The 221,628-nt window shown below is 36.9% G+C and overlaps 2 protein-coding genes across 4 annotated transcripts; one reads left to right on the forward strand and one right to left on the reverse strand.

Moving 5' to 3' along the window:
- Positions 1–9,639: 9,639 nt before the first annotated feature.
- Positions 9,640–206,442, reverse strand: armh3 (armadillo like helical domain containing 3). 3 transcript variants are annotated; one of them, XM_039775147.1, is made up of 28 exons: positions 205,454–206,442; positions 205,217–205,363; positions 201,730–201,801; positions 178,558–178,668; positions 163,272–163,328; positions 162,136–162,282; positions 156,596–156,703; positions 156,241–156,333; positions 152,197–152,271; positions 151,780–151,866; positions 148,559–148,615; positions 147,709–147,752; positions 146,069–146,129; positions 145,129–145,175; positions 143,045–143,120; positions 142,838–142,916; positions 132,238–132,339; positions 130,429–130,487; positions 127,819–127,884; positions 126,336–126,405; positions 125,471–125,531; positions 124,538–124,626; positions 119,306–119,388; positions 115,996–116,122; positions 102,502–102,577; positions 84,827–84,905; positions 16,180–16,296; positions 9,640–10,643 (listed from the first exon to the last, which is right to left on the reverse strand). In XM_039775147.1, exons 4-28 carry the CDS (start codon positions 178,657–178,659, stop codon positions 10,551–10,553), a joined length of 2,055 nt encoding a protein of 684 aa, XP_039631081.1. In that variant the 5' UTR covers positions 178,660–178,668; positions 201,730–201,801; positions 205,217–205,363; positions 205,454–206,442; the 3' UTR covers positions 9,640–10,550. The 3 variants fall into 3 exon arrangements, with proteins under 3 accessions (XP_039631081.1, XP_039631065.1, XP_039631074.1); XM_039775131.1 differs by having other exon boundaries at positions 205,217–206,442; XM_039775140.1 differs by lacking the exons at positions 201,730–201,801; positions 205,217–205,363; positions 205,454–206,442 and adding an exon at positions 190,583–190,775.
- A 2,247-nt stretch (positions 206,443–208,689) lies between these two features.
- Positions 208,690–212,228, forward strand: LOC120542596 (Hermansky-Pudlak syndrome 6 protein homolog). Its single transcript, XM_039775169.1, has one exon. The coding sequence runs from the start codon at positions 208,893–208,895 to the stop codon at positions 211,347–211,349; it is 2,457 nt and encodes an 818-aa protein (XP_039631103.1). The 5' UTR covers positions 208,690–208,892; the 3' UTR covers positions 211,350–212,228.
- Positions 212,229–221,628: the final 9,400 nt, after the last annotated feature.

Raw genomic sequence — 221,628 nt, forward strand, 5'->3', positions numbered from 1 at the left:
AAACCTGGATGGGCTACCACTTCATCACAGGACACAACCACTGCCACTCACACAGAGCAAAATTAAAGTTATTAACTCACCTACCACACGTTTTTGGGATGTGGGAGTGAAAAGCTTGTTAGCCAAGGAGAACATTACAATGGCCCCTTCTGCCAGTTGGAGTTGCAGGGGACTGTAAAGGAGAGACTTGAACAAAAAGCGCACATTCACTGAAACTGCTGGGTTCAAAATCAGCTCCTTATTAACACAAATGTAAAATCCTGTTTCCTTGTCATAATTTCAACTTATATATACTTTATATATATATATAGAGTTACAATTACACAAATATAAACAAAAAAATAACTGTAATAATATTTTAACAGTTTTAAGGATTATTTAAGTTAAATAATCTCGCTAGATGGTCTAATATTCAGTTGTCATTAGTTAGGATAATACAATCTTTTTTCTTTTTGGTAATCGATTTTTATTGATGTTAAACAAATAAGGCGAAGACATTTTCATATTCAAATTTTGAAGAAAAAAACCCTCCACCAGCACCTACCCAAAACCCACACCACCCCAGAGCTACTTAAGAAAGTGGATAATAAATTCAGACTGATGGTACACGCGGTCACTGACAGGGCCCAGAGGCCCACACATCCGGCTGAGGAAAGAAATCTAATAGAAAAGTGTCTGATTGAAAACAAGGGTTGCAGTCAGCCATGACTTGATCAGGGAGATCGTATTTTCCCATTTACTAATAGAATGCGCAGGTACCCCATTAATCCACACGGGGTGACAGTTATAATGATGCCAAGTTGTAAAAAGAGGACTTCTAGACCGAGAAAGTGACAGACACAGGATGCTTCCACTGGGAGACTATTAGAACTTTGGCTAATATTGTGGCCAATGAAACAATGCACTGCTTGTGAAGGGAAAGAGAGAGAGTAGAGAAATCTAACAGAAGTAGACAGCAAGGAAGAGAGATACTGTAGATAAGACAGAGGAGGGGGCCTTAGCAATTGAAGCCTAAATAACAACAACAGTGGGACAATCCCAGAACATGTACAGAAAGGTGCCCACCCTGTGCATTATGGGCACACTGATGACAGAGTGAATCAAGGGATTGGTCCATCAGGAAATGCTTCCTAGGGTAACATTAAAGTCTATGGACAATATTATATAGGATGTATTGGTGGTTAGAGTTTCTAGAAGAATTTTTAATTCACTAGAATGTATTTATTTTTTTAACCAATTCATTACGTTTGTGGTCAATATCACATAGCACAGCCCTTATATTCCTTAGTTCATTGGCAACATCACTTACAACATCCACTATTGTATTTTGTAACTCCAGAACCGCGTCCGTCAGCACACCACCAGATGGTTGCCCTGCAGTTTCTGAGGCAGAGGTGTGTGTACAGCCAGCGCCTGAAGATGTGCTGGGCACAGCAGCACCATCACCACCTAGATTTGTGTCCTCGTTACAGGGGTCAGCTTTTGTAATAATCTCTGAAACAGAATAAACAGACGATGGGCTGCAACTCGCCTTTTCACAGAGACTTTGATATCTGCCCACTTTTTTTATTTGGGGCCCTGTTCAACTTTCTGAACTTGAACTTTCAAGTGTCTCCTCCATGCTGTATCACTCCATTAACTTCCTTTTGTTTTTTTATACCACTGCTTCCTTGTCTCCACTTTGCATTCGTTCAAGTTCTTCTTTTATCCAAAATGCAAAATTATGGGAGGAGCCAGGGTGGCGCTGTAGGCACGTACACATTGCATTAAATTTCATTTTCATTGGGATTTATAAAGGGGAAGTGCATGGAACTTGACGTGTGTACAGTTTTATGCATCTGGATTTTTGTATGCATACACACATTTCCAGTTTTGTCCGTACACCGTGTTTTAGTGTGAATTCTACACACAGCCTTATACATGAAGCCCTTGGAGCTTTGTTCTTTGTAAAAGCATTTAAAGCTTTTTTGATTTCTTCTATTGAGACCATGACTGCCAAACGGGCCAGGACAGTTTGTTTGAGTTTTGGCAGATCAATAGATTTGAAAAAACACATCCATCGAATGAAAAGTTCAGAATAAAAGTTAAAGAAAGTCTTACTAATTTCTGAGGGTTGGTTAGTGATATCATCAGATCTCTAATTAATTTGGGTCATAGAGGCTAATGAGTCCCAAGTGCGTAATCTAAGTGCTAACAACCAGAGAGAGAGTAACAGGTGTGAGTGCAATGAATTTCAAATTCTGCGAGTCTCATAAGGATGTCATTTAACTCAGCTCTGGTTTATGTAATTTTTAGCTCATGTGCTGGATCAGAGATACGCGGGCGTGCATTTTACAGAGTATTCAGACAATTCTCCAAATTGTTAATATTCCTGCATGCCGTATGGGCTATACTGGATGGAAAATCAACAGTCAGGCCAGTGTCGTTGTTCAACACTATAAAGTCCTCAAGTTTAGAGGAGGTTTGATCAATAAAATTGGCATTTTGAAGTAGAGAAGAATTAAATCGCCAGCAGGGTGGCTTGGAGGACAGATGGGGGAGATAAAACTGTAAATGTACACATGGGTGGTCGGACAAAGAAGATGAGATGCATTCATTGGGTGAGGAGCAAGAGATTTTGAAATTAAGATATAATCTATTCTGGAGAAAGACTTGAAACGAGGGGAAAAGAAAGAGAATTCTTTAGTTGATGAATTTAATAACCTAAAGGAGTCTGCAAGGTTTAGATCTGAAATAAGTTTAGCAGCATGCATGAAAATGGGGGAACGCACTGTGTAATCAGAACAGGTAATTTATCAAGTAGGGGGTCAATCCATACTAATGATAAGTTGGTATACAGAAAAGGAAAGGATGCATTTAGTAATATCAGTTGGGACATATACTGAAATACAGTCAATCTTCACCTCCAGAACCAAGAAACTTTGGCTGCAAAGCTTGGCAAACCAAAACTCCTTATTTTTTTCTTTGTAGTGGTGGAGGTTGTAGCCACACACTAACGTTTGTAGGCTGCCCCATTAATGTCTTTGGCCACAAGATGGGACTGTTGCAAACGGGCTATATCCACCTCATTGCGAAATAACAAGTCAGCCACATTTGAACATTTGCAAGCAGAAGAGAAAGACCTCACATTCCAGGAAAAGACAGTTATATTAGCCTTTAGGAAATAGAGAAAGGGAACAGTTAAGGCAACATATTAATGAGAACTTGGGTGTTTGACCCATGGGCCTGCCAGCAACTGCATATAATATATAGAATAGCTCTGGAATCTCACTCCCACACCCCCATAGCTCCAGAATCCCACTCCCAGACGCCCTGGAATAAATCTAACAAAAACTATGTCTATAACTAAACTTCAACAACCCTACCCTATCCCCATCCTCCACAGCACAATTGCCGAAATGGCGAAAATTCCAAATACATATCTGAAAACAGAACTACAAGTAACACATAAAAAGGTATTAAACAATAGTGGGACTGACAGAAGCACCCAGCTCGTGGCACTCTGTTGCCGGAGCATAGCAGGTTTACGTCCCGGTCCCACCCATCCCAAATCAGTTTGAACTCCCATTGAACCTAAGGAAATATACATCAGAATACATATAAACTTCAATATTTACATAGTTACATACCTACATAAATACAAAAAAAAACTTAGAAACGTGTTCGGAAGAACAGCTAAAAGTATATTCACGAAAAGAAAAATATACAAAATAAAATAGTCAATGCAAACAGCCAACATGAATCAATGTTTCAAAGAAAGGAATTAAACTGGACAGAAATAGCTGAGATGAAACAGTCAAAGTGGCCAAGTACCAGTCAACTGGATTAAGTCCAGGGCATTAAGCGCTTGTTGAGCGTCAGTGAATAGCTGTTGTGCTCCCGAAAAGGAAATCCTAAGCTTTGTTGGATAAATCAGACACATGTGGATACCAAGTTGTCAAGCCTTTCTGATCTCTGGAGTCATGGCCTTGCATACTTGTGTGGTGTGGGTCGAGTAGTTGACTAAAAAGTGAATCTTCCGTCCTTCATAAGTGGCATAATTTTTTTCAGGATGGTTTCTCTGTCAGAATAACAGAGCAGCTTGATTATAATAGGACACGGACGTGTGCTGTCACGGTCCTTCATATGTATTCTATGTGCCTGAATAACCTCTGGTCCCAATCAAGGGTAGAAGGAAACCACACAGGCCACTGTTTTTCCAGAAAGCTGCGCATATTTCCAACCTTCAGCATTCTCTGGGATTCCAATAACACTTACAGTATCCCTTCTTGCTCTGTCCTCTTGTTCATAAGGTCTTTCACAGAAAGATTTGGTTGTGGCACGCAAAGAGAATATCTTTGCTTCGTGCTGATCCACTTGAAGGCAGAACTGCATAAAAATAGATGAAAGTTTCTGCTGTTCATTTCTAACTTCTACGATGTCGGTAGGAAGGTTGGAAAATTGACTCTGGATTGTCCTGTTTAGCGTTGCACATTCTGCTCAGAGACAAAGGCTTGGCTTTCAGTTGGTCAACAATCAATTCACTTTGAACGGCATCTGCAGCCATGGCAGCTTGCACTGAAGTTCTCTGGGCTTCCTTCACTGGGCTTGAACTTCGGATGATTCTGTTGACCTGAACGAGCCATAAAGAAATCACCAACTATTCAGAAAGGTATGTCGAGGCTTTGATGAGAGATTTAGGTGGGGTCAGGTTACGGAGCACCTGTAGAACACAGCCATACTCCACCGAGCATCACATGGTCCCCTGGGGAATACAATCATAATTAAAATTCGACTTCTACTACTCAATATCTTAAAGTGATTTCCTATTTACATAAATAAATTCAGAAAGCTAAATGTATTTACAACAATGCTTATTTGAAAATAATCACATATAAAAAAATGCTGCTTCAAAGGCCCAAGGCTACAGACACTGCAGTGCAAACCATCAGTACTGATAAAGACATTATGCCTCTTACTAGATAAGTGCTTCCACAACAACACATCTTTAGATAATCCTAAACAGCATAGAAAATGGGACCTTATAATTAAGATCTCTAAAAAATAAAAGTAGACAAAGCATAACAGAACACAATATTCTTCAGTCTCCAGCAGACATGGGCTAATCCAGTTCAAAGCTGCACAGGGACAGAGCCTTCCTGTGACAGATATCTTCAAGTATTTGCTTCTCTTGTCCACTGGTTCTGGCTGTGTCTTCAGCATACACTCTACGAAATTTCACCATCTCAATCAATATAACATTAATTGCAGAGGCTTTTATCTGCTAAGAGATTTTGCCTGAGTTTCCCTTGTGGCTATTTACAATTCGTCACTGATTATCACAGGCTCCAATGTGTAACAAGTGGCTATCTTGGATGCTTAATAATTATACAATCATCCCTTGGCCAGTTGGATCATAATATTATATTCATTGTTGTCAAAGAAACATCCAAAACACTTAATACTATAAGGTAATTGAAAAAAAAAATGTAAGCAAATGTCTTGACACCTTGGATTAGAACATTTTTAAAGATGCCTGCTGCAACCTTAACATATCTGGCATGTGTTGGACTTGTGGTACTTGGAGCACATGAAACTCAACAGCAACTATTATGAGGTCTGAGTCCCAGGGCACCGGACCTTAGACCTGCCTATCAAATAATCTGACTACTTGTCCGTGTTATTTCTTACTGAGCCATCTCCAGAGAATGGAGTTTATTTAGGCTCAACATCAGTTACTGCTGCTCTCTAGGGAGCACTTTACTTAAACTACTCTGGACATCATGTTTGGTAAGTCACAAATGACAGCACTACATTTTCAGGTTCTAAGATGTCCAGTCATTTTACAGCAGGATTAGTGCCGATCTCTAACACATTAACCTGTAGAGACTTATTGTAAAAACGGTATTTTCTATGTTACTTTTCTACATTATTAATGTGACCCCAAACCCATGTATGCACCTTTCCCACAAACATAAACCAACTGTGAGATAAGCAGTTTTTTCATTGTTGGCAGAAACAACAAATCTCTATACACTGCAGGACATACAACACTTAAATAATGCCTCATAAGGCATGGAAAAAAAAAATTGGAGCCGACTATGCTCTAATTGGCATAGTACAAAATTGGCTTTTATTTTGGATGCTCTTTAGTTTTAAACATAATGAATTCTAAACCTTATTTTTTCTTAACTGTACACTAAATTACAACACAAGACTTACGCATATTATGTTTGAATGATGAAACCAAAGGCATAACCTACATCTTCAGGCCTGCTTAAATCTGTTCATGGTTGGAGGAAGCTTGTGTCTATCCTGTCTATGGTTAGCATAAGGCAAAAACCAACCTGCTGGCTGTGCCCAGTGCATCTCTCTCTCTCTCTCTCTCACACACACACACACAGAAAAGGTGATTCACGTAACATACATCTTTTGAAAAAAATCCAAGATGCCAGTTCTTGCAAATTCCACACAGAAGACAATGGGACATGCAAGTCAAACCTGTAAAAATGTCAACTATTCTCTATTCTGTCTGCCTAAGGTAAAGTCATCTCTGATGGAAGATAGCAGGAATCATCGAGTAGAGGGGTCCTTTCATCGGATTGGCTAACTGTGGAATGGCCAATAGGGGGAGGCAGCTTGATGGCCAAGGTCTCCAGGACTCTGAACAAACCCATATTGTATTATGTAAGATAATCTACTGTTGAATTCTGCTCTGTACTTGTAATATATCTATTGCACTATTGCAATGCATTATATTGCATTGAGGATTACTTCTGCTCTGTGTATTGTATTTACCCCTTTTTTGACACCCACTGCAAGCCCAACCTACCTGGAAAGAGGTCTCTTTTTGAACTGCTTTTCCCAAGGTTTCTTCCATGTTTTTTCCCTACAAGATTTTTTTTTGGGGGGGAGTTTTTCCTTGTCTTCTTAGAGTCAAGGCTGGGGGTTTGTCAAAGCCCTCTACGGCACATCCTAATGTGATTTTGGGCTATACAAAAATAAATTGTATTCTTTTTTCTGTTCTTGGTATCCTACTGTGATACGTGGTGTCATTGCTTTTTGAACAAGCTGTTTCCTTTCCAAAGCTGGGAATTAAAACTGAGAAAGTGGGAGCATTAAAAATCATCAAATGGAAAGATTCTGCCGATGACCCAGCACATATTACTGTAAAATGCCCAAGAGGATGTAGGCTGCCAGCGGTCTCCAGGACTGCTATTGTATCTGACTTTGTCGGTTATAACTGACATGGACCCCCATAGGTTTCTACAGGGTAGTTGCTGATAGGAATTACGTCCCCACCTTTCAGGGCTGCTTGCAGCTGTCTAGTTGAGAAAGTAAAAAGTATGTATTGTACAGTAACATTAATGCATTCATGTAAGAAATGTATTGACAAAACTGGGAAAACAAGCTGTAGAACCTTTACTCACAGCAGACAGATTAATTGCCCACTCTTTTCCTTCCGTTACTATGTGTGTAAGTATATATTATATACAGTGGAGATAGAAAAGAATCACCACCTTCAAAATATTCCCATTTTTTTTGCTTTACAGCCTTAAATGAAAACACACAAAAATATTTCTTCCCAGCTGTACTTACTCAATGCAACCTATAATGTCCAAGTGAAAGATATCACAGTTACAGTTCAGAAACATTATAAAAAATTAAAAACAAGACATACTGAGATTAACAAAGGATCGCACCCCAATGTCAATATTTTGTTAGACCACCTTTTGCTTTAATGACAGCCTTGAGTCTTTTGGGAAACTTCTCTATCAGCTTTGCACATCTAGATTGAGCAATATTTGCCGACTCTTCTTTACAGGACTGTTCAAGTTTGGTCAAATTGGATGGTGAGTGCTGGTGGACTGCTACCTTCAAATCTTTCCACAGATTTTCAACGGAATTTAGGTCTGGGATCTGACTGGGCCACATGAGGACATTCACTTTTTTCTCCTTCAGCCACTGTGTGGTCAATTTTGTTGTGTGCTTTGGGTCATTGTCGTGTTGAAAGGTGAACATTCTGCCCATCTTCAACTTTCTGGCAGTATTCTGGCTTTCCTCAAGAATTTGCCAGTATTTTGCCCCATCCATTTTTCCTTCTACCCTAATGACAGCCCCAGACCCTACGGCAGAGAAACACCCCCACAAATGAATGCTGCCACCTCCATGCTTTACTGTAGATATGGTGTGTTGTGGATGTTGAGCTGCATTGGATTTCTGCCAGGTGTACCGTTTGGTATTGAGGCCAAATAGTTCGATTTTGGTCTCATCTGACCATAAGACCTTTTTCCACTTGGCATCAGAATCTTCAAGGTGCATTCTGGCAAAGCTCAAACGAGCCTTAATGTGGCCTTTCTTGAGAAGTGGCTTTTTCCTTGCAACCCTCCAGAACAAGCCACAATTGTGAAGCGGTTGTGAAATTGTTGTCACATGCACACAATGACCACTCTTTGCATAAAATCCTGTAACTCCTTCAAAGTGGCCATTGGCCTCTTGGTACCCTCTCTTACCAGTTTCCTTCTTGCTCTTCCATCCAGTTTGGAGGGACGGCCAGGTCCAGGGAGGGTCCTAGTAGTACCAAACACTTGCCACTTCTTTATTATGGACTTTACTGTGCTCCTTGGGATTGATAAAGCTTTGAGATTTTTTTGTATCCACCTCCTGCCTTATGTCTGTCCACAACTCTATCCCTGAGATCTTTTGAAAGTGGCTTGCCAGCCATAGTCAGTTGTTTGCTGTCAGTTGCACTACCAAGCAAGGGAATGCTCCAGGAAACAGCTGTTTTTATGCTTCACTAATCACACTGATTACAATTGATCATAGGTGGAAGAAAGCCAGTAGCCATGGTCTGCAATGGAAATGGTGCTTATTTACACCTGATTTGAGTTTACAAATATTGTTTAGGAGGGGGGTGATCCTTTATTAATCTCAGCATTTCTTGTTTTTTATTTTTAAAAATTCTTCTGAACTGCAGCTGTGCATCTTTCACTTGGATGTTATAGATTGCATTGTATAGCTGGAAAAATATTGGTATATGTGTTTTCAAAGGGCTTTAAAGCAACAAAAATGGGACTATTTTCCATTCCCACTGTGTGTGTGTATATATATATATATATATATATATATATATATATATATATAATATATACACACACACATTTATTTTAAGACCATCTGCTGCATAATGCAAAATCCGACAATCCTCTCCCAGACGTCTACTGTTAATATTCTAAGGAGACTAAAATGGTAGAACAACAAATTGTATTTTTTTCTTTTTTAAAAGCTATTATATTTTTCTTTGGTGGCAAGTGAGCTTATTCTAGAAGGAAAATCTTTAATTTATGCAGAGTATTGTGTTTCCAAGCAACAATAATGGCATTATTCTGTATTGGTGTGCTTTTTTCAGTAAGACAGTTTTAGGTGCAGTGAAGAAAAATTCTAATTCAATTTAATTTTATAGTTCACTGAGTCTGAAAAGCAAATTAGTGAAGTAACAGCCCTAAACCAAACTCCTTAGCTGATGTTCATGTGTATCATTGGCACAGCTGGGTTTCAAAGCAAAAACTCCTACAGGCTAGAGTCAGGTAACCTCAAGGAAAATAACATCCCACACATAAAACAATGCAAAATAAAAAATAAGATTTTTTAACACTTGGAATTGTTAAAAAATGTCTATTTGAAGGAACAGTACATATAAATAACACTGAATACTTTTTGTCCATAACAGGTAATACAGCAAGATTTAAAACAGGTGGTACGTACGATTTCATCAGAATGGTCAATTATTTTAAACAATCTATCTGAGTATATCAATGACACATGACAAGGCATTCCCATCTCCATTTACACACATCTTCTCTCCTACCATCCTGAAACAAAGTGTATTACTCTCAGGAATCAGTGAGAAACCTGTAGACTAGCCTTATAAAGCATAATCTTTATTAGGATGTATTTTATCTCGCTAACTATTGGACTGCCACATGCAAGAGAGAGCGCACTGCAGCACTGAACACCCCCTTTTAACAACATTGATTTCTTCATTGTTACCTGGGAAACCAAAAGAAAAGTTCTTGATGCTGCACTCTAGCAAATTTTCAGATCACACAACTCAATTTAACTAAGCCCTCAGTGCTTTTCACTTCCAGTTTATTGATTTGCAGATTCACTATATTCAGTTTACCTGATTTAGCTGACTGCTCTTCGGATCCCTTACTAGACTGAAATAACAGTAAAAATTTCCATAAAACAACAATGTATTTTTGACACAACAGAATAAGAGAGATTTGTTTTAATTCAATCAGCCTTAATGAACACTGTTCATTTCAGTGTTGCAGAAGGCAGGATGGATACCCCCAATAGTCCCCCTACCCCAAACAGATGTAGAGTTACAGAGTCTGAACAACAATTACAAAGCCTGGTTATTTCACAGCTGAAAATATTCAATTCTTTTGGGCAGCACAGTCAGTGTGAGAGATGTCTGCATCGATCACAGTGTAAGTAAAGTGTCTACAGGGCACTCTGGGAGCACATTATGAGAATGACAGTTCAATTGAGACGAAGACAAAGTCTCAGGATATGGAAGAGAATTCTTTCAGTAGGAAGTCTTGGCTCAGAGTGTTGAGGGACACATTCTTCCGCACATTCAAGCTGATTGAGCGTACCTATAAAATAAACAAGAAGCAAATAGGATCATTATGTAACCAGTACTTATTTTATTAAAACTTTCAATGCTGGTCTACCAGTGCAAATAGATTACATACATTTAGAATAATTAGTTGTATGCTACACCACCACTGGGCCTCAGCAATGATGAGATGGGACCTTAATCAACATTATCTTACTTGCTTCAAATGAAAAGATAGCCAGACTGACAGACAATCAAGATAGACAGACAGGGGAGGTATAATATTTCTACCTCCCACACATTACCAGCAATCACATACACACAAAAACTACAGTAAAACAAATAAATACATACACAGATAAGAAGTAAGTAAAATATGTCCATAATTTGTTTGAAATTATCAAAACTTACAACTAGAATCAACCCTCATCAGAGCACACCCTTAAACTCTCACCCACACTGGTCTAATTTGGAGTTGCCACTTAACAGAACATACATGATTCTATACTTAATAAATGGAACAGAAAATAGATGTAGTTCATGGGTATTAAAATTGAACAAAATTTTTCTCTTACCACATGGGATAGTTGGTAAAGCCTCATTATATAGCTGGCAAAAAATGAGTTCTTGAAGCAGCACATTATAATCAGCCATGCACAAAACATGCCCCATTGGTTGACCACAGTCTTCATGCAGAAGGCACTTCCGCGTGTTCCATAAAAACACACTGATAATTTCCAGATCTAGATCGGAACACTTTATGTAGGTACTAGCAATTAAAAGCCAGCTTTTAATTATGGCTGATCTGGATGCAGAAAACTAGTGCAGTTATTTGTCATTTTTTTGGTTTTCAGCTGAAAAGTTTAACACTAGAATTACCAGAGCCTACGAAAAAACTCGTAGATCCAGCCCACCTTAAATCCGTGAGCACCTCTCCGTCAGTGTCTTTTGTCCTGTAAATGTGGTGATAAAGACAAGCAGACTGCTATTCCATCCCCCCACTGCCGCAGAAAGTGCACAATGTTCTCCCAGCTCATACCTTGATTGATTGTCTGGGAGTGAAGTACTGGAGTTTTAGAGTGGAAATAATAGATCATTATTTTGAACATATGCAATTCATGTGTGTTCCGTTTCTACAATAATCTGTGTAAACAAATTGTTAAAACAGAAACTTTTTCATATTTTAGTAGTAAATGACAAAAGTTGGCATAATGTGTGAAGCCTGAAGTCCAAAGATCAAATAAACACTTTCACAAAAGGTTCAAGGATGATAGAACAGCTACCGTGGCGTAGTGGTAAGATTTGCGGACTTGTAATCAAGAGTCCCTGGTTCTATCCTGACTGCCTCCTAAATTTGCAATTTTTTTTCAGTAGTGAGCTGCTCTTATTGCTAATATTATACAGTACACAAATACATTTGGTTTGTATCTGTAATAGACAGTGTACATTTATAGGACTTGAAAAAGTTACCATTTTCTTTCCACTTTTATTCTCTCAGTAACAATCACTATACATAGATGCGAGTGGTGTTCTGAGGCAATGGAACTGGACATTCTCTGATCTGGAGGGATAAAAGCTGACACACAAACACTGGTGAATCTGCCTTCTTCGTATCTCACCGTCACTTTATTTATTTTTTTTAATTCAGTTTTATTGAGTGTTCCTGCTGATGCTGAATTAGTATGCACCTTATGTTATGGTCTATGATGTCAAAAAAAAAAAAACCAAAAAAAAACCAGAGACATAGGTATATATGATATTTGGAATTATTATTTTATGACCTTTATAGTACATTTCAGAAAACATTGTGGCACAGGTGCAACATTATTCATATTCATTCTCATAACATCTTGCGGTTGTAATTGGTGAACGTATGTTTTTTGTTTTTTCTGATCTTGCCAGTCCCCACATGATGTTGTATGGGGTTGTTTCTTTTATACTCCCTAACATACAGAGGAAAGAATAGTACAGAGAGGACAGCTCAGCGCTATATGCAATCATCAAATTCAAATGTTAACAGTTCACACACACGCAAGGACTGTCCTTCCTACATTTACGACATGTGTACCTGTTGCAATGTGCACACTTCTCTCTATGCTGTGGTTCCTATTACATTGAAAGGGCATCTGACACTGACTCTGAGTTTACTTTCCTGGGGAAAGTGGCTGTCTTGGAACAGAAGCTTGGCAATGTTGCATCCTTCTTTTCTTTTTCCATCGCCTTTTCTAGTAAGATGCAGCGACGATGTTCCTCTGCAAGGTGAGCCATGAACGCTCTTCTTTTTTCAGTGGCCCCAGTGCATGCCTTGCAAAGTACATGTGCGTTGATCGCCGCCAGGTCAAGCTTAATATAGCACACGGCAACTTGCCACCTGCGTGTTCCTGCTCGCACTGAATAAGCTCACGCTCTCTGGTGAACAATGTCAACGCAGCACCAGGCAAAAAAAGAAAGAGACAAATGTATGGGACATTGGGTATAAATGTATTGTACTTGTAAAAGTTAGCTTTTTTCAGTTTTATTCTCTCAATCACAATCATGCTCTAACCCCTCGCCTCTCCTGATCTGACTGTAACTAACAGCGGAAGTATAAATTAACACCCAATCTGACGCTGCTTGTTTTCAAATAATACTGTATTCGTGCGATGATGTTTCTGATTGGTACTATTCAGGTCATAAAATGAACAATTCCAAATATCATATATATCTATGTCTCTGGTTTTTTTTTTTTGACATCATAGACCATACTAATTCAGCATGAGAAGGAACACTCAATAAAACTGAATACAAAAAATCAAGTGACAGTAAGATACAAAGAAGGCAGATTCACCAGCGTTTGTGTGTCAGGTTTTATCCCTCTGGATCAGAGAATGTCTAGTTCCATTGCTTCAAAACACCACTCACATCTACAGTTACTCCCAGTTTCAAATAAAAACTAACAGCGTCAGATCCCTAGGGCAGTAGTATGTATCGTGACCGTTACTGAGAGAATAAAGGTGGAAAAAAAAAAGGGTAACCTTTACAAGTCCTATAAATGTACACCGTCTGTTACAGACGCAAACCAAATATGTGTGTACTGTATAATATTGACAATAAGAACAGCTAACTACTGAAAATGGCAAATATAGGAGTGAGTCGGGATCGAACCAGGGACTCTTGATTACAAGTCAGCAAATCTTACCGCTATGCCACGGAAGCTGCTGTATCGTCCTTGAACCTTTTGTGAAAGTGTTTATTTGATCTTTGGACTTCAGGCTTCACATAGTATATAGTTTATGCCAACATTTTGTCATTTACTACTAAAATAAGAAACATGTTTCTGTTTTAACAATGTGTTTACCCAGATTATTGTAAAAACGGAACACACATGAAATGCATGTGTTCCTAATAACGATCTATTATTTCCACTTTAAAACTCCAGTACTTCATTCCCGGATAATCAATCAAGGCATGAGCTGGCAGAACATTGTGCACTTTCTGCGGCGGTGGGGGGATGGGATACCAGGCTGCGAACAGATTTAAGGTGGGCTAGATCTACGAGTTTTTTTCTCCCCCTTTGTTGTGGGGTTCAATGTGGTAGTCGTGGCACTTTGTAGGCCAGTGGAAGAAGCTGTTTGCAAGATATTATTAAGAGAAGACAAAAGATGCAGAGGATGAACAATACTATAATTCTACAGTTGAGACAGCTCTATTCAAAGCCATCTGGATACGTGAACAAAATCAAGACTAGTGAGATAAACTCCTGCTTAGAATGCTAAAGAACCCCTACTGCTGTACAGTCTCCTAAATTGTTCTATATTTTCTAAAGTTCAAAAGACTGCAACCTCATAGGCTGCTAAGAAGATATGTGATTTTAAAATATATATATGTGTCAAAAAATAGTCAGCATCATGGCATATTGCCACTACCACTAACTATAACACCAATTTTTTTGGAATAGATAAGCCACCAGTGTTGTGTTCTCTGATCACCTCTATACCAGGATCCCACAAGGGAAGAAGAAGTGTGGTGGTGCAATCGATGTATCCCCAAGACAAGACAATGATGGGTTTACTTGAAGCTTCACAGTTGTATAACATATGAATCAAAATGAGCACCAGAAACAAACCGAGGGACAAAATTTCTCTAGCTTAAATTATTTTAAACATGTTACTCTAATTAACGTATAAATGGGGACTATACACTGGTACAATTTTGTCACTGTCATGCTGTGATCAAATGACATAGGTTGGCTGATACTCACACCACAATGGTCAGAGTTTCCAATGTGTGGTGTAGTCAGCAATTCAAAGACACCATCTGGCAGATCACAAAATCACTGACTGTTTAATTTCATGGATAAGAGACAAATGATTGCCACGCTGCTGAGCTCAGATGCAATGGCAAACCCAAGCACACCTCGACTAGCTGCTTATCAGTGGTGGAATCGCCTAACTCTTTGTGGAAAAAAATAGAATTTGCCACATATGATGTGTACATTTGTTAAAAAACACATTGCACAACCGTGTGGTGGCTCAAGCTCCAAGAAGACAAATAAATTACTGTTCGGCACAGGCACTGATAGGCACTGCCAGAGAAGACGTGAACCTGGTGTTTGATAATAAGTTGCAGCAACGACAGTACATAGTCGGTTGTGCAGAGGTCATGGCGATGCATAACACCACAACTACCATAAACGTAAACTACCAGCCAGCCTCCATGGAAGCCCCAGCCACACTGGAACAGGTTGAAGCCAGAAATCTAGACGTCTAAAACAGGAACTTCAGCACTCAGGAAGATCTCCCTGAAGCTTTCATATTTATAAAACACACTGTGCAGCGCCTTAAAGTTCAGTCGGAGGTTACACAGCAGGCAGAGAGAATAACAACAGGTGTCAGTGAAACCCATCAAGCAAATGTATGATAGATACAAGTAGCAGTTCTGCTATACTCAACCCACATTGTGTGCGCATAGTACTGCTTACTATAACCAAATACTGTGTATTTTATGCTTTGCTAATGTTTAGAGTATTCTGTTACTTAGCTGTTGCATATATATATATATATATATATATATATATATATATATATATATATATATATATATATTCCTACTGTTTTTTCAAACAAGTGATTCAGCTTCTTTATTTGTTCTTTGAATAGCTCCTATTGGCTGATCAGCTTGTCTGTAAAGATTTACTGTTTATGGGATTACTCTTCCCAATAGGATCAGTAGAACTAATAGGAAGATGGCTATAAAAAGCCAACAACCCTTATTACAATCAATATCACTGCAAGACAGAAAAAGCAAGCTAATGAAAACATGGAAAGTTAGACAACTCACTTTAAAACTACAAAATAGTCACAGCACATATACTATAACCCTGCTCACAGAATACCAGGATGATTAGGTAATTGCAATTTCTGCCAAGTCATTTTAGAAATGAATAATGAAGAAGCTGTTAAAGACACAACCAGAAAGTTTGGTTCCCGAGTTGGAGTTACACCACATTAAGCTTAAGTACTACTTCAGAGAATTCTTGTGTATGTATCTTTTTGAATGGTTATGTAAACAGCACATCTTATATTATTACTTACCAGCTCTTTAAAGAAGGCAGCCTCTTTGGGCTGCTCAGAGTACCTCTCATACTGATCCAAGCCATCTTGCAGCTTTAATGTCAAAGTGTCATAATTTGAGCGCACCACTTCTAGAACCTACAAAGGCAACATACAGAGTGAAAATTTGAATAAAATGCTCTATTATTGTCTTTTGACAATATGTAGCATTTAACATAAAATTTCACACCTAATGAGTCCTGTTTAAATCAAACTTTCCAGAGAAGAAAATAATAAAACCGGGTAATCATGTAAAGCAGTCTTGAACCAAAATCAAACAACATATTAAGAATGTCTACACAAAAATAAAGTTCATGAACCACCTCCTTTATTACCCAGACAATATTTAGAAAAGCTACCTCTTTCAAATAGAGTAGCTCATAAATTAATTGAATTTTCCTGCTTACCTTTTGAAATAAACACCAATTAAAAATAAAGAGGTAGCTATCAAAGCTGATGCCTAACTCATGTCTTGCACTGTGCCATCTAATTTCTTGTTGGCATTTGCAGAATTACTGAACTGTGACAAATTGGTGAACTAGCTGGGGGGGGCCTTGGGGCATTATCCATACTAACTGCTGCTTGACCCAGACATTATGTTTGCTGCTAAGTTAAAAGCTCATTTTCCTTTCTCAAACAGATAATATTGTAGGTTGTATATCTGTAGCTTCTTAGTCTAGGAAGAAAGGGGAAAAATGATTGTTACTGAAAAATGTGCGTAAAGCCTGCCATGCAGTTATTTGTTCAAGTACGAACATCTTAAACTAATATAAATAAAAAGACAAATTTGCACATCTGTGTAAAGTTGTTTTATACACTATATTACACATGATGTACCACTTGAAAAGATTTTAACCCAAAGAACAGACTACTGCATGCTGTCTAATGGATGGATGCAATGTCTGCTTTTAGCAGGATAAAAATTAAGAAGGGGTTTTTGCACAAATCAATGTAAAGTTCATTGTATTACTATGCAAAACTATTCTGTTTTCTAGCAAAAATGAAACTGAGGTTAAACTTGAAATGTCTCTAAAGAGCTGTTGATCTGCAAGCTTCTAGCTTGTTTCTGCTAAAGGCATGACATGCTGATGCTTAGCCTGCCACTGGCTCTCATGAAGGTGGATAAGGTCTTGGTGCCACTGATGTTGTGACTTTCAGTCATTTTTTTGTCTTTTGTGATCTAGTGGTATTTTTTGCCCAGGGTATATTCCTAACTTACACCCATTCTAACTGGAAAGGCTTCGCCTTTGGAGCCCTTAAGAGGATTTAGCAGGGTCAATAATCAATTTATGAATAGATACAACTATCTGTTAAATAATCTATAATATTTTACAGGCTAGCAGCCATTTTTGCGTATCCAGTATATGATAAGGCTACTCTGCTTTCATGGTCTGATATTAATAAAGTGTTATGATAACGAACAGAATATATTTATTCAGCAAAGCATGTAAATAGAAGTTACATCGAACTTCACCAATACCAAGTGCCAATGTTGTACTTTATGTTGCACTTTAGACCTTCTTCCACATCTGTGACTATACTAACGAACACTCTATTGGCTTTAAAAACTAAATGCATGCAACACAGACAGTGCCTTAAATCTGTTAGGGGATTACATTAGCACCCCACCAACTTAATGTGTCTGTCATTCTGCACAGATGTCAATACATTGGACACAGTATTAAATGATTATAAAATGAGCCATATTGATGTCTGCTCAGTGTGGGAGTTTTAAAACATTTATTACACATTATATTTTTGAAAGAATAACACATACAAAACAGCTCATTTTATTACCTTTGTAGCCTAGCCAGAGATATAGAAATAGTTTGTTTGAAACCTGTCTTGAGTTCTTCTTGTCATAACAATAACTGGTGCTGCACATGTGAAGTTTCTATATTTGTTCTGTACCAGTGTGGGAGTTGCACCAGGTAATATTAAATAGCAACACTAAACTGGTCCAATACAAGTGACTATGGGTGTATGTGACATTGACGTGCAATGAATTGATGTACCATTCCAGCCTTGCGATCAGTTATGCAGGGATAGAAACTGATTCCTTGTAACTCTGAACTGAATGAAAAACTGTAGCAAAGACCAATAAGAAAATGTGAACAATCTATATTCTTATTGGCTCTATGTATGGTGTTTTAATTGGCGAGCAATCCATTCTGCTATTATTTTTTAATCAATGTGGCTTCATCAGGTACTGTATGCTAATTTTTGGACGCTACAAGGTAAAACCTGGAATCTAACAGCTGACTGGCCATACAATTGTGCTCTGAAAGCATGGGCTAATTATGTAGTTTTATTTCTGAACACATCTTGTAAAAAGAAAAAAAAAACTGAAATAATGATTGGTTTTTATTTTGAAGTGCTGAGGGTTTCCTAGGTTTATTAAGCTAAACCACGTGAGAATTACATATAAAATATATCATTTGTGCAATCACACACTGAAATTCAAGATATTTAACTGCTCCATGAGCTATGCGAAGTCTATCCAAATCTGTGATAAACATCAAGAAAATATACTGCAATGCCAATGTTCTAGAAAGGATGGAGGGAATAAATGAGATGCATCAAAATATTAATCTCAAGAGTTTGTATGGTCCATTGGATTCTCTGCTTTTTTAAAATTATCTACATATTTGAATTAGACTATTGTTCGAATTGCATTAGTTTTGTTTAATATTGAAACAAGGCATCAGTAATATAAGGGTAATAAATTTACATAAAAATTGTTTCAAAATCTTTCACCTTTAACTTTTGAATCCTCTGGGCTTAATCAAATAAATGAACTAAGAAATGCATTTTGTTTTCAAGTAATCCAGATGCCAAAGAGGACTTTAGGTAAATATCATTGCCTATCCCCAGAACTGACCTACTGCAGTTAATTAATCAAATGCATGATTTTACCTGAAAACTCAGCAAAAGCTGAGAAAAAGTCTTTTACTAAGATTTCACTCCATAAAAAATGTGTATGAGAGAGAACTGAATTAACTATTGCTTGGAGCATTACTGACAATAATAATATACCAACAGTTTCAATATGTGTAAAGTAGTGTTGGCTGCAGGTTTTTGCTCCAACCAGTTTGCTTTTAATTGGACTCTTGGACTAATTAGGTGAACTGTTATTTTCCAGATTCTGTGTTTTGGGAACAATATAGAAATTATAAAACTAAGTTTAGCAAAAAAAATATATTAAAATGTACTAAGCAGTTATATGGGAATAATGTATTTTTTGTTCTTTTTAACAATATTTTCATCTTGATTTCCATTCTGCTTTTCCAGGTGTTCTAATTGTTTAATTAATCCATTATTTACTAATTACTGGGTCTGATGCTAAAGTAGTTGCAGCCTTTGATGATTCAGTGGTTTGCCAGGGTGTCTGCTCTGCTCATTTTTAAGTGTCATTAATAAGATACAACGAGGGGGAAAACTGCACAGAGAAAGGGAAAAATATAATGAAATCAACAAAAGAGTTAAGCATTTAAATCTATAGCAAAAGAAGAAATATTTCTATATGTCAAAATCATGCCGCTATGCTTTTCTGAGTATACAATAAGAGAACAAAAATACCAGCTAATTAAATGAGATCAGTGCTATCAGGTGTTCTCACTGATTAGGAAGCTGGTTGGAACAAAAACCTGCAGCCACAGGGAGTCCCCAGGAACGAGTTTGGGAAGCAATGGCGTAGGGTATTCATACATGCTCGCATTATGGGGTGAAACTTGGACTTTGAAACTTTCCTTTGTATGCAATTATGTATTTATGGATGTATATGGTATTATACTATACTAGAAATCCCTTAAAGGGATGCTCACGTATATGCCTAAAAAAAGGTTAACCATTATTATATTGCAAAAATCTACTATGCAGTTCATTGCTTCAGACTAAAAGTGACTGAGAAATACTGGCTCCTAAACCAAAAAACACTTTTAAATCTTATGTTTTGTGTGCATTTACATTCTGCCACTCCTGGGGAAATGTAACAAAGTAACACAAGGACCTAGTGGATAACAAAGCAAAAAAAATGAAGCCAAATATAGTTGATGTGTGCTAACTCAAAACAAGTTTTAGGATCTCACATTTTCAACAAGAATGTCATTTAATGCAAAAGCATTTTATTGGTATTGGACATAACTAAAAACATTTTTTTTTCTCACTAATAATGTAAGTTTATATAAATGTGTTTTCCAGTAACACAAAGCAATTCCACCTATAACAGCTGTCTCTATAGTTGTTTATTTTCTAAATAGCAAGGAAGAGAAATCAGGTCAGGTCAGGTTGGAGAGCAGGTACAGGCACAGTGTGCTGCCGCACCTACCACATGACGAAAGAGCTTAGGATCCTGGTTGGCAACCCCCCAGGCAGACATGCAGTCCTGTCTCATCCACCCAGAAACGATCATCTTTCTGTCGCAGCCAGGTGTTACGTGGACATCCCCTTGGCCTGGTCCAGCCTCTGTGGTCCCTAACAATTAAGATCCTGTGAACTGAATCATCCTTGGGGAATCGTGCCACATTGCCGTAGTGCTGTAACTAACGCTCACTCGCAATGCAGGTAATGTGCCTCATTTGGGACTTTGTGAGAAATTGCTCGTAAGAAACAAAGTCAAACCAGCAGTATCCAAGGATTCTCTGAAGAGACACAGTACCGAAGGAGTCCAGTCTTCATCTCAGGTCACTCACAACCATACAGCAAAACAGGAAGAACCAAGACTCTGAAGACTTGGACCTTTGTCCTTTTGCAAAGATATCAGTGTCACCACAAGCTCTATTACAGCAACCTCACGACCCCCCCATGCTCTCCCAATCCATCTACTGACTTCATAGGAAGAGTCAGCAGACACATGAATGTCGCTGCCAAGTTAAGTAAATCTCTCAACAAGGTCAACATTCTCTCCATAGACAAACACACCACTAAAGGCTGTGCTCCAGAGGTCATTAAGGCCTGGACCTTGATTTTTATCCAGGACACTGGCAAGCCCAGACACTCAGACTCCTTGCTCAGTCTCTCAAGAGCCCCAATGATAGCCTCCACTGACTCAGCAAAGATCACAGCATTGTCGGCAAAGACAAATCTTTCTTCACTGACAGATGCTCCACAGCCACTGGACCCCATAACCTTGTCCAGTACCAGTCCATGCAAGCACTGAACAGAGTGGGAGCAAGAACACACAGCTTGATGTCTAGCACCTAGCCAGAGAATCAAGCTTTAAACAGCTGCTCAAAGTAGCCAGCCCAGCAGGTCATGGGCTGGCTGACTACTTGGAAGTACAATGCAATCCTTAATATCAATTAAAGTACCATCAAAAAACTTAATGAATGTCTCTTTTGAATGAAGCACAGCAAACTTAACAAGGAAAGAAGACTGCAATAAACACTGGGCCATCATACTGACCTTCATTGCTTTTTTCCATACCATCGAAGAATACAAACTAAAAACTCAAACATTTCTTTACATATTTTAACTAGTAAGCTAACATTTATAATCTGACTAATTAGCATTCAAAATTCTAAGCTGTTTAAACTTTTTCAAATTCTGTGCTTTTAGAGTGGCACTACAGATGTCACAAGCAATGAAGGACCAGGCCCTACGGAGGTAGAAAATAACATTTACTGGCTCATTACTCATACAGTAGCTTCAAATAGCATCCAGGTGTAGTACAAATTTGTAGTCCCATATATGCAATTCTGTCAGACTCTTTTGTTTTGTGGCTGCATGCCTGCTTCAAATGTAGAAAGACAGAAACAATCACATCCCTTGCCAACAATCCAAAACCAACAAACAATTGCAATTATGAGATTAAGAAAATCCATCTACAGCAGCCACATATTTATTTTACAATTCATTTCAGTAAGACACCACTTCACTTGTACATTCACATGCAGCTGGCTGTTCATCAGGCATCACAGATATGCACTTTAGTTGCCCATCTCACATCTCTGGTACTTGTCAGGTGTTTGTAATAATACATTATACACTCAATGACTATTTTACTTAGTCCACCTGCTCATTAATGCAAATAGTCTGATCCTCCAAACAGCCAATAATGTGGCTACAATTCATGTATAGAGCACAAAGACAATTAAGAGGGTTTGTTGTTGCTCAAACATTAAAATAGGTACAATATGTGATCTAAGGGAGTCTGACCCCATATGGTATTATTGTTGGTGCCAAACATGATTCCAGAACCTCAGGAAACACACTGAGATTTTAACGCATTGCAGAGTTTACAGAGGATGGTGGTATACACAAATAACAACCAGTAGGGAGCAGTTTTGTGAGTGAAAATACCATTCCAAGGACAGAAATTGTTTTATGGTGTTATCTAGTCAGCATGAATCAAAATTATAAAGGACAGTTTTCAGAACTTAGCTGAATCCATGCTAAGTATAAGCTGTTGCTCTGGTATTATGGAATATAAAATAAATTAGCTATGGTGAACACTTGAACGCAATTATTTAAGCCTAGCTGAAGTACCGTTGTTGCCTTGATATCAATAAACAGGGAAAAACTATTTTGGAGATTCAATATTGATAAACATAACCCACGATGAGACAAAAAAAGACATACTCTTAAGTCAAAAGGTGTATTCCAGTGAGACAATGACATTGCTATCCAAATTAGTTGAGAAGAAAACGTTGTACCTCTGATCTTAAATTAGATCCTGCTTTGGTTGGTAGAAATGTTTGTGGACACTGATGACAATATCCTTCCATCAGCACCTGCGCACTTCTGCTGCCTGATGGGAATTGTAGTCCCTGCTAGATTTTGGGTTGCAACCCCAACTCTAGTATGCCATGTAGTCTATATGTGAAGTTGGAGCAACAATATAACCAAAATGTTGGAAAATCACTTCAGTGGGTTTGAGTGACAAGCAAATAAACAGACAGGCAAACAGCTTACAATTGTATTTATATTTTATAAACAGACAAGTCACATCATACATGGATCCACAATCTGTAAACAAAAACCATGCCACATATTTCTGACCAGCATCATAGAGAAAAGCCAGTTTGCATGAGCCGTAGACACTTACATGCTGCATGTGCAGCACTAAAATATCTATTTCATTATCTGGAGATTCATGCTGTGAACAAACTGGTTGAGCATCATCTTACCAGAAAACACCAATGAAGCTCTATTTACTTAAGAGAACGAAAGGCAGAAGCTGACCATTCCAAAGGTAAAGACAGGATAAAATAAAAGGAAATACCCTAACAATTAGTTTTTGATGAATTTGTATTTAAGCATGATGTAGGTAGTACCAAGATGGAAAGACAGAAGATGCTCATTGAACAATTTATTCCAATAAAAAGATTGTTTATTGAGCAATAATAAACCGCAATACCGCACTCTTAAAAACTTAACAAGTCTGATTACTTCACTTTCCTGTTGTTATGGGACACAGGAAATGTCTCCAAAACAACAAATGCAAACTAGGAACAAGATGTGGCAAAGTCTTGTGCTTTTCGGCTGAAATGTAAACATGGTTGTTTATCATGGTATCAGTAACCACCATCATGCTCTTTAGCATCGCTCAGACCAAGGCAAGCACTAATACCTGCAAAGGGCTAGTTGTTCCTTTTCTTTGGAAGCCTGCCATCTTTTATGAATCTTCCTGAGGCTTATTAAAGCATGCTCTTCCCTTCCCTGTTGAATGTTGACACTCATCTAGCGCCACCCACAGAAAATTGCCACCTACCTTGCCTGTGAAGAGTTGTATGCTATAATCTTTTTTTCCAAACTCAGCAATAAGCACTGAGTGCTATAGAACACCCTGCCACAAGTGAAACGACACTGAACCAGATACTGGCTCACTGCAGAGCGAGTGCATCTGTTGATACATAGCCAATTTCAAGACATCAATCAACTGTAAGGATACATCTTCAGGCCAGTAATCAACTCAGTGATACACTAAGAACAAAATGAAAAATATCACAGATGTTTGAATTTGTGACCCACTTGGTTTCAGTCTGCAGCCCTGTAAGGGTAATACAGAGTTTTATAAAGCAACATAACATTAATATAATTCCAAAACCGGCTTAATACAATTCAGAATAGAAGAGGCACCAAAGCAATCCTGAATGTTGTACAAGTTTCCTGTGTGTCACACATAAAATTCGCCTAATGACTTTAAATGAAAGCCTCCTAAGTTCATAGTGAAAAACAAATGCAGAAACTGACAAGAGCCTACAAAATTCACAAAAACAGTAAGTGCCTTGTCTGCCTTAATGTACTTTAACCCCATGTAGGTGTTAATAGCCCTGCCATAAACTAGCAAAAAAAAAATAAAAAACTATAATAACCTGACTACAGCTTCAATACCCTAAGGTGTTTCCATACTTCCAGTCAGTGGTGTGTCAAAAATGGTAACAAAGCTTTCATATTTAGTGGATTCCCATTAATCTTCTACCTGTCAAACTTCAGGCATTTTTGCTTGGCATGTGAGGTCCAATGAGCCCACATTCAAAGGAACAGAATTACTTCAAATGAGAAAAAATGCCTAACATAATGCATTTTGTGGCGGCAGCAGCAGCAACACCCTGGGGCACAGATAGGATACTGTCCAAACTGCTCCCAATAAGTATTTGCTGGTAAAAATGTTTCTAATTTGGTATCTGCAACAGGGTCCAATTAAACACAAGCAGTTTCATTCAAAAGTCTGGACACACCAAGCAATATTCATGTCTTTAATAGAAACTGAAACCTTTTTTTAATCAAAATACCACCAAACTGCTTTAAAAATGTAGCCAATATATTACTGGTGTTTCTAAAGCATATTATAGCTTGTAATGACTAATTTTTTATTTATTATTTACATTTGACTACAAAGTCCCATTTTTATCAGCCACTCCTTCAGTGTGCTAATGGTCAACTCCATTTGCTTACCCTTAATTTGTTATTATAAATACTAACTGGTTATTAGAAAAACCTTTGTTATTGCTTTAGAGCCACTGAAACATGTTATTCTGTTCAATTCGGTTGCAGAGTACTGGCATTCCTAAAGTTTAGTTTAGCTTTTTTGCAGGGAAAAACTTGGGTTGGTGGCAGAATTGGCACTTCAGCCACCATAAAAAAATCTCACACTGTTCCACTCCATCTGAACTAATGTGGTGCTGAGGTATCACCCATTGCACTTGGGTCCTAATCTGGATCCTGAGTTGGCTGGGTGCAGCAATGCACTGTATCAGTGTGTGCTCCTAACCTCTCTCTCTCTCTTTTTTTTGTAGAATAAAGGTCATTCCATTTTGACAGAATGCCAAGAAAGATTTCACATAAAGCCACACTAGTAAAGTCTTGGCTGCATTTTGAAATCAATTTAATTAATTTTTGATAAAAAAAATTGTATCAATTTCTATCAAAATCATGAAAATTCCTGGGTGTGTACAGATACTTGGATGGTATTGTATGCTGTGTACAACTGTACAGTGGATATAAAAGGTCTACACACCCATGCCAAAAACACAGATTTTGTGTAATAAAAAATGAAACCAAGATAAATCCTGTCAGAACCTATTCCAACTTTATTGTAAAATTGCAGTCTATACAAAGAATGTGAATACAAGTTAGAAACTGTTTAGTGAAAAAAGGAAAAAATAAAATAAAATCTCAAAAACCTGGTTGCATGAGTGTGTACACCCTTTAATAATCAAGGACGTGGCAGCATTCACAGTCAAGCAATCATAATACTTCTCATCTCAAATATGCAGATAACCAGATTGGGTTTTAAGATTTTATATGGTAAATTTGATTTTGAATTGTATTTTCAATTTTTTCCCTGACACCGTTCACCACCTTCTTTTTTTCAAATTTTGTAGAGCTTGTGGTTCCATGTTTTGTTAGTAGCCAGAACTGTAGGAATACCAACACTGCTGAATAACTATATTGGCCACTCACTGATTATCAAGAAAAGAAGAAAAAGAAATATTCATGTTATAGCTTTCATGATCATCTCACTGTTACATATACATTCACCTGTCAATACAGGGACACATACTTTTTGTTTATAACTACGCTAACCAGTATTTCTGCAGGTTACCATCTGACGGTGGTTGCAAGTGTGCTGTATAATGCAGGGTAAGGATCAGACAGTGGCATGAGAGCAGAGGATGCCAACAGACTGGATGACATCAGTAAGATCAGCTCTGTTCTGGACACTAGTCTAATGGAGGTTGCAGCAGAGAGGATTTTGGATATTTTGTTGGCTGTTATTAATAATATCACACACCTTCTGCTTGAGACCCTAAAGAACTTGCACAGAATCTTCAACAAAAAGCCGATTCTACAATGGTACTCCAGGAAATACTGTACTACCAAAGGTCTTTTTTACCACATGCCATCAGACTTTACAAAATGTCTTCTTACTAAACTATGTTTTCATCTTATTTTTATATGCTAATTAAAATATGGTCATATTAAATATTTCAGTTTACCTTTACCACTTTAGACCTGTGTGTATTCAGTGTAGTTTGTGTATATGCTGGATATCTGTTGATATACTGTATATGTGTACTTTGCTGTAATACTGCAAGTTCCACTAGGGATCAATAAAATGTGTACTAGATGTATGTATCTTTATACTGTGCCTTCCTAAATAATTTTAACAATTTCTTTTCAATCTGTTTGTAACAGTATGTCCCAAGGTGGACTGGAAGTCCAATAGGGATGGCTCCTGTCTTATACCTGATGCTACTGAGTTAGGCTAGAACTTCCTATGAACCTGAAACGGAAAAGTGGATTTCCAAATAAATGAAAGGTTGAACAAAGTTTTCGCAAAAAATAATGTCCAGTTAGAAGTCACACATTATATGATGCTCTAATGGCCTTGTGTGTGTCTTCTATTACAGACACACAGAAAGCATATGAATATTTTTTAGTAATTTTCTTTAGCTAAACAAGAATTAATGAAACACTATAAATGTAGTGGCATGAACTGAGAAATTCATTTTAGGAAAATAGTTTTGAAAATTGCAATTTCTAATGAAGACAGGTCTTTTCTTAATGTTTTATTTTGTATTGTATGATTACAATATCATATGGTTATCAACATCCAAGGATTTTTATTTGGTGGCACGTGGGTAAGCCAAGCAACCAGGCAGAGGGCACATAAAATCTGTATTAGCCTTGCTGCAGGAGGCAGCTAGTTTCACTGTTCCTGCTCTATTCTGACACACCTAGTGCTCCAGTTGGATAAAAGGACTGTTGGCTCACACTGAGAAAAATCATCAACTGAAATGACCACTGTTGCCAGACAAATCTTCCAGGATTAGGCTAATAGTCTTGCTAAGTAAGACTTCTCTAAAAAGACGTTGCATTGTATTCTTTAACTACTGGTTCAAAGCTGAAAATGGAGGTCATATTTTGCGATGTCAAGGTGAGACGTAGCATAGGAGGACTAATGAGAAAAGATAGGCCCAACAGGATTTGACCTTGAAAAGAAGAAGCTGATAACTCCTTCTAGGCCAAATGTGGGTAAAACGTAACTGGAATGTTATGCCCCACTTGATAAACAGCAACCACTCTCAAAATGGTTGAAAAACATATTGGGTGGCTGTAAGAATTTTTTCATTAAAAGATGCTTATCATCTTTTTTGTTAGAAAATACTCATCAGATACATACATTCATAAGAGGCTTTCAGTATCATCCCATACATTTTCTGAAGCTGCGTTTTTTGGTCCAAGGTTATGGAATTTAAAAACATAAAAAGCATGAACCACACCCAAAAGAGACAACAGTCATACCCAGGGCCAACACAATCAAGACATACTAGTCACATCTGGGTTGCCAGTCAAATTAATCACGTTTATGAATGTGGGGGGGTAGTATACTTCTCAGATTAACATGAGAATGTGCAGATTTCAAAAAGTAGGTATCTTAGTGGCGAAGGAAGTAAGGTTACACTCTTTGCCACATTCAAAAACAAAGAAATTTATATTTAAAATATAAATGTAAGGTAAATTTATATTTATTTGTTTAGCAGAAGCTTTTATTTAAAGTGACACACAAAAGACATCAAAATAATCAAGTAAACATCAGTCTAGGGGACTTTTTGGGATCAAAGGTTAAATGTCAAGGTTACAGATTTGATCACTACATGTGAAAAGATCAGAACAAAATATGAGCTAGTTACAATTCCTAGGTTAAGATAGTAATTCACCCAGCAAATCAGTCTTCAAACTATTCTTAAAGACATTGAAGGAGTCAGAAATTTAAATGGAAGGGGGAAGCTCATTCCATCAGCTAGGAGTTACACAAGAAAAGATCTAGACTGGATTTGATGCCACACAGAAGTGACATCACTAGACACCTTTTATCAGCAGACCTTAGTGGTCGAGAAAGAGCATAGGAGGTTCTAGAAGATACCATGAGGTCCTCTGTAGGGAATGATAAGTGTGTCATTGGCATAGCACTGATAAGAAAACCATATGATATGAAGATAGGGCCTAGTGAGGAGGTGGTATAGGAAGAAGAGGAGAGGGCCCAGAACCAACCCCTGGTGCACCCCTGACATTCCTTCTCTCCAGGACAAATGGGAGAATCTGCCCAAGAGGTAGGACACAAAGTACCAGAGGGCAGACACAGTGATTCCAAGGTCAGAGAGGGTGGCAAGGTGGATCTGGTGTTATTAAGGAAAAGTATTCATATAGAATAGTGTAAGACAAAATTTATAGCCTTTGAATGACAGAATCTCAGATAATTAGGTAATTAGTTCTTTAAGTCCCATATGATAAAGTTATTTTAAATATTATAACAACCTATAACCCACTTATGCTGTGGGCTGGCGCCCTGCCAGGGGTTTGTTTCCTGCCTTGAGCCCTGTGTTGGCTAGGATTGGCTCCAACAGACCCCTGTGACCGTGTAGTTAGGATATAGCGGGTTGGATAATGGATGGATGGATAACCCACTTAATATAATTCAGGGCTGTAGGATATGCAGTTCCTGGCAGCATATGATACAAGGCAAATTACAAATCCTGGACAAGGTGCAAGTGAGTGTAGATGCTCTAGCAGTGCACATTGTAGTAATATTTTAAAAACTGTTTATCATACTTTTGCTGAACTGCACCAATTCATTGCAGCATTTACCTAGATTGTTCAAATTTTGAAGATCAAACTAAACGAAAATGTGAGAGAGTGGGCCGAGAGAACAGCAGAGTCAGCAGGTTCCCACTTTAATGTGTGATTCTTTTGTTGGTGGGACCTAAGCTGGTATTTTTGCCCAGCAGAAGCAACTGCACTGAAGATTGTTTTAAGATTGCCATCTCTAATTAAGGCTGATTGCTACTTAACTTAACTCCCTACACTTAATAACAAGATTTTAAATACTGTGTATTTTTAACAAAGAATATCCTTTCCAAGCACAGATCAAACTATATGCGACAGAAAAGCAAGTGTAGATACAGAGTACATGTACATTTAGAGTTTGGGAGACTGCAAATATTTGCATGAAACTGCCCTGTCATATTCTGAAATTTTGTCCACAGCAGCTTCCTAGCAATAAGCACCAGCTGAAGGAATAAGCTCTATCTCCCATTGACACTCTAGATTCAGAAAATGAATGGAAGGTGGAGGTGGAAGTTGAAAGGTCTCCATAAATTATACAAAAACATGGAGTGGCCTGCCAGAAATAATCATTCCTGGATGCCTGGGACATGCACTCCATTGGTCTGGGTGACAAAATGCATTTCCTTCAATACTGCACCTTTATTGAGAGACACAAATTCTTTATCTTTTATTTGCAAAATTACCATGGTTTCTGGAGTGGTTCTTTGATTTAAACCTTTCAGATGAGTAGCATGTAGACATTCTAAATTGTTTCATCGTTACAAATAATAGTTGCAATTTGAATATAACTGATATAAAGAAGCCACCGTCATCTAAATGCCAAATAAGAACTCAAATAAAATGAAAATGACAGACTTGTACCACATTCACTCTAAGCTGCATTCTAGAGCATTTGTTTGTACACAACAGTGAAAAGTGCACATCACCTTTGCAGTTCCAATACTGTCATTAAAACTGAGTCCAAACTAAAGTAAAATGGGTTTGATAATAGACAAATGGAGTCGAAAGTTGAAATATCACTGATAGACTACAAGCAATTGTTGAAATGTGATTAAACTTCAAGTTGTTCAAAGACCTGGATATACATGAATACACAGACATAAACAAATAACTTGGAATGTCAAATCATCTTAAATTAATTGTCTCCTGACCCATGAAAAAGAGCCCCAAAGTAAGATGAAAATTTAAATTTCACATAAAGCACCTGAGTGCCATAACTGAACAATACATCTCCTGTTTTATTATTCAGCCCATGTCTATGCAAATTTAAAAGTGTGTGCTGATAATTTTATTTTATGCTACTCAAGCCAGAGCTAGTGTAAGATTTTACAGTAGTAGCAAAATGTATTAAAGTGAATATTCTATCCTGTTAATTAAGTTGGCATAGTGTGTCCTCTGCCAGCTGTGAGTTTACACACCAATGGAGGCATATGCAGAAAACACAAAGTGACTTATTTTAAAAATATATTAAAAAAAGAAAAAAATCATTATGAATGCCTTTCCACAAAAAGCACCACCACCAGTAATTTCAACTTCATCTTTCAAATATAATCTGAGAGTAAGTCAAACAGCAAAACAGTAGGTCAATATGGTGTTATGTTTAATATAAAATAAATCAAAAATATGTGATCTAGTATGAATAAAACTATTAAGAAACTACAAACCAATTAATTGTCACCATGTAAGCTTTTCAAATAAATCAATGTAAATGTATTTAATGTAATGTCTCAAACCAGCTTCATCCAATTCACAGTGCAACAGAACCCACATGGGATGGGGTGCTGGTCCATCACAAGGTCCACTCAGGCACACACTCATACTGGGCTAATTAAGAATCACCAAAATCACCAATTAATCTAACATGTATTGTAATATGCATCTTTGAGAATGTGGGAGGGAAAACCCATACAAACATTAAAAGGCCATTCAGACACAACAAAGACAATGACCAGACAAAATGAACCCAAATTCCTTGACCTCTGAGGAAGCAGCACTAACCACTTTATTTCCAACCTCTTAAATATGTAATAAGGAAGTCTATCATTCAATTTAGGAAGCATTTTAAGAGACATTCATAAAAAGTGAAAGGACATGTTAATACATTTGACAAATATCAAAGATGTAACCATATAATCTACTTATGTTTTCAAAGGTTCACAAAAAATGATAAGAGTTTCTTATGTGTGCCCTCGGGAACTACATTTCTCACTACTTTATAAGACATGGATGTATATCTACTGCTTATACATGTTACATAAGGGTATGTGATGCTGACTTGCCTATTCTTCTGCTTGACATTGACTGTGGTCATGACTCAATTTGAGTTCAGAACTCTTTTATTATGCCTTGGCATTTAAGTGGCACCATTATTTCCATGCTCAATTGTTAATTCTTTGTGTAGACCCTCACTTGCTAACATGTTCTGGAAGATGAACAGGATGTACCAAGGAGCAAATGTTGCAGTAAGAGGGTGAGCAGCCACCCAAGAGCCTCCACACTACAATCTGTGATCTCCCTTCACACACTTATAATAAAAAGAATTCAAAAATTTTAATAAAGGTACACACAAAACTCATACAGTATATTCATATTTTTACTCTCTAAAATCCACTCCCATAAGCAAACCTTCTCTCACTGGGACACACTTGTCTCAGTCAAGGGCTCTGCTCATCACCTGAGTGGCTGTGCTTCAGGATACATAATTCACATACAGAGGTTGTTACTAATCTTTCTACACAATATGTGTGCAAAACACGATTCAAAAACAACAAAACTGAATATTAGTCAAATCCTGAAATTTATTTCCTAATTAATTAATTTTCTTTTTTTTTGTTGTTTGACAGCAAAATCTTTTCACAAAGGTCATTTTTTTATTTAAGTGAAAGACTGGATGCTTTGTTGTGTGCACTGCCATCTTTAATAGGGCTATCATAATGCACCAATAATATGTGCATCATGTTACTCAGCAACATTGCCTCAATAGCCACAAAAAGTGATGTGTTGATGAGAAGAGTGCCAACATTTAAGAGATGTGTTGTGTACATCAAATTTTACTTGGTGGCTTGGTAGCTGATTTAAAATAAGGAAATTAACATAAATATAATATTCATCTAGAAAGCAGCAATAAATGGGAAAAGCCACTGGGCTGTGTCAAATGCCTTGATTTATTCTTCATTTTTACATTTTGACAAGGACAACTGGTTATCCTTCATCAAACAATACATCGCTACACGAGTGGAATACTGAGAGTATTTTCAATAACTTAAAATTGGCAACATAAAAATATGCTCCTAATATTATACTATATGAATATTAAACAAGCTGTTTAATTATTAGCAATTTTTCTACACTTCATATCATCAATTCACATAAAATACAGATTTTTAACAATGGAATGGAAGCAGGTAGAATGTGTGTTACTCAGTTTTTCTGACCATTACCTTTTCATCTTATTTTTAATTGAAATTAACACATGGAAAGAAAATAAATGATTCACCTGACAGCTTTGCTGTATTAATCGTACACTGAAAAACCATACTCTTGAACATTTTAAAGATTGTTTTAGTGCTACAGCACACAGTGCAGGAGGGGCAATAAAAATTTCAAATTAATAAAGAATTTATAAATACAATATATTCAATATACTGTATATTAATACTAGGGGGCTCTGCCCCTGCTCGCTTTGCTCGCCAACCCCTGGGCTTGGTTATCTGGATAATGTAGATTCCGGAATATAAGCCGAAAATTTCATCCTTTTGGCTTGGAGTTTGGGGGTCGGCTAATACAACTAGTATCGTTTCAGTTTCAAGATTTCCAGCGCAATGCCGGTTTTGCTGATGAATATGGAAGTAATTAATGATGAAACCACAGCACCTTCTTTCAGATGAAGAAGTAACTTTGCATGCCGGTACTTTAAATTAAATAAAGAATTTATTCAAAAAACTGTTTTAGTTGTTGATTTTATTAATAAAATTTATAATAAATTATCGGGAAGTTTAAAATAAAAATTTTTGTTTTGATTTACGACCAACATCTTGCGTTACGACCCGAATGCGGTCACGTGTATCCGCTTGCGCGATTGTAAACAAACAACCGAGAGCGTTAGTAAGCGTCAGTTGGAGCCCAGATACATGTGTTTGTGGATGTAACTTTGGTCATTGCAGTGATTTACCTATATATATAATTCACTAAGACCATGCAAGCAAGACACATAATTGCTAAGGAAGGAAGAGAAGGTAACGAAGGTAAAAGCGATCACAATCAAAACGAAGATGGAAATTGTGTGGAAATATGAGAGTGCTGTTCGTGTGACCGATCTCGCTAAATATGTACAGCATGTCAAAATCCACCATCTCGACAATTTTACAAAGAAAAGATTTGCATAAGGAGACTCCTTCTAAACAATAATCACCTTCCGTTTCATTTTCCTCCTCCTCCCTTCCTGCAGCCCAAAGATGTCAAATTAAATGGTGAATACAGTATGAAATTGTTGTTTCTAGAATAGAATAGAATGCCTTTTATTGTCACTATACACATGTACAATGAGATTAAAAGCAGTTCCTTCAGTGCAGACATATGTGTAGAAAACAAGAAGTAAATAAACAAATAAACAAATGGTGCCAAAAGATGCAAAGAAGTTGCAAAAAAAAAGTTCTGTATAGGGCTTGCATGGTTGTTTCTTTAGCCTTAGCATAACGGCGGATCTGCGGCCCCGCTTCTGCTTCCTTTCTCTCCTCCGTCTGCGTCGTCTCCTAGACCCGCTATGTTGTCTGGGATGTTGTGCGCGTGATGAAAAACACTCGAAACAGAGGTCTGGCTCTGGACACCGATGTCTATGAGGTTCTGACGGGTGTAGCGGATGTTCGCCGAACCAATCATGCACAAACAAGCAAATAAAAAAAGTACAAAAACAACAAAAAAGTGGACTGAAAAGGAGAGCCCTGAACCGCTGCGACCATGCGCGCCGCCATGCGCCTAGCTTAATCTAGCCTACTTCTGGGAGGCTAGGCACTTTTTATAACTTTTTGGTTAGTACATTAGAAAAATTATAGGTTTTTTGGTAAATTATGCATATTATACAACCCTTTTTTATTATGAAAAGGTTAAGTAAGTGTTGCAGTGGGAGGTTCAGAACGCATTATGGGTATTTCCATTATTTCTTATGGGAAAAATAGTCTTGACTTACAACCAACTTGAGTTACAACCAGCCCTCGTGAACGAATTAAGTTCGTAAGTCAAGGGTCCACTGTATTGCGTATTTAAGTTAATCAAATTTATAACGAGTCTCCGGAAATCCACACGCCGATGTACCGTATTACACAAAGGTTTCATTTTACCAAACTTCTCTGCAATTACTTCCTGGTTTCCATCAAAAATGCCGGCAGTCTCAAATTCTCGACGTTAAACATGATAAATATACCTGAAGAGACACTTTTAAGGAAATTTAGAAAATACCGGTCATCTGCAAATACATGTAATTTAGTAGGTAGAAAAGGGGATTGGCTTATATACCGAGTCGGCTTATATTTCGGGATCTACGGTATACAATTTAAAGAGATTGTTATTTTCATTTCATTCATTTTTTATTTCTTGATATTTGCCACCAGTAATAAAGCTATAGTGAATGAGTTAATTAACCCTAATCCCCTCCCCCCACGGGGCTGCTAGTTCCCTGCTGCATGATCTGCATGTCGCGCTGCGTGACGATCATTTAAAAGCCTGTACAGCAGCTGTCCTTTAAGTCAGTTGCTGCTTGTTCCCTGCTTAGTGATCTGCATGTCACGCTGCGCGTCGTTCATTTAAAAGTCTGAACAGAAGCTGCGGCTGCTTGTGATATGCTGCGTGATCACCATGTCGCGCTGCGTGTCGATCATTTAAATGCCTGTACAGAAGCTGTCCTTTTATCTAGTTCTTTGTCTCGTGGGACGTTAAAGTGTCTCCGAGAATTTGTTTGTAAGTAGGGCGTGTCGAGCAAGTAGTCTTACGGGTCTTCAAAGTGTCTTCCGAGAAGATCACGTCTCGTCTCCCTCCCACGATTTTTTTTTATAACAGAAAGATATATTAAACTAATGAGTGCTTCCTGATAGTATCTTGTTGTGTTCAACTTTCTGGTATTAAAAGCACTTGGAGGTGATGGCCTGTGCAGGCAAGCATCTTATTACTTCAAGCAAAGAGAAAGTCCCTGAAATATAGATGGGTGTTCAAAGCTGTCATCAGCTTGTCATTATGTAAACTGTTCACAAGGCCTACGCTTTAAAAAAAAATCCATCTCTAAAAGTTTTTTGTTAAAGATTATGCCAGTTGTCCCATAATTCACCAGCAGCATTAAGTAAAACTGAAATTATGTCAGAAAGTAATTAAAAAGTCTCACAAGGGGTGTCATTCAATCAAAAACTTATTGACAACAAAGGCCCAAAGAACTCTTCTCTAAAAATGAATTACAATACTTGATTAACATGAGCTGCAAGAAAAACAATAGATCTGCAGAAGAGATAATAGTAAATGACAGCAGATATAACAATAGAGGGACAGATTTATTACTTTAGAACTGAATTAATAAATTCACTACAAATATGCGCACCGCTATAAAAGACAAAGAGAAAATAATTCCAGAAATGTGTCAGGTGTCCGTTAAGCTAATTAGGAAAAGAACAACACATCAATGGGCAATTTTGAAACAGTTTGCAATGAATTCCAATGGTTAATTTGTATAATTTTCAGTATAAAGTAAGAAAAATAACTGGTTCTTGATACGAGTGCAAATATTTGAATAAGAATGGAAGGACTGAGAAAAATAAATCCATCTTTAATTTTTTTTTAGCTACTTACCCACTTTCAAACCTGCACATAGGTAAGCTTTTCACTGAATGATTAATACAGTAAAGATGTTATGTGAACCATAGGTTTGGTTTAGTGGTGATGGCAGTATCAGGTGCAAAACTAGAGCCAGACCTAGCAAGGGACAAGTCCGATGTAACAAATTAAACACGTTCTAGTAATTAATTAGTGACTGTATTATTTTGTTATGCATGTCCTGCAAGTATAATTAGCTTTATAATAATGCAAAAACTAAATAAAAAAATACAAACATATTTGAGTTGAAGAGGAATACTGTACTTCTTTAAACATTTTTTGATTAACTGTATCACACACAAAAAAGAATGCATGTTAAAAAAAAATCTCTGTATTGCTTAATTATGGATAATAAAGATTAGGACCTTGTTATTTTCATTAAAAAAACATAGATTACATTTAAGATGCTTTTAAGGATTGTGGTTTCTAATGGCTCACAGTCTGCATGCAAGCGATGTAAAAAGATAACATTTCAAACTATTACTGCTCAACTTTGAAGAATAAAAACATCTGAAAAGGCACCATGCCCTAGATAGGTCTATGCTGCATTTAGCTTCAAAATTAAATTCAATGAAATTTAACACGCTGTCAGATCTGTGACAGTTTTTAATTAGAGTACATGGATAGCCAGTTGTGATCACAGCTGCTTCAAAGATATCTAGAAACTGCATCAGCTGCTAGCTCCAGGTAATCTAAAAATATACTTGTACAACATGCCGATTTCTTAGAATTTTTTAATTTATTTTATGGCTCCTCCCTAAGAAACTAAAGCACTCCCCCACCCCCGCAAAGAATCAAGATACTAAACTAGTAAAATACTTAAAAAATATCTGTACATAAAGAAAACTTGTTATTTTGCTTTCAGTTTTGATGAAGCTAATGAGATAAACTTTCCTAAACATATAATTTGTTCATTTCAATTTGCTCCTTCAACCGATCCATATAAAAATAATTTATGTAAGACCTGAAAACTATGTTGCATTGCATGCTGTTACTTCTTTAAAAATAACTTTAGAACTTACTATTTTTTTTACTTTAAACAAACATGCAATATTAGTAGGAAAACCTTCAGATCTGAATGACAGATACTGCCACACCAAAAGAGAACAGCTATAGTAGTGGCTGAATAGAAGATCTGCACATGGGGGGAGTTTGGTAAGGCCAAGAGGAATGATTCTATATGCCCTCAATGGAGTTCTGGAAATATATTAGACAATTAAGAAAGAATAGGCAGAACATCACCCAGGCTATGCCTTACTAGAGTGCCGGATCACAGACCTAAACTGGAGGTACTGTCAAGCACCTGGAACATTAGGCAGAACTATACATTTGATGGATATACAGTACTCTTCTTTGAGGAGGCAGTGCCAGAAGAACTGAGTGGTGTTGAGTTCCACTCTGTGGCTAAGGTCACAAAGCTGACTTAAAAGCATTGTAGTGGCAATATGATTGAAGAGGATTACGTCTGAGTGGAAAAACTGTAAGCACTGGATATCATGGAGGTGTTCCTTACTGCAAACTTGAGTGATGGCCCACATTATGAGAATGCTTCAAGAGAGGCATAAGACGTTGGATGGGATAGTGTGGACTAGTCAGCTCAGATAAGCATGTTGCTGCCCACAACCTTCATAAGGATTGTAGAAAGAAAATTATGAGGATAGTTAATAAATGGGAATCATTCACTAATTAAAGAAAAACATAAATGTAATGCACTTTCTTAGTTAACAAGAAAATTAATGAAGGTGCTAATTTTTATATTCTGCATAAGCCTAATCTGTTCAGTTTCAATTAGAAATGTCACAGAAGCAAAATTTTTGTAATAGATACCAACACCAGTGGAATTTTACAATATTCAATACCTTTTAATACCACAGCAAAAACAGAAATCCCATTCAACAGCTTTTAATTATTTATTGAAATGAACAATATTTTGCCTTTTTCAGTTACAGTATAGTACTTTTCCAGTACAGTACCGTAATGTTTCAGTACTTTATCTATTATACACCAGAAAAATATGAATAAATACAGTAATAATGGCTTTAAAATACAGGTACATTAATTAAGTAGTTACCCAACTATCACTTAAGAAAACTAGTACTGGCATTAAAACTTGAATTTTAAGGTATGGCAGAGAAGGGGATCCTTAAAGTGAAACAATAAATGAGTAGTTTATAATTTTTGAAGGGTTTTCAGCATTGGGATTAAAAAGAATGATATATCATGAGCTACCTGATTTATCTTAACATGCACACACTCTAAATTGATTCTCTGACATTTTCTGTCCAGTAACCTAAAACGTCTGCTTAAAATTCATACTAAATACAAAAATTCAATCATTACTATGTATTTACTGTTGAATTTGTGAATTTTAAGATATTTCCACTTAAATCAACACTTTAAGGCTATTTTTGCAACAAATGCTTTTCAGCGAAGCAATCGGTTTGGTTTCTAATATTTGTTATTACAATATTTACAATAGCATAAATAGATGGTTACAAAATACTATTAAATAGTAATAATTCAAATTTCAAATGTCAGAAACTTATGGTGCTTTAATTTTCCAAATTATTATTATTTTTTTAGTACATTTGTCCCAATTTTAATGTATCCTGTTTGAAATCAAAGCTGTCAGTTTTACATTAATACTTTATTTCAGAAATTTTAAACAGCCTTTGTTTAGCTGTTTTATGCTTTTTTTGTGTGAGTAATCAGATTTTCTTATTTCTTATGCCTGTGTACAAATCTAGAAATTGAAAATTAGTTGCTGTCATTATATACTGTATCCTCAAACTATGAAACAACATTACATTCTTCAACATACTATTTAAATATGACATGTGCTTTCTCTCATGCATTATACTAATGAAAAGTAGATTGCTTTTCAAAGTCTAACGAAGAACATAAATTCAGTGTTTGCAGAATCTTATTTAGCAATGAATTATGCTGTTTTGCTTGTCCTGCTAACCACATGTTTCAGAGTTTACACACTCTGTGAACACAGTACACATCACATTAATAGGGAGATGTGTGCTGTCCTTCAAAGAATTGAAACACTAAATACATTTTATTTTGGTATTAACAAATGGAACAACCCACGTCATCACCAGCATAGACAAGTGAAATAAACACTTTGTTTGAATCTTGTGTTGATGTTTACTTGTTACAAGAGTTGTTAGGGCTGGAAGTCCTCCAACACCCCACAGTCCTATATGTCTAACTGTGGATGCGTATACACCGGTTAGACAAAGGACAGATGTTTAGATGGACGGACTTCTGTAGAAATGCTAATTACAATAAGAGAATAAATGCAAAACTTCCGCCCATTTACCTCAGCTGTGAAAGACACTATTTAAAAGCAATTAATCTTAATATCTTTCTTTTCATCTCCTCTTGCAGATGTGTGACAATACAAGTCAGACGATTATACCTAATTTGATCAGTAACATTAATTCACTTTCAAAGCACATACAAATCTGTGTCTGAATTAATACCATAATGGGATAACAATGGCAATAACTTGAGCCTGCATGTGTGTTTTGCATTTTTTTTAAAATATTATTAAAATAACAAGATTCCTATAGGTAGATTTTACTGTGTATTACTCTGCCTTCCAAAGTAATTCGTCTACTTGCAGTCACACATGAGTGCAGCACCGAACTTCTCAGTATTAACAATACTGCTAAAAGATTGGTACCTTTATGTTTGCAGAATTTTACTATTGAATTAGTACAGAACTATCGATTCATATGATATCCCTAGTTTAACTCTTCACTAAGTGCAACAAGCTCACAGGTGAAATGCAATTACACAATGGATACACATAATTCTGCTAAAAAAAGTACTTGGTACTGGCTGTATGTTCTATTTTTATCATTATTACTAAGTATATATCTTGTGTAAGGCTATTTCTTTTAAATATTTCAAGGAATTTTTAGACAGAAACATATTGTAATTGTGTCACTATGAAAATTACCTTTTCTCAATGTTTTAAATATTTCTCTTACAAGTAATCTAAGAGGTTAACAAACAGTGAAGGTGTAAATACAGGTATGATCTCTGTTGTAAATAATGCATATAGTAGTAAGTTTGAAAGTGAAATTATAAGAATAGAATGAGGTCGAAAATAAAATCATTCATGTATCTCAACTTGCTAGGGACAAGGTCACATAGGTGGAGATGAAATTACCTTTAGGTCAATTTGCAATTTAATTATAAAATTAAAAAAATCAATAATCCTTTCGAGGGTTCATTTGCATTTTCAATGTTCAACTATACGATTTCATTACAGGCCACATTCAAAAACACTTTATAAAGCTATTAACAATACTGAAAAGACAACAAGAAAGTGAAATAACTGCTCAGTTTTTGATGGACAGGACAACTAAATTAAACAAGCAAATTAGTACAGCTAGAGGTCAGCAAGCCTCCTACGTTGTAAGAAAGTATGCAAATACATAAGCGCAGTAATCTTTTTAAAATAAAATATCCTTAAAAAAGAGACTATGACTGTTAACAAGTGGTATGAAATGAACATTTAGGAGATGCTTTACAGATGCACTAACCTCCTTTAGAAGCAACGTTACAAACTTCCTGCGCATTAAATAAATTCTTTAAAGGAAGCCTAAATCTGTTTAAAGAATGACATTTTTTACAGTAAAACAAAAACCTGTACTTACAAAACTTGGCAACCACCATTAAACTTAGAATTTTAAAAATTTGAAATCCACCAGAAACTGTGCAGAAGTACATATAATAAACCAGTACATAGAAATATAAAGTAATTAAGACCTTACTGAGAACAGATTTTTATAGTAGTATATTACTTTCCGGCAATGCAAAACTCTGTCCCAAAAGTAAAAGTACGGCAAAATGCAGGGACAAGGAATGACAAGAACAGAAAACAAAAATAATTATCCAGATGCCTATATCAAAAGTAATGTGCAAATGCATAATAACAAATTCTGTAATGGGACAAAAACATAACATGGCTGGCTGAAAAAGTGTTTAGATTTTCTATCTATCATAATTTATTTGTGTTTTTTTCCAAATCTTAATGCAAAATGCTGGTTATAAAAAGGCTGGCAATTTTGTGTGCTGGTTTTTTATAACATGACTGCTAATGTCCATTGCTCGATCTCCCATGAGCCTGTTGTAGGAAAAGAAAACAAGAAAAAAAGAAAGACATTATCAGAAAGTGATAATGGATGAGTATGGAGGGGTAAAGGTGTGGGTTTTTTTGTTTATCTTTATAAAAAAAGATTTTCATGTGCAGTGTATAATTTGTAAATTTAATTCTATCTTATTTGCTTTATTGCTTTGCACCCTTCCCCCACCATAACATCATCTATGGGGGAGGAGAGAAAGCTTTAGATTCGTCAAAAATTTCTATCTCCAGGTTTTCGACAGCTCTCGACGTTTTGGGGTCCCATGATATGGAAAACATTGATATATCGATGATGGGTCTATGTCTGTGTGTGTGTGCTTGTTTGTCAGTTTCTTAAGAACGGTCTAGAGCAAAACGGCTGGATGGAAAAATACTTCACCCCTTGAGCAACTTTAAAACAGACTGGTATGTCTACCCTTTGCTGACTTGAAGAATTTGACCAATGGTCTCTGTTTTCCCTTCTTACCTGTTTCTTCCGAGAGTTTGATTTTGGAGTGCCCTTAACAAGTACGTAGGTTACTTTTAGCCTGCCTTCATACACTGGTGTATTTCTGACTGCCAATGTGGGCTTCTAACTCTCTCCTTCTTCAAGGTTTTGTGTTTTGCAATAAGGATGACACATGGGCCTCAAAGAAAGCACTTGCATGGCAGGAAAACAACATTCTACCATTTGTAGCCAGTATATGAATGTGTTAAACACTACAATTCCTTTATTGAACTAACTGTAAGAAATAAACAGTAACAAGATGTACATCGACAAAGCAAGAAAAAATATAACTACATGTATTTTTATTCATTATGAACACTTGCATTTAATATGCGCCAACACAGCTTTTTTAAAATCTAGACTGAAACAATTTTCAAGTGATTATTATGCCAGCAAACTTTGATGGAAACTTAAACATTTAAAACTGTGCTTCTTGTGACAATGATGCAAGAATGGGTGAATAAGTATTAAAATAAATCTTTAAACAATTAGCCATACTGCTACATATTCTAAAAAAGGAAACAGTGAAAAAACCTTTGTTATGTGGCCAAGAATATGACATTCAGCTAAGGTTTCTGGCTGTTCTTACTTTCAACTCAAAAGATCCAAAGAGCTGTTTTGTAATAAGAACAGGGGTGGAAAATTTCAATTGACTACATTTTTAGTTTAATATGCAATGATTAAGAACACTCAGTGACTTCTATAAAAAAACAGTTTCTTAATAATAGTGTTCAGAAAAGTGTATGTGAAAATCACTTATGCAAGTTGAACTTCTTTCTTTTAGTGTCATTTTGATGTGTACAGAAATATTTAAATTTCATTAGGTCTGACATTATTACTTCTTTCAAATGTAACTGAACAAGGCCATTCAGCCTAACACAGCTAATTATTCATCTACCATTTCCAAAATACCCTTGAGTTGATATCTAAAAGACTCCAAGCTGCTTAATTTAAATATAGCACTTGGCAAATTATTTCCATAGCCACAAGTGAAAACTGGATTTAAAAATACATATGTATGTAAACATATAAATTTGTGCATATACAATGTATTCTATAATGTTTAGAATAAAAGATGCATTTTTCCTTGTTTTACCACTCTGCCCCAAAATTTTAAATCACAAATCAAATAATTCAGACTTTCATTTAAGGGTATTTGCATACATTTTGGTCTTAGTGTGTTTCATTGCTTAATTAGTGTAGATAAAATATACCTAGGCTTGCTTCTAACCCCCCAGTCACTGTGGTTGCTATTGTTCAAATGAGGACAAGAGCTGCACTTAGTCAAAGAAGCCATTATGAGGCCAAAAAACAAGAAACAAACTATTAAACATATTGGTAAAACCTTAGGATTACCTAAATCAACTGTTTGGAATATCATTAAGAAGAAAGAATGCATGGTTGTGCTCAGTAATTGTAAAGGGACTAGTAGTCCAAGAAAGACCTCCAAACTGATGACTGAAGAATACTCACTATGGTAAAGAAAAAGTCCCAAATGACTGCCTGACAGATTGAAACAGTCTTCAGGAGGCACACATGGAAGAGACTACTATCCTTAGGAGACTTATGAACAGTAATACAGAGGCAACACTACAAGGTGAAAACCACTATTTAGCCACAAAAACAGGAGGGACAGATTACAGTTAGCAGAATTCTGGAAAAAAAGGTCTTGAGGACAGATAAGGTAAGGATAAATCTGTACTAGAGTGATGGTAAAAGCACAGTGTGGAAATGAAAAGAAACTGCCCATGATCCAAAAATGAATGAATGAATGAAAAGAATACCATCTAATCTGTTAAAGATGGTGATGAGAGTGCTTGGCTTGGACATGTATGGCTGGCATAGGTACTAGCACACTTATTTTCATTGATGATGTAACTGCAGATTGTCAGTGGCGCAATAAATTTTGGGGTGTATACAAACATCTTATATGCTCAAGTTCTAGTAAATGTCTCCAAACTCATCAGACAGTGCTTCATCCAACAACAAGATAATGATCCCAAACATACACCAAAGGCAACACAGGAATTTTCCAAAGCTACAATGGCCAAGCCAGTCACACAATTTAAATCCATTTCAGCAGGCCTTTCATATGCTGAAGAGCAAATGTAAGGGGACAAAACCCCCAAAACAAGCAGGTGCTGAAGATAGCTCAATTAGAGGCTTGGAAGAGCATCACCAGAGAAGATAATTCAGAACCAAATGATGTGTATAAATCGCAGACTTCAAGCAGTCGTTGCATGCAAAAGATATGACATAGTACTAAATACAGTATGACTGCTTTAATATACCTGCCATTGCTGTGTCCCCAACATTATGGTACCCTAAAACGGGGGGGATCATGTAGAAAAAGTGTTGTCATTTCTACATGGCGTGACTGAAATGTATGCAAATCCCATTAAATGAAAATCAGATAGATAAATAGAATTCTTTATTGTCATTATGCATACACTTAACAAAATTGTTGTTGGTAGGACTCGGCTTCAAGGCAGAATACATAAAATACACAATACACTATAAATAATAAACATAATAAATATAAAAGACAGCAGCTATAAGACATCATCAAGTCCAGACTTTTCTTGAGGTAGTATGCCTGCAGAGATCAATGATCTGTGTGCGTGGGTCTGCAGGGGAGGAATACGAGTGTGTGTGTTTGATTATAAGGGAAAGTGCATGTGCATGTTTACAGGGGGGCAGGTTGGGGGTAGATGTATGTGTGTGTATCAGCAGGGGCGGATGGACTTCAAAGCTCTGGGGAAAAAGCTGTCTTTCAGTCCGCTGGTACGTGTTTTTATGTTTCTATATCGCTTTCCTGAAAGAAGTAGTACAAACAGACCATTTCCCGGATGGGTGAGATCCACAGCTATACATTTGGCCCTCTTCTGCACCCTTACAGCATATACAGAGTCCAGGTCTTCCCACGATCCCCTGTGCTGTTCTCACCACCCGTGCCAAGTCATTCCTGTCCTGTGCAGCTGCCGTACCACACTGTCATAGTGTGGCAGAGAATGCTTTTTATAGTGGATCTATAGAAGTTTGTGAGCAGCCGAGAGAAGAATCCAGCACGTCTCAGCTTCCTGAGAAAGAAGAGCGTTTGTTGGGCCTTTTTTACCAGGTCAGATCCGATGTGATGTGGATACCCAAGAACTTGATATGTAGATCTGTTCCTCTTGTAGGCAAACTGATGGTTGTCAAATCCAGCAGGGATGGCATCCTTGATGTACTTTAGGAGGAATCTCTCAAACTACTTCATTATCACTGGGGTCAGAGCCACAGGGCGGTAATAATTAAGGCAGGTGACCGTTGATTTTTTAGGCACTGGCACAATAGTGGAGGATTTGAGGCAGACAGGGACCATTGCAAGTTGTACAGAAAGGCTGAAAATGTCCAGAAAGTCTCCTGCCAATTGATCAGCACATAGTTTCAGTGTCTTACCTAACACCTTATCTGGTCCTGCAGCTCTGTTGGTGTTGATCCTCTTCAGGATTGACCTCACTTGGTGTAGTTGCAGGACTAGAGGCTGATGCTGCTCCTCCAGCCAAGGGAGATATATAGTCTCCCTGCTGCTAGATGCATCAAAGTGTGCAAAGAAACTGTTTAAGGTGTCAGGGAGACTAGGATCATGGCTGACATCCTGATCACTGCACTTATAATCCGTTATGGTCTTTAAGCCTCTCCACATGTTCTGTGGGTCGTTGTTATCAAAATGCTCCTCGATACGCTGTTTGTATTTGTATTTTGCCAGGTTTATTCCTTTTTTCAGCTCCTTTCGGGCTCTGCCATATGCCAGCCTGTCGCCTGACCTTAAGCCCCAGGCTTTAAGCAGGGACCTCACCGTACTGTCCTGCCACGGTTTCTGATTTGGAAACACCCTAAAGGTCTTTGTGGGCAGGACAGCATCAGTACAGAGCTGCACATAAGATAGGACAGGTGATGTATATCCCTCTAGATCTGAGCCCTCTTTGAACACTCCCCAGTCAGTATGCTCAAAACAATCCTGTAATGCTGAAGATGCCTCCTCAGTCCATACCTGTACTAATCTGATAGTTGGTGCCATCTTGCAGATCATGGGAGTATAGGCTGGGATTAGCTCCACTGCAATGTGGTCCGACATGCCCAAATGTGGGGCTGCTACAGCCTTATATGCTCCTGGGATGTTGTAATAAACTTGATCCAGAATGCTATTATCTCTAGTTGGTTATGAATCCTCGAAATTTGGGAAGCACTGCTTTTAATTCTACATGATTAAAGTCACCAGCCACAATCACAGCTGCATCTGGATTGGCATTCATTTGTCTGCTAATCAGGCAGTATAGCTCTTCCAATGCTAATTTAGCGTTAGCTTGCAGTGGAATATAAACAGCCACTATCAGGATGGAGGAGAACTCTCTTACCACCTTGAATAGTCTACATTTCACTGCCAGATATTCCAAGTCGGGGGAGCAGTATGTTCCAATAATGATTGTAGCTGTACCACAAGATTTATTAATGTCTAGCACCAGCCCTCCAACTTTACATTTAGCGGAAGCTGCAGTCCTGTCTGCCCAGAACAGAGTGCGCCCCTCTAGCTCCACCACAGCGTCTACGATGTTATCATCCAGCCAGGTCTCGTTAATAATTGAAACACAGCTGTCCACCTGACGTAAGGCGATCCTCAGTCGAATCTCGTCCATCTTGTTGGCGAGAGTCCTGGCATTATTAAGGAAGAGACTGGGAAGAGCCTGTCTGCATGGGTTAGCATGTAGCCTAGCACGTAGGCCGCTCCTTCTGCCCCACTTTTGTTTATGGTGTCTTCTTCGCCTTATAGGCCACAGAGGGGGGATGGTAAAAGCCTCAGTAGTCCGCTGTACCTCTGGTGGAATAAAGTCTAGCCTTGGGGATGCGTGGAGCTCAAACCGCTTCCCTATATTAATTAAATCAGCCATTCCATACTGGATTAACTCATCGAGTGGTTTAAATAACAGTAAAATCTTAATTACAAATAAAACAAAGCCAAAAGCCGACAGCCACCGAGCTGCTGCGTGTATCTGTGCCGCCATGACAACCACTGCAATGTGCACTTTAATCATGTCTGAATTATTTCATTTGTAATTTTAAACTGTGGAATGGATCAGTTGGATAAATCAAAGCCAAATGTGTCTTTGTCCCATACTTTTTGGAGGGCACTGTAGTTCCTCTGTGTTACAAGACGAGTCCAGCCAGTAATTGATATGGACCCCCAAAGTATTTGCAGCAGTACATCAGCTCTACATCCACACCCTGAATAGTGGCAGGGTATAGAAGGCCTTTAACCAATAACCAGTTCCTTGGTTTTGAGGCGGCAAGTTGCAAACAATTCTCTTTGCACCAAGGAACAAAGTTCTCCCCCTGACTCCTATACTCTGTCTTATCACTCTTATCAATACACCCCATAAGTGTGGAATAAGGCTGCACGATATTGTGAAAAAATGTGATGAACAATGAACTTCAAATCAGAGATTAAGATTCTGCACTGTGCAGTATGACCAATTGTATATGCTGCCAATACAGATGATAAATTGAGATTGTTAGCTGTAAGTTTATTGAAACACAAAAATTACTGTCAACAATTAATTAATATTGCAAAAAGAGTGAACATGTTTTGTGCAAAAAGGAATACATGCTGCAAAATATTTACAAAAATAATTCTGTAAATTATTTTGTGTCTTTAACACTACATTAAATAAATAAAACTATAAAAACAGATTGCAGTAAAACTTAACAATCTAGGCCCTGGGCTGCAGTTGCCCACAGCATCACAAAACAGGAAGCAGTGCACTTTAGGGTAAGGGTAGAAAGGACTTATCTGACTATTGCTTTTGTTTTAACTTAGCTCAGAAATCCAGTTTGTTAGCAACTCTGGTCTGTGTTTGCCAGTGTATTTGAAACATTTACGTAGATGACTACATAACACTCACGTTAAGCTGCCCTAAATGTGTCTGCCAAACGCAGTAAATATAAGTAGTGTAAGGCAATACAGAACAGCAAACATTTTTAACTCTGCATTGCTCTGTGTTACTATCCAGTTAAATTTCTGAAATAAAACACTTGCCAACCGACACCAAGGGGAAGCCTGTGCCCAAAACACGTAAGTCTGGGCCAGTCATTTGCTTCAGTAGCTTTGATCATATTTTTTGCAATGTCAGTAGTTAAGCACGCTACCCCTTCTTCATATAAACAACAGTTAGCTAAAGCCATCATGTAATCCCATAGCTATATTTCCCCCACTGTGTTCTTTGGGGAAGGAGCATGTCTATAAAACCAGAGTCTTTAACTCAAAGTCACTGTCGATGAAGTGAATTGTTGGGCTTATGTAGGGTTCTGTTATCCTGCTTGGCCAAAGAATGGTTGTGCAAGTGAAAAATATTTATGTCTTTCAGGTCTTCCAGCACCTGTTTGCAACACTGCAACATTGCTCATACATCTCCATCTTGGCGACTCAGGAAAAATACATATGGGATGGAATTTGGTATTGTTTATCAAGTTTGTTGATAAGGTATACAAAACCTTTTCCTGGACAGTATTTATTGGCAGCATGTCTTTACAAAAGTAGTGGGCAAAGGCTCAAATGGTGACAAGCATTCAAAAATGTTTGAAATTAATAGCTGCTTTAGTGATTATGGTTCAGACGTATTCTTCAGTATGACTGTGCTGCTTGCACATTTTGGTCAACTGCACTCTTCATACTGCTTATTATATGATTGTGTTTTAAATGGTGAAACAGGTTTGTTGTTTCCTCTCAAAGAAGTCACCTCCGCTCACCTAAGTTTGTAAATAGTCTTCCATTTAAAGAAAAAGTACTGCTATATAACAGATTTGCCAACTTTTTTGGGGACCAAATCTTTTGCTTTTAAGCCATAATTTTCGGTCTCAGCTATATCCATGCTGTAGCTGCCATTGCCAATAAAAGGGTTGACGGACAGTAAGCTGTAGTTGCTCCTCTTACGCATATGATATAACTGTTTGATGAGTGTCAGCAGTGTGAAAAAAACTCTGCTCTCAGATTTTTAGTGTATAGTTCATTTACTTGCCTAATGTAATTGCAGATTGTTTATTGCAACTATATAGTTGATGCAGCGATATGTTTGCCGCAGAAATTACTTATCGCAATAACGACAAACATGAAATTAAGCGTTCAGCATTAGTGTAGAATCATCTGAGAAATTCCGCCTGTTACATAATTAGTTATATTTATAGTCTAAGATGTAGAGAATAAAGAAAAAAGAAACAGGACTGTTCTTTGTGGTGTTTCAGTGTTACTCATGTCCATTCATGAAACAAAGACTTTCAGTGTCTAACAGTGGAGCAGATAGAAAAAGTGCATCATCCACTACAATATTTGTCCAATAGGCAAACTGCAGTGGGTCCAGGAGGTCTACCACAACAGGACTCAGATAGTCCATTACTAGTCTCCCCTGATGTGAAACATTATGTGCCATTGGATCTGCCTTCTTTCGAACAGGAACACTGCCAGATATTTTACACAACAGCAGCACTTTCTGGGGCCTTAGGGGCAGACAGAGGATACCACAAAGTGGGGCAGCACAGGCATTAAGAACTTAAGAACTGACTCCATCTGGTCCTGCAGCATTTTCCTTTTGTGTAGCTTCCTCAGTTGTGACCTTATTTGGTGCTCAATTATGGACAGTACTGATGTTCAGAGGTGGACTTATCACTGGCCATTCCAGTGGACATGGTAGGAGTTGTTGATGTTTTAGAAATGGTGTGGAGACACTGGTCATTAGAAGAAGGTGGCAGTGGGAGGGAATATCAAATAAAAAATTGGTTCATGGATGTTAGCTTTGTCCACATCTTCTACTGGCACCTAAGCCTAGATTGTCTGAGTTCAATAATTATGCCCAGTCCATTCCAGACATCATTCATGTTTTTGCTTTCTTGTTTAGCTTAGTAACCTTCTTTTCCTTCACTCTACACATATACATATAAATGCACACACACAATCAAGGGTATTCTGCAATGTACAGGGAGGGAGCACAAACTAAACATTGGAGCAAAACAAAGCTGATGCTGTTCCTTTTTTAAAATGTTTAGCCTGTCCAAAATTTGTGGGAAATGGAGCGGATCTGCATACATAACAAATACAAGCTGGTGTATCCACCACTGCCAGATGTGGAGGCACCGACTACATTTTGAAACAAAACACATGCTGTGGTGTTCCGCTGTACAAATGGGGAATCTGTGAAAAAGTGCTATATGTGTAATTTATATATATATATATATATATATATATAGGGTAATGTACAGTATATTTCTTGAAATATACTCCATGTTATTTATTAGTTTATAAGAACATAGGTATAAAAACAATTTTTACAAAAACAAGTAATTCAGACCAGTAACTTATAAATCCAATGTGTGCAAAATATTAAGTTAGGATTTCAATATCCCCAAAGAACCATTGTGCACCACATAAATTGTCAACTTATTCCTCATATCTATGGTTCTTTCTGTACCCACACAACTATTTTCAAACTAGCAGCTGGCACCTACCATACTTAGTCCTTTCCTAATTTCAATCTCTTCTGTCATGTCAACTCTTAATCTGACAATGAGAAAATTCAACTCCTCCAGTCTTTTTTATGTAGCTAATAACACAGAACCTTGACATCAGTGTAGTAGCACTCCTTTGGACTTTCTTGACTGGCAGAATTATTATTAGTAGTATTATTACTATTAGCAGTATTATTATTAAAATTAAGCACAAGTTAATGTAACTTAACATCCTATCACCCTTCCTGCAATAAGTCGTTCTCATAATGAATGTTTAAAATATCTAAGAATTTGCTTTTAATTTTAAGACTGTATAGTAGACTACTAATTAGACAAAATTTTTTATAGTGTAATTCAAAAATTGTTAGTTTCAAAATTACTGAATATTTCAGAAACAAGTGTAAGATCAATTGTTTCCAGTGACAAAAATAAGAAGTAATTATGTACTGTAGCTACTGGCCTACCGTTGTGCCGGGTGCCACACACTCTTTGCAAGCTGAATGTCTTAAACATCTGGTTACTCGGATAAGGCGTAATCCACCCACCTTGTAAATTTCTGCCAGGGAGTTTTAACTGATATGCTGTATGAAAAAGAAAACCATTCTCTTTAACTCTCGTCACATCTATCTTTTTGTGCCCTAGACTGCTCTCTACTGCTGTTGAGTGGCAGTTCTTAAAGCATTTGCTGTTTTCTCCAAAATTATTTTGCTTTTTTGATGTCACATTACAAACATTTGTCTTAAATTCATCTGAATTCAAGTTACAACTGATTCTTAAAACCCTAGACTCTTTTAGACTGTGGTGTTATCCTAATGTTTCTTAAAACTCCTTTGATAATTTACTTTCAAAGAAATGAAAATGTGTATAGTGCCAGAATTTTATTGTTGTGTAGGAAATGTTTCAAAAATAAGAAAAAAGGGATTAAATACCTACACGGTGTATAGAATGCACACACATTTGTACATACCCACATACATACCTTTACATACCTTGGGATTAATAAAATATCTATTTATCTAACTACAATGTCTACCCAGGAAATACGTCTCAGAATTCTTAAAAGAAGCAAATGTATAGTACCATACAGGGATTACAAAAGTACTGTGGCAGATGTGCTCAAGTGGAAAACACCACTTTTGTTTTTGATTTTATGTGATCATTCATATACTGCAAGGGTCTTAATAATTCTATGTTTTAATCTCTTTAATATTCTACTGATATTCATCTATTATTCTGCATTAATCAAGGTCAATCAAGATTTGGTGTTTAGTGCCAAATGTTAACTGAATAATTAAAGTATCTGTTAAATTAAAATGGAAATGTATTTTTTCTGGAAGCTTGCCTTTTAGGCTGGCGTCAAACCTAGAACCAAATGCAAGTTACAGTTTGGTTTTCATTTAGACATTTAAAATTACTTCAGTTTCTGGCAACATTGTGTAAAACTACAAAATAACTACCCAAATAAAAACTGAAAAGCCCAATAGATCAAATCAATTTTTTTCCTACTTTTAAGATATTTTTTAATTTTAAACAAATTTTTTTTTTGCTGTTTTCTAGTTTGTTTTTAATTAGTTTTTCATTTTTTTACATTTTCTATTTAGTTTTAGTTTTTTTGCCATTTAGTTTTAGTTGTTCAGCAATTAAGATTTAGTTTTCGTTACACCAAAAATTTCCACATGGACAGGTTTTGATTTTTTGTTATAGAAGACAAATTGTATATTATTCCTGTTGTACCTATCAACCTATTCCATACGGTTTTATTGTCTGTTACAGAAATCCATTTTCTCCTGATAATGTGACAGTTTGAGGCTTTAAGTATAATTACACAATGCAAGAATCAAATAAGTGGGCTCTGATGTCATTTATTACTTTAACCTGAAATAAGTTTTGCATTTATTTTTGTTATCTCCTGATGCTGACTACATGCTATCTACCCATTTTGAAACTTTGAAAGAGTATTTTTTTCAGGGAACTCTTACTCTATTTTTTAAAATGCTATTAAGTCACTACTTGAATTGTGTTAATAAAAATAATAGAAGAAATAGAAATGAAAATTTTTCCTTGTATATGTTGTATTTCTACAACCACACAATTTGAACTAAATACTGAACATCAGTTATAGCAACACCTGAGATCATTCACTTTATAAGCAATATGCAAAACCTGGGAAGCTCCCTGTGAACCTAACCTGGTAGGATGTAATTTAACGATACTGGTATGAATAAACAGATTTTGGTAACTGACAGTGCTTGAAGTCACAGTTTGAATAAACTACTATAAAAAAATACCTGAAGTTACACCCACTTAGCCCACATACACATGGGGAGAACATGGAAACTCCATACAGACACTGACCAGGTTATCAATCAAACCTAAGCTATTATAATAATAATGGTAATAAATAATGATAATAACACATTTCCTTATAAATAATGTTTACACACATTTATAATGGTCAAAGCTCTTCACAAATATTCAAAGGAATACAAAAGAAATAAAAGCAGAGATGACATTATCATCACAGGATAAAAACTAATATCGAACATTAACAAACATTTAAAGGTCACAGTTCTGAATTAGATCTACAAAGAAGTAGGGAGAAAAAAAATTAAGAAAGCCATGAGAAAAAACACAACTTTTGTACAATTACACATAGAGATATAAATGTAGATGCTATACAATAATGCAGTGTAATAAGAAGCAAAGAATAGGGCTAAGACCAGATTTCATCATCAGTTTTACAGCCAAGAAATGGACAGCATTGACCATTCAATTGCTATTTCTTTGCTGTTCAGTACAGATCTAACAAACACAGCTACAAATAAACACACCAGATGGGAGCTGTCTCTTTTTAAGTTTATTTTTTTGGGATGGATGAAATAATCAACATCCACAGATTTAAACTCCAGCAGCAAGGGGTTCTTGCACATATACACAAATCAATGCTCATTTCTAACCAAATTTACTACTGCATGGTTTTAGATAATTGTAAGGGCACCTGCATGCTCACATGTACATTGCACACAAAGACTAGTGCGCAAAAAATCTAAATTAAAATTATTAAAACTATTTTGTTTTAAGTTTTTTGTTTAGTTCTAGTTTTCAGGAAAGTTTTCACTTTTATTTCAGTTTTAGTTAAAGACACCATTATTTACCCTCACCAACTTATTTATTATTTTTTTACTTTTAGTTAATGGGAATAACACTGGATAAAATGATGACAATATTTTCCCATTCATCAGGGGCCTCATGTATAAACGGTACGTACGCACAGAAATGTTGCGTAAGAACTTTTCCACGTTCAAAACGCGATGTATAAAACCTACACTTGGCGTAAATCCACGCACTTTTCCACGGTACCTCCTACCTTGTCGTACGCAAGTTCTCTGCTCAGTTTTGCAGACTGGCGGCACCCAGCATCAAAGCAGTGCTACTGTTCCTGTGTGGTTACACCTTATTTTCCTGACGCGGCCTTATAAATACACCGAAACTAACCGCATATTGTTTACTAGCAAAATACCCGCTCTTCGCAGCTGAGAAGTAGTGTGTTAAAGAAGGAATGAAAAAGAAAAGGAAACATTATGAAAATAACGTAACATGATTGTCAATGTAATTGTTTTGTCACTGTTGTGAGTGATGAGTGTTGTTGTCATATATATATATATTTACACACACACACATAAACATATATATATATACATATCTATACATATACACATATATACATACATATATATATATCTATATATCTACACATACATATATACACACATATATACACACACATAAACATATATATATATATATATATACATACATACACACACACATATATAAACATATATATACATATACATACATATCTACATATATACACACACAGCTATTTCAGTATCAGTGCAATACGCTGCTTGTTGAAACGGATGACTCCCGCTTACGTGCAAGTCTGCGTGGATATTATGAACTATCGTATTTGTTCAAGTTCTATTTAAATTTTAAATAGAAGGAATTTTTATTTAGTCGACAGAAATATCTTTGGTAGGAATGGTAAAACAGACAGGAATATTATTCGTGAATAAATCAACTCAAACCTTAAACAACTTATAATATTTTGCTCTCCATAAAAATATATCCTGTCTAAATTATACAAGTTAGAAATAAAGTAAACGTTAAAAGAACAAACATTCACATTTCTTTACTCTTATGTAATTTTATATTAAAAATAAACTTAGATTTTAAATATCCCAAAAGATTTTGCTCTCCATAAAAATATATCCTGTCAAAATTATACAAATTCAAATATGAACATGCTGCATAACAAAACCTAGAAATATAAATAAAATGTGTTCCTTTCAGCAATAACAAATCAAATCATTCAGTTGTCTTTGCTCATATGTCATTTTAGAGCTGGACGCCTGGCATCTTTTTTTGGCAACAAGTTCTTTTATGTTTGGTGTGAGGTTCTGTGTTGTGGAGATTCTCAGGATGGATTGCAGGTGCTCATCAGTGAGGCGACTCCTGTGTGCTGTTTTGTTAGTCTTTATCACTGAGAAGAGCTTCTCACACAGATATGTGCTACCAAACATGCACAAGGTTCGAGCTGCATGTAGACTGACTTTTTTTGTTCTTCGAAGTCACAAAAGCGCCGTGCAAACTCAGTGCGCTCAGTTTATCAGCAAAGTGCGATTTGGGAACACCGTAGTGACGACTTGGTTTAACATTACTTGGCAACAGGGAAAGTGGGGCAAATTGCACTGGTGCACTTGTGTCTCCCATAAAAGCAGCTTCACTTGAAATCACTTTGTGATTGTGCACGGGTTAAAACGTCCGCTGAAGTGTCAGATTCTTATTTAATTATGCAGCTTTCTGTATCTTCTGCATTGCATTCAGGTTACCCTGATGTTTTGTCTCATAGTGCCGTCTTAGATTAAATTCTGTAATGGAGACACACGGGTTCAGTAAACATATACTCAGCCTCCCATCGGTTTTTAAAGGCTCTATTTTCAGAATCAACTTTTCTCTTCAGCATCGTGTGAGCTAGCTTCGCAATAACTTGCAGCATCATAAGGTAGACTTGATTAACGCGGTAAGTGTTCGGCAAGGCAGCTGAAGCGCTGCATTATGGGATCTGTAGTTTATTGTGTTACCAGCGCTTCATATACCCGGGCTTTAATAACAATAATACAGTATATAAAATGATCTCGCGGGCCAGATATAATTACACGCCGGGCCGGATGTGGCCCGCAGCCCTTGAGTTTGACACATATGGACTAAATAGAACTTGAAAAGATATATTTTTTCAAATGTGATCGCGCAATTCAGATAGAGTTGACACGCACTACAGCCTGCATGCCTCAATAAGTCATCCTTCCCTCGCTCTTACTTTTTTACCGTTCATCTAATGAATACACTGAGTATGGCTTTACCAAAACAATCATTGATGGCGAATAAATTATCCATTGTGTTCAAGTTACATTCCATGTTTGTCAATCGTTGTAAAGATGACAGGTTTCATTCATCGATTCGTTTCTTACTGCATCAATAAACAGCTCGTCTTCTTCTTTATCTGAGACCTGACACACTGCATGCACGGGTTTTTTTTACACTGTCTTCCTTTAGCGGACATTGACTTTTTCCAACGTGTGCTTTGTTTTGGATTTATGAATATGCTTGTATGTATCAGACGCTTCATATTTTTTGCTGCCTTTTCAATTGTGTAATTCGGTTTTTGTTCAGCGCTCTTTGGAACTGTTGCTTTTTATCTGTGCACTGCGTCAGTTCACGTGAGCCACTCGGTGTACATGCATCGAAGGTTCCCAGCTGTGCTGGTGCCATCTCGTGCTATGTCCATGGCTGTATTTAATGTTACCTTAGTCCTGGCACTTAAAACTTTCTCTCGCAGTTTCGCTGAGTTTGTGTCAAACACCACCCTGACCATCTCATCTTCCTCTCCATAAGCGCAGTCCTTCACCCGTGAATATTTACCCGTGGCAGTTTGCTATTGGATTGCCACTGACGGACGGCCTTATATGGGCGGGCACTAAATTACAAACGCCAGCGCAGCCTGTCTATGAACTTAATTTAAAGTGTAGGTTTACATCGTGCTTTGTTTCGAGTAGCAGAACTCATGAATATGGTTGTATATGTCACTCGCTCGCTTCTTATTGTTTCGCTGCCTTCTCAATTATATAATGCATGTTTTCTTCAGCGCTTTTTGAGGTCTTCCTGGTTTTCTATGTACTGCGTGATTACGTGGGAGGCGTGATGATGTCACATGAAACTCCGCCCCCACGGCGTTGAAGCTCATCTCCATTACAGTAAATGGAGAAAAACTGCTTCCAGTTATGACCATTAAGCGTAGAATTTCGATATAAAACCTGCCCAACTTTTGTAAGGAAGTTGTAAGGAATAAACCTGCCAAATTTCAGCCTTCCACCCACACGGGAAGTTGGAGAATTAGTGATGAGTGAGTGAGTGAGTGAGTGAGGGCGTTGCCTTTTATTAGTATAGATTAATGTAATGCATCTGATTGTAATTAACTTGTAACAATATAATGGTAGAGGGAACAGCCATAGTATTCCAAATACCATAACTGCTTTAGCGTTGTTACTCTCACTTCTTCTTCTTCTTCTTCTTCTTTCAGCTCCTCTTGTTAGGAGTTGCCACAGCGGATCATCTTTTTCAATATTTCTCTCACTGCACCACTCCGAGTATTTATATCACTGTATCTGAGTGTGAATCACAGCAGCAGCTGATCGGAAAGGGAATTATCGGTATACAGCTTCAAGGACACGCTGTCTCAGCCATTGCAAAATGTTTTAAAGCCTTTCCTGTACGGACCTCGCGGTTCAGAAGCAAAAACGATATCATTTATAAGGTGAAATTCATCAAAATATGTTTATTATATTATACAGATAAAACTTTAACTTCATTTAAATAATCTATATTCTTCACTGGGAGTGTCGTCAAGGATAGAATAATTAAACATGTACTACGAAGACATTTCAATGTTCTTTAAACGTTTTGAAGAATCGGCGCTAAGCTTACAGATGGCTTAACGTCTATTACAGAGCTGATTGTATGGCGATCGGTTACTTGGGGAAAGAAAAGCACTGACTACAGTGACGGCTACGCCAATATATATTGAATATAAAACAGAAAGAGAAAATAACAACACAGCTAAAAACACAGCGACAAATTTCGGCAAAAGTTAAATGCTTGTGTCATGAGCACGAGGCGGCTATGCAGCCATCCACTGTGCATAAGCTACCTTACTGATGGGTGGGCGAAGGAGCCACCGATTCTTCCTCTGCCCAGTGCCACCACAAGCCTAGAGCCTCCCCTGATTGTACTGCTGCAATAAATTATTTCATCGAAGTGAAACACATGTTTAATAACGTGCTTTAACTCCTATCATCATGAAAATGATATCACGATACATCTCAGTATTTTAGTTATTCAGAGAACTGTAATATTACGAATGTAATTGATTCTGTGTCCAGTTGGAGGAAGAGAGCCGGTTTAAAAACCAAGTAGTGATTCACACACATAGAGCACATAGAAGATCAAATACAAAACAAAGCATTTAACGTGCTACTTTAATTACGATGTGATTTGAGAAACTGGTTAATTAAACGATTTCAAGATGAAGCTTATGATGTTCTACTTTAATGACAAAATAAACTACATGATTAAAGTGGAAATGTCGAGATTGAAGTTGACATTTTGTGCTTTTTCCTCACTGTGTGCCTTTTTTCTCTGTACCCTAATAAGCTTTCATATGACACTCAGACAGTGGGCTTACAACTCGGCTTTTCACGGCGACTTTGATATGCGACTTCTTTTTTATTTCCGGCACTGTGCGATTTGTGAATGTGACCTTTCAAGTTTCTCCAACACGCTATGTCACTCGATCAACTTCCTTTTGTTGATTATACCACGGTTTATTTGAACAAATAGTATGTTTTTCCTTTGCCTCCACTTGGTATTTGCTGAAATTCTTCCCCGTGCTTTTCCCATTGTCTTTTCACAGAAGGCTGCGCTTAAGGGCGATTTATATTGATTTGCATATTCAAATAGGCGTAATTCTGGGAGGATTTGGGGCGTTAATAATGCACATAATGCGCGTGCACGAGCGTTAGTTTTCACGCTGATCGGGATTTATGTAGCGGAAGAACGTGGAAGTTGGAGTACGCACAGATTCCTGCATCTGGATTTTTCTGTGCGTAAACACATTTCGGCTTTTGTACTTAAGCCATGTTATAGTGCGAGTTCTACGCACAACGTTATACATGAGGCCCCAGGTCTTCAAGCACATTGTTGAATCTGTTGCTTTATAAAAAAAAAATGACACACTTTTAATCTGCATAACATACTGTGCTTTTGTTTGCTTTGCTAGCATCGGAGGATTGTGTGATGATGGAGGAGAATACTTTTGACTTAACCTTAACCTTGATTATTTAGTAAGCTGCTTGTGTTAAACTTTACTGTTATAAGTAGCTTTGATTTTTTTTTTTAATCTTGGTGGATTTTGTATACACTAACATAGGTATATATTTTATTTTTCAGTTAGATCACCTTTGGTCCGCCACATATACTAACTGCAAGAGCAGCTACAAACAGAGAACACTCCCCAAACATCCACTCCAATATATTCCTGCCACACAGTATATTAAAACATGCATATTCATAGAGAAATCAACACAGACAGAACTTAAAGCAACAAAAAGATTAAAAAAAAAGCCTTAGTTACTCCTTTTTCAAACTCATTCTTCACTTCACAATCAGCTAGAACTTTGGCCTTGTGCAACTTTAAAGTCTCTCCTTAGAGAATGACTTTTCTTTCAAGAACCCAGGCTGAAGCTTATGTGGCCTTTAAAGTGCTGGGACTTTCAAACTTAAAACTACTAAAAGAATTTAATTCTTTCCTGTCAGAGATTGTGTGCTTATGCCAAGCACTAATGTAAAGTGTGCTAGTCTGCTACCAGAATTCACTGGCTTTGCTCTTAATGGACCACTTTGAATCCAAATCGCTCAGTTAACGATGGTGGAATCTGCTAAACTAGAGGTCTTGTAACATTGCAACAACCTTGCATGTCTTCTCTTAGTAAGATAGGAAAACATTAATAACATCACATGGATCATCTGCCTGCTAGAGACCTGGGAGAACACTACATGCTTCTTCCCTGTGCTCAATATACTACTTCTAACAACCAGTGCCCTTGATGCTCTGGCATCCAGAGATACCCTTTCAATGCCAGTGTGTTTCTGTCTCTCAAGCCCTCTACAGAACTGTCTTCTTTTTTTTTTGCCACATTCTTGGTACCCTTGCTGCAGAAAGCCATTCACAGTCGATCCCCTTATTAGAATATTTCTGCCCATCTAGGTATTGCTTCTGAATGCCACATCCTCAAAAAAAGGATAAGGCATATTGAAAAAAAAATGTATATTAATTTCAAGTAAAAATGCATTCTCCTTTTAACAATTCGTTTATCTCCCTGCAATGGACTGGTGCCCTGTCCAGGGTTTGTTCTTGCCTTGTACCCTATGCTAGCTGGGATAGGCTCCAGCACCCCCAAGACCTTGTTCAGTATGAAACAGGTTAGAAAATGATTGACTGGCTGACTTTATAAATTTATCGTCAAAAAGACTGAGCAAATGTAACAAATAAAAATATAGAATTTGCTTTATCCCATCCTTTGTCCAGTGTTACGTATTCATGCACATTGCTTTTGGAATATGTAAAAGCCACAGTTAAGAAGCCTTTCTGATAAAGAGGTACAATACATTGCACAGAAAATTTACAGATACAAAGTAACAGAAGGCATTAAATAAATCTCACTACTTACCACTTATTAACTTAATTGTAAACGCAAAGCAATCAATATCTCCCCAGTCAAATTTCAGAATATATTCCGTAAAACTAAATTATTCATAAATTAAATAAGCACTTTTGGCACACTAAAAATAAACATCTGTCATTAATATTTTAGTGCATAAAAAGCTTAATAATTTTCTAGTTCAGCTGCCTCAAAACTCAGGGAAGCATGCTGTAATATCAGCATCCTGCAGGCTGTACAGTATGTGAGCACATTTTGTTCACTGGGCAGGTACAGCTGTGCTGGGTATGTATAATTTGCATCTGAATAATTGACATTCATTAACATACCCCAAAGCACAAAGGGAGAGTTACACACCCAACAAGAACAACAGCTCTAGAACAATGGCCTTGAACCATAATCCAAAGGTGTATGATAGAAGATCAGCAGCTACCCACACATATATTCAGCATTTATAACCCATTAACAAGCTTAAATTGCTTTTACTTGGTAGAATCTTGTTGTTAATTAATAGTCCATTAAAAATGAGTAAACCCATATATAAACAATAATAAGATATATTTCACATATGCATTTGTTTTTTGAGATTCATTTGATTTGGGAACAATTTAATTATTTACTTTTCAAATGAAGAACCTAAGGCTGTTCCCATGTGCTCTACATTTACTAGAAAGTACAGTAAAATACTTTACTTATAAAAAATATATACAGTTTTAATATGAATTCTGAATGTGGTTCATGCATATTGTGCATTCTAGTAGGAAATTCTGAAGTTTAATAATTTACAGTACATTCTCTAATGTGACTGCTTGGTACTTGTGCAACATCTTCTGTTCTTTTTCTTTAATAAAATGAATCATTAAGTTCAGTCTGCCAAGGAAGTGGTACTTTTGACTGACTTCCAAACAACCGTTAATAAATACATATCCAGGAGTGTAAGATCTTAATTTTTTTAAATAATAGATGCTAATGTTTTTATTATATTTTGCTCAGACAAAAAAGATAAACTGAATTTACAGGACACTTATAGTGGTAATTAATATCAAAGCATCTTCTCTTCCTGAATTATACCTGTAATCTTTCATTTTAAAATATCTGTAAAAAGATCCTTGGGCTGTGCTGATTGCTTTATGGCTTGTGAATGGAAATGCATAAAAAGATCAAAAAACTTTGAGCAAAGACAGCCACTATATGGACAGTCAGCCAGTCAAATGCATGTAGTATCACATATTCTGGAGTCCCACGTGAAATTTTAACATAAATATGGCTTGTCTGAGGGGCCAAAGACAGGGAAAACGCAACGTCAGAAAAGGAGACTGAGTGATGTGTGACCGTTTCTTCAGAATGTCAGCACAACCATCTTATGAATAACACTGGGCTCTAAGAAGAATAATGCGAGGTGACAGACAATTATGCTTTTACCTGACACTTTGTCTATAGCATTCTAATGTGTATCTGTATGTTAATGTTAAGGGTCGGAAGTAGACCAACCTAGTAACGGATGTGGTAAGTCACACAGAAACCCATGATAATATATTCAAGTGTTTTATCTTGGCAGAGTCCTATGTGACTCTAAATTTCCCCTTTTTGTACTCTTTAATGTTTAGACTTTATCAGAATGTCTCACATCCGATAGACTTACCACTGATTATAAGGTATTCTGCTTTAGCACTTCTCCCCACCTTCCCTCATACATCTATAATCTCAGGCAAATGGATTGTGTAAAAGGACAAGCAGGAGTTAGGTTATACATTTTAATATTACATTACTAATAATATTCATAAAATAATAATAATGAAGCAGGGTACATGTAAATATTGGCAAACCATAACCATACAACCTGATAAATGCTAAATGTATAGTTTCAGATGGTACACAGACTTGCAGTTACTCAAATATCCCTAGTTAAGCCATCATTTCTAGTCAGCTTTCTTCAGGATAGACTGCATTCCTGTCTCAATATGGCTGCCGAGTTTTGCTCCTCATTGTGTTCTCTTCATGGCCATGGTGTCAGTGAGGGAGGGGTAAAGCGACCAACTTCATGCATTCCTATCCAAATCCATAGACCAATAAGGTGTCAAGGCATAGAATAGGATTCAAAACCAATCCCAAACAGCCATACTTCAGACCAATGGGTGCATACACAACCTTTTTAGACCTGCCTTCAAGTAGTGGATTGGTATATAGAATGTTTAACAGAAGCTTGCCAGATACGCAGTTTAAGGGTTTGTAAGGGTTGGCTTACAGAATGTCCTGAATTGAATCACCCATGCCAAACCAATTTGAGACACCTCCCTCAGCCCTGCAATAAATTTCACATCCTGAGTCAGTCCTAAAGACTTGGTGGTTATTTAAAAATGAAAGTATAACAAGCCTAATGAAACACTAATATTACAATTGGTAAGACTAGCTTACGAATAAATACATACAAACTATGTATTATCATATTCAAAATATCACTCCATCATAGTGTATTAACAAGAACGTCTCAACAATATTAAACACTTTCTCATCCACCCTAAAGTCTTGCCATTTCATTGATTTCAACAACCACACAGATCTCACTCATAGAATTAGACCCAAAACTCACCAGGGCCCTCATGCATAACGTCGTGCATAGAATTCACACTGAAACATAGCATACGGTCAAAAGCGGAAATGTGCGCATGCACAAAAAAACCCAGATGCATAAATGTGTGTGTACACCAACTTCCACGTTCTTCCGCTCCATCAATGCTTTGACGCTTGCGTACTCAAAGGATTGACCTGCCGTGAAAATGTATGTGGCTTTACGCCAAGTTTAGTCTTTATACATCACGATGTGAGCGAGGAAACAGTTTATACATGAGGCCCCAGGTGATTCTGACAGTGCTTCCTATAATGATATATGCATTAGGTTCAGCAGTTCCTCAGTGTTCTTTTCACCCTCACAAATATCCATAGACAGTGTTTATCACTTTCACACCCTTGCTTACTATAGTACATCAGTAACACAAAGGTCATCCCGCACGCACGATCAAACGTGCGAGCTACTGCAAAGCTCCGGTTATCTAAGTGATCTACAGTAGTTAGCCTTCCAATTAATATCGACTAAAGAAGGGATTAAAAAAAAATTTGTTGGTTATGGGCTGATTTGGAATTGGAAGAGGATTTTATCTCTCACAATGTCACAATCAAAGTGTGTTTGTCTGATCTGTCAATCCATCATTGCTATTCCAAAGAATGAAAATGTGGAAAGGCACTTTAGAATCTTTCATAAAAACTACGAAACTGACTTCCTTCTGAAAAGCGATCTGAGAAAGAGAAAGGAAAGGGAACTAAAATCACAGTTAATCGGACAGCCGTCATTTCTCACTCGGCTGAATTCAAAAGCAAAGGCAGACACACCGAAGCATCGTTCCAGGTGAGTCACTCGATCATTAAGCATAAGAAGCTCTTCCAAGATCGAGAGATGATAAAAGATGCTTTCATTGAGGCAGATAGCTAGGGAGAAATTCCTGCTGAGATTTCAAGACCCCTGGCCGGAGAAAAAGGAGTTTCTCCTTGTCATTAAACATGCAGAATACAAGCAACTTAATAACGATCAATGGCCGCTAGACTTGGCAATTTTTTTCCAATCTGACCAACATGTTGAATAAGTTTAATTTACAGCTGCAAGGAAAAGAGAAAACCATGGTCAATATGATTAGCTCAGTTAATGTTTTGAAACGCAAAATGCAACATCTGTCCTCAAAGCTGCAGCGCCTTGATTTGGGAAACATCCAAAACCTTGCGTCAGAGCTGGAGACGCATTGGAAGGTGTGTGCGCAACTTGACAGCATACGCTACACAGAGAAGATTGAAAATTGTCTGTCAGACATTATCTTTTTTTTTTTTTTTAATTCATTTATTCATTTTATTACAATCAATACATAGCAATCAAGTTTTTACAAAAAAAGAATTATGTTAAGAACAGATCGATCCCCACCCTTGAGAGAGAGAGCAAGCCAAAGGTGTAAAATTTAAGGCTTGTAAAAATACCTAAATCAACAAATTCTCTGTGCTTTATAAACTTATTTCAAAATATTACTGATTAGATCCTGCCATGTTTTGAAAAAGTCTGTACAGATCCTCTAACTGAGTATTTGATTTTTCCAATTTTAAATAATATAACACATCAGTTTCCCACTGACTTAAAAGAGGAGAGTTTGGGTTCTTCCAGTTTATCAGAATAAGTCTGCGTGCCAACAGTGTAGTGAATGCAATCACAATTTGTTTGTCTTTCTCCACTTTAAGCCCTCTGGAAGAACCCCAAACACAGCTGTTAATGGGTTAGGAGGGATTGTGAGTCCAAGACTGTCTGAGAGGTAATTAAAAATTTTTGTCCAGAATAATGTTAATTTGGTGCAGGCCCAGAACATGTGACCCAGTGAGGCTGGGGCTTGGTTGCAACGTTCGCAGGTTGGATCATGCCCTGGAAACATTTTGAGAGTTTTAGTCGAGACAGATGTGCTCGATATATAATTTTGAGTTGTATAATTGTATGCTTTATGATATGGAGCTTGAGTGAATTCTCTGCATTGCTACTTTCCACTCCTTTTCTGATATATTAATTGAGAGGTCATTTTCCCAGTGTCCTCTTGGATCTTTGAAAGGAAGGGATTGTAAAAGGATTTTATATATTGTAGAGATGGAGTCTAACTCCTTGAAATTGAGCAATATTTTTCCAGCGTGGATGAGGGTGCAAGATGAGGAAAATCTGGAAGGTTCTGTTTAACAAAGTTCCTGATTTGAAGATAGTGAAAGAAATTTGTAGCTGGAATGTTAAATTTGGAATGTAATTGTTCATAGGATGCAAAGACGTTGTCTATATAAAGATCTCTAAGCAAGTTAATTCCAAATTTTTTCCAGATATTAAAAACTGCATATGTTTGTGAGGGTTGAAAGAGGTGGTTCTCTTTGCAGGGTGCCACAGAAAGAAGCTTCTCCGTCTTAAAATGCTTTCTACATTGGTTCCAGATTCTAAGTGAGTGGAGCACAATTGGGTTATTAGTGTATTGCCGATAACGTGTGTTTATTGGAGCAGAGCAAGGAATACAAAGAAGTACTGCAGGATTTTACTTCTATTGCGGTCCATGCCTGTGTATGTTCTTCTATTTGTGTCCAGGTTCTTATCGACTGTATATTTGCCCCAGTAATAAAACTGGAAGTTAGGTAGAGCCATGCCGCCTTCTGCCTTTTGTCTTTGTAGGGTCGCTCTTTTGATGCGTGGATGTTTAGAATTCCAAATAAATGAGGTTATTGTTGAATCTAATTGCTTAAAGAACGATTTATTAATGTATATTGGTATGTTTTGAAATAAAAAGGAGCTTAGGAAGAATATTCATCTTAACAGTGTTAATTCTTCCAGCTAGTGTGAGATGAAGGGTTGACCATCTATGCAAGTCTTGTTTAATTTTTTCCATGCAGACGCGAAATTTTGTTGATAAAGAGCTTTATGTTTACTTGTGATGTTTACCCCAGGTATTTAAACTGTTCTGCAATGATAAAAGGAAGGGTGTCTAATCTAATATTATATGCTTGAGAATTCACGGAAAGAGTACACTTTTATTCAGATTAATTCTGAGACCAGAGAGCTTTTGAAATTCTGTGAGTGCTGCTAAGACTGCAGGCACAGAATTTTCTGGGTCCATATATACAGTACCATGTCATCTGCATATAATGAGATTTTCTGTTCCAGTCCTTCTCTGCTAATCCCCTTTATCTGATCAGTATTTCGACAATGTATTGCCAGTGGTTCAATGGCAATTGCAAACAGCAGTGGTGACAAAGGGCATCCTTGTCTTGTGCCACGCTCTAGTTTAAAGTAGTCTGAGCAAATGTTATTGATGCAAACTGAAGCTTCTGGGTTAGTATACAGTAATTTAATCCATGCACAAATGTTCGGGCCAAACCCAAACTTCTCCAAAATAGTAAAAGGTATTTCCATTCAATCATGTCAATGCTTTTTCTGCATCCAATGATAATAATATTTCTGGGGTGTTTGATTTAGTTGGTGAGTATATTACATTAAACAGGCGTCAAGATTTGAAGATAAGTGTCGGCCCCTAATAAATCCAGTTTGGTCTTGTGATATTACAGGGGAGCACTTTCTCCATCCTTCTAGCTATGATTTTAGAGAGTATTTTAACGTCGTTATTCAGAAGTGAAATTGGTCTGTATGATGCACATTGTAATAAGTCCTTATTTTGTTTTGGAAAGACAGTGATTAGTGCTTGGCTTAAAGGTTTGTGGAAGAGATTGGTTATCTCTGGCTTCTGTAAATGTTGCTAATAGGAGGGAGCTAGCTGAGCGGAGAATTTCTTGTAAAACTCTGCAGGGTAGCCGTCAGGGCCTGCTGCTTTTCCACCTTGGAGTGACTTTATAGCATCCAGTAATTCTGATAATGACAGAGGTTTATCGAGTTCCTCCACACTAAAAGCGTCAATTTGTGGTATCTGTAATTTATCCAGAAATGCATTAGATTGTATATTGTCTTCTTTAAACTCAGTAGTATATAGGGATTTATAGTAGTCTCTAAAAGTGTACATTATATTTTTGTGTTCATGATTTTATCTCCGTTAGTTTAGTAATTACCGAGATTGCGCTATGCATCTTGCTTGTGAATTTGTTGCGCTAAAAGCTTATTAGCTTTCTCCATGTTCATAATAATGATGTCTGGATTTGTAAATTAGTTGTTCAGTTTCTTTAGTTGTCAAGAGGTTTAATTCTGAATGTAGAGCCTGCCTCCTCTTATGTAGAGTCTCGCTTGGTAGTCTGGCATGTTCTTCATCTATTTTAGTAATTTCGCTTTTATCTCTGCTACTTTCTTCGCTTCGGATTTATTTCTGTGGGAAAGATATGAGATAATCTGTCCTCTTAAGAAGGCCTTAAGAGTTTCCCAGAGTATTCCTGCAGAGATCTCAGGGGATGTATTTGTCTCTAGAAAGAATTCAATTTGTTTGGATATAAATTCAGTACAATTCTCGTCAGCTAATAGAAGGGATTGAGGCCATCTGCGGGGTGAGTGTATGGGGCTTAGTAATTTCAGCTCCAAGATCATCGGAGCATGGTCTGAAATAACAATAGCATCGTATTTACAAGATTTAATCTTAGGCAAGAAGTTATTATCTATAAAGAAGTAATCAATCCTTGAGTAGCAATGATGTACTGGTGAGTAGAAAGAATATGTTCTTGAATTTGGGTTTAAAAGCCTCCAGGGATCTTATAAGTTGTGATCAGTTATAAACTTTGTAATTATCTTTGCGGTGTTAGTTGCGTTCCCCTGTGGAGGAAGTCTTATCTAAAAGTGGATTTAGAACACAATTAAAGTCCCCAGCCATTATAAGTTTATGAGTGTTCAGATTGGGAATGGATGCAAATAAATTTTGTATAAATTCCTTATCATCAACATTAGGTGCATAAACATTTATCAAAATCATTTTACAGTTAGATAAGTCTCCCATGACCATCACATATCTCCCTTCAGGATCCAATACTACATCTGATGCTACAAATGGTACTGTTCTATGTATGAGAATTCCCACCCCTCTAGTTTTCTTTGTAAAACTAGAATGGAACATTTGGCCAGTCCAGTCTTTTTGCAGCCGAACTGATCCTTACTTAGTAAGTGGGTTTCCTGTAAAAATACTATTTTAGCATTTAGACCTGTTAGGTGAGAAAGTACTTTCTTTCTCTTTAATTCGTGATTCAGGCCTTTAACATTCCAGCTTACAAGTTAACTGTCCCATCATGGAGACACTGATTCTGAGTTTTTGATGTCATTTATAGTCTTAACTGGAAGTGAAATAGTTTAGGTCTTAATTTCCTATCCCCCAAGAGTTGTTGCCATGCAGCTTATTATTACGTTGATAGTTATAATTATAAAGATTGAGATGATAGATTAGGTATAGATCAAGCCTGCTCTCTTTCTCTTCCCCCTTAACCCCCCACCCTCCCTTTTTGCCTCCCCAGGTGAGGCTAAAACCCACTTCATGCAGTCCCAGTCCTCTGACATACCCAGAGACAGAGCACGTCCAAAGCACATCAAGCCCCCATGCAGTGGCGCTTTAAGGTTAAAAGATAGAGATATCTGTTACCAATATAGTCTTTAAAAGAGGAAAAAAAAAAAAAAAGAATTTTGCACTTAATATATATATATATATATATATATATATATATATATATATATATATATATATATATAATCTTCAGCAATTTTAGTGCATTAAGATGATGTCAGACATTATCTAATGGAAAAAAGTAGCAATTCGAGTGTTGCCCAATGTAGCGGAGTAAGAGTAGCGTTTCTTCTTCACAAATGTACTCAAGCAAAAGTAAAAAGTATGGTGTAGTAAAACTACTCTTAGAAGTACAATTTTTTAAAAAAAGTTACTCAAGTAAATGTAACGGAGTAAATGTACCCACCTCTGATACTCAGTATATTTTTTATATATATATATTGTGGCGGGCGACCGGGTCCCATGCCGGCCGGGGCGCCCTTCTGCATATGTTCCGGGGGAGCAGCCATGGGCTCCGCAGTACCTCCCCCGGGACGCTTGGTGGCAGCCTCTCTGGGTGATGTGAGTGCCTCAGTTTCCTGCAGGGCTCCATGGGAGATGGAGTTCTCCACAACCCTGAGGGGATCTGGGGTGGCCGCCAGGGGGTGCTGCCTGGATCCTGGAGCCTGTGTGGACACCTCTACAGCCCCGCCCAGAAGTGCAATTAGCCACAGGTGATCAAACACCTGGAACACTTCCGGATGGGTTATAAAAAGGTCCAGCATTCACCACTCATGAGGCAGAATCAGGAGGTAGAGGAGTGGTGGTGCCAAGGTGAAGAGAGAAAAGTGTCTTAGTTGCCTAAGTGCTTTTGGGACTGTGTTGGGCCGGGAGTACACGGGGAAGACGTGCCCCACGGCTGAAGAGAGAAATAAAAACTATCTTGATTTTACACGTGCCTCTGCGTCATATATAGCATTTTTAATGTAGGTAGATCACTTTGACCTGGTCATTTTAAAAGTAGCTCGCAAGCCGAAAAAATGTGGGCACCCCTGCCCTAGAGTTAATCTTGTTCAAACTCAATTTTTGGTACAGCTCAAGTAGTGTTACTGCTGGATCTTGGTCTACTGAACTGCTTAATTAAGTTCATGCACTCTCAAGATGAAGGTGACATTGACACTGCATGGAAGACCAAATCTTTAACTTAATGGCTTCTATTAAGTTTGCTGTTCAACTACAATTCCTAAATATAAAACAACAGGGCTAAAATAGTTTTATTAGCTCCTTATAGTCAGCTCCACTGTTTATGTCTTCAACAAGATTCTTTTAAACTTTGTTTCTGACCTTTTCTGAAATAGAAAAATTCTTCTGGTGTGAGAAATTAACTTAGCCTTAACACTGGTGCCTGCTGTGGTTTCCTGGGACAGCTTAAGCCCAACTACATTTTGGGTTCAAAAATTTGGTTGGTGACTGGTGATATAAGGTACTGTAATACCAGGTACACGTATAAACAACCTTGTGTTCTAATATGCCATTGGTAATGGACAATTCACAACCAGTACATAATTTTCGATACAAAGTTGTCTGCTCTGAATCCAAGTCACACTCTTCTTTGTGTTCCCATCATTGACAACTTGAATGTTCAAATCTTCTGATAGGATTAACTGTTAGCATAATGAAGAGTAAATTATTATTTTATATATTATATACTATATGTTTAGCTTAGAAGTAACGAGATGTAACTGCAAACAGAAAGGCCTAACAGTTATGTCAAAAAACAATGCATTATGGTATAGTTTTCACACCTTCTACTTTTTGTTCATCACCAAGGTCAATCTGAATTTGCCTTCCAAACTGGTTTACTTATAATATATTTACTTGTATTGAACGTTAGAACAGATTTCTTATCATGTATACAGACTTTTGCTATTAGTTTTTAATGCTTTGTGCGAACTGTTTTCATATATGTACACATTTGGCTTTTTAGTGATTTACATGTGTGTTGTTTTGCCGAATAAACAGTGTTTTAAACTGCTGCTCCTCTCATGTTTAATCCATAACAATTACAGAGAGAAAGGTGTTTGGAGAAATTCTGGAGCAACAGACTAGGACCAGGTGATAGAAGGAACAAATAGGGACAGGCAGGATCATTATCTAAGCACAAGCAAAGAGTCAGTAAACAATAAAATGGCATCATAACTTAATGTTAAAACAAACAAAAGAAAATAATGTACTAATCTTTATTGTTTATTAAAGAAATGATTCTGCTCCTTGGATGCTAGAAGCTGTACACCACCATTTTAAATAGGTGTATAAGATTACATAATGTGTGACATTACTTTGATGTTACATGAATGGCAGTGGACATGGCAACAGTAACCCACATTGGTGCTTCAAAGCAGTCTGACAATGTGAAAAACATGAAACTGTTATACTTCCCAGTTACCAGGACTCCACAGACTGGAACAATGCATCCACTGTTTTTACAAAGGTCAAATACTCTGAAATGCTATTAGGCACATTTGAGTAAAAACAAGTCTACCTCTTTGTAAAATATAAGATGATCAGTACTTACTGCAGAGCCAATGTTGTACACTGAGGTCAACTATATCAACTAAAGTTGCACCAGTGATTTCTACATACTTTGCAAGTTCACACAGTAGATTATTTTTACATTAATTACACTTGTACATTAATGTCTGTTTCTGATAACAAAAATAAATCAACTAAAATATTTTCAATGTGATTTATGCACAACAGTCACACTTTCAGTGTGGCATAATGACTTTTTGAAAGCTTTGGATTCCAATAACTGTGACATAACTTACTATGCAGTATTTTGTGGTAGTGATTAAATTCTATGTAACAGTCAGCCATCACAGGTATATTCAGTAATAATGGAAAGCTAAAAAGGTTTCTTTTCAGAAAACAGTGAGAGCACAATTTAATGTCTTTAAAACAGTAGCATGAGAAAAAGAAATTATCCTTTGAAAAACTGAGAAAATGCTCACATTTAAAACATTATCCAACAAAATTAAATACTCATTAAAGCTTTTTTTTAGATTTTTCTTCCACCTACAAAAGGGCCATTACAAATCTTATAAAAGTGCAATGGATCATCATGACTTTTTACTTTCAGTCAGTGACTTAGACCTACACGACAGAGTACATCTAAAAGACTAAAGCAAAGCAACTATATGTCTATCAATCTTCAGGAAAACAGGCACATTTTACATTTTAGAAATCTCAGACTCTGGAAGGTACAGCAAGAATAATTATACTTTACTGAACCACACATTAGTGACAAGATCTATAAGACTACTGAAATATTCAACAGGATCATATTAAATCTGCAAGCATGGACATTTAATCAAATGTACACTCAACTAAAAAGACTGTCATTTTGATGTTAATACTCTGTTTCTTGATACATTCTATTATATTTTAACAGTAATATAGAAAAAATCTTTGGGAAAAGTACAAAAGTACAGAAAACTTTTACAAGATAAAAGGGCTATGCATACAGGAATAAAATAGATACCTTAAATGTACCCTGACTGCATAGTACATGGCATTCTTGAAAATAGTGAACAAACCTTCAATATGCATACTTTGAAACCACTATGAAAATTAAGACTTCCAAAAAGGAGTGGACAATTCATTTGTCAAATAAAAAACTTCAAGTTTACTTTGGTTACTTAGATTTCAACCCATCTTACTTATTTGCAAGCTTGCTAGGTGTAATTCACATGTCCTTTAAATTGGTTCATTAGCATGTTGAAGAAACAACAGAATTACTAGTGCTACTTGCTTGTCAGAGAGTGAGATGCATCAGTGAACTCAGCTTGGTCTTTCCTGAAACCTACAATTCATGAAATCTAACAACTGTGGTTTTATCAACAACATTGTCTCTGTATACAGTTTAACCACTTGTGGTTTTGTTACTGATTCCTCCTATACCACAAGAAATTAAAAATATTCTGCTGTTTTAAATGCACATCACCACACACTGCCACTGCCCATGTACTAGGAAATTGATTCTTCCACAAAACTGCTGCAACACAAGGGATATTTAAATGAACCACAGGCTAAGATGAAGACATATGCCATTAGTTTTTACTGAAGTATAGAAAGCAGTGCAAAATCTTTTGGGTAACCCTGTTATTTTTCAACATTTCAGCCTTGAATCAATGCTTATCCCTTGCTAATTAATAAATATCGCTGCTTGTTAACCTATAAATTCAGTATATTGCTTTAAAAAGGAGTATTTTTAATTAATTGATCAATATTGATTGCAGGATGTCACGGCACAAAGGCAGCTTCACAGAGACTGGGCTTTGTTTAGACCAGGGAAGACAACTGTCATAACATTCTCAAATACATTTAATACAGTTTACTTATTTTTACACAATTTTTAATTATGATCATGTACACATTGATATCACAGTAGCAAGCATCCTCACAACCACCAGAGAACTTCCCAAAAATAACAGAAAAATAAAAACAGTAACAGCAAATACTCCTCTTCAAACTGTAACTGAACAGTTTCTTTTCTTGGACTTCCGTAGATTTGTACCTTGGATACAGTGGAGCACTATGGAAATGCAAAGACTTGCAGTTCCATAATTAGTAACTTACAAAGTATACATGAGTGCTCATAAAGATTAACATCTGACTAGCAAGTTGAATTAGAGCTGTGTTATGCTATATTCTTCTAAAATCAAACAGCTGGAAAATTACTAGTTTCACAGTCAGAAATTTAATGTGAATGCCCTTTGAACTGACTGACAGATATTTTGGAGAAATGATGCTACCTGAAATTTCCAAGTTGTCATGTAATACTGACCTTCCACCTCAGTCAAGGTAAAAAAATAAACATAAAAATAACCTGGGCAGCTACAATTTCGACCACAATAATCCTTTTAATGTTTTTAGTTTGCTGTTTATTTTATTAAAAATATTAAAACTATTCTTTAATTGCTTTTTTGTGCTGACCAATTAGCAATCAGAAGAGCAACATTACATTTCTCCCAAAAATTAGACAGGAATTAGACAGGAAGTTCATGTAAATCCAACAGACTGGGAACTCCAAAAAGTCCTACAGTATGTAAGTGCAGCATTAATCAATAAAGCAAAGTACAGTTTTCTAAAAAAAACCCTAGTTTGATAAGATCACCTTAAAACTCCAGACTTTATGTAACAGATACCTTGAATCATTGTTAGGGCTATATTTGGTATGTGCTTTTGAAATACAGTATGCTGAAGAGTTAGAGACCACAAAATAATTATTCCCTTAAATGCTGATTGTCCGGTCTGTCGAAAAGCTTGATCTTCACTTTATCTTCTTTACTAAAGGCGTGTTTGCTTCTGGCAAATGAGGTCACCTATGCTCTTAACCCCAAGCTTATGAATTTTTCGTTATCTCTGACCTTTTTAAATTTTCCTGACATACGCCAAGAAACTTGCAGTTCCTTATCATTGTGCTAATAGCCCGCTTCTGTTTTGCAAATTGGTGGTTTAGCAGAACGCAGCCTACTACACCAGCCCACCCCCCTATTCAGTCAGATGAAGGAATTGCCCTGCTGCAAGCCTCACAGTTTAAGTCTGTGTTGAATAGTTTTATCTGGCGATGCGGTTGTAAGGAATAATAGAGGTAATGCAGCATTTGAAATACATACATTTCATGTGTGTTCCATGTCTACAGCAATCTGTGTAAATATAGAATGACAGCGGAAATGCGAGGCAAGAAATGCTGAATACATGGCTAAAACAGAAAATGTTTTCATATGTTATAGTAATAACAACATAATTTTGACGTGAAGTGTAGGATGTGTGAAACATCCAAGAAACACTTTCACAAATGCTTAACAAAAAAGAATGCATTTATCAAAGAATTAAACAGAAGAAAAAAAATTGCTCAATTGACAATGTCACTGAAGCCCAACTATCAGTAGGTATAAAATAAAAGACATTCGCATACGTGTGTGTATTTGAGTGTTTCATTTTCAACTAGTTGTCACAGTCATAGCACTGCTCCATCATGGATCTGCACAGATGCCGCAGTGGATAAGCTACCATTTAGCAGTGCTGAGATAACGGGTTAAATACCCGTATTTTCCCTGAATTTAGCGCTTTGAGTAGTGAACTGCTATTATTATTGTATAACAAAAACATACATTTGATGTGAGTCTATAACATCCTGTGTAAATTTATGGGACTTGTAAAAGATGTTACTTTTCCCTGCACACGGACATTCATATCAAGATGTCACTTGAATGATTTTTTTTATTCAGTTTTATTCTTGGATTCTTGAATAAAAAAATTATTCTAATGGCATGTTGATGTGAATGTCCATGTGTGAGGAAAAGTAACATCCACCATAGACACTGCAGTTTCTGCTCAACAAGACACCAAGAAGAAATGATTGAGCTGCGTTTGTGTGTCTGCTTTTATACCTTCAGCGCTAACTTTTATAAGTACCATAAATTCATACTGGCTGTTACAGACTCAAATCAAATGTATGTTTTTGTTATATGATAATAATAGCAATAGTAAATGTAGGAAGGACCCAGGATCATACCCGCGACCTCTTGATTATAAGTCAGCAGTCCTCACCTCTGCGCAAGTGAAGCAGACATATCTAGTTTGTATCGACTGATAGTTGGGCTTCAGTTTTCTATATTGGCAATAACATGTAAATTGAACAATTTCTTTTTCTTTGTTAAATTCTTGAATAAAAGCACACTTATTTTGTTATACCTTTTGTGAAAGTGTTTATTTGACATTTAGATTTTGTCAATAATTACTATAACATGAAAAATGTTTCTGTTTTAGTTATGTGTTCAACATTTCTTGCCTCGCATTTTCTGTCATCCTAACATGAGCATGATATAAAAACAAATTCAAAGGAAATGTGGACACATAAAAAAAAAAATGTAATGTGTAGCATAACAGGTTAAGAATACAGTTTGATGCAGACAGTAATAAGTTTTATTTGCTTATACAGACTAAACCAAAACCTCAATAGCATGTAAGAAATCCAACAAATCAAGACTATATTCTACTGCCATTTTCTAAATGAGAAAATTAATTTAAAATTGGAATAAAGTAGTACTGTCTGATTCAATGTTGCTATTTAATTGTTATTTTATTCAAAGGTAAAAGCTGACATACAATTGCAAATGAATTGTTGTTTGTTTTGCCCATACTAATTTGACATTGAGCTACTCCAAATGCATTACGCAATCATCCTTTTCATAATTTTGAATGGTTAGCCTTTTATAATTAGATTTTTATCTTCACTAGCAAAACATACAACCAACACCATTTCCTGACACAGTTTTTTTTTCTTCCACTATTCTGCACCTTGATCTACTAGTGTACTCAGAGAAGTTTTTCTCTTGTACCTTAAACGTATCATTTTGTATCTGATTCTGTCCCATTCACTCTTAAACCCGAGATTCCTGACTGCTGTTTAATGCTAAGACCTTCTCATTAAAGCAAATAACTGTTATGATTCTAATTTTCTGTTTATTATACTTTACACATACTTACACTTTAAAATCTCCACTTTAAAGGGTCTCGTTAGTGTCAACCTAAGCCAACACTTATGTGGCTGCTGGCTTGAAACATAGTGCCTAAAACATTTAAGTGAAATTAAAAATATTCAGGCCACCTTTACATTGCTACATCTGTAAAGGAGAAAAAAGTAGACAGATTGTGAGGGCTGACTTTTTATTCCGAGTGCCACAATAGATGGTACCCTGCTGCTGCCTGTTGGACACCTCCAAAAGATTAACACAATAACAATAAAACAATTCCACCTTCAACCTGCCTGCTCTTTTACATCACTTGATATTCTCACGCTGTTGCTGTATTACTAACCAACCTGTATTCCTCCTGATCTTAAACCAGTTAGTCTGATCTGAACTGACTACCCCTCACCCCCAGTACTCAACTCTTCCTAGGGAAGAGCCCTGTGCCATCAAAAGAAGTGTTTTCCTTTGGGCTACATCTCAGTCTTGACTCCTGTTCCTTACAGCTGTCCATGTAGCAGCAAGGTACTTCAGAACATATTTGTAGTGCAGGATGCCAGTGGAATGTGGAAAACAGGACTGATGCAACTCACCATGCGAGTAAAAAAAAAAAAAGTCAAAATATTAATAATTTAGCAAAGCACAGTGCCAGTGCATGTGGCTTGTAAGCATTTCAGCATTTCGTGTTTATTTTTATGGCATGCTCTCATGACAAGAACTCATGCTCCCAGCTGCCAATACTAGACTGAAGACAAGACTGTGGTGCTGATGTTTCCCTTTTATAGGTTGCACTTGCTTGGGATTTTACTGGTTCTTATATTTAAATAAGTTTTTTTTTTCAGTTGGTGTTTGTTCTTGCTGTGGCTGCCACTTCAGCCGTTACCATAATGAAAACATTAAATTAAAAAAAAAACACAAACAAATGTAAAAGTAACAACTACAATAATTAACTTACATTTAAATTTATTCAGATATTTACTTTTATTTTAATTTGAATATTCAAACATTACTTTTAGGCTAATTTGACAGCCCTAGTATATAGTATTACTAGAACTCTGCAAAATATGAATCTGCAAAACAAGAATATCAAGGTTGGATGAAGTATTTGTAATATTTTAAAAGATTCTCTGCTCAATGTACACAATCTTGAGAGATTTTAAATGAAAATAAGAACAGTATTCTTTTAATTAAGAGTTCTCTGAGGTGTTTTTTTTATTCTGAGTAACTCAACAACATGCTAATTTCTACAGATATAAAGATTAAGAAAGCTAAAAACAAGTAAGTGGACAACAGTTGCCAAAGAGTGTTTAAAACAGCTAGTATTATACTTTAACCTTTAACATGCAATTTTATGAAAATGTTAAATGCTAAGACTGGAAAGACTGGAAGATAGCATATTGGTATAAAAATTTGGAAAAGTACAGACCAAGAAGCTTAACTTGTATCCGTGGCAAACACCATCCATAATCTTGAGACAATAGCTAAAACCAACACCTTATGATTTCTATTAGTTTTCTAATCTTTCAAAATAAAGAATCTAATAAATTCCATCCTTTCAGCATAATAAATGTCAACTTTTAAGTTATTCCTTGCTCTTCTTCCTCTAACATCCTGTTTGTCTTTCCTCTTCCACCAATTACTTTAATGAAATTTTTTCTTAGTTCACTTAAGCTATCAATGATTTGATCTCTAAAATGAAACTGAATCCCCACTACTGTACACTCTTAAATCCTGCCCAATGTAGTAGTCCTAACTGCAACTAGAATAAGCTCTATGCAAGCTGATTTCAAAGTAATTTACCCCTCAACAATCTTGTGTAACTACTCTGATTTGAATATCTAATGATTACAGCATTATGCTCTCAGCTAATTTGCATCTCAGTTTTACACTGTCAGCATGGCACTGTCAGATCTAAACACTAACGTGGAGAATTGCGCGCGTACTAAAGTGACTTTAGCTGCAGGTGGTAGTTCCCATCCCATTTTACTTTATGGTGCCAAGCAGAGTTGTGTTGTGATGCAGCAGTCTATTAGCCAGCAAAAGCGCTGTGAAGAAGCTGTCTTTTGTTACGGTTCTGCCTTTGTCCGGAAACGGCTCCATAAGCTTTATGACCACAGTTTCAGAAAGTCTTGGGACAACTGGGATCTTTTCCTAAATAAAGAGTAGCATTCCATATGCAAATTTGTCATTTTTTAACATGTTCTGCATGGGTGTCTTTTTTGTCAAATCGCAAATACCACATGAGAGTCTGATAGCAGTCACGGGGCATCGTATCTTTGACTGCCGGTACAATAAATAGTTCTGAGCAGGCATCAACCACAGCACCAACTATGGTCATCGCTGCTCTTGAGAAAAGAATGGAGATAAACACCATCAACTCAGAGAGGGAGAGGCAAGTTCGCTGTACCACGTGAATGTCACTGGCAGAATAAAACTGAATAATAAAAAAAAGTGCTAACTTTTACAAGCAGCCAAAATTTACACTGGGTGTTACAGACTCAAATCAAATGTATGTTTTTATTATACTGTTCAAAACGAGTAGCACCTGGGCTTGAACCCGCAACCTTTTGGTTACAAGGCAGCAGTTCTTACCTCTGCACCATCAAATAAGACATATCAACTTTCTGTCGATTGACATTTCAGCTTGGGTTTTTAGCTCATTGACAGCAACATGTAAAATGAATGATTTTTTTTCCCCTTTGGTTATATTCTTGAATAAAAGTGCACATGTTTATTTGATAATTGGACTAAAGTCTTCTCACATTATACACTTCATGTCATTACTACTATAACATGGAAAAGGTTTCTGTTTTAGGTATGTGTTAAAAATTTCTTGCCTCACATTTCCTGTCATCCGTATAAGGCAGGTCTTGTAACCCGAAAAATCGATCATAAAAATCAGACCTCAACTTATACGGCCGTTCAAAAATGCAACACTTATTTATTTTATTTTTTTTACATCTTCTTGCTTTCTCCAATCTCACACCAGTTTCTCAGATGCATGGAATTTTGTTGCAGCAGTGCAGTTACCAATTTCTTTCGCCACTTCATCATCTTTTAATTTAAAATTAGCTTCATACTTTCTTCTGATCAAACGCTCCATCGTAGATAAGGGATGCTCTTACGATAAAGGTTTATGAGGGTGTAATATACAAAAAACACAAACAGTGCAAACGTCGCTTCAGGATAGGTTGGGTATTACTGTGTGGTCACAGAGGCACAATGCATAGAAAAAAAAGTAAGTGTGCTCCGTGATTACTCTCTCAGGTGGGTGTTAGACCAATAGTGCGAGTTTTCCACATTCGACTTATATGACCGACATTATAAAATACCAGTAAAATCAAGTCCCGACTTATCCACAGGAGTATTTAAACGTGAGTATATACGGTATTCCAAATAACAATATATTATTTACCTTATATAACTCCAGGCACCTCACACCCAGAAAAAGAAACTGATAGAGCTGATAGAACTTCTGCTGCGTCGGTGGGGGATGGGATAGCAGGCTGCTTGCTGCTTGTGCTGATTGACACATTTGAAAAACAAAGACACAGATGGAGAGGTGTGAAGGAATTTAAGGTGGCCTGGGATTACGACTTTTTTTGTAGACTTCTAGTGTAGATTCTAGTGTTAAACAATAATTTGTGATTCTTGACAATAATAGGTCTGATGAAGCACCAGTCTCCTTAAATAGACAGTACACGACTTCTAGTCATACAGGGGTGTTAAACTTAACAACTGCAGTTGTTGGAAATTTTTGCCTTGAGGATATCAAGCTGCATGACTAGTCTGCGTGGTTCAAAACAACCATGTTTCTTCTTTCTTCAAGGCCACATTGTATGTGTTGTACATTTATGGTCATCAGCTCTCTGCACACACATAATGCTGATATCTGTCAGGATTTTGCATCTAAGTGTTAGCTTATGCAGCTACAGTTATATAGATCATTGAAATGAACCAACAATATTGCCTTGTGCTGGATAGGTTCAGGGTCCCCAAGACCCTAAACTGGATAAGCACAGGAATTCGAATGGGTGGATCATTATAATCTTAACTTAAAAAAAGCAAAAACCTGGAACTCTCTCATTAAAAAAAAGTAAGTTCTATCATTAGCTCATCAGTGATATTATAGTGTGGTCTGGTGTTATTTATTTAATAACAGAGGAAATAAGGAATTGTGAAAATGATTTGTCACTGAACTTTACGTTAGAAAATGAGACAAAACAATAAATGAAACATGACTTTACATTTTATAGATAAGAGTTATAGTGTCATTATAGAGTTATAATGTCACATCCTAACGTCATAAAGCTGATCATCATTAAGTGCATGATTGTTGGTTTTTTCCTGTAAGCTTTAATGCATTGCTTATAAAAAGTTTGAATGTTTGGGAATGTTATACTCTTATTTTATTAAAACTGAACAAAATTCATGCATGTGAACTTATTATGAAATGATTACAGTTACAGGGTATCTTCCACCATACTGAGAAACAGAAAATAATTATATTTTTGTTTTCATATGAACAATACCCCTTCTCTTTATTTGCTTATAAATACAGTATGTGTATCAAATACAGTAGTCTTGTTTATTATGAATCATATCACTCTTGTCACTGAAGTCCATACTCATGAAATGTTTTCTATTACTCTTGTCTCATGTAATTAGATACTACTTAGTTGTCCTTTGTCTCAAACAAAATATGTTAAACACCACTGTCACATCTTTTATTTTACAATGCAGATAACTAAAAATAGCCTGAAAACTCAACAATCCAGGTGCTTTGCTGAAATGTTTTTGCCATCAATTGTTACAATTTCATATACCCTAACACTGAATAAATTGTAACTAACATTTTTCAACCAGAACAATGCATGTCTGTTAGTTGTGCTTTTTTGGCAATTAAATACCTGGAGCTTTAATGTAACTTTAAATAAACGTAACTGAATACTTCTGAGTAACTTACAGTACTGCCAGAAGATTCATTTATCAGTGCTAAGGAAATGTATTTCTGATCAGCCTCTGTCTATATGATTCGGTGCTCTCAATATTTAATGCAAAAGTATGTAATCTTGCATAAACAAGGGGCCCGAGTTGCCTCAGAAGCTTGCAGTCTTTTTAGTTAGCCAATAAAAGGTGTCATTTTGCTTGACTTCCCATCAATGTATGTGTCCAAAGATAATGGGACTGACAGTCCTCTCTGCTGGAGCAAATGCCTGTTAACAAATTCTAAAAATATTGTCATACTTGCATATTCCCTATTCATAGTATATTTTCAGAATTGTAATTTAATTGATAAATATAAATCTGATATAAACCAATACTGGCTTATTATATTGCCTCTTGAATATACTGGTCAAAACTCTCCTTCTATATTGTTTCAATAATTGCTGAAAATGTCATACATTATAGTTTATCCATGATCACTTACATATCATTATATGGAGTTGTAACTAATAACCAAGAACGTTTGCTTGGGTCTGGGTTATTCTATGATGCCCCTTAATGGCTAAAAGAACATTTAGGTTTAACAATGGCAAGATCACAACCTGCATAATTAGCAGGAGGACTGTGTTCTGCAGGGGCAGTTTCATTTTACACTGCAGAGAAAGTGTGAACACCAATTTTTTATGTGTGGAGAAGAATATATTTGAATGAAATAACTTCTGAACATTTTCCCACAAATGAAAGCATGCAGCTTCTATCACAAAAACACTCTCATCAGAATCAGTATCTTCATGCTTAACTATACTTGTCAGTACTCTAGCTCACAGTATGTTTACAATAGAGCTGTTATGACCCAGAACAGATCTAATTTTACACATTTATCATACCTCAACTACAATATTAGTTAAAAGGCTGGACACACTTAGAAATGTTGATATTTTTGACAGAAATTAATACTAGAACAGAATAGGAAGGCCCAGATGCAGACCTATATAAGAGAATAAATACATCAGAGCCTGTAGTATGAGAAATCCAGGCCTTACAGGTCCTCAGTTTGCTTCTTCCTTAAACACACACCAGAATAACACAGAAAAGATTTAAATGGGCATTGAACACAGGCATTGGATAAAAGATGACTGGAAAAGCATATTATGATCAGTATCCTGGAGTAATCTTTTCTCTGCTGCAAATGACACCGTTATTTTCATGTATTTAAGGAAGAAACCAGCTTTATCAACATACCAATAACGCAATATGTATGGCTATTACTGCTTGAAATTACAGATTTTAATTTATTATTTGCATATGACTGGATATTCCCATTTTCAGGAGCCATTCCTTCCAAGTGATCAAATGGTAACCACCCTTAGCATTTCAAAGGATTAATCAAGGATAAGCTAATTGGCTAGTAGAGAAACCTCTGTTTCACCGCTGATTTTCTGCTCCTTTCGGGTGTAAGGGAATGAAATTTGTAAAGTTCAGAAATGGCCAAAATGAAACTCCCTTTTCAAGAAAAATTTTTTTTGCAGAATAAATGTGTGACAGTTACCAAGAAAATTAGTTTCACACAAAGGCGTATATTACTGCACTTAGAAAAGAGGGCATACTGGATCTAACAAGGAAAGAAAAAGAAGTTGAAGACACAGATGCAAAACTGAATAAGAGGATAAGTACATCAGAATCTGTAGTCTGAGAAACAAACTCCTAACAAGTTCTCATTTGGCTTCTTTTTTAAAAACGTGCAAATTACCAGTCTGATCTACAACACAGAACATGACTCCAGGATGATGATCACTTTTCCAGTCACCTTCTGTCCAATATCTGTGTTCTTTTGCCCATTTTAATCTTTTCTCTATTGTAGATGACACTGGTATTTGGCATGTGTTTAAGGAAGAAGCCAACTGAGGACCTGTAAGACATTTGTTTCTCAAACAATGGAATCTGATGTGCTTACTCTTTTAAAAAGTTGTGCATCTAGTACTTCCCCTTCCTTTTATTATGGTATAAATTTCCATCAAAACATGAAAATATCTGGATGTGTCCAGATTTTTGACTAGTACTATAAATCTTCAAAACTATTTCATGCCACAGCAGAGTGTGGAATACCTGGGCTGGGTGGGCAAATTTCCAAAGTTAGCTCAAGATTGATATTACCTACACAAATGCCATGAAGTATAATTAATTTCTGTACTGAGGTTACTGACCAATATAGTGTTCCTGGAGAGTTACGTGTATATACAGTATGTCACTGTTACTTATATACAAGTAAAGTTTTGTGCTCTCTTCATTCATAAATTTATTGAACTGAATATTCAACTCAAAACAAGGTAAGAGGCAATCATAGCACAATGCATGAAACAACCCTGGACCATGTGCAAGCCCATTTAATGGCACACTAACCCACATAATCACGCTTCTCACACAAAGCAAATCTACGGCCACCTTTATACCTGACCACATCTTTAGATTTTGGGGTGAAGGTGTATTTTAGTGAAAACCTATGCAGATATCACAATGGCTTGGGCCTCCTGCAATCATAAATTTTCTTTTTAGGACCACTTTTTGACCTAATTAAAATGACAAATTGACAACATCCCCCTTCTGACAGTTGTCAAATGTCTTTATTTAAACCATCAGTGGTGATTATGTTATGTTGCCGGAACTACACAGCTTTGTGAATGCATATGCAAATTAAAATCGCCAGGGTGAATTCCTCAACCTGAATTAAAAACTACCTTTATGTAAAGTCTTTTAGGGGTACAAGGAGCAGAATGCAGGGGCAATTTGTAAGCCCATGAGTGTAAGACAACATACTCTAGAAGCTGTTGCTAGAGTAACTTTTCAGAAAAGAAAGTATAAAGGATGAAATTAGGCTAAACTGACACAAAATTGAGTTATTATTTTTGAATCGGTTACAAAAAAATGGCACAGGGCACCTTTTTGTGATATGCTTTACTTTGTTTAGGGTTTTCCCTCTAAAATAACAGTATAAACATAGAGGTATAGTAAATAAGGATATATACTATGTTTTGCTTGATTATCTATGTGACGTGTTTATCTGTTTGAATGATGGTTTACTAAAGTACTGATTGACTACAAATGATCAAAGTGGTTTAAAAAATATACCCACATCTACCAAATTGGGAGGTTTCATTATAAAACATTTTAAGAACATTAACAAGAACCACTATTTTAAATTAATACATGATCTTACAATGTTGCCATTTTTATCCCCCAGCTTACTTAAGATTGAGACTTGCAGAGTTAAGGATATGAATGGGAGTTTTAAGTCTATAATCAAGAACAAACAACATATTAGGATACATAGCTGTGCAAGGATTAGAGACCTTAATTTATAACTTTACATCTATATGGTGTCATAATGCTTCAGTGTTGCACAAGCGTCAAAATCCAAAATAAAGAGGGCATAACTAAGGAGGAGTCAGTGTATTTTAAACTTCTATAGCAACAACGAAGTTTGACAAGTACTTTAATAAGGAATAACAGCAAGCAGTTTTCAAATATTGAAATACTAAATGATGTTCCTATATTCGTATATTACTTTGTTAACAGCACCCCAGCTAGCAATAGGAGCTGCATATAAATACTTTCATTAAAACACCATTAGAAACTCTTTCACCAGAATTATCTTAACGAGTACTGTAAAATCCTGTCAAAAATACCCAAAGGGTGGTAATTTTCATGCTAGATTTTATGTTGAACCTTTGTCACTGGCCTCTCAGAAGATATGTAGGGAGCTAAAACTGCCAGTGATAATTAACATTTGAAAAGCCAGAAAGACTGGAAAAAGAGCGGCATGAACAAGTAAATCTTTAAACTCATAAGGTTTTGTGTTTGTCATTGCAGCATAGTTTTTGATCACAGATAACTCATTTAAAATTGTTAAAGTGAAGACAGCAGCAAATGCTTTGTCATTAACATGCCAAAAAATCAATTAATTTTTAATTCATGCAGCACTTATCAAAGTCAAGATTACATCAAACAAATCAGTGAAAATATGCATCTAAATGCACAGAATACTGACAAAAAACATTAGCACGGTGGCAAGTTGCAATAAAAATTAACATCCCAAAAATAAGGCAGGTACAAAATATTCAGTTTAAAAATAATTAAACACAGGGATAAAATATACTGCAATCTGAAAAATGTTTCATCCCTACCTGGTCTTCAGATAGCTGGGATATGTGATTCACAGCAGCATAGGACTCAATTTTTGGATTAAAATGATTAATGATGGCCCTGAAATTAAAAAATAATATATATCCAAGAATGCCATTACAGACTGCTTAAAGATCAATATTTACATTTAAAGAATGCACCATAAGTATTATATAATCTGATGGCTCCTAGATTTTGGTAACTTCCACAAAAACAAAAAAGCTGAAACATCTAAACCTGTTTAAGATGTCGATCACTTTTAAAAGTAGGTCATATATTGGCCAGTGTTTGAAAACTCAGCCCAATGTTTAAACTAGTTTAAATACTCAAACCATTTTACACACACACACAAACAACCTGCTGTTGTTGCCTGTTCTATAATATAATCCCCTGAACTCGGTCTCCCTCTTACTAATACCAAACAAAAAAATGGTAACTTTATCAATACAAGAAACATAATCTGTTAAATATTATAAACATGATATAAAATTACAGGTATCTCAAAGGGACAAATTAAGTCCATAATGACTGCATTAAAATGTCAGCATATCAACACACATGTATTATATCATGGTGCTTGCTACAGAAGACTTTTACTGTATATGCCCAAGCTAACATTACAGCAATGATTTAAGATTTTATGGCAAAACAGAACTATGTACACATATCATCCATTAGAATTCAAAAATATGTAATCTGCTTCAAATAAAATGAACAGCCTGATAATTTCAAAAAGTTAAAAAAATTTTAGGGGGGTGGATATGAGGCAGTTGCTTTATGAGTGTCTGAATGCAAACTGCTAAGCTTTCAACTACAGTCACTGATGTACTGTATATGAGGTCTATGAGACTGACAATGTCCACTTTCTTTATAAGATACCTGAATACCCTTATACCAGTCAGGTCTGCAAACCTCAGCAAATAATGTACCAAAATCTGACAGGCAAGTTGTATTTTTAAACTCCATACTTGAAAGTTATCTTCTTTTATTTCAGTGTTTGGACTGTTCAACTGAAACATCAGGAGCAAAGTCTGGCTGGCTATTTTAATATTTTTTTGCTTGTTAAGATATCTGCTATTAGAATCCATGTGTCGACACACTGGATTTTGCCTACAGACTACAGATTTTTACAGTAAGACTTCCTTTTAATCTTCCAATACAGCCTGAAACATTTTAGCAATGCTAATGAATCTCAGGGACTTTGATTATACTCAAGGCTTTTAAAGACGAAGTATGTGCTGTGACTGCTACACTTTACATTAACAAAACATATACAAATTCAGTGATCAAGCAAGTAATTTGCAAATGACGACAAAAATAAATAGAAGACTGTCATACAGTATATGATGTAGGTAGGATTTTCACAAATAAATCTGCTTAGTTTATAAACAAATAAAAAAGTGGGAACATTAAACTCCATATTACACTGCTACAGTATGTGCATTTTTGATCACCTCGATAGAAAACAAGATACACCACAAGCTCCTCTGCCAGGCTAAAGGAACTAAGACTCTTCAGACTTTAAAAGAGAAGGCTAACAGATGGTAGGGACACAAATGTTCACACTAATCAAAGCAATGATGAAGTTAAACCACCAGAATTATTTCAGTTGAGTACTGAATCATTTATTCATAGGCATAAGTACATTTAAGGCACAAACTAGGAGGTACTTCACATAAGGCATAGAATGAACTTACTGATTAAAGTGGGAACCCTGGTGACTTATGGATAAGTCTGCTAAAATATTTAGACAGCTTATCAATTAGCTATGCAAACATGCTTGACTAACAGAATGATCTAAGCTTATCTGTAAAGTTTGCATTTTCATTATCCAGTATTAAATAACATTGACATAAGAGATATTAGATAATATACTTTGCAAGAATAATGTACTGTACAACCGAGAAGACAAAACAAATGTAATCCTGCTGAACTGTACAAGAAATAGATATAAATGTAGGAAACACACAGAAACAAGTATGGAAGAGTAGTGATTTGCTCTCCTGTTTGCATAAAAGATATGCCATTGTACCCCTAACTGGACCAGCAGCATCTGCAGAGAGAAAGAAATATAAATAATTTAGTGCTCATGCATGCAATGGATGGAATGTAGTTGTTTAGGCTGGTGTTAATTTCCCCTTTTCCTTGTTACCTATATGTATTAAATCTTCTCACAGTTTTTGAAATATGCTCTTTCAGTTCCCAGCTAATCTAAGCAAACGTTAAGCCACGGAAAAAGCTGGTCAACACAAAAGCCTCAGTATGTTTATCACTTAAAAGACTTGTCATTTTGGCCAAATGACATTCATCTCTTTCTAACATTGTCTGCAATGTCTACTGATCACCTTGTTTTAATATAGTTAACAAATTAATTGTAAATCATGTGATTTTTAAATTTAATTTGCCCACCAAAAAAACAAACTTGTGTATACTGCACTTTACATAAACGGTTGTGTGAACAGCTTCATGGACTCAGTAGTTTGCTCTGTAAATTGAGTCCCCTCAACATACAAAGTTCAAGATATTATACAAATAATTTGTAAAACAATCGGAAGGGTCTTGTGCACCACCTGGCAAAGAAAATAACAGCACAAAACAATAATAATGTCTTTATTACATATTTGCCCTAACAGAACATCTTCCTCACAAAACACATTTTTATCTTCTTCGCACACCAGGTGAGCTCTTGCCACTCTAGTTCTCCTGAGTACAAACTCACTTGGCCAGGTCATGGAGACTTCTTTTAAAGTTCAACATGGAAATACTTCTAGCACGCCAGGTGTGTAGGCTGGAAACGACAAAGTCCCTAACAGACAGTGAAGGCCCTGGTGCTCCACAGCAGTATTGCTTGCCTGCACAGTATTTCCCAGGTAACTTCACAGGAACATAAACCACAACAGCTGGAAAAAGGTGCTGCCACTCTACATGCTCCTGTTCTTCCATTATATTGTCTTTCTGTCTGGGAAAGGCATCACCAAATAACCTAAACTTGTTAGTTAACTTGCTGTAAACTCCTTTTACAATTACCCTTTCTAAATTGGAATTGGGTGTTTTACAACAAAAGTGAAATGTTTGTAACTACAAAAGGAAACAAGTTAGAAAATGTACAAGTATGAAGAAAACAAATGGTTGTTGCTAGAGCATGATTTGTTTTCACATTCTCTGTTTATATTGCAATTTTCTCCTTGTCTTTTTTCATCAATCTTCTAGGGATATCCTGATCTTGGAAGAGTCATTCTGGATACTTTTTTGCATTCCTGTCCTGATCGATACCGTTCAATGATATGATCACCATTATGCAGCCCATGGCTTTTGGAGTATGTTGCAACCAAGAGGATATCAGAATAATCCTACAGGAACAGCCAAACATTATCTGAGCTCAGTCAGAGTCACTTTAATTGATATCGGGAGTATATTAACTACTATTTGAGATGAGACTAATTGTGATTGGTTAGTTCTGAATGCTGCCACATCCTTGATTATTAAATGGTATGCACACTAATGCAACAATGATTTTTTTTCTTCCTTTTTTCACTAAACAGTTTCTGATTTATATTCACCTTCTTTGTAAATATTGCAACTCTGCAATAAAGGTGGAAAGAAGTTCTTACAGGATTTATTACGGTTTCATTTATTACACAAAATCTGAGATTTTGGCAGGGCTGTGTAGACTTTTTATATTCATTGTACCTAATGGGAGAGTTAAAATCTATGTTAACCTTACAGAAAGTTCCTGGCCACATGAGTGTCATAGCTGGCATTTTAATAACCTGAATTAAGAATTTGTTTTGCCATAATGGTTGGCTATAAAACACATAAAACAGGGAAATGTAAAAGTTGAAATAACCTCTCTCACAGTAAGATTCAAAGAATAAGTTAATCAGTAATGAATGTTGTACATAATGTTTCTCCATTTTAAGATAAATAATTAAAAAATTGCTAATGCCCTTTAAATTTGAGTCTTTTCAAATTTCAAAAATTTGTACAGCATGAACTGAGCTCTCCTGAGAAATCTTCACTTAAGAATGTGTACAAAATATTAATGAAATTAATCCAATGAAAGCCGAGTTGTTTTGTGCAGATAGCCAGGCCCAAACTGAACAAAATTGGGGGGGTGTCCCTAAAAATACATTTTAAAAACATGTCAGGGTGTTATAAATTATCAGAGGCCATTACTGAGTATGTGAGAAAAATTTGTAGCATAGAGTAGAAAACATTTATAACTGGGGTTGGAAGACAGAAGTCTGCAAGTTCTTGGATATCAAGGATTAAGATCCTTTATAACAGTAGAATTACAGAAAGAAGGCAAATATTTTAATAGAAAACGAATAAATTGGAGCCCAACTGTGGTCAGACTTGAAAAGGCGTGAAGCAGCTGTTTCTTGTTTCAATAGTTTGTGCAAGTATTTGCTGTTTTCTTGTTTCTTGTGACACATAAAATAGGAAAGTAAAAGTCATATTAGGCACTTAAGGTACAGTGTTGCTGTTTTTTTTAAATAAATAAACAAGCCCATTATCCGGGTGAATCTGTGGTAATGAAACCAAGGCAACTTCAATGGCCAGCAGTCAGTAGAAGTGTGCAGGGGCCAATGGAAGGAGGGAGTCAGCATTCAGAGTGAACTAATCAGAGCAGAGTTGTAGGTGTTTTTCACACACTGTGTCGAAGAGTGTATCAGGAAAAGTAATTGTTCTGTGTGATGCTGGTCAAAAGAGCAAGGCTTCTACTTAGGATGTACCTACAATTTGTTAAGTGGCAGCTATAGATAATTTATTGTATATTCCACAGTACCTGACTAAGATTTTAGTGTTCAGCCAATGCCGGATCAGTAACGGGACCCCACCAGTTACCACAGGGCATTTTGCACAATGCCCTGCATGCTTTCTTTAACTGAACTGCTTTTTAAGACAATATTCTAAACTTGCAGTTTAACCTTTTCTTAGATAACGTTTGCTATTCAAATAATCCTGATCAGATTTTTACTTAAAGTAACTTTTAATCACTGAAGAATAGCTGGGATTAAAACACCATGCTGTGATTACAATCTGGGTAAAAACCTGCTGCAAAAGGGATTCTGTTACCAGTGTTATCTCACTGTACTTTGGTGATGTAGGATAGACAAGAATTAAATGCTACAGTTTGGCAATTGCTAGCTTAAAACAACATTGAACCAATTAAGAAGCTAGCAATTTAGCACAGGAGATGGCAAAGGCAATGCAGATACCACTATCTCTATCTCTATTCACATAACAGTCAGCACTTTGCTTCAGACACTGTGACATCTACACTGTACTCTTTTCATCTTAATAGCAATATTGGCCCTTTTTAAGATGGGCATACAATTTTAAGTTATAAAATAAAATTACCATTTTAGTAATTCAGAAAAAATTTAGGTTGACAGAGGTTGTGTTAAAATCCAGGCTTTTACCACCTCATCCCACACATTATGAAGATTTCAGAGGGAAGGGGATGAGAATTTCCTGCTTTGCAATTTTGGAACTAAAGAGAACATGCCATTAACTTATTAGTGTTCTGGCCATTGAAAATACTTGACTGCAGTCCTCCTAAGACCATCCCATTGATTAGTAACCAGCAGAGGATAAGTCAATAAACACAGAAGCCATTGCTATCCCCCCATGTAAACTCTAAAAGGTCCAAAACAATCATTTTACTAAAATCAAAATATTCTGCATTAGGACTGGATGTATCACTATAGTAGTGTTATTTATAAATTTCAAATAGCTTTTTATTGCTTTGTTACCCAAGACTGAAAGCCGCAGGGGAGCTTATAAAAGGGTGAGTCTGCACAGTCACCATTCTAGGGTGGCTAAAGTGAGCAGTCCTTCTAAGAATAATGACCAACCTAAACAAATCCACTGGTAAGGCACTGCCCAGCACTGTGCAGTGTTACAATATTTTAGCATATGTATTGGAGATTTTAATAAAATGGCGATTACATACAGTGGGTACAGAAAGTATTCAGACCCCCTTCAATTTTTCACTCTTTGTTATATTGCAGCCATTTGCAATATAAAATCATTTAAATTCATTTTTTTCCTCATTAATGTACACACAGCACCCCATATTGACAGACAAAAAAGAATTTTTGAAATTGTTGCAGATTTATTAAAAAAAGAAAAACTGAAATATCACATGGTCCTAAGTATTCAGACCCTTTGCTGTGACACTCATATATTTAACTCAGGTGCTTTCCATTTCTTCTGATCATCCTTGAGATCACCTTCATTTGTGTTCAGCTGTGTTTGATTATACTGATTGGACTTGATTAGGAAAGCCACACACCTGTCTATATAAGACCTTACAGCTCACAATGCATGTCAGAGCAAATGAGAATCATGAGGTCAAAGGAACTGCCTAAAGAGCTCAGAGACAGAATTGTGGCAAGGCACAGATCTGGCCAAGGTTACAAAAAAATTTCTGCTGCACTTAAGGTTCCCAAGAGCACAGTGGCCTCCATAATCCTTAAATGGAAGACGTTTGGGATGACCAGAACCCTTCCTAGAGCTGAGCTACCGGGGTAGAAGAGCCTTGGTGAGAGAGGTAAAGAAGAACCCAAAGATCACTTTGGCTGAGCTCCAGAGATGCAGTCAGGAGATAGGAGAAAGTTGTAGAAAGTCAACCATCACTGCAGCCCTCCACCAATCAGGGCTTTATGACAGAGTGGCCTGTCGGAAGCCTCTCCTCAGTGCAAGACACATGACAGCCCGCATGGAGTTTGCTAAAAGACACCTGAAGATTCTCTGGTCTGATGAGACCAAGATAGAACTTGTCTTTTTTGAGCATGTCCGTGCCAAATAAATAACATTCGACGTTTTGAAGAAATCATTTTATGACACGATTTACATTTATTTATTTACTTACTTCCTAAAGCCTAAAGTCACAAGTAGTGTGCAGAGGGCATGCTCAAAAAATACACGTGTAATGCCACGAAAAGTGCCTGCTGACACTTTAGTATGTAAGCAATGGTATGTGTGCATTCTTGCTCCGATGTAGAAGGGAGCTGAGTTTACCTCTGTTACAGCGCGTCTATGTGAAAAGATGCAGGGGTGTGGTGTGTTTGGGCTTGTGAACGCGGCCGAGATAATAAAACTGACTAAAAAAAAAAAAAAGCTAACCTTTACAAGTATCATAAATTACACCGGCTGTTACAGACTGAAATCAAATGTATGTTTTTATTCTAAAATAGTAAGACTAAGAGCAGTTTACTTAGTCAGGCAGGATCGAACTTGCAACCTTTTGATTCCCATTCGGCAGCTGATTCTATTGCGCCATGGAGGCACCCATAATAAACGGATGTCAATGTCGCATGCTAAGGTGGCTTTTTGTTTCTGCAGTTATATTTTTGAATAAAAGTGCAATTGTTGTGTTAGATTTGTAGCTTTTGTGAAAGTATTTGTTTGATACTTCAGGCTTCATACATTATATAGTTTATGCCTACATTTTGTCATCTACTAGTAGAATATAAAAAACGTTTCTGTTTTAACAATGTGTTTACACAGCTTACTGTAGAAACGGAACAGACATGAAATGCGTGTGTTCCAAACAACAAACTATAATTTCCAGTCTAAAACTCCACTTCACTCCCAGAAAATCAATTAAGGCATGAGCTGGGAGAAGTTTGTGCACGTTCTAAGTCGGTGGGGGGATGGAATAGCTGGCTGCTTAAAGCCTGATTTTTATCAGCACATTTAGATGACAAAAGACGCTGGTGGAGAGCTGTGAACGATTTTAAGATGCGATTTAAGGTGGGACGGATTTACAAGTTTTTTCGTAGGCTCTGGTAATTCAAGTATTAAAAAGTTGGTATGATGCTGGGAAAATTGCACCGCCAATGGAGGTGACTCTGTAGAAAGGTGATGCAATTTGTTTTTTGAAATTCTCAATAAAAACAGTTAATAAAGAAAGTAATCAAATATTTGGAGACAGAATCTCTAAGGAGATGGCACAGTCCTTTGCCAAGCCAGCTATTAAGTGCTCAAAAAATTATGTCATTGAATAACTTACAATCAAGTAATTGACATCATTGATGGTGAATATGTTATTTATCTAAGTGATGATTCCATTGTAACTGATGACGACCAGGAAAGACACAACTTTCCTGTGGAGGTTTTGAACAGCATTACACCATCTGGAATGCAAAATCATAGTCTTGCGTTGAAAGCAGGATGTATTATCATCTCCTTCGAAACCTAAATATAAAGCGTGGCCCATGTAATGGAACTTGCTTGGTCGTTACAAATTTGAAACAAAATATAATTCAAGCAGAAGTTCCTCAATCATCTGAAGGTGATACAGTGTTGATTCCTCAAATTGATTTATATCCATCTAAAATTGGATTACCTTTCAGATTGAAACAGCAACAGTTTACCATAAACCGAGCCTTTGCAATGACTATTAATAAGTCACAAGGTCAAACATTAAATCACGTTGGAATTTATTTGCCGGAACCAGTTTTTGGGCATGGACAGTTGTATGTGGTGTTCTGCACATTGAGACAAATGCAAAGTGTCAAAATAGAAGTAGAAGAATCCTCAGTTCAGGGCATGTTGATTAAAGATTGCGACAAGATTTTTTTATACGGAATGTTGTTTACCGTAAAGTTTTTGTAAGGTGTATGACATTGAATGAAAAGCCTGCGGGGACAATAAAAATAATATCATGAGTGCCTACTTAACTAGACAAGTGGGACAACATCAGAGATAGAACCTCATCCCCTGCCCAGAGTAGTTCCTTTCAATCACCTGTCATCTCTGCATTTCAATTTTTTTTTTCAGGACAATTTCAATAGTTTCTAGGAGCTCGGGATTTTTACAGCACGGGCTTACACAGTTAGTGTATAAACATTCTTTTATAGATTATTAGCTTAAGATTGCATTATACTTGATAAAAAAAAGTTCACGTACACAAAGAATAAGGGGTTAGATGTTTGGAAGACAGTAAAACAAATCAATAAAATCTATTGCCTCCTACCTTAATGCTTATTGATCTTGCTATGCTAGTTCTTATAATGAAAGTTTCATGAGGACAATTTTGTACTATGATTATTTAATGAGGCAATATCCTCAGGTGTATCCTTTTAATTTATCTTTTTGAGAGTGGATATCTACAGAATAATGTATCACTTAATGTAGCTCGTAACCAACAGGCTTTTTAAGTAAACCAGTGATTTTCACAACAGCTAATTCAGAAAGGACTTTATACTGACTTAGGAGTTACATATTATTTATAGAACGTTAAGTTAATGCTAAAAAATTCTGATTAATTCCATAACTTACATTAATAAATGCAACTAGCTGCCAAACGACATTCAAGATTCTAGCACATTAATAATTCTAAAACTTTTATATTTTGTCTCTTTATTTCAAGTTCTTTCCAGTTTCATAGGCATGAAACTAGGAAAATGAATTATTGAAGGTTATTACTTCTAAACCGTAATTCTCACAAAGGAACCAACTATAATATTAAATGACTCCTGCCAACCAAATATAAAAAAATATATATTGCATGATTTATTAACACTTCATTGTGACTTTAGGACGCTAGATCATTAGAATAATTCTTTTGTATAAGCATTCTACTGATATAGTTATCCACAGCAAACGGTTTGAGAATAGCAATGGGACAATGAACAATCCAAAAATCTTATGATTGTACTAAATCATTGTCTGGGACAGAGATATCAGAACCCACACCTTAGTCAGACCTGGCGGTAATGTGCACTGGTAAGTGTTACAGTGGTCATGAGACTCACACGGCCCATTGGGACTTAATCCAGAAAACCAGCTGGATTAAACACTGATAATACAAAGACAGATCGTCAGTAGGAGCCAGGTTGGTAATATGAACATGGGACTGGGAAGGATCCATAGGTAAACTAGCACATACCCCTTTTCCAGAATGCATTCATCTAACACTTCAGGAAGGTCGTTTTGTAATATGGAGTTTGAATTAACACTATTCAAGACTTCAGTACTAAAGATGGATGCAGCAGCTGTTGTCGACTCATGTGACAACCCACAGGACTTGCTGGTGGACCCTAGAAATAAGCAATGTTGTGAAGTTGAAGAAGGATTCTTTCTGTTATGGCATATGACTGGTCGTTTATCCTGGCCAACACCCCCAGGCCGCCAGATGGAGCACTCCCTGCAGCATGGAGGTGCCCCGAAGACCAGCAGTGAATCCTGGACAATGGAGTTTTTATTAATTACAGTGGGTATAGAAAAGAATCAACCCCTTCAAAATATTCCCATTTTTTTGCTTTACAGCCTTAAATGAAAACACACACACAAAATATTTCTTCCCAGCTGTACTTCCTCAATGCAACCTATAACATCCAAGTGAAAGATATCACAGCTACAGTTCAGAAAAATTATAAAAAAAATAAAAAAACAAGACATACTGAGATTAATAAAGGATCACCCCCCCAATGCCAATATTTTGCTGAATCAACTTTTGCTTTAATGACAGCCTTGAGTCTGTTGGGATACTTCTCTATCAGCTTTGCACATCTAGATTGAGCAATATTTGCCGACTCTTCTTTAAAGAACTGTTCAGGTCAAATTGGATGCCGAATGTTAGACTGCTATCTTGAAAATTTTCCACTGATTTTCAGTGGGATTTAGGTCTGGGCTCTGACTGGGTCACATGAGGACATTAACCTTTTTCTCCTTAAGTTACTGTGTGGTCAATTTTGCTGTGTGCTTTGGGTCGTTGTCGTGTTGAAAGGTGAACATTCTGCCCATCTTTAACTTTCTGGCAGAGAGTAGCAGGTTTTCCTCAAGAATCTGACAGTATTTTGCCCCATCCATTTTTCCTTCTACCCTAACGAGAGCCCCAGACCCTGCAGCAAAGAAACACCCTCAAAAAAGGATGTTGCCACCTCCATGCTTTACTGTAGGTATGGTGTGTTGTGGATGGTGAGCTGCATTGGATTTCCGCCAGGTGTACCGCTTGGTATTGAGGCCAAATAGTTCGATTTTGGTCTCATCTGACCATAAGACCTTTTTCCACTTGGCATTAAAATCTTCAAGGTGTATTCTGGCAAAGCTCAAACGAGCCTTAATGTGGCCTTTCTTGAGAAGTGGCTTTTTCATTGCAACTCTCCCGAATAAGAATAATTGTGAAGCGCTTGTGAAATTGTTGTCACATGCACACAATGACCACTCTTTGCCATAAAATCCTGTAACTCCTTCAAAGTGGCCTATGGCCTCTTGGTAGCCTCTCTTACCAGTTTCCTCCTTGCTCTTCCATCTAGTTTGGAGGGACGGCCAGATCCAGGGAGGGTCCTAGTAGTACCAAACACTTGCCACTTCTTTATTATGGACTTTACTGTGCTCCTTGGGATTGATAAAGCTTTGAGATTTTTTTGTATCCATCTCCTGCCTTATGTCTGTCCACAACTCTATCCCTGAGATCTTTTGAAAGTGGCTTGCCACCCATAGTCAGATGTTTGCTGTCAGTTGCACTACCAAGCAAGGGAATGCTCCAGGAAACAGCTGTTTTTATGCTTCACTAATCACATTTATTTCAATTGATCATAGGTGGAAGAATGCCAGTAACCATTGTCTGCAATGGAAATGGTGCTTACTTACACCTGATTGAGTTTACAAATATTGTTTAAGAGGGGGGTGATCCTTTATTAATCTCAGTATGTCTTGTTTTTTATTTTTTAAAATTCTTTTTAACTGTAGCTGTGATATCTTTCACTTGGATGTTATAGATTGTATTGAGTAAGTAAATCAGGAAAAAATATTGGTTTGTGTGTTTTCATTTAAGGCTGTAAAGCAAAAAAAATGGGAATATTTCGAAGGGGCTGATTCTTTTCTATACCCACTGTAAGTCATAAAAGAATTTGATGATTTTGTGCCTTTTATTTACTACGCTGTATGTATCTCTTTTTAAATTCATTTTTTGAATAATAAATATTTTACTTTTATATGTCTTAGCCTTCTTTATATTAAATTTGATATGAGTGCCAAAAATAGAGTGTCTCCTATCTGTTAAAACATGTTAAGAGTGACTAAACTTGCTCCTTGGTAGTTTTCTTTATATGTTTGTTTTTGGATCCAAAGCAAATGATACATCTAGCATTAAATTCAGACAGGCCTGTAGTGTAAACATCTTAGCATGAAAAATATATTACTACATAAGAATTTAGTTTATATCACAATGCAAATGCTTTAGACCTAGAAAAGTATAACCATATAACAATTAAAGAATTAGTATACAGACAGCATATTAGCGCAGTGGATAGCTTTACAACCTTTTGTATGTAACTGCCTAAGTTTGAATCCCATAGCCAGTCACTGTTCAAGTTGAAATTAAATATTTCTCTATGTCCTGTTTTATGGGTTTTCCTTTCACAACTCCAAAGATATACACGCTGATAGATCGCATTAATTAATGATTGCAGATTGGGCCTATGTGAGTGTGATCAAATGGGCCCCGTGTTGGACATGATGACAGTGCAGCCTTGCCAGCCTTATAACCAGTAATCTACCTTCTTGCAGCCTTAAAATGGATTAAGCAGGTATGAGAATTTGTATTACTTTTATATTGTTGCATAGTTCCTACTTCAGAAATGAACACGCACACATCAACCTTTCAATAATTAAAGATTATTGACTCATTCTAACCAAATCCAGACCTTGAAATGATACATTTTCATTTTGGTTTTTCATTAACATTCATGCAAAATAATTAGTTTTGAGCATTATTCCACTAGAAGGTTGCTACTTGGATCAGTAGCTGTGAAATATTTATACAGCCTCACTTACAGTATATGTACAGTACAAGAACACAAGAAATGGGTCTTAATCTTGGTTCATAGATAGCCATAGAGAATGAATTTTCTGGTTGAGCTCACTTTCTTTTTTAGAAGGAAATTCTTGCCTTTATTGGAATAATTTGTATACTTATGCACCAACTTTTCTTTTATATCAAAATATTCAGTTTTGTACATTAAACGTCACAATCTCATTTTCTAAACTGAAAGGACTCATATTCTAGAGTAATGTCAACTTTGTTTTTTTGCTTCATTAATAAACTATAACAAATAAACTTCAGTATGAGCCCTTGCTGTTCACAGAGAAGTATAATCTGAACTATTAATAATTATTTTGAGACCAATGACAAAAAGCCAAAGCAAGTCACTTAATAAAGTGAAAAATTCCTTTAACAGCAAGAACTGGCTTATAGTTAAGAACTTGGCTGGAAATAAAACTTGCAGTAACTGCAGCTCTCTGGCAAGCTAATTTAAGACCCCTGGCTTTGCCAGGTTTTTTTACCGTTAACAACACTCCTTCATAAACTGCCATACACATTCCCATCACGTCATTTAAGAGATGCCAACAAAACGTAAATCTTTGCCTTTGAGGTTTGGGTGTCAATGAGGAGAAAATTAATGGGAACATTAGGAGAATGTGCAAGCTGCAGACTGAAAGTGCCAGGACAAGGATTAAAACCCAAGTTTCTATGGCTATCTAATCAATGTACTTCTGTGAAAATAAACTTAATTGATTCACTTTTTAAACTAAAAAAAAAATATGAGTTATTCAGATTACTAGCATACTAGGTAGCTTACAGACATGTCTGCCTCCTTTCTTAGATTATATTTACTGTTCCAAATAAGAACACTGAATATGATGTCAGAAATTTGCATTACGAGTTCATACCAGTTCCCAATAAAGATGGATTATATTATGGGCTAGCAAAGCCAGGCTATGTTCAATAAATATACATATACACACATATATATATTTATCAAATTTGCAACAGAAACAGATATAGAGGATCAAGAGTAATGGTAATGATAATGGGAGGCCCATTTGTATTATACTGTAGGTTGCACCCAGTATGTATTATGTTTGACAGGCTACTTAGGAGTTGCTCTGGCCTTGAAGGCTAAAGTCCCTAGACAAATCTTTAAGGGTTTAGAGGCCATTTTTGACCAAATATTTACACTTAGGGATCACCCTAGAAGTAACACTTTTTCATTGCCTTTTCATTCAAGTTATCACTGGACTTTTCAATTTTGAACAGGTTAAGGGTTTGACTAGTCAAAGAAAGAATGGCCAGAGAAAAAACAAGTGAAGGTACAGAAGGTGATATAGCAGCAAAGGTTAAACCCCAATGCTGACGAAGGCCCAGTGAGAAAGACAGGATTTTATTTAGGCTGTTTATATGTTTCTTTTTACCTCCTTATCTTAACCCTTTTTCTATAAAACACTCTGTGTTATTTTACTTTGGCGTTCTTTACCCCCTTAATGCCATAAGAGTAAACACATCTATTCAGATTCAGTACTACTTAATAAACTGAGGCCTTTATTATCCACAAACAAGAAATTTTGACTTTCTAGTTGACAGTACTGAACAGCATTAAACATTCACAAATCCAGTATGATCAACATATGTAAATGGTCACAGTTTCCCTGCAGTACAGCACAGCACATTAAAGTGTTCCTGAGTCAGAATACAATACAGCATAATGTAGAGTAGGGAGTGAACAACCTAGGGCAGACACTATATACCTGTATAACAAATATCAAAGAGATGTACATTCCAGCAACACCGATGTGCAGAGATTTTCTACATGTAGCAAAGTATAACATAACCTAAGTCTAAGAAAACTCAGCATCTCTATTTCTAAGCAGGAGAAAGTAGGGTGAAATGACACCTTTTATTGGCTAACTAAATAGATTACAAATGCAAGCTTTCAAGGCAGCTAAGGTCCCTTCATCAGGCAAGGTGTAACCTTAGCTGCCTCGAAAGCCTGCATTTGTAATCTATTTAGTTAGCCAATAAAAGGTTTAATTTCACACTACTTTCTCCTATATCAGTCTATGGCTAACACGGTACAACGCTTACTGCTATTTCTAAGCAGTAATCCTCCTCACAATTCTTGTTGGAATCATTCTTCAACCAGCCAAACTGCTAAATTTTTCAGAGTGTAGAGCAGAATGTCCCTTCCTCACTATTACAGAAACGTTTTCCTGAAGAACACACTAGTGAGTTCACATTAGGATTGTCCTTAACAGATATAAAGAGAGGGAGAAGCTCATCACAATCTCATTCTTGAACTAGACAATTAGTAGCAAATACAATATTTTATCCTAACAAAGTGATCCTTAGAGACAGAGCCTTTGTCTCAGTTTCCAACAACTAAGTTTTCAGTGATCATACTCAATGTGACCATACAACAGTCCCTCCACAATTACTAACAAACCTGGTAAAGATGAGTAAAAAGGTCTGAGAAAAAAAAAACTTCTAGGGAGTTACTTTAATCTAGCACTGAAAAGATGAGAGAAATCCAACGTTTAATTGAAGAAAATTTATTCTAATAAAAAATAATCCATCAGAAAGAAATAATTATTTTGAAAAACAATCATTATTGAAACACCTAGACTTTTTATGAACAAAATGTAACTGAAGCAATTTATCCATCTTACTTTTTAAGTCAATCAGAGTATGTAGGAAACTTCAAGCAGTAATCCATTACTTCCTATTTAACTGGGGTATAAATATGAGGGGGCATGGATGTCAAATTCCCTTATTTATTTCTTATCATGGGAAGGTTAAGGAAACATACAGCTCAAATGAGAGAAAAGTGTGTTGACCTTGATAGGTCAGGGGGAAAAAATGCTGCTCACCTAAAAATGCCCCAATCTATAGTTAAGGAAATAATTACATAGTTCAAATTAACTGGAACTGTTGCCAACATGCCTGGAAGAAGACCAAAGTGTATTTTGCCCATAAGCACAGTATGCAGGATAGTAAGAGAAGTAATCAGCAAATGTTCCAGTCCCTTATATAACCTAAGCAGAACCTCCTCTACACTTTAAACTTATACTAATGACAAAATTGACATCACATGCACGCTAGTGGACCCTTTTGCCAAGGCAAACATGTCGGGTATAAATGGGCCTTTACTGAGGATTAAGGGGTGAGACGGAAGGGCTAATGTGTCCACCTGACCTCATCTCACCCCACCAGACCTCTCAACACTTCATTCACGTGGATTCAAGTATTAAAGTTTTGCTTTTTGCAACTTTATAGAACTTTTATTCCTCAAAAAAAAATACTGATCCGTGGTCACTACAATCTAAGGATGCAGAGGGCCAATTGAACAAAAGAATATCGAATTTTGCCGCCACCTAGACTGTAAAACTATCATCAGACACCACCTCTATGCCAACAGGTTATTTGGAAGGCATGCCAGAAAAAAAGCCTCTTCTGTCATTTAACCAAAAACAAATGTCTGGAGTTTTCTAAATACTGCTGGAGCATTGACTGGAAATGTGTTCTATGTTTTTTAAGCAATAAACACTCAAGGTGGGTTTGGTGTGAAAAGAAAGATGGTTATACCAAAAAGAACAAGATTCCCACTGTCACGTATGGTTGACATTCTGTGATGTTGTGGGGCTGTGTTTCCTTCAAGGGCCACGGGAACTTTGTTAGGGTAAATGGCATCATGTACTTCATTCAATACCAGGAGATTTTAAATTTAAATCTGGCTGCCTCTGCCAGGAAACTAAAACAGGGTTGTCTTTGTATGTTCCAGCAGTACAATGATCCAAAACATTTGTCCAATTCAAAACACAAAAATGGTTAAAGGGACTCAAAATCAAGTTTCTGCCATGGCCACCTCAGTCCCCAGAGCTAAACCCCAATGAAAACCTGTGGGGTGAGTTCAAGAGGATAGTCCACAAGAGAAGACCTAGGACTCAGAATGATCTGTACATATTCTGCATGGAAGAAGGGTCTTAGATTCCCTACTTTATATTCTCCAACATTATTATATGTTTTATTGGCAAAGGGAGTTTGTATTAAGTGCAATAAATGCAGTAGTATCAATAACTATAGCACATGTGGTTTTCTTAAAAATAATTATTTCTTGATCAGAAAGAATTTTTACTGAGAATAAATTTAATTCAGTTAAAGGTTGGATTTCTCTCATTTCTAAGTAAAGTAAAGGTAATTCACCAAAGGTGAATTTTTTTAATAACATTAACACAATTGTGAAAGGGACTGCAAAATTCATTGTTAGTTGATCATAGTCCAAGTGTCATGCTCATTTAACAACAGACTTAAACTTAAAAAATACAAATAAAAGAACAAGAATACAATGGGTGGGTTGGCAAGACTCAGATCAGTTTTTTTTTTAACTTACACAGGAATCTTTACTACAGCTTAATTGAGAAGTACAATGGCATATGATATGGATACTGCATAACATAAACTTTACTACATTTTCCTATTTTTAGGAAGTATGAGGGTAATTTGGTCGGCATTTCTATGGGTCTAATTACAATTATGTACATGAATTATGTCAGCTGGTCAAACTGGCAGAAGCATTCACAATTAAAAATTAATAATAAGATTGTTAAGGTAAAACAGAAGAACAGCGCTTAAACTGAAACATTTCAATTTTCCAAGGACATATGAAGAGCAAACCTCAAAACAACACACTATAAAACAAAATACAGCTTTCAGATAATCTAGTAGATACAAGGGATTAGAGGGTAGCTACTTGAAAAGAATCTTATCAAAATAGACTCATAGTTGCTCTCATCAGACAGATTTGCCTTAGCGCAAATCAACCTTATTATGTTTAAACAAGAACATTTTCCAAAAAACAAAGATTTATTTTGTACTTCTTACCTTACATTCACCAAGGCATGGGTCACCTTGCTAGCAGCTTCCTTCCACTGCCCAGTGTTTGTTGAAAGCCTCAGCACTGAAATATGGTTGTAAAAAATGAAGTGACTTCTTCATTCTTTTAAATTATCATATCAATTTCCAGCATGATAGGCAAAGCAGCTTAAATTAAATATAACAAACAAAGAATGTTGTGATTTAATATATTATCAAAACATAATAAAAGTATAAGAAAGTGATTAAGACATTGCACTTATATATGAAATCGATGTAATTTGTTTTCTTTGATGATTAACAGTAAATCATGTTTTAGACAAAAAATACATTGTGGAGTTTATCAGTCTTCAGCCATGACATTTTTAAAGTGCTGAAAAGCTTTAAATATTTTACATGTCCCTGCTTCTGAATGCGTTCCTTTGTCAATATTCCATTTTCCTTGGCAAATAATGTATTAATGTTTCATTTTATGGTACACTCAAAAAGTGCATCTACATCCTCACAAGGCCAGCAACCGATGCTGGACTGATACTCAAAAAAGTCTCAGGGAGATACAATCCAGTGGTTCTATTATTTGCTAAAAAAAAGTAAAAATGAAAACATGATTGTTTATACAGAGAATTAAATTACTAATTGTCAGAAATCAAAACAATCTGTTTGCTAACATGTTTACTGTATATTAGGGTGGAGCTATGCAATCTGCTGCTGAAAGATAATAGAACACAACATAACATTCTCAGCTCTGCTTTATCAAATTCAGGGCCCTGGTGAGTAGGGCCTATCCTGTCAGCAGTGGCACAGGACAGGCAGCAGTAGGACGCCAGTCCATCAAAGATGAATGAAATGAAATGGTTTACTATGAGTTATGATTGTTCTCTTTTAGGTTATTTTTTCTCTCTCCTTTTATTTTAGTTGGTGTCAAACTGCAACAACCAATAATTACAAAATTCAGTTCATTCATTCATAAGCATACAACATTTTCAAAATCACAAACACAAGATAATAAAACTAACAACCTATTTACTTTAATATAAACATTCTCCTGTTTACTATCTCTGGGATTTGAAGCCTACCCTGGCAGCAATGAATAAAATATGCAAATCAGTCACACTGAACCCTTGACACAGCTACAATACACAGGTCTTAGGTTCAAATGTCAATTTAATTATAGAGCACATTTAAAAAAAAAATCAGTGTTTTACATTAAAACATACAATAAACAGTTTATTTCTCAGGTGTCGGCTTTTTTTTGACAATAATTCACCTGCCACTTCGCAAAGGAGAAATCCTTTTTGAAAATAAAACGGCACTGATTGAGAGACTGACAAGGTCAACATATAAGATTAAAATACTGTTGCTGACCAATCGCTTTCGTTTTAAAAAGGTTGTTTAACAATGAAGATATAAACACCTTGTAAAATTCCTGAGTTGTCAATGTCTCTACTGAACTAGAGGTAGGTAGGTGAAGAAAATCTGCTCTCTGGTGAAAAACTAAACCTAACAATGTGTTTTTGTATGTATTCTGTACTTATTAATTATCTTTTTTAGTTTTACATTCACAGCACAAAATACCTGATATTGTGAAAATAATCAGGTGGCAGAATTATGTTTTAAAATATTTGTCTCTCTCTCAAAATAGATACTTGAAATATCATTCTTTTTTTGCTCTTAACATCTTAACTGTAATATCAAATATAAGAACTAGATCAAGGGTGTGACATTAATATGCTGGATAAAATCAAATGAATACAATAATGCTAAAAAGTCATTAACCAAAAGTTTAAATGGACAACAAATGTGTACTGTATGTTAAAATCACCAACAATAAGTACTTTATGATAGGAGAGTGTTATATCAACCAAGAGATCAGAGAATTCAGAAACTAATGTATCATTAATTACAGGAAGCCAATAAACCACAGCAGAAAACAATGAAGAAGAGCTACACACTTGGAAAAGTTGGACCTCTTGTAAGACTCTGACACCAAACAAAGACAGTTAAGGAAAGTCCAAAAATTAATAATCTGGTGGTACCACGTCAGTAAAACAAGAGTCACTATTAACAATCCAGGAGTCAGTGATGAAAAGTTTTTAATTTAAGATTTTCACAGGCTCTTTAAACAATTCACCTTTTCTATCTTCATTTTTTGTTAATTCTCTTCCACTTTTCCCAGATGATCTTTGCCAGACTCCACTCCTGATCCTGACCCAGCTGGAGGAGGAAGACTGCTTCTTTAATCTAGGACCTGGGAATACTTCACATGTCACTGCCTCACTTGTGGGTCAGGTGAAACACCCTTAAAACAAGAAATCATCCTCTCTGCAGTTCCCCATGGCAGCTGCAACGAAACACAGCAGGGCTATCCTGTACGACTACAAATCCCATGCCACCCTACAGGTGTGTAGATGGAAGAACCATTTATCATTTTTGAGGTGTAAATGACCCCAGTAAAGCACTCCGCTTCCAAATATTTATTATTCCAGTCTCCTGGCCATGTAAGGAATTATCCTTCCTGTGTAAGGTGCCCATCCTTCAACTAGAACCATGCAGGATAAAGGGCCTTCTAGCCAGGTAATGTTCTATCCATCCTTCCTAGCCAAGCTGCCAGCCAATGCACGTCCTCTCTTACAACAGTTAGTCTTGCAACTTTTTGATTGCTTCAAATATAATGATCCTTTGAGGTGCAACCACTCAGGGGTATTTATTTATTTTTACGTACTGAAGCTCTAAAATTAAGCTTTTTTGCTTTTATTATAATATTATAAAATAAACACATGACACACATCTGCCAAGCATGTAAGAAGATTTTGTGTGAGGCTGTGACTTTCAGATTTTTAATGTGGTGCGCTGTACTAAAAAAAAGAATCAACAAAAATAAAAGCAACTTTGAAATGGAGGTCTAAATGGGTAAAACTGAATAAATAAACCAACCTGCTCTCTGGCAAACAACCCATACACAGACTGGAAGCTTTTGCATGCCCTTTGCATAAAGCGTGGGCGTGATAAAATCAGTTCAAATACTGCCAGTTTGTAACATGAGATGTCAAAACAGAACAGAAATTTACTAATTTCCCTTTCTTGCAATTACAAAAGCCACCCTTTGATATTTAATTGTTCTTTCATTATATTATATATTCAACCTATACACAATGTCATGGTATATTCTGGACATACACATTTGCTCCAAAGTCATATCAAGGGTTAAAATTGTACAGGTATATTAAAATTAAAAAAAATGTATATGGCACTATATATACTGTATGACTAAATAAGAGGTTAGCAAAAAAGATGCATGTGATGTAGCATCACTATCATTTTTTATCTTCACATTTCTGAAAGTGCATGGTGTAATTCATTACTCCCCAGAATGCAAATCTACCAATGCCAGAGCAACAAAATATAACAAAATAAATTGGGTACAGCAGTTAATTTCCAGGTTAAGAGTACATTTAAAACAATCTAAACAGATGATACATATAACCATGGTGATCATTTCTGATGATCCTATACATTTTATGATTACGCTAGAACTTCTGGAAACGGTTATTTATTGTACATTAACTTGCTATTGACCTTTTTATGTAAATATGTAAACACAGTAATTCAACACTTGCTTTGTGATGTAAACTGCCATGTTCTGTATCTCAAATGTATGCATCACTGATGGGAAGATGGGGAGTTAAAGAGAGAGAGAGAAAAGGAGGTAGAAAGGCACCTTCATCTCTGATTCAGTGACTAGACCATTGCAATGTGCTGGATGTCAAGGCACCCCACTGTGTCTCTGCATAAATCCTTGTGATCCACAAAGAAAAAAAAAACTGCACGACAGATGGCAGTTACAAAGGTCAACACTTGTTATCGGTTTGTCTTTGCCAGCAAGAAGTGACTATGTGTGGTCAGTGAAAAGAAAATGTGAAATGGGTAGTTTGTTAATAATAGCAAGAAGAGTGGAGCAGGTGTTCAGACACTATTAACTGTGCAAAATGAATGCAGGTAAAACTGACAATCATTTTTTAATCTAATTTGCATTAGTTTAAAATGAAAACAGACGGGATCTTAAAAAGTAAAAGCAGTAATAGTGTTGTATATTTTCTCTGCCTTCACTTTCCACTTGCTGCAAAGAAAATGAAAACTATTCAAGTCATGTTCTGTATCTTAAGCTAAAGTAATTTAGCCATATTAAAAAGCTACACACATTTTAAATGTGCTGAGCTAGCTCATTTAAATTAAATCCTGGCTACAAAAGTTAAAAAGGCAAAAATGGAAGAAGGTCATACAAGGTAATATCTTCATCTCTAAAGAGAAAATCTTCAATTTGAAAAACTAAAGAAAAATAAAATTTTAACTGGTGCAAGAATAAGCTTGCGAGAATCCAGGCACTTACATGCAGGTGGCACAAGTGCATTGAGAAGGGTGGAGACAACATTGAGAAATTACATTATCAGTTTCGTTAAGGTTAATTCCATTTTCTAATAAATCACATTTTCTAACTTAAGCTTGACTCCCCCTCATATATTGCTAACATTCTTTCAGCTACAATGATATAGTTGTGAATTAATAATTGCAAAACTTTTTTAGCTCTATGCTACACCTTATTTACAGTACATCCGGAAAGTATTCACAGTGCATCTTTTCCACATTTTGTTTTGTTACAGCCTTATTCTAAAATGGATTAAATTCATTTTTTTCCTCAGAATTCTACACACAACACCCCATAATGACAACGTGGAAAAAGTTTACTTGAGATTTTTGCAAATTTATTAAAAATAAAAAAAATTGAGTGAAGTAAAATTAAGTAAATGTAACTGAGTAAATGTAACTCGTTACTACCCACCTCTGATACTCAGTGTGTATGTATATATATATATATATATATATATATATATATATATATATATATATATATTTTTAATGTAGGTAGAGTTGACCTGGTCATTTTAAAAGTAGCTCACAACCCGAAAAAATGTGGGCACCCCTGTTCAAGACAATATTCTTTCATCACTTTAGTGCATCAGTTATTTACAAACTACCTAATTCTTTATCAATAATAACTTAGTACTCTGTCAAATTCTACTATTTTTGAGCAAGCTCCATTTCGCCATGAACACAGAATAGCAAACACTACTAGTCCAAGTTTAAATTGGTCAACTTAATCCGTTATTACTACCAAATTAAAACTTTATCACAATAATCTCAATATAAATTGGTATTTTTGTTGAAGCTAATATTTCCATAGAGATAACTGCTGGAACTCTCTGAGAAACTTTAAATCATAAATAAGGGGATAAATTACTTTACAGACAAAAATAAATTGAAAACCAGAAGGACAGCTGAATTGATGAGCCGCATCTTCAAAAATCAATGAGCTCTACTTAAACAAAAAAACTTAGCAATCAATTCAATTTGACCACAAGAGAGCAACTATTAATTAATCATGTCATCCCTATCATAAACTTTTAGAAAAGGCTCAGAACACACTATCCCATTAAACATATAAGAAAGAAGTTTGGAATGCTATCACATAAACCAACAATGCAGTAGTAGCCTATTTTACAAAACACAACAAAACAATATGAATTTGAGAAAAAAAAATTAATAGTAGAATAATCATCATAATGTCACAAAAACAATGCTCTAAATAAAGACACAAAAGAGAAATAGCACAACATCAGGCCTTAAATACCAGTATACAACTTTCCCTACTGATCACTAATGTTAAGAATCTGGCCAAAGTTCTTGCAAATAGAATAGGAAAAATGCTTACTTGTATAATGTTCAAGATCAAACTAGATGTTTTTAAAGGCAGACAATTACTTCTGCATATTCACCACACATTCAGCATAATATACCGTATATCTTCTAGTAGTGGCCGGCTTCTTATTGACGCCCGTTTCCAATAAACACCGGGTTTGAAGAGATGTCGTGACAAATAGACGCCGGTCTCTAATAGTAGCCTGTCTCCTTTAAGCGCCGGTCTGTAGTAAACGCCGATCTCCAATGACCCACCGCCTTTTTCGTACGCTAATCCTCTTTTCGTACCACCTGGGCTACCGCCCTCCTGCAGTGAATCATACGGTAAGTACCTTTTCGTGTAAAAAATGTTTTGTCGTCGGATGCTATCGAGGAAGCGAGAAAGTCAAAAAGAAATTTCTTTGCGTACATTTTGCCCTTTCGTCTCCACGTCAATCATAACCCCACAGGGAGGGCAGAGGTGGCGGGAAGAACATGAAAATGCCATCTTCGACACGTTAATCCTGATAAAACTGATTACTGTGTGACAACAAGCAATGGGAGTACCTGTATTGCCATCACAAGAAGAGGAAGATGAAGAAGAACTCGCAAATAACGAAGCAATCATTACCTATTCAGACGACGAGTAGATGGTAAGTACTGTACTTTATTGTATCTTATCCAGTCTCATGTCGTAATGTATACGTATATGCGTGAGTTTGGAGCTTATTGCATTTCCTTATGTTCCGCAGGGGACTTGTCAGGCTGATGAGCACTTTCGGGCGAAATTTGGACTGGTGCAGGCCAGTGCTGGTGGCATCATTGGCAAGAAAGTTGACGTCTACTGTACCTGTTTTTCATGCTTATGGTAGTACCGTACTGTATACTGCTTTAATAAGACTGTACTGCTGTACTGATAATTTCATTAAATCCTGAAATGTTCTTCCGGTGTTGTTGCCTACATTTTGTGACCGTAAATACGGTACCATACTGTAATTTACCTGCCAAATGAACCCTGTTTACCCATCACCATTCCGCCTGCAAAGCGAATAATAGCTGGTCTCCAACAACGACCAGTCTCTTTTAAACGCCGGGCCGTCCGAATAATTTTTTGAATAAACGCCGGGGCTACTTTTGGAAGATATACGGTACTGTATGCCTCTGTAACAACTGAACTTTTTTTTATTAATATTAGATGCAGAAAAAGCCTTTAATCAAGTTAAATGAGGTTACCTGATTACCACATTAATTATGCACCTTTGGGGTTTGGACCCAAAATTTCTATTTGGATTAAACTTCTGCATGTGTAAATATTATAAAATTAGGCTTCTTAGGTTTCTTTTACAACATTGAACAAGATGCCACCTGCATCAAACCCTTTACCATCTCTGTGAAAACAACTAGTGATTCTGGGAATTGTAAAGTAAGGTCTACAACAAAAATGATCTTTTTTGCAGAAAAACTGATACTTTACACTACTGGTGCATATTCATCATTCTTGTATGCACAATGTCATGCGAGTGCACATGGGAGACAGCTTAACAACTTGGACGATGGTAATTCTCTACCGAAGCAGGAGCTGACCTGCAGTAATAACAGTCTTTCTTTTTCTCCCTCTGCAGAAAGGAAGATTGACAGCTTTTCCTACTTTTAATGTCACTTCCAGGCTCCGTCCACCTGGACCCACCATCTTGGGCAGTAGACTTGAACAACAGGGAAAACTCATTTTGCATTTTAGAAGTGTTTTACAAGTGTTTTTTCATTTATACTGGGTTGATTGTAAGGTCTCCCAAAACACTTACTTTGTCTGGCTTTCTCTTTACAACTAAATGCATTAGAAGGGACACAAAATCATATTGAATAGGAGCATAATATTTCTTCTGGTGCCATGCAACATCTACAATCTCAGAAGCAGCAGCATTTTCTGAGTTTCATGCACTACAGTCTCTAGACCTTAAAGAGAATGGTGAGGTAAACAAAAAAACATTTAGCTAACAGACATTCTGTTAGTAAATACACCTTTTTAATGACAGACGTCAGTGGAAATTGGTCAGACGTGTTTGGTCACAAGTAACCAAATATCTCATTTCAACATTATTGTGTATAAAAGCATCATTGAACACACACTACGTTGTACAATGTAGCAGATGGGCAATAGCAGATGGAGGCCACACATCTGGTTCAACTCAGCTAAAACAGGTAGGTAGGGCTACAGTGAGCATGTGATCATCAAAACTAGACAACTGAAAATATCAACAGGTGTGAAAAATTTCAGTTTCTGCAGTGATATGCAGAAGAGCAGAGTAAACATACACTACTTTTTGCCAACATTACAAGCTAATACAGGTAGTGTAATTGTACAGGAATATCTTGTTTGCACACATTAGGCCACTGAAAAATGCATTGCTAGAATTAATAATGGATGCCCAGAAATTTCATTAAACTAAACATGTATAAAACAGAAACTCAAATTCCTGGGTGTAGTAAAAATGTCAGTAACTTGAGTGAACCTTTTATTTTTATTGACCTACAGTAAAATCTGTAATAATTTACAAAAAGACATACACTATACTGAATATTAGAACCAAAATGCTAAAAACACACCTTTATAATTTGACCTTTACATATTTTATGTGTAATGGATTTGTTATAAATGAATAAATCTAATATCAAATAACTATATTTTCAGCTTTCACATTTATTCACAGTTGTTAAGTATTGCTGTTTTTATAGAATATACAGTAAATACAATAAAGTCATAAATACATACATGCATACATATAGATAGCTAGATGGATAGCTGAAAACTCTGATAAAATGAATGGTCGCGGTAGTGACAATGCTGTGTAGAAAAGGTGGGGGCTGACACAGAGAGAAAGTTCAGCTGACATCACCAGGGAAGCACACCGTTCACAGCAGTCAGAGATGAGCTATGTATGGCAGACGGTTAGAGGTCTCCATTTAGCTCATGCTGCAAAATGCTTGCTTCCAAGCCAGAGGTCATGCTTTTGCAGCTCACCACTAGCAGTTCACCACAGAGTAAATCTTCAAACTGAGATGCTTTGTTGTGCAAGTATACATTAATTCAATAATACAATAATTTCCAGTCTGGGTGGGATTTGCACTGTGGACAGGTGGAGTAAGTGGCAAAATTGTGCAGAGAAAGCGGGGGCAGACACAGAAAGAGAGAGATCAGCAGACGTCACCAGGGAAGTGAATCAATCACAGTGGCTAGAGATGGGGACTGCACAGATGACAGATGGAGTTCCCCATTTAGCTCACACCGCAGAGTGCTCGACTCTGGGTCAGTGACTGGGGGTTTGCAGTTCCCACTGGCAGTTCACAAAAGGGCTTTGAAATGTATAAACACAACACCCCTAAGTGAAACAGTAGATCATGTGCAGTTGATCATAACTGGTGACACACCGATAACAGCCAAGGGGTACAGTTGGAGAGGGTTTTGTAAGTCATGCTTACATTCCCTAATTCACCAGCTACTCAACTGTTCACTCGGTACAGATGTATTCATGCAATTGGTACTGTATTTACAGCAAAGCTTTTATGAATTATAAGGGTATACATATATTTTTCAGTGAGTTACTCAGGTGAGTACCAGATGTTTGGTACCGACACATTATGTGGTGAGTTCTTGGCAAGTGCAGTCTTCCTTGCTGTCCTCCTTGGTGTCTACCTCATGGTCCTCTACCTCAGAATCCTGCATTACAGATGATGAGGATGCTGAAGATACACCTCCCTGTCCCTGGTTGAGCCTCCTCTTAGCTATCTCCATCCACAGCTGGCACTAGGTCAAATGTCTCTGTGATCTTCTTTGACAGGTGAATGTGCATCAGGGCTGTGAGGCGACGAGATGCCAGACTAGATCTGTACTTGTTTTTTTATTATGTTTAGATGCGACAATCCCCTCTTAAAGGCTGCACTGCTCAAAGGCAGTGTAAGAGACAGTTTAACCACCTTGATGATATTGCCGTGTAAGCATCTAGTTTGCTTATATTTATCATGTGGACCAAGCCATACATAGAGGATGCTGCAAAGTGTTTTACTGCTTGCTTTAAGCGCATCTATTCTTTCACTGTGGTGTTTCTGTCAAGATGTAAGGTGGTATCACATTTCTAAAGAATGGTGCAAACTGTTGCATTGCCAAAATGATGGAGGTTTTGCTTTTCCGGAGGTCAAGTTGAAGGATCAAATACTAAGAAATAATCACATAAATTGAGGAAGTTGTATCTGATTTCAAACTCTTCAATTAACTTCCTGAGTAAGTTTGTCTTGTCCCTGTCAGCATCAGCATTAGAAGCATCGTGTGTCCTGTAGTGGCCTTCACCATCAAGCAGAAGTTTGAACTGTTCAAAGGCTACCATGGGTTCATCCTTACATTCCCCAATGGTTAGCTTTTCCTTCTGAAACCTAATGGATGTGGTCTTCAAAATGTTGCCATTGTCATGCATGTTGGCCAGAAAACACTAAAAACGTTCTGTCCAGATATGCTGCAATTCATTGCTATCATACGTGGACAGTTGCATTTGAATGACAGGCAATAGTCTTGATATTTTTAACAGTGTGTCATGCCTCCATGCAGACCATCTGATATTATGAAACCTACCCAGTTTCACAAAGCAGATCCCATTCTCTTTACACAACGTCTTCAGCACCACCATGTTTTTTGCTCCGCCTTTTTGTAAATAAAACTGTAGCAGCCTGACCACAGAGTGATTAAAAATCTCACAGTACAGAATGTTGCAATCAGCTCATTTTGCACAGTTCTCCAGTTGTGCACAAGAGAGTTTCCCACTGCAGCCAGTTGCCGCAGTTTTGACACAATGCTGTTGTACATACCAACCTGGGTGGGGCAAGGCAAACGTTTGGGTACAGAACCTCTAATGGTCTGTTTTATCCATAATCCACACCAGATGAAGATTTGTTTTCCTCTCTGTCCTAGCCATTTGACCTAGAATGTTATCAAATTGGGCAGTAACATTTAATGCTATGACTATTAGAGACACACAAATTACTTGATTTCAGTTTTTAATTTTACCTCCTTTAGAAATTGTGCCATTTCTGCCTCTACTGTAACTTAACTTTTTGTTTTACTATTTGCAAAGCATTTTGAGCTACACTGACATATGAAAATGTGCTATGACAACTTTTATTTATACAATACCAAAAGAGTATCACATGAATGTCACAGAGTACCTAAGCATTGTTGCTGATCTTGCATACACCTTTAAGGTTACAATCTAAAGATGCTTCCTGCAGGATAATGTGCCAAGTAACTAGGCATGCCAGATCTCAAGCTTGTTCCATGAAAAAGACAGTAATACAGGTTTTCTCCAAAGGCTTGGACAATCCCCAGACTGTAATCCAATAAAGTATCTTTGGGATAAGGAGGAATGGGAGGTTCACACCATGAATATCAGACAGAAAATTCTGCAGGAACCAGCGCAGCTATTTAGTCAGTATTGGCCAAAATTCCTATTTAAAATTTCTAGCACCATGTTGAATTTACACCTGGAACAATTCAGGCTATTTGGGAGGCAAAGGTGATCATTCCTGTTACTAGAAAATGTTATGAGATGTTCACTTTGAGGATCTCTTTCTCTTATTTCTAAGCCTAAGTGTACGGGGGAATATGGTTTTTGACTTAGTGTTGGGTACATTTCTATACAGTTACCTTTGCAGTATAGTGTTCCTGAAAATAGTGATTGATTAATGGTCCTGGTTGCCAAGGATTGTGGTTTTGGAAGGCACAGCATCTTGTATCATCAATGTGACCCCTTAAATACTGACACAACAATCCATTAGTATCCATCATTAGGATAGAAAACTCAAACGAATGTAGTGAAAACTACTTCTCTCAAATTTCTGGTTTATGAGCTTTCAGTTGTTTTTTTCTGACTTTGAATTCTGATACGCAATTTGGTTTTGGTGAAAAACATTTTATCTTTATGGTTTTGACTTGTTTCAGCCTATGTTGTAGTAATACTGTAAGCAGACTTCACCACCTTATGCAGTGCATTGTCATTGTGTGTTCAGTAGGTGTCAAATATGGACATTATGCAGCTAGTGATGTGAGCAAAGATAGAGGTATATGGTTTAAATCAAAAATCATCTTTATCTGTTGTGAAAAAAGAAAACAAATCCTTTTTGTATAACTGTACTCAGTGGCATAAAATGAAATATATAACAGCAAATCTACTGAAATGTTCGTAGATGGAATGCATGAAATCCCATTATATCACTTGGAAAAACAATAACACTGCTTGCTAAATCTACCTATTGGCATACTTTGGAATATAAGTAAACTCCTGTTCAATAGTAGGAATAAGTAACAATGAACACTGACACTACAGTAAACTGTCATCTCCAATTTTCTTGGTGTTATGTGGCAGGTTGTCTTTTATTCTGTCATTTCCAGAACAGCACCTTTGAAAACAATGCTAATTTCTGTAGTCTTGGATACAGAAGCACCTGCCAGATGAACGCCTACTTTTATATTATGTCAAAAACAAGGTTGTAGTGATCATGACTGAAACTGCCTTGCAGAGATGACAATACATCTTAAACATTAGCAATCACAAAAGGGTTTTGGAAAAAAGAAGTCATTTTATGCCACACGGTAGTACTTGCTGTAAAAGACAAGTGCTTTCTAACTATTTCTGATTCACTGATTTAAGTTGTCCCTGCACAAAGGTGTTGAATAATCACAGAAACATTTACTGTTTAAGAAACAGCAGTTCAAATGATGAAAACAGACCTGATCCTGTTTACGGGGGTGTGTATGCAGCTTTAAGTTTTCATGTATCAGGAAACATTGCCACTTTAAGGAATGATGCTCAATGTAAGCCTGTCACAACATGAAGACAGAGAATATTGTTCTTCGACAGTAAACGTAATAGGAATATTTTTTTCTGAGAGTGAGATGCATAGCAGAGAAAACAACTTCTACTGCTAAGTGGATGTCTTTTCAAAGAAGAGTGGAGACTGTCCTAAAATGAATGGCACACATGTAAACTCAAGTAGAATGTATTGTAATGTACTGTATCCAAATACATTAATTTTACATACATATTATATACAAATACATACATATAAGTAAAATGTACTGAATATATTGTATCCAAATTGAATGCATTCAAAAATGCCAAATTTAGAATTTCCTATGCTTTCCATAAGTGAGGTGCAACTTGTCTCCCCATGGCTTTTATGAAAATGAATTTGTTTACAAATAATAAATAAAATAAACCAAGAGCAGAAGAATTCATTTTCCTCATTTTACAACACAGAACAAGTCATTCTGAAGACCAAGTAATGAAGTCTAACACATTTTAATGAAGTCTAACACATTTTATACATGTTATTTTGGGAAGCACAATTGATTAATGATTACGACTGAAGCTCGACAGCCCCAAAAGACTTGGGTTCACAACCACCTATCCAAGTCAATGGTTGTGTGAGCAATTTTTCCTAATGTCTTTGCAGATCTTTTGGAAGTACTCTGCTTTTTTCAGCACCCCAAAGACATGCATGTTAGGTTGACTGGCCACTATACATCGGTCTTGTGTGTATGTAAGAGAACCCTGTAATGGACTTTTGCCTTAAGCTCAGGGTTGGATAAATAAGATCTTTTACTTAACTTTCAAAATGAAATTTTTCCAGAACATTAAAAAATAAAAATGCTTTCTGTAGAGTGGCATTTTAATATCAAATCAAGCCAACTAAACTATAATTTATAAGGAGGAATACATTACTTACCCATACAGTAGAGATTATCAAAGACTTGATGCATCCTCACAATCTCATAATAAAGTTCATCATAACTGTTAGGAGTTGGAAGAAATGTGTCCCCATATGTTATGAACATGTTGAATAAATTGACAACCTGGTAATAGAAAAAATATATATTAAAATGAACATTACACAATTTCTGTTCAAACAGTAACCACAAGCATCACATGGTGGAGCTTTAACCTAGAGTTAATGCTACAAGGACACAATAGCCCCCTGCCCTGAAGTGTTTCTGGGGAGGCAGGAACTGACCTTGGAAAAACTTATAGGATGTAGCCTTATTGACCCTGTAGTTAGAATCAGGAAGAAGGAAGGCAAAGGTATCACTGGTGGGTGGAGGAAAGACCCGAGTAATTTGGTAATGAAATAATGAAAGGCAAAAGAAGTACATAAAAAAGTATGTGGGTAAATGAACCAGTCACTTTTCAAAACCAAAACAGACTCACAGGTACTATGTTTATTACACACGGATCTTGAGTTACCAGTGAGTTCTGTTCCAGTTGACTTTGGTAACATAATTTTGCATGTACAGTAAGTCGAAACTTGCATTAGGAAACATTTACAAATGGAATAGTTGCAAAAATGTTTAATGTTTCAATACAGAAAAACATCCATGACACAGGTGGGGCTGCAGGGGCCAGTCTCCCATCCAGACAAGTTTACAAAAACAAGACAGGTATTTAGAAAATATATCTATTTATCAATGTACATTGTATATACATATAATAAAAATGTACATCACAAAAACAAACTAAATAATACTATTTTGAGTAAAAAGTGACAGTTATTAGATATATTACAGCTGTTTAAGGATATTTTTTACAGTTAGAGCACAGGCACGTCAAGTGACTTGTTCAGGATGGCTGATGTGGCAATTGAACTGGCAACCATGAGGTGTGAAGCCCTATGCATTAGATATAATCCATGACAGTATTAACGGCAGGCAAACAGATTTTGCAATATGCAGCCAGTATTTCATCAGCCAGCATTATTATTCAAATGTGTATAAACTTGCTATATTCACAATGTATATACTGTATAGAACACTACCTTCCAACACACAAGCAACAAATGAATACATTCAAATGTATGGCTAAACACACTTGGTCTAATATATAGAAACAAATATAAATGTTAAATAGCTCCAAATAAATGCTGCCTTGCTACAGTTGGATATCAGTGCAATTCTCTATAAGTGCTGCCCTTCACTGAGGAATTTGCTTTTTTCCAATGGTTTCTTGAGCATTTCCTCTGATTTTTCTAGTTTTCTTTCACTGTTGAAAAATATCCCTGTCAAAGGTGGACTGACTAATATAAATTTAACTGATCCAGGGTAATATGAATATATGAATGAAAGTACCCTGTGATGCACTTGCATTCCAACCAGGACATCTTTCTACTTGCACACAATGACATAGTTTCCATCCATTTTTTTGTGACGTTTTGTTATCGACAAACAGAATATACGTTAAAAAAATGTGCAAAATTTGCTGTATCCAGCCTGTTTCCATCCAACTGGCTTTTTATCAATAAACAGGTGTGCGTGATGACATCACCCCGAAAAAATGAACTGTCGCATAAGTTTTGTTGTATCGCGAAAAAAAATCTGCCCTTGAGCCGTTTCCATACATAATTTTGTGTATGTCGCAAATTATCAACCTTTTGTTTTCCACGTTACACCTCCTTCACTAAACAAAGAAACAAAGAAATGGAGAGATTATTCAGACAGTTTTTTGAAATTTGCCAGCTTACTGTTATTTCAGTTTCACAAATAATTGGAATTGTACATAATATCCGAAGACGACAGCAGAATGAAGCAGTTGCTTATCTGATAGCCCTAGAGCTTGAAGAAAGTACCCCAGTGCGACGAAACCCACGGGTATGGGAGAGACGATGGAATAAGACTTTCTGGGAGGAGGTGGTGGAGAGACACTTCACAGAAAATCTCTGGCTGCAACATTTTAGAATGACACGGCCGACGTTTGAGATGTTGTGTGGATTCATCAGTCCTGATGTTGCGCCCATCACAGGTTGCCACCGACCACTGGTTCCAACCCAAAAGCGGATTGCCATCGCCCTTTACAAGCTAGCAACCTGCGCCGAGTATAGAGTAGTTGCAGAAACTTTCGGGGTTAGTAAAACTACCGTCCATCGATGTGTATATGCTGTGTGCACCGCTATTAAAGAAAAATTAATGCGGCGTTATATCAGACTTCCGACTGTAGCGGAGGCCAATGAAATTGCATACCGCAATTCCTTGGTGCATCTTGTGCTACAGATTTACGGTGCGCTGGATGGCACGCATGTGCCTATTCTTCCCCCGACAGAAGGCTACCGTGATTACATTAATCGCAAAGGGTGGCCATCTATTGTTCTCCAGGCTCTTGTTAATGACAGGTGCATGATACGAGACATGTGCGTTGGCACTCCTGGAAGTGCCCATGATGCAGCTGTGTTTGCAGCATCGGATCTGTACAGGTGAGCCTACCTTTCAACATCTATTCTCAGTGCGATAACAACTGAATCAGTACTGTAACCTGCTTCCCTTAAGGTTTGAATTAAAACTGAAATTTGAATTAATGCAAAATAACAACGTTTAATCAAAAAAAAACTAAAGTTAATATTAATGAGAGAATTTCTCATATATGCTAAAACATCTGCCATTTAATAATAAGAAAAAATGTTTATATAATGAAACACACGGTTTATTAAATATTTTGACTGGCACAGTAAATTACCTTTGCGGTTTTTGTATTATTTAGACATCCTGAGAGACACCCCCAGCCTACAGTTGATGTGGAGGGAGTTCAGGTACCCCTTTTAGTAGCAGGAGACCCAGCCTATCCGCTACTGCATTGGCTCATCACGAGAAATAACAAGTCTCTTCATCAGACCATACGAACCGCTCCGCCATTCTCGTTTTGATTGCACGTGATGAAAATGTATCATGTGACACATTTATTTGCGTTAAAGCCCTTTTTTCCGACAAAAAGTGTTTCCAATGTAGTTTTTGCGACATCTGAAGTATCGATATGGAATTTATGCGCTAAAGTTAAATGGAAAAATATTATGTCGACATGTACAACATTTTATCGATAATTAGCATTTCCATCAGCTATATCGGTAAAAAAATTTGAATCGCTAAATATTTTTTTGCAAAAACTCCTTGGATGGAAACCTGGTTAATGATGCCAAAAAAGGATCCAACTCCACGTGACCCTGTACTGGAGAAATATATACAGAAAAAGGATCAACTGATGGTTGAACCAACACTTACCTGCAGAGCAAGCTGAAATATGTTGTATTTTGACAGCAATGTCGTCTCATTAGACATCAGAAATTTCAACAAGTTTATGAGTGCTTTATGAAAGAAAAAATATGAACACCAATTAACAGGACTGGCTGAAACTCCTCATTTTGTTACATTTTGAAGCAAAAGAAGATGTGTAGAATTAAAAAGGGAAAAAACAACTATTAGAAAATTATATAGCTAAGCCACAAGTGCAAAAGGAATGTGTGCATCAATCATAACTTGTAAATCTATACTGGATGAAGAAATATGGATTTCAATCAGGAATATTAGGGGAAACTCTTCAAAATGAGAGAGTAAGGCCTTCTAATTTTCAAAACTAAAAGCAACTTACCACATAAAACAATAAAAGCAATTTTTCATAGAGCTATTAAAAAGAAACTATTGACTGCCTTTTAACAAGACACATCACTTTTGTTATCTTGTCTCTCTGGCAAGATTTGTGGAATGTAATTTACTGCCAGGGTTTCCAGCTTCAAAAGTCAATATTCTACAAAGATACTCCTTCAAATAGACACCACACATTTACTATCAGCACAGAAGGCGCTACATCAGTGCAGCACTGAATGCAATCAACAGACCAAGCACCCTAAAGGCAATTTGTGTGAATGCTGTTAGACTAGAGCTGCAGTGCTCATTAACTGATATCAGCCACCAATTCAGGGAGATTAGGAAAAAAGAAATTCCCAATAGAATGCTGGCAGAAACAAATGGCTGAAAAACACTAGACAGGCCATCTTTCCTCAGTTTACACCAGGCAGCTTGGAAGCTGTCATTTCATTGCCTAGAGATATAATTCTTAAAATAGTTTATAAAGCAGGAAAAGGAACAGCAACATTTTCATTGCATGGCCAGATGGACAGAACTTTATATTATCTCATAAGGAAAGATAATAGACTATCCTTAGAATATTTACATAAAAAAGAAAACAGAGATTTACTTAAAATCATTTAGACAGGTTTTTAAGGTTTTCCATTTAATTCAGACAAGAATTTTGTTTAAAATGCTGACTCACATTTTTATTTGTTTATGCTATATAGGAAAAGTGTCATTTGCACGCTGTAGCCTATACAGCTATATATGTTATGCTGTAAGTGATGAAAACATGTCATTTGGCAGCCTGTCAGTATAATGTGTGAAGTTAAACCCTTGATTATGTTATCTACCACATGCTTTCTGAATACTGGTATTTGTGTCCATTATGGGCTCCTGTTAATATTCTGCCAAAAAAAAAAATACTGTCTCATAATGTCTGCGAAGTATTATGCTGTTCATGACCTTAACAATTGAGACAGATCACATGAAAACTGATGTCTGTGATTACAAATGACATAACTACAAATTCAACACAAGTTACAAACATAATTAAGTGGTTAGTTCCTCGTGGAACCAGTGTCCGTGGTTTAAATTCCACATATGGAAGCAGACTGTGTGGAGACGGTCTAATGGTGTCTACAGTCCATGCGTTTCTTCACCTAGTCCACCGATCTTCATTCCCCAAAACAAAGACATGCAGATTGGATTCACTGGCGATTGTAAATTGACCCTGCGTGATGTGCCAGAGTGTAAATGGACTGTGCTGGTTTGTATCTTACACTCAGTATGGCCAGAACAGATTTAAATGGAACTGAGAATATTATGTATATTATTTAAGCATATGTTGGAAATAAATTTTGCATTTCAAATTAAACTTGTGTTTCCTAAATTCATTATTATGTGTTACTTTTCCAGATGGGTACAAATAGAAAACTGTAAGTAGACATATCTTTTGGTTTTATTATGATTTAATAGAAAATTGGTTAGTTGGCATCTCTTGTTCTTATGCTAAAATGTTCCAAAATTGCACTGTGAGCACATATGAAACTAATAGCTGATTGTACATATGAAAAAATATTTGCCAAGGGCCTGGGGCTGCCTTGAAAAACACAGTCATCTTTTTCACACTTGAATATGGTCTCAAAATTTAGAACTCAGTCAGATTTCTGTCTAGGTGTTCCTTCCCATGTACTTATATACTTGAAATATCTCAACATCTAGTGCTTGGATTAAGACTGAAATCAGAGCAGATTTGTTTTTCCTGAAGCCCACCATCACCACCTTGATTTTGCTACCAATGTACTACAGATTGATCAGCTTGTATCAGTCAGCAAACTAGGCCTTTGCTGTCTTCCTCCACTTCACATTTTACAAAACCTCAAGAATATAGATTCACTTGAGAAAATCTGTGGATGGCAGGTATAAGAACTTTATTTGCAGATCTGCAGCTTGGGTCTTTTCCAATTTAGTTGCAAGTAGACATTGTGTGTCCTAGAAGCAGCAGGCATGTGCACTACATGAGTGGGAGAAAAAAAGAACAATAATAGTGCTCATGTAATATTACTAGAATCTATATTAATGGGAAGTGGCTAGTGACTAATTCACGTCATTCTACAACTGTTATTCAATATATTGAATAATTCTTTTTATAGTAGTAGCAGGCCTGCTACATCTATGTCAAACATAATAAGCAGCTTTATTTACCTCAATTTGTACTTTTAGTTTTACCATAAATAAATCTCGTAATTTTTTAAGAGAAAACTTTACAAAAAGATGCGTTATAAAGTTCAGAATAGAACATTTCATAATAGGGTCACTGTTTGTTGTAGGCCACAAAGAACTTGAGCAATGACTCAGACTGTCAACAGTTGTTTATTGATAACTGTCCATGCAGTATGAATGTGCAGAGCCATGTTCAAGTGTACACTGTGTTAACTAAGAAAACATCTGCTTTAACCCATGTTAAACAATAAGTGATATATTGTTACTGTACTGTTGGAAAGGAATGTGTGAGTTATCTTGTGAGGTGAAAAACTGTTTATTCTTTCAAATTTCAATGGTCTTGTGGGGTATAAGGAAGGGAAGAAGGGGACTTAAGTTTGCTATGCTAAAATATATTTTTCTTGAGAATATGAATTTTTTTTGCAGCTTCAATGCAGTTAATTATTATTTTCTGTAATTGTTTAAGACTAAAAGAGCAGAATAAATAAAGTATCGATTTATCTATGGCATATGTCATTGCTAAACTTTACTGACAGAATTAATTAACAAAATAATAATAACCAGAAGGCACAACACTTCTGCTACTGTAATGGTGCACTCCATACCCCATCTCCCTACACCCCTCTCTGCAGCAACAGGTGTGCAGCAGCAACTAACCTTGATATTTTAAAATTCAGCAAAGTAAGGCTGAAAGATGAAACAAAATGATATATAAAAAAAACAAACATATAATTTACACAATTTGAAACTTTACATCCAGCTTTATAAAACATTCAACTGTCCTCATCTTGTGGGAACCAAGAATGGACGAAATACCAGCCCACTGCAAATCATACATACACATACTTTACCACTACACTATGTCACCTTAGAGTCAAAAGTTAAATTGACAACATGCCTTTTAGAGTATTTAAGAAATCAGAGATATAAAATATCAGAAGAACGAATCTTGCAAAGTACACACACAGCTTCAAACACTTGATGTTTATTTCTGTATTGTGTGGGTGTTTAAAGCTTAAATTGTATCCCAAAAAGAAAACATGTAAATTTGTCACATCTGAGCTGATTACTCCTTGACCAAATTCATTCCACTTAATATTTTTTAATTGAAGAAATGGATTACATTTATCAAATTTACTCCTCTTAAATTTATTTGAGAAAATCGAATTCATAAAGTTCAACAATAATGTTAATGAACAGATATTATTAAGGTCCATTTGTGTTAAGTTTGGCATTGCTTTGTTTTGTTGTGTGTATAAAAATATCTCTGTCTTAATGTGTATGTAATATGCGATCAGTAGTTTGTAACGTTGTAATAGCATTAACCTATAAACTTATTTCAGCCCTCTGAGCTTGTACTCAATGAAAAGTACTGTACAAAAATAAATTGAACTGAATTGAATACATCTTCTCATTAAGGCCAATGAAACTTGGTCACTTTGCATAACACTCATCTGGGTATGTTATTTGAATTTAGTGGTGTGTGATTCCTTGTAAAGTGAGCCTTTAAATTCATAGTAGAGTCAACAAACAATGACATATTAGAATATTTCACAGGTTTTTGCTTCAACTAGTTTCTTAATCAATTCAATTTAACTGCTGGCCTTAATTTTAACTATTATGATTCAAAACCCTGAATTGCACATCTTAGTTTTAAAGAACTGCATTTATGTTTTAAATGCTCTGTATTTTCTTAACATAGCCCTGATTAATAATGAGATGCAAACAACAAGCAGCACTCCAGCTAAGGTGGTCCCATTTAAACCTGTTTAACGTATCATAAAGTACCTTTATTAATAAAACTTTTAAATAAATGGAAGAGAAAAGGAAGGACCAAGAAACGCAAATCTGTCCTGGTCCACAAAACATACGAATAATGGAAAAGTAAAATCATCAATGTGATAAAGATTTGCTTTGAAAGAATGAATGTAATAATGACAAAACTAATTACCAAATTTTCTTCTTTTTTTTTTACCAAGTTTTACTATCAGCAAAGACTGTCTTCTAATTAAAAACACTGGTTGAAATTAAAACTTGTAGCCACTGTGGCTCTCTAGGCTGTGATTGAGGACCTCTGATCTATGGGAATGCAGATGTATTGTATTTTGTTATAAAAGTATCAATACAATGCACATCTTCTAAATTACCACAGCTGTTTAAAAATGATATCATCAAACCTGTAGTGTTTAGTCCATGCCTATTTCTGTTTGGAAGATGCGTGTCATTTACCAGGTATCACTGTTTTGTTTTGGTTTAAGTTCTTAAAGGAAATACACATACTGCACACTCATCACTACAGTAAAACAACTTTTATCTCTACCTACTTAGAGAAGACATAAGCATATTGTAAATAAAGTCCACAGTGGATTATAACAGCATTCACAGGACAAATACTTATAATCTGAGTTTACTTTTCATCAAAGAATAGATTTTCAGGATAGAGGAGAAATGCAAATGTCAATATTTGTCAACACACTGAAGATTATTCTTGCTAAATGTCCAAATATAATGTATGCGTGACTGTATGGAATAAACACTCATATATATATATTTGGAAATAAATCTAGTTTATGTACATTTTTATCAATCTTAAAATGGCAAATAAAAAATAAAATAGAAAGTTTGTTTCTAAAGCATTTACTGTAATAATGTTATAGTTACCTGACCAGAGTTCTCTCCATGTGTAATGCAGACGCACCCTGCACTTTTTTTGGTAGCAAATTAACTTGTGAACAACCTGTACACATCGCCTATAGAATGAGAAAAAAGAATCAATTTAAAAAGAAATTAGAATAATGGATTTTTTTTTATACTTTGCAAAGTTAAAGGAACATATATTTCTTAAAAAGACTATGACAAAATCTTTTTCTTCTGGGAAGAACTTGGTTACACTTGGGTCTCAGATAAACACCCTAACTGATGTATGCACAAACTATATAAGATAAGGGGACAGCCTGTTACTGATACGATACCAATCATTTCAGAGGACTGAATAGTTTCATATCATGTGAAAAATGTTTTAATATTGCACAATATAAAAAATGAAAAAAAAGAAAAACTTTTCCATTAAAATAATTTAAATTACATGTAATGGTTAACACTGTGGCCATGTTTATGTGGGTCATGCAGGTGAACTGTGTGTAGAAGACAACGGGCACTGTAACAGACAGAAAAACAGAGAGAGAGAGAGATGCAGAAAGTGTGCTTAATAGCACACTTGGTGGCTGAGAAAAACCCAGACTGGCAGAAACATCCCAAGTTATGCCAGTGCATAAACAAGGTCACTGCCAGACAATCTGTTCAATCTATTACATCAAGACAACTGTATGCATGGGTCCACTCTGAGTACTTTATTTTACCTTCCACCTCCCACAAAGTTGTTTTCATTAGGCTGAATGGTGACTTTAAATTGGACTTCTATGAGTGAATGTAGCCAGAAAAAGACTGTCACAACCATCCGGGGCTGCTCCTGCCTTGTGGCTAATGTTATAGGCATAAATTACAGGTGCCTACAACTCTGATATTAGATTAAGCAGGTTCACTAAATTAATAAATGACCATAAAACAGAAAAATATAAGGTAATGCAAACTCACATGTACAAGTCCATTGGAAATTCCTTCATCATATGAGTTACAATAAATTCCACCATCAAGTCTGTTTAAAAAAAAAAAAAAAAGACAATTCAACCTGACAAAAAAGCAGTTTAATTTATTATTTTGCCAACAGTCAGCAAGTCTCCTTTTATTGTTCCTCTGGGTATCTGCTGCCCTCTAGCATGAAGGTTGACCTACCTAACAACTGCACACCTTTAGTGAAGCATTCTAACATACACAAACACATAATGTCCTCTGTACTCATGAATGTAGGATTCTTTCCTCTTGGTAACTACAGTAAAGTGACTATGCCCACCTGTCGGGGATCTCTCATCTGGCATCTTTCTCTGGCTACAATAGTAGTAGTAGTAGGGTATTGTACCATTTTAGCCATTATGGATGCAATGAGATCAATTACAACCTGCCTGAAGAAGGGGCCTCACTTGCCTTGAAAGCTTACACATTTTAATCGGTTCAGTTAGCCAATTAAAGGTGTCATTTTGCTTGACTTCTCTGGCTATAGTATAATTCTGGTTACTCTCTATACAAGAACTCCACCTACTGGATTCCAGTTATGATTCCTTTATACAGTCACCCTATTTCAAGGGTCAAACAAAATAACTAAATGTATTGTGCCTATCTGTGTGATTGATGGCCTATGATAAAATTGGAAGCTTTTCATTATTTTTTTATTTTTTGCTATATAAAACCTAAAATAATTCACATACTATATTTCTTTTACAAAGCAGGCATTTCATTATAAATATATAGGAAAAAAAATATTTGTGATATGCATAGGCAGAACAGCAACAACAGACCCAATAAGTGGCAAACCCTTTTTATGTTTACTGTAAAGATCTCTTACCTAGTACTGCACATGCCAAGGGTCTGGAAGGGATATTCTTATCTGCTGCCTTTTTTCTGTGCCTCATCGGCTAAAAACAACAAAAGGGCAATAGATCAGATAAAGCTATTATACACTGACTGCTTGTTTAACCAGTGTGCTTAACAGTAAATTAGGGTAAACTAAGGGAAAAAAATAAATGCTCTTTAGATCAAATGTAACTGCTTCTACAGTAAACCACAGGCTGATAATTCTGTTTAGCAGAAAGAGGCAAAGGATTTTGTATTTCAATCAATATGAAAAATGTAAAAAGTGACTTACAGATGAATTTGAATTTTGCACCATTTTATTTTAAGTGGGATTCTAAGGTGGTTAAGCTGAGTTTCATACTGGAATTTAAAAAAAAAAATCTCCCTGTTAATAGGAATTTATTGTTTATGATCAATGTTGACTGAACATTTGTTAAGCAAACAAAATCAATTTAACAACACTTAGATTCTATTTTGCAAATTAAACATGACATTAATCCCATGATTATGGCAAATAAATACAATCCAACTTAAATGGGTTGAATTAAGGATGTCTTGACTTCACAATCCAAACACTAGCTACTCTGAATTCTACAAGTTTTGATATTAAAGTTATATGTCCTGTTATTTGCTCTTGGATTTTTACACCCAACACACCTTCAGCTGTGGTTCACCTTTGCGAATGTATAAAACAAACAATTATGGAATTCCATTAATGCATTTAACTGAAAATCAAGACATTTCTAAGACAAAGTTATTGAAACTGGCTGTTGTTCAGTTATAATATACCATACAATATACACTGTATATTTCACTTACCAATAATTAAACAATTTAATTTAATGGTAAATGCCAAGTTACCCTTGAAGCCTGGTCTTTTCATATTAAAAAGCAAGCACCTTTGAGAAGTTATAAAATACATGCAAATGCAGATCATTTAAGCAGTTTCTGTAATGTTTTTGCATGCAAACCCAAAAACAGATTTTCTATTAATTGATGGAACAGTACAAGGATCCTGTCACTTTTTAAATCTGAAGACCTAAACATTAGTTTTGCTGAAGCAGCCACAATTTACAATAGGTGTTTGACTTAATTCAAAATGCTCTTATAGGTACCTTTACTGTAACTAGAAAGTTGCAGTGAATACTGCTTTTCAGATGCAGGACAGTGGTTTAAAATTCTGACTTGGTCACTGAACATGTAGAGGCTGCCCATTTTTAATAACTCTGCCTAGATTTTTACAGGTCAGATTTGCTGGCTACTGTCAGGAATCACCGTGCCAGGGTGTGTCCAGCACTATCAAGGAAAGTAAAAATATTAGGGATGTGTGACTGAGTTTGCTCTGTCTAACTTGGATTCTGTCTTATACATAGCACTTCTATCAAGTGGGCTCCGGCCTCCCAATGCCCTTTTTAGGAATTACCATCTTCTGATGATAGATGGAATAACCAATTACTCCATATAGAAATGCTCACCATTCTATGCAGATTAACACGAAAATTCATATTATCATCATGCAGAAAGGAGTTGGCATATTGATCCTGCAAAATACAATAGTGAAATATAAAGTAAGGAAGACTGAAGTAAAATTTTAAATCAATTACAGAAACCTTTTGTAGCTTAAAAAGAAATTATTGGCAGCTTGACAAGTTATAATACCTTGCATAATTTATTCACTTGCATAAAAAAAGGATAAAAATACATAATTAAAGTGAAGCAATTCGTTCTGCAGAAGCATTCCATAATAGGTTTACATAGAAATAGTAATGTAAGTTGACAAACAGTGTCATATACTAACAAACATCAAAAATAATTACTTAATAAAATAGTATCTTATGAAAAACTGTCTAAATAAAATATTTTCCAAGTCAATTTCATTCCACCCTGAAGAAATCAAGTGGTCTTGTAGCAGAATTTTGCCTAATATAGAAGTATCATCTGCAAAGTTATTCTGCCTGCTGCCTGAGGACACCAAATATTTGGTCCTACACCATGAGGTACTGGGAAAAGACCAACACTGCAAAGAATATCAGTCCCCCTCATGACAACCAAACGAGAAGAATAAGAACTGCTCTTTTCAGACATTGATCTGAGCACTAACCTGACTTCTAATGACCATAAGTATTTGACCCAATGGAAAACTGGCACTGAATCTCACATACAAGGGGGTGAGGAGAGCAAAAGTGCATAACTCGTTACCTGGAGGGTTCGAGACCAGGAATTTATGCCGTCTCAAACACCTTCAAACCCTAAACAAAGCAATAACCTTTCTTTGCCTTACAAACAGCCAAGTTAAAACCCTTAAAGTATTCAGAAGTTTTTACAGTTTCCTGGGAAACCTGACAAGAGCATTAATTTGGACTATTCTTGAACATAAAAGTTAATAAAAGTGTCTTCAGTCCCTGCAAGCTTGTTGAGTTTCCCACTGAGGTTTCTTCTCGTTTCAAGTTTCTTCTGTGACCTCAAGGCAGTTTGAAAAGCCATGAGCAATATAGTGCCAGGGTCAACACTTGACACTGTTTGTTGCTTGGGAACTTAATTTTATTTATTGTTTTCATTATTTTTGTTGCCATATTGATGCTGTGATTCCACACTATTTCTCACATTTTGTATCCATGGTCGTTTTGATGTTGGAGTGTGGCACTATTCATGTGTCAACTAAGAACACATCAGACACCATCTTATTTAAAAGGTGGTTGGGAGTGTTTAAGTAAATCCCTGTTTGTATTTTATACTTTTTAATAAAGAACATATTCAAATAAATGATTTTGTTAAGATTTTTAGGTTATGCAATGAATTTTAAACTTTGAATATTAAATTTGATCCTATTGCAACAATTGGTCAATCAATTCATTGCCATTTGTCTGAAGGTTAGGGTTTAGATTATTAACAATAAGTTCTTGGTGAAATGCACTTGAAAATGACCTGTTTTATTACTTTTAGTCAAATGTGTTGTTAATGTCATAAATAAGTTTTGAGGCCTACCTATTAAGTAAAATTTCAGAAAAAACAATCAGGTCATATTTTCAGCACAGCCCCCAATGAGTACTTGCTTTAACATTTATAAAGCTTTTCCGTGCCATTCAAAACAAAACATTTTGTCTTGTTTTTGAAACTAAATTTCTGTAGCCAATGTAATATCTTTATCAGTGGTACAGCACCTGACTTCTAAGGACACTCAACTGTTTTAAAGTGGACAAAATTATAATAATAGTTTCTTGTTAGTCTTTTATTCAATCTATGGTCACATTTGGTTTTTTATATACAGTATGTGTTTGGCAACCTTGGCATTAAAAACAAATTGTCTAATCAATATTGTAAAATCAGTAGTAAAACTATTAGTTTGCAGCAAGCCTCTGTCAATGAGCTACAGCAGAAAAAAATTAGAAAGAAGGCCAATTCAATCTTGTCAAACAATGGCCATTGTCTGTTTCCAAAGCTTCATTTGTTGCCATCAAGCTGCAGATTTAGGTTCCCCAGGATAAACAGCAACAGATTTAAGAACTCTATCTATCTTTAATTCCCATAGCTATAAGCATTTTGCATTTAAGTATTTCAAGACAGTCTGCTGAATTCTGAATTATTACTGTGTAATGGTGAAGGAAATTACTCCTACTTCCACAAATCTTGTGGGTGTGCATACTGATAACAATTTCTGTTATATGTTGTATCTTGTCTTGTTTTCTTGAATCTGTGTAACAGCGTCCTATATTTTTCCTGCTGCAAACAAATTTCTCTCTGTGATATTAAAGTCTGCCTAACCTAACACGACAATATGTTATTTGGTCTGCAAAAACATATAACTTTCCAAACTGTTACATAACATGTGAATTTCCCCTTGGGATTAATAAAGTATCTATCTATCTATCATTATTCTGCCTGTGTCGCTGAATATACAATTGCATGAAAAGAAAACTGAAAAACTAAATAAAAAAAAAACCTGGTTATCAATCATATGTTGTCAGTCATTCAAATAACAGGCTATAGGATGTTACTGCATATCACTTTTTTAATCCATTCAATAAGCCTGGTTCAAAAAGTGTTACATATGCAAGTGTGAAAATGTAGGATTTAAATAATTTTACCTCTGCTATACATGACAGAATGATGAGACAAAGTTTTGCACTATTCAGTCTATGTTCATCTGAAAAGATAAAAATAAGTTAGTGCATAGAATCACCATCCATATATTCACTATTATATAGTCATTATTTCATTTATACAGAAGAACTTTGTGCTTAGAAATATATTACAAATTACATCCTGTAGACCTTCCCTTTCACTCTTGCTGATACCCGTCTGTCACAAATTACTCCTGACACTCCTCTCCACCCATTCCGCCCTTCCTGAACTCTCTTTAACACCTCTCTTCCACAATCTCCATAACTCTGTACTGTTGATCCCAAGTATTTAAACTCGTCCATCTTCCCCAACTCTACTCCCTGTATCCTCACCATTCCACTGACCTCCCTCTCATTTACACACGTATTCTGATTTGTTCCTACTGAACCTCATTCCTCTCCTCTCTAGAGCATATCTCCACCTCTCCAGGGTCTCCTTAACTATCTCCCTACTATCGCTACAGATCACAATGTCATCAGCAAACATCATAGTCCACGGGGACTCCTGTCTAATCTCGTCTGTCAACCTGTCCATCACCATTGCAAATAGGAAAGGGTTCAGAGCCGATCCCTGATGTAATCCCAACTCCAACTTGAATGCATCTGTCACTCCTGCTGCAGACCTCACCACTGTCACACTTCCCACGTACATATCCTGTACAACTCTTACGTATTTCTCTGCCACTCCCAATTTCCTCATACAATACCACAACTCCTCTCGAGGCACCCTGTCATATGCTTTCTCCAGGTCCACAAAGGCGCAATGCAACTCCTTCTGGCCTTCTTTAAACTTCTCCATCAACATCCTCAGCGTAAACATTGCATCTCTGGTGCTCTTTCTTGGCATGAAACCATACTGCTGCTCACTAATCATCACCTCCCGTCTTAACCTAGCTTCCACTACTCTTTCCCATAACTTCATGCTATAGCTCATGAATTTTATCTCCCTGTAGTTACTACAATCCTGCACATCCCCTTCATTCCTAAATATCGACACCAGTACACTTCTTCTCCACTCCTCAGGCATCCTGTTACTTTCCAAGATTCCATTAAACAATCTGGATAAAAACTCCAATGCCATCTCTCCTAAACACCTCCATGCTTCCTTATGTATGTCATCTGGACCAACGGCCTTTCCATTTTTCATCCTCTTTATAGCTGTCCTTACTTCCTACTTGCTAATCCGTTGCACTTCCTGATTCACTATCTCCATATCATCCAACCTCTTCTCTCTCTCTCTCATTCTCTTCATTCATCAGCCTCTCAAAGTACTCTTTCCATCTGCTCAACACACTCTCCTCGCTTGTAAATACGTTTCCATCTTTATCCTTTATCACCCTAACCTGCTGCACATCTTTCCCAACTCAGTCCCTCTGTCTAGCCAACCAGCCCAGTTTGTAAGTCAAGGGTCCACTGTACTTACATACCTATAGCATGCATTGTTATCTCTGTAGAGTAAAAATTACTGGGGCAGTTTTGCTCATATTCAAAAATGTTTTTGGACTCTCTAAGGCTAATAATTGTTCTAAGTTTCTTTTTGATAGAGTGATTTATTTTCAAGTATTCATGCCCACTGACTTGTAATGTCAGATTCACTCCAAAAATGATTAAATCATGTTCAGATATTCATTCAAAAATCAAAGTTTCAATTTTGAACCCATCACAACACATTTCTCATTCATGTGAGGATACATGTGGTATACTGTATATTTAGAATAAACATGAGCATGCTCTAAAAAGAATGCATTATAAAATTGATTAAACAAAAAATACCTTTGGTGTCTTGCATAACTATAGAAGAATACTTCAAAAACGTTATGAGCAGATTACTTGTCTGGAGATTAGGATCAAGAGGCAGCTCTGCAGAATTCATCACTAGAAAAAGATTTTAAAAATTACTTGGGTGGAAAAATTATGAAAACTTTACAATCATTCAGTGCCCAGTACCACCGCAAAACCCAAACTTTTATACCAAGTAAAAGATTGTTGAATCTCAAGTATCAGGTTTTATCCATGAAAGAGGCACAAACAGAGAAACCCCCAAGTAAATGTATAAAGGAGGCAAGATACACTTTGAGTTCTTCTTAGAAAGACAGACTACCCAAGCCAAAACTGGCTCATATTTGTTAGAATGTACTGTATATACTGTACTATTTATTACTTTAAATGAGATCTTCTTTTTTATTAAGGAGGGTGAGGCAAGCAAAACCCCAAGATACTTGCCACATTGAACAACATGTAAAGATCTCATTATTTACAGTCAACTATAAAAGATTAAAATATAAATCTATATATCTAAATGATAAAACATTAATGAAATATTTGATGGTAAACATATATTATTTCAGCAGTGAGTTACCAAAAAAAGTTTTAACCATTAATATTTTTAATAGTAACATTAAAAATTAAAACAAACGTAAATGCAGTTAATTAAAAAGTTATTGCAAAGTTATTTTGCAGCACCCCAGAGGGCATATACTATGCATTACTAGGGCTTTCAGAAAATACAGAGTTGTTGTCATTTCTGCAATCTCCATTAAAACTGCATTACACAGTATATCTGCACACCAGAACAATATGATTAGGTCTGCCAAATTACATAAGTGATCAAAACAAATAAACCAATCAATACAAATCTGTAGATGGAAATTTAAAACAAGAGTAAGCAAAACAAGTCACAGATATTTCAGTAGTAGGGTGAAGGAAGAGAACTCTTCTTCTGCTCTTGGGAAGATTGCATGTACCAAATACCAAAATAAGTAATATAAAAGTATATGCAATGTTTGAGTAACATAAAACTATTATGCTCTTATTGAGATGAGTTTCTATGGTACAGCAGAGTGGTTTAAGGAATTTTAATTTGGTTCAGTTTAATAGTGCAAACAGCTATGGGCTTTCTTTAGCTATCAAACAGAGTACCGGTAGTTCTTATAAGTGTACTCTTCTTTCCTTTCAACTTACACTGACTTATGGTACTTTATAAATCAACAGTGATATTTAAAAGTATTGTACAGTTGACAGTGAACTCTAACAACTTTAGTATTCTCAATTTGTTGTTTCTATTTCAGAATACTAAACTGCTTAATCATATATTCAAATCCAAACCAAACAAAATGACAAAAGTAAATCATCTATACTAATAAAAGGCAAAGCCCTCACTCACGCATCACTAATTCTCCAACTTCCCGTGTAGGTAGAAGGCTGAAATTTGGCAGGCTCATTCCTTACAGCTTACTTACAAAAGTTGGGCAGGTTTCATTTCAAAATTCTACGCGTAATGGTCATAACTGGAAGCTATTTTTCTCCATATACTGTAATGGAGTTGAGCTGGATGGCTGTGGGGGGCGGAGTTTCGTGTGACATCATCACGCCTCCCACGTAATCACGTGAACTGACTATCAACGCAGTACGTAGAAAACCAGGAAGAGCTCCAAAAAGCGCTGAAGAAAACATGCATTATATAATTGAGAAGGCAGTGAAACAATAAGAAGCGAGCGACTGACATTTACAACCATATTCATGAGTGCTGCTACTTCAGAAACAAAGCACGGTGTAAACCTAAAGTTTAAATTAAGTTCATAGACAGGCTGCCGCTGGCGTTTGTCATGCAAACGGGTAATGCGGGATACAAGTTTAATGAGAGGACACAGGATATAAACGAGAGTTCTGATCACTTTGTAACTAAGTTAAAATTGCAGGTGAAGGGCTGTGCTTATGCAAATTCTGAGAGACTGTGTTTGTGGGGGATTGACAGTTAAGGCGGGTGGGGGAGTCACGTCATCATCTCCCCTCCCATTCACCTCATTTTGCTCTGAGTTGAGCTCCACAGCTAACGCCGTCTTCCGAACCAACTCCCTTTTGAAGCTTCCCTTTATTTACGCGGGCCTTTATTCGCCGCGCCCAATTGAGGTCGCCCTTTTGAAGCTCGCCTTTTTGTGCATGCCCTTATTGAATAGAGCCAGTTTTAAGCACAGGGAAAAATGAACATTTGAAAAATCCGTAATTTAATAAACCACCAAGAAAAGTAACATTGCAACAATGCGCGGTACGAACCGATCGCTGTAAACAGAAGTGAAGTGGAGGTTAAAATCCAATAGAAAAAAGTCTTCATTAAATACGAGGTTAAAACAATTGATTGTTTGCTTTTGTCTGTCTCTCTCACTCTCTCTGCCTGACGGAGGGGGTGTGAGCAGAGGGGCTGTTTGCCTAGAGGATACGGACGCTCCTCTAAAAAATGCCACTTTATCGCGGTGCTTCGGCATACTTAAAAGCCCAAAAGCACGTATTGATTTTTTGATTGTTTGCTTCTCTCTCGCTCTCATTCTCTGCTACTGACACGCATTCTTTGAAGAGGAAGATATGTTTGCATTCTTTTAATTGTGAGAAAGAACTGTCATCTCTGTCTTGTGATGGAGCATAGTTTAAACTTTTGACTAAAGGGAGTTATTTCATGTCTAGAGGGCTCTAATAATGTTAACAGTGTGGGAGAGTTTATAAGGGCTTAAAATATATAAAAATAACCATACAAACATATGGTTTCTACTTCATGGATTTTCACCTATCGCGGGGGGTTCTGGAATGCAACCCCCATGATCAAGGAGGGATTACTGTATTCACTTTTACTGGTCTGTTTAGGTGCCTCCCCCACCATCTGACTCACCTCACCACCACCAGGTGGTTATCAGCTGGCAGCTCTGCCCCTCTCTTCACCGGAGTGTCCAGAATAAATGGTTGCAAATATGATGATAGGATTATAAAATTAATTGTAGATCTTTGGCCTAAGGAGTTTTGGTGCCAAGTACACTAATGAGCCACCTTATCTTCAAGCATGGTGTTTTTTTTCACAGAAGTCCAATAACAAAACACTGCTCAGGTTTTGATCAGTCAGACCATTCCTTCCAATCGTGCCTCTCTAGGTGTCTCCATCGGTACCCACATGGATGTTAAAATCCCCCAGCAACACTACAGAGCATCAAATAGGGACCCTTCCTTAGGATCCCCTTCCAGGTACTCCAAGAAAGTCTGGTACTCCAAGCCATTATCTGGTGCATAACACCATCTGGCAGTCAGGGTCCTCCCCTCCGTAACCTGTAACCGTACAAAGGCAGCCCTGTCGTTCACCAGGACAAACTTCAACATGGCATCAACCAGGGAGAGACACAATATGAAGCCCACTCCTGAAGCCCCGGAAAATTTCAGAGTAAAGAAAAGTCCAGCATCTTTAAAGAGGTTTGGTTCCAGAACCAGCGGGGGAGGAATGATCCCAAATATATCAAGTTGGTAGTACTCAATCTCATTCACCACTGCTGGCTCCTTCGCATAAAGAGAGGTGATATTCCACATCCCAATAGTCAGTTTATGTGTCTGGGTTCCAACCAACAAAGACCTCTGTCTTCTACTACAGATAATAAAGGTATGTTTCCACTCTTTAAGCTTAAAAAACAACAAAAAAAAATCTTTTTAAGGTTTTAAATACCACTTTATTTTTTCCTAATACTCTCCAAACTGTTTTCTAATTAAAACAAAGCATTAATTTTAATATTATTTTAACATACCAGTTTTAATTTAGCAAACTGTAATACCTGCCAAAAGCAATGCAATTTTGACAGTAGCTTCTCAGTCTCTACAATTTGTAATCACAGCTATAGGATGAGCTGCTCTGTATGAATGTAAATCCTGCCATTTAATCCAAAAGGACAACTAGTATTGTTATGTCTATAAATCTCATTAACAAAAAGATAAATGTACAGTTAACTTGCTTCACTGTAACGCTGTGCAATTTCCCTTTCCTGTTCCATACTGCCTAGTCTTCAGCTGCAACTCATGAAAGTCTTCTACAACTCATTTCTCTGTCTAGGTTTATGATTTTATCTGATTATAAAAACAAATATACTGACATGGATGCACATTCAAAAGAAACACTTCATTAGGAATCATATATTAGAAGAACCATCATAATCATGATGGGAAGAAAGAGTTAAAATGACTTAATGAAAGAGTTATGGAATAATTTAAGAGAAAATAATCTGCACAAATATCAAGGTTGCAATGCAATCATGACATAGCATTCTTAATTTCTAAACACCCCTCTAGGCAATGTACTAAGTCCCCTGCTGTACTCTCTCTTCACCCTTTACTGTATGGACAGATATAGCTCCAATACCCTCAAGACGTTTGCAGATGATTCAACCATCATAGGCTTGATCACAGATAATGACGAGGAAGTCTATCAAGGGGAGATTAGGCTCCTGTCAGGTTGGTGTCAGAACCATAACCTCCCCCTGACTAAGGTAATGATCACTGATTTCAGGAAGCAGCAGGTAAATCACACCCCCATGGCTGGGGCATGGCTAAGGAAAGAGTCAAGTTTTAAATTCCTTGGGGTTACCATAACCAATTGACCCCACCCCCAACACCGCCAGGTTCTTACAGCATTATTGAGAGTCCTCCAAAGCATGTGTGAGAGAGAAAATATTTTCTTGGATGTAGTTGATTTTAAATATTTTGTGTTTTATTCTATGCATTTCTCTTTCAGATCATTAAGCTAAAGCAATCTGTAAGTGTTGAAAGAAAGAGAATGTTACATTGCTTCCAGTGTGTACTATGGAGTTAGACAAACCGATGGTTGCATCTGCACTGAACATATACAGAGTGATTTTTCTTGTAATTATTCCCTAAGCAATACAGTATTGTATAACAACTTTTTGTTGCATTTACATTGTATTAGGTATTATAAGTAATCTAGATATGATTTAAAGTATACAAGAAGATGTGTGTAGGTTATATGTAAATACTACCCTTATATATTGTATTTTATATAAGAGACTTGAGCATGGTTCTAGAACCAAACCCCTGCGAGTACAGAGGGAGGACTGTAATATTACATAATAGACTGTTCAATACTATGTTTTCTCTTTTCAAATTTCTCCCTTCACTGAAAGCATGTTATTTGTGAAGGCAGTAAGTAGAAACAAAGAAAAGGTGTAGTTTCATCTTGGAGATTAAAAAAAAGAACTGTATCCAAGGAAAGTTGGCTGATGGTGTAGAACTTTGGACAGACCTCAGAATTGTTGATTGCTTTTCTAATTGATCAGTAGTATTCAATGAGCATTATGGTATACAATACAGTATTCAATACAGTATTAAAATACATTTGATGAGCACATGGTATTCAATACAGTATTAAAATATAACACTTCAGTACAGATAGTAGATGAGGATCTGTTGAAATAAAAAAAATAGGTAGAGTAAAATAGTTGCCAAATACAATCAAAGGAGGTTGATGCATGGTGGCATCTGTCATAGGGATAACTACTTATATTTAAAGATGTTTATACAATTCAGAATTTTAAATTACTGTATTTGTGGGTTCTCCAAGATACAGTAGGTTAAGCCCAAATTACACTGAACAGAAAGTGAATGTTATAGTGTCTGTTTCTAATGGTGACAGCTTCATCATATGAAATAAAAAGGCCTAACTTTATTTCAACAGTAGCATTGGTGGGACAAATGGTAGTACTGCTACATCATAGATCCAGTACCCAGAGTTCGACTCCCATGCCTAGACATTATCTGTGTGAAGTCTGCCAATTATCTCCATGTCTATGTAGGTTTTCATTCACGTACTCTGGTTTTCCTCCCACATCCCCAAAATCTGCACTATTGTTTATTTAGCAATTCCAAAATAGCCCAGTGTGACAGAGTATGCTTTTATGTTTGAATAGACCTTTTGAAGGGATCAAGCCTTAAAAAAGGCCGTTTCCTGCTTTCCACCCAGTGCTTTCAGAAAAACACTTGACCACCTTGAACTGGATTAAGCAAGTTTCAGAAGAATGGTTTCTTTTAATACCTTAAATACTTATGATAATATTTAAGCTGGTTATTTATAAAATATACACATATACATATGAACCCTGATTTCTGCATATAATAAATTTTATGCCTCCTGCAATTTTAGAAAAGTTTAGTAGCAATTTTAGAATAGCTTTTGGATATTGGAATGTCACAACACTTAACTAACGTACACATTAAAGCCTGATTACTCATGATTTCTGATGAGTATAATGTTTCATAGTAATTTCCATATATCAAATATGTGCACATTAAATACACAGTCCTTTTCAAATGGTTAAGCAATGTTTCATCCCTCAGCATGACTAATTTTGGTAATGAGGGTAGAATCATCCCTTTATGTATGTCAATCAGTCAGTCAGTCAGTCAGTCATTATCCAACTCACTATATGTGATATGCTAAAATGTGTGATGTGATTTACGGTGGATTCATAAAGTATTCAGACTCCATCACTTTCCACACACTGTACTGTGCTGTAGATTTAATTTTAAATAGATTGCAATTTCTATCCATCATTCTACACTAAATAACCCCTAATGACAAAGTGAAAACATGTTTTCAGAAAGTGTTTGCAAACATACTAAAAATCAAAAACCGAAATTTCTCATTCATATACAGTGGGTATGGAAAGTATTCAGACCCCCTTCAATTTTTCACTCTTTGTTATATTGCAGCTATTTGCTAAAATCATTTAAATTAATTTTTTTTCTTCATTAATGTACACACAGCATCCCATATTGACAGACAAAAAAAAGAATTTTTGAAATTGTTGCAGATTTATTAAAAAAGAAAAACTGAAATATCACATGGTCCTAAGTATTCAGACCCTTTGCTCAGTTTTTAGTAGAAGCACCCTTTTGAGCTAATACAGCCATGAGTCTTCTTGGGAAAGATGCAACAAGTTTATCACACCTGGATTTGGGGATCCTGTGCCATTCCTCCTTGCAGATCCTCTCCAGTTCTGTCAGGTTGGATGGTAAATGTTGGTGGACAGCCATTTTTAGGTCTCTCCGGAGATGCTCAATTGGGTTTAAGTCAGGGCTCTGGCTGGGCGATTCAAGAACAGCCACAGAGTTTTTGTGAAGCCACTCCTTCGTTATTTTAGCTGTGTGCTTAGGGTCATTGTCTTGTTGGAAGGTAAACCTTCGGCCGAGTCTGAGGTCCTTAGCACTCTGGAGAAGGTTTTTGTCCAGGATATCACTGTACTTGGCCGCATTTATCTTTCCCTCGATTGCAACCAGTCGTCCTGTCCCTGCAGCTGAAAAATACCCCCACAGCATGATGCTGCCACCGCCATGCTTCACTGTGGGGACTGTATTGGAAAATTGATGAGCAGTGCCTGGTTGTCTCCACACATACCGCTTAGAATTAAGGCCAAAAAGTTCTATCTTGGTCTCATCTGACCAGAGAATCTTACTTCTCACCATCTCAGAGTCCTTCTTGTGTCTTTTAGCCAACTCCAAGATAGAACTTTGAGTCTGACAACTCAAAAAAGTTGAACTCTTTATTCAGAGCTCCAAGTGCTATGCCTGGCATAGACTAGGCACTGCTCATCACCTGCCCAAGTTTCCTACGGTGAAGCATGTTGGTGGCAGCATCATGCTATGGGAGTACTTCTAAGCAGTAGGAACAGGAAGACTGGTCAGAACTGAGGGAAGGATAAATGTAACCAAATACAGAGAGGTCCTCTGGCATTAAAACTCTCAGACAGGGGTAATCGGTTAACTTTTCAGCACAATAATTACCTGAAGCATATAGCCGAGAAAACACTGGAGTGCTTTTGGGACAAGTTTCTAACTGTCCTTGAATAACCTGGTTAAAGCCCAGACTTAAACCCCATAGAACATCCATGGACAGACATGAAAATGGCAGTCAGATGCCTCCCATCCAATCTAACAGAGCTTGAGTGGATCTGGTATGATAAATGGGATAAACTGCCCAAATCTAGTAGTGCAAAAATTGTAGAGACATACCCAAGAAAACATAAAGCGGTAATTGCTGTCAAAGGGGGTAATTGCTGCCAAAGGGGCTTCTAGAAAGTACTGATTAAGAGTCTGAATAACAGATTTCAGTTTTTGACTTCTAATACATTTTCAAACCTGTCTGAAAATATGTTTTCACTTTTTCATTGAGCGTAGGCGGATGGGCAAAAATGACAAATTTATCCATTTAAAATTAAATCTACAACACAATGAACTATGCAGAAATTGAAGGGGTATGGATACTTTGTTCAGTACAATTAGAATAAACAAGATCAAACTACTTTGGTAGTGCCAGCGGTTTCAAATCAACATCAGAGGCAAGACCCCTTGTGCTTACCCTTTGTCCTTGTTTGTTGCTTTTTCTTCTAAGTAGAGAATATGAATTTGCTTTTTCAGTTTGCCCTTAGTAAATTCTTATGGATATGCAGATATCCAGAGTGAATTATTCTAAATAAAAATGTCCACATATGAAAAAACATTTTACAAACTTTAGGTCTCATTATTGTGGAAGTGAATTAAAACACTTAAGGCTAATCTTTGATACTTCAATAACAAGTGGCATAAGGTTTGAAATTACACTACCTTTAAATTTCCATCACTGCATGGATGACAGCACAGACATTCTAAAGACATTGTTTATTTGGAAGTATGGCAAAACTTTAAATATCCCACACTTGATTAACTGTCAGGGCCAAAAAAAAAAAACAAATGCACACTCCAGTGTCTACCTATTAGTGTACTACTACTGCCGTGCAGTACACTGCAACCTTTGCACATTGGAACAAATCTCCCTTGTGCTAGTCTGTAGTGTTCTTACCCAGCACCACATATCAGGCTGCATTTTGAAATCACAGTTTCAGTTACGTACCTTCAATTTTAATAGCGCTTTGTAGCTTTTCAATTTTATTATAATTAATCTACTATACATTGTTATGGCTGATAAATGTAATTGTGTGGTGTTGGAGGATATTAATATTAATACTAATTATTAGTATTCTTATCTTTCTTGCAAAGTGAAGAGCTTTCCTCTACAGTCTAAATAATAGTGTCAAAACTGTTTATTTAATGGCATATTTTCTTATTGAAATAAGGGAATTGTGAACCCTAACCCCCCCTTCATGACTTTCAGTAATAATATTTCAAAACAATTCCATGTAAAATGTGGATGTCCTTTTCATTCTTCCAGTATATCCTGAATGTGCAAGTTAATGACTTTTACACATCAAATTTCTCCAAAAGTACTTTTATTCAATAAATCAGTGGGGTATGTATCAATTCTACCGTATAAATCTCCTTGCTGTGATATGATGCTGTGTGTACCAACAATGAACCAATTTCAGCTTATAGCTCAGCATTTTGTCTATTTAATTTTTTTATCTATGTACCTTTCTTCATAAACCAGCTATCAACAAAGTGTGAAATGTTCTCAGGATTTCTGAGAAATGTCCCTAGAGGTGTGCCAGATCTGCTTTTTCATCGGTGCTAACCATGTCAGTGACTATAGATCTGACATTTCATGGCTTGCACACTTTTTGACTCTTCAGTCTAGACAAGTTGAACTTATCATGTTCACCTGATAAGTAACAACTAACTCACTATTCTGTATCTCTCTGTTATTTTTAAAGTAATGCACACAAAAACATAAACCAGATAAATACTACCAATATTTGTTCATCCCTTACAACATGGCACAGCAACTAGAAGGAATAAAAGTAAAAGAGGAGAAAAAAACGAATAGGTACCGGGCTTCAAAACTCTGTAATATACATACATGGAACTGCATCATTGTTCTCAGAAATCTGTTAGTTACTCGTACCTAACAAAAGTGAGTAGGTTATTTATAAATACTAAAATAGTGTCACCCATTACCTCTTGCTGTTAGTATAATTTCCTTTTATTATCCTGTTGTGCTGATTTGTACCAGTAATAAATCAACAGAGATACACCTGCTGGGTTTGCACAAAACAGTGGATGGAAGAAAATAGCACAGACTCCATCATGTAATTCCTCCAATTATGGACACTAGCCAGCAATGGAGTGAACAGCAGAATGCCCAAGGAAAACCTGAGCAATCAGTTTGCTAAGGTCAGTTAGACCTTATGGACTGTGGGCCCATAAAAACAATTTATTTTACCCAGTACCTGAACGAGCAGAAGATTTTGACTTCTTCTTGATCATCACTTTCTGATTTTTCAAAGTTAGAAGTATTTTAATATATTCATCTATTAACATCTATATATTAAGGCAATTGTATTGTTTTAAATTTGAAGCACTTTTTAAAAAATATTTATGAACTTGTGCAATAAAAAATATGTAAGAAAAAAAAAGAATATTACAAAACTTGAAGAGTTATAAAAATAAGGAGTTGTTCCTTTTAACGTTATGCAAATTTCACATATTCGACAAAACTAATGTACTGTATAATTATACCCATCATACAAGGCAACATTTGTTCTTAAATTGACTCTATATAAGAAATTAAAGAAAGCAGCGCCATCTTGTGTTAGAAAAAAAAAACAAAAAGGAATAAGTACATTACCATCCATCGAGGAAGGAGTGGTTGGAGTGGTTGGGACCGGCGTTGTAGGAGGTGACACCATGCCAATCTCTGGATGACTCTGACAATAAGAAAAATAAGCATGACAGACTTTACTGTTTAGATAGGTTAACACTAACAAAGGTTTGTTTTTCTTTATAAAAAAACAAAACAAAAAACACACAAACAACAATGCTATTAAAAGCTTACCTGCGCAAGTACTGTAATGAAATTCCTGTTTAAATGCACTGCTTCATATAATGCAAGCAAAACAGCTTCATTGGTCCTAAAAGCATAAATATTGTTATTATTATTCATTACTTCATGTTTGAGTTACGCTGTTATTTTATACTAAAGACTTTTTTTCTAACAATCAGAGAGTTAAATAACCATTGCCTTTTCATGAGTTCTAAAAGATATTCTAAGCTTCTTTGTCTCCTGGAAGATGATCACTCCATTTTCCATGAATCATTTGTCTCTGTTACATCGACAACTCGTGCTTTGTCATTCACTATGTCTTTTTAGTAGATCAAGACATGGAAATACTCAACATAAAAAATTATGGATATACTGCAGCCTCCTAGTAAACATGGCAAACATAGGAAAACAAGTACTTCCCCGGAGGCTAAATGTATACAATATAAACATTTTCCTATTGTCTACAAAGGTAATAGGTGACTGAATGGTGAAAAAAATCTCACCTTATCAATAAAGGCCACATATAATATAACATTTATAATCCTGCTTTATCCAAGTGAGGGTCATGGATGGGTGAAGCCTATCTCAGCAGCATAAGGCACAGGAGTCAGGCATAGACAGGGGGACAGCACATCACACTGCCAACTAACATAGGTCAATTTAGAAATGCATTTCAATTAACATGCATGTCTTTAAAGATGAGGGAGAAAAACAAGAGTCTCTGTAATCCCACACACCACACCCACAGTGACAACATGCAACCCCAATATGGACAACAGCAACTTTAGGTAGCAAACCCAGGATGATGTACCAGTAAGGCAGTAGCACCAACCAATGTGCCATTGTGCACCATATGGCTATATGCCACCCAGCTTTATTTAGCATTCTCTTTCAAACAAACATGAATTTGAAGTCTTAATCATTCCTAGTTAGTTTACAGGCTAAAAATAAAATACATTTAGGGAAATTTATTGTTCAGATATACAAGGACAAATTGCTAATTTTCCAAGTCAACGATGTTCAGAATTTGGCAGTGCCAATTAAGTGGGCAAATATCATGAAACTTGCTTCAAAATATCTTTTCCTACCAACATCTATTGTTATTTTTCCTGCCTTTAACTAAAGCAAAACAGACAAGGTTAGGTGTTATATTTGACCTGTTACTCTTACTTTCGAGGCAACTACTTAACAAAACACTCAAATCACAACTAAACTGACAAACTGGACATCCAAATTCAAAGCAGCAAAGATCTGAAACTGGCCAAACCCTCAGTTTAAACAGGATGAGCACTGCTCAAATTATGTTTTATTTGTATTTCACTCGGGATCAACCTCAAGCCTCTCTCTCTACTAATGTAATAATAAAGAAGGTAAATAGACTGAACAATCTCATTCCTCCGACATGGAGTCACTTGCTCATTTTGGAGTCTGATTTTCAGATACTTTTCAAAGGTTAAACTTGGAAAATGATACACATTTCTAAACCATTTCTGAAAGTGATCGATGCAGACACCAACCTACATTCACAGCTACTTATGACTGCATCAAGTCAAGCCAAGTCAATTTGTTTTTGAATAGTGCTTTTCACTACATGAGCCTATTGTGGCATTTTGCATGCTCAACCCTACAGTTGTACAGCTTTGTTGACACATACAATAGAAACCCCTGATAAATTCCTGGAATTTAGTCTAGGATTTGGTTGAGCTTCTAAAAACCCTCACATATAATGGTAAATTCCTAAGAAGGGGTATATTGCTGTAACAGCATGCAAGGATGAAAGGGGCTAATAACATTTTACTTAGGTAATAGAAAAACTATTTCCATGTGACTGGGCAGCATATATATTTTATTACATACTAATCACCAGTTGTCTCCACTCATCCTCATTTTCATTAAGTTTTTATTTTCTCACAGCACTAGCACCTTAGCTTATATGATTTAATTGAAAGAGAAGTCCAAAATGGTATATTGATGTGCCCAAAGTTCTGGACTATTTGCTTGAGAGTTCAGAGGGGATTCTGTTATGCTTTCTTTTTAATTAAATATTTTTTCTTTTAAACAGATTTTTACAGAACAATCTTTATTGTGTTACTTACTGTACAGAAATCTTTTCATCCGCATCCGATATGAACATACTGCCAACCTGTAGATAAGGAGTACTGTTTTATATCTCCTTAAAGGATACAGAACAGTAACTAAAGATAGGCGCAATTTTATATAGCATACATTTTCACCTGCATCTTTATTTGTATTTCACAAAGAGACCTACTGTTAATTTTAAGTTTACAAAAAAAAAACCAAAAAATGTTAATTTATTAAGCAACAGATATAAAACAAATATGTGTATCTAATAATTAAAACCAAGACCACTTCTTTTAATCAGTCTCCTAAATTCACACACGATTACATTTTAGTATAATTTTTCCCTATAACATTAACTTACTGTTTAAATTAATTCATTAACAACTTGATGTGATGACTAATTTATTATTCATGTGATTATGTTTTAAATGCTTTTTGATCCAAATGTTATGCATATTATAACAGAGTACAAGAAAGATGAAGACTATTTTTCCAGTATTATGGCTCACCTATTAGTTAACCAGGCATGTTTTAAGGACTGTTATTATTTATAAAATTTCTTTAATTCATTTGTTCTACTTTTTATTCCTACCAACACTTGTAAACATGTGTCATTTATTATGCAAAATCTTTGCATTAGTAGGCCAAAATTGGTGTATGATTAATGATTGGCATATATTTAATGGAGACAGTACTTTCAAGTTTGTTACAACAGCTCTTACAACTCATATTCCATGAATGTTACTTCTCTATGCAGCATGTTTTTACTTCAAGCAAACCAGTCACACTATTTGTCCGCACTCCTTCACAATGATGAATGTGTAAATTCTACTCATTTTTGTAATACTTGTTTACTCTGTACACATATATGCTCTGTGTACACACACACATATAAATACACCTATCTGTTTAAAAGGTTCAACATCAGTGTTAAGAAGGTCTTAAACTTCATACCATATTAGTGATTGCAGAGAAAAAGCCTCCTTGGTTCTCCTCTTCTTTATCTCTGTATTGCCTAAAACATTTTTTCAAGTGTTAACCACAAGTGATCTTTGTTTATCTGTAGCAAAGATGGAAAACTGAAGAAGGATAATCAATTGTGATGTATGTACCAAATAATTGATTCAAAAATAAAATATAAGAGACAAATGTTTATCTAGAGATAGTGCAGAAAAACAGACTAAAAATTGAGAGAACACAGAAGTATCATTGATGATATCTGAAACAGAAAAAACAAAGGAGACAGAAGGAAATCACAGATATATATATAAGAAAAAAGCTGGTTAGCTTCCATGTTTTTAAAATAGTTACCACTTTTCATGTGACGAGAGCCGATTTAAAACAGGTGTTTTATTTACTTGCCATATACAACACCAATCTGTAATATTCTGGACCTGACCATTAACAATAGATTAAATGGCCATCAAATACTAAGAGCCAGAGTTCATACTCAAAATTCTAGGTACATTTATATCTGTCCTGCCTATGTTCCACTCCTGACTCAGTCACGGTTTGCCTTGCAAGTGGTGAGCTCACACTGTGTCTTCACATAGTCTTAGTAGGTGGTCACACAACTCACTTGTTCTAGTTTGCTACCCCTATTCTAGATGAGAACTGACCGATTTTAAGGGGAATTACCAAGGTGATAATAAGTGTAACTAGAATATGTTCCCTGTATTATTATATTTTTAACTGTTAAATAAATTATTCTTGGTCAATTTGGTTATTTGTTTTTGCATGGTCTGTCACAATAAAATGGTTTTAACAGAATATTGTATTAGGCATCTTTAAATAATGTTTTACTTTTACAGTAAACTGCCATGAAATGGACTGGCACAGTGTCCAGGGGAATATTTCTGCCTTGTGCCCTGTACTACCCGAGATAGGCTCCAGCACCCCTCATGACCCCTTACTTTTAGAAAATGGCCGACTGATTGAATTCTCCTTAAGACAATTTAACTAACCATGTTCCTGAGAGTACAGCTCTGTGGATTCATGGGACATGTAAGACACCTCAAATATGTAAGTCATGATCCTAGGAAGGGCAATATGATATTTACTAAATGCATAATGCATAATTTAAAATAATTTGGCTAACATTAAAAAGTAGAACAAGGTTACCACTCAAACTGTTTGAAAGGATGTCTTATAAGAACAGCAGGTGCATACTTGTACAGAGGAATTAAAGGCTGGTTAGGTCTCCTGTTCAAGGTCTATGTGTACCTATTTCACTAATGAAAATCTTCAAATGGAACACTTCAAAACCTAAAACACACAACTCAAACCCTTATCCTAATCATCTACAATTACTTGATTCCTATATCTGTATACTTTTCCAAACAAAGCATCATGGGGAGCAGCAGCCCATGTCAACAGTATGGAAATAGGGCATGAATAAATCCTGGATGGGATACTATGCATAAACTCAACCCACAACCTACCAATACAGAGTCCCCCATCCACCAAACAGCTGGTCTTTGAAATACGGAAGAAAACCAAAGGTCAGAGAAACATAGAGAATCACAAACTCCACAAAAAAGTTCTGGGATCCAAGAATGTGTAATATTGCAGCCTTTCATACTTAATTTTCTTACCTGTTATATTCAGAGAGTGCTTGTGAAAGGACCAGACCCATTCCCTATAACAAAAACAATCAGATATAAGGACATGTCTACACTAGCTTATTGTAGACATACACAAACCACCATTACATTTAAACTTATACTTAACCATTCTGACCTATGCTTGTAGAAAGGTAATATAAATACAGTAAACTGATAATCTGTAAATATTAATAAATGAGACAATATTTCAAAAAGAACTGCACTTAAAGTAGAAAGCTTTTTTTCACAATGGGTAATGGTAATTTGGAACAAAACCACAAGTTTTTGTAGTTGAAGTAGAAGTCTTACATAGCTATTAACTAACCAAATGAGACTAAAAGAGAGGTCTCCTTAATTTTGTCAGACAGCATAAGTTTTTATTTTAATTAAATACTCATATTATGTTTTAAATTAAATTAAGATGTTTAACAAAAAAAGTATATTTACTTATGTTTAGAGTAGTAATAACTAATATTATTCAGTCTTTGTTTCAGACCAAAACTCTGAACAGCTTGCTTGCACAGTACAAAATGCAACAGTAAAACTTTTTTTTAAAATATTGATATATAATGCATATTCATAGTGCTCACAACTGCGGTGATAAGAGACTTGTCAGTTAAAAATTAGTACCCACTCACTCTTACACAAAAAAGCTTGTTTAATAATGATAATTCAGCTATGTAGTAGGAGTTTTTTTTATTTTCTTTCCAACACGGAGTATTACAATTAACACATTTAGCCAACAGTTATATGCAAAATTAAGATCTTACATTTTCACTATTAGAAATTAACATAATTAGGTATATGCTATCAAACAAACAAAATCATAGAATCAACTTACATTTAATGTGGTTTCATCATCAATAATTGAAAGTTTAACGATGTATGGGTTCACAGACTATTGAAGATAAAAAACATACAGCATAAACATCATGTTAAAGCACAAATAATCTAGAACTGTTTAAACATCTGACCTCAGAAAAGTGATGTAATGTTTTATTTAAATTTAGAAGAATTTCACAAATTGAATAGAGACCAAATTTAATCACATAAAAACATTAAAACAAAACACTTTATCCTACTGAGTATGTCATCAACTTGAAGCTGAAAATATGTTCTGGCAATCTTTTATGTCTGTAAATTGTGTACACACATACAGACAAACCAGAAATGTGGATATACATATTGTTTTTGCAAGAATGCATTAACAAAGATGACTGACTTTCATCTTCACTTCACTCCTCTTGATACATGGAAGTATTTTACCCACGTGCTTGAGGTTACCGCTAACTAGCATCACAGAAGGTGCAGTTGCACTTGTACTTTATTGAGTATTTGAAACTTCAACCTACCATATTCAATTTTGCAGATGAAATTTAGACTTTTCTATGCATTTAGACAAACAATCAGCTTTCAGCCTTGACACTTAGCCTTACTTGAAGAGGTCACAACACACCAATAAGGAGATGCAACAGATCAAAGAGAAAGAATTGGGAGTGAAAAAGAAATAAAATCTGCATCTTATTGTTATGATGAGGCTCTAGAAAACTGCAAATGTTGAGATACATGTGAAAAACTAAAACAAGGACGAATGTTTTTGCTACAAAGTAAGGGGCAAAATGTTAATGAAAATATGGATTTAGTCCACTCTGGCATACAAATCTACCACTTGTATTATTGGTTGGGATGGTTTTTCTGTCCCTGTCAATTATGGAGTTATAGACACATTTCTTTATTTGCTGAATGTAAACTTCAAGAAGTGACAGAAGCCAAAGGGACCAAACAAACACAATTCCTCTGTGTAAGTTTGTTTACTAATACAGTTAGCTGCCGAGGCACGCGGCTTAGCACTGATGCCTTACAGAACCCTTGCTACAGTCACTCCACTTTGACACTGTGTTGTTACATCATGAGGATATTAATACATCTACATGTAGATATTACTTAAACTCCAGTTAATTTTTAAGGGATACTATTGCAAAAAGTGATATGGTAGCTCAGTAACTGGTGCTTCTGCCTCAAAGTCTTGTGTTAGAATCCCAGCACAGGCATTGCTTATATGGAGTTGCTTGATCTCCCCATGCCTGTGTTGATTTTACACTGGATACATCCTACAAGAATTATGCATTACTGTAATAAGTAACTCTAAATCAGGGGTTCTTAACCTGAGGTCCATTTATATTCAGTATACAGCCCAGTACTGTGGATTTAGAGTAGATGTAGTAGTAGTGGAAAAAGTACTAGTAGGAGTAGATGTGTTTCAATTTGCACATGAGAATTGTATTTCATAATTATAATGCGCGGCCATTACTTTTTGCATAAAAAAGGAGTGATTTTTTTTAGATTATTATTCAACTTTAAAGTAAACAATTTGTGTATGTCATATATGTATGAGACAATCAAATCTTGATAAACTACATTATATTCATTGCATGCAAAGTTGTGTTTATGTGAATATTTTTGGAGAAGGGGGTGCATAGCTTTCATCAGATTCTTAAAAGGGTCTGTGACTCAAAAAAGGTTAAGAATCACTGCTCTAAATTATCCCAGCAGGCCAAGATAGGCAAAGGATTCCCATGAATCTGAACTGGATAAAAGGGTTATAAACTGGTTGGATGTCTAATGAAAGGAGAGAGATACATTCCTTGTTTCTTTCTGTATATCTGCAATTCATAACAAGCAAACAAAATAACAAATAAACCTATGGACAGGAGTGAAGTTCAAAGGCAGCTTTAACACTTTTCCACTCTAATTATAACAGCATATACCTAACCTAAGTTTGCATCTTGAAAATGTCTTTACTGCACAACTCACAAAACTAAATAGAATGTAGAATAAAAAGGAATATAAAAATTGTCAAATGAAAAAGAGAGTGGTTTAAAAAGTAAAAGTATGGTTTGAAGAAATATTTCACAGATCTGTAAGAGTACAGTCACAAAATGAATAGCAGATACATTCATTTAAAAGTATTTATAACCTAAAAGGCAATCAAATTTTCCTAGTTGATAATAGTGACAAAACTTACATTTTGCTATATTTTATTATTGTAAAAAGCCTCTTGAAGAGGAAATTGTGGAGAATCCAAGAATACTAAGAACTTGCTATGTTGGAGCAAACAAAATTTTTTCACAAATATAGCTCTTGTAACTCTGAAATGTATAATCGTATTTTTAATATATTTACATTGAAGTGTAAAGTGAAAACTGCCTGAAACATTACACTATTACAGTATATAAAGAAAAGTACAATCAAACCCATTACTGTTTATTTTATTCAGCATAGCAGGTATAATCATATGGTGCTTCACAAAGCAGACAGGCTTACAATGTAAACCAACACACTAGTACAGGTAAAAGTAATAAAAAACCTGTGCGCCTTTAAACAGAGAGTGTAAAGTAAGCTGAATTTTGCAAAAGCTGTATAAAATAATTAACAAAGGCATGCTGTGAGGGCATTACTTTCAGGCAGAATGAAAGAGCTGCTGTGTGTTATTGAACGAATGTGGATAGGAGACAACAGAATATGCAAGTTCTTCAATTTCATTTAGCTTATAGATTTAAAAAACACATAATACAGAAGTATCCTAGCCTTATTTAGTGCAATGTGTAATGCAATAAAAGCAGCCAAATTTCTACAAGCAGTAATGAAAATAAAAATGACTTAAGTGAGAGCAGTGAAATTAATATCTCATCCATCAACAACCATTCTGAAGGATGATTGGTAGTGGAACTATAAGCTTTCAAACAAGCATACACCAAACAAGGTATTAAACATTAAATGGACTCCTAGTACAGTTTGTGTCAAATTTCTTCAGCATACACTAAGAGGTGTGACTTTCCCCCATGGTCCAGAGAACAGCCCATCTTGCTATAATACCATGAAAAAGAAATTCAGTAATAATTTCCTAACACAAATAGAATAATTAACTGACATAGCTCAAGACCAGCAAAAATATTAAAAAGACATACTATAGTAGATTCCTCCTAAGATCTTGTTGCTGATGAGGATGTCTAAAATAAATCCCAATAAAGTTTGTATGATTAACAAGAGAGATTCAAGCACCTCATATTTTCGGTAATTCACCAAGAGAGCCAAGAGGACCACTGCATCATAGCCGTGCTGTCGTCTGCTGGGATCAGTGGATAGAATCTTTAAAAAAAAAAAAAAAGAAAAAAGAGGTTCACTCTAGTAAACTGAAAATTGTGCATTAGTATTATGCTTTATCACTTAAAAAGTAACAAAGCTACATGACAAAACAATGCATATTGTGAAACTGAGACTCTGAAAGCAGCAAAAATAATAATGAATGCTACAAATGCACCAGACCAGTTGAACACAACATGGAATGAAATGCTATCTGATAAATAATGTGTATATTTTATCCCAGTACATCTCAAAAATGTTAATATGCTTATTGAAAGCTTATCTAAAAAACTAAAAGCTCAAACTACCAACTTAATGTTAAAAATGTATATTTACCTGTAAAATGGCTTCAAATATGCTGTTTATCATTACATATTCCAGGATTGAATTTTGGCTAATGTTGTCTGTGACCTAAGTATATAAAAGAAAGTTAAACTATAGGACTTCAGTAACTAAAAACATAAATACACTGAACAAAATTACAGACAAGAGCATTAGATTAACAGTGATAACATATGGGATGAAATACAGCATTTAAAATTTAAATATTAAAAAATTTGAATAATTACCAGTATATATTGTTGTGCTTATTTCATGTCATACTGTCCTATTTCATACTACATGGACATCTCAGAAAATCTGCAGGGCTTTACTTAACAACTTAAATGCATTCAAATTGCAGTCTTGTTTTTGAATCAGCTGTTGAACTATACAGTGAAGGTGAAGGCAAATTACAACCTTAGCTGACATTTCCAGTTTTCTTGTATTCCTCTTCCTATTGTTTTCTCAGTTCACTATACTATGATCTATTAACACCACGTGGGCTACATTTTCTCACTTTCTGATGGAGGGATTTGGGAGATGAGACCAAGCAGACACTTTTTCAGAAAGGTTGCACTTAAAAGATTCTGTTATCGGTTTTATTTAAGATAAAAATGTTTACATTTTTACAAGAAGTGAACAAACAGTTCTGAGTCTGAACTATTACGAAAAACGCATACAAAAACCAACAGGTTTTATTTTCAGCTTAATCTCCAAGAACATAAATGTATTTATCATTCAATAAGCTTTTCTATACCACTCAACACATTTTGACTTTCTTGTGCAACCCCTCTTTGTAGCTGACTTGACATCTTCATCATCTATATAGCTCATTCCACTTAGCAGAGGTAGCTTTCCAGACTAGGAAACAGGCAGTAGTCACAAGGACCCAGGTGGAGAATGGGATGGCTGTGGAATTACTTAGTATCCACAGTCTCACAGAGCAGCCTCTACAGTCAGTGCAGTGGGAGACAGAGCACTGCCATGAAACAGATGGAAAATGATTGACACCTTCCACCATTTATCAAAGAAGAAAAAAAAAAAAAAAAAAACGTACAAATAATCCTTGCAGTTCTGGCTTTGACTGAATTTTTCTGGTTTTGGAGTATCATAATGCTTCATTGTTATAAGTAGTTGGTTGAACGATCTGATACTTTGCTTCACTCAATAAGAACAGACCTTTATCATAATTAAATGCTTATGATGAATGGATCCAACTGACACTTTATCAATCCCTACAATGTCTGCTATCTCATACGTTGTTCTCCACTATGATTTGTTCCACTGTCGTAATATTTTCTTCCGTCATCATTGCCAACGATCAGCCAAATCTTGAGTCATGTTCAAGAAGTGTCCTGCTGTAACAGCAATGTGCAGCCAAGCTCTTGACTATGGCATTTGAAGTAGCCTTATCATGAAATACATCAAGTAGCTGGGAATCAATCACTGAAAGCACACTGTTCTCTAGCATTAGAAATATCTCTATATATAATCTTCATTTGGATCTTGATCTTTGTTTGTCCGCGAATGAATTAGAAGAAGAAGCACTAGATGGCAGTAGAGAGACAGCTAAAACATAGGCATTGCATTAAGAATCTCCTCCAGGCTTATACTACTGAAGACTGTAGTACGCCAGTCACACCTCAAAACACAGACATTCAAACTAAACAAATTGTTGTGCTTTAAATTAACTAAAGAGATCTTCGTTTAGATCTTGATCTTTGTTTGTCCGCAAATTCCACGCATGCGTAGACCACCTTCCAGTTTAGTACGTTGTTGTTACTCACGGATGTCAACAATGTGCCGGAATAACGAAAGGAGTGGTGGACAGTGTTACGCTGGTTAGCTCCTGAGGCCTGGTTAGAGAACGAGATTGCCGAAGATAAGAGGTACGTGCCTAAGTAACATATGAATGAAAGAAAGTGGGTAAAATGAATGACAACGCAACACCACGTTCCAGAAATTATTATTGTAGCCAGCGAGTGCTGTGTGTCTCACAGCTGTACTGTGCCTTGCTCACATGTCAGTGAAGTGATCCCTATTTATGCTTTAAAAAGCCTGGATACCTATGTGCCCCCTTTTATATTCATTGCTCCGTGTATATTGCCTTACTCTTTTGATTGCCACAAAGCAACCTGTGAGATTGGAGAAAGGTTGAGAAGACATCGTGAGAGGAAACGATAGCGTCATGTAAACGAGACGGACTGTGAACGGACAGAAGCAGAAATGCTTCTACACCACCACATAATTACTATTCGGACAGTGATTCCGAGTAGGCAGTTCCTATCGAATCAATGTCCAAGGGTTTTCTTTTGTAATTTTGTTTCCCTTATAAAAAATCATAATGCTGTGCGACGAAGGGCCCAGTTCATGACTGGCAGCCGCGTTTAAACAGGGAGCCCTTCACAGACAACTTTAACACGTGCAACGTAGTTGGGTGTACATGGCTAGTATGCTATAAACTACAAACATTTGAAAATTATTATTTACATATTTTAGTGCCAAGAAGCTGTTCTTTCAGGTTCAGGCTTAGAATATTTAACCTTTCATTCAATGTTGCATTTTGAGCAGTTGACTTCAGCAGTAGCTCTGATTTCTGCTTAAGCTTTCAACACACAAAAGAGGTATCAGCATTGGCTTCCTTTTTAATTAGTTAAGAACAATGACTTTTACAGCACTGAACTGCAAAACCTCTGACAGGAAGCTACACTGACAAGAAGCTTAATCTTCTAATCAAAAGAAGCCCGGCAACCTACCAATTAAGAGACAAAACACTAGTAAAGTAAATCCCAACACTGCTTTCTACAACTACAACCCAGGCCTTCACAAAATTTCAATCATTTTTCAATCTCCCTTTGTAAGTCATTGTCATGTTTCTCAAACCTTGATAATAATAATAATATAAAATAATACAACTTAACTTATATAGCACCACACAGTCACAGAAAGAAGAGCAGGGTATATGTAACATTGGATACAAATATTTTCTGCATAGAACACTTAAAGAGATAAATACAGGATATACAAAGCAATAAATAGATTAAAGAGAAGAAAAAGAAAAACAGTAAAATACTGAATACACTACAAAAAGAAAACATAAACAAATAATTTGTGATATAACACACAAAAATTATCTGGAGCATCTGGACTGAGAGGTAAACTGAAAGAAGGGGTAGAATATTAGGTTAAGTTATAATCCTTCCTGAGCAGATGGGTTTTCAGGTGTTTTTTAAAAGAATTAATTGAGTCACCTGATCTAAATAATTTCAGGAAGACATTCCAAAGATAGAGGGAGCCAGTGAAGGCAAAGCAGGGTGGGTGTTATGTGCTTGCTGTTGCTAGTTTGTGTAAGTACTCTTGCAGCAGCAATAATTGACGTAGGATGTGATAAAAGATGGACAAGTTTGTCAGCATTAGAAAAGTAGAGGAATGAGCAAATAAGGGATATGTTACAGAGGTGAAAGTTTCTTAATGTGGTATATGTGGGTGGAATAAGAAAGAGTGGAATCAAAAAATGAAACCAAGATTCCTTGCATTAAAAGAAGGTCTGATGAGATCACCATCAACAGTGACTGAGGAAGAGCTCAACTGCTGAAGTTGCACTTTAGTCCCAATTTGCAGGAGTTCAGTTTTGTTGCAATGTAATTTTAAAGAGTTCTGCTCCATCCAGGTTTTAATTTCAGTGAGGCAAGTTGTGAGCTGAGAAAGCCCTGATGAAGTTTCACTTTTAACACTGAAATTCAGTTGAGTATCATTTACATAAAAATGATAACCCAGTCCAATTCTACAAATAATATTGAAAAGGGGAAGTATATAGATGCAGAAGGAAGAGGACAGAGCCTTGAGGAACTTCTAGTGTGTTTATTTGGTAAACCCAAGTTTAGAACAACTCTGTCCTGCTCTCAAAAATCACATCTTAGTGTAAATACATACCAACAAAACTATGTATAACCAACTAATACATTAAAGTTACTTCATTTTCTTTTTTCATTTTATGAATTACATCAAAGCTACCTTATTTTATAACAGTATGTGATCCAAAAAAAGACAGAGCTTTACCGTAACTAAACAAAGCAAGAGTTTAAGGCAAAGGCTCTTCAAACTTTCTGAACCCTCACCACACAAAAGTGTGTCCAAACTTTCCATGAGATCCTGGAATAAAAATAAATAAATAAATAAATCACTTACTTATTTCTGCATTCAGTTTTATTACCAAGAATTTAAATATAACAAAATTATCAATGTTAGCACTAAATAACTTACATAACAAATTTATTCAGTAATTTACTTAAAAATGTCACAGCAATTTAACTTGCTAACAACTAAATTATAACTGAACTCTTCACTTAAGGATTTTCTTTATTTAAAACAGTTTTGGGGTATGTATTTTGTATGTACCAAAAAATTACCATACCTTCATTCGAAGTTCTGCTTTATCAAAGCCCATTAACATGTTAATAATATCAAACCCTGATGTAGACTTGTTCTTCTGATGGACACCCCACAACAGTGCACACAAGGTCTGTAAAACAAAATATCAAAGTATGGACACATGACCAATATACTACATATAAAAATTAGAAATATTAATGAAATTTTATTTATTCTGATGTTAAAAATATATCAGAAATTACATACGGTTAGAAGAAAAAGTCTATTTTGTTTTGTTTTGGACGTGCTGTGTCTCTAGGTATGTCAGAGGACTGGGACTTTGTGAAGTGTGGTCTAGCCTCACATGGGGAGGCAAAATGAGAGGGCAGGGGGGATTGGAGGGGAGAAAGAGAGCAAGCTATTTCTAATCTATCCTTTTAATCCTTACAATTATAAGTGCCAAAATAACAATAGGCCTCATGGCAATAACTCCTGGGAAAATTGGAAATAAAGGTAAAAGCTGTCTTGTCTTAAATTAACACTACAAAATGATAACAAAAGTTCAGAAGAAAAAAGTTTGTGAAATACAGGCATCTGTTCAATCAATATGCACTGAGTCAATGTGAATACACAATGGGAGTTCTGAAAATCGAGAGTATACCTTATGTTCAGAAGCCATTAAGAAGGCAAACAGAATGTTAGGTTATATAGCACAATGTGTGGAGTACAAGTCCAAGGAGGTTATGCTCAAGATTTATATTACACTGGCGAGGCCTCAACTTGAGTACTGTGTACATTTGTGGTCTCCAGGCTAGAAAAAGGAAATAGCATCACTAGAAAAGGTCCAGGGAAGAGCGACCAGGTTAATTCCAGGGCTACAGGGGATGAATTACGAAGACAGATTAAAAGAGCTGAGCGTTTCAGTTTAAGCAAAAGGAGATTAAGAGAAGTCATGATTGAAGTGTTGGGAATTAGTACAGTGGACCGAGATTGTTATTTTAAAATAAGTACATCAAGAACACCAGGACCAGTTGGAAACTTGTTAAGGGCAAATTTCGTACAAATGTTAGGAAGTCTTTCTTTACACAGAGAACCACAGAAAGTAGAAATAACCTACCAAGTAGCGTGGTAGACAGACTTTAGGGACTTTCAAAACTATACTTTATGTATTTTTAGAAGAATTAAGTGGACAGGACTGGCAAACTTTGTTGGGCTGAATGGCCTGTTCTTGTCCAGATTGTTTTAATGTGATCTGAGTATACCTTAATCTCTGCACTCATACAGCCTGTTTATGAGATTATTCTTTAATGTATCATATATATTTTATTTGTACTTATGTTACATTGCTTGCTTTTCCTTTTTTATTTTATACTAGGCACATTAGCTGTCTAAGACAGTTAAAGCTCACAAAGATTGCCTCTCACACTGTCAATTCAAGGCACCATGCTCACCTACTGCATGCTTTTATACTTCCTGCCTTTGAAGGACACTCTCAACATGCCTCCTATGCCTTTACTCTTCCTTGTGTGTCTCACTCACACTTCTTTTGATTGCATCACCAAAGCCAAATGCCATTATCTGGTTTACAATGCACACCTTCAAAATAATAAAAGAAAGCTTTCCCTACCAATCACTTTATCTCTTGCCACTTTCATTGTTTTTATCTCTATATCGCAAACACTTCTGCTTATTGTCTCCCGACTATCTACTCAAAATTTCCTTTCGCCCGCACTCTCTTTTTTCTCCTAACTTCTCCTGTCACTCATCCCCTAAAAGACTAGTTCGCCCTTTACAGAACAGAAGACCTTCACCCAGTCCCATCGCTTACAGCGTTCGTTCCACCCTTTCAGCTCCCATATACCACGTCATAAGCTGCCTGCATATCACAATATATTAACAAAACATAATATAACAGAATTGGAAAAAATATTATAATACAGAAGATCATTAACATTAACACAGAATAATATTACTGTCAATGGTTTTCCTTTTTCAATTTTGTTAGCATCACACTTTATATCGTTCACTGTTCTTCCTACTCCATAAATTGAAGCAATACTTGAAATACTTTCGCCATTTAATAAATGTTAAGTAATTTTAATTTTTGTGACAATTCCAACACCACGTGCATGCATTTATCGGCCATAACAGTGTATAGTAGATTAATTATAACAAAAGAGAAAAGTTACAAAACGCTATTAAAACTCAAGGTACATAACTGACGCTGTTGTGCTGGGGAAGACACTACACGCTAGCACAAGGGAAAGTTATTCCAATGTTCAAAGCTCTTACTATGGCCCTGATGGTTAATGGAGACTGACGGTTAATCGAGTGATGGATAATGAGGTTTTACTGTACTCTTAATAATGTGGTGCAATCTTCAACTAAGTCATAATAATAGCCAAACAAAATTGGTTTAAAATAAATAAAACATACAAACAACTGTACTTCATCTAATATAGGATGGAAAACATATGCTAACTGCTGGGCTAATGACTTCTACAAAAGCTTTTTGAAGTTTGATATTCCAATGAATTAAATGAGATTGCAGCTGAAGATCAGACTTCATTGTTAGGAGTAGAGGACTCACAAACTTTTTCTTGCATCTGTATACTTTAATGAACATCTCATAAAAATGACAAAATGCAAAAATAACTAGGAAAAGATACTGAAATTTGTATTGGCAATTTCACTGAAGTCACTCTCCATGACATTAAGAAAATGACAAAATTTCTGCAGTTACTGCTCTTTCATCTTTCCATTTTGAAAACTACCATCAGCCTATATGTATCACTGAATGTTGTACATGAAACCAACTATACTAAATTAACAAAGGACAGGGATGAGTTCAACCATAATTTTAAGAAATTGATTAGATATTCTTCCCAAACAGTACATCCACAAACACAACTTCTTCATGCAAAATTTATATTTGGCCGATTGAATGGAAGGTTAAGCCTGATAGCATCTTAGCATCTTGTGGTAAAAAAATAGAAAAAGGGCACAGTGGAAAGAGAACACTTTCCAAAAAAATGTCCTAATGCAAGACAGCACCATATTTAAAAAAAACACTAAGTTCTCACACATTTGAATTATTATGAAAGTATTAATGATTTTTATTCACCCCTAATATAAATATTGTTCCCAGTCAAAATTGCTTACAACTATCTAGTTTTGTATGTATCTTCTTACTGTGTGTTTTGTCAATGTTCTGAAGTTGAGTTTAATCCTGGTCCCTGGCTTCTTTTGTTTTATGGACTAAGGCACAACTGCCTGGAGACAAATGTATAAATCAGAGTAAAATCATGGTAGTCTGTAGCAATAAAAATGTAAGTAAACATATTCACATTTAATGGTGCAGCAATGGGATTAAACAGCCCAAAGAATGCACTGTAGAGCACAGCACCATTGTGAAGGTTGAATTGCTGGTTTTAAAGCTATTCTGAAACACAACCTGCAGAAACTCATGTTTCTCGGCTTCACTTCAGGTTGGTTTTATTACTGTACAACATAAAATCAACTAAGTCAGTTAAAGACATTCAAATGAATACAACAGCAACATCTATAAAAATGTTTTCATATTTTTACTTGACTAAAACAACGTTTATGCTAACAAACTTAAAGTAATAGCGACTGGGAGACCGATCGAATAGGGCTACAAATTCTACGTTTGTGAAATCCATACTTTCTCTGCAAAGAATTATTTGTTTTTTTAAGTCCTTGAAATGATTTTGTTATCATGGCACTGATTTGTGCTTAAAATAGACCTTTTCGGCCAATGTAATGAAGAGCTTCCTGTTTAAATGGGGTTGTGAGACGTAAACTCAGCTCTTCGGTGCATCTCATCTCATTTGATTTTTTATGGCAAACAAATTTTCAAAACAAACCGTACTTTATGACTCTAATCAGAGTCTGAGTAATAATTATGTTGGCGTGGTCGATTTAGATCTGAGATTGGCTAAAATTTAAACAATGACCGTTGTTAAATACCCAGCCGTCATTATTCAGTTTGCCAATAGATGTCAGAAAGACGGATGCCAAAACCGAACTGCCCAAAAATAGATTTCGACACACCAAGCAAATGGAGATACGTTCTAAATTACTTATGGTTCCGGAGATGTCGAAGTGTTTAAGTCAGTCGACAATATTAGTCCTGGAAAGTACGCCCCACCAAACAAACGCTCCAAAAACCAACCGAACTTACTGTTATCTGCTCAAACCAACACAGACTTACTACAGGGTGGTCCAGATCTAAATATGCAGATCCAGATCGTCTGGATTACTTTGATTTATGAGGGGACAATTCCAGTTCGGCATGAAGACGATTCTTCATGTCGTCAGTTTGCATACGTCTCGATGGTCCGGGATTTTTCGGGTGATTTTCTATGTAATAAACTTAATAAGTTATAGCGTAATGAAAATTGCATAATTAGATCTGGGCCACCCTATATACTCGGCCGTCCAGCAGCATCACTGAAGCATTCGAACATTCTTAGCCAATCATGCAATACTGCGTCTGCGTTTGCCATGTTATGTTCTAACTACAAAGGCAGAGTCCCATGGCATGGTTCTAACTTGTATTGAGTCAAGGTATTGACGCGAACACCATACATATGGAGTATTGAAGCGAACACCATACATACGGGGTATTGACACAAACACCATACATACGGGGTATTGACACAAACACCATACATACAGGGTATTGATGCAAACACCATGTCTCTCGCACGCGCCGGTCTCTCTTTCTCTCACGCGTGTGTGTCTTCGTGTGTCTCTCTCGTGTGTGTGTGTGTGTGTGTGGGTGTGTGTGTGCGCGCGCGCGCGTGTGTGTGTGAGTCTCTCTCACGCATGCATGTGTCTGTCTGTGTCTCTTGCTCTCTCTCACAGCACAGGGATTGCACAGGGAGAGACTGAACATGTGCGTAAATCATCGGCTCGCACAAACCGAAAGGGAAACTGGCTTGTTCCTATACCGAGTGTGTGGTCCTGAACAGGGGGAAAAGTTTGGCATACTTTTTGGTCATAACCCGATTTGTACGTGTTCAGAGACGATCGTGAATCGAGCCACTGTATTAGGTTCCAAATGTGTAAAATTATAACATAGTTTGACGTTTAATAGGCTTTTTCTTAACACCTTCCATTATCCGGCATTTTCGCTTATCCGACGTTCTGCCGGCCCGTTTATGTCGGATAAGCGAGGCTCTACTGTATAAGGATGGGTGGTTGAGTGGAATTTTAAAGTACCAATCCATCCAACCAAGCATTTTCAAACCTGCTTAATTCAATTCATGGTGAAGGTGGCTGAAGCCTATCTCATCAGCATTGAAACTTGAATGGGATGTTAGTTCATCACAGGTCATACTGAGCACACACACTAATTCACTAATATGGGACCAATTTAGTGCCACCAATTAACCTAACACACACCTTGGGTCATGGAAGAAAACTGGAGAACAAGAAGAAAAATCTACACATACAGGTCCAGACACAAATGGAGCCTAGGCCAGTATTCAAACTCAGGACTACTGGCTTCCAAAACAGTAAACGTAAAATATAAAGATGTGTTTTCCTACTTTTTACCTGTAAAGCATTGACAACTTTAATCTGGTGCTCCTCTCCAAGAGCTTGAATGCAGTGATGAAAAAGGCTATTTACATTGTCTTTAATTTTCATGAGATCATCACCATCAAGAGATTCCAGTTTTCCTTCTAGGTATTCTAAATTCACCTACAAAAAAGAGAAGAAATGCTCCTAAATGAATGCTCAAAAAGTAACAAACTGAAAAGATATAAAGTAAAAACTAAATTAATAAAATTGCAGAATTAAAAATAATTAGCTATAAATTAGTTCAGTTCACACCTAGAGAGAACTTCAACACAAGTTTTTTTTTTTTTTTTAAATAGGTATATTAAACAGTTAAGGAAGTTATTCCTTGAAAATGTATGTGTGGCTGGCAAGGCAGTGGGTAGAAGATATTTAGTGAAAATGGGTGTGGTAGATGGCAAACACACAGACTTTCAAAAGAACATAAAGACTAACTTAATACTTCAGAGCACAAAATTAAATTTTATCTGGTCTGGGTGAAGATAAAAATGTCTGAAAGTGAGAAGTGTCCACAGTATGGATGCTGCCGTCACTCAGACTCCTGGCTTATGCACTGATCAGTCCATTACAATTTATTTAAGTCAGGTGGTTCATTTGTGACTCACAATGGTGCAATTTGTGTTTATCTCCTGGCAACACATAGGAAAGCAAAGGTGCAAAAATAAGTAAATGCATGTGCCTGTCAGCATATGCAAAACATTTCACCAATCATAAATAATGTCATTTAGGGGTCTGTTTAGAGAGAGAAAAAAAAAAAAAAAGTTTATGTTTACTGTCACATGTACAGAATATAATCAAGGATCAAAATGGCACTTATGAATGAAACTCAATTCTTTAAAAAAAAAAAAAAGAATGTAATTAATAGAATATTAACATGTCAGATTCAAGAGGCGGGCAGTCAAATACTGCAGGATCAATGTGTCATTTTCTCATTAAGTACAGCATTTTGAAGAGATGTACAATGTGGATGAAACAGTACAGAAAAGCATCTAAATGTTACTTTTGACAGGAATTCTTTCAGAGGTTGAGTTATTAATAGGCAGAAAAAAAAATAAACAACACTACAAGACACACAGTTAACTAAACAGGCTAAAATAGCAATGCTTTCTCACCCTCATTAGAAAAAGCTCCTCCCAGAAGCGGGGATTATTTTTTGCTGGATCATCTTTCTGAAATGAAACAACAAACTTTATGTGACTTTTTACTTCACTTTCAAGATGAATGTTTTATGATAATATTTAAGAACTAGCAAAATATCCGCGCTTCGCAGCGGAGAAGTAGTGTGTTAAAGAAGCAATGAAAAAGAAAAGGAAACATTTTGAAAATAACGTAACATGATTGTCAATGTTATTGTTTTGTCACTGTTGTGAGTGATGAGTGTTGTTGTCATATATATATATATATATATATATATATATATATATATATATATATATATATATATATATATATATATATACATATAAATATATATATATATATACACACACACACAATCTATATATATACATATCATACATATACACATACATACACACACACACATATACACACAAAATACATATATATATACATACACACACACATATATAAACATATATATACATATACATACATATCTACATATATACACACACAGCTATTTCAGATCAGTGCAATACGCTGTTTGTTAAAACGGATGACACCGCTCTTACGTGCAAGTCTGCGTGGATATTATGAACTATCGTATTTGTTCAAGTTCTATTTAAATTTTAAATAGAAGGAATTTTTATTTAGTCGACAGAAATATCTTTGGTAGGAATGGTAAAAACAGACAGGAATATTATTCCTGAATAAATCAACTCAAACCTTAAACAACTTATAATATTTTGCTCTCCATAAAAATATATCCTGTCTAAATTATACAAGTTAGAAATAAAGTAAACATTAAAAGAACAAACATTCAAATTTCTTTACTCTTATGTAATTTTATATTTTATAAAAAATAAACTTAGATTTTAAATATCCCAAAAGATTTTGCTCTCCATAAAAATATATCCTGTCAAAATTATACAAATTCAAATATGAACATGCTGCATAACAAAACCTAGAAATATAAATAAAATGTGTTCCTTTCAGCAATAACAAATCAAATCATTCAGTTGTCTTTGCTCATATGTCATTTTAGAGCTGGACGCCTGGCATCTTTTTGGCAACAGGTTCGTTTCTGTTTGGTGTGAGGTTCTGTGTTGTGGAGATTCTCAGGATGGATTGCAGGTGCTCATCAGTGAGGCGACTCCTGTGTGCTGTTTTGTTAGTCTTTATCACTGAGAAGAGCTTCTCACACAGATATGTGCTACCAAACATGCACAAGGTTCGAGCCGCATGTAGACGGACTTTTTTTGTTCTTCAAAGTCACCAAAGCGCCGTGCAAACTCAGTGCGCTCAGTTTATCAGCAAAGTGCGTATTTGGGAACACCGTAGTGACGACTTGGTTTAACATTACTTGGTAATAGGGAAAGTGGGGCAAGTGGTTGTGTCTCCCATAAAAGCAGCCTCAATTGAAATCACTTTGTGATTGTGCACGGTAAAACGTCCGCTGAAGTGTCAGATTCTTATTTAATTCTTCTGCTTTCTGTATCTTCTGCATTGCATTCAGGTCTTTCAGGTTACCCTGATGTTTTATAGTGCCGTCTTAGATTAAATTCTGTAATTACAGCCACATTAGCTCCACAAATGAGACACACGGGTTCAGTAAACATATACTCAGCCTCCCATCGGTTTTTAAAGGCTCTATTTTCAGAATCAACTTTTCTTTTCAGCATCGTGTGAGCTAGCTTCGCAATAACTTGCAGCATCTTAAGGTAGACTTGATTAACGCGGTAACTGTTCGGCAAGGCAGCTGAAGCGCTGCATTATGGGATCTGTAGTTTATTGTGTTACCAGCGCTTCATATACCGGGCTTTAATAACAATAATACAGTATATAAAATGATCTCGGGGCGGATATAATTACGCCGGGCGGATGTGGCCCGCGCCCTTGAGTTTGACACATATGGACTAAATAGAACTTGAAAAGATATATTTTTCAAATGTGATCGCAATTCAGATAGAGTTGGCGCACTACAGCCTGCATGCCTCAATAAGTCATCCTCCCCTTGCCCTTACTTTTTTACCGTTCATCTAATGAATACACTGAGTATGGCTTTACCAAAACAATCACTGATGGCGAATAAAGTATCCATTATTCGAGTATGTAGATCGGGTTATATATATATATATATACATATATATATATATATATATATATATATATATATATATATATATATATATATATATATATATATGTGACACCGGCACAGACAGGCGGACATCTTGTTTTCAAACCACCACACGTTTATTACACAGAATATTTACAATAATTTGGTCACAAAGACCCCAGTTCATTGGTCACACAGACCCAGTCACGTGCACAAACCCCAAAACAGTCTCAATCCTGGCCACAATGCCTTGTCTTGGCCGCCTCCACAACTCCTCTTGCCTCGTCCTTCTTCCACCCGACTCTAGCCTCGAATGAAGGGAGCGGCCCTTTATACAGGACCCGGATGAGCCCCAGGTGTTCCCGGCATTCCTCCTCTAGCCACGCCCAGCGTGGCGGAAGTGCCGCTGTTCTCCGGCAGCTCTCCGGGTATCCTCCAGTCTTCCCCCAGCACTTCCTGGTGTGGTGGGAGTGCTGAAACAAGTCCCCAAGGCATTGGGGCGCCTCCTGGCGGTGACCACGGGCCCCTACAGGGAAGGGCTTCCATGCCCTTGACCCGTGGCCCCCAAAGCAACCCGGAAGGCAAACCCCACGTGATCCAGGCAGGGCTCTGACCCTCTTCCGGTCCCTCCTGGCGTCCCGGGTCATGGCCCCTGGCATCCCTGACAATATATATATATATACATATATATATATATACCAGCGTATCGCAGCGAGAAGTAGTGTGTTAAAAACTAGAAAAGAAAAGGGAACATTTTAAAAATAACGTAACATGACTGTCAATATACAGTATTTGTTTTGTGAGTGTTACTGAGTGTTGCTGTCATCAAGGATTTGATTATCATTATTTCTTTCAATCAGGTTCGTATTTGTAGGATGTGTTGTGTTCAACTTACATTCCGTGTTTGTCAATCGTTGTAAAGATGACAGGTTTCATTCATCGATTCGTTTGTTACTGCATCAATAAACAGCTCGTCTTCTTCTTTATCTGAGACCTGACACACTGCATGCACGGGTTTTTTTTACACTGTCTTCCTTTAGCGGGACATTGACTTTTCCAACGTGTGCTTTGTTTCCGCAGTAGTTGGATTTATGAATATGCTTGTATGTATGAGGCGCTTCATATTTTTTGCTGCCTTTTCAATTGTGTAATTGAGTTTTGTTCAGCGCTCTTTGGAACTGTTGCCTTTTATCTGTGCACTGCGTCAGTTCACGTGAGCCACTCGGTGTTCATGCATCGAAGGTTCCCAGCTGTGCTGGTGCCATCTCGTGCTATGTCCATGGCTGTATTTAATGTTACCTTAGTCCTGGCACTTAAAACTTTCTCTCGCAGTTTCGCTGAGTTTGTGTCAAACACCACCCTGACCATCTCATCTTCCTCTCCATAAGCACAGTCCTTCACCCGTGAATATTTACCCGTGGCAGTTTGCTATTGGATTGCGCTGACGGACGGCCTTATATGGGCAGGCACTAAATTACAAGCGCCAGCGCAGCCTGTCTATGAACTTAATTTAAAGTGTAGGTTTACATCGTGCTTTGTTTCCGAAGTAGCAGAACTCATGAATATGGTTGTATATGTCAGTCGCTCGCTTCTTATTGTTTCGCTGCCTTCTCAATTATATAATGCATGTTTTCTTCAGTGCTTTTTGAGGTCTTCCTGGTTTTCTATGTACTGCGTGATTACGTGGGAGGCGTGATGATGTCACACGAAACTCCGCCCACGGCGTTGAAGCTCATCTCCATTACAGTAAATGGAGAAAAACTGCTTCCAGTTATGACCATTACGCGTAGAATTTCGATATAAAACCTGCCCAACTTTTGTAAGGAAGCTGTAAGGAATGAACCTGCCAAATTTCAGCCTTCCACCCACACGGGAAGTTGGAGAATTAGTGATGAGTCAGTGAGTGAGTCAGTGAGTGAGTGAGTGAGTGAGTGAGGGTTTTGCCTTTTATTAGTATAGATAATAAGAAAAAAATTAAATAAATGGTCATCCAGGTATTAAATCATCAAATTTTATCCCTATGAGAATTTCATGCAGAAGCAACAAGACAAGTGCTCACTATTGAGCAGGATACACAGTATAAACAAGAGTACAAGTTAATCTCCTCACTTGCTGGGCTGCTTAGGATGTCATCAGTCTTTAGACTGTAGCAGGATACTAGAATTCAGACAGGAAATCCACATGAACATAGGGAGGTCAAGTGAAATCAACAGAGTAGGACTAACCAGCTTGGACTTTAACTTTGGCAATGTTACTTACCATTCAGTGACAAAAATTTCTAATATTCTTAGATGCATCAGTAAATTATGCTTGAAACTCTTAACCAGAACAAGAAGTGCTTGTGAAGTAATAAAAACAGTTACAGAATTAAAATAAAACGCACAAAAAATGCTCAAAGGGTCAATACTAATTAACAAATAAACAGAATAGAAAACAAACTATGGCACACCCACTAAGCTTAATGGATTTACCCTTTATTTATCAGCTGGGAAAACGAGCCTATTTGCCCATTATTAAACACAGTGCCTTAAAACACGCTTGCCCTTCATTCATTGTCTGTATCTCTCTGGCTTATGCTACCAGCCTGTCACCTTCATCTCCAAATCATCACCATCTTCAAAGTAACTAGCAGGAAGAAGCCTTTAGACCAACAACTGAACAATTCAGTGGCAGCCATCAACTCACATTCAGAACCATAGGTGAAGGGCTTAAGCATTTCACTCTTATAGTGCTCCTGTGTAGTATAATTATCTCCTGTACCGTCATCAGTCCACACCTTGAACCTGTCCCAGTCATTCAATACATAAGACACAATGTTCCTCCGGATATCAAGAGTGAGCCTGATATGGCCGTGCAATATGATCATCTCGATAGACATGGTAATGGGGGTTGGAATGATAAAGGAAATGGGTACCTGAGCAATGTAAAGTAAGTGTAAAATACCTACACAATAACTATAATTGTAATAAACAAACAATAAAACAGCAGAGAAGCCATGGATTAAACAAAAAAGCTGTAGTTATCAGTAGGGAGACGTGAATCCCGTGGCGAAGCAAGGAAGGGAGTATAGAGACCGGAGTGACGGACGGCCTTATATAGGCAGGCAGCCAACAACGTGGGAGGCGTTGGGATGGGGGACCCAATGCCGCCTCACACGGCGACCGAGCTGCAGGCTATGGACGTATATATGTACGCAAGTAGGATTCAGTTAGCGTTGGGAACCCATGTACCAAATTTCTTGAAGATTGGGTCATAAGTAACAAAGACTGTTGAAAAGTTCAATATGGCGGCTGACAGTGGCATCATACCACCGAAATAAGTACGTACATTGGTTTCGGTTAGCTCAGGGAGGGAAGCCGCCTACCAAATTTCGAGAAGATGGGGCCATAAATAAGAAAGTTCAACATGGCATACGTTGTTGACCGTTATGACCGTTATGCGTAGAATTTCGAAATGAAACCTGCTTAACTTTTGTAAGTAAGCTGTAAGGAATGGGCCTGGCCAAATTTCAGCCTTCTACCTACACGGGAAGTTGGAGAATCAGTGACGTTGCAAAGTTTAATATGGCGGCTGACAGTGGAGTCATACCACCGAAATAAGTATGTACATTGGTTTCGGTTGGTGCAGGGAAGCCGCCTACCAAATTTCGTGAAGATGGGGCCATGAATAAGAAAGTTCAATATGGCGAACGTTGTTGACCGTTACGCGTAGAATTTCAAAATAAAACCTGCTTAACTTTTGTAAGTAAGCTGTAAGGAATGGGCCTGCCAAATTTCAGCCTTCTACCTACACGGGAAGTTTGAAAATTGGTGACGTTGGAAAGTTCAATATGGCGGCCGACAGTGGCGTCATACCATCGAAATAAGTAAGTACAGCGGTTTCAGTTAGCGCAGGGAAGCCGCCTACCAAATTTCGTGAAGATGGGGACATAAATAAGAAAGTTCAACATGGCGGACATTGTCGACCGTTATGACCGTTACGTGTAGCATTTCGAAATGAAACCTGCTTAACTTTTGTAAGCATGCTGTAAGGAATAAGCCTGCCAAATTTCAGTTTTCTACCTACATGGGAAGTTGGAGAATTAGTGATGAGTCAGTGAGTCAGTCAGTCAGTGAGGGCTTTGCCTTTTATTATTATAAATATCGGCATCAGTACACTTCTTCTCTACTCCTCAGGCATCCTCTCACTTTCCAAGATTCCATTAAACAATCTGGTTAAAAACTCCAATGCCATCTCTCCTAGACACCTCCATGGTTCCACAGGTATGTCATCTGGACCAACTGCCATTCCATTTTTCATCCTCTTCATAGCTGTCCTTACTTCCTCCTTGCTAATCTGTTGCACTTCCTGATTCACTATCTCCACATCATCCAACCTCTTCTCTCTCTCGTTCTCTTCATTCATCCGCCTCTCAAAGTACTCTTTCCATCTGCTCAACACACTCTCCTTGCTTGTGAGTATGTTTCCATTTTTATTCTTTATGACCCTAACCTGCTGCACATCTTTCCCAGCTCAGTCCCTCTGTCTAACCAATCGGTACAGGACTGTTTCTCCCTCCTTAGTGTCCAACCTCTCATACAACTCATTATATGTCTTTTTAGCCTTCGCCACCTCTCTCTTTACCTTGTGCCTTATCTCTTTGTACTCTTGTCTACTTTGTACATCTCTCTGACTATCCCACTTCTTCCTCTGTATACTCTCCTGTATTTCCTCATTCCACCATCAGGTTTCCTTTTCCTCCTTCCTCTTTCCAGATGTCACACCAAGCAGCCTTCTTGCTGTCACCCTTACTAGATATGATGTAATTTCCCAGCTGTCATTCTTCACTGCCACCCAGTGCCTGTCTCACCTCCTCCCTAAACTCAACCTTGCGGCCTTCCTTTTTTAAGTTCCACCATTTGATCTTTGGCTCTGTCCTCACTCTCTTCCTCTTCTTGATCTCCAACGTCATCCTACAGACCACCATCCTATGCTGCTTAACTACACTTTCCACTGCCACTACTTTGCAGTCTTCAATCTCCTTCAGATCAACTCTTCTGCATAGGATGTAATCTACCTGTGTGCATCTTCCTCCACACTTGCACGTAACACTATGTTCCTCCCTCTTCTTAAAATATGTATTCACCACATCCATGTCCATCCTTTTGGCAAAATCTACCATCCTCTGACCTTCTTCATTCCTCTCCTTGACACCATACCTACCCATCACCTCCTCATCTCCACTGTTCCCTTCACCAACATGCTCATTAAAATCCGGCTCCAAGCAACACTTTCTGTCCCTTAAAACATAATGCTTGTTAATTTAAAATGAATCACCACAGCAGTAGTCAAGTAGTGCTACAGCAACTGGTAATAGCTTTAAAATAGCCCCATAATGTACAGAATATGAACTGCTTAAGCACCCATGATATTAGTGTCAACAGATTCTTTTGTGCAAACAGACATTGCAGCAAAAGTATTACATTCAACTTTGATGGCACAAATCCAGAACAGAAAATAATACAAATACCACAATATTAGACAGCAACTGTACTTTTCATCCCATTCACAGACCTGTATTTGTGAATAAGGTGAAATGACACCTGAACAATATGTGAATAAGGATTAGTAAATCTAAGTGTACTGTATGCAGGGAGAGAGAGAGGAGGCCTTCTGATTGCCACTGGATAATTTCACAAAAACCTGCAAGTTTTGTTTCTATGATTGCTTAACTCCATACAAAACAAGGAAATGATCCATATACTGTAAATCAAGCCAGCTGATGTCATTAAGTATTATTACTGCATGTTTTACAGGGAGACATGCCAAATAATAAGACACTTCTCTCATCAATAGACAAACTGAAAATTCAGTTCTTAATTAAAGAAAAACATTGGTTATTTTCTTCTAAGAATATAAATGATATACATACATATATACATTATACAAAATTTCATTCTATCATCTCCGTAACATTGCCCGCTTCTGCCCATGTCTGTCCTTTAATGAGGCTGAAACTCTGGTTCATTGTTTCATAATGTCTTGTATCAATTACTGTAATTCCCTCTTCATCGGCCTCCCTGCAAAATCTATACAGAAGCTACAGTACATTCAGAACTCCGCAGCCAGAATCCTCACCCACACAAAGCGTTTTGCTCACATCTCCTCTGTTCTCTCTCAAATACACTGGTTACCGGTTCCATCAAGGATTAAATTTTAGATTCTGTTTCTCACCTTCAAGCCCTACATAACCTTGCTCCTCTCTACCTCACTCAGCTCCTAGCCCCTTACACTCCTTGTCTCTCTCTCAGGTCCTCAAGCAGTAATCTCCTTACTGCCCCACACACCAGACTCTCCACCCTGGGAGGCAGGTCCTTCAGGGTTATGACCCCTCAACTCTGGAATTCATTTCCTCAGTTTCTACAAGACTGCTCCTCTTTCTACACACCTTTAAATCTCAAAACTTTCCCCTTCTACAAATTTTTGTCTTCTGTTTATTTTTTTCTTTTTAAAGCGACCTTGTTTCTGTGGAAGGCGCTCTATAAATGCAATTTATTATTATTATACTACATTATATACACACACACACACAGAGTAGGAGAACACTATATATAGAAGAATATTTTAGTCAACCTTCTAAATTTGTAACTTTCTGATTGCTGCATGCTATACCTACTGACTATTAAGACCGGACTTTAGAATACAAAGATGCCTACAAGCTAGGTCAATTGAATGTGTCAAAAATAGCCTATAATGTAAATTTACTGATTACAATGAGAAGAAATGAGACATCAAAAATAAAGAAATTTATTTATGCCCACAAATTGTATCCTTCAAAAAAATAAATAAATAAAATGATAAAATAATTTTAAGATGATGCGCACTAGTAAGTGAACCCCAAGATTAATTGGCGCAGTCAATGAGCTGTGAATACCAAGGCAATGATCCATTCTTCTTCTTTCAGTTGCTCCCGTTTGGGATTGCCACAGTGGATCATCTTTTTCCATATCTTCCTGTCCTCTGCACCTTGCACTGTTACACCCAACACCTGCATGTCCATTCACCAGGACAAAAGTTAAGAAACATTTATAATAGATCACCAAGTGACTTGGTCAGTTTGGTCTCACCAAGAGATTAGTGTAGTGCAATAAGCCACAATGCAAATACAGCACACCCTAGGGCATATTTGTCTGGAGAGGGTTATGAAAATAACAAAGCAATGTGGAATGTATCACACTGCCAGAAGATAAACAGTCTGTAATTGCAAACAATACATTTTAAATCTACTGTAGGTAAAGTCTTTAAATCTATACATTAGCATGTCATATTGCTTCCCATCTTTGGCACCATTTAAACTTTATAAACATTAGAAACCTTTCAACCTGGTTTCCATTCTAAACCAAGGTTTGAAGCAGCTTTTTGTTGCTGATTTTTCACATTTACCATTATTTTCCTTCTGAATCTTATGCTGTGATCACATGCTATGGAAAATTTTAGACTTAGCAATTGTGACATCTCACTTTCCTATTTTTTTCTAGTGTAAATTTCTGGTTGTACTGGAAGAAATCCAAGTTCATTAGTTTACTTGCCACAAATAAAGATGAAAACAAAAATCAAACATGTAACACAAGAATACAATGATGGTATCTCCATCTCCACAAGTAAAACAGCTGTAAACCTTTATTTAAAGCTGACTAAACACTTCAGCTAACAACTGCTGGGCATAACAACTCAGGTCTCAAGGCCCTGAGGTTTTATACAGTTCTTGTACTGTGAAACCACAAGAAGATGAACATCAGCAGGTTGAAGAGCTCTGTTAGATACACAGCGATTTATCAAACTGGATAAATATGAAGCAATGTTTTCATGCAGTGCCTTGAAGGTTAAACAGAACATTTTAAAATGAATATACTTTTCAATTGCAAGCCAATGTAAACTTTAGAAAACTAGGTTTACAATAAAACACATCTTGGTGTTAAGATGAGAGTGTATAAACTCTATCACTTCAAAATTATGTACAGATTAATTTGGTAGACCTCTATAATAGCATTTACAATAATCCAAGAGTGAAAGGTTAAAAGAATTAATCAGACTTTTAGCAGCAGAACAGCGAAGATATGGGAAAATTGAAACACTTTAAATTTCTTTAAAAGCTAAAACAATAGTCAGAAGTAGTAACGATACCAAAAGTAATCCAAGTACGAATGCTTCTAGTTTAAAAGAAATATGTTCATACTTCACAATGTGGGACAGAAACCAAAAAAGAAAAGGAAACTTTGTCAGGCGTTAAGAGTACTTAAAGCTTGGTTTTTCTATAGTCCCTGGAAGTGAACTGTCAACACAGCTATTAAATTGTTAGTAATACTGCCTACTAGTTATTTGTGTGAGATGACTTTTTCACGGGTCTACTTCAATGAGCTTCTGCATCACTATGCCCCTGTTCGCTCACCAAGTTCCTCTGATTCTGGCCCCATACTAACCTGCAGTCTATGGGTGACAGGGCCTTTAGCTATATAGCACCCAGACTTTGGAATGACCTCTGTAACTTAATTAGATCAGCTGACTCCATTCATTCTTTTAAAAAAACAAATTAAAACTCATCTGTTCAAGAAGGCTTTAACTTAACATGACATTCTGCCTTCTCTTAGATGCTCAGTATAATTTGTGTGTGTTATATCAGAAATGATGTTATTTGCTAGGGTTTCCTTTAGTATTGAATTTAGTATTTTTCTAGGTTATTGTCTTTTATTCTATACAATGCCTTTGTAAATTCTGTATATATCTGTTTAATGTTCTATTTAAGAAACATCTGTATCCAGTGTTACATATACCTGCTGTTTCTTTAGGAGACTCTGTGAAGTGCCTTGAGATTTGAAAGGTGCTATATAAATTACATTTGTTATTATTATTCCTTGCAAAGAAGCAACAGCAGATTTCGCACTAGATTTATCTGAATTAAATAATGCTCTCCAAAAATTTCATACCAAGATTATGATTTTTCTAACAGATTATGGTTTGCATTTCTGAGTAAACAGCATGTGCGAGGGCACCTTGTTTCTGTCCTGTTGTTACAATTACCAATTCATTTTCAGTCCTTATTAAATTTTTTACAGTGCAGAATAAGTTGGTTTTGTATACTAAGATATATTCTGAGATATAGGTAAAAAAAAAAGACAAATCTACTAAAGTAGTTAAAGCACCTACTCCTGCACTACCTAAGTACATACAGTCAGAAAATTATTTTTTTTTTTTTATTTAATGTTTATATGCATTTCTTGCAATAATGTGTATATTTTGCATGTGCTTATGCTATTATAAAGTAAACAATATACAATTATTACTGTGCAATTAGATCCAAATAAATAAATATAAGAACAATATAAGTGCGTGACATTGTTTCCAGTAACACTGAATAGGAAAAAATAGCGATGCATGTATATCAACATTATTATACACAAAAGTTCAATATGGTGTCCCGCAGGGCTTAGTACTGGGACCTTTACTATTCTCAATTTACATGCTTCCACTGGGATCTCTCATTAGAAAACATCATCTTAATTTTCACTCATATGCAGATGACACCCAGTTATACCTTTCATTTAGATCAAATGAAGTTTCTCTGATGTTGTCTTTAATTAGTTGTGTTAATAAAATAAAAGAGTAGATGGATGAGAACTACTTGTCTTTAAACAGAGATAAACAGAGATGTTAATTGTTGGAGGGAATGACGCTGATCACAACAATATTCTGTCATCACTTAACTCAGTTGGAATCACCATTAATTTCACTAAATCAGCCCGCAATCTAGGAGTTCTCTTTGACTCTAGCATGTCATTTAAAACGCATATTACAAAGTTGTCCAAATCATGTTTCTTCCATCTTAAAAATGTTGGGAAATTAAGGCGCTTTCTAAGTAAACAGGATTCTAAGAAATTAATTCATGCATTTATTTCTAGTAGGATTGACTACTGCAATGCGGTGTTCACTGGATGTTCAAACTGTTCTTTATACAGCCTCCAGTTAATCCAAAATGCTGCTGAAAGAATAATAACAAGAACAAAATACGAACACATAACTCCAGTTCTTAAATCCTTACACTGGCTCCCAGTTAAGTTTAGGGCAGATTTCAAAATCCACCTTTTAACATATAAAGCTTTAAATGGCCATGGTCTGGCTTACTTGTTTGAACTTATCATGAATTACAAACCAGAGTGCACGTTAAGATCTCAAGATGACGGTCTGCTTCTGATTCCAAGGATTAATGAAATAACAGTGGGAGGTCGAGCTTTTAGTTACAGGGCCACTAAACTGTGGAATGGTCTGCCTACTACTGTAAGAGATGCCCCTTCAGTCTCAGCTTTCAAATCCCGGCAGAAGACTCACTACTTCAGTTTAGCATATCCTGACTAGAGCTGCTGATTAACTGTACAGACTGCATCTCTGTTGTTAGTCATTTGCACTAAAACATAAGAAACATGATAGTTATAATTGAATACTAACCCTCACCTATTCTGTTTCTCTTCTCGGTACTCAAATGTGGCACTTGGCACCACAGCCCACCTGCCAAGTTGCTTTCCCTGCCTAAGGTAAAGTCATCCCTGATGGAGGATCACAGGAATCATGGGGAAGGAGGGTCCTTTCATCGGATTAGCGCTATTTCAGCTGTGGAATGGCCAAATGGGGGAGGCAGCTTGATGGCTGAGGTCTCCAGGACTCTAAACAAATCCAAATCATATTATGTGATATCATTTACTGTTAAATTCTACTCTGTACGTCTAAAATTTTTATTTTTATACTGTACTGAGGATTCGTTCTGTTCTGTGTATTGTATTGTATTGACCCCCTTCTTTTTGACACCCACTGCACACCCAACCTGCCTGGAAACGGGTCTCTCTTTGAAATGCCTTTTCCAAGGTTTCTTCCATTTTTTCCCTACAAGGGTTTTTTTGGGAGTTGTTTTTTGTCTTCTTAGAGAGTCAAGGCTGGGGGGCTATCAAGAGGCAGGGCCTGTTAAAGCCCATTGCGGCGCTTCTTGTGTGATTTTGGGCTATACAAAAAATAAACTGTATTTGGTGCAAAAATATTGTGATATGAATTTTGAGCCATATCACCCAGCCCTATGCATACTAGTGCTGATAATGCTTAAAATTTGATTTTAAGGTGTTTCAAAAGTTCCATTGGTAATCAAGCTTGTGGGGGGTTCGCACAAAACCTTGTTATAGTGCCAAAACAATTCAGTCAATGGTAATGAATTTGGCATATTATTTAAATTTGGACCTATTTACAGTAAAAAATATGATTCAGTAGAAATAACAGCGGGGGGTAGGGGTCTTAGGTAGTGTGATCAACGCAAAAATCATGCATCACTCAAAAACAGGTAAACTTTCACAAAATTTCCTATTGTATTACTGTTAGTACAATTTAAAATATAGGCGTCAAAGAGTTTCAAGAATCTCATTGAGTCATAATGGGAGGGCCAACACCACAAATACACTCCTCTCTTTTGAAATAATGCATGGTAAGTTTTTTTTTTTTCAGTTAAACTAACTTAACATACAGACTACATGGAATTTTAAAGGTTTCATCATAAACAGGAGTTTGATAGCCGAAAAATCACACAAAAAACAGTTTTGTTCATCTTACTGCCATATCAATGACTTAAGAACTCTAGTTAATCAAAAAATCGACTATCTTGTTAAAGTGGGATTAAATGTCTACTAGTGAAATCCCCGCGACCCGACCTCGGATAAGCGGAAGAGGATGGATGGATGGATAGTGAAATCACAACAAACCAGGAAAAAAAAAGATGTACTATTAATGGTTCCAGCCCTTAAAGTAGTTATAGCAATTATGGAATCCAATCACACAAAGAAAAGAACAAATTCTTGACTCTCGAGAGCTCAGAAATTGATAGTTATCAGAGAGGTAGTGTAGACAGTGGATGGGACAGTTCCATTTCAGCCGCAATGACAAAAGGGTCAACATTTAAAAAAACACATAAATATTTGCTTTCTTACCTAAAACTCATTATACAATATTACTAGCCGAAATGTATTTATAACAGTCAAATAATGCGGTAATAAAACAGTTAATCCTCCCTACTTCCCCACAGCAATGACCAAAAATAATACAACACACACCTAACAAGAAACACTAATGACAATTTCCAAAACACAGTCCAAATGAAGTGGCAACAGATGATGATGAACGGCAACTGGAAAATCCTGTGAACGGTTCGGTAAATAATGTAAAGTTTGTTCTACTAGTCTCCTCATGTGGTGTGGGATAAGGTGATTGGGACCGCTCCCTACGAAGAATGCAAGTCCAATCCGTACAACTCACATGAACAAGCAAGCATGAGACACACTATACATCCAGACAGGAACAAGACAATAAATGGTAATCCAAATGTGTGAAACAGCGTTTTATCAGACAGACAAATGATTGCGACTCGCCCGGTGTCTTGTCAGTTCCCTCTTTAAAAGTTCCTGCCAGCATGGTCTTCTTCCCGGCCACCCCTGCACCCTCCAAAACCAAGCAACATTGCTGGGGCAGCTGGGATATGTAGTCCTTTATTCTGTAGTGCCGCTACAATATAAAGTATAAATCAGATGCAGTACTCTTCTGTTCGAGGATAAAAAACAATGTATTACAATAAATGAAGGAGGAAAACTTGAACTATGGCATTTCAAACTGCTGTGACCACTCAAGAGATTCCCTCGTTCTTATACACTTTCTTGCGTGTTTGCTTATAGTAAGTATATTAAATGCCATCTAGTTTTACTATTTTTTTTTGCTCCCTTCGCTTTACTGCAAATTACTGCTTCTTTTGTCCCTTTCATATGTTAAAATCTAATACTTACAGACAAAAAATATATACCTATAAAGTGTGTACGACAAACTATGTCTTTAACAACTCAAAAAACAAGTGTGCTTTTATTCAAAAATAAAAGTGAATAAAAAATATATACACTGTATATCAAACATAAAACCACTTATTTTGTTATACCACGTCTTTATTTGAAAACTAACAATCTCAGACTGGGGGGAGCATGAACATGACTGAGAGAATAAAACTGAATAAAAAAAAACGCTAACTTTTACAAGTACCATAACTTACACTGGCTCATTTAACAGATACAAAAGCTACAGGCCATCTACTGCTGCTCATTACCTACCGCAAAGATCTCATCATACATTAGCACCACCTTCTCCTTCAGTGGTTTCTTGGAAGCAGAGGATTTTCGCAGCAAACCTGCTTTCTTCTCCACCTGGGCCATCTCGAAGATCTGAAAACAGACATTATATCACTATTCAAAAAATCAATTCAACACAAATAACAATATTCTAAAAATGTTATTCCAAACAACAATAGTCCAATTAATATTTTATTAATTCAAATACAAAATCCAACTTTCAATTGGTGGAGCATCAATAAGAATATGTGTACTAGATCAATTTATACTAACAACACAATTCTTAGGCTGCAAGAATTGAGTTTAAGTAAGAAATTAGAATTCAGCATTGAAGAGAGTGTAAGTATTAAACACTTATTAACAAATACAGGTTAGCAGCACCAGCATTTCAATGTTAATGGTGAATAGCGTTGTAAAATGTGCTTTGGCAATGAAGACAAAAGTTTTGAGGATAGGTAATTCTACTCACTAATGATGGCAATAGGGAGTGGCGGTATAATACGTGCTGATTTATCACATGCAAGTAATAAGTTCACTGTACTCTATACACATGACAATAATGATCCTATTAACATAAACACTTATAACAGAGAAGACTAGCAATGTCACAAACAGAATTAAAACTGATCATTTTGAAGAACATATTTTTGATCTCTCAACACTACTAGTTTATCAGTTACCACTTATGAGATAGAACATGTCTGAAAAATAACATCTTTAATAATGGACAAATATAGCTCATTATGAATGGAGTCAGTAACATGCTTCCAAACAAGCCAACTATCAACTATGTGCAGCTTGATATCTTTGAGGACTGTATTTAAAGGTACACCTCTGATGGGATAATGTCTTGGTAGCTCCAATACTTACTGACGCTTGAATTTAAACATGACCATCTGCCCTCCATGAAAAAGGCAAGACAGCATCACTTGGGACGATGTCTACTATAAATTCCAAGTTTGCACCATTCATCCAAGTCCACATTTGCACTTAAAAGTGGCAGTGTTTCATTATCAACAAAGAAGCCCATTATAAGACATATCTGGTTTATTACAAGTCAATATACCAAAAAAGGTGAATTGTCTATTTAACTTCATAAAAGTTGTTGGAAACAAAAACATTACTTTTGTTCTTTCCACAAAAGTCTTTATTTAATAAAACAGATAGATGGCTTTAGAAACTAAGGAGGTGGAGAAACAGCCATATGATAAACCATGTGTCTCTGAGCTGTTTAGTACTTGTATTACAAAGTGCCCTGAAGGGGTGCTCACAAACTGATCGAGTAATCAAATGAAGGGAGACACACGAACAAATTTGGCAAAAAAATACCTTGATTAAAAGGTGACTTTTTATTTAAGAGATAAAAGCCAATAACAAAACACAATACAATTTAAAAAAAAAAATCATAGCAAGTACAAAAGTATGTTCCAAAGACAATACATGAAAAATAACACTCATTGTCCATTTGACTCTGAGAGCTTGCAATAAGAGCTACATCTAAAGTGGTTTTACTGAAAAAATACAACAATAAAATAAAAAAATAAAAAGGTTTAGCAAAGGCCTGACATGCTTACTTCACGATTACATAATGAAGTTTTGCCAAATTTTGAAAAAAATTCAGAACATGGTAATTTCAATTTATTAAGGATAACAGTTTCTCAGCCCGTGGAGATTTCAGTATCTAAACTCAAGAGACTGCTCATTCTTTTGACAGGACATCACAGTTACTCTATAACAGAATTGTCAGAATAATTATCAGTGTTCAAAATGTTAAAATCTATATATTTTTTTGAAGGCCAGCACTGATTTTCAATTGTAAAAGCGCAGTCCTTTTAATGTTTTTTTTAACCTGTTTTGGTATGAAATTTTGCATACAAGTTGATAAATATTTTGTATGTCTTTATTTGTAACTTAGACAAAGCTATGTAATATTAGTGTTACATTAGTGAAAATTACAGCAATGGTTTGATGGTTAAGAACCCCTTCCCCACTTTTAGGAATGAGTCTTTGTAATTTTACGACAGGGTTAGTGGAAGTGCCTTAAACAAGTTTTATGCTCCACTGGTCTGATGTATGGCTGTTTGGAATTGGTTTGTATCAGAAGCCTTTAAGTATCATGATGCCCTATTGGCTGTAGGGGTTGGACAGAGAATCTATAAATTTGCTTGCTTTACCCCTCCCTCTCTTTCTCACACACCAACTGATAAAGGAGCATCTCATACCATGAACTGAAAAGGAAAACACAATGAAAAGCATAGCTCGGCAGCCATACTGAGACAGGCATGCAATCTGTTCTGAAGAAAGCTGACCAAAAATGAGGACTTAACTAGAGACATTTTAAATAACTAACAAGTCTGTGTGCTGCCTGAAACTACACATCAGCATTTATCAGGTTGTATGGCTGCCAATATTCAAATGTACTTTGCATATTATTATTTACTAGCAAAATACTCACACTTTGCAGCGCCAAAGTACTGCATTAAAATTTTTATTAAGAAGAAAATTAAACCTTTTTAAACTGAGGGAAAATATGCCAATAATTATTTGTTAAGGATCTCTTTGTATACCATGTTGTCAGTTCGGCCCTCCGGTTGTAACATGACCAAGCTGTGCGCTGAGCTTATTCTTGAGCATGTAACTTACAGTTGGCCATGTGAACAGTAACCTTGTTTCAAATCTCACAGCTTGGATTGCTGCTGTCATAATCGGTTTGAGTTTCATGGTTTGTTTCAATTACGACAGTATTTGCAGGATTTGTTGTGTTGAAGTGACATTTGACATCTGTCAAGTGTTGTAAGCACATAACCGGTTTCATCGATAAAATCACATCCAGCTTTTGAGAGTTTAAACATTCATAAACATCAAAGTGTGCACTACTGAAATCATCACCTGTGAATCTAAGATGTTTAAGAGGCATTGGCGGTTGTCGAAAGGTGTAAAATATTTGGCCATTTCGGTACACTTGAAAGCAACAACCGAACAATTCAGTGGCAGCCATCAACTCACATGCAGAACCATAGGTGAAGGGCTTAAGCATTTCACTCTTCTAGTGCTCCTGTGTAGTATAATTATCTCCTGTACCATCATCAGTCCACTCCTTGAACCTGTCCCAGTCATTCAATACATAAGACAGAATGTTCCTCCGGATATCAAGAGTGAGCCTGATATGGCCGTGCAATATGATCATCTCGATAGACATGGTAATGGGGGTTGGAATGATAAAGGAAATGGGTACCTGAGCAATGTAAAGTAAGTGTAAAATACTTACACAATAACTATAATTGTAATAAACAAACAATAAAACAGCAGAGAAGCCATGGATTAAACAAAAAAGCTGTAGTTATCAGTAGGGAGACGTGAATCCCGTGGCGAAGCAAGGAAGGGAGTATAGAGACCGGAGCGACGGACGGCCTTATATAGGCAGGCAGCCAACAACGTGGGAGGCGTTGGGATGGGGGACCCAATGCCGCCTCACACGGCGACCGAGCTGCAGGCTATGGACCTATATATGTACGCAAGTAGGATTCAGTTAGCGTTGGGAACCCGTGTACCAAATTTCTTGAAGATGGGGCCACAAGTAACAAAGACTGTTGAAAAGTTCAATATGGCGGCTGACAGTGGCATCATACCACCGAAATAAGTACGTACATTGGTTTCGGTTAGCTCAGGGAAGCCGCCTACCAAATTTCGAGAAGATGGGGCCATAAATAAAAAAGTTCAACATGCCGTACGTTGTTGACCGTTATGACCGTTACGCGTAGAATTTTGAAATGAAACCTGCTTAACTTTTGTAAGTAAGCTGTAAGGAATGGGCCTGCCAAATTTCAGCCTTCTACCTACACGGGAAGTTGGAGAATTAGTGACGTTTGGAAAATTAAATATGGCGGCCGACAGTGGCGTCATATCACCAAAATAAGTACATATATCAGTTTTGGTTAGCGCAGGGAAGTCACCTACCAAATTTCGTGAAGATGGGGCCAGCCTTCTACCTACACGGGAAGTTGGAGAATTAGTGATGAGTCAGTGAGTGAGTCAGTCAGTCAGTGAGGGCTTTTATTAGTATAGATGAATACTATCAATACTACATTATTTAAATTGTAACTTAATTCCTGCTTGTCTTTTACTACACCTAATTGCCTGAGGTTATAGATGTAGAAGGGAAGGTGGGAGTTATATGGTACAATACGTTATAAACAGTGGTAAGTCTGTAAGATTTGAGGCATTCTGACAAAGGCTACATATTAATAATACAAAAGAGGAAAGTAAAGTAATACATTACTCTACCAAGACAAAACATTACCTCACACTAATTTTGACATCATGTTATTCCAGTTGCTCTGTGCTGCAATACTTTTGTATTTTGCATGTGTTTTGATGAACACGTCCACAAAACAGATATATTTTATTTGCCACACTACTCTCCTTTTTGGTTAAAGGGTGTGCTAACATACCATTCTAACGCCTTCTCCAGCACCCAATATGTATCATTTTGTTTCTGATCCTGTTTCACTCTTAAACCTGAGATTCATGATTTGGTGTTTTAAAACCATTAAGCATTCATCACAATAAACAAAAGCTGGTTTCATTTCTCATTAAACATAAATGGAAATAACTGCCAACTTTTCAGATTTTCCATTTATTACTATATCAGCTTTAAAATCACCATTTTCTTCTTCTTTTATTGTTTCCCACTTTTATGCAGGATGATACTACACCTCCTTCCCTGACAAAAAGTTTTCCTTCAGATCTTACATTACTTTATACGATAGATAGATAGATAGATAGATAGATAGATAGATAGATAGATAGATAGATAGATAGATAGATAGATAGATAGATAGATAGATAGATAGATAGATAGATAGATAGATAGATAGATAGATAGATAGATAGATAGATAGATAGATAGAGTCAATATATGACAGACAGAGAGACAGACAAAGTCACTATATGACAGACAGAGAGACAGACAAAGTCACTATATAACAGACAGATAGATAGACAGACAGATAGACACTATATGACAGACATACAGACAAAGTCACTATATAACAGATAGATAGATAGACAGACAGATAAAGTCACCATATGACTGACTGACACAGACAGACACATACTTTATTAATCCCCAAGGGGAAATTCACAAATCATCACATGCCCATACCACTTTAATTTACCTTCCTGTATTTTCTTAGATATCTATTCCACTAGTGTCGTACCTCTGATTGTCTCATTTGTTATTCTGTCTTTTTTATGTAACTTACATCCATCTCAGCACTCAATTCTGCCACATGTAACTACTTCTCCTGCACTCTCTTTACGGCTCATGTCTCGGTTCCATTTGTCATTGCTGATCTTACCACTGCCTTACAAATCGTACCTTTAACTTTCAATCACACAATACAGCCACTATGATACCATCTTCCAAATGTTCCATCCACACTGCACTCCATTTGTTATTTCTGCACCCTCTTTTCCATCTTGGGCTACCAATGATCCTACATATTTAAATTTATGCACTAGTTTTCTGCTTTCCCTGCAGGCTATGTTCTGAAACCTAATTGTAATTAAAACTCATATATTGTCTTCTTCCGGTATACAGGTACATTTCAATAAATTAGAATATCATCAAAAAGTTGATTTATTTCAGTAATTCAATTCAAAAAGTCTAACTCATTATATAGATTCATTACACACAGAGTGATATTATTTCAAGCGTTTATTTCTTTTCATTTGGCTGATTATGTCTTACAGGTAATGAAAACTCAAAATTCAGTGTCTCAGAAAATTAAAACCAATAAAAAAAAATATTTTTAATACAGAAATGTTGGCCTACTGAAACGTATGTCAATATTCGCACTCAATACTTGGCCAAGTTACTGCATCAATGTGGCGTGGCATGGAGGCGATCACCCTGAGGAACTGCTGAGGTGTTATGGAAGCTCAGGATGCTTTGATAGCGGCCTTCAGCTCATCTGAATTGTTGGGTCTGTGGTCTCTCATCTTCCTCTTGACAACACCCCATAGAGTTTAGGTCAGGTGAGTTTGCTGGACAATCAAGCACAGTGATATCATGGTCATTAAACCAGGTATTGGTACTTTTGGAAGTGTGGCCAGGTGCCAAGTCCTGCTGGAAAATGAAATCAGCATCTCCATAAAGCTTGTCAGAAGAGGAAAGCATGAAGTGATCTAAAATTTCCTGGTACACAGCTGTGCTGACTTTGGACTTGATAAAATACAGTGGACCAACACCAGCAGATGACATGGCTCCCCAAATCATCACTGACTATGGAAACTTCACACTGGACCTCAAGCAATGTGGATTCTGTGCCTCTTCACTCTTTCTCCAGACTCTGGGACCTTGATTTCCAAATGAAATGCAAAATTTACTTTCATCTGAAAAGAGCACTTTGGACCACTGAGCAACAGTCCAGTCCATTTTCTCCTTAGCCCAGGTAAAACGCTTCTGACGTTGTCTTTAGTTCAGGAGTGGCTTGACAAAAGGAATGTTGTAACCCATGTCCCGGATACGTCTATATGTGGTGGCTCTTGAAGCATGGACTCCAGCCACAGTCCACTCCTTGTGAATCTCCCCCAAATTCTTGAATGGGCTCTGCTTCACAATCCTCTCAAGGCTGTGGTTATCCCTTTTTTCTGCCACATTTTTCCTTCCACTCAACTTTCCAATAATATGCTTGGATACAGCACTCTGTGAACAGCCAGCTTCTTTAGCAATGACCTTTTTGGTGCTTACCCTCCAGACCTTGTGTGACCATTTAAAGGCTCAGGACACTTTTGCAGGTGTTTTGAGCTAATTAGCTGAGTGTGACACCATGAGTTTACAATATTGAACTTTTTCACAATATTCAATTTTCTGAGATACTGAATATTGGGCTTTAATCAGCTATATGCCATAATCAGCAAAATGAAAAGAAATAAAGACTTGAAATATATCACTCTGTGTGTAATGAATCTATATAACGAATGAATCTATAGGAATTTCACTTTTTGAATTGAATTAGTGAAATAAATTCCATGATATTCTAATTTATTGAGATGCACCTGTATCTTTAATTATCTAACTTCCAAAGCCCTTTTCCACTCCCTCTTTTCTGGTACTACAGAACACAATGTCATCATGAAAAAGCATGCACCAGAGGGACTGGTCCTTTATCCCATGACTTAACACATTCATAACCAGATTAAAGAGGTAAGGGCTTAAAGAAGATCCCTGGTGCAGACCTACTCTAACTGGGATCTTGTCTGATACCCCAACACTGCTTTTAACAGGAGTCCTCACTCGCTGACACATATCCTGAAAATTCCTCACATACTTCAGTGGTACTCGCTTCTCTCTCATGCACCTCCAGACATCTTGACGTGCTATTTTAAACAGCATTTTCAGTGTCAAGAAAGCATACTTAGCTACCTCAACAAACATGTGTCATTTCAAGGCTGCTGGCTTGATACATATTCCTAAAACAAAAGTGAAATGAAAATTTAAAGTTACATGGGTTATATTTTTGCTTAATTTTTAAAGGGGAAATCAGTTTAGCTTACTTCTACTTATTCTTTGATTACCAACACCCCACTCTGCTAACATATCAAATCTGGCTATTCTGCACACTAGATCTGCCTTCCACAACCTGGTTTTATTTTGTTTTTTAAAACAATAACCTATGCTTCTTTTTAATTTGTATTTAAAATTTTGCTTTTTATTTTTTTTTTTAAAACCTGTAACATAATTGTATAAGGTGCTGTTGATGAAAGGGTATGCCAAATAAAAAAATAAGAAGACAAAATCATTACAATGCAACATTTATTACTTTCATTAACTCTTTTTGTGAAATGCAAATTGACTCACTGTGACATAAAATACAGATGTATACGGACTTCACAACTTTTGCCCCAGCAGAAATGCACAAAGTGGACCGGAGGACTAGATGATGCAGTGAGGTGCGGCGTCAAAAATAACTAATGCGTTTAACATCTTTAAGTGATTGTGAGCGATTTTGTATGTGTTTCAAATATGTATTACAGGCAGGTGAAGTGTCTCCGTTCCACTTTTCTCTCTGATCATGTCACTTTCCATGCAAAGAAAGTCATTTTTGGTGGAGGAGTGTCAGTCACAAGTGGTCCACGTGACGCACTGCAAGTAAACAAGCACAAATAATAGCAAAGTGTACAAAGGCATGTAAAATACAAATTTGTATGAAACAGCACTTGAGCTTTTAACCTGCGTTCAAAAATAGTTGAATACTTCCATGTTTTTAATATATTTGAACCCAAATTTTGGTATAATTTGACAGTCCTACTCAATAATTCATTTTTCTAGCGATAATTTCTCACTATTGTAAATATAAATCTGCTGTTAATTATGACCACATTTTTAGAGCTCAAACCATTATACCGCACAAGCTCAAAACTGGCAACTTTAACCCACTGCTGCTAGCTGAGGCAGCTCAGTCCTTGCTTCTGGACTTCCTCAACATCCTTCCCACCACTTGAGGGGAGATTTTTTTTTTCCTCCTTCCATCAATCTTTTGGTTACTTGACCACCACTAATGGCTAATCACACTTTTCCCCTGGCATAGCCTCCAGTGATGCCACTACCAGTAAACCTCATGTACAACAATTCAAGTTCTATTATGGATGACCAGAATTGGGCTGGGCCTGGTTAGACGAGTCTCATATGGGCCTTTGATATTCCATCTATCAGTTAGAGCACCTGTGGTTATTTAACAGGAATCCTGACATTATCTAAAAATGCAATTTTTAAAAGGAGCTGGCAAAATAATATTAGTCAAGTCAAATGTACTTATATAGCACTTTTAAAACAACTAAAAGTTGACCAAAGTGCTTTAGAACAATAAAATCAAAAAAGGATAAGAAAAAGGAGTAACAATATAAACAGAACACATTAGAATAAAATAACAAAAAAAAAAAAAACAAAGGCAAATGAAATATTGGCACTTCTGCAGTTTTTTTTAAGATAATGCAACAATTTTTCCAGTACATCATATTGTTATGTCATAACTTTTATCATATGTATATTATTTATTTGCATTCTAAGAACACAAATAAACTTAAGGGAAAAAATATTTCACACAGTAAGAGTACAGACAAAATCACTGGCTGGATAGGATAACTGCAGTCAAGTACTTCATGTAGCTATGCCTGAGTTTCTTGCACCATTCTACTGGAATATTTGACCACTCTTTTTTTGTAAAATGTTCCATGTCTCCCGGACTTGATGGCTGTCTTCTCCCAATAGCTTTTTTCAAATCTCCCCACAAGTGTACCATTAGATTTTGATCATGACCACTTGATTTGAATCCATTTCTAAATGCTTTTTAAAGTGTACTTTGGATCACTGTCATGCTGAAAAACCATGACCAAGCTTTACGACACTGAGTCCTACACTGCAGTTCAAAATTCCTTGGTAATCTTCAGATTTTATGATACCATGAACAGTTTCAAGGTACCCCATGTCTGAAGCAGCAAAGCAACCCCAAAACATTAGTGATCCACCTACGTGTTTGACAGCAGGGACCACTGTTCTTTTCTGAAGGCTTAATTTTTTTTTGTCCTGTAAGCAAAAAAGATAGTGTGCTTTAGCAAAAAACACTAATTTGGCCATGCCTGCTTAAAGTACATTCTCAAAGAAATATTTTGGCTTGTTCAAGTATGTTTTAGCAAACTGCAGTCTGGATTTTTTATGTCTCTGTGTGAGAAGAAGAGTCCTCCCAGGGCTTCTGATCTAAAATTCCTTTCAATGAGACAGAAACAGACAGTGCAAGTTGACACTGTTATACTTTATGTCTGAGGGTCAGCTTGGATCTGTTTGGTAGGTGACAAGAGTTTCTTTTTTCTCCATTCTTGTAATCCTTCACTGCATTCTTTCAGAAATGTTTTGCTTCCGTCCACATCCAGGAAGGCTGGCTACCGTGTCATGGACCTTAAACTTCTTGTTGCGTACCACAGATACAAGAACATGAAGGTCTCTGGACATGGATTTGTAACTAATTGTTTATGGTACACACACACAAACCACAAGTCAAATCACAATATTTAACTTTTAAATTACCAGCAAAGTAACTTGTCACAGGTGATTTTAAATAAAAAATACCGCAGGATTAACTTCTTGGAATCCAATCATTTCTTACAACTTATCAAAAGTGCCAGTAATTCTGTCAATCTCTGCTTTGGGGTTCTGTGTGAAATAAGATTAGATTGGAGTTTTTTTCCAAGGTTTTTGTGGTTTCTTCCAATGCAAATAAATGAAAATACATGTTAATACCAATCATTTTGTAATGTCATACATTTTGTGGAAGAATTGTTGCATTATCTGAAAAAACTAAAGCTCAAACATAGAACAGACACTAATAATTGATTAGAAGAACAGGGAGACCTGGAGGATACGTCGGGAAAGAGGAGATCAGCAAGATAGGCTGTAAGGCTTTGAACACAAACACAATCTTAAAATCCACCTGTATTTCACAGTGAACCAATGAAGAGAAGATAACATGGGTGAAATGTGACGGCATTTTTTATTGCCAGTCAATATTCTGGCGGCAGCATTCTGAATTAGTTCTAATCAGAACAGAGATAAGTGGCAAACACCAATATGACCCTATAATGACAAAAATGTGCTCCGAGATGTTTTAGGTAAGGCAGACGGAAGAGTCTGAATAAGAGTGGTAGACATTGCCAAAGTTTTGAATGCTATCAAAATCAACTAAGAATTTCACTGTACTCTGTACACAACATGACAATAATGACCATGCAAAGCTCTTTTTGGGAAGCCTGCTTATATCTGCATACTCAAAAACACATCAAAAATATTCAAGGGAAGACTGAAGTTTTTACACTCAAGTACATTTTATCAATTACCCTTCTTTTGACCCCTTTCCTTGAAGTGCTTTTCCTAATACACTTTAAGTAAAATCCAATGACTTGTATTCTAGGATACTTTCTTAGTGTATATTTAGACAATGACCACTATACAAATTTACATCCCTTTCGTCTAATTTCTACAAATTGGTTAACTGTCTCATGGTCATCACGCGTTTCAAAGATTCTCTGCTGACAAGACCTTTTCATGACCAGTGCGACTACCCTCCCTGCTGTCTCCAAATTAAGTTTAACCAAAGCATAGCCCTATATTTGAATTATCTGTCCCATCGCAGACTGCACCATATGTCGTGAGTCAACAAATGTTAAGGTAGCTGAAAAATGTTTCGTTTACCTAATGCCAACGGCTAAAAACACAAAAGAAATTATAAAAAAAAGTTAAAAAAGTTTTTATAAAAGAACACTACATAAAACACCAATCAAAGTGGCGCAATATGACTTTGTGCCCAGCCGAGAACTGGCATGCCGTTTTGGACTAAATTCCTCTCACATACCCACGGCTAGCAGGACAGTTCCTGACCAAGTGTTTTTATTGAAAAACGGGATTCACGAGATGGATGGACAAGCAGTGCCACTCACACCGTCATGTTACTGTGAGTCGCCAGTGTTGTATGATCTGCCCGCTCAGCTTGATGAAATCCTCGATCAACAGCCCGCCGGTTCCATGCGGCCTACACATGCCTGTACTTCAGCGAACTTTCCTAACTCAACAGCGGGCCAGCCCTCACTAAACATCGGGGGACTTGTGAAGACCGATACCAGTTTTTTCAGATTGTAACGTATTACTGACTCACATTAAACTAAATCTGATTATTGTTAACCGCGGCAGAATATTGCTGCCATGTCTGCATAACTGCCTCAGTCTGCACAGAGAAGATGCTTTTAAAGAACAAGCTCTTAATTGCTTCACGTCAGCTCGCCTCTCTCTAGCAGACGTCATTATCTGCTGTAAATCTAAGTGTGCGGAGCGAGGAGGGGAGTGTCACTGTACTTAGTAGGTCTGTCAGCGCCAAACCGGACTCGGATAACCCGCTGACAAATTTGTAGGAGCCGAAGATTTGCAAGACAGCAGGCTCCAGCCGGCCAATCCTACCTGCTCTGCTGTGCTCCTCTACGAATCCATCCCCTCTTGGCTTTGGAGAAAACAACAATTCTGTGGACTCGACAGTCCGGGCCAACCCGCGCACCTCCGCGGAAGCCAGCTGGGTCCTAAGGCCCGAAGTGTCACGCTCAATTTTTCTTTTTCTTTTCATTCATTCATTTCCGAATTTACCTAATCCACAACAGGACGAGGGAGGTGCTTGTCCGGGCAGTGTCCGCCCAAAGGATGGGAATCAGCGGCGGATGGGACGTCAGTCACCACTGGACACGTTCACACTCACCGTGACAATTTGGAAATCTTCATTAGTAAGTCTTTTTGAGGTGGTAGGAAACTTTGATACCAGGAGAAAACAGTGATTGACACACCGAGAATATCGAAAATGCACATGGCCGGGAATTAAATCCAGGACAGCGCGGTGGAAAAACTGATTTTTGGATTATAGTGCTTTCAGTGTTCGTACGGATACTGGCCTCGCAAATAAATCTCCTTCTCCCCAAAAAATAAACTCTACATCTATAAAACAATTTCTTCTTTAAGTTTAGGATTTGACACATGGCAAAAAAAAAAAAAATACTGACTTCCTTAGGAGAGTAGTGTTTATAATATGGACTTATGTGTTCATGCCAACATTACTTAATGTAGCACTTTTTTCAAAACGCCTTACAGGTACAGTGTGATTGTATCCGCAGGAAGAGCCGTTCTGCTAAATAAAGTTGCCTGAGGCAAACCATATTTTTGCCCCCCATGAAATGGTACATTTAGTCCACGTTAATATGTATTGCAGTACAGGTTTCGTAAAACAGTACTTCCACAACACAGTGTATCCTCGTAATATCAGACAAAATAGAACAAACTATATATATGGATAGATAGATAATTCTGAAAAAAATAAAATGTTTTTCCTTGTGGAAATCTAGACTGACGACAATGTCAAGCGCACACTTGTGACATGAGCTTTGAAGTGCACACTCAATTTACTTCCCAGGAGTTTGCAATGTGGAGAAGGCTGTGATGTCTGTTGTGCGTAATTTTACATTTTTGAAGGTTGCATGTAAATAAGGAACAGGTGTGTATGTGTAATTTTTACAATTAAGGTGAATAACTGTTATTTTTTCTGTTCTTATTAAGTAGTGTTAAAACGATACTGGTACAAGAAAATGCTGCCCTGATGATAGTTTCGGCTGAGGCGATCAACTCGTCGCCTCACCCCACACAACGGCCGTGTCCACAGACAGGTGATGTGACGTGGTCCATGGTGGACACAGTATGAGCAACAGGCTGCATTAGGCAACAGACTTTATTTTGAAAAGCACCTTTTCACAGGGAGACACGCTAGCCAATAGCTGGAGCCTTACAGACCAATAGGTCTAAATAAGTTTATATTTTCTTTCATGCAATTAACTTTTATATTGTATTTTTGGAAATATAAATTCTGTTATATTAGATATACATTGTGTATAGAAAAGAATCACCCCCTTTGAAATATTCCCTTTTTTTTCCTTTACAGCCTTAAATGAAAACACACAAAAAAATTCTTCACAGCTTTGCTTACTCAATTCAATCTATAACATCCAAGTGAAAGATATCACAACTACAGTTCAGAAGCATTATAAAAAATTAAAAACAAGACACACTGAGATTAACAAAGGATCGCACCCCAATGTCAATATTTTGTTGGACCACTTTTTGCTTTATTGAGTCTGTTGGGATACTTCTCTATCAGCTTTGCACATCTAGATTGAGCAATATTTGCCGACTCTTTTTTAAAGAACTGTTCAAGTTCGGTCAGATTGGATGGTTAGCATTGGTGGACTGCTATCTTCAAATCTTTCCATCCATCCATTATCCAACCCGCAATATTGGTAGCCTCTCTTTACCAGTTTCCACCTTGCTCTTCCATCTAGTTTGGAGGGACGGCCAGATCCAGGGAGGGTCCTAGTAGTACCAAACACTTGCCACTTCTTCATTATGGACTTTACTGTGCTCCTTGGGATTGATAAAGCTTTGAGATTTTTTTGTATCCATCTCCTGCCTTATGTCTGTCCACAACTCTATCCCTCGATCTTTTGAAAGTGGCTTGCCAGCCATAATCAGTTGCAGTTGCACTACCAAGCAAGGGAATGCTCCAGGAAACAGCTGTTTTTATGCTTCACTAATCACACTTATTACAATTGATCATAGGTGGAAGAAAGCCAGTAACCATTGTCTGCAATGGAAATGGTGCTTACTTACACCTGATTGAGTTTACAAATATTGTTTAGGAGGGGGGTGATCCTTTATTAATCTCAGTATTTCTTGTTTTTTATTTTTTAAAATTCTTTTTAACTGTAGCTGTGATATCTTTCACTTGGATGTTAAAGATTGCATTGAGTAAGTAAAGCTGGAAAAAATATTGGTTTGTGTGTTTTCATTTAAGGCTGTAAAGCAAAAAAAAATGGGAATATTTCAAAGGGGGTGATTCTTTTCTATGACCACTGTACTTTATTATTTCCTAAGGGGAAATTCAAATGCATACCATAGTAAAATAATAAAATATTGACTCAAAGGACTATAAAAAAACAGACCATACAATAAATATTATGCTAAAATAATTAGTAAATTGAAGTCTGTACTATCCTCCTATAGCTTCTGGCTAGAGTGAAGTGCTTCTACTTACACAATGGAGGTATGAGCCCGTGACTAAAAATACTACAAGAACACACCCCCAGAATAAATGAGCAGAATTGTGCATGATGGCATCCAAGTTTGCCACCATCCTCTTTTCCACAACAGCATTCATAGTGTTCAAAGTCAGTCCTCTGATGTAGCTGTCTTTTCTAATAAATTTCTTCAATGTTTTTCATCAACTGAACTCAAGTTTCTTACCCAGTGGATCACAGCATACAGCAATGCACTGGCTACAAACGGACTGATAAAAGATTTTATAGCCACTTGACTGCACACATCAAAAGATCAGAGTCTCCTCAGGAAGTACAGTCTGCACTGGCCCTTCTTATACAGCACCATTGTATTGTCAGACAAGTCCAGTGTGCTGTTCATATGGACCCCCAGGTACTTGTAGCTCTGCACCACCTCCATCTCCATCTCCATCCTGGCTTGTGGCTGCTTTGCACAGCTCAATCGCACAGCTATGCAGAAAAGCATTTGTTGCTTGCAATCAGGTAACAAAAAACCTGTTAATAAAGTATCAATTTAGTTTAAACCCGCTATTTGCCATAAATATGATGAAACAGTATGATTGGGTGAAGCAGTGGCCAGTGTTCATATCGTACATCATTAGTGGCTCAGGTCAAGGATGTGAAAAGCACAAAAGAGTAAACGTATTTATAAAACACAAGAAATTCATCACAGGCTTCATGCTTGTTTTTGGATTCACAGTGGCCGATGATGGTGTTTAACTCTTTTTTGCTCAGTTTAATAAGGTCAGAGCATTTGACCAAAGGGGAACTTCAGAGCTGTGCTTGCACATGTAAACCAGGTTTCTGTTTTAACAGAGGTTCTTATATTATCCCGATTTTGTGTGTGTATGTAAACATACATTTAATTACAGGTAAGACACAAGTACCCAGAAGTAGGAGGTAATGTGTGGTACCTTGCCTGGAAAGCTTCAAGCACTGACTTTTAGAAAGTCTGCTAGGTTATGCAGGCTGGGAGGCCTTAAGAACTTTGGGCATACATGTATACAGTAACTCCAGTTCTAAAATGACTTCCCATTAAGCTTAAAGAGGAATCTTAAATTGTGCTTTTGTCATACAAAGTCATAAATGGCTTAACAACCCCTCCAACAATACATTACACTAGGAGATACACCAATCAGCCACATAGGAAGCAAAGGCTAGCCCATCTGGACTGATACAACAGAGATCCACTATGACATAAATTTCTGAAAAATGTAATGCTGACCATGAGAGCAAGGTGTCAGTGCACATAGGTATCACAGCTTGCGGCATATGGCATTGCGTATCCACAGACTGGTCAGAGTGCCCATGCCTACCCTGTCCACCACTGAAAGTGCCTATAATGGGCTTGTGAGCATTAGAACTCGACCACAGAGTATCTGGGGAAGAGAATGCAGCAGGGTACACTATGGAAAGAAGGTAAGCCAGCAGAGGAAGTGTGACGCTCTGGGCAATGTTCTGATAGGAAACCTTAAGTCTTGGCGTTAATGTGGATATTACTTTGAAACGTACCACCTACCTGAAGATTGTCAAAGATGACATACATCCTTTCATGGAAAAGATATTTTACTTGATAGCAGTGACCTTCTTGAGAAGGGTAAGGTGCCCTGCCATGTCACAAAAATTCTTCAGGAAGGGTATGAGGAACATGATAGTTCAAGGTGTTGGCTTCTTCCCCAAATTCCACAGATCTCAATCCAACTGAGCATCTCTTGGATTTGCTGAAAAAGCATATCTGATCGGGAGGCCCCACCTGGCAATGTAAAGGACTAAAAGGATTTGCTGCTAATGCCATTGTGCCATATATCAAAGGACACCTTTGGAGGTGTTTTGAAGTCTGTACCTTGACGAGTCAGAGCTGTTTTGGCACTAGGGGGACTTAATATTAGGCAGGTGATTTTAATGTTATGGCTTATTGGAGTAGAGCTTTAGAATGTAGGGCTCTGGAATGATCTCCCTTCCAAAATTAGAGCAGAATTTTCATCAAAGTTAAGGACTTAAATTAATTAAGACTTTTATACTGTGGTTGGATCTGCCACTAAGGCTCTTTCGCCATGTGTTGATTTTTATTGCAGCTGTTGATTTACTACTGGTGAGTCTTTTCCATCTTCTTTCACTTCTCTGTGTTTATAGGGTGGCACTTGGTCCTCCTTGGAGTGAATATGAGATCCTACAATATAGTATTATTTTCTATATCCTGAATATAAAAAAAAAAATGTGTTTTTTTGTTTATATAAAATGATAATTTTTAAACTGTGGCTGAACTACAACAGTTGCACTTTGGACTTAAAACCATACTGTAAAAATGTATTTACTACTGCATGTAGTTTCTTTCTTTCAAGATTTTCAAATATCTTACCATATTGTTTCACTTTAGAACTCAAAAATAAGCTCTCTTCAATTGACACACCAATCCAGAAGACATAAAATAACCATCTAAGACAAATATTTTTGTGAACTAGCTAAAATTCCTAAGACTTTGGTAAAGTACTATATAGATAGGTAGATAGCTAAAACTTTATTTGTCCTGAGGGGGAAATTTAGCTTTTTACAGATGCTCATTGAATAAATTAATAAATATATATACACATATACACACACTACCGATCAAAAGTTTTAGAACACTTCAGTTTCTCTTCAAAATTAATCAGTTGAAATGTAATGAATGGCCTAAAATGGTGAAAAGGTAAGCAGGAAACTGGCAGAGCAAAACCTGAAAAAAATGTACATTTCAGAATATTACAAATGGGCCTTATTCAGGGAATAACTAATACGTTAGAACCTACAGATATTCTGTGGAAATTAAAGTAAATTAAGCCTTGCAAGTTGAAGCAAACAATTTTCACAGGTGTCCCAACTTTTTGTGTTTATGTTGCACTTCTTCTATACATACTGCATACTGTATTTGTGGATACTATATAGCACACTGACCTCATAAGTGGAAGTGGGCTTGATAAGATGAAATTGAAATGAACTGAATGCAGCAGCCAGCCCATGTTAACCACATCAGGTGTCATCTTGTGTGCATCTGCCAGTGATTCCATGAAATTGAAAGAACCGTCCAGAAGAGTGGGTTGGAGTGCAACATTAAGATTTTCCTGAGCCAGGGCAGAATGTAAAGCATGTTAGGTTTTTAAAAACAAGATAAAGCACCTTATGTCAGTGATGTGCTGCAGCAATCAGAAGTAAACTGATTTGTTTAGTTTATCATGACTTAGTAATATGTTGCAATCTAAAAAGACTTGTATCAGCTTGCAGCTGGGTGTGGCTGAAAAATTGCAACAAAGACATAAGTAAAAAAAACCTCACTGATTCTCTAAACACACATTTCTAACAAAATATGACAAGGAGCTATAGTCTGTCCCAGCAACATTGGGCATTAAGCAAGAACTAAGCCAGGACGGGATGCCCATCCATCAAAGATTTAAAAGTCTGACTTGGTTCTTATTCCGTTGTACAATATGCTCTACTCTGTCACCCTACAGTTGTTTTCTAAACCCTCAAGTAGCTTGGTTGATAAAGTGTGCTTGACAAGGGAGTGCTAACACGTCTGTCCTAACCTTTAAGGTTTAAAAAAAATCAGCCTATTTTTCTCAAATCTCGCTTACTTTTACCGTTTAACATCTATTATTTGAGAATATTGAGAGCTTAGTACACTAAGTGTTAGTAACTCTGCTCCATTCATTTATTTTTGTATAGTGTTCTATTAGGATCCCTAAGGACAAATGGTTTTTTATTCAGTTACCTGAAATGCTTACATAGTATAAAATGTGAAAAAAATGTGTAATTTTGTTATAATTTTACTATGAAAAACTGTTTACACAGTATATCCAATTCCTAAGAATTCAGATATTGATATATGTAAATTTAACAAATTTTGCTCTTCAAATGTTACTTTTACTTCTGCAGTAGTAGCAGAACTGTTAATGCTGTTACATATCTTGGAGTACAGTTAGGTCTTAAACCAGTAACACATTAGACAACTTCTAGTTGGAAGGTATGTCAAACTTGCCAAGTGCCATTGCTGACCTTGTCACCTGTGGATGTCAGATTACCTGACGAGTTTCACAGGGTATGACAAATTAGATGACTCTGTGGCAACCTTCCAGCATAGTTCCACATTTCCATTATCCAAGTATTGTGAGTTCACCCCTTTTCTGACAGCCAATAACGTGATACCTGGCTGTGCTGGTGCTATGCAGGTACGGTAAGTTTGGCCACAATCTCTGTTCTTTTTTTTTTTTTTTTTAGTTCTGCTTTGGTACATAATACATGACACAACAGACACATTAGCTTCTCTTCTAATTGTGAGGGCCATAATGCTTGTGTTCTTTATTGCTTGTTATTGCATTCTATGCATTGTACTTCTGCCTCAGTGTTCATTGATTGTCAGCTCCTAAACACATGGAAACCACCCCTAAATCAAACCAGTTTGACCTTGTTTTGGCAAGTCGCAGAAAATGTCAGACTACATGACTGATTATCACAGGAGCACTCCCTGGCTGCATCAGACTCACTAAGATTTTGTAAATGAACTCTGAAACTGAAAATCACTGGAAAAATTGTGTAGAGTGACATAGCCTTTACATCACTCACCTCTTTACATCTCACTTTAAGTCAAAGGAACTTACAGAGCACAAACCTTCAACATAATTGCATCTATATTCTCTTGGAGGTCTGGTGGGTGATGTGTTTCTATGTTGGACTGAATTGGCTGACCGATTCCTTAAAATCCACTCCTTTGATAGCTACGCCGCACAGTCTTATCTTTGCAACAAGGTCATTCATTCTTTCTCTCACTTTGTGAACATGCTTATGGGAAGTCTATCCCAGCATCATTGGGATCAAGGAAGGAACCAGCACTGGACCAGGTGGCAGGATATTCTAAGCGATTCTCCTTGATATTTAACATATGGTGTGTAAGCACACCCTGCAGTAAACCTGATGCCCTATACAAAGTTAGATCCCCCCTTTTACCCAGTACAGCCAGGACAGTTATAGTTTCCCCAGTGAATTGCTTGCGAATTGAAGGATGGGAGAATGAAGGAATAGATGAAGTCATCCTAAACTGTCCATTTTTGTAAAGTGCAAGAAAACTGGATTACAGTGGTTAAACTCATAAGGCTATGGGGTGAATGTGCAACTTGTGCAAGCCTGTAGGACTGTAATTACTATGCCACCCAATAAACAATAAAGCAATACCATCTACTTGACCGCTGACAGGATTCTTGTTACTCATGATATTGGAGAGTGATGAGGTATTATATGTTGGTTGGAAAAGCAACTAAGAGCTTCACTGTATTCTGTACACATGACTATACTACAACTAGTGAACTGTATGCAGAGGAAACTTTCAAGAGAATAATGGACACTCCAGCACTTATGATCAGAGGTCTGGAGTGTAGAGAGGACGCTGTCTCAGGGTGGCATGAGTGCGCCTACCAGACCAAAGCAGACCACAATTTTGAGCTTCTTCTGAAGAGGCTCTCGTAATCATAAATGCTAAACAGGATTAAGGACTGGTGGTGTGAGAAGGTCCTGTTCAGGTTCACTCACCCTTAAAGCAGGCAGACATGTGAGGGCTACTGTGTAACCAGTTACACTGGCTCCATTAAAAGAGTTATATTCCATCACAAGACACCTAAAAGGCCAAATCAAATACAATGAAATCAGTAGCTTCAGCATTACTCCTTGCCCTTGCTATGTTTTACTAAACAACATTTGCATATTTTACTGTACTTAAATACAGTATATCATCCATTTCTAACCTGTTCCATCCATTTCTGGGTCATAGCGGGCCAAGGTTTAACTTTTCAGTTTTTTTTCATATTGTCCTCCATACTCTACACAGGCTTAGTTACTGTTAAAATAAACTCAATATTATAACTGACATATGGCCTGTTGACAATGGTGGACAGGATAACAGAAACTCCAGCATTACCATAGAAATAAATCTTTGGAAGTCACAGTTCTGATGACTCAAACCAACTGGCTGTCCACCCCATCTTGGGCATTTAGTTCACAATACATTCACACTGGGAAAATTAATAGCTATCCGAACAGCTTATGGTATTGGGAGGAAAGTCAGAGTACCTGGACACAAACTCACATAGACACAGGGAGAATATGCAAGCACTGGACAGACTGCAGCTGGGTTCTAGATTTGAAACGAGTCTGCTGGAACTGTAAGATGGCAGCAGTACCAACCACCGCGCCACCATGCTGCTCTATTTCAATACACAGAAACTGCAGGCCCTGGCCACATGTACAGTGCCAGTTGAACACCTTAAATACAACCCAGCAAGACTTTGTGTAGATCACTACAACTACTCAGCAAAACAAAAAAATTAAGGGAGATCAGCAAATGTTTAAAGTATTTTATGCCCATTAAGAGCTGTAAGCTGTTTTGCAGCACTGTCTTCTAGATAAGATTTATCTTCTCAGAATAATTAGTGCTGTTTAAGGCAGCTAGTGACTGAATGTATAGGCTGTAGTCTTCGCACTCACAGCTATCCATCCCTCCATCCATTTATTAAATGAATCCATGTTTTAAAACATAAGCAGTGGGACAAATTAATGGGGATGACCCAGCACTATTAGCTAACAGCCAAGCTGTCATTATATTCCAGAGACTTTCATTTTAGCCAGTGTCCCCTGATTTGTGATTTCCAAATTAAACTAAAAGGCTCTGAATAACCAACTCTGTAGACAACTAAGAATTCTGAAGACCTGGGCTGGGACCTTATGCAGCTCATTTTTCTCAAATAACATACCACACAACAGTTTTAAAGAGAATGTATGATTTGGAATACTCAAAGGTTGATACTGTCCGGCACACGCTCTCTGCAATTGGAGAGCGACAACATTTTCCCATTTACACCACCACTCTAATGTGTTCTGATTCTGACATTTCCACATATCTGAGACATATCAGATGTTGGTGTAGACACCCCAAACGAAAAAGTATCAGCAATCAAAAGAAAGCTGCTTTCGCATGTGGTACTGAATTCTGACTAATGTCCAATAGTTTTATCTTAGGTCCGTGTTTTTATCACATATCTTATCTAATCTTATATCACAGCTTGAGCTAATTCAAAACTCTGCTGCAAGAGTCCTAACACGGACCAGCAACAGTGAGCACATAACACCCATCCTCCTGCTTTGCCTCCAGTGGTTCCTATTACAGAATTGAATATAAAATTCTATTAATAACCTACAAAGCTTTAAATGGCCTTGCACTAGGCTACATCAGTGACCTTCTCCATCACTATCCTCCTGTTCGCCTACTAAGGTCCTCTGATTCTGGCAATCTTGTTGCGCCCCATTCAAACCCGCACTCTATGGGTGACAGGAAACAACTTAAAGCTCATCTATTTAGGACGGCTTTTAACTTAACCTGACATTCTGCGTCCTCTTTCAGTCTTCCTTTCTGTGCAGATCCTCAGTACAATCTGTGTGTGTTTTATACAACAAATGATGTTATTTATTAGGCTTTCCTTTAGTACTGAATTTAGTATTTTACTCTGGTTTATTGTATATCATCTATCTGTTCTAATATTATATTCAGGAAACATCTGTATTTAATGTTACATATACTTGCTTTGTTTCTTTGTGAGACTCTGTGAATGAGACGCCTTGAGAATGGGAAAGGCACTATATAACATTTATTATTATTATTATTATTAAACAGTCAAATTGAATTTTAGCTCAAATATATAGTGCAACTACATAATTTTTGTGCACTGTGTGAGTTGTACAGGGTGGTCCAGATCAAATTATGCAGATCCATATCATCTGGATGACTTTGATTTATGTGGGCAAGATTCTTCATGTCGTCACTTCTCGATGGTCTGGGATTTTTCGGGTGATTTTCTATGTAATAAATTTAATAAGTTATAGCGTAATGAAAATTGCATAAATAGATCTGGACCACCCTATACATAGATTACTGAAGAACATCATAAGTATAATATGTGGGGATCAATATTTACACCTTACCCAAGTCATATTGCATGTTAAGTGCAGGCATTCCACATAATGAGTTGAGTTTGTTAACGGTCAGACCTCATCTAGACCAAGTAATGTGATGAACACAGACATCAGGTGGAATTTCTTCACCATTTTCAATTTGGAAGAGGCATTTAATTAAAAAGATCAATGGTGTGCAAACATGACAACGCTGAGGTACTATATTAAGGCAGAAACCATAACAGTTCTAGATGGGTCATGTTTACTTTGGAGCATCAGTAAGACAACTTCATAGATATCAAGTATGTCACTTTGTATTGTTTGATAGTACAGCCTTTGATACTGAGCGTTTAACAGTTCAAAGAGGTCTTCAGACATATTGGATAAAACAACAATAAATGTTTGGCACAGAATAACATTGTGAATACCATTGTAGAGTGTAGCAATATCATTATTGAATACTAAAGAAAAGAATAAAGAACAACAACTTACATTTTTCCAGTCATGCACTGTAATGTTAAATTTAATCAGATGGAGTTACTGCAGGTCTATGTTAGTGTGCATCTGCAAAGGAAATAAGGTTAAAGGTTATTTCCACGCTGAAAAGGAAAGATGCTTAAGAACACCAAGTTTTGACTGTATAACCTTCATCTAAATAGACAAAACTCCTGGTCTCTAACCTGCTTTGAATTTAACCAGATGTTCACAGAGGTGTTTCTAGTTTGATACACTACAGCTGCTCCGATGTCCACCATACCTCTTCAGCCCCCTGCCCCAGCTGGTAATCCCATAATCCTTTGTGACATGCATACACTGATGCCACTGTAAAACCTTTTATCTCCTAACCCAATGCCCCCATACATAACACTGCCTGTGTGCTGCAAAAGTCTGGATTGGAAACTTGACCATTTATTATTGAAAATTTGCCCATCCTCCTGAAAGTTCTGATCTGTGCTACTGTACCTACCTACCCTTGAAGTCAAAATGCACATGGTGATTGAAACTTGAGGTTTGCCGCTAATGGTTTCATTTATTCCCATTTAATATGAAGTGTCAATTCAGGATCAGCAAGAGCTGCTTAATCAGAGTAGCAAAGGTGCCGAGTATCACAACAGAACACAGAGAGTTAAAACAAATGAGTTATTTCAACAGTTACATCCTTGAGGCAAAGACCCTCTGGGCATCACTACTGATAGAGGGGTCACTCCACAATCTGTGGGCCCTGTATCTAAAAGCCATATCATCTACCATAGCTTTATTTACTTCAGGAATTGTAAGGACTGCATCTGTGGAAGTATCAAAAAGCATTAAATCGGGGGACTAAATCAGTAACTAATTTCTCAAAAATAGGATCTTCTATTGACCTCTAAACTTAACTGGAAATCTTGTCGAAACTAAATCACAGCAGTTATATAATCGTACAGCCCTCACTTGAGTTGCGACATTTACTTCAGTTATGGTTCAAGCAGCATAACATTCATAAACCTACTTAATTTAACTGCTGAGCTGAAACAAAACAAACTGAAAAGGCCGAGAAGTAAACCTTGTAATATTACAACAGACGAGGCAGTTTGTGTGGTGAGAAACTCTTTCATTTTACTATAGCTTTAAAACCAAAGACGTCAAACACATCATTATGGGAACTAACAGATCAAAACAGAAACACTAGGAATGCTCAATTACATTTTTGATTGATTCATAGATAGAGGGGTGACTAACCATAGATAGCGAAAGAAAAGGCGCTATGTTGCGCCCGACCCGACACAGATTCACCCGATGGCTTTTGCAAAAATAAATACATTTTTATTTTTCTTCCCCTGTGGGCGCACGTCTTCCCCGTGACCCACAGGCAATACACAGTCCCAATAACAGTACTAAGCGCCACTACAACACACTCTCTTCTTCCTTCACCACCACTCCTCACCAAGCTTTGTCCTCCTCCCACCCGACTCTGGCCACTGAGTGGTGGTCGTTGGCTCCTTTTATAGTTCCCCCGTAAGTGCTCCTCGTGTTTGATCACCGAGGTCCGGCTGCACTTCTGGGTGTGATGCATTTGCTGCCCACATGGGCTCAATTGCCCCAAACACAGCACCCCCTGGAGGTGCCTGCAGGACCCAACAGGGCTGCACCCTGCTCCAATTCCCAGGGAGCCCCGTGGGAAACCGAGGCACTGCTCCACCCCAATGGGACAGCCATCTAGCGTCCAGGGGGAGGTATTGCACTGTCCAGGGCTGCTCCCCCTGAATATATTGTGCAGTGGCGTCCCAGCTAGGCATAGATGCCAGCCGCCTGCCACAATAGATAGATAGATATTTTTTCTTTTTAGATAAACTTATTTTGCACAATAGAAAACATAAACACATCAGTATTATACATTAAGAAATACAATTTCACAAGAAAGTTGATAAATTACTCCACAACTACTCCGCAGTACACGTCTGTAATTAAAATTATTGTCCATGATAAATAAGTTTTTTAAACAGAAAAAAACAAATCATAATTGCATTCTACACCACACACATTACCCCATTACTACTCCCACAGTACACTTCTCATACTCCAAAAAACCTTTAAGATATTACCAGTACTTTCTATTTATTATCAGTTTGCCACCCTCAGCAGCAGTACCTGTCCTGTTCCCTACATTTCAATGAACATTTCAAGTTGTTAATCTGCTTCTGGTGGGTAAATTCAAGTTTCAGTCTACTTTTAAACAACAGCAGTACGTTTTCAAGATTGCTAGTTTAGCCTGTCCTAATAAGAAATGTCCATAGATACAGTAGATAGAACTTTACTTGTGCCCAGAGGGAAATTCAGCTAGGGAAGGTACAATGGAAAAACAACTTGAATTCTTACACGTTATGATCTAAAACAGCTTTCAGATGCTCATGATGACCATCATTAAATTCTCCTTCTGGCTTACGGCCAATTCAATTCAGTGTTTATTTTCAGTTGGTTTCATTCTGTTCATCTCACTTAAATGATGTCCATAGAAATGTGCAACATCCCAGGTTACAAGCAGGACTCTACAGAATCTAACATAACATTTGAAAACCTGCTTGTTCCAAATCAGCATTTCTGGGGCCAGGAAACAGTTTTGGACAGGATGCCATTTCATTACCCATACACATACAAACACTCACAGATGGTCAATTGTGTAACGTCAGTAAATCTAACCTATGGTAGGAAGACTGAAGAACCAGGAGAAAAATCTACAAAAGCACAAGGAACACAAGAACTTCTGTGCAGGCTAATCTAGGATGCAGCACAGGACCCCCACAGGCTACAGGGGCCCCGAAATTAACAAAGATGAATGAAAAAATATTTGTTCTTTGGTTTTCATTGAAACTACTCCTGTGTCTAGATTATCCAGTCGTAGCATAACACAGGCAGTATACAGGCTGTCAGAATATGAAGCATGTGTAAAATATTGCGATTTGTCATGTTACTGACAGTTTTTCAGAAGTGGCAAGTGACTACATTATACAGCAGATTCCAGTTCTAGTGACGGTGAAGCACACGAAGTTGATGGCTTTGCTCAAATGGTAAGCTCTGATGTCATTTCTAAATACAGGTGGAGCAACAAGTGCTTTGGCCGACTTTCAAAACAGACGTTCACTGATCTGTAGGCCTCAAGACATATGTATCAGATAAAGAAGACCCCTTACAGAATTTCACTGTGGTCATGTGTGAGAGCCTGTTAGATGTAACAACTGATCAAGTGGCACACACTGAAAGCAAAATACAGGGTGGACTGGGGACAGATGTGACAAGCTCCTAGCTTACTTTGCACTAAATACTTTTAATCCAAAGGTCAGATGAGAGATGTACCAGCCGACAAAGTGAAAATGAAAAACGTGTCGACTTACTTGTGAGGTGTTTGGCATTTTCTTACCTGTTACTTCGCAGAGCGGTGAGAAATATAAAATAAAGCTGTTGTTGGACCCACTGATAGAGAGATTCACTAAAGCCTACATACCTGAGAAGAATGATGTTGGTGATGAATCACTTGTGGTTTGGAAAAGTCATTTGGCAACGGGGCAAACCCTCATACAAAGACTGAGTTGGATGTATCTCTTCTGAAGAGCAGGTGAAGTTTATTGGTGGCATCTCAGAAGTCTGAAAACTGACAAATACATTAAGCCTGTTGACGTGTTTTTATTTTTAATTTTTTAAGTTTATTTTTATTTTCGTTTTTTTTTTAGTTTAGTTTTACCATAGCAACAGAAAATGCCATGCCCTGATGAAAATGCTGTTAAAATGTACTCTCCCTCTTCTTCTCTCTCTCTCTCTCTCTCTGTAAAAACACATAGTTGAAGGATCAGCCTCACTTTGTTTTCAGCTACTGACATGGCATACTGTGATCTGGTGACTATCAACTATCAAAATAAGCAGTGACATGGCATACTCACTCTCTCTCTCTCTCTCATGATATTATCAGTGTACAGTTAATGGACTTTTTTTTTAGGAATACGTGTACATCTGCTTAACCATGCAATGATCTATCATGTGGCAGCAGCACAGTGTATAAAAGCATGCAGATACAAGTCAGAGGCTTCAGTTAACATTCACATCATATACTAGAATGGGGAAAAAATGTGATCTCTGATCTCCTTGGATTTGCACACACAACGGTCTCTAGAATATACTTATAAAGTGAGTCGAAATAACCAAAAGCATCCAGTGAGTGGCAGTTCTGCAGACAGAAATGCCTCGTCAGAGGAGAATGGCCAGCCTGAACTACAGGCTACAGTAATTTAAATAACCACTCCGCACAACTGTGGTGAGCAGAAAAGCTCTTCAACCAAACAAAACGTTGGGTTCCACTCCTGTCAGCCAAGAACAGAACGCTGAACCGGGCACAAGCTCACTAAAACTGAACAGTTGAAGACTGGACAAACGTAGCCTGCTCTGATGAATCTGTGCATTTACTCAGGCGTACAGATGGTAGGGTCAGAATCTGGCACCAACAGCATATATCAGTGCACCCAACCTGCCTTGGGTCAACCATCCAGGCTGGTGGTGGTGGTGGTGTAATGCTATCGGTAATGTTTTCTTGTCGCAATTTGGACCGTTTAATACTAATCAATTATCACTTAAATACTACAGCCTGTCTGAGTATTGTTGCCGACCACATCTTCTAATGGCTACTTTCCTGCATTATAATGCACCATGTCACAAAGAAAACATTGTCTCACTCTGGTTTCATGAACATGACAATGAGTTCAGTATTCTTCAGTGGTCTTCCCAGTCACTGGATCTGAATCCAACAGGACACTTTTGGGATGTGGCAGAATGGGAGATTTGCAGCATGTTTGACACAGTCAAGTCAACATGGACCAGAATCTCAAAAGAATGGCACCATGGCATACCCGAGCTCATCCCTTCACTCCCACTCTTTGATACTGAATGCTTATATGAAGGCTAATCTCCAAGAAGGAAACCCTCTCCTCAACTCTTAAGATGTCACATCATGTTAATACCAATGCGCTATTACCTTCAAGGCCAGACACCAACCCCCGGTTCTTAAGTACTGCAACCTTCAAGGGGAAATGCATCCACTCGATGAATCTAATACGTCATGTAACAGTAATTACATATCGTGAGGAGGAACAAGATGACTACAGCACAGAGTTCCACTGTTTTAAACCGGAAAATGTTTTAGAGGGGGAGCCATTAATCGATATTACCTAAAGGAGTCTTGTAGCCTTGAGCCAGCCCCAAATATCACTTATGATTTGACATGCTGCTTCTTTTTTTTTTTTTATTGTGGCTACCCATACAGCTATCTCATACTTTTTATATTACTTGCTGTTCTTATGTTAGTTTGACATTTCATATTAGTTTTTCTGTGGTTGCCTCAAAACCCCCGGGGGGGTTGTCAAACAATTCTTCACGCTCAGGCTACTGAAGAATAGGCTCAGATCCAAAATGGGACCAGAAAGACTGAATCATTTGACTCTGATGTCAGTTGAGAGCAATATGGTTTGTAAACTGGATTGTAGTGATATGATCAACCCCGGTTCTAGTAAGTGGTAGAAAATGAATAAATCATCAAGTACTGAAGTAAAGAACTTTAGAAAAGTACAAGTTTGAAAAGCAAGAACTTTGTCTCTGTTAGTATTGTAACAGCGCTAAGAAGTTCCATCAGCCCAGGAGGAATCAACCATAGTATGAGCAGGCATTCCATTACCTGGGCAGCAAGTCTGCAAAACCGCAAGCAGAATCCCATCTAGTGCAAGCAGTCATTTTAAGGACAGCAAGGTACTATGGTATACAAGAACTGCCTATGCAGCACTTGATATTCCTTTCTATGCATTTGCATTAGAGTTCTATAGTTGACTTTTCAAACCTTGGCTTGTGATGGTTACTTGGTATCTGTGCAGCAATGGCTAATTAACATAGCAAGTTTTGATACAGCATACTTTGTCCCTCATAATTTCAGAGAGTAAGCTCATATTGTATTCATAAGAATTACTTATGAATGTTTTGAAATTTCTTAGTTTTTGTCAGGCACTTCTTCAATCACTGGTACAAGAAACCCTCACACATGATATACTGTTGGACCCATCTTGGCCCTCTAGACCGAAAAACATCCTCATTTTAGGCTATTTTTGGATCGTATTTTGTACCCTCTTATGATAAAGAGTAAACCAAAAGGGGTCTGATCTGAAGGACATTAAGTTGTGCATGCCACATCAATCAACATCAGTTGTTTCAAATTATACTATTTCGACTTTAAACATTTACACTGAAACACACATTTTAATATTTCAAATATTTGACACAACTATTCTTGTTTAAATTTGTACTTTTACCACATTAAGTAAATCAGTAATTTTCTTACGAGCAGTCTGAATTGAGGTGGCTTAAGTTTACTGGGACTTTTTTTTGTTGTTCTTCAGATTTTTGCCATTCATTTTAAAGGTAAGACTGTGTAGTAGTTACTTACTCAAACCAGTGCGACTCTGAGACCTTGAAGTCAATGTGCACTCGTGGTATTTTGTATAGGTAAGGCCCTAGAAATGCTTCTAGCCCAGGGCCCCCCACACTCCTTATTCCAGCCCTAGACATAGTGGTGAATGAGAATAACGAAAAAGAGTAACTTGCCCGAATAAACTGTTCCTGAATAGCCACCCTGCAGTACATATGTGCCCAAGGTAATGGTCAGACCAAGACTAGCGACACGGTGTAAAGTATCCGGTGTCCGTAAGGTCCTCTCTGTTCCACTTTTACTGACAACTCCTTCAAGGTAAAACGTCACTGGGGGAATTTCTACTAGCATACGGAACGCGGACTTCCACAGAGTGCCGTACACACAGCCTTCCGCGCGCCTATGATACGCCATCAGTTGGTGCCGGAAATACGTCAGAAGCCCGGCCTCCCCACCTACCCGCGAGCGAATGAGCGTGAAATTGGAATGTTTCCGGAAATCAGCGAACTCGTGATGTCAGGTGGAGCTGGCCAGAGCCTCCAGAAGAGGAATGAGTGCGAGCGGCTCTAGTTCTGGTGGCATTGTAGCAGCGCTGTTAGGCGCAAACGCAGTGCCGGTCGCCTTTGACGGCCAGCGCGTTGGCTCTTTCATGGGCGTCTGAGTCTCGTGGTACGCCAGGCGCTTGAGGATATCGACGTCTGAATTCGAATCGGTTGACACGATGAAAGGATTCATCCTGGAACAGCTGACCGATTTGTCTGATTTCACGAGAAGTGGTGACTTGCTGGAAGTTCTAAATCCGATCGAAGGGAACTACCAGGTATGGGATTTGGTACGTGTCAGTCCAGACGAGCGACATATTCATGTCCTGCTTCCCGGGGGCCTGCGGACCTTCGACAGAGTTTCAAGAGCGCACCCATTGCCCAAAGCGTGCGGTAGTAACCTAGATCTGACGAACAGGCCGGCGCCGGTGCTGGAGCTGCTCTATTTAGATATCGGCATCAAAGGAAGTGCGGCGTTGGTCGCGGTGGTCCTGCAGAATGGGAGAGTGGAGTTTTGGAACTACAGCGAACAAAAGGGCGGCTGGGATTTGCTACAGACGTCGGAGCTATGCGACAGCTCCAAAGCCAAGGTGGTGTCGGTGTGTCACAGTGGACGGTTGCTGGTTTGGTGCGAGGAGAGACGGACTCCCGAATGCACTCTCTTACGGTACTGCGTGTGCTGGCGTTCATATGAGGTGGAAGAGCGGAGCGTCCATTTAGGGGGGGCTACGATCGCCTTGTTCAACTGCCCCATCTTCAGCGTGCTTGCTTCGGGGGACTTGATTTATATGTTGCCTTGTAAAAACGACTCACTTCAAAATGTCTCCAAGTTTTTCTTGACATTGTACACTAAGCATGACAGAATAGCCGTCTGCAGTCTGGACAAAGGGGAGTTGATAAGCAGGCATGTGGGCAAGTACAACCAGTACGATTTTAAAAAACTTATGAGGGATTGCATTGGCGTCCTGGCAGCAAGCAGCCCACCGCAAATACGTGGAGTGTGCCCCACGGGCTCCGCGGGGCTCATCTTGGCTCTTGGCTCTGGAAATATAAGTCTTCTGGAGAAGAACACAGTTGTAAGGCAGATCTTCAGTATGGATGACAATCATTCAGTTTCCATCATGCAGGTTTATGGTCCTTTTCTTGCATTTATTGCAGGCAGGACTTTGTACATCCTTGATATAATTTGTGGCCTGCTGTTAGAGAAGATCACACTGAAAACTGACGCCATGCTAAGCAGAAATGCTGCAGCTGAGACGACAATCCATCTTTTTTCAGGAACTGGCCTGTACTCGGTGAAGGTGACGCATCAAGAGCCAAGTGCCATCAAGCCAGACACCGTCCTGGCCGAGTTTGTCTTCGAAGAGGCTTGTAAGTATTACCAGAGAAGAAGCCTGAGCAGCACGCAGCTGACTGTTGAAAAGTTAAAAAACGGCGGCATGTTCCAAGCACCTATTGCTTTGTCTTCTATTATAGGAAACTATTTACAAGGCAGGAATGGCATCGATTTAAAGCCTGAAAAAAGCAACAATTCCAGACTGTTGGCATCCCTAGACACAGAGCTAAAGAGCCTAGTGGCACTGGAGGAGCTCAAGTCACAGGTGGTGGCCGCCTCTGAAGCAGAACTGGCCAGCTATTGTGGGACTTTGGTGGAGCAGGAGATTAGGCGTCTTCTGTATTCTGACATGGAAGCAGATAATCTTCTATATCTGAACTACATTTTTAGAACATTTTCTTCTGAATTCTGGCAAGCCTTGCAGAGTCTCTTCCAATTCCATTGTAACAGGGAGGTCTCACTTTCTACTGGGGTGCCCCCAGAGGTGTGGAAGACAGTTTTATGCCCAGCTGCTATATCTGTGAACAATGGACAGCAGCAACATCAGCCTTTGCCAGTGTTTGAGCTGATTTGCCATTCACTTTTCAGATTCCAACCCAAGTGGCTTCCTAAATTTGTGGAACTGGCACAGCAGCAATCAGGCACCACCTCCTGGAAAGACAATCCTGAAAATACACCCCTCTATAAACGTGCCTTGGCTCTCCTGCCCAACCGAGGAGAAAAACTAGGATTGGAAGTGGAGCTCCTGCTTTGCAGCCAGCGTCCCAATGCCATCATGCAAGCTTTCCGCATCCTGATTGAACAGCGGCAATGGGAGCAGGTGACAAACGTTGCAAAGCACTTTAGTCAGCAAAGTCCACTTCTCAATAAGGAGATTTTCACCACCATTTTGAGTGAGGTTTCCCAGCATAGAGACTTAGACCCTTACTTGGATTTATTATGGAGCTTATGCCCCGAAGATATGACTGTCACCAGCATCCTCAATATTGTTCTGAAAAGCCTACCACCCTCTGACAAGCAACCTGAGCCATTTTTACCCAGTGGTCATGGTGCTAGTCAGATGACCGTAGGTGTGTTGAAACCACTGCTAGACAAAGTACTTCAGAGGGAGACTAAGCCACGAGAAGGGTATGCGGACATCCTCCACGCATCAGGCTTCCCTCCTCCAACCCCACCGCGAGTGCGAAAAGGGATACCAAGCAGTGTTGCTGAATCCGAAGCACATCCCCAAACTTCTGAACCTGTGTTCAAGCTGCAACCAGCCAATTTACCAGCAGAGAATGGTTTTGTATTCCTTTGAGGAAACATGCAAGTGCCACCTCTGTCAGATGTTCCCCGCTAGACCAATCTTACAGAGACCTAAAGCTTGCTTGCACACATCAGCCGATTTCTTATTCAGTGTACTTTTCGCTATGCACCAGGGGTCAGCTGTAATGTGTATATTAACAAGTGAGAAGTTATGGTTTTAATCACAGTTGAATTTCTGAACAATTCTGTTTAAAAATCTTAAGATCGTTGTCTTAGTATGTTCATAGCATGTGTATAACAACTGCTAAACCAGCATGAAACAGTTTTGCACTGGAGAAAAGTGTAAAACCAAAGATGTGTTGTTGCCTCCACCCAAATACTGGCATCGAGAGAAACTTGTGCACTGGTCAGACGTGAACATCCCAGTTTGGTGCTACTTTTGGCAATGGCTTGTGGGTAGGGAATGCTGTGTGTGTATGGTATGTGTTTTGTTTTTTTTTACTTTTTGAGTATTTGTGTATTCAGTGTCACTCTTTTTATGTTTATTCAGCACTCTTAAGAGGGCAGTGCATTGGTATTTGTATTTCCTGGGCCTTTATTCTCAGGTTTATGCTAATGTTGAGTCTTTTACAAGCACATACCAAATACAAAGGAGACTTTCAGTGAAATGGGTAAAAAATTACCAAATTTATGAAATGGTAGCACATAGAAAAGAAAATTGTAGTGAAACATGAATAACAATTGTGGTACGCAGTGCTCCATTAAGGCTTCCTGAGTGCAAACTCGCCAAATCAACTGACACTGCTTCTCAGTCTCATACACTGGTGAATGTGCTTATAAAGTGCTCAGCCCTGGGAAAACTCGGCATCACTCATGGGTAAGCTTCAGAATATCAGTGGACGGCATGCATTCAATAAAAGGATACTTTGGATATTCCTGTCATTGATTCTGTTACTTCAAAGGCCTACTGACTGTTGATTCTGCATGAAGCTTTACTGTATGTCAAGTCAGTCAGTGACAAATAGTGCTTCAGTCTGAAGCTGTATGATGGGACACGGTTTTCTCTGTATGATGGGACACGGTTTTTTTCTTTGCTATCCCAAAGCTTCGGAGGGCTAGGTTCAAATATTAGTCTGATGTGTGTGTATTTTTCACATTCCCCTGGTTTTCTCTCAAACTGGTATGAAAAAAGAAAGTGTGTATGTGTGGGGGGGGAAGTGGCGTCTTGTACAGCATTGCTTTCTGCTTTGATCTCAATTCTATCTGGACAAGTCTTATCACTGACTCATAAGCACATCTGGAAAGTATGGGCATACAGAAGTTCACAAGTCACATGAAAATGTTGTTTATTATAGATTATTTTCATTTTAGAATGTTTAAAATTAATTAAATAATGAATGGTAGTTGGTGGTATCTGCAGTGTAGCCAAAGTGGTTGCTAACTTGTATCCATCCAATCCTGTTTAATGGTTGTGTTGGACCAAAAGAGCTAATATAATCCTCAATCCTACTTAATTCTAAGGCTTCATCTTTCTATAGTTGACATCTTTTAAATGTGCAGAGATTCCAGGTATTTCTGTACTCCACAGCATTGTAATTAAGATTTACTTTGTGAACATATGTGCTTACAGTATTGCACACCTGCACCTGAAGTGGCCTGCTAAATGTTGCCATGCTGGTGTTTGAAATGACAGCCTTAAACTTTACAATTCAACACCAGTCAAAAAGGATTTTTATTTTATAATGACTAACTAAACTTACAGAACTCCATGAGTAACTTCCAAGTACAACCAGTGTAGATTCTCAATGGTAAGCCATTTTTATGCACACCTTTTTTCATAACTTTTTTAGTTTTTTGGTAACCTTTTTATCATTAGAATATTTACAAAGTTAATGTATTGGAAAGATTAAACTGAAACAGCATTGACGTTTTATTAAGTCATAAAAACAGAATGTGTCGGTTCATTGGACACACAGTGTTGCTTGCAAAGCCATACTTTGATCAATGAACTACAACATGAAGCGGAAAGATGTTACCGGCAACATACAGGAGTGTAAAAAAATGATTTGGGTAAAAGCAGTTTGCTACGATGTTTTTTCAGGAAAATAGAATGTGGAATGAATGAATGTTGTTTTAGGCTGAACAACGTATTCTAGAATAGTTTATGGCCTTTTATGAGACACAAAATAAATACAAAGACATTCCTCAGTTATACTTTCTGGGGACACTTTAACGCTGCTGCCTCAACAATGCTGAAGCCAGGGGTTGACAATCGGACCCATTCCTGTTTGTGTGGAGTTTCTGAATTTTCCATGTGTTGATACAGGTTTTTCTCTCTTCCTTTGGTATTGCAGCTTCTTCCCATAATTTTAGAGATATGTATATTATGAGTGTTGTTAACTCTAAACCACCATGTTAAGAGGCAGTATGGGGTGTGCTGTGCTGTGAGATGAGAGTAGCATCTCATCAAGGGTTAGATTCTGTCTTGCACCCGACAATGCTGAGATACAATCAGGCTCTACGAGCTCTTGTATGGATGAAGTTGGCTATAGGGCTGCATCAGCATGCATCTGTAAAGGAAAAAAAAATATTTGCTGAAAGGAAAAAAGGTTACAGAAGATTTTGGCTGTTTAGCCTCATCAGGTGTGTAACTGAAAAGAAAACTGCAGGTAACAAATATAGGAGGAGCAGGAGGGAACAAAGTCAGGGCAGATGGAAGGAGAAAAGGTGAGAGTAGGCAGGAAATAAAGCTGCCATTAGTGAAGCTGAAGAGACAGATTTAAAAAGTTAGTCTGTCGTTAAGACCTGGAGAAATGTTTGATCCCAGGCAGTGTATGACTGCCTTTTTCTTAAAAAGTGTATTTGAAGTCCAACCAAGGCCACCAAGTGAGTGAAAATGGATGGATGATGATAGTATAACAAAAGCTAATTTCATCCTTGATCATATAAACTAATTCACTGCAAGATGCCTATAGGCCTCCATTTGTCACCAAACTCTTAATCAGTAGCTAACTTAAGTGTTTAAAATATTAGAATGTTAAAAGCCTTCCATAATAGTAAATGTTTATATTTTTATAGTTATATTAGCGCTAACAAGTATTTTGTTATTTTAAACCACACTGCTCAGTTTGTTTGGGCTGGCATGGTATAGCAGTGGTATTACCAGCGTTTTTTATTCTGAGTGCTCCAGTTTCTTCCTACAGTTCAAAGACCTGCTTGTTAGGTGGACAGGTGATACCAGACTGGTTTGTGTGTGTCCAACCTACAATAGCCTGCACCCTGTCCAAGAATTGTTCTTACTTTGCAGACAGTGTTTTCTGGGACAGGATCCATCTGGTTTTGAAAGTGGATGGACGAATGCTCAATTCAGTCTAACAGTGGAGGCTAGTTTTGTTCTCTGTGAAGAACTGAAATATGATATTGAAAATGTCACCCAGTACTATCAGAAGCAGTGCATACAGAGAGATCACCCTAAGAAGGAAGATGGGGTACAACTTAGGAATTTAAAAAGTCTAAAAGCAAAGCACATCTTTACCAATATTTATCCGTGCAATACTTCAAACAGTGTCAGACAATGTACCTTTTTAAAAATGCGGAAAATCTGTAGACAACACTACAGAAGATGCAGACCATTATGAAAAGTAGCATTCATGGAGGTTTTCCAAAGTAAAGCTTGGTGAGCTCTTTTGACACTTTCCTAGGTGCCAGACCTTAATTTCAGTGTTCTATAGATATGCTGTATCTACCCAGCGACTGCGTGTGTGCCATCTGTTTTTACTACAAGAAACAAATGTGTGGGGGTGTCTCTTATCAGTTTTGCTGGATGAGTGGTGCATTTTTAATGGATTTCTGTTGTTAAGATTATTGACCCTCCATTAAAGACTGACGTCATATCATTTAGGAGGGATTTCTCATTGTTTGAGGCCAAACAAGGTTGAGTGTTTTATTCATGCAGTTGTTCTCCAGGACATTTTTTGCTCACTTACTTCTTTCAATAGGTTTGTTCTAGCTTCTTGAAGATGAAGATTCAGGTACCAACTGAACTCGGTGATTGTTATTTAGTAATTTTAGAGGAACTCATTTAGATGCTGTTAAGATTCAAAAGAAAACAAATCGCTTGTGCCCAAAGCTAGGTATCTGCATCAAATTCACAGCTACTGGTACATTATCTATATACGTGTTTATAATATCGGCTGTGGGTAGCTGTTAAGGGCTGGTGTGTTTGGATTAATTCAAAATTGTCACAAAACTAACATGCACATGATCAGAACGTTTATAGAAGATGGGGTAGCGGCAAAAAACTAACACAAACACAAATCAGCTGCATGCCAGCGGTGAAAGTTGAGCTCCGATAATTGTAGCTTGGAGGCAGCAGCGCTTCCTGTACCTTCTAGTGTAGAATAGATTTCCTGAACTCTGCAGGTGCTGATGTCCACACGTGCCATTTTCCACCTGTAGTATTGCTCCTTTTTGAATTGAACATGAACCTTGAACATCAATCCATCTTTATATTAATTAATAGTATGCAAAGTCACAAAGCAAATTAGACAGTGAACAAAATTAGATTATTAGTAGTGTCAAAACAAGAACACTGAAGCAGTATGTTCTGTATGTCTATAAGAAATTCAGCAAAAATGAGTTTGCTTGCTGATGTCTTTCTATTACAGTTGGTTGACGATGTGCACACACATGCAAACTGAGCTGTGGTTATTTTTAAATTTAGAAGTAATTTAAATTATCAGAAAAAAAATTTTTACAATGGGAAAACATTCATAATGAGTATAAAGTGAGTCATTTATGCAAAAAGATATAAACACTGTCTGTTCCTTGATCCTTTTCTCCATCTGTATTTAGCCTGTATCGGAGGGACAAGAACAATTTTCATCTCTAAAAATATTACAGAATGAAGATGAGGTCACTAATAAAAACAAAGGGACAGATCACAGGCATAAGTGGACCTCCAGAGTGGTGAGTTAGAGAGGTTTGGTGTAAAATAATCTAACTAGGAGGGTTCCACAGAGGACGGCTTATTTCCTCCTATGCGCTCCTGAATTCACTTTTTCCCAATGTTTTTGAAGGCTCCATGTATTATAGTAGATTTATTTATCAGTCAATGTAGCCTTTGATAAACAAATGGTTAATTATTTGTGTGTCTCCTGTGTTATCGTTTCATTCACTTTGGAACACTCTTCAACTGTTTACAGTAGGTTCATTAAAAATACAATGAATATAAAATTGTACACGGAGGGAGAAACTACTAGTATGGAAAAACTGTGGCTCCATTTTCAAAAAAGCATTTCTTAAGATAAAAGGTGCATGCAGCAAAATAATTTGCCACTTCTGCTCAATAATCTCTGGCATGTCTGTTCATAGTGAAAAACAGATGGAACTCAGTCAGTCACAAAACTATTTATTTAGAGAGAGAGTGAGAGATGCCATGGTTCACTGTCACCTTAAGAAGGAGCATGCCAGCTCTTAAAAACGATCTGACAACACTCCAGCAATTCTAATGTAAGTGTTTTTTGTGCAGAACAGAAAAAATATACAACATTGATCATATCAGTGCTTAAGGCTGCATATAATAGGTGAATACTGTAATGTAATTTCTCCTGTCTTGCTTAGCTAAGTAAATTGACAATCAGGTCTCTAAGTGAGGTTCAATCCCAGGAAAAGCAGACTAAGTGGATGAAAGCTGAGTGCATCTCATCACTGTATACAGAACATTTTACAGACCCAGCCAGAATTACACTGGAGCAGATCCCATACATTGTCATGTCAGTTGCTGCTTATTAACTTCACAAAGGGAGATGTTATGACTAGCAGAGGCTTTCAATTGTAATTCCAGTCTGAGTGAGAGGTTTAAAGTTAGTGGCTAATTCACCTGTGAAATGGGTCGAGAAATCCAATTAGTGCTTGTAAGGTAAGGTAGTTTTAATCCAGGCCACCCATTAATTTTTGTTGACCCATTTAATCAAATTGTTAGGTCTTAGAGTCCACTGGATGGTAGACTTCATGTTATTCTGTTACTCTAAGCATATTTATAATAATTTTTTTTCCAGTGAAATTGTTGCTGTTCATAATATGCTAATTTTTTATTTTTCACAGTAAAAAACAACTCCTTTGGATGATTATGTAACCATTACAATATGTAAAATGTACTTTCCTAAGCACTTTCAACGTGGCTTGTATTTCACTTTAATGAAAAAAACACCTTGCTACTTTTAAAGGTATCTTAAGCTACACTAACAAATGCTGATATGACAACAATGGTTGCTGTATAGTTTGATACCTACAAGGAAGAAGTAAGACCATGCTACATTTAGATTGGGAGTTAGAAATTATATACCAAAATACAGATTTAGCATGTGCCAGGATGTTGCAATGATATGAAATAAAAGGCATACTTTTTATTATCAGCAACAGATGTTTGTGTGCAAGAATTCATTTAAGAGTACTGAATATATTGTATCCACTGTTTTTCAAAGATCAGATTACATTGTCGGTTATGCTCGTTATAAAGATATTACAGGGAAAGTAGTTATATTGTAATCAGTTAACAGTTTAGGTATTGCAAAAATGCATCTATTACTCATTTACTCTTATGTAACAAAAACTTAACAAAGTTAATGTGTTATAAAGCATCAGTGAATAGATTCTTTATCTTTGTGCAGTGTGGCATTTCATATGTTGGTAAATTACTTATGGATCTTATGGATACTAAGGATTCATAGGCCTTATATTGTTAATAGATATGTTTTTTGCAGTACCTAAACTAAAGTGTTAGCATAATTGTCTAGTTGATACCATTCAACATTCTCAGAGAATGTATTTGTGTTCCCATTATCAACCAAAACTCCATGCACCTATTTCTGGAACCTGCTTCTTTCTTTCAAGGATGATGGAGCTGGTGCACACCCTGGGCTGTCTGTCAATCCCAGTGCACATTCTTGAGCACAACCATACTCCCTTGCATTAGGCCAGTTAAGCTAATACACATCTTCAAGTCAAGTCAAGTCAAGTTAAGTTGTGAAGCATGCACTGGTACAGTGTGTTGCTGCACCCACCACACGACGAAACAGCTCGGGATCTTGGTAGGCAACCCCATGGCAGACACATGGTCCAGTCCCACCATCCGGAAATGACCATCTACAGTGGTGTGAAAAACTATTTGCCTCCTTCCTGATTTCTTATTCTTTTGCATGTTTGTCACACAAAATGTTTCTGATCATCAAACACATTTAACCATCAGTCAAATATAACACAAGTAAACACAAAATGCAGTTTTTAAATGATGGTTTTTATTATTTAGGGAGAAAAAAAAATCCAAACCTACATATCCCTGTGTGAAAAAGTAATTGCCCCCTGAACCTAATAACTGGTTGGGCCACCCTTAGCAGCAATAACTGCAATCAAGTGTTTGCGATAACTTGCAAGGAGTCTTTTACAGCGCTCTGGAGGAATTTTGGCCCACTCATCTTTGCAGAATTGTTGTAATTCAGCTTTATTTGAGGGTTTTCTAGCATGAACCGCCTTTTTAAGGTCATGCCATAGCATCTCAATTGGATTCAGGTCAGGACTTTGACTAGGCCACTCCAAAGTCTTCATTTTGTTTTTCTTCAGCCATTCAGAGGTGGATTTGCTGGTGTGTTTTGGGTCATTGTCCTGTTGCAGCACCCAAGATCGCTTCAGCTTGAGTTGGCGAACAGATGGCCGGACATTCTCCTTGAGGATTTTTTGGTAGACAGTAGAATTCATGGTTCCATCTATCACAGCAAGCCTTCCAGGTCCTGAAGCAGCAAAACAACCCCAGACCATCACACTACCACCACCATATTTTACTGTTGGTATGATGTTCTTTTTCTGAAATGCTGTGTTCCTTTTACGCCAGATGTAACGGGACATTTGCCTTCCAAAAGTTCAACTTTTGTCTCATCAGTCCACAAGGTATTTTTCCAAAAGTCTTGGCAATCATCGAGATGTTTCTTAGCAAAATTGAGATGAGTCCTAATGTTTTTTTTGCTTAACAGTGGTTTGCGTCTTGGAAATCTGCCATGCAGGCCGTTTTTGCCCAATCTCTTTCTTATGGTGGAGTTGTGAACACTGACCTTAATTGAGGCAAGTGAGGCCTGCAGTTCTTTAGACGTTGTCCTGGGGTCTTTTGTGACCTCTCGGATGAGTCGTCTCTGTGCTCTTGGGGTAATTTTGGTCGTCCGGCCACTCCTGGGAAGGTTCACCACTGTTCCATGTTTTTGCCATTTGTGGATAATGGCTCTCACTGTGGTTCGCTGGAGTCCCAAAGCTTTAGAAATGGCTTTATAACCTTTACCAGACTGATAGATCTCAATTACTTCTGTTCTCATTTGTTCCTGAATTTCTTTGGATCTTGGCATGATGTCTAGCTTTTGAGGTGCTTTTGGTCTACTTCTCTGTGTCAGGCAGCTCCTATTTAAGTGATTTCTTGATTGAAACAGGTGTGGCAGTAATCAGGCCTGGGGTGGCTACGGAAATTGAACTCAGGTGTGATACACCACAGTTAGGTTATTTTTAACAAGGGGGCAATTACTTTTTCACACAGGGCCATGTAGGTTTGGATTTTTTTTCTCCCTAAATAATAAAAACTGCATTTTGTGTTTACTTGTGTTATATTTGACTGATGGTTAAATATGTTTGATGATCAGAAACATTTTGTGTGACAAACATGCAAAAAAATAAGAAATCAGGAAGGGGGCAAATAGTTTTTCACACCACTGTATCTGCCACAGCCAGGTGTTACTTGGGCAACCTCTTGGCCTCGTCCAGTCACTCGGGTCCCCAACAATGAGGACCCTATAAGCTGGATCACCCTCAGGGAATTGCGCCACATGGCCATAGTGCCGTAACCGACACTCTCTCAAAATGCAGGTAATGTGCCTTACTCGGAACTCCATGAGCAAACGCTCATTCGACACAAAGTCAAACCAATGATACCCAAGGATTTTCCGGAGAGACACAATACCAAAGGAGTCCAGTCTTCGTCTCAGGTCACTGGATAGCATCCATGTCTCACAGCAATATAGCAAGACAGGAAGCACCAGGACTCTAAAGACTTGGACCACTTTCCGGCGACCTCATGACCCCCCATACTCTCCCAATCCATGTACTGACTTCATAGGAAGAGTCACCAGAGACATGAATGTCACTGCCAAGGTAAGTAAACCTCTCGATAAGGTCGGCACTCTCTCCGCAAACAGACACACTTCTGATTGCTGTGCCAAAGAGGTAATTAAAGGCCTGGATCTTGAGTTTATCCAGGACTCTCACAAGCCCAGACACTCAGACTCCTCGCTCAGACTCTCAAGAGCACCAATCAGAGTCTCCATTGACTCCACGAAGATCACAGCATCATCAGCAAAGTCAAGATCAATGAATCTTTCTTCACCAACAGATGCCCCACAGCCGCTGGACCCCACAGACCTTGCCCAACACCCAGTCCATACAAGCATTGAATAGAGTAGGAGCAAGAACACACCCCTGACGAACCCCAGAATCAACTGGGAAAAACACAGAGGTTCTGCCTTCACTCTGCACAGCACTCACAGTACCAGTGGAGGTATCTTCTGGAGGTAGAAAAAAAAATTCTCAAGAAAATGGACATAGGAAGCTATTTAAACTCCATACACACTATGTTTGGGCTACGATTCAAACATAGATCTTTTGAGCTATGAAGGAACAGTACTATCTCTCCAATGTTATTACACTTGTGACATTCAGCTACTTCCTATCCCACAAAATGCACGCTGTATAAATGCAGCTTATTATTATTATTATTATTCAAAGTCTCATGGACTTCCGTACAATCTCCTTTTATTAGAACTGTGTATTGGGTTTAGCAGTTCAACTCTGGACTTTTTTTTTTAAACGCTATGTTGTTGTTTTCCATAATAAGGAGACAAAACCTGAACATATAGTAATATATGTAGTGTGATTTTGCTAGTGAATTATGTAGCTTATGTATATAACCTCTTTTTGATTTGTATTCCACACAGTGCACTACATAACCTTTTAGTTTCTTCTGTACTCTGACTGGTTGTAGACACTGACTTGTCTCTTAGGACTTCTCTATCTTTTTCATGAGGACTTCATAAACATAGACCTGCTTTGTGTATGTGAACCTACCATTTTTACTTTCTTAAACTTCACTTCCTGTATATAAAGAAATAATTTTTGTCCCGTTCAATCGGCAATGATTCTATAAACTCTAGGGTATTTGTTACCAGCTAGTGTAGTGCTATATCCGAACTCAGGAAACATTTGTAGTTATACTCGTATTGTCACTGTGCTCATCAACACAA

This window comes from Polypterus senegalus, chromosome 1 (assembly GCF_016835505.1).
Source record: "Polypterus senegalus isolate Bchr_013 chromosome 1, ASM1683550v1, whole genome shotgun sequence".
NCBI classification, from domain to species: Eukaryota; Metazoa; Chordata; class Cladistia; order Polypteriformes; family Polypteridae; genus Polypterus; species Polypterus senegalus.

What these genes read in the sequence shown, in the direction of transcription:
- armh3 (XM_039775147.1), bottom strand. Translation starts at nt 178,659, where the DNA reads ATGGCCCAGGTGGAGAAGAAAGCAGGTTTGCTGCGAAAATCCTCTGCT. An exon ending in TATTTGAAGCCATTTTACAG is followed by an intron (nt 151,867 to 152,196) that starts GTAAATATACAT and finishes TTTTTTTTAAAG; the next exon opens with ATTCTATCCACTGATCCCAG. An exon ending in CATGCCTTGGTGAATGTAAG is followed by an intron (nt 84,906 to 102,501) that starts GTAAGAAGTACA and finishes TTTTAATTTCAG; the next exon opens with GGCCATCATTAATCATTTTA.
- LOC120542596 (XM_039775169.1), top strand. Translation starts at nt 208,893, where the DNA reads ATGAAAGGATTCATCCTGGAACAGCTGACCGATTTGTCTGATTTCACG.